This window comes from Lissotriton vulgaris, chromosome 3_1 (genome assembly GCF_964263255.1).
Source record: "Lissotriton vulgaris chromosome 3_1, aLisVul1.2, whole genome shotgun sequence".
Taxonomy (NCBI): domain Eukaryota; kingdom Metazoa; phylum Chordata; class Amphibia; order Caudata; family Salamandridae; genus Lissotriton; species Lissotriton vulgaris.
In genome coordinates, this window is record NC_141689.1 from 205,280,329 (window position 1) to 205,568,686 (window position 288,358).

A 288,358-nucleotide genomic window follows, 5' to 3' on the forward strand; every position below is an offset into this window, starting at 1 on the left:
ACGACCATTTGTGAATCTAGCCCTGCTCTTCACATGAAAGCAGCAACCATCCACAATGCTGTCCCTGCTCAATACATACCTAAAACTTTGAAATTGAACATCTCGGTTCTACAGTTTGGATTTTTGTTATTCCCATGTCAATTTATTTATTAAAATGGACTCCATGTTTCTAAATTAGGGTTGAGATTTTACTTCTGTGTTTTTTTTTTCTTTATTACTTTATTTTGCACAGCATAAATCCCTTTTACTCTTCTCCAAGTTAAGTCTGAATGCTTTTGTGCCAAGCTGCCTGAGGATTATGTTTAGGTCAATTTAGTAACTTTTGTTGTTTACCCTGACACAAATTGTGGTTGATGCTTGAGAAGGGTTTTCACCCCCCTCAACCTATTTTCTCATTTTGGTGGCAGTGGTGGGCTTCAGTACACCTCAGTGATTAAGCGTAACATTAAAAACCCCTATTAATAATCTGACACAAAATTTGACCTGTTTAAGCTCACCTTAATCTCTCAAGATGGCGTCTGTGTAAGGACCTCAATCGCTTACCTCTGCCTCCGCTCGACGAGTGTTTATTCGGAGTGTGGCCAAGGATGCATGCTGATTCCGACTTCTGGCTTCGGTGGACCAGCTAGCGAGAAGGAGATCATATCCAGACTGAGAAGCGAGCCACCAGAAACGTACAACGAGGCAGGGATTGTTGTGCGCGTTGGGAGGCGTTGGCCCGGCTCCTGCTGACGGCAGTCTCTGGCTGGGGAATCTCCAACAGAAGCCGGCAGGGGTCTCCTAGCAACCGGGACGCAGGAGCCCCTGGAGTGCATTGCAGAAAAGATATTGCAGCGCGAGGAGTGCAGTACAAGACTCGCTCAACTGTACAACCAACTTCAGCCCCAGCGCAGCGAGAAACTGACCCGAATCCGGATTCAGAACTGAGGAAGTCCAACCAAAGAGCTGGTAAGAAGGGCAAGAGCATAAATCTAAAAAATACTTAGACCCAAAGCAGCATAATTGCAGGAGTATCAGGGAAAAAGCAGATTGTTATCACGCGTCTGTTTTCCAAGAAGGGCATGAACACCAAGTAGCTGATTGACCCAGCTAATATCTCTGCCGCTAGTGGGGATTCTGGAGAAGCTCAGACTATTGTGCAGGAGAGTTTGCCTGATCTAAACAATGAGCGAATGTCATGGGGGTCAAATTGTGAGAACACTGTATTGTGTATACCTGAGAACCCCGTAAATGCTCATCAAGAGAGGGAGGGAAATGATAAAATTAAAAAAAGCAATATGGGACAGGCTACCCCCTAAATGAAGATGAGATCGAAGTAGAAAAAACAGTGGAAGAGATAAGCAACTCATGTATGAGCCAAGAAATAATGCAACCTCCTCCTGTTTTATAAGAAGGCATACAGGATAATACCGAGATGGGATACCTCTCCCCTGACCCCATGGAATTTCTTTTTCTCTGAGTGAGGATTCCAGTGAATCTGATATCATGGTTTCTAACAGCGGCAGTAGCAATGATGATTGCTTAGACACCTCAACAAGCAATTGTAGTCAACAAGGGGCGAGAAGGGTACCCAGGAAGTTGAAGAAGCTCTTAGAAGGGAAAAAGAATCCCTATAGGCAGAATGGGGGAGAGGAAGAGGGTGAGTTTGGATGGGACTATTCAGACACACAATCGCTCTCCCTTTTGGGGCCACACAAGATGGAGAGGATGGTCAAGAAATCACAAAGGGGCAAGGTGGTCCACACAAACCCAGAACTGTCACCATAGCCCACATTATCCATGATTTTACAATCTCTGAGATTATTTCAAATCGAGGTAAGAACAGAAAATCGACAAGCCCGAGTAGCTGCAAAAACACTACAAGGCTCAGTTCATAAAATTGGGAAAACATGCACCGAAATTGCCGAAAGACTAAGCATGGTGGAAAACCAGACGGCAGCCCTAGAAACCACAGTGGAAGCCCTAAAAACACAGGCGACCTCACAAGAGAGTTATGTGTGGAAGCTTGAAGAGGCAGAAAATCGCCAACGTCATAATAATTTAAGGATTCTAGGAATCCTGGAGAATAGTGAAGGCAGCGATATCCGATCGTTTATAAGAAACCTGCTGAAGAATGCATTACCAGAACTAATACAGTGGGACTGGGATAAAGAAATTCAATGTGTGCACAGATTTCGGATGACAATATCAAAGCGCTCTCAAAATGACCAGTCATATCCAAGAGTAATACTAATATACTTTGGAAACTTTCTGCTCCGACAGGCTATATATGATTTGGCAAGACCTAATAAAAGAAGGAACTGGAAGAATTTTTCCTTTTGCGCAAAACCCGACTTTGCACATGCCACAATAGTGGAGAAGTGTGGCTCACTGGTTAGAGGAGGCATACCCTGAAGCTGAGGTCAGACCCGGGACCAGGGTTCGATTCCCGACGCGGCAGGGTCCTGAACTCAATTGTCCAAGGACTCGATAATTCTCGCTTCGGTGCCCACTCTAAGCACGAGTTCACACTATGCAGCTCTGGGCAACAAGCTTGCTTAATCTCCACAACGGCCCCCCCGCGGCGGGATGCCTGGCTTTCACCTTGGGGATACCCAGCACGGGTGATCTCACAGGGAAAAACCAGGACGGGTTCCCAAGACAAGCGCCGAGATGCCCAAGGGTACATCGAGCGCTATATAAGAACACACATACATACATACATACATACATACATACATACGATGGAGGCTCAGGCAACTGATTACACCATTCCAAAAAACAGGGGCGTTGGCTTTTCTCCAGAATCCTGCTAAACTTAAAGAAATCTAGCAAGGTCGAACTCTGTCTTTCACGTTGGAGATACAAGCTGAAAGAGCACTGAAAGAAATCACAGCAGGGAAATCCAGGACTACTGAGAGTAATCAATAGATGCTCCGGATGGTCTTGCATTATTTGTAATTATGCGTATATTAGTCTCTTCACTCTCCTCGTTAGTTGGATCAAGAAAGTGGTTAATTTGTTAAAAAAAAAGTAAAGAAAAAAGAAAAGGAGAAGGGTGTGCAAGAAGTTTGTATATATATGAGGGGACGGGGGAGGCGGAGAGTGGGTGAGGTTGGTTTTGATGCCTTCACACAGGCTCAGGATTGAGCCTGACGGCGGAAGGGAGGGCAAGGCAGAGGGGGATTTCAGACACGAGGTGAACACAAGAGGTGCAGATAGCAGGGGACAATATGAATATAGAAATGTGAAACAAGGGCAAGCGTCGACTAAACAGTGAGATACATTCACAGATAGGCAAGGAAGGGTTTGATGTGCATCATTAAGGCTGAGCTGAAAATTTTAACCGCAAATATATGTGGCCTCAATGATGCAAAAAAAAGACAGAGAGTGTCTGTCGTATGACCGGGGCCAACATTATATGTCTACAAGAGACCCATATAGAGGGGTCACAGCGATACCTGCTCAACACACTAGGGTACAGGCTCATCACTACTACTGCTTTGCCGGTACTATATTAGAGGAGCTTACGCTTTGGGCCGAGTCAAACATGATAATACCGCTGAACCAAACTGGATTCAGAAAAAAGACTGGGACATCAACAAACATTCTTGCTATGTCCTCAATCATCGATGCAGCAAAAGCATCTAAGATTCCCTTACATCTGTGCTATATCGACCTTAGCGCTGCATTAGATAACATCGACAGAGGCAGACTCTGGGGAAAACTAGCGCAATGGGATTTACCTCAGCCGACCCTAAATATGCTGACGCTCCTCCTCACAGACACCTGGGTTCAGGTGAAACTAGGAAGTGCCACCTACTTGTCCTCAAAAGTACCAACCACTAGGGATGCGTGCTCGCGCCAAATTTATTCAATCTTTACATGGTGGACCTTTCGAAAGCGCTCGACGACTGCAATTCCCATTCCCCAAGGATAGGAGGAAAAATTTTGAGCAACCTATTGCATGCAGCCGTGTAGTGTTACTCAGCCACACTTACATTGGCCTCCAACGACTCCTTACTGGAATGCAGAAATACGCTAAGGAAAATCATTTAAAAATAAATCTCAGCAAGAAACGTACAATGTCATTGCACATCAACAAAAAACAACAGAAGAACTGGTTCCTCGATGGCATAAAAGTTGACCCAGCTTGTGAGTATAATACCTGGGAGTCACATTTGATAAAGAAGGCTCTTTTCTGAAACAGAGGCAGGAAATCAGAAGGAGAGGCATATTGATAGCCTGGACAATGAAAAATCTGGCAGCTCGACTGATGGGTCCGACACTTACCCTGTTCCTGAAGGAAATCCCGGCAAAACTGCTTCCTTCAATCTCATATGGCAGTGAGGCAATGCGGGGAAGGGACTCTAAGGTCCTGGACAGCATACAGGTCAAGGCCTATAGAACAATGTTCTCACTCCCCACTTACACATCTACAGCACAAATAAGATTGGAGTTCGGCCTTCAAATACAATACCTAGCCAGGCACGGAGCATACATCATCTGTTGCCACAAACTAAGAAGTGCGACTCCAAACACACTAAATTCTCTGTTATGGAGTGACATACAAAGCAGGGTCACTTCAGATGCAAGAAAATACCTCCGGTTAGCATTGGAAGTCACCAAACTCTCAGAGCCCTGGGACAAACAACTTGAGCATGGCCACTTCAAAAAAAATAGTCTGGAAAAAAGTCTGGAAAAATGTCAAATTACTTTCCTTATTGGAGGACAAGGCTTTATTCGCAAAAAGATCACATGCATGGATGACTCTCAATTCCTACAAATCATTACCACAACAAATATACTTTAAACAGGGGTACACCAAAGGCATGAAAATAAACTTTTTAAAATACAGATTATGGAATTTGCCATGCACAGGGCCCTTTCCACCATGGCTGAGGAAAGACAGCGATGAGGCCTGCTGGTTATGCAATGCCAGCAAGGGCGACATCCTTCAAGTAATACGTCTATGCGAAGAACTGCAGCAGGCACGCCACCTGCTTCTCAAGGACCGATTTAAGCGAAGAGGGATTGGCACCAGAAGGCACGCAGTGCTTTTCTGCCTGAATCCATCAAACACCCAACTGAATTGTATATTCGTGAAGTTCTTGAGAGTGGCTGAACAGAAAATGCCAAAACTGGTAGAAATCATCAAAGACGCAAGCCTAACAGCAGAGGGACAATAGAACCAATTGGCACCTTATGGAACATAACGGCCTAACGCCAGTGTGACATTACTCAGCAAGAGAGAGATCAGAGTAGAGCACACAGGGTAAACACAGCATACGGCTGAACTGGATGTAAGCCTATTACAGAGAGACCGGCGCTCTCAACTATGCGTTTTATCCTGTATTGCTGAGTTTCTCCTTTTATTATATTTCTTAAAGTGTTTTATAATAGATGTTTATGAGCTTTTACGAAATTTGTATTGCAATGGTTTTAATTAACTATGCAAATAAAATAAACTAACTAAATCATCACTGCTACAACACAGGGGTCGCGAACTAGGGGGGCGGCTATCCTGGCAAAAGGTGGTGGCCAGCAAGTCACTCGATCTTTATCTGATAAATTTGGGCAGTGTTCAATTACAGAATGCTACTATGATAATAAGGAAAGTAAAATGACACTATGTACAATGTATGGTACTGTTAGTGATGACCCTGGTGTCATATCTAAGAATTGGTCCACTGGTCTCTCCCTTTAATAGTGTGTCGCGATTATAATTTAAATCTTTTAGCCAACTGGTCGTCGGACCCAGGTTTCAAATATCAGGGCATGAAGCGGAAAGTCTTTCAGGCTCTGATAAATATGTGCTATATGCATGGGTTGATCGACGGTTGGCAAATAGAGCATTTAGGGGATCCAGAATTTACGTATTATTCTAATCCACACTCTTTGCATGTGAGGCTGGACTATATGTTTGTCTCTAGCTCTTTAAGATCTGCCAGCACAATAGAACAAATGCTAAGAGTGTTATCAGATCACAACCCTCTTATGTTAAATTTAAATTGTGGAGCAATGAAATCCTCTATGCACATATGGACTTTCGAAAGAGCACTGTTAATTAATGAAAAATATTGTCAGCATATGAGGAGATGGATACCGGGGTTTTTAGAGGATAATATGCTAGCACAACTATAGATGTGGTTTGGGACGCCCTAAAGGCTGGCATCAGATGAGAGACGCTACAATTTTCTCTGCGTTCTAATAAATAGGCTAAATAAAAACTGGCTGTTCTACAGCGAAATGTAGGTATAGCAGAGGAAGGATTGATAAAGGCCATTCAGGAGGGGCGAATATCAGATAGTCAACTAAGCCGAGGGGCCACTGCCAAAAATCTTACTATCGATATTTTAACAGAAACGCCATAGTTAAGGCAACAATGCATAAAGAGAAAATATATGAATTAAATGAACAGATGGGTCATCAATTGGCGTACATACCCGAGAACAAAGTTCAGTTAATCTAGTCAGAGAAATTAAAGATCCAGAATTTGGGAAAAAGACTGAATCTAATGAAATAAGGGCGGCGTTTCAACGATTTTATCAGAATTGATATGAAGAGGTAGAGATTCATCAGGGGAAAATTGAGGGATATTTAAACCCAAACTCACCAGCAAGATTTGAGGAAGAAGATCAAGATAGTCTGTATAATGCCCCATATTAGGAGGAGATCCTTCTCTCTATGAATAGTGTAGCTACAGGAAAAGCGGCTGGTATGGATGGAACTCCAACTGGTTAAATGTTAATTTTTCATCTCAACTAAAAGAAATAATGAGGGATTTATTGAGGCCTCCAACCTCATGGTCCTCAGCTAAGATTGTAGTGTTTTTGAAAAAAACATAGACCATTTAGAACTCGGGTCTTATCCTCCTATCACGTTGATAAATGGAGATTATAAAATCTATTCTAAACTGTTAGCTAGCCGACTGGCACCAATTATATATAAAATTGTATCTGTCTGCCAACACGGGTTCATACCAGGGAGATCTACAACCGATCATGTCCAAAGGGTGATTTCACAATTTGAATTTACGGAGGGGGCAGGAGACCCTATGGCACTTATACTACTTGATGCCAAAAAGGCTGTCGATAGGGTCTCCTGAAAATATCTCTAGGCTACAATGCTAAATAGCGGGATCAGGGTGAGATTCATTAAAGCAGTGCAAATGCTGTACATCGAACCGTCAGCCATGGTGATGTTTAATAGGTTATTCTCAGAAAAATTAGGCATTACTAGGGGAACAAGACAGGGGTGCCCTTGCTCTCCTCTCCTATTTGCAATTTATATTGACCCATTCATCCGCAGACTGGAAAACAACATGCTTATTCCACCAATATGGGCACAAGATCACTCTACAAAAACATTGGTGTATGCGGGTGGCATTGCCATAGTTACTAGTGATCCCATCAATGCAATAAACGTAATGGAAGAGGAGACCAAAATCTTTGGAGAGGTATTCGGATATAATTTGAACCAAGCCAAAACCCAGATTATTCTAATCACAAAATCAAGATGAGAGACAACAGAGTTATGGAGAACGTCACATACTTAGGGGTCAGTAGTAACAGCAAAATTGGAAAGTATAGTTAGTAATAATGTGGAACCTTTAATACAACATACAAAAAAAGAGTTGGTCCGGTTAAATAATCTGCATCTAACTATAGGGGGCAAGAGCAATGTGATCAAAATGCTCTTTTTACCCAGATGTTTATATTTTTTCAGAACAATATAGTTGGAATTTCCACCCCAATTGTTTAAATCTATAGAATCTATGTTTTGTAGTTTATATGGGCATACAAGAGGCCACATAGAGCCCTCAGATGTTTTACTCTACCTAAAGAGAGAGGGGGATTGGCAATGCCTATCTTTAAACTGTATTATTGGGCTACCACATTGAGATATTGCACTGAATTAATGTCTACAGGGATGAATAGTATACTAGATGGCATTATCCCCACACCGCAAGAACTTCTACCTGCTGTTGGTGGTAGAGGATGCCTTTGGCTGGCACGTTAATGATAGTTATTTCAAGAAGGTCAGATTCAGTATATATAAGATCTGGAGCAATGTAAGAAAACTGCTGGGCATTGGGCGATTCTCCTACTATACACCGGTCCCGATGGGATTCCTCCCGACTTATTTAAGTCTGAACCAAGCTTTTGGGCACCTATATTAGAGTCTGTTTTTAACGCTGCAGTGAAACATGGCTGTCCACAATCATGGGGTATCTCTACAATTGTCCCGGTCTTCAAGAAGGGGGACAAAGGCAGCCCACATTGTTATAGGCCTATTTCATTAATAGACTCTATGGTTAAAATCGTAGGAAGAATCCTACTACATAGACTTTCTGACTGGGCGTTGGAAAATAATATTATGTCCATCTCGCAGTATGGTTTTTGTAGTGACCGTTCAACAGTAACCCAGTGTCTTAACCTTTTTCTAATATTGAGTAAGTTTACTGTGGCTCAAAGGGGCACCATCCACCTCGCCTTCATGGACTTGTCCTCAGCTTTCGACTGTGTAAACAGAGGAAAGCTCTGGAAGTCCATGAGGGCGAAGGGTGTAGATGGTAGTATTGTCAACTTTCTTGTTGATTTACATAGTAACACTCGAGCAAATATGAGATATTCCCAAGATCTGAGCACAACAAATAACTTTGACATCAGAAAGGGTGTTCGCCAAGGTTGTATCTTGGCCCCCTTCCTTTTTAAGTTTTACATTAATGACCTTAAGATAGTGTGCTGCAGAATGTACCGGCTGATTGCCCCAGAGTTGGTAGGCGGGGAATTCCTGTACTTTTATACGCAGATGATGCAGTTCTAATTTCTAGAACTGAGATGGGTCTGCAAGCTTTATTAAATGCATTTAAACTGTTCATGACGGATAGAGACCTTATGGTCAACAACTCGAAATCTTTTGGTATGCAAGTTGGCCAACAACCAAGAAGGAACTTTTTATTTAAAATTGACGATGTAGTAATCCCCATTTCAAAAACATTCTCGTATCTTGGGGTACTTTTTGACTCTAAACTTAACTGGGTCCTCATCTTGCTAAAAAGAGGAGGGAACCGGTTAGGGTTAATGCCTCCATTTTTTATTTTGCATCGAAACTGGGGAAAAAAACCTACCACTGCCATGTTGAAACTTTATAATGCAAAATCGGTGGCAACTACCACATACGGTAGTGAAATTTGGGGGTATGTGGCTGGTGAGCAGCTACAGATTGTTGTAAACTCATTCTTGAAGCATATCCTGTGTATTCCTACAGGTACGCCTAATCTTGCAGTACACGAAGAGTTAGGGATGCAATACTTAAGTGACATTCTCTACTTACGCCCGTTGACCTGTTGGTTAAAACTGTGGTTGAACCAGGATATACCACTGACACATTTAATTGTGAGGGACTATATGACCCAGGATAAAGCAATGGGCTCCCCTTGGATAAAACATGTAAAATCTAGATTTTCTAGGCTTGGTCGTTTGGAACTGTTTCACCACCCAAGTCAGATTGTAAAGGGGGATCTGGAGGTAATTAAACGGGACTTCCTTTTGGATAGGAAGATCCAGAAACAAAGTGTGAGAAAATTTGTCATGCTGAAAACATGTGAAACTTCAGAGTCGTACCTGTTGGGCTCACTGACCTCTCATGAAAAGTTCCTGTTAACAAGGTTTAGGTTAAATCTCTTTCATCATCTACTGATTAGGCCAAAAACTGATGTTTTAATAAACTGGCAGCACCCTGCGGCTGCGACGGAAAGTCTCCACAGGATATGCTTCATTTTATATTTTTATGTAGATTTTATGAATACCCACGCAAGCGCTATCTGGTAATTCTTTTAAAAAAACTCAATTTTACTCAGATCAGACTAGCTTTAATGTACTTACAAATTTTGCACAGTGACAGTATTCTCCATATTACAGAATTTTTAAAATTGACTGTTTGGCTGCGAAATTATATGGACAAGTAATGATTTTTATTCTCCGTTTGTGACAAATGTATTAGTTCTTTTTTCCCCCATTGTGAGGATGATACCGTACTTTTGCACTTCTGGCACTTTATCTGATATAATTGTACTTTTAAATTGCTTATTAATGTATATGTACTTTTATGGTTTGTGCAAAAACCGAAATAAAGTCTTTATTGAATTGAATTGAATACTATACACCATTATATAATAACAAAGACCTCCCAGATATTTTCAGGGATAGCTACATTGGATAGGTGGATACAGGTTGGGATTACACAGCTGTTTTTTTTATAAGTATATTGGGCTGAAATCCTTTGAGGAATTAAGAAATGACTATAAACTAAGCCATAGGGACTTTTTTTTAATTGATTACAGGTTAGAGAATTTTTGATTAAGAAAAGGGATGTAGGATAAAATTTCAAGCAATTCAAACTTTGAAGAACCTGCTTAAAAAATCTTCCAAAACTATTGGGGAAGTCTACCAGTCTATAAACTCGCCTTATGGATGATATGGAGAAATGGATGGCTAAATGGCAGGTTACACCTAGAGCATTGCCCCAAACTCCCAACCACGCCTATGAACTATCTCAGACTTGTCTTACGTCTATAAAATAACAAGCCCAATTCTATCAAACCTTCTTCTCACTGTATTACACCCCAAATAAAATAGCAATGTGGGGGTCTGGAAAAGGAACAACATGTCCACTCTGTGCACTATTTGAGTCTGATATTGTGCACATATTCGCATTATGAGTTGCATTAACACATTTAATCAATGAAATACCAGGCTTTCTATCAGAGATTTTAATAACAGGAATAAGTATCCCAACGGAGGAAATATTACTAGGCACAGCAAACGCTAGGAGGCCAAAACATATGCAAGGATTAATTTTTGTGGCAATGGCTCTTTTTAGGTTGTGCATTGCTTCAGCATGGCATGACCCAAATCCACTGGCGTTCCAACAATGGAGAGCCTGATTATTGGCAACATGCAACCTAGAGGTGGCTATCTACAAAAGAAAATCAGTGGATACCACGTCATACTGAGGATGGATAGATGCTCCCTACAGACCCATTGTACGATGTTGAATGTTAGCCCAGATTTAATTATGTAACATAAGATAGGATTTTGCACCTTTGAATTCTATGATCTGCTTGTGTAATTTTGATGAATTTTGCAATCAAATTGTTGCATTATTCGTTACGGGTAAAGTCTGAAAAAGGGAGAGTGGTGGGTTTCTGGGTCGGGGAGGGTATGCATGTATAAAACCAATAAAGATATTAAAATAAAAAAAACTCTCATTAATTTCTGATTTGGTCATTATTTTCTTTTTCAAAATTTGAGGTTTATTTCAAATTCTTTGTGCTACAATGGAGTTGGAACTGATCAACAGTGATATTCTCAGCAAGGTAGAACTGCTGAGGATTTGCAAGGAGAGGGGCAGAATGTGGGGTGGAAGGCCACCAAGGTGGACCTTCAGGTAGCCCTCAGCACCATTGAGGAAGTCTGAAGAATGCAGGACACCCTAGAGGTCCAGAAAGAGGTGGTTCTGAAAGAAGAAGTAGATTTAGAGGAGGAGGGGGAGGACCTGACCACAGGCCCTGATCTGCATCACTCTGAATGAGAAGAGGACGACTTGCTCATAGGAGTGTGTCCTGCCACAACCTGTCCTCTGAAGAACTGGCAGACAGAGAGTGTGATAGGAAGTTCGGGCTACAGCTGACCACTTTCTGTGACACTCCGTTGTTGTGACAAATGCGCCACACTGTGCAATATTTACAAAGTAAAACAAACAAGATGATGGAAGGAATGCTGCACAATTGCAAAACATTCACCTCCAGTCACGGATCTGGGTTTAATCCATCGTTATTTTGCTCACCAAGCCACCCCAGTTCAGACATGGCCATATGCAAATCAGACTTAACTCTGTGCCTCATGAGAACAGTCCAGCCCGAACTGCCAAGCCATGTCTTCCCTGGACCGGAATCAAGCATCCTAGGACCGTTTCTGGCTATCAGCCGTCTTCAGCTAGGATAGCTTGACTCCAATGGCGTAGTGAGCACGGGACCCACGTCAGGGCATACCCTTCCCACATACGGTGAACAGCAAAACACACAAGATGATGGACGGAATGTTGCACACTGGCAAAACATTCACCACAGTCATGGATCTGGGTTTAATCCATCGTTATTTTGCTCACCAAGCCACCCCAGTTCAGACATGGCCATATGCAAATCAGCCTTCACTCGGTGCCTCATGGGAACAGTCCAGCCCGAACTGCCAAGCCATGTCTTCCCTGGACCGGAATCAAGCATCCTAGGACCGTTTCTGGCTATCAGCCGTCTTCAGCCAGGATAGCTTGACTCCAATGGCGTACTGAGCACGGGACCCACGTCAGGGCATACCCTTCCCACATACGGTAAACAGCAAAACACACAAAATGATGGACAGAATGTTGCACAATGGCAAAACATTCACCCCAGTCATGGATCTGGGTTTAATCCATCGTTATTTTGCTCATCAAGCCACCCCAGTTCAGAAATGGCCATATGCAAATCAGCCTTGACCCTGTGCCTCATGAGAACAGTCCAGCCGAACTGCCAAGCCATGTCTTCCCTGGACCGGAATCAAGCATCCTAGGACCAGTTTCTGGCTATCAGCCGTCTTCAGCCAGGATAGCTTGACTCCAGTGGTGTGGAGAGCATGGGACTCACGTCTGAGCATGCCCATCCCACTCGGGGTGACAAAATGCAAAACAACAGTTGATAGACATAATGCAGAACAATGTCATACATTCACCCCAGTACAGAGACCTGGGCATAAATCCATCGTTTTTTAGCACTCCACACCACCCCAGTTCAGCTGGCAGCTGAACTGGGGTCAGTTGTATTCTGTTGGTATGCAAAATGTTGTTCTACAGTGGATTACCAACTATCTTCCTGACTGCTGATTATAATTTTTCCTCATGAGAGGCTGGAGAAAGGGGGCAGGTGAATAGACCTCTTAATCAGAGGAGTGGAGTACCTCAGGAGACTCAGAATCAAGTGACCATACTACTTCCCGACAGTCAAGTAATCGACAACCAAGAGGCAGGTATGCAGGACCTTCATCACAATTCCCGCCAGGCCCACAAGTATGGGCTACTCAATGCAACCCTTTTACCCTATGTCTTTTGGAGCACGTAATTACTTTCCTTTTTTAGAAGAGGGTCAGGGTAGAAAAGGATGGAGAAGCATAAAGAACAGACCAGGAAACCAACAAGAAGTACAGAGAGTACAGTGGAATCCCTTTATCGAACAACACATCACATGGAGCACGACGCGGGATCCATCCCCATCAACAAGCACCATCGCAACTTAATCATCAACCTTATTTCTAGGTCCCTAAGTTCTTTGAAGATGATGTTCTGAATAAATGTATGAGCTTTGTGCCCACCCACTTGGGGGACAATTTCCTGACACAAGTTGATATATCCCAGTTCTTTAGAAAAATTCGACTGACCTTTTTCTTTACAAACAATACGGAAACCGATGACCCTAGCAGAGAGATTAACACATGCCTGAGACTGAAATCCACTTTCCACCCTTTGCTATGCTTGGTTCCATCCGAAGCAGTGACTTTTGAAAAGCTAGTGAGCAAAGAATTTGAAAAACTAAGACCTTTAGCCAAGTTGCCTTATTTCAATCTATCCAGAAATGAATTACAATGCCTCCCGCAACTGGGCTCTGACTCAGAGATAGTCATTAAACCAGCAGACAAAGGTGGGCCATTGTCATTATAGACCAACTGGATTACCAAACTGAATGCCTTTGTCAACTCAATGATGGAAAATATTATCCGTGCCTGCCTTTGGATCCCACCCCTAGACTCCAGACTACCATAGGTATGATACTGAACCAAGCAAGGGATCACCAAGGGTGAAGCAGAGTTTTTGTCATAGAAAAAGCGTAAAATACCTTATTTCTATATTTTACCTAAGGTGACTAAGTCAACAAGACCGCCCCAGAGGAGAGCGATCTTATAGGGTCACTCCTTGAACCCCTTTCACATTTCATGAATTAGTTTTAACGTCCCATTGTAGTGGAGATGCTATTCTACCTACAGGACACCAAACACATACTGAATGTACTCACTGAGATTCCATTTGACCGTGGAGTACACATTTTAGCATCCTTTGGTATGGAATCCCTCTTTACGGACATTCTGTAAGATGATTCCTTAGAAGCAGTGAGAGCACTTTTGGACCGAAGACAATGGGATGATCTGACTCCGACTTTCTTCGTGCTGGATTGTGCCACCCTTGCCATGAAGGAGAACTGTTTTCAGTTCCAGGGAACAACTATACTGGCACGTCACAGGGACCTTGATGGGCAGTACCTTTGTCCTCACCACGGCCAATCTGTACATACTTTGAAACCCAATATATCTACCTGCTGGACTATCCATTTTGATCCAACCGTCTTGAAAAGAAACATTGACAATATAATGGTATATTGGTAGATTGGGAGGCTCTGCTAACTCCTTGAAAACCTTTGCCTCTTGGATGAATCCAAGGAATCCTCATCTCAAATTCACTTGTGAGTACAGCAATGTCCCCCTCCCTTTTCTGGACCTACGATTATACTCTAAGGGCCCGATTCACAGAACTAACTTAAGACAAAATCCTAAACTTACTACTTTTGATATTCACAGAAGTTAGGATTTTGTCTTAAGTTTGTCTTAAGACAGACTTAAGACAGACTTAAGTTAGGATTTTGTCTTAAGTCTGTCTTAAGACAAACTTAAGACAAAATCCTAACTTCTGTGAATACCAAAAGTAGTAAGTTTAGGATTTTGTCTTAAGTTAGTTCTGTGAATCGGGCCCTAAAGGTATTGGCATATAATCCAAGCTTTACAAGAAACCTATGTTTCGCAACTCTCTACTGAGCCACGCCAATTTCCATTCTCATGCTCTCAGAAACAACCTGCCAGTGGGACAATTCATCAGGCTAAGGATGAAGAGTACAGAAGTTACAAAGTACAACGAACATATTGACAAAATTAACACTCACCTGTTACAACGTGCAGCATATCCTACTAAACTGATACAGAAAGCATCTAAAAAGGTCAGGAATAATCATTAAGAGGCCCTCCCAGAAACACACGCTAAAAGCCCCATTGATCGGTTGGTGTGTATGAGCACTTACAGTCACCTGACCAACATTGGACAAAAATCCATCAGCAGAAATAGGGCTATCCTGAATAGTGGTGAAAACCAACTACCTAGCCCCCATTTCACTCTCAAATGTAGAAGTAATGTTGGGGATATACTTGCACATACTCATGCCCACTCTCAATCTACTGTTCTGAGAGCATTTAGACAAAACACTCTATGGTCCAAAATGCTACCCATAGGACATTTTCCCTGCGGTACATGCTCTGTCTGTCCCTACACTACAGCAATGTCATCTGTAGACCTTGGTCTAACCACTCCCTGGGAATTACACAACTTGACTAAGTGCAATACAGGGGGAGTCATTTACATATTGATTTGCCCCTGCAACTTAATCTATGTGGGCATGACCATACACAAGGTAAAAAAGAGAATAGTTGAGGATCTGAGTTCTATACGATGCAAGAAAGACGACACAAAATTTATACGGCACGTCCTCAATTCGGGACATAAAGCGATGATATCCAATGAATGATTATTAACAAACCACATTCTTTAAGAACAATGGGAACTCAGGGATCTGATCTATTTTACAGGGAACTGAGATGGATTTCCAGGCTTCTCTATGATATACAAAGACTAAATAATGACATTCCTTGGACTAGTCTGGGCAGATAGTTGATCAAGGCCTGCTCACTTGACTATGGTCATCCATCTTCGACTCTCGCTGATGCATTTCGGTGCTAATACATTGTATCCATTTACTATGATTTCCACCAGAAACTAGTTATACTAGTTATAATTTAGGAAATACATTTCTCTAACTGAGATACTGCCACATCCCATTTGATGAGTCATTTGATTTTTATGTGATATGCCTTTTCATCACTTCGTTTTATGATTTGGGGATTTGTCTCCTGATAGTAAATATTTTTATAAATGTTTTTATGCCACAAATATCCTGTTCTCCCACTATTTAACATCCTTAATGGCCCTCTATTCCCTGATGGAGGGACTCATACTGTTTGAAATGCTCTAGTTTGGGAATCTTTTACAAACTGTCTTGGACTAGCTTCTCTTGGCTTGGTATAGCTGCGTTGCCATTGCATGCGGACCTGGGAAATACATTTTCCATGATACTTTTAGGTATGTGATGCACGGACACTTGCCGTCATTTCATTCATTTATCTTTGTCCCAGCGATGTTTTCTTCCCCTCACTGGGACGCCATCCATTAAGGGGGAACTCGGACATGTGAGTACTTAGGTGCTGACCTACTACATGTTAACAAAGGGGCGCAGGGTCAAGACTGATTTGCATATGGCTGGGTCCAAGATGGAATGGCATGGTGTACAAAAAAACAATGGATTTAGGCCCAGATCTCTGTACTGGGGTGAATGTATGACATTGTTCTGCATTCGGTCCATCAATAGTTCTTTTTGCATTTGTCACCCTGAGTGGGACGGGTATGCTCAGACGTGAGCCCCATGCTCTCCATGCCACTGGAATCAAGCTATCCTGGCTGAAAAGGGGTGAAACCTCGAAACCGGTCCTAGGATGCTTGTTTGCAGTCCAGGGAGGACCTGGCCTGGCAGTTAGGGCGCAGGGTCAAGACTGATTTGCATGTGGCTGGGTCTATGCTGGAATGGCATGGTGAGCAAAAAAACGATGGATTTAGGCCCAGATCTCTGTACTCAGGGGAATTTATGACATTGTTCTGCTTTCTGTCCATCAATAGTTCTTTTTCCATTTGTCACCCCCAGTGGGACGGGTATGCTCAGATGTGAGTCCTGTGCTCTCCATACCACTGGAATCAAGCTATACTGGCTGAAGAGGGGTGAAACACCAAAACCGGTCATGGATGCTTGTTTCAGTCCAGGGAGGACCTGGCCTGGCAGCTCGGGCTGGACTGTTCCCATTGGGCGCAGGGTCAAAACTGATTTGCATATGGCTGGGTCCAAGCTGGAATGGCATGGTGAGCAAAAAAACGATGGATTTAGGGCCAGATCTCTGAATGTATGACATTGTTCTGCATTCTGTCCATCAATAGTTCCTTTTGACATACTAAATGTGGCGTTCTCATGAGATACAGATTGACTTTGGGGGATATTCACAAGGACTTATTTCTGATTTATCTCCACCTTAACGCATCAAAAGTGGAGATAAAATGTTCATTCAGGGTCTGGGTAGTCAATTTTATTTTTCACCTCTTTTTTGAGCACGGCACATTTTCTAGTCCACCACATGGCAAACATGTTGCTAGTTTTCCGACATCCATTTCCATACCGGCACTATATGGCCGCTTTTGGATATGGATTGATCTGCAATTCCCACGTGACGTGAACTCCACCACATGGGTGGTCTGATGGGTTTTGTACTAGCTTAATGTTTCCCATAACCTACAGCAACATGGGTTCACATATGCTGCCCCCTGCCCCTTAGTTACTGTTGTGATCACACACCACTCCTAGACCTGTTCTGCTCCTTTGTGTGTATACACCCCATCACAAGCTGGTGCAAACTGCAGACATCGCCAGTATTCCCGCGATAACTGTCCCAAAAATTATCTCCATGGTGGACACCACCAACTAACACTAATGAGATGCAGAGTAGGCATTCTCATGCATAAACACACGAAAAACCACAACATCACTTTCACAACGAACTGCCAGATCTGCGATGCCAACTAAAAACAGTCAATAAGCAGCGGGAGCAGCAGGGAATTAACACCTGCCTTTTGCTGGTGTTAAGCAGGACGACTACCTGCAGCATAAAAGGAGCTCAGCCCTGAGCCACACCTATAGACCAACAGATGCAATGGAGAAAATGATCATGCATCACGGATACCCATGAGGGCCACAACACACACTGCAACCACCCCAGGCCTGCCACCACCCCCCAGGATCTGTCCCGCATAGGAACACCAAAGAGGCAGCATACACAAAGACATCGGACCCTCCTGAAATACACCTGCCACCCAGACCCAACGGCAGAGGAAGACATAGCCCACTACAGAGCCAAAAGGACAACCATCCCTCGCATCCTGACCCACATGCCTGATGGTCCCAACACAGCGGACAACAAACATCCCTCCGCAGACAAAGCTGCTGGCTGCACAGCACAAGCCTCTTGTGCCATCAAACCTACAACTGCCAGAGTCAGAGGAGTCACACAGCCAGCCCCATCTAAGGTCATCACACCTGTTCTGGATGCCAACTTTGGTAATCCGGCCTTGCCATACCCACAACCTAGCCATGGCATTGCACCACAGACACACAATAGCAGGATGTGAGGAGAGGCATGGAGCAGGCATATGCGAGAGCGGCAAGTGACTAAGGAATGTGAACCTGTCATGGGGACGAGCCTTGCATTTACACTGTGTTAAGTTGGCATAAGCTTATTAGAAGTTTAAACGCCATTTTTCCGTTCTGTTGCCTTTGCACACGGCACACATTATTATAAATGTTTAGAGTTTAGCAAAGTGTTTTGCTTCACACAAAATATGTTTTTTCTATATTAGCAACCTTGCTTGGTAAGCTTTGTCTATACAGTGAGTGCCGAGGCCTTCAAGGTTATTTCAACACAGTGGTTGTTGTTCGGACTGCTCAGTGTACGTTCTAGACATAACATATATGCAGCTGCGGCCACCTCTGAATTTGGCGCGTTTTAATAATCCAGTGTGCAGGCATGCTCGCACACTTGGAGAACATTTGCATGCAGAGAGCTGGTGTAGCAAATGATGTGATCCATTTCTACTAGGACCCGATGTATGGGGGCTGCCCTTGTAAAGCCAAGAGACCTTCTGTAGATATAAAATACCCTACTAGTACGGGAGGGTGAAATCTAGGTGTAATCTAGCCTATTTCCATTCAGCATTTTAACATGCTTTCTCCCTTTGTATTTTATGGAATAGTAACTATGCTGATAATCTTGTTGCTTATAATATGTCTGCTTGTATTAGCTAAGATACTGCGCCTGAGAAGACGGCATTAGAAAAAAATATTTCAAACTTGCACGTGTCTTAATTTACTCCCAGTTTTGGACTAGAATGAGAGTATAACGAAAGAGTGTTCATGTGTTCCACATTGCCTGAGGTGTTCTGGGTTGTCTAATCATTGGGGGTATGGAAGAACCAATGAGACACTGATTGCTAGTCTGGTAGGGGATTTTGGCTACTAAGGTGAGTTTTGGTACACCCTAATTCACTGAGGTTCCAAGTCTCTATGCACAGTTCTGTGTATGTGCAGAATCCCTGCTTCATGGAGCCCTAACCATGGTGGTCTTATTACATGACACATGACTAGTGCTTCCAACAGTCCTTAACCCCTTCACTATTGTTTCCGGATAATAGTAGTGTCGGACAAACCTACCTATAGTTACATAGGTCTTTTCAAGCTTGAATCTTTTCAAACGGTTTCTTTTTGGATTACTACCCAGTTGTGCTACTAAGTTTTACATTGCAGCTTGTTCTTCTCTGTGTCACTATGCCTGACATTGTTATACCGCAACATAGTCTTCATTATGGTTCGCAATCATTTGCAAGCATATAATGTTGGTTTGGAGGGCATAGCAGTGATTTTGGTCGTAAGTGCTGAGGTTGCTTACCCGTTTGAGATATTCTACTCTTGGGTGACGTTTCCTGCAGTGGAAGCGGCTACGCAGGTATTTCACACTTACATTCACTCAGCCGTGCCCGCAGAATATGTTCCAATTTCTGCATGGCAGCACTGTGCTTGGTTTGATGGCGCCCTTCCCCACACTGTAACGGCGACTAGATTGGGTCCTTTGTCCATTCCAGGCGCTTTTTAGCCAGTTTTGGCTGGATTCACCCTGCGACCTCATTTGGGGCAAGTTGCCGTTGCTGAATTACGGATCCTGTAAAGCTCTTCTATTAGTCTTATTTGGGCCCTAGTTCAATATATTACCCGCAATTTCCAGGGTGGGCCCCTGGTGTTGCGGCTCTTCCAGCTGGACCGAGCGGAATGTAGCTTAGTCCCGTTATGGTCAATGCAGTTATGGGCAGGGGTCCCCAAGATAAGGATGATTGCCTTTTTGGCTTGCCGAGAAGTTTGACCAGCTGAAGCAGTGTTTCCTAATTCGACTCCCATTGAAAAATTCAGGATTCTTACAATTAGTTTACCCAAAGACTTGGTACCAGAGGCCGGTGACTGTGAGTCAGGGGGGAGAGTTTTTGCGGCAGTGTACACGAGGTGCTTTGGCACTCAGTCAATGGCTGTCCTTCCAACGGTCATTAAGCATGTTCAGGACGAACACAGACCTGAGGCTGCGGTTGAATTTCGAAATGAGACTCATTGGCACGTTTGATGTAGTAGCCGATATAGTCCTTTCTAATGTAAAGGGAGATGCGGTGAACTTTCAAGTGGCTAATGCCTTATGCGATGTCCCCGATGTCGACAAACCCTGACAGTTACCGAGAAATATTACGGCTGCATATAAAACCATTGGCCACAATAGTTTAGGTGTCAAGCCCTTTACTGCTAAAGTTAAAAAGCAAACCAAGGGTGCGAAGTCTGAAACAGACATTCAACCCACAGCTCCAAAGAAAAATTGGAACAGAAATAAAAAACAGGGGAAACAACAACAGTAACAGGAGTCCCGTCCCCCTTCACCAGTGCCTGTGTCTACTGAGCACGTTTATGATTTGCGCAACCGCACTACGATTAAGTCGCCAGATAGATTTCAAATTCCTGATCAACGCTCTCCTCGCTCTTTACAGGACACATCGGCCTCATCATCCGGTGGAGGCAGCGGCAGAGGTCGGGGTGGCCAGCAGAGTCGCGACCAGCCCAGCCAGAAAGACGGAAAAGGTAGGCAGGATGATTCTTCACGGAAAAGACCCCAGTTTCAGAAAAAGAAACTTGCAGCTTTAACAGCGAGATATGCCACAGATAGTGAGAACGCAGCTTCGGAATCAGCCATGGGCGCTGACATTGTTGGACAGCGCAGCGGAGATTACCATAGTGCAAGAGGCCCTGCGGGAAAATCTTACAACTACCTATGACATTTTGTTAGCGGAGGCTGACTGGCCCCCACTTTTTGTGCTCGGGGCTCCGAGAGGGGAGGAGTTAATCCTCCCCAGTTTCGCGCACACAGTGTCTATGGAAGCTGGTTTGAGCGCCGAGTAGTGGAAGACTCGGGCGTTGGTTTGAATACTTGTGTTCATCATAATCCTCCGGCGGACACAGTGAGACTTTGAAGAATCATGCAAACGTTTAGCAAGGCGTTTGGATTACCAGTTTAGTGAGACATATGTGATTCGGATAAGCACAGGCTGTGCCTAGCAAAGGAATTTCATCCTCGTTTACCTGGTGCAATTGATTTCCGGTTACCCTAGCTGAAATTGGCTTGGAAGATTTGTGAAACTATGCTGTGGTTTACTATTATGATTTTTGTTGCCCATAGTCCTGATGAAGCCTGAAAATGCTTGACAGGCCGAAATGTGTCGACAGTTACCACCAATTTCGACACCTCTTTGATTTTGAAATTTCTTGGATATAAACCCTAGGAGTATTATTTTCATTAAAAGCCATAAAGACACTGAATATTGCTTTTTATGCTCCTTGTTACTTTGGTGTTCGAAAAGGAAATACGGCCAAGAAAAGACATTGCCAGTATTTCCTTGTATATAAATTATTGGGCTTCATACACAACCCATGGATTAAGGGTTAACAAGAAGAAATATTGTTTCTTGGATCTTGAAAAGTGCTTTCACACAAGATTAAGTATTGTGTGACGAGTTAATTTGAACATATGATGATAAAATGAAAAAGGACTTCTAAAAGAAAGTTACAAATCAAACTTATTGTTTGTGTGTTCCTTCTTTTCAGCTGGTGTTAATAGCCACTAGATGAACATTATAATATGATGATAGATTGATACAGTACAATTTAGAATGTGTTGAGATAGATAATTAGTAGTATCTGTCCCTGCAAATAACCTTTCTTTTTTAAAAAATGCCGTTGGCATCTCCTTGTATTTAGTTGGCCACAGTGTCTAAGAAGCATGCACTGAATTTTGCAGAAGAGTGGGCTATGGCTCTGTACCATACTCACTGTTGTTTGGGATAAATTTTCCCCACACCACGAGATTCCCTTACGGTCTATGCCACAGCCTCAACCTAAATATCCCATCTGACGTGAAGCTAAGGCTTCCGTTGCGGAAATCCTTGAACAATAGGAATATCAAGGTGTAATTGAAACTTGCCTGTCACCGATGAATAACCCACCTTTTACTGTGACCAAGCCAGACGGTTCATACCATTTGGTATTGGATTATAGGCATTTAAACTCGCATTGCCATACTTGTGCAGTACAAAATACCCACGGCTCTGCTTTAGTGGATGGTCTTGTTCGAAAAAGGTATAAAACCACACTTGACATATCCAACGTTTTTTTGCCCACTATTTGGATGGTCTAAGTTCACAATGGACCAGTTTTACCTGTGTCGGCAAACATCGCCAATTTAAACGCCTGCCATGGGCTTAAAGAATAATCCAGGTGTGTTTGCTGCCCGCATCGTCTCTCTCTTGGAGAGAGTTGACCCAGATGCGTGTTCGTGTGGATGACATCTATCTCACAGACAACTTAATCTGTTTCGAGATGACCACATCATTTGTAACTTTGCGGACTTCGGTTACAAATTCAACTTTGCAAAGTCTCACATTGCAGATTAAACAGTGTTGTTCCTGGGCTGCGAGCTCAACAATGAAGGTGAAGGATTGTCTCCTCACTTCTTGGAGATTTGTGCACAACTGCGCGTCCCTACAACACCGAAAAAATTACAGTCCTTGCTGGGATTTAAAAATTTTGGGCGTACCTATATTCCCGAATATGCCCAGCGTATCAAGCCTTTGTATGCTTTGATACAACCTACTTTTACCAAGTCATGTTGGCTGCCTGAACATTCAGCCTTTTTGCAATCTTTGCAGGCTGATCTTCTAGAATCTAAATTGTTACTGACACATGATAACCACACCAACCTTGTGATAAGAATCATCCCTGGGGCGGTGGGTTTCACTTACCTTACTTTTAACGAAGGTGACACAGTACCTATCGCTCACAAGTCACACTTGTACACTTCAGCTGAAATGCTGTTTTCCACTTTGGAAAAAGTTTTGACAGCAGTGCAAATAGCGATTCTCAAGGAACATGCACTGTCGCAGGGAAAACGCATGTTGGTTCTTACCCCGTACCCTGCGCTAGAGGCAGTGGCGAAAGCCAGTGTTCCAAATTCTAAAGCTTTACACCCATGGTGGATACAATGGGCAGCATCTTTGATGACTCCGAATGCCACGTTTATTTTTGATGCCTCCTTACAGTCACAAGAGTGTTTGCAGTATGAATTTGTTCATTCTGCGCCATTGACTATGCGACCTTTGGAGGATTTCCATTGTATCCTTTACACTGATGTTTCAGTGCAAGTTGCGCATGGTCTAAGCACACATACGTCTCAATTGCGCCATTGTGGTAGGTACCATGGTGAATGATGAATTCAAGTCCAAAGTCGTGCACACGCAGACTTTAGGGGACTGTACCGCACAATTGGCAGAGCTCCGAGCTCTGATGCTTGCATTGGAGTACGCTGATCCTAGTGTGACGATTCTTATTGTGAGTGATTCTTATTACGGTGTACAGTCTTACAATGAGAACCTGTTCTTTTGGATTCAGAATGATTTTCATGACTCCAAAGGTAGCACAAAAAAACATAAAATGATCTGGGTCCGAGTGGCTGATCTTAACCCCTTGCATGCGGCCGCGATTCCCCTGGTGTGCTGTAAACAACAGGAACAGGGGCGGGCCGTGACGAACCCCAGCCGTCATCAGCACACAAGCACCATAGTGCATGACGGCTGGGGTTCATCATCAGCATGGAAGGGGTTAAAGAGCAATTGCCACTCGTGTATGTAATTCACACTCTCGGTCATCAGTGTGTGGGAGTTCACCCTGCTGGCGATAGTTTGGCCAATGAGGCCGCAAAATCAGCTGTATCGACATATTTGGTTGCAGCAGTTACACGTTCCAAAAGTAAGATTGATGATGATATTTTGGCAGCTGTGCCGCGACTGAGAAGGAAAGTAAATTTCCTAAGGGGCTCCCTTCAAAGTATTCATACCACTTAAGTCCTGATAAAGTTCCTTATGTGAAAATACCGGACGTTGGTGAAAGGTTAATTCTCAACGCGGACCGCAGGTCCACACTGATTACGGCTGCCCATGAAGGTGTTGCGTCTGCGCATGCAGGCGTTTCGGCTACTGTATCTCAGTTACAACAACGTTTCTGGTGGCGGGGACTGTACAAACAGACACGAGATTATGTCCTTCAATGTGACATTTACCAGCAGATTAAACCTTTGACTGCTGCACGTTAGCCCCAGACACAGTTGTACATTTCTAATAAACCACTTGGTTGTGTTTACTTAGATCACTGCGGTCCTTTTTCTTCTGATACTGATTATAAGTACATCTTAGTAGCACTTGATTCATGTACACGCTTTGTGTGGGTGTGGCCACACCGCAGCACTGATTCACGAACTGTCATAAGAGACTTGCATGTATTTGTATGGATTTTAGCCTGGGGTACCTTCCATTTGGATCAAGGTCCTGCTTTAGCCTCTAAGGCTTATAAGGATGCCATGACTTCATTGGGGGTCCAAGTCAAGTTTTTGTCTCCATACAGACCTGAAGGTAATAGTGTTGTGGAACGCATGAACCAAGATTTAAATCAGTCTTTGACAGCTAGGGTTATAGGCACTGGCAGGACCTGGCTGGCCCACCTCAATAGCGTGCGGCGTCCCTTAATAATCTCCCTAGAAGGTCTCTGGGTTGGCGGACCCCATGCGAAATGCTCTTCGGTATCAAGATGTTTGTCCCGGACCTTGATGGTCTAGACCAGGTGGCAGTTGCTGCCTCCTTTGAAGAAGATGAACATTGCAATGTTTTACAGGATCTACAAAAGACTAGAGACAGTCTTGCAAAGGAACACTTGCCCTCCACATCTGAGGCTGCATTGCAGATTCCGGTAGTTGGCTGGCTACTCCAAGTTGTGAGGAAATATGAATTTTTATGATCAATTGTGTCCCCTATCTTAGACCCCAACGGCTCCGTGTACGCGCTACAAGTACATGTATGTTCCCTCCACTTCCAGCTATGAAGACGCAAATACATTTGTGTCCAACGTTAACATGTCCTCTTTCAGATCCACCATAAATGGGTCGAATATTCCGTTCCTAAGTATGCCTTGCCAACGTCTTTATGTGGTGTACTTTACACGTTTTTCAGCTCTAGCAAAGTAGGTCCTGAATTCTGCCATCAAGCCTTTTCCTGCCTTCTGACTCTGAATGCTCTAGCCTGGGCCTGCATCTGTATCCGTGACCTTTGTCTTACTCCCTGCGCGGCTAACAGTGCTTGGCTCGGCCTGTTGCCTGCCAAGACTGTATTCAGCCTTCAAGTTATCTGCTCCGCTCCTCGAAAAATACATTCCTGTCTAGTAGTTCAAGTAAACATCCTTCCAGCTGCAGAGCAAAGGGCCCGGCCTCACTGTCTCCGTGCAAGTAATTCATAGCTCCTGTTACCATGGTAGGCCCATGCCCCCTCGCATCTCATGCAGACACGTAGACGCTTATACATGCACTAGCAGTCAGTATAGAATAGCCTCTGCCCGAGAGACCTTTCCTTCCAGATAATACAGTTCCTTAAACACGAGATATTAGATACGATTTGGGATTAGGTTGATCTGACATCCCAGACTTCTGTCTCCTCATGTAGGGCTAAATGTCAAGTCCCCTTCACCCTCCAGTTACATGTCAATCACACGTCATGCTGCCTGCGCACGCATCTCTGCCATGTATTTCTGCTGACACTGCAGGATTCTTTTACGGATCCACCCAATTGTGACATCATGTTAAATGACGTTTTCTAGTACACGCCTTAATGCACGCCTATTGTAACGCCTTTTTATTACGTATGTGTATTCTTATCTCTCCTCTCAGCTGTTACGCCTTCTGCATCTGCCTTTACTGTAATGCATTGACTATATATATGAATGATTGTCAATAAAGTACTGTCTGTCAGTCCCTTCCCGAACCTACGTGGTGACGGAATGGTATGCCACCTTTGGTTCGAACCAAATACCAATTCCTTTTTAAGGAATAAAACCCCTTTATAAACCTCAAATATCACGGATTTTGCCTCTTCATTTTGACTGAGTTATTCTTATTGAACTTTACCGCATAAATTAAGTATAGGTAATTTAAATTTACCACATAATTGGCGCCCGAACAGGGACCCCTCCCCCACCCCACGCGCCGGAGGTGCGTTGCAGGCCTAGCCCCCTGCCACAGCCGGACGGACAACTACGCGTGCCCGCAGGATTTCCTGTATCTCACTCAGGCCAACGGAGGTGACTGAGGCTGCGATCAACACCCAGACGAGGCGGTGAGGAGTGCGGAGGATCCCGACCAGAGCCTAGCTGAGAGAGCAAGATCCGAGGTATACGGAGGCCCACCAGGTTCCGAAGTTCCGAAAAATCTGCGTCACAAGTCAAGTCCAGTTCAGTCCAGTCCAGTCCAGAGTTTCCGAGGCCTTCCGTTCCATGCTTCCCGGTGAGTACCATTGCTGGGGACGCATCTAGACGTGCGCATTAATTTGTGCCGGTCAAGACGGGTTTGGGTACACAGACCTGGTCTGCACTGTTTAGCAGTGTATCTGTACTGTTTAGCAGTATATCCTGTCTGCACTGTTTTAGCGGTGTATCTGTACTGTTTAGCAGTGCATCCAGTATCATGCAGTTAGCTAGTTTTCTTCTAATCATTGTTGTTCGTTGTAAAATGTTTTAATGTGTTTTCAAAATGTCGTGGTATGAGTGATTGTTCGATCTTCATTATTGTGATTATTGTGTTAATTGTGTAAGAACCAAGTAGCCAGATTGTTAAGATGCCGTTATTCTCCAAATTAAGACAGATAAAAACTAGAAAAGGGATACTCGAGGAAGCTGTTCCCATTCCACCTGGGGACACTCCAGGGTACTTTATGTACCACAAACATGGCCTAGATGCCGTTTTATATCTCGATTTATGGGTGGACTACACCAAGGATCTAGCAGAGAATCAAAGATGGCCCGCTGCTGGGACATGGGATGCAGATTGCATCATGAGAGTAGAAGAAGCATTATGGAAAAAGAAAGCCAGACAGTCACAGAAAGATGCCATTGAATTATGGCGTAAAGAATCGCATAGGCGTACAGAAAAAGCACACAGAAAAGAAGAGAAAAGTAGAGAGGATTCAGAAAAGGCCCGAGAAAGCGTATTAGTTGAGGAGGGTATCTGAGTAAAAATAGAACAAGTAGATAGACAACGAAACACCCTTATGAATGGTATGTATCCTCTTCTGGCCAAGGGTTTACCTAAGGCCACCCCGGAAGTACCAAAAGATCTGCCACCTCCATTGCTCCCGACTAAAATGCATCAGAAAACTGCAAAGGACATTTTCCTTTCTTCCTATCTAGACGATGTAGCCCCCGAATATGTTAATACTGCACCGCCACGTACACCTCCTAATGGCGGCGCCCGACCCCGAGATAGTCAGCCCCCACCTCCGCGACAAGCTACTCCTCCTCCCGTTCCAACCCTTCCGGCTGTTCCTCCTGGTCTTCCGGCCGTTCTTCCACCTCTTCCTGCACCTATTCCTCCTGCTTTACACCCAAACAATCCCTTCGGATCAGGCGCCTCAGGAGGCGCGTCCGGAGGGGCGACAGGTTTCCAAACCCCAGGTTTCCAGACAGGTTTCCAGACCCCACCACCAACACATCGGTGGACTTATAGGGATCTAGCACAACAACGTACACCTCAAGCAGCCGATTTTGATATATATAAAGAACGTCTTGCAGACTGTAGATATGATCCAGTACCTGGTAAAAAGAATGACGACAGAATGATGCTCGCATCAGTACGATTGCGACGAGTTACCAACTTTTTATTGACACTACCTGGAATGGTTGATCATCTAGATAGAATATATCACTTTGTTCAAACAGGGGTAGGTCCTGAAAGTATTAGCGGGGCCATGGCCTACCAAAAAGTTGATACTCAAGGCAAGATATTACGGTTTCTTATAAACTGCCTAATAAGAGAAATGGATAGGCCGGGTGCAAACCCGGAAGAAATAAAAGCACTTCATAGATGGGGTCAGAATATAGCAGACGGGAATCATGATAAACAGGCTTGTATAGAAAACATGTACCGAAGGATTAGAAATGCAGTAATAAAGATACATGAAAGAAGACAGCCAGCACCAGAAATAGACTCAGACAAACTTGAATCCTCAGGGGAGGAGGACGCACCAGAAGAGACAGCAGAACAAACACACTTACCAGTTAGAGAAATGATAGCTTATGTAGGTAAAGGAAGATCCTATAATAATACAATGCGTCCAGTACGTCCAGAAAGTAAAAGAATTTTTCAGGAAGCCATGTGTAATCCGAGAACTCCTGAACATTTATTCCAAGCCACTGACAACAGACTTCGAGAACGAATGGGGTACCCTGTACTCGATTCTATGGACGAACAAGAATTAGCTAGGTCAGCAGTACAATGGGCTGACAATCCTGAGAAATATAGTGATGATGTGTTACCACACACATTTTCGAATATGACACCAAGCGAACAGCGTTTAGCTGGTACATACATGATACAACACCTACTCCTACTGTATAGAAGCCAACATTCCGATCCAGGTCCCCTGCCTGATATATTAGCAGAACTGCTGATGAATAAATGGAGAGGTCTAGGTACCGATCTAATTAAAGTAATTCTAGAACATCGGCACAGATATAGTGCCTTCCTGTGTCCGCAGCCTGATTCAGCACACTCCATGGAAAGAAAAATGCATTACATAGACAGACAGAATCCGTTACGAGAAGTGCACCCAGTTCAGAATGCTGATAATACGCTTAGACGCGTGTTTGTGTACACGCCCATAACTAAAATTGAATTATTAGAAATGAAAAAATTAGTACCCAGCCATGACAAAGATCCCGCAGGTTTTCACCGTGAAATAAAAGACATGCTACTCATGGGCGATTACACCTATCCAGACCTTATGAAAATATTGAAAGTATTACTGCCTGCTGGTATTTACGAGAAACTAAAAGAAAAAGAATGGGAAGTGGGAAATGCAAAGATTGATTGGACTGCATTAGAAAACGAAGAAAATACTCGAGTTCCAGGTCTAGGGCTTGGAGACAAAGTTAAAGCGTTACCAGGATTGTTGGTGCAAGTATTGCCACGTTTATTAAGTACGAAAAAGGAAGACTGGGGTGCAATCTCAGCCTGTAAACAGAAACCCGATGAAGACACTAGTGATTTTTATTCCCGATTTGAAAAATGTTTTGGTATTAACAGCGGCCTGAAAGCAAGTAGTGAATCATATCCACATCTTTTTGTAACAAAATTAGTCGAGAATTCCCTGCCCCAGGTTAAGAACAGAGTACTGAAAGTCGAAAGCACTTGGCAAGCTAATACTCCTTCACAAATGTTGCAAATGTTACAGTACCACCAGAATAGAATTAGAGAAGAACAAGAACACGAACAAAGACGTATGAAAGACACGAAAATGAAAATGTTGGTTGCCCAGTCAGTTCCAGCTGACGGTCACAAAAAGGGTACGACCCAGCCCAGTAATTCAACGGCTCCTGTTAAGGGGGTATGTAACTATTGTAAACAGCCCGGTCATTATATAAACGATTGTGCAGTTCTGAAACACAATATCTCCACGGGTAAGACCAAGGAGAGACCGCGTCCACCTAGACAAGATCAGGCCCAACAACAAGTACCCCAGAATATACAGAATATATCACCTATGCCAGCTTCACAACAGACCGTAGCGGTAACACAGCCACAGCCTATTGCCGCAACACAAACCACGACACAACAGATGTACCAGTATGCACAAAATGACTACCCCGATTATCAGCGATACACATGAAACAGCCTAGAAAGGGAGGTTGGCTTGCCTCTTATTGAGGTTCCTGTAGATCAAGAGGGTCCTTATGTACACAGTCAAGTATTAGGGAAAGACAGAAAGTTTTTAATTGATACAGGGGCAAGCAGAACAACGATTAGTCACGATGAGGTTCCAGGGGCACCCCTCTCAGGCTCACAGAATGTTTCCTTGGGTTTTCAGGAAACCTATTATTAACGAAGTATCGCAACCTCTTCCTCTTGCAGTTGGTCCTTTGACACGGACTACAGATTTATTGCTTACAAAATCATGTCCAGAAAACGTGCTAGGTATAAAAACACTGAAAGCTCTAGGAGCTATAATATGCTGTTCTCCGGAAGGAGTACGATTATTCTTGCGAGATTTTAAAGGTCACTATGTATTGAGAGACATGGATCGCCGGTTACAGAATATCCCTGCACATTTGTGGGCACAAGGCCCCACTGATGTAGGTTGTATGCACATTACACCATATCGAGTCACACTCAAAGCAGGAGTGGTATTACCACAAATTCGACAATACAAGTTACCTCCAGATGCTGTAGGGGCTTTACTGAAAATCATTGATGAGCTCATTGCATAAGGAGTGGTCGTGGAAACCGACTCCAATGTATGTAATTCTCCTATCATTCCAGTTCTTAAACGTACTGATCCAAATGCACCACCAGTTTATCGATTAGTTATTGATCTGTGCGAATTGAATAAATGCATTATACCACAGTATCCCGTGGTTCCAGATATCTCTTCATTACTGCCAGCTATTGATTCAGAAGCAACGTTCTTTACTGTAATTGACCTCAAGAACGCCTTCTTTAGCGTCCCAATCGATCCGGAAAGCCAATACTTGTTCGGATTCTGTTTAAATGGACGAAGTTTCAAATTTGCACGCGCACCTCAAGGATTCACAGAAAGCCCCAGCATCTATAGCCAAGCACTGAAAAGACAACTCGACAGTATCCACATGCCAGTTAACACTGCCCTACTTCAGTATGTCGATGATCTGCTGATCACCGCCCGAAGTGAACCCGAATGTGAAAAAGCGTCACTGACGGTTTTAAATTTTCTGGCTGACAAGGGGCACAAGGTATACCCTTCGAAGCTGCAATTCTGTGTTCAGCAAGTTGTGTACCTTGGTCACTTGCTGTCCAAAGTGGGGAGACAGCTCACACCTGATCGCATACAGTTAATTGTAAACATGTTACCACCCAAGACACAAAAGGAGGTGCGGGCTTTTATAGGCCTCACTTCGTACTGCTGACAATGGATTCCCCAATATGCATTTCTAGCAAAACCACTCATTCAGTTGACAACCCAGGAGGCAGCGACATCGACTGTCCTCCCTTGGACTCAAGAACATACACAAGCTTTTGAAGACTTAAAGAAAGCCTTATGTCAAGCACCTGTTTTAGCAACACCATGTTACAGTAAGCCTTTTACACTTTTTGTCACAGAACGTGAAGGTACTGCCTTGTCAGTACTCACTCAGGAACAAGCAGGTTCACACAAACCGTGTGCTTACTTTTCTACCACATTAGATCCAGTAGCCCAGGCTCTGCCTGCGTGCTTGAAATCAGTTGCAGCGACATCTTTAGCAATCAGACAAAGCGATTCCATAGTATTAGGACATCAATTGACAGTGCAAGTTCCACATTCCGTGGAAGTTCTTTTAAACCGTACACAGACCCAACACTTGACTATAGCAAAACTGACAGGTTATGAATTGACATTGTTTCAGCCACACATAGAAATCAGACGCTGTAGTACATTAAATCCTGCCACACTTTTGCCATTAAGTGGAATAGACCCATTGGCACATGATTGTATTGAAGTCATTACTATTACGACGAAACCCAGACAAGACTTGACAGACGTTCCATTACCAGATCCAGACCTGACACTTTATGTGGATGGTTCATGCATGAGAACAAGTACAGGAGAATTAGTGGCCGCTTACGCAGTCACGACAGATACCGAAGTTATCGAAACCAATTGTATCGACACTCTGTCAGCTCAAGCAGCAGAGCTCATCGCTCTGACACAAGCCTGCATTCAAGCCAAAAATAAGAAAGTTAACATATGCACAGATTCACGTTATGCATTCGGAGTTGTTCACGACTTTGGAGTCCTCTGGCGAGAGAGAGGTTACTTAACTTCTCACGGTGCCAACATTCAACACGGTCCCCTCATTCAAGCTCTGTTAGATGCAATACATCTACCTACTGCGATATCTATTATGAAGTGTAAGGCACATACAAAAGTCACCGATATCATCTCCCAGGGTAACGACCTGGCAGACCGAACAGCTAAGCAAACTGCCCAGAATCGAATTCATGTAACTGACTTGACAAAGACGATAGTTCCGACATCGACTCACTGCATGACAGTCAGGGATCCCGCACATGATGTAATTGACATACAGACACATGCTACACCAGACGAAATCAAGAAATGGACTGAACTAGGAGGGATCCAAACAGATCAGGGATGGATGACGAAGGGAAAATCTACATGGTTTCTCCCCGACTCTATGGTTCAAGTCATCATTAACACGATACATAGTCCAGCACGCCTAGGAGAAAAAGCCATGCTAGACAGTATTCAACACATATGGTTCAATAAAAACTTACGAGCAGCAGCCAAACAAAAAGTGCGTACTTGCATGATTTGTTGTCAGTTCAATCCAGGTAAAAGCATTCCCGTAGAGCAAGGTGGATTTCAGCCTCCCGATCACCCTTTTGAAGTCCTCCAGATGGATTATATCCAGATGGAACGTTGTCGAGGATTCAAATATGTCCTCGTAGTCGTATGTGCACTTTCCCGATGGACAGAAGCATATCCAGTCCCAGATTACACTGCTCCGACCACTGCTAAGCAGCTGGTTCGCGAATTCTTCCCACGGTATGGTTTGCCCCGTATCGTGTACTCAGATAACGGTCAGCCATTCTCATCCGAGCTTGTGAAACACATTACACTCCTGTTAGGCTACCAATGGAAATTCCACTGTGTCCGGCATCCCGAGGCAGCAGGTCTCGTGGAGCGTCATAATCAGACTCTGAAAATCCGACTTTCGAAAATATGCAGAGAGAAAGGCGTTGACTGGATAGTAGCTTTGCCAGTTGCCCTTTTTTATATGAGGATAGTAGCGCATTCTCGAACCGGGCTATCCCCGTATGAGGTGGTCTTTGGTAGGCCACCAAATATGTGGGGGACGCCTATACCTCGTAAAATCACAGATGTTGACTGTATTATGCTGACAGATTTACATTTACATTTACATTTACATACATTTACATTTACACAGATTACCTTGCCTCCTTGATGTCTGCACTACAATCTTGTCGTTCACAGGTAGCTGCAGCCTTTCCCGACAACACCGAGGTGAAGCCCCATGAAGTGGTCCCTGGAGATTTTGTTTTTGTTCGCATTTTGATCGAAGAAGTCCGCTGGAGCCCCGCTGGCAAACCCCGAAATTGGTTCTTCTGACGACGAGGACCGCTGTGAAGGTTGAGGGCAGGAAAGGGTGGCTGCACTCGAGCCACGTCAAAAAGTTTCACGGACTCCCTTCGGACTTGGACTCTAAGCCCTGCCCTCCTCCACAGACTGATTCAAAACTCCCCCTGGTTGAGAAAACAGCCTCCGAGGAATATAGACTGAACTACGGTCTAGCAAGTCAGACAGTTTAATTGTTTAAGTCCTCCCCTAGGTGAATCGGTTAAATTAGTTTCTGACATGTATCCCCTAGACCGAGATAGAGAGAGAGATAGACAGAGACAGCTCAAGAAACGTGCATATTGTAAATCACTTCGTAGTCACTGTATAGTGACATTATTGATTATGTTTTTTCTAAGTCTTCTGATTATTGCTGCCAGTATATTACTGCATATCTATTACCCTATTTTCAAGCGTGCACATTCTGCTTACAACGTCACTGCCGAACATTCTTTTAGCGAATTACCTCCGCATGAATTGTCTTACAGACTTGCGCTGCGCAACAACACATTCATTAGTATGTTACATCACTCCCATCTGACTAACAACGCTACAAATTGTTGGATATGTGGCCGACTCCCTCCCTACCAGAAATACAAGGGAGTTCTGCCCCTCTTTCCGTACCCGTTCACACACAATGGTTCATGTGGTGCATGGTTTAGATTAATCAATTCTTTAGACTCAGATATTGCTGTTTACGAAGGAAATTGGGTTTGGGGAAACCTGAACTTAGTTTTGCTTAGAGCCTGTTACCCTAACAAGAAGGGACTTCCCACAAGGACAGGAACTGATCTAGAAAATTAAGTATATGGATTAGGTAACTATACAATTAACCTCATAATTCTGAATGTAGAATCCGAAGCTGCACCAGTCTTGCCTGCTATGTCAGTATTACCAGTCACAGGTGAATTATGTGTCAGAAAGAATGGTTCAGTACACTTAGGTCATAGTAAATGTACTACTGTGGTCGAATTCAGTGATCAAGGCAAATCTACATTCAGAGCTACTCGTCATTCCTACTTCGTTTGTGGTCATACCGCATACATACGCTTACCTTTAGACTGGGATGGTACCTGTTACATTGCATTCCTTCTGCCACCTGTTTTCCTAGCCCCTCCTGATTATCATAGAAATACCAATCTAGTAAACAATAGACTCCGAAGAGATCTCCCGATTGTCGATTACACTGAAACGGCATGGGAGCAATACACAGACTTCAATAAAGGTTTCTTTCCCTACTTAGGTGCTGTCTTTAATAGTAAACTAATACGCAAATTAACTAGAACCCTCGAAGCAGTAGTGAATGAAACTACTTCCGCCCTAGGCAACTTAACAGAGGAGCAGTCTGCTATGCGGGTTGTTGCTCTTCAAAATCGTCTTGTCCTTGACGTCATCCTAGCCGATAGGGGCGGAGCCTGTAGAGTCATCGGGTCGAGCTGCTGTGTTTTCATTCCAGAAAACGCGCCCTCAGTATACAAAGCTATAACCCGTCTTCATAAGATTGCAAGTTTGATACATCAGAATCCAGGCACCTGGACTTGGTCCGGTTGGTTCTGGACAACGTTGACCGCCTGGGGATGGAAGGTCCTATCCTTCCTAGGCATTGCCCTTCTCATAGTATTCAGTTGCTGCCTATGTCTGCAATGTGGGCCAGCGATTTGCGGCCAGTGTGCCACATCATGTATTCCACATTCAAGTTCTCATTCAAAACGCCATAAGAAGAAAGAAGAGCAAATTATGTTACGCGAACAGATTGATCGATTCATGAGGATCGATATATCATGAAGGGTCCGTAGGGGACAAGGAGGGAATGAGGAAATATGAATTTTTATGATCAATTGTGTCCCCTATCTTAGACCCCAACGGCTCCGTGTACGCGCTACAAGTACATGTATGTTCCCTCCACTTCCAGCTATGAAGACGCAAATACATTTGCGTCCAACGTTAACATGTCCTCTTTCAGATCCACCATAAATGGGTCGAATATTCCGTTCCTAAGTATGCCTTGCCAACGTCTTTATGTGGTGTACTTTACACATTTTTCAGCTCTAGCAAAGTAGGCCCTGAATTCTGCCATCGAGCCTTTTCCTGCCTTCTGACTCTGAATGCTCTAGCCTGGGCCTGCATCTGTATCCGTGACCTTTGTCTTACTCCCTGCGCGGCTAACGGTGCTTGGCTCGGCCTGTTGCCTGCCAAGACTGTATTCAGCCTTCAAGTTATCTGCTCCGCTCCTCGAAAAATACATTCCTGTCTAGTAGTTCAAGTAAACATCCTTCCAGCTGCAGATCAAAGGGCCCGGCCTCACTGTCTCCGTGCAAGTAATTCATAGCTCCTGTTACCATGGTAGGCCCATGCCCCCTCGCATCTCATGCAGACACGTAGACGCTTATACACGCACTAGCAGTCAGTATAGAATAGCCTCTGCCTGAGAGACCTTTCCTTCCAGATAATACAGTTCCTTAAACACGAGATATTAGATACGATTTGGGATTAGGTTGATCTGACATCCCAGACTTCTGTCTCCTCATGTAGGGCTAAATGTCAAGTCCCCTTCACCCTCCAGTTACACGTCATTCACACGTCATGCTGCCTGCGCGCGCATCTCTGCCATGTATTTCTGCTGACACTGCAGGATTCTTTTATGGATCCACCCACTTGTGACATCATGTTAAATGACGTTTCTAGTACACGCCTTCATGCACGCCTATTGTAACGCCTTTTTATTACGTATGTGTATTCTTATCTCTCCTCTCAGCTGTTACGCCTTCTGCATCTGCCTTTACTGTAATGCATTGACTATATATATGAATGATTGTCAATAAAGTACTGTCTGTCAGTCCCTTCCCGAACCTACGTGGTGACGGAATGGTATGCCACCTTTGGTTCGAACCAAATACCAATTCCTTTTTAAGGAATAAAACCCCTTTATAAACCTCAAATATCACGGATTTTGCCTCTTCATTTTGACTGAGTTATTCTTATTGAACTTTACCGCATAAATTAAGTATAGGTAATTTAAATTTACCACAGTTGGAGAACTGGTTCGAGCAAAGATCGAAAACAAGAAGGAATTTGGTCCCTTCTTTTCGAGCTCCGGTTCCAGTGCTTGACGTGAAGGGCACAAGAACAGTCATTTTACCACCACTTCCAGGTCGTAAAGAGAAAAGGTATATCTCCATTGACAATGTCAAGATACACAGTGTGGCCGATTCTTCTTAGTATTACTCCGGCAGTCTCATGTCCATCGATTTAGAGAAATTCTGTTTTGGCCCCAGCTCCTAACCCCAGGCCTGATGTAGCCCTTGAGATGCCTGCAGTTTCAAGCCCTTTATTGAGTTCACTACCTGGTGCTCACCTTGATGAGACTGAATATACTTACCCCACTGACTTATCGATGCCCGATTTTGAAACTTGTTTGGCTACAGAATCCAGATTTCCATTTGACACTGGCTCTCATACATCGAAGGTCCCTTCCAAGATTTATGTTCTTGCAACGCTGTTTAAAAAACATTTTTCATCCTTGAACCTAAAATTGGTTGGTGCTTTTTTTGATTTACCTGATCATGTCTATTGGATTTGTTTCCGCCTTGTCAACGGACACTATGTTGAAGAAAGAACATGCATTTGTCATATTAATAGAACATTGGCTCCCCATTCCTCATCACACAGATTAAAGAGGGACCTGGTTTTTGTTAATATCACTGCTTGGCCCGTATTAGATGGGATTGTGTGGGATGCTATTCGATTTTAAATCCATGGGCCCACTGAGGTTATAAATGTCCCAAATGTCCTAAGAGTTTCTATGGGGGATGTAATTAAACAAAATATACGTTCTGATGATTGGGATGTTCAGGCCATATAAGCTTTGTTTTCTAATTTGAAATATTATGCTGCCTTTGATGATGTAGATTCCGCAAATAGTGATTTGTTTTGTTATCAACATTTTGGCAATCACTACCTGCATAAAGCAAATACCAGGAGGAATACTGTTAATTATACACAATGGGAGTATTGTCCCGCTCCTGTACAAGGCAGTTCCACTTCTTTTTTAAAGAGGTTCACTTATTTTACTGATTTTAATCAGTCAAATCCCAATGCATTTTATTTTAAAATGACTGAAAAGTCTACCTCCAAGGTGAGACTTACCCACACAAAATTATTGTTTTCGAAGTCCTTTTTAGACCAATTGGCTGTTGGAGGCTACGAGCTGTGGAAAGATACTATTGATCTTAAATCTGTTTGGGGTTCTAAAAGTTGGCAAGTGCAAGGCACTGAGGCTTTGCATCGTGCATGCCACATCCCGAACCATATGTGGTTTTTGAATTCTACAATCTCACAAACAACTTGCTTTGGATTGGCTACTACAAAAAAATTAAATGCACCTTCTTTTCCTGAATTAGAGGAATATTCTGGTTGGAATGTTAAAACCAAGTTTACCATCAGAGAATTACAGACTCTGTTAATGAATTCTTCCTTTAACACATCCGGTTTGGATCCTAAGGGTTGGTTGCTGTGGCACAGAAGTGCTGATTCTTGCCAGCATCTTTTTCTGGGTTTAGCTCCAGGCTACACATAAGTCAGGGTGGATCCCCATTTTGAAAGTGGCCATTCTGTGACTACCTATTCTGTAGGCAAATTATGTCAGAGTTGGCTAAACCATTCCACTTTGGCGTAAGTTAAGATGAATTTATCCAAATTGACTAACAATGTTGATCTGAATGATTTTGTGAAAGGCCCAGTTTCCGGCAGATCTAGAAGATGGATATATGCTATTGACAACGAAGTTTGGAAAATGTCCCAGGCTGAGGCGGCTTCCCGCATTAGAGCTATAGATGAAGCAAATTTAGAAATAGTGCTAGCAGCTGTAGGTAACAGCATTAACACGCTTTCTTCCCGCATTTACACGTTAGATCATATTGTGTCATCTGTTGTTGATATTGTGTAAGATGAAGTGTCTGTTTTGTACCATGGTCAAAATCAATTGCGTTCAATTATGCAGTTTGCATGGACCTTGCAAACCTTAATAGCTGGAAAAGTGCCATGGCACTACATGAATATGTCATCATTATTTGCCCCGTTTGATTTGACTGATAAGCAACGTTTTATGTGAATGAACGATGCAACTTTTTATATGTTACACATTGAAAAGTTAGAACCGTTACTATTTTCTGAGGCTGAGACCAATTCGGCAACATGGCTTATCCACGGGTTAATAACTCTACCTATTCCCCTTTTCAAATTTGAAGCCTGTATGAAGTACCATGCAATTGGCAGATATGAACCTCTGGGCATTGCTTATCTCCATGAAGCTTGTTCGCTACCATTTACCTATAGATGCCTTAGGGAGGGAAAAGAGGTTTACTTGAATAGTGAAGATTGCACTAAAACACCAGATCACTCATTAATGTGTAGGAATATCCAATTACATGGTCTTAAAACCAGAACGAGCCAAATTTAGCCTGTATTTTGAAAGGTATACCAGCACCTGCTATCATACCAACATTCACATTACTGGCAAACGGGAGTTATTTACTTTTAAATATTGAAGATTGTTGTAGGATGGTAGCCGGAATTCCTTACATGGTTACCGTTAGCGAGCGTGTGGTTTGCTGTAAAAATGTAATGTTTCCTCCCCCGCATTGGAAGCTTGATGTTACTATCTGGCCGACGATTCCGACTTTGAAAGCAGAGTTCAACAAGATGAGTCGTATAAGAGCTCTATTGTCCCAGAAAGAAGTCGCCCTGACATCTGCTCATGAAACATTTGTCCTTCACGTGGCAAACACCCGCACAGAAGTGCATGCTTTGGTAAATACGAAATTTGCCCTTGCATTTAGGTGAATTAATTCACACTATCTTTAATGCTTCCTCCACCACAGGGCTGGCTCACTTTTTTAAAGTTGTTAGCAGTGGCCTTGTATCTTCTTTTTAAACTATATTTGGTGTGTTCCCGGCATTTTTTCATTCGATCTTTTCCTGCCTGTTTGGTGGATTTCCATTAATGCTGGCTCTGGTTGCAGGCATACTTCTGCTGTTTTTTTTTTTTTTGGATGCACGTCCTGTATTGCAAGAAGATCTGTCCCGACTGCTGCTGCTCCGCAGCTGAATGCTTGAATATTATGGAGTGCTGCCTCTTGCTACTTTGAGTGCAGCATATGGATTATTGTTTCAATTTTCCTTTTTCACATGCATCCAGGCTGTCTTTCATTGCCTGAGTTGCAATTTCAACTAGACCCTGGATTTGTGTCTCTGCAATACAGTGTCTCCCAATGCGGATTATGATCAGTTAATGAGCCCTTTAGTTGCTCATGAATTGCTTTGTTCTGGCGGAGGGATTATGGCCTTTGCAGCGATGCATGGAGTCACGTTTTCGCAGCGGCGCAAGATTTCTTGCCAAACAGCTTCGTTGAAGAAACACCGAGTTGCCCTCTGATGGGGCTAGAGGCTCTGGTAATTGAAGAACATGTATGTTCTTTCCCTTTGCTAAATCGGAAGGCTGACATGTTTCAACAAGGCCGACGCTGTCATCGCACCCCACCTGCGAGACATCATCAACACATCCTTCGACACCGCCACCTTCCCTGAGAGCTGGAAGCACGCCGAACTCAGCGCTCTACTCAAGAAACCCACAGCGGACCCCACCGAACTCAAGAATTACCGCCCCATCTCGCTCCTCCCGTTTCCAGCCAAAGTCATCGAGAAGACCGTCAACAAGCAGATGGCCACCTTCCTCGAGACAAATGGATCCCTCGACCCCTCACAGTCTGGCTTCCGAGCCAATCACAGCACCGAGGCCGCCCTCATTGCCGCCACCGATGACATCCGAGCCCTGATGGACAACGGAGAAACAGCGGCCCTCATCCTCCTAGACCTCTCCGCGGCATTCGACACTGTCTGCCACCGCACCCTAGTACACCGCCTCAGCAAAGTCGGAATCCAGGACAAGGCGCTGGAATGGATCATCTCCTTCCTCGACGGAAGAACACAGAGAGTCTGCCTACCACCGTACAAGTCAGAGGCCACCGAAGTCATCTGCGGCGTCCCTCAAGGATCCTCACTGAGCCCCACCCTCTTCAACGTCTACATGAGCCCCCTCGCGGCCATCGCACGCCAACACAACCTCAGCATAATCTCCTACACCGACGACACCCAGCTGATCCTCTCGCTGACCAACGACCCCGCCGCCGCCAGAGCCAACCTGCACGAAGGGATGAAAGAGGTAGCCGAGTGGATGACGACCAGCCGCCTGAAACTGAACTCAGACAAGACGGAGGTCCTCATCCTGGGCTCTTCACCCTCCGCCTGGGACGACTCCTGGTGGCCTCCCGCCCTGGGCACCGCACCCAAACCGACCGACCATGCACGCAACCTGGGCTTCATCCTGGACTCCTCCTTCTCCATGACCAGGCAAGTCAACGCCGTCTCCTCGTCGTGCTTCAACATCCTACGCATGCTATGGAAGATCTTCTGGTGGATCCCCACCGAGACCAGGAAGACCGTCACCCAGGCCCTCGTCACTAGCCGTCTGGACTACGGCAACGCCCTCTACGCCGGTACCACCGCCAAGCTCCAGAAGAGACTCCAGCGGATCCAGAACGCCTCAGCCAGACTCATCCTCGACATCCTACGAACCAGCCACATCTCCGGACATCTGAGAGACCTTCACTGGCTCCCCGTCAACAAAAGAATCACCTTCCGCCTCCTCACCCACGCACACAAAGCCCTACACGACCAAGGCCCGAGCTACCTCAACAGCCGAATCAACTTCTACGCTCCCAAACGCCACCTCCGATCAGCCAACCACGCCCTCGCCGCCGTCCCCCGCATCCGAAGAGCGACTACAGGAGGAAGGTCCTTCTCCTACCTGGCTGCCAAGACCTGGAACTCCCTCCCGACCGACCTGCGCCTGACCCAAGACCACCTCTCCTTCAGGAAGAAGCTGAAGACCTGGCTGTTCGAGCAGTAACGGCACCCCCCTACCCCCAGCGCTTTGAGACCCTATGGGTATGTAGTGCGCTCTATAAATGTCATTGATTGATTGATTGATGTTTTCGGATGAGAACAGTGACTTCCCATTGGAGGCGGTTGCTACCTATTTTGCATATACATTGTTGGATTGAGATGTGTCATCGCTTCTCTCTCTCTCACATGACCAATGTCACATGTTGGACATCGAATACTTTTTTTTTTAATTGTTTTTCTCGATTTCACTTTTTCCACCCAGCCGTATTGACTTCCGTATTTCAGTGGCTAAAATTGACAATTCATGGATTTGTTCCCATTTTCTTTACTGTGGCATTTTGAACTTGGTTTTGAATGTCATTTTTGAACTCTGCTTTCCAAAATTGCCCCTCTTTCTTATCCGTGCTCGGACTAAAGGGACGGTGTCATGAGGACGCGCCTTGCATTTACACCGTGTTAAGTTGGCATGGGCTTATTAGAAGTTTAAACATAATTTTTCCTTTCTGTTGCCTTTGCACACGGCACACATTATTATAAATGTTTAGAGTTTAGCAAAGTGTTTTGCTTCACACGAGAATAATATGGTTTTCTATATTAGCAGCCTTGCTTGGTAAGATTTGTCTGAACAGTGAGTGTCGAGGCCTTCAAGGTTATTTCAACACAGTTGTTGTTGTTCGGACTGATCAGTGCACGTTCTAGACATAACATATATGCAGCTGCGGCTACAAAAAAAAACAAGCCCAACCATACCTTCATACTGCATGGTCAGTCCAAAGTAAGCGAACATTTATAGGAGCACGCTTTGGTCTATGGCCAGGTTTGTGTCATCTTCCACCCTGGAAGTCAAACGAGGGGCATACGTTATGTAGACTGTGCAAGGGGGGAAAAGAAGACATTGTGCACTTGGTATGTCTGTGCCCTGCCATAGACTCAAAAAGGAGGTTAATCCTCAGGAGGTTGTTAAACGCACGAGAAATAAGAACCTGTAGACAAGCAATAATGGCGTGCTTAAAACCGAATGACCTACCAATGAATGTTGCTTTTGTAAAATTTTTAAATGTGATTGCCAAAAGTCTTAACGAAAATTTTATCTAGTTATATTTTTCTCTGTTTCTCTCTCTTTTTAATTATATTTACTATTTGCATGATGTTTTAATTGTGTATTGATGCTGATATTTTCTCTAAAGTCACATTTTTGTAAGATTTTAATTAATCAAACAAATAAACTTAAACTAAACTATGCAGCTGCGGCCACCTCTGATTTTGGCTCGTTTTAATAATCCACTGCGCAGGCATGCTCGCACACTTGAAAAACATTTGCATACAGAGAGCTGGTGTAGCAAATGATGTGATCCATTTCTACTAGGACCTGAGGTATAGGGACTGCCTTTGTAAACCCTAGAGACCCTCTGTAGATATAAAACAACCTGCTAGCAAGGGAGGGTGAAATCTAGGTGTAATCTAGCCTTGTTCCACTTAGCATTTTAACATGCTTTCTCCCTTTGTATTTTATGGAATAGTAACTGTGCTGATAATCTTGTTGCTTATAATATGTCTGCTTATATTAGCTAATATACTGCGCCTGAGAACAGGGCATTAGAAATAAATATTTCAACTTGCACATGTCTTAATTAACTCCCAGTTTTGGACTAGTATGAGAGTATAACGAAAGAGTGTTCATGTGTTCCACATTGCCTGAGGTATTCTAAGTTCCATGTTCTGGTTTGTCTAATCATTGGGGGTATGGAAGAACCAATTAGACACTGATTGCTTGTCTGGTAGGGGATTTTTGCTACTAAGGTGAGTTTTGGTACACCCTAATTCACTGAGGTTCCAAGTCTCTATGCACAGTTCTGTGTATGAGCAGAATCCATGCTACAAACCTACCCAATGCCAGGTGTGGCATGGAGGTGCTGGACAGACCACAGGGTGCATACCATGGAAATGACCATGTGGAGATCAACTGCTGGTGCATTGAGTGTATTGGCCAGTGGACGCTACCATGTCCCCACAGGGTGTGGGGCAGAATGCTGAAATGTTGCATGTTATGCCCTCCTGCATGCGCAAGCGTAGTGGGTTGGACCTGCGCATGCCAGAGTTGCGTTTGGGTGTGACTAATAGCCTGTCGCACTGGTTGTGGTTCTCATTCGGAATGGACAACGCGTCTGCCAGTATGGCATCTCTCAGCCCGCCACGAGTCCTGCGCCGGGCGTGGTGGGGCCTGCATCCATGTGCGCCTGCTGCACCCTATGTCCCTGGTCCCCAGACCATTATTACCTGCCCCAGCACACCAACGAGGTCTAGCTCTCCTGCCTACACCAGCATGTGTCAAATAAAGCCCACCAAGTGCTGGTACAAGCTCCAAGCACCCGTCCCGCGACCTCTTCACCCTCCTCAGACAATCGCTGGCCCCTCCGATGCTGGCCCACAGTACTTCTTTCTCATTGACACGCTCCACAGGTGTGCTCTTAGGCCCAGTAAGTTCCACATGTGGAACTGTGTCCTGAGTCCTGAATGGCAATAACCCCAAGTCCAGGGCAGAGATCACAGCACCAGACTCCCTTCGATCAGTGAGGAATAATTCCATATCGCAGACCTGCGACATGTGGTGTCACCCACCCTGTTCAATGCAAGGCGAAGACACATGGTGCCACTAAACCTGTTCAACAAAAACCGGCAACACGTGGTGCCACTAACCCTGTTCAACGCAAGCCAGCGGCACGTGGATGAGGGCTCAGGCCTACCCTGTGGACCAGTAGGTCCCACATCCAGCACTTAGACACGAATCATGAATGGCAGAGTCCACACCAGTGAACGCACAGAGAGGAGTAAGAGGAAGATGCAGCTCAGTCCGGATGAATGCCGGATCAGAGTCACGGAGGTGATCGAACATTATGAACAATTGACCTGGTGCCATCAACCCTGTTCACTGCTAGTCAGTGGCCCGTGGCAGTAGGCCCGTGCAGAATGCTGTGCATGCGGGGCCACTAACTCTGTGCAGCACAAATCAAGGGCCTTTATTGTTGAATGGTTCTGTCCTTTAAGATTTACATTGTTGTCGATTTCTGACTGCACCAGGCAGCCCTTGCCGGCAGGTGTGCTCACACCTTACACACATCCAACACGGGTGTCACTCGGTATGTGTGCCTGCTAATAAATGTGGGCATGTGCACGCGCCGTAGCCATTCACACCATCTGAGCAAGTGTATCCGTGTGGTCATTGTCTCAGCATGATGGGCCCGGGCCCTGAAACATCGTAGTGTGCTGTCTTCAGCAGATGTTACCATGTCACCTCAATATTGGCAGTGACCCTGGAAATGTAGCTTTGCATGCACCCCCCTACATGCACAAGTGACATGTGCTGGCCCGTCATACATCAGGGTCAGCGCAGGGGTGTGCTGATTTGAGGTGTGGTCGCCACCAGGGCTACAGTAATTGATGTTGCAATGTAGCATGCACCAGGAGGGCGGACCCGCAAGTACGGGGACATATAGGAGCGCAAGACCACTCGGGGTCTTGGCATAAAGTGTTATGCGTATGAGTCCTGCGGATGCATGGGTCAGTTGCCTGACCTTATTCGCGGCACGATCATAGCCAGCCATGGGCTGTGCACCTGTGTTCACCCTGTCCGGACCATTGGCATACACTACCACGGCCGCACACTTTCAAAGGCCAATGTCACAGTGTGGTTGGCATGCCACTGGACATGCGCGGACTGGAATTACAATAGTGTGTTGTAGGAGTGCACATGATGCAACCGCACAGTACACAAAGTGTGTGGGCTCATGGGAGGGAGGAGCAGCTGTGTGGCAACATAACACACAATGAAGCCGCTCATGTGCCACGTGCTGGGCATATCATCCTTAAATCCCTTGGTTGCAGACATCCCTCCACACCCACAACAGTCCTCTGTACATCTCCTGTATGCAAGCAGATGGTGAAGTTACTGTGGGGGTGAAAGGTCCTTTGTCTGAACTATCAGGCGGTAGCACATCTGCAGTTCCGAGCAGGAACTTGCATGTGGCCAGCATCCCCTGACAGATACAATAGCATCTGCTTGCGACTCCCCCACTACACACTGCCCGACATGAGACCAACGTGTAGACATCCCATACACAAAAGTCCTTAGTCGTAGTTAGCGTGCGTGAATTGGCCTTCACACGTACTCCCACTGCACCCATTGCACACAGACACTGCCCATTGCACCGAGCTGTGCCATTTCATCCACAGGACTGGCCCAGGGCAAGCCAGTGCTACTTTAAGCAGAGCCACTGACACAATAGCTGACCCTCCCGGAATCATGCTCAACTCCAGTCTCGTGGACCTGTACCGTGCACGTCTGCTGCATGTACTGGGGATCAGTTACCGGCTGAGCTTCTGCCTAGCAGACGTCACCTGCGTTCAGCCTGTGTTTCATTGTTGCTCTTGCATGTACGATTGGTCCATAGATCTCTGCCTCTCCAACGTAATGGTAGCTGACCTGGATTTAGACGTGTGTGTGTGCCCCATGTTGGCCCACGACAAGGAGTGTCACTGTGATGCCCGTTTATGGCATGCTTGAATGTTTGGCATGCAGGCTGGAAACTGGACTGGGAAGATTGCACAAATCCCTATTATGTACCATGTCACCTTCAGGTGAGTGAGGGTTCTCGTCCTTTGAAAGGTCTGTCCTCATCATTAATTGGACCCTCAATTTCTTGACCCTCTTATTATATCACATTCCTTTTAGGAGTACTCTCCTTTCTGGGTTCCGCTTTATAACGTGATGTCTGTGAATACCGTTTTGAGAACGCTTTTTCAGTGAGTTGCAATTCAGATAGAGAGTAGTGCGCTCTCTCCTCGGGGCCACTTCCCTACTTCCTTTGTGTGTCTTATTAATCAGTTTTCCTCCCCACCTTTCTAATCTAGATTTTTCCAACATTACAGCTAATTTTCCACAGGAAAATCCCCTAAGCCCTACCCTTTCAATATATATGTTGCTCCTTTGGCTCAATTGATTCACTTTTTTGACTTTTATTTTATTTTCTTTCTTATGTTGATGACATCCACTGTGTTCTGCCTTGATGATCATTTCTTGGCCAACCTTCATCAGTACCTTCTCTTGCAGGCCACTTGAATGACCACTAACCAATTTGAAATTAACATAGACAAAACAGAAATTCTGCCCTAGAACTTTTTCCACCTTTCATTCCAATCCAGGTATTTGCATGTGGGAATGGGGAGTCTGGTATGGCATTTCCCTGCTGCTTTCCACTTTGATTAATACAATCTTCTTTTCCAGCTTTCATTATCTTCACTTACTGATGAAAAATCTACCTTTCCTCCCTTTAGCATCTTCCCAGTTTATGGTCCAATCTTTTATTCTAGCTAGACCGGACTACCTCAACTAGCTCTATCTTAGTTTGCCTTACTACCTCATCCATCATCTTGCTAACATTTAATATGTGACTGCCAGACATTTTCAATCTCCTCAAATCCTCCCACATTTCATCGGCTCTTACCAAGCTTCATTGGCCTCCATTTTGTGCCTGTATTTGAAGGTTTGAATGACAGAAACATACATGCCATTACCAAGTATGCTGCTGCAATGCATCCATAACCACCCATATGCCTATATTCACCTCAAGTCCTTGCCCTACCATGAGCACTAAACAACCCAAGGCCAAAATAACTGCCCTAACCCCAGCCCACGCACTGAGTCTTAAAACAGCCTCCAAGCCCCAAAACAATGACCCCGATCCCTGCCCCCTGCCCTGGGTTCTAAAACAGCCCCAAGGCAAAAAAACTATCCTGACCTCAGTCCCGTGCCCAAAGATCTAAAATGGCCCCTTGAAAACTAACTCTCCCTGAAAACTACCCCCTCAATCCTGAAAAACAACACCCTCCCCTCTGCATTGAGTCCTAAAACGGACCCAGTCTTGAAAACTGCCCCTTCCTCCCTGCCCTGAGCCATAAAGTTACCCCCTGAAAACTAACTCCCTGAAAAACTAACTCCCCCTGATACTACCTCCTGCCCAAAGCCCTACTTACCAAGCTGCGACCCGACCCTTCCTCTCCTTCTGATACTTCTTGTAATTCTCCCCGCCCATCCGGACTCTGAAACTAGACCGCTGCCTGCTTTAACTACACATCTGCATGGTTCAGGCATATGCCTGGTTAAGGCATGTGCGTTGTTAAGTCAAGCTTTGTTCCAATTGAGTGGTAATGGCAGGCATGCCTTAGCCCACGTGGTTAATACTGTTTCCTATTTTCTGGAGCAAATGGCAGAAGTATCATGGACTTGATTGGGGGCTATGAAAGTAGACAATGGGTGAATGTGCGTTTATGGACATAGGTACACCGGAAGGAAATCGGCCACAGCCTTACAGACTTGGGCCCGGGAAAGCTCTGGCGAAGTTGTTTGCTCTGAATAACAATATAATGATCCTAAAGGTGAAGCTCTGTGGGTGGGGGGTTGGGGGGCGGGGTGTGCTGACCAATGATGACATGATTGTATTGTTATTACATAATAAAATGCAAATCAAAATATATATTTTAAAAAAATACTTTTTCCTATTTAAAGCCATGTGCTTGGTTCAGTGAGGCGTCTACAAGACAGCCTATTTTTTCTCCAAAAATAAATTATTTTTCCCATCATCCCTCCTACGATCTTCACTCTTCACCCCTCTTTCTTTTTTTCATCCCCAAGATTTGAATGAGATAGCAAGATAGAAATGGAATAAGAAGACAGGATTTGGGATAGGAATTCAGTCCTTCTACTACCTTGCACCCAAAAGTTAGAACACTCTCCCACTGTCATCACATCTAATCAACAATAAACTTTACTTCTAGAAGCCCTTAAACACTTTTTCTTTTCTTCAAGACAATTACTCGCTTTCTTATTACCAGTTATTTTCCCTTCATCATCATCTAGGAGAAGCGCCATGCCAAGTACACCTTCTGCTTCAGACACCAGCTGGAAAAGCGCAGCATATGGTCCTTCCCTCATGTCCATAGAAGCGTTTGTGAACCAAAGCTTTTGCTTTCAAGCAATATATGGAAGATAGGATACAAACAAAAGCAACCCTTAAAGTCTGCACTGCATCCATATCACAACAAAAATATCCTTGATGATGTGCTTTTTCAAAGAAGCCAAGGAGAGTGACAGTATGGGACAGGCCCAAGTATTTGAGTGGGGAAGTACTGAATTAAAAAAAGTCATTATGCAGTGTAATAATTGAAAAGACAGAAGTGATCCAATCAAGAGGAACATAAAGAGGCTTTGCTATAGGGGAGAGAAAAACATAAGAAGAGGAAAACAACCCATCAAATTGGAAGCAAGCACATGAAAATGAGAATGGAGGTAAACAATGTAAGTAATGTGCATGCTGTAAGCCCACTGTAAGCTTTCTGTCTGGTATCCAAGATCTAATAATAAGTCCCCGACCTTAACTCCTTCGGTGCTCATGACGAGACCAGATCGTCATGAGTCACAGTGGAGCTCTGCTCATGATGAGCTGGGCCCCTCATAATGACTGCCCTCCGCCCACGCGCGATTCATTCCCCACCTGTGCGGGCGAATTAATCAGTGGGCAGAGTCGTGACGAGCCAAGCTCATCATGAGCACAGCTCCACTGTGACTCATGACGAGCTAGGCTTGTCACGAGCATCGCGGGCGCTGTGCTCTCCCCCGCCCCCCGCACTCCTGCACCGTGGTGTAATTACCCCCGCAGCGAAGGGGTTAAAAATTAGTTCTTGCAAGCACTATGCACAAATTCACCATCAATTAAAGAATGCATCTCTTAGCCTTGCATTATTTGGGGCATGAACCAAGATCAGTGGCTTAATTAGGGGGCACGTGGTGGCACTCTTTTTGGGGGCAGCAGAGGTGAGCAAGTCGCTGTTGTTGACTACCACTACCCCCGCGAACAAGTCATCCGCCGGCCGCCACCCTCTTGAACAAGTCATCCGTCGGGTACCAAGTTCCCTCCCCCCCGCACATGCCTGCACCGGGCGGCAATCTTAAGGGCCACCCCAGGTGGCAGTATGTCTAGCTGGCCTGGCAGTTCGTGCTGGACTGTTCCCATTGGGTGCAGGGTCATGACTGATTTGCAGATGGGTGGGTTCACATCAGAATGGCATGGGCAGCAAAAAAATGAATGTTTGACATGGTTCTGCATTCTGTCCGTCAAGTGTTCTTTTTGCATTTGTCCCCCCGAGTGGGACAGTTATGCCCAGACATGGGTCCAGTGCTGTCCATGCCACAGGAGTCAAGCTATCCTGACTGACGAGTCAGTCCTAGGGTGCTTGTTTCCAGTCCAGGGAGGACCTGGCCTGGCAGTTCGGGCTGGACTGTACCCATCGGGTGCAGGGTCAAGACTGATTTGCATATGGCTGGGTTCCCACTGGAGTGGCAAGGGGAGCAACAAACGATGGATTTAGGCCCAGATCTCTGTACTGGGGTGAATGTATGACATTGTTCTGCATTCTGTCCATCAAATGTTCTTTTTGAAGTAGGTCTATCTATGCCACTGACCATGATCAATGTGCTAAATGTATAAAAATTAATTCTTACAGAACTCTGAATCACTCATCTTGGCCCACACCGAACTTCATATTTAGTAAAACATTGATGCCGTTATTAAAATGAATCATATATAGCTGCAGATCCATGTACACAAAGCAGCACCACCAGGAAAGTAAATCTATTCATAAATACTGCATGAAATAAATGCTCAATGAAAATAGTGAAACTGATTAAACATTACAAGCACAGCCAACTCGCCAATCTACACGAAAGTTGGCCCAGCCAACTGCAGGTTTGGCAAGCAGAGCCACGTTTATTCTTCCTGGGAAAGGATGTCTTCCTTCTACAGTAAGTGCCAGGAAGCCTGTGTTAGCAGTGCCCCTGGGGCAAGGACAGTGAGAATAAGAAGCAGGCCATTTTATCATGCCAGCTATTACTAGCAATTTGTCCTGGCCAGTAAAATTTCCGATATTATCATGGTTGCTGAGTAGTTTATCATCAAAGTGTAATATGAAAACAGGTGACTGTGTAATCACCAAGCTAGGAGCTGAAATATAATAGGTATTATTTCTGCCTGAAAAGAGGATCTTTTTGCTGCCAATTGACTTAACGGCCAAACGACTGTTCATCATATCGTCATAAATTATAAAACCTCTATTAAATATTCATAAAAGTTTAGAAATTAATGTGTGATAGAGATGAAAGCCACACTAATTTAAATGCTTACCAGACCTGTCTTGATTACACAGGCAAAATGTGATATAAAATTTATAGCTAGGAAGAAATTTGGAAGAGTTCATTCCACATATTATATGGAGACAGCAACATTGAAAGCTTCAAGTGCCATTAATTGAGAAAGTGAAATAACTTGTAAAACAAGATGATGCCTTCTCTTTCATGTATGCGTTTGTGTGTACCAGTGACTAGAACATTAAGCCCAACCCTATCTAGGCTGAGCCACACTGGAAAAAGAAACACCCAGAGGCAACAGTTTATAAGTATTAGCAAATTCTGCGTCCAAATTCCAAAACTATTTTCCTTATGTGCTGTAGGACAGATGTGAAAATGCATATTTTGTGCAGTAGATTGACACCCCATATTTGTACATTGGAATATTCAGAATGTTCAGGTCTTTTTATGTGCAGAAGCTCAGCACCTCTAAAGATACTGCTCTTAAATCCCTTTGTGAATAGGAAACAATCGTTAACTTAAAGAAAAGTGTAAGTTTATCTTTGTGAATCAGCAACATGGTGCACATCACCAGCATCTCTGCTATGCTTTGAAGAACTATGCGTCATATGTACAAGGAATTAACCTAGCCGTAGCGTACATTTTCTGACGCCACTGAATCTTTTTTTAATCGCCGTATTTGCAAGTTGCCGCTATCCGCAGTTAGCTGCAGTTTTTCTTCGTAAACATGCTATTTTCAGATAGCCAATTCTGTTTGCGGGACATATCGAAATTTATATATGCAAGGTGGGCGTTCCCGCGAAAAAATTGCTGCTAACCCCACTTCACCATATTTACAATAAATCTTCAGTCCGGCGATAGTCCTCCAAAAATCCCACTAAGGCCAGTCAGCGGCAGTTTTTTATGACCAGAAAAAAGCTTGTCTAAATAATGAAGAAAAAACAACAGAACATAAGGGAGACAAACCCAGAGCCTCATTTGCTCACCACATGATGCCATGGAAGTACTTCTCCTGCAGCTTGGAGCCCCAAAAAGACCACAACCACCACCACCACTGCCACCAGAACAACCACAGAGGCAGCGCCAAAGAAGAGAGTGGGTCTACCGCCAACGCATCATACTGATAGACCTCCGGCCAGAGGACATTATAGCACACTATAGGTTCAAGAGGAACTCCATCTTACGCCTACTCCCACAGATAGCACAAAGGCTGCAGGCACCATCCCACTACTGCACAAACATCCCTCCACAGACAAAGCTACTTGCAATGCTACACATGTTGGCCTCTGGTACCTTCCAAACAACCACTGCTAGAGTGGGTGGAGTCTCATAGTCATCCTTCTCCAGATTATTCCCCAAAGTTTAGGATGCCATTATCAGCCTGGCACCACAGAATCGACACTTCCCCAACACTGCACAGGAACAACTGGAGAACAAAGAAGGCTTCTATGACATTGCTGGTTTTCAGCAGGTGTTGGGGGCAATTGACTGCACCCATGTCCTACTTGTGCCTCCTGCGGACACAGCAAACATATACATGAACAGAAAGCACATACACTCCATTAACTATCAGACGATTGTGGACCACCTGGGCCTGTTCATCAATGTTGTTGCCAAGTTCCCTGGGAGTGTGCATGTGTCACCAACCTGGTGATGGAAACACAGCAGTCAGCCTGTTCTTCCTTGCCTGGCCCGGAAGTCAGGCACCTGGGAGTAGTCACGTCGTCGCGCCAGACCCGGAACTGCAAGAAGATGGGAGATCATGCTGGAATGAAGAGAGACAAGAAGACAGAGACCAGAGATGAGAAGAGGGAGGAAGCCAAGTGGAGGAAGACTCTCGGGAGGGAACGAGGGAAGAAGCAACGCAGAGTGAGTCTGTGATGTTCATGGGAGAGCAGGAAGCCCAAGCTGGGCAGGAGCCACCTCACCACCAGTTGCCAAGGGATACAGGCCGTGTCCCAGGAGGGGCGTGGCTTCACCAGGTGCATGCCATTTTCTTTAAATAAAATTGCTAGAAGGGCCAAATTAAGAAGGGGATATGGAGGAGAAGGGAGGAGGAAAAGAAAAGGGAAGACAGAACGAGAATGGGAGGAAGGGGTCTTAAAAAGAAAAGAGTCTGAACAAAGAAAGGAGGAGAATTAAGGGCCCGATTCACAGAACTAACTTACGACAAAATCCTAAAAGTACTACTTTTGGTATTCACAGAATGCACTTACTACTTTTGGTATTCACAGAATGCACTTATTGCTTTTGGTATTCACAGAATGGATTTACGACTATTAAATTTACGTCCGCACCCGCGCCAGAAATTCTGGCCCAGAGGTGGAGCTTCCGGCTTGGAGGCGGAGCTTGTGGCACAGAGGCAGAGCTTCAGGCCCAAAGGCGGAGCTTCCGGCCCAGAGGCGGAGCTTCTTGCCCAGAGGCGGAGCCTTTGGCCCGAGGTAGACAATTCAGCCATGGCTAAATTCCCACCTCTGAGCTCCGCCTCCAAGCCAGAAGCTGCACCTCCGGGCCACAAGCTTCACCTCCGGGCCACAAGCTCCGCCTCTTGTCTAGAAGCTGCTCTTCTTGGCCGGAAGCTCCGCCTCTGGGCCGGAATATCCAGCCCGAGTGCGGACGTAAAGTTAGTAGTAGTAAATCCATTCTGTGAATACCAAAAGTAGTAAGTGCATTCTGTGAAGACCAAAAGTAGTAAGTTTAGGATTTTGTCTTAAGTCATTCTGTGGATCGGGCCCACAGAGTTTAGGTTGAAGGTAGAAAGAAAGGTGTAGAGGACAGTAATATTCCTCTAATCAAAGGAAAAGAAAAGGGATACAAAGCATTGCACCAGTTATTTGGGGCTATCAAATATTGCTGTTAATTAATGACTGCGTTTTTTCAGAGTTGTAAACGTGCACCACCCTCCCATAACAGCACAGCACAAGCAGCCACTATTCCTATAAAACAAGGGCAGACACTTACCTGCTTCTTTGTTTTTGTCGAGGGTGCTGGCGTAGAGGGCCTAGAGGGCCTCCCAAGGTCCTGGAAGAGAAGAAAACGAGAACAAGTACTTTATTCCTTTAACACTAAGATAATTGTACATGTTTGAATAAAGAAAGAAAACTAGCTTGAGACCACTCCGAATAGTCTTTAAGCGCCAATTTCAAACAGGTGGTCACATTTAGTGTAGAATGAGGGCATATGCCTTACCATTGAAAAAAATGGAAGCCCTAATAGAATCTCTTGTGCAAGGACAACGAAAGCTCAAGTGGACTTTGGAACGGCAGATGGCGTCTGCCCAGGCAGATCGGGATTTGCTTCGGGACACACTAAAAACCCAGACAGATCAGCTGGCTAAGTTAGCTCAAGAACATGTACAAGCGATCTCAGGTCTAGCGACTTAGAAAACAATCCCACCCAATGCCCCAATGGGGACCTTGCAAAACCTGTTACCCGGTGATGGCCTTGATGCCTTTTTGACAAACTTCAAATGTACGGCGAGGGCATGTGCATGGCCCCATCGAAAGATGGCCTTTTTATCTGGCTCCCTTGTTGTCCGGAGATGCCTAGGCAGCATATCAAACTGCCAATCCTCAAGGGACTGCTACCTATGAGGAAGTAAAGAAAGTACTGCTAGACAGGGCGGGTATAGATGAAGAAGCATGTAGATTGCGATTCAGGAAAGAGAGGGGTAAGCCAGGTGACACCCCAAAGGTATTATATTTCAAATTGAGAACGACTGTTGACAATTGGCTAAAACCCATGACAACACGAAAGAAGAAATTGTGGATAAAATTTGTATTGAACAGTTTATGGAAGCTCTTCCTCGCCAGATTCAACAGTGGCTACGCCAGCATTCAGGACTCAATAGTGAGCAAGCTGTTGAAATGGCCACCTCGTTCTCACAGGCCCAGCTCTGATTATCCTCCCTCGAGGTGGAAAGATCCCACAGAAATAATACCAGAGTCACTAATCCGTCTTCAAAACGAAAACAAAACAGAACGATCAGTGAGGGTAGGAAAGCCAACCAGATTAAACCAGTTCTTCAGCTTCCATCTGTTTCCCAATGTTTTTAATGCAGCAAATGGGGCCACACTGATCGCTTTTGTAAAAATAAAAAAGTGTCAGAGGAACCGATGGAGATCAATTACGCCCCAAGCCCCGTTTACTATACCCAGGAGATGGGTCCGATATTTTTTCCAAGTGTACGGGTTAACAAAAAGTCAACAATTGCCTTGTTAGACTCTGGATGAAAACAATCTGTTATAAAGGCAATACTTGTGTTACCTTGCCAGATCCTACCTGAGAGAAAAGTACATATTAGATGTGTACATGGAGATATTAAACAGTATCTCATTGCTAGACTGGAACTTTCCAGCCCTGTAAATCCACCACCGTAGAAGTAGGGGCGCTACCCAATTTGCCCGAAGATTTCATCATAGGAACTGATAACCCACAATTCATAGAAATGTTTTATACTACGTTGACCGAACTAAAAAAAACAAGATGCTATTCCCAAAGATGCCCTTCTAGCTCATGAACAATGGGTGACTGATCGTAACTTTTGTTTCACTCAAGTGAATGAAAAGCTCGTATAACCTATCTGGGACAAAGCCCAACAGAACAATACCCAGGTGTTTCCCCATTTCCAAATAAGGAATGGACTTTTATATCCAATCCTGTGACCCACTGATCCCTCTCAGTTGTTAATACCAAAAGAATTTCAAGAGCAGATACTAGCTGGACATCTGGGCCTGGAGGAAACAACCAAAGAAATCCTTGCAAATTTCTATTGTCCTGGTATTTTTGCCCATATAAAAAATATTGCTTAGAATGTCAGGTGTGTCAAAATAAAAACCCCTACTTACCTCCTAAGGCACCCCTTCAACCTGTACCAATAATAGGTACCATATTTGAGACAATCTGGATGGACCTTACTTGGCCCCCTACCAAAAACCAATAAAGGAAGCCAATATGCTTTTGTCGTAGTTGATTATGCCACCCGTTATCCAGGAGCCTTCCCTCTTTGTACTCCTGATAGCAAGACTATCGTGAAGCACCTGATAGAGTTGTTTTCCTCTGTTGGGTTGCCAAAGCAAACCCTCACTGATCGGGGCACTCCTTTTGTATCATGACTTATTAGTCAAATATGTAAACAGTTGAGCATCAAACATCTAAAAACCTATGTATACCATTCCCAGACCGATGGGCTAGTTGAAAGATACAACAGTTCCCTCAAGGTACTTCTAAAAAGATGTTGTCAGGGGAAGGAAGACAATGGGTCCAAATGCTTCCACTAGCTCTCTTTGTGCTAAGAAGCCAAATTCAGAGCAGCTTAGGTTGTTCCTCTTTCAATTTGCTCTATGGCCGAAACCCCCAAACTCTTCTAGAAATCACTAGAGAGGCATGGGAGAACAACATAAAACACAAAGCAGACAACTTATTAGAATACACCCAGCAACGGAAATCCCGTATTGGGAAACTCCGAGACTTAGCAAAAAAGAACCTAGAGAAGAGCCAAAATAAACAAAAATGACTATATGACAGAGGAAAGAGACTACGAATATACCAACCAGGTGACTGGGTTTTGGTACTACTACCTTCTTCTTCTCATAAAATAAAGTCCGGATGGAGGGGCCCTAAAAAAATTATAGCCAAGGTCGGTAATCTCTCTTATTAATTAAAAATGGGAAAGCATAGGGAACAGACTTTCCATATAAACCTCTTAAAAAGTAGCTTGGTCCGTTACCCCGAAGAGTACACCTAGCGTGCCTAAAACCTGGCTGTATAAGATTTGGCATTGATTTTTGGGCAGTCAACAAAATCTCCAAACTAGATGACTATTCCCTTCCCAGGGTCGACAAATAAATTGAGGGAATAAGAAATTACAACTATATCACCACAACCGAACTTTTGAAATGGTACTGGCTGGTTCCCTTGAGGAGCGAGGACAAGGAAAAAACAGCTTTCTCCATACCTATCGGTCTATTTCATTTTATAGTGCTCCCTTTTGGACTCCATGGGGATCCCGCTACTTTTCAAAGGCTAGTGTACATCATCCTTAAAACCGATCTTGAATACTCCTCTGCCTATTTAGATGACATCATTATATTCAGCCGCTCCTGGTACGACCATTTACAACATTTACGCTCAATCCTAACTGAGTTAGAAAAGGCCAATCTTCACATAAACGCAAAGAAGTCCAGGGTAGGATTTTTGGGTTACCTACTGGGCAATGAGCTAATTGAACCCCAAACCGAGAAAAACAAGGCCATCACTGAAATACCCTTTCCAAACAATAAAAGGGCACTGCTATCCTTCTTAGGGTTAGTAGGATATTATTGTAGGTTCATTCCTAAATACTCCATCATAGCGGCGCCTTTGACCAATCTTTTAAAGAAAGGGACATCTATGACCAGATTCTAAAAACCTACCAATGCAGCAGTAGAAGCTTTCTGTTCCCTGAAAGAAAGCAAAACCTCTGCCCCTGTTCTCATGGCACCAGATTTCAATAAGGTCTTTATTTTACAAACGGATGCCTCCAATGTACATACAGGGGTGTTGCTCGCACAAAAGAATAAAGAAGGAGTAGAAAAAAATGATCTTATTTATTAGTAGAAAGATGTTTCTCCGTAAAACTGTCTACTCTACAATATAAAAGGTGTGCTTGGCCATTAAGTGGGCAGTCAAAAACTCTGATATTATCTTGAAGGTAAACCTTTTGAGTTACATACAGACCACGCACCGCTTACTTGGCTGAGCAAAATCAAAGGGAATAACCCCAGGGTGCTTAGGTGGTTTGTGTCATTACAACCTTTTCGGTTTGATGTGCTCCATAAACCAAGGAGAGACCTTATAGGGCCAGATTTCCTATTTTGTTTTCCTCTTTTTCCAAATCAGGAAAATCCAGGGATGGGGTTCTGTCACCAACATTGTAACAGCAACACACCAGCCAGCCCATTCTTCCTTGCCAAGCCCAGAAGTCAGGCACCTGGGAGGAGTCATGTCATCACGCTGTCATGTAGATAGGCTTTGCCTTCATACTGTGTTATGTTAGCATGAGCTTATTTAAACGCCATTTTCCTTTTCTGCTGCCTCTGCACACAACACATTTTGTTATTAAAGCTTTTAGCCTAGTAGAATATTTTCCTTCACACGAGAATATTATGTTTGCTTATAATATCAGCCTTGCTTGGTAAGCTATGTCTGAACAGTGAGTGCCGAGGCCTTCAAGGTTATTTCAACACAGCGCTTGTTGTTGGGTTTGATCAGCGCACAGTCTACCCTTAATACATATGCAGCTCTGGCCAACTCTGGTTTTTGGTGCGTTTAATATTGCACTGCACAGAGCATGCACACACACTTGATGAATATTCGCATGCAGAGAGTTGGTGCAGGAGATGATGTGATCCCTTTCTGCTAAGACCAGAGGTATGGGCCCGCCCTTCTAAACCCAAAGAGACCTTCTGTAGATATAATATAATATACTAGCAAGAGAGGGTAAAATGAGGTTCTATTTAGAACTTTTCCCTCTAGCATTTTAACATGCTTTCACCCTTTGTAGTTTATGGGATAGTAACTATGCTGCTTACCTTGTTCCTTATAATATGTTTGCTTGTATTAGCTAAGATACTGTGCTTGAGAATACTGCATTAGAAATAAACATTTCAAACGTACACGTGTCATCATTTACTCCTCGTTCTGGACTGATTTGTTAGTATAATGAAAGAGTGTTCATGTGTTCCACGTTACCTGAGGTGTTCTAAGTCCATGTTCTGGGTTGTCTAATCATTGGGGGTGTGTAAGAACCAATGAGACACTGATTGCGAGTCTGGTAGGGGATTTTGGATACTAAGGTGAGTTTTGGCACACCCTAATTCACTGAGGTTACAAGTCTCTATTCACAGTTCTGTGTAGGAGCAGAATCCCTGCGACAACGCCAGACCCGAAACTACAAGAAGACGGGAGATCGTGCTGCATGAAGAGAGAAAAGAAAACGGAGACCAGATATGAGAGGAGGGATGAAGCCAAGCGGAAGAAGACCCACGGGAGGGAACTCGGGACGGAGCAACGCAGAGCGAGTCCGTGCCATTCCTGGGAGAGCAGGAACCCCATGCCGGGAAGGAGCCACCTCACAACCAGTTGGCAAGGGATACACGCCGCGTCTCAGGGGGGGCATGGCTTCACCAGGTGCATGCCCGTTTCTTTAAATATAATTGCTAGAAGGGACAAATTAAGAAGGGGATGTGGAGGAAAAGGGAGGAGGAAAAGAAAAGGGAAATACAGAACAAGAAAGGGAGAAAGGATAACTCTAAGAAAGGGAGCTTAAAAAGAAAAGAGTCTGAACAAAGAAACGAAAATACAGAGTTTAGGTTGAAGGAAGAAAGAACGGTGAAGAGGACAGTAATATTCCTCTAATGAAAGGGAAAAAAAGGGATACAAAGCATTGCACCAATTATTTGAGGCTACCAAATATTGCTGTTATTTAATGACCGCGCTTATTTAGAGTTGTAAACGTGCACCCCCCTCCCATACCAGCACAAGCAACCACTATTCCAATAAAACAAGGGCAGACACTTACCTGCTTCTTTGTTTTTGTCGACGGTGCTGGCAGAGAGGGTCTATGAAGGACCTGGAAAAGAAGGAGATGAGTGCAACACCTGAACAAGTACTTTATTTCTTTAAAACTGAGATAATTGTACGTTTGAATAAAGAAAAAAAAACTAGCTTGAGACCACTCTGAGTAGTTTTTAACCGCCAATTTCAAACATGTGGTCATAGCATGACTCATATTTATTTTGACAATTGGTCACCCAGCAGTTTGATAATAGCACTTATAGAAATGGACTGCTTGTTGTTAAGAACAAACTGACCACACCACACACCTCAAGTACACAAGTCATAGCTCAAATATGAGACAATGCACAGTTAGCAAATGTAATCCGACATACCTTGGAACAGGTCCAAACAATGCACACAACCACACGCAAATCCATCAAGACATGTGGAACACAGCCCAACAAGAGAAGAGCCATGAAAATATCACACAAACCACTATGGCATTCTTGAACTATAGACTTTGCAGAACTCATGACACACAAATTTCAATTAATCAATACAGTAAATTATACAGAACATATGATACTGCTGTGCCACATAAATGTTGAATACAACATGCGCCATATGTACACATAGATGGCAGATCACCCTGCTCTCACTTGTGAAAGTGCACAAATTTCTGATATGCAAAAACACAGTCAGCCATGCTCCATGTAGTGGGTGTACATTCATCATGGCTCTGCAAGTAGTGCCGAATGAAGGGAGCACCAACTGACCAAAAATAAAAACAAAAGTTGTTTCGTACATCAGTCTGTGTTGGTGCTGAATGGAGCATGCGTAGGAAGAGCATATAAACAATCCAAATCACATCCCAGCCACTTATCCTACACACACATGTCTCCCCTGAAGAGGAGTAGCAATCTGATGGGCAAAATCGAAATTCAGAATATGCGTTGTCTGTGAACAGACACACACATGTGTACATTGACATGTTGTACCACAACATGCATACATGCACAGTCTAAGTCAAACCGGGCACAAGTACATCAATGCATATTTATGTTGTCCATCATTGTCACAGTAAGTCAAGTGCACTATGTAGCAGTGCCAATGTCAACTGGACTCTGTCCCACATTTGTGGCAAGGTTAAAGTAAAGAGCATCCAATGATTCCAATCTTAAGAAGACAAGACGTAGACTTTTAGTCACCCTCAGCACAATGATTAACAATGAGGTACCTTGATAATGTCCCAACATAATAGTCATGAAAAACTAAAGTTTGATGGCTAACAGGGCACATGTGCCAATAGTGCACCCTCAAAAATATGTGCACAGGAGACGTCAGGTTTGTGCAACGTGCCTGTAAATAAACATGCATGTTCATTTACATTGACCCATACATCCTGACAGTAACAACATGGAGTCAAGTCAAGTCAAGTCAAGTCAGAGAATTTATATAGCGCACTACATACCCAGAGGGTCTCAAGGCGCTTAAGGAGGGGTGGGGAATCACTTGTCAAATATCCACATTTTAAGTTGCTTTCTGAATGCTAGGTGGTTCTGGGTAAGGCGAAGGTAGGTGGGAAGTGAGTTCCAGGTTTTAGCTGCCAGGTAGGAGAAGGATCTACCTCCCATGGTGGTCTTGTTGATGCGAGGTACAGTGGCAAGGGCTTCGTTGGAAGATCGAAGCTGGCGGGAGGGGGCGTAGAAGGACAGTCGTGTGTTGAGGCATTCTGGTCCGATTTCATAGAGTGCTTTGTGTGCGTGGGTAAGGAGCCGGAAAGTGATCCTCTTATTGACGGGAAGCCAGTGGAGGTTTTTCAGGTGACCAGAGATATGTTCTTTACGCGGGATGTCTAATATGAGCCTGGCTGAGGCGTTTTGGATTCGTTGGAGTTTTTTCTGGAGTTTAGCGGTAGTCCCGGCGTAGAGAATGTTTCCATAGTCCAGTCGGCTCGTGACCAGAGCGTGGGTGACCGTTTTCCTAGTTTCGGTGGGGATCCAACGAAATGTTTTTTTGAGCATGCGAAGAATGTTGAAGCAGGATGAGGAGACGGCATTGACTTGTCTGTTCATTGAAAGTGAGGAATCCAGGATGACGCCCAGGTTCCATGCGTGGTCTGTCGGGATGGGTGCTTTTCCAAGGGCTTCTGGCCACCAGGAATCGTCCCATGCAGAGGGGGAGGTACCTAAGATGAGGACTTCTGTTTTATCTGAGTTCAGTTTCAGACGGCTGTGTTTCATCCATTCGGCTACTTCTTTCATTCCTTCGTGTAGGTTCGTTTTGGCGGTGCTAGGGTCATTGGTGAGTGATAGGATCAGTTGAGTGTCATCCGCGTAGGAGATGATGTTGAGGTTGTGTTGGCGGGCGATGGCCGCGAGGGGGCTCATGTATACGTTGAAAAGGGTGGGGCTGAGTGAGGATCCTTGTGGTACGCCGCAGATGACTTCAGTGGCCACTGACTTGAATGGTGGAAGGCGGACTCTCTGGGTTCTTCCGGTGAGGAACGAGGTGATCCATTCCAGTGCTTTTCCTTGGATTCCGATGTTTCTGAGGCGCTGTAGAAGGGTGCCATGGCAGACTGTGTCGAAGGCTGCGGAGAGGTCGTGGAGGATGAGGGCGACTGTGTCTCCATTGTCCAGTAGAGTTCGAATGTCATCTGTTGCTGCGATGAGGGCGTGGAGGATGAGGGCGACTGTGTCTCCATTGTCCAGTAGAGTTCGAATGTCATCTGTTGCTGCGATGAGGGCGGTCTCAGTGCTGTGTTTTGCTCGGAAGCCGGACTGTGAGGAGTCGAGGGATTTGTTGGCTTCGAGGAAGGCAGCGAGCTGGTTGTTGACAGCTTTCTCGATGACTTTGGCCGGGAATGGAAGGAGTGAGATGGGGCGGTAATTTTTGAGTTCGGTGGAGTCCGCTGTGGGTTTTTTCAGAAGGGCGCTGAGTTCAGCGTGTTTCCAGCTTTCCGGGAAGGTGGCGGATTTGAAGGAGCAGTTGATGACGTCTCGGAGGTGCGGTGCTATGATGGAGTCTGCTTTGTTGAAGATGTGGTGAGGGCATGGGTCTGAGGGGGATCCCGAGTGGATGGAGTTCATCAGGCGGATGGTGTCCTCAGTGGAGATTGGGTTCCAGTCATTAAGGATGTTCGAGGGGGGTGGAGGTTCAGCAGATGGTTGGGTGGGTTGGTCTTCGGGTTGGTTGTCGAAGCTGTTGTGGATGTCTGCAATTTTGTTGTGGAAGAATGAGGCTAGGGAGTCGCAGAGTGCTTGAGAGGGGGTGATGTCGTTAGAGTTGGCCGAGGGATTGGTAAATTCCTTGACAATGTTGAAAAGTTCCTTGCTGTTGTGAGCGTTGTTATCTAGTCGTTCCTTGAAGGCGGTTTTCTTGGCTTTTCGGATCAGTTGATGGTGTATGCGGGTGGCGTTTTTGAAGGCGTCCTTGGTGCTGGTGGTTGGGTCTTTTTTCCAGGCCTTCTCAAGGGAGCGGCAGAGTTTCTTGGATTTCTTAAGATCATCGTTGAAGCATGATGCCTTCTTGCTGCCAAGTTTGCTTTGTCGTTTTTTCAGTGGTGCTAGGATGTCGGCGCTGTTGGATATCCATAGGGTGAGGTTGGTGGCGGCTTGGTCGGCTGGGGGGTTTAGAAGAAGCGATGAGGAGATCTAGTCGATGGTGATTTTGTTCCAGTTTCTTTGCAGAGTTGGTTGGGGGTGGTTGTTGGGTTTGGGCTTGTTGTAGGTAAAGTGAACGCAGCTGTGGTCAGTCCAGAGGAGAGCCGTAGTGTGGCTGAAGGAGACATGATTGCTGGAGGTGAAGATAGGGTCGAGAGTGCGACCTGCAATGTGGGTGGGGGAAGTGACCTGTTGTTTAAGTCCGAGGTTGGCGAGGTAGTCCAGAAGGGTGGTGGAGTTGCGGTCGTTGTTCTTTTCAAGGTGAAAGTTCAGGTCTCCCAGAAGGATGTAATCTTTGGAGGGGAGGGCGTGTGGGGTGATGAAGTCCGTGATGTCCTCACTAAATTGTGCGCGGGGTCCTGGTGGCCTGTAAAGGAGGGTGCCTCTGAGTGTGGTCTTGGGGTCGATGTGGATCTGGAAGTGAAGGTGTTCAGAGTTGGCGAGATTGACGTCAGAGCTGGTTGAGATGTGGATGGATTTTTTATGGACGAAAGCGATTCCTCCTCCTGTGTGGCCGGTACGGTCCTTGCGTATGATCCTATAATCTTCTGGGATGGCAATGGTGATGTCAGGGGCGGAGGAGGCGTTCATCCATGTTTCTGTAAGGAAGGCGACGTCCGGAGAGATGGTGTCTAGTAGATTCCATAGGTCAATGGCGTGCCTGTGGACCGATCGGGTGTTGAGCAAGATGCATTGTAGGTGGTTGGGGTCGGGAATCTGAGGTGTGATCGTAGCGGATATGTTGACGGTGCCGATGAATCTGCAGGAGTAGCATGAGAAAGGTCCATGGGTGTGTCCAGGAGCGGCTTGGACGCAGTTGGGGGGACGGCCGGGGTTGAGGGCTAGGAGGGTGGTGGCATCGTAGGTAATGCGGGAGGGCTGGGCAATGCGAGGGCCAGGGGGTATGGCGCTGGGCGCGGTCCAGGCGCGGACGGGCGTAGACGGGCTTACCTTTGGCGCACCTTCGGCGCGACTGGGGCGCGAACGCTGCACGCGGGAACTACTGTCATATATGGATAGTGGAGGGGGAGGGGCGAGGGCGGCTCAGCTTGGAGGCGGGGCGGGCTACAGACGACGACAACAACAAACAAAATGGAGGCGGAGGGGGGAGCACAGCAAACGCGCAAACAGAGTGAAAGCAGCAAAATTAACTAAGAAAAGTGCAAGTAAAGCTAAGCGGCGATCAGGCAGACAGCAGGCAAAAATAATAATGCAGTTTTAGAATGCAATGCAGCACAACGCGCAAACAGAGTGAAAGCAGCAAAATTAACTAATAAAAGTGCAAGTAAAGCTAAGCGGCGATCAGGCAGACAGCAGGCAAAAATAATAATGCAGTTTTAGAATGCAATGCAGCACAACGCGCAAACAGAGTGAAAGCAGCAAAATTAACTAATAAAAGTGCAAGTAAAGCTAAGCGGCGATAAGGCAGACAGCAGGCAAAAATAATAATGCAGTTTTAGAATGCAATGCAGCACAACGATACCGAATGTCTCAACTTCAATGATGCTGGTGAAGTGTGGGAAAATCAACATGTCATACCAGAAGTACAAACTTGCACAATGCACACACCTAAGAAGGCACTCTGGAAACACAACAGGCACATGTACTAATGGCCACATACCTCTTCAATCTGTTTCAGGTGATCAAGGTCATACACTCACACCATGGCTGATGACTCCCCTCAGAGTGACACACACAGACCCAGAGAGACTACAACATCACTGGGACGCACAAGGGCCATAGTTGAACCAACATTTGGAGTCCTCAAATACAGGTTTCGGTGCCTTGATGTATCAGCGGGCAGACTCCTGTACAATCTTGAACTCTTGTGCAAGTTCATAATGGCCAGTTGTATTCTGCACAATATATGTGCATGCACAAACATGCTATTGGATGAAGAGCAGGAGGAGCAGGACAACTCATTTGATGGCAGGATGAAGAGCAGGAGGAGCAGGACAACTCATTTGATGGCAGGATGAAAAGGCAGATGCGAGACAGACAGCTGCCTCTGCTGCTGGAACAGCAAGAAGAGAACAAATGATCTCAAATGTTTTCACCTAATCACAGGACCAAATATCACATCACATGAATATTCCTCTGAAAAATGTAAACATTGTAATTTCGTAGAGTAAAATATCACCACACAAAAGTGCTGTATGCTTGTTTTATCATTTCACAAGTACACATCTAAGTCAAGTTAAAGTTAAATCATAATTTGTGCAACACACCTATTACGTATAACAGTGGACCTAACATAAATCATCCATGTGAATATGACACATCACAAAGTGATCACTAACATGTGTTGATGATATGATGCAACATTTGTTTGCCTCTTGAATGGCAACATCTGCAAGCAGATCACATGGACTATGTTGTCTATTCAAAAATGGTATGCACAAGCAAGCTTTTTCATGGATGAATACTGATACTTCCCTTGGTCTTCCTCTCCCTCACTCACGACCATTACTAACAACTCAATACTACAGCAGGCATCAAAATACAACACTCTACCTGACTCACTGACTAAGCAAGCATAATCCTTTGTGAGCACAGATAATCAAATACAAGGTACAGCATGGAATGCAAACTATGCAATTCAAAATACTGATGCAGGGGATGGTAATGGACACTCCACTTTGCCTCATCACATGTTTCTGACATCACAAGTCCAGCAGATCAGATGGGCCTCTTTCTTGATAGTGGCGGTCTGTGCAACATACTCTTGCTTACATACAATGAGAGCACCTTCAAAGAGATCAGATGTCTACCCTGCAACATCAGTATATTCATGGTGTGTGTACTACAATGCACACAAAGATTTGGGGGCGTGGCTACGGGCCAAGCATGGAGGACGTGATCTAAGTCAGCTCCGTCCCATGCCCTAAACATTTGCAGAATATCCTGGAACCCCTGTTCCACACAGTCACCCACCTTCACACCATTGCCTAAGGCGGACTGAGGGAAAGGCGACAGCAACTTTGGGGGCGATTCCGGCTCCAGTGGCGTGTGGAAACCTGTCAGGACCTGTGCGGCCTTGCTGAACGTCGGAAGCCGCGGCCTGGCGTAGGAGGAGGTGCTGATCCTGGTGCGACGAACGGGCCAAGCCACTGATACGGCGTTCGGGGGGTGTGCACCGCGACTCGCCAAGAGCGATAAGGCAGACGTCGGAACACCACGGGACACCAGAGCAAGATTGCGGATGACGGCGGTAAGCAGTGGGGTCCAATAAAGCCGCTGCAGTGAGCTCCAACACTGGTGAGCAGACCTGATCCACAAAGGACCGCGACACAGGACCAGACAGAGAGTCAATATCAGTAAGAGGCACCGGGAGGAGAGGCTGGTGGCAGCGATAGCACGGCGAGAGCCCCCTGGGTCTGGGCTGACTCCCGAATGCAGGTCCGGACGAGACGAACAACCGGGCTTTGGGCGAAAGCAATGACGGCCGCCATTTTGTGAAGAGCTACGGCAGACCGCAACACGATGGAGTTCCCTTGAGCACCCCCACCATCCCGCACGTAACTGATGAATGATAACGAAGGTTGTAGCGGGGCAACGAGGTCTCACTGGATTGAATCAAGGGAGATAAACTGCTCCCCTAACGGGCATTACGTGGGGGGTCATACTACTCCTCACCATACAGTGCAATCTGCATATTGCCTAGTGCCCTTTACGGTTTCGCCATTAGAACTCGGCTCACCGCCAGCCCGGGTGTCCACAGGGATTGAATTGCCACTTAACCCATACACCTGATCACCGAAAAGAAGGCGACACGAAACTCCTGTACTGAAACATGGGTACCGGTATGCCGTGTGGGCGGCGGCGACACTGGGAGTCATGACAGGAGGCACTCCCCACTGTCCATCCAACCAGACACAGGAGACACTGGACTGGCACCAAGACGGGTGTGATATAGGGACGGACTACGTGGTGCGTACTGAATCGAGCTTGAGCACAGTATCTTGGCCGCCAGCCCTCTCAACAGACAGTGGGAGTCCGAGCGTTGGCACGAGACATAAGACCTGGGCGACGCACCATCACGCAATTATGGGTTGAAACCGGCCCAAACAACAGGACCCTATGGAGAACGCTGACCAACATTCTACTGGTTTTGAGGACCCTCTGGCCTCTTCCAATAACGAAATCATACCGCCGACGGGCAAGGACACGCAAGAGGCAAAACTAGACCTTATTTTGTCGGAAATAAGGGCCTCCAGAGAAGCACTGGAAACACGGATGGATGCAATGTCAACCGGCCTATCACTCCTGAAGGCCGATCACAACAAACTGGCAGAGAAAGTCACGGAGCATAAACTCGCATTGGACGATCTGATTCCACAACAAACAGAGCATACAACGAGACTGGAGAACATGGACCAGCAGATTAAGGCATTGAGGGATAGGGTGGATGAGGCGGAAGGGCGCTCATGCCGGAACAATGTTCCCATATTAGGCGTGCCGGAACGCAGTGAAGGGAGAAACCCCACACAGTTTGTGGAAGACTGGCTAAAGACAATAGTGGGACCGACGGACCTTACCCCCCTATACAGTGTGGAGCGGGCGCACAGAATGCCTCTGAAATCGCCTAGACCGGGGGCTCCACCACGACATCTGATTGCACGCCTCCTACACTACAAGGACAGAGATTCGGTATTAAGGGCGGCCAGGGAGAAAGCTCCTTTGAAATTTGAAAACAGGACGATATCCATCTACCCGGATTTCGTCCCGGCAGTCCAAATGTCTAGATCGACTTTTCTGGGAGTAAAACGCAAGCTACGAGATCGTAACCTGAAGTATGCTCTGCTCTTTCCAGCCCGCCTAAAAATTATGCACGGAAATAAAACTTATTTTTTCGACTCCCCGGAGGAAGTAGCACTAACGCCGATGCACACGCAAGACCCCATGGAGGAAGACCAGGAAGAGGGACCATCTTGTCACGGGGGAAAGCAGCCATCCGCAAGGGACAACTTCTTGGAGAAACCTAGTGCGAAAGGACGGAGAACACCGGGCAGACAGAGATCGAAATCAGCGGTAACTTTGCTCACGACGGATGCGCTGGCAGCACATGATGTCAGAGACAAAACGGACATGGGCAGCAACTCGGACACTTGCACGGAACAGTCAGGCTCTGTCACTATCTTACAATTATTCCCAAAAGTCACGCACGAGAGGCGAACAAATTCTGATTGAACTATAGAAGACATCAGTCGGTAACGTATGATGCTGATGTACAAGGTGGAGGTGGGCAGGCAGGGAACAGGGTACATTTTTAGGCACAGGGTACATCACTGTAACTTACAGCAGATACCTAGTGAGTAAGTGCACCTGACCACACCCCCACAGGGCGTAGGCATGAGTCTGTTTAATTGTTGCCCACGTTGGGCGCTGATGTTTGGTCTCCGGAACTTTTCAGATGGCGACCTTAAGGTTAGAGAGTTTAAAATAATAAAGGCACTTGCGACTCCTACATACATACACTGCACGAAAATGGTACTGGGTTTGACATATGTAACGGACATACACTGCCATGGAGACTCCTAGCACATACAAGATATGCACCTGGAACGTACATGGTATGGGATCAATACAAAAGAGGCATAGAATTCTAGCGCAGCTGAATCGGTGGCAGGTGACTATAGCGTACCTCCAAGAGACCCACCTGAATGGTGCAGAGAGCGCTAAATTACATAATAAATGGAAGGGCCTATTGTTCGCCACTACTTACTCTGCATTCTCGAGAGGGGCAGCTGTGTGGCTCAGAAACTCCGTTCCATTCAAAATGATAGAGCAAAGAGTGGACACAGAGGGTAGGTACGTGTTTGTGCGGGGGACATTAGACGGCTCTCCCATTGTACTCGGCAGTATATACTCACCCAACACCGATCAGATGTCGTTCCTTGCCTCACTCAGCAGGGTACTAACTGAATGGTCGGAATATGAATGGATAATAGGGGGAGACTATAACGCAGTACGAGACATATCCCTAGACCGGTCACACCCCCCCACTACATGCCACAGAGAGCAGGAAACAGGCAGAAGCGCTCACGCAATGGGCTAATGGATGGGATTTGACTGACATATGGAGGAGCCAAAATCTGCTACACAGGAAATATACCTTCTATTCTCCGCCACACAAGTTACACACTAGAATAGATCGAATCTTTTGCTCTAGGACCTTGCTGGGATCGGTGATGACTGCTATACATATGGGGAATACGTTTTCCGACCACAACCCGGTAGAAAGCACAATACGCTGGGGTAGGATCCCAACTCCAATAACAACATGGCGCCTATCGCCGGAACTGTTGGAGGACACGGTTTTTAGATCCACGCTATCCGATGTTATCACGCAATATTTTACCGTGAATGTTGGCACAGCTAGCTCGCGACAAATTGAATGGGACGCCTTTAAGGTGTCAATGCGAGGCGTAGCATTGAGTACGAAAGTGGGCATGAGGTACACTGTGCTGGAGAGACTTAGGGAGGAGGAGGGGAGGCTGGCAATGCTGGAGAGTGAGGCAGCGGGCACGAATGAACAGCTCACGCAACTACAAGAGGCACACATCCATCACGCCGAATTGCTTGAAGAGTTGAGAATACTAGACTATAGAGAATGCACATGCAGACAGCATGCACAAGCTGATAAATCGGTCCCTCACTAGCACGCTTGGTTCGGGATACACCCATGTACACCCCCATACTGGAAGTGCACAACCAACATGGTACACCGGCTAAGACACAACTTGATATAAACAAGGCATTTCAGGAATATTATGAGGCACTATATGGGCGACATCCACAATTGTCAGAGGGGCAATACGAATCTTTTATGACAGACCTCACTATGGCACAACTCAGGACGGATCAGAGTAAGGATTTAGCCCGCCCCATTACGGTTGCAGAAATAAGGCAGGCGATCCGAGCCCTACCGTGGGGTAAAACCCCGGGGACTGACGGCCTACTGGCTGAGTTTTATGGGACTTTCATAGACCTACTTGCGCCACGCTTACACGTACTATACCAAGAGTCGCTGAAATCTAATGAGCTTCCGCCTACGTCACTGTGATAGTCTCACTTTTAAAACCTGGTAGGGACGGACTCCACCTAGCAAACTACAGACCACTATCACTATTAAACACAGACTACAAGATCCTTAGTAAGATCTTGGAAGCAAGGTTGGCTCCCTATGTCTCACACTTAATACACTCGGACCAGTGTGGTTTTGTTCCAGGTCGGAGTACAGCGATGAACATACGGAGACTAAGCCAGAAAATGCTTCATGACGACGTGGCAAGCGGTCCGGAGGGCTGTATATCTTTAGATCTGAGGCAAGCGTTTGACTCGCTTAGGTGGGACTACATGTTTGTGACATTCAGTAGCTTTGGACTACCGACCGAGTTCATAGCGTGGGTGGCTCTATTATATACAAATCCAACTGCCCGGATACGCACCAATAAATGTATTTCCGGACCCCTGAATATAGCGAAAGGCACCAGGCAGGGTTGTCCACTGTCGCCCCTCCTGTTCATATTAGCTTTAGAACCACTACTATATAAGCTCCAAACGGTTGCCCAACACAGAGGAATACTAAGGAACACAGTGACGCACGTGGTGTCGGCTTATGCGGACGACATAATACTCTATCTAAGGGGCTGTCTTGACCCAATACCGGAAATATTTGAGAAATTTTGGGTAATATCAGGCCTTGCGATAAACGATGCTAAGTCATATGGCTATTGCTTCCGTGATACAGGGGAGAACGCAGAAATGTGGTTCCCCCCATACCGCTTGCAGATTGCAATGACGACCTTCAATTACTTAGGGATCCAAATATACAGAGAGACGAAAGACATATTAGATGGCAACTTAGGTAGAGCGATTACCGCACTAAAGTCTCAAGTACAGTTTTGGAATACACTGCCACTGTCTGTGGCGGGAAGGGTGGCCATCTCTAAAATGGTAGTGCTTTATTACTTTACGAATTTGCTGCTTCTGATCCCAGCAAGCACTTTTAAAATGCTAAACACTATACTGACTGAACTGGTGTGGGGCTCGGGTAGAAGACGCATTAGTCTCGCCAAACTGCAGTTACCGACTGCCCAAGGGGGTATGGGAGTTCCGGATATGATGGCGTATGGGTACGCCTGCCAATTGCAATGGCTGGCTTACTGGTTGGTGGGCCACAACCTTCATGAGATAAATATGTCCGACAATGATAGGGCAAACGGAGCCATTCATAAATTATTACTACTGAAGGCTACACTCCCCAGTTCAACACCACTTCTACTTAGACTTGCTGGTAGTTGCTGGTGGAAGGCAGTAAAGTATACGAATGCGGAGACCTCCTACGCACCCCCAATACCCCTGTTGGGGATTCCCCTTGGAGCAGATACACTAACAGAACGCGAGCTAGCTGGCTGGCATGACGTGGGCGTCATGCAAGTAGAAGACCTGTTCGCTGATGGCACAATTATGACGTATGCCGACTTTAACAGATCGTATCAGGCTCCTGAGAGGTTCTTTCTTTTACACACCAGGGTAAAAACATTACAATATGCTAACTTGGGCACCAACCGGTACGGAGTCGCCCACGAACCCGTTGCTCACTATGCAGTATTTAATGGGGACAGGTAGCCACTTGACAAAATGGATAACGAATGGCATCAGAACTGGCAAGGCAACCACACTCCAACCCACACGCGAACGTTGGGAGGGAGACGTGGGCAGGGAATTTAGAGACAAAGAGTGGGAAAGAATTTTGAAATTCCCTAAAAAGGTTTTGAGGAACCAAAAATTTAAATGTATCCAACTAATGATTGTACATAGGGCGTACCTCACTCCGCACCGGATACACGCCATGTTCCCCGATGCTGCGGACACGTGCCCCCGATGTAGGGCGGATAACGCACAACTGATACACATGCTATGAGAATGCCCTAAATTGGGGTACTATTGGGCAACAGTGCATGAAAAACTGACTAGGGTGGCACCAGCAAGACAGTACACCTCCATGGAATATAGCATATTGGGGTTGGGCCCCAAGGAAAAGAAAATGAGTGTAGCAACCCGTTTCACTGACTAGCGCATTACACACAGCGCTTCCACTCCACTCCACGCTGACTTGCTAGCTGCTCTCTTGAGCTTTTTAAAATCACTCGTTTTCGTGAAATTTGTAAAATTTGTACTTTTAATTAAAATTGTTGACCCTGTTGTGTAATCAGCTGGCATATGCCTAATTGTATTTGCATCCACTGACACGCACGGTAATCGGTGGAATCACCGCTCTTTGCCGGTCCCTCTCCTTCGTTTGTTGGTTGTTGGCGGACATCTTTGGTTGGGGAAGAGGGTGCACGCGCTAGTCCTCTCTCTAGGAGGCGACTAGGGCTTAAAAGCTGCCATGTCCACGCGCAGCGGAGACGCGCAGCGGGGATGCCGGAATATCGCAGGAGTTTCGCCAGAGTCAAGCCCGTCTGTGCCCGTCCGGGCCCAGACGGGCTCAGGGCACACCACTCTGCTCAATCCATCTAGACATCTGGCCCCTCCCCTCAGGTATTCACGAGACTCTCTGCTCTCGCTTCGCGCGACTAAACTGCCTAGTTGCCATTATAATTGGGTTGAGGGTACTGCCTTTAAACACTGTCTCGGGTGTCCTGTGTCTAATAACTGTGTGGCTTTAAACACACTCACTATGGCTCTGCTTAATTGCAGATCACTGCCTTGTCACGCAATAGAAATACACTCCCTCCTTTTGGACCACTGTCTGGATGTGTTATTCCTAACGGAAACGTGGTTGACCGCGTGTTCAGGTCCCGATATATATTGTCAATGCTCTCCCACCGGGTTACCTCATTTTCCATCTTGATAGGCCGGATGGGAGAGGGGGTGGAGTGGCCATCGTTTATAGAGATACTTTTGTGTGCAAAGCTGCAGACTGCGGTATTACCAACACTGAAAGTTGTCATTTCTCCCTTGGCATATCTTCCTCCGTTTCCATCTCCGGCCTCCTTTTGTATCGCCCTCCTGCTGCGCTGTGGAATTTTGTGGACTCTATTATTGAGGCCATCATTCCATTAGCCGCTGCCTCATGCAACTTTGTACTTCTGGGGGATTTTAATCTTCACTTTGATGACCCCAATGACGTGGTGGCAAGAGATTTATTGAGCTCATTTGATGCTCTCGATCTTCACCTCGCTCATTTGGGAGCCACTCATAACAGAGGTCATCAGCTTGACGCTGTTTTTTCTAATACTGCCAACCTGCAAGCCCTCCAGATGTTGGCCCTCCCCTGGACGGATCACCACCTTATTCCTTTCAGCTGGTTGTTGAAGAACCGGGGAGATCCCGTGCCTAGACAATACACTGTGGAACGACTCTGGTCGAAGCTGCCGGTTGAAAGTTGGGTTGAAGAGCTAGCGCTAACTCGCCCTGACCCTGTAGATGACCCCAATATTGCTGATCAACATCTGGCTAATTGGCTCACTAACTCTCTTGATCGAATGATTCCTAAAAAAAGGAGGCTTATCAGGGAGAGAAGAACTGCTTCTGCCCCCTGGTATACTCCGGAACTCAGGAGTTGCAAAACTTCTTACAAAAGGCTTGAACGTGCCTGGAGGAGAGAGCAGACGGAAGAAAGCCGGGCTAATTATAAAAGAGAGATGAGAAAATACAAAAGTGCACTGAAGGATGTCAAAAAGATTTTCTTTAGTGATAAGATTGAGAGGGCAAGTAACTCTCCAAGAGAATCCTTTAAAATTTTTAAAGAACTCCTCAAAGCCCCAGTCCCGCCAGTCGTGCACGTCAATCCTAAAGACAAATGTGAAGAACTGGCTAGTTTCTTCCATTCTAAAATAGACACTATCCTATCCTCTCTGCCCGCTATGCCTCAAATCTCTGAGCCGGCTACTGGTCCTATAAGCTGCCCGACCGAACTTGTCTCTTTTGGCCCCTTCTCGGAGGAGGAGGTTACAAAGGTCTTGGTGGAGATGAAGAGTGGATCTCCGAGTGATCCAGTGCCTATGAAACATCTTAAACTTGTGGCTAATACTCTGTCAGCTCCTCTCACTGACCTTGTCAACCTCTCTCTCTCCTATGGTATAGTCCCTCAGAGATGGAAAAAGGCAGTAGTAAAAGCCCTACTGAAAAAACCAGGCTTGGATCCCGCCAATCTGACCAACTTCAGGCCTATCTCGCTTCTGCCGGGGTTTTCTAAAATCGCAGAGAAGCTGGTTAACCGTCAGCTCTCTTACTATCTTGAGTCCAACCACCTGTTGGGAGACTCCCAGACTGGTTTCCGTCCCGGCCAAGGAACGGACACAGCCCTGCTGGCGGTAGTGGAGGAAGCAAGGAGCACTCTTGATGCTGGAGGATCAGTGGCAGTGATCCTCCTGGACTTGAGTGCTGCCTTTGACACCGTGAGTCACCAGGTGCTCCTCCAACGCCTGTCAGAGGTAGGTGTCTCAGGGACGGCCCTGAAATGGTTGGGATCTTTTCTCTCCAACCGTTTCTACCAAGTCTGGGAAGGGGCAGAGCAGTCTTCCCTATTCCCTCTTCAATGTGGAGTCCCTCAGGGCTCATCGTTGAGCCCTACTTTGTTCAATGCATATATGACTCCACTTGAAAGAGTGGTAGCCCCCTCGGGGTTGAAGATCATCAGCTATGCTGATGATACTCAGCTGGTGGTGGGCCTCACTCAGCTGGCGGAACAACCCAACTTGTTGCATGACTGCCTGGCTAATGTCTATCAATGGATGTCCAACTCAGCTCTGAAGCTCAATGGAGGAAAAACTGAGCTGATGCTCTTGGGCAACTCCAGTCCCTCCATCATTGCCAGCTGTTGGCCCCGGTCTCTTGGCGACCCTCCATCTCCCAAGAAGGAGATCAAGTCCTTGGGAGTATGGTTGGAGGAAGATCTGTCCTTTAGGACCCACGCCAGAAAGACCGCGGGGGTTTGCTTCGGTCTACTGAAGTCAGCCCGAAAGGTACTCCCACTGCTTCCGGATCCAGCTAAGAAGCTTTTGATGCGTGGTTTAATCCTTTCAAGGCTTGACTTTGGTAATGCCCTGTTTCTTGGTGCCCCTGAAGCCACCTTTAAACCCCTCCAACAGGTGCAAAATGCAGCTGCCAGAGTTTTGATGGAGATCCCTAGAAGGCAGTCTGCTGCCCCGGCCCTGAAAGCACTTCACTGGCTCCCTGTTAAGGAGCGGGTGAAATTCAAGGCGTTGTGTACGGCCCATAAAATTCTTCATGGCAAAGGCCCCCCCATCCTTTTTAATATGGCCCGTCCTTATAAACCTCCCCGCCTTTTGCGCTCAGACCAGCAACATCTTTTGCAATCTGCGAGAGTCAGGAGAGCTCGGACTGGGGGCAGGCGCTTCTCGGTACAGGTGGCATCTCTGTGGAATTCTCTGCCCCTTAAGATTCGCTCAGAGCACAAGATCCTAGTATTTAGGAAACTTCTTAAAACCTACTTGTTTCCACAGTAGTGAGTTATCGAGTTCCTCCTTCTTTGGTCTGTTGCGCCGGGATGCCCCCGGGTAAGCTGAGCGCATTACAAATTTCATATAATAATAATAATAATAATAATAACTTGGCCCCATTGCTAGCAAAGAGAACAATAACAATGAGGTGGAAGTCAGCTAGACCACCAGATCCAGACATTTGGCACGGAGAGGTACTGCGATGGGGAGAGCGGAAGGGGTGGAACTGCAGCGTGAAGAGCGGAGAGGTCTACGGCGAACCCCTATTTCAATGGAATGGAATACAATACTATTAAACTTTGAATCTGGTGCTGATGATAGCGTGTCTCAATCAGTAGATGGTGACAACGGGGTCGAGATGCATAATTAGAGAAATGGAAGTTATCCCCCCGGCCTCTCCTCTCCTGTTTCCCCCTTCCCCCTCCCACTTCCCTCCCACACACCCTCTCCACCTCCTGTTCCTACGCCCTCTCCTTCTCCCCCCCCCTTGTCCCCCCTTTCCTTCCATTGCCCCACCCAGTGCCAACTGAGGCCGAGTAACCAGGTGCAGGCAGAACACAAATAACGTAACAGTGATATGTTAACACAGGGAGTGAGCCAGAAGTGGCAGGGAAATTGATGAGACTTAATGATACATATTGTTACAGAAAATGCTGACACAGTACAAGATGATTGTGGTTGCAATGTACAAGTGCCGGGTAAGTTGGCGGGAGGGGGGAATTGTTTGTTAACAGAAGGGAACCAAAAGAAAAAAGTATAACCAATATTATAGCTGATATTCGGTATTTTGTAAGGACTGTAAATATTTGTTATGTGATTGATGCAATGCTTACCAATTGCTTACCAATTGTAACTGTCCATGACTAACTCCTGGAATAAAAAAATTTTTTTTAAAAAAGGCACACAAAGATTTGTACATAACCAGTACCATCCGTAAATAAATTATGAACACAACAAGTTGCAACATGCACACTTCACATGTGAGTGATGTCAAAACAAGAACATGTCAAGACTTGACATCAGGTAATGTTCACTGTTCATGCAATAACTCTAAGGAAATGTAATCACTAGCTCTCGTACAACACAGACAATGTCCTCTCTGTCACTCTGCTGTAACTCAGTAGTATCTGTATCTAGACACCAGGGTCTCATACAAAAGCCCAGTATGATCTGCAGGACATGTGGACAGCTTGTGCAAAGAGGCATTGTCACTTTTGCTTTTGCAAGGACTGTGACATGCAAAGTGGATCCATGACATTACAAATTACCAATGGCATGTTCACATTTGCAGTTGAGTCTGCAACATGCTACATCATGGCTCAGTTTGTCATGTAGAGCAATGCATAAATTGAGGCTTCAGCTCCCTCATGTAATCTGTATTTTCTCTTCTACCACGGCTTTAAGAGAGCTTCATTGGCTGCCTGTTAGGGAAAGGGTCCATTTTAAAGCTCTATGTATGGTGTTTCGAGCTGTGCATGAGCTTGGCCATGTTCCCTTAAAGGAAAGGTTCAGATGGTACCTTCCCACAAGGCAGCTTCGCTCTTCCAGCACCGGCCTGTTGTTGATCCCTCGGTTTAAACGGGCCAGGCTTGGAGGAAGGGCTTTTAAAATAGTTGGCGCTCGACTTTGGAACGAGCTCCCTCAGAGCCTCAGATTAGTCAGCTCTCTGTTAGAATTCCGTAGGAACTTAAAAACCTGGCTTTATCGCAGGATTTAGACCGCATTCCCCTCCTTCTGCGGCGACCTGTCCTACTCTAGTCACGATTAGTTCTTCAGTCCGAAGCGCCAGGATGCCCGTAGGGTGACAGTATGCGCTATACAAAAGCTAAAATCAATCAATCAATCAATCAACACACATCTAAGTATGCATAATCTGCTCTGTGTCTGTAGGATATTGTAGTCCATTGGGTACTTATGATATGTGTAGAGACAACACTAAAACTAACTTACAATGTCAACTGTGCATCCAATACATAATGTAACATACAAAATGACATCGTTTGCTGACGTGCATGTCTTTTCATGTGACATTGTGTGTGCAATAACAGACCCACAACATGTATTGTTTGGACTAGCATTTTAGGTTATATGGTCAATGGAGATGGTCAGTGCTCACCGAGCAGAGACCATGTAATGGCTTGCAATGCAGGAAAAGCATACACATATCTAGTCAAAAGAAATCAATGAGTGTCGTACCACAGACTGCCATCAATGTCCCTCTCCGTCTCCACAGATATTCATACACTCCAATGTGAATGTGCAGCCATAGTTGTGCATTGCATGTGGATTTGCAAATTTCATAGACAAGTAGTGACTGTCTATTGATCAAGTACATATGTGTAGCAAGACCATCAGACTTGCACAAACATCACAGCAATATGTGATATTAGAGGCTCATATGTAGTGACAGATACAGTCAATGCCAACCATAATGTGTGACACCCAGGCAAGGGATCAAAGTACACACATTTCCAGTCCGGAACAGACACCATTGTGAGGAAATAGTGCCTCCTAATGGCTCTGGTTGACTAACATATGTACAGATACACCACGCAAAAGTACAACACACAGATCACATCACTAATACATAATGTGCCGTTATTTCAGATTAAATGAATGAAATGTAACATATATTCTTTATGTGTAAATTATCGATTTAAAAAAAAAATGCTATTACCCACTTACAGCAATTTTTTCCAATTCCAGAATGAAAAATACTCAAACAATACATATATATATACATGAAAGTTTCCATCTCAGCCTTCAGCGTTTGAAAAATTTGTTGCAAAATGAAAAAAACTACAAAAAACAATTTGATGGACAGAATGTAGATCAATGTCTTACATTCACCCCAGTACAAGGATCTGGGCCTAAATCCATCGTTTTTTGCACTCCACACCACCCTGGGTCAGATAATGGCTTTATGCAAATCAGCTCTGACCCTGTGCCCCATGGGAACAGTCCAGTCCGAACTACAACAGCCATATCTTTCCCAGACCAGAATCAAGCATCCGAGGACCGGACCGGTTTCGAGGTAACACCTCTCATCAGCCCGGCTAGCTTGACTCCAGTGGTGTGGAGGCTCTGGGACCCACGTCTGAGCTACCCCAGTACACTCAGGGAGAAAATTACAAAAAATAATTTGATGGACAGAATGTAGATCAATGTCTTACATTCACCCCAGTACAAGGATCTGGGCCTAAATCCATCGTTTTCTGCACTCCACACCACCCTGGGTCAGATAATGGCTTTATGCAAATCAGCTCTGACCCTGTGCCCCATGGGAACAGTCCAGTCCGAACTACAACAGCCATATCTTTCCCAGATCGGAATCAAGCATCCGAGGACCGGACCGGTTTCGAGGTAACACCTCTCATCAGCCCGGCTAGCTTGACTCCAGTGGTGTGGAGGCTCTGGGACCCACGTCTGAGCTACCCCAGTACACTCAGGGAGAAAATTACAAAAAACAATTTGATGGACAGAATGTAGATCAATGTCTTACATTCACCCCAGTACAAGGATCTGGGCCTAAATTCATCGTTTTTTGCACTCCACACCACCCTGGGTCAGATAATGGCTTTATGCAAATCAGCTCTGACCCTGTGCCCCATGGGAACAGTCCAGTCCGAACTACAACAGCCATATCTTTCCCAGACCGAAATCGAGCATCCGAGGACCGGACCGGTTTCGAGGTAACACCTCTCATCAGCCCGGCTAGCTTGACTCCAGTGGTGTGGAGGCTCTGGGACCCACGTCTGAGCTACCCCAGTACACTCAGGGAGAAAATTACAAAAAACAATTTGATGGACAGAATGTAGATCAATGTCTTACATTCACCCCAGTACAAGGATCTGGGCCTAAATCCATCGTTTTTTGCACTCCACACCACCCTGGGTCAGATAATGGCTTTATGCAAATCAGCTCTGACCCTGTGCCCCATGGGAACAGTCCAGTCCGAACTACAACAGCCATATCTTTCCCAGACCGGAATCAAGCATCCGAGGACCGGACCGGTTTCGAGGTAACACCTCTCATCAGCCCGGCTAGCTTGACTCCAGTGGTGTGGAGGCTCTGGGACCCACGTCTGAGCTACCCCAGTACACTCAGGGAGAAAATTACAAAAAAGCTGATTTGCATATCGCCATTGTCTAACCCAGGGTGGTGTGGAGTGCAAAAAAATGATGGATTTGGGCCCAGATCTTTGGACTGGGGTGAATGTGTGACATTGATCCACATTCTGTCCAATCACCTGTTTTGTTTGCAATACCGCCATAAGTGCGCTGGGGATGCTCAGACGTGGGTCCCAGGCACTCCACACCACTGTAGTCAAACTTGTTGGGCTGATGAGAGGTGTTACCTCGAAACCGGTCCGGTCCTCGGATGCTTGATTCCGTTCTGGGAAGGACATGGCTTTTGTAGTTCGGACTGGACTGTTCCCATGGGGCACAGGGTCAAAGCTGATTTGCATATCGCCATTGTCTAACCCAGGGTGGTGTGGAGTGCAAAAAAATTATGGATTTGGGCCCAGATCTTTGGACTGGGGTGAATGTGTGACATTGATCCACATTCTGTCCATCACCTGTTTTGTTTGCAATATCGCCATAAGTGTGCTGGGGATGCTCAGACGTGGGTCCCAGGCACTCCACACCACTGGAGTCAAGCTAGCCGGGCTGATGAGAGGTGTTACCTCGAAACCGGTCCGGTCCTCGGATGCTTGATTCCGTTCTGGGAAGGACATGGCTTTTGTAGTTCGGACTGGACTGTTCCCATGGGGCACAGGGTCAGAGCTGATTTGCATATCGCCATTGTCTAACCCAGGGTGGTGTGGAGTGCAAAAAAAAAAAAAATGATGGATTTGGGCCCAGATCTTTGGACTGGGGTGAATGTGTGACATTGATCCACATTCTGTCCATCACCTGTTTTGTTTGCAATACCGCCATAAGTGCGCTGGGGATGCTCAGACGTGGGTCCCAGGCACTCCACACCACTGGAGTCTAGCTAGCCGGGCTGATGAGAGGTGTTACCTCGAAACCGGTCCGGTCCTCGGATGCTTGATTCCGTTCTGGGAAGGACATGGCTTTTGTAGTTCGGACTGGACTGTTCCCATGGGGCACAGGGTCAGAGCTGATTTGCATATCGCCATTGTCTAACCCAGGGTGGTGTGGAGTGCAAAAAAAATGATGGATTTGGGCCCAGATCTTTGGACTGGGAGAATGTGTGACATTGATCCACATTCTGTCCATCACCTGTTTTGTTTACAATACCGCCATAAGTGCGCTGGGGATGCTCAGACGTGGGTCCCAGGCACTCCACACCACTGGAGTCAAGCTAGCCGGGCTGATGAGAGGTGTTACCTCGAAACCGGTCCGGTCCTCGGATGCTTGATTCCGTTCTGGGAAGGACATGGCTTTTGTAGTTCGGACTGGACTGTTCCCATGGGGCACAGGGTCAGAGCTGATTTGCATATCGCCATTGTCTAACCCAGGGTGGTGTGGAGTGCAAAAAAATGATGGATTTGGGCCCAGATCTTTGGACTGGGGTGAATGTGTGACATTGATCCACATTCTGTCCATCACCTGTTTTGTTTTAAATGAAAAAAACTGGCAGAAAAATGACAGGAAATGATGTCAGTCTGCTTCCTGGTACAGTACACTTCCGCTTTCTCTTTCAGCCACACTGTTACTGTGTTTTGAGAGTTTTGGAGGTTTATGAAGGTGTCCGCTGTTCTTGGTGTGTTTGAGACACTTCTGTGAGTTGTGTTTGTATAGTTAAGTAGTTATTAGGGTTTGCCTGTGGGTATTTTTCCTGGTTTACCAGGGGGAAGTATTGTATTGGGGTATGCTAGGGCAGGGTAGAGTGGGCTGTGGGGGCTTCCTCTGGCTGGTAAAATATTACCTTCTGAGAATGGTTGAGGTTGGGGATGCATCCTCATGGGTACTCTTAGATCTGGGGGTCTCTAGTTGGCAATGGTATACACCTTTGTCCAAATAGGGACTCTTAATTCTAAGTCAGGATAACAGGATTACACTCCTAAATAACCCCTGCTACCCCCTTGGCAGCTTGACACGAGCAGATAGGCTTATTTTAAAGGCAGTCTGTTAAGCATTTCTGAATATACACAGATATACAGTGAAAACACTACAGATGGACACAACACAGGTTTTATCAAAATAAGTATCCTTTATATAGACTTAACACAAGACCACAAACGACAAAAATCCACAATACCATACCTAAGATTGCTGTTGCTTAGTGCAAGTTAATGATCAAAGCGATGAAGTTTTCAAAAAAATACCTGGATGCGTAACGCAAAGTAAGCAAAAGGCTTGCAAAAGGGGAGATGTGTTGGTTCTGTGATCTGGGGGAGATGATGCCTCGTGCCTCAATGCTTGCGCAGAGTAGGGGATGCATCATGATCCTTATCGGTGTGGAGGTGATGCGTATATTCTCGGCCTGCAGGCCCGTTGCGGTGCGCAAGATGGTGACTTGATGCGATGATCTGGTTGCGATGCGAGAAGATGGCACCCTTGAAGATGCGATGCGATGATGCTGCATAGACGCCCTGGCAGCCTTGCGATGACTCTGTACTTTGGAGCCACGACAGGCGCTGCGACACGCTTCTCCTGGTGATGCGATGGCGACTCTCTCGATGGCGTCACGCTTCTCCGGTGATACGACAGCAGGCAGCTTCGATGAACACACGTTACCAGAGAGATTCTGTAAAGATCGCTACTCCGGCGATGCAACGATTTCAGCTGCGGCAGCGACATGCTTCTCCTCGATGTGTCGCACTTCCAGCTCCCAGCGACACGCAAATGTCTGGAGTTGAGAATTCCCAGCAAGGAAATTCAGAGGGGAGCTGGAGATGAAGTCTTTTGTCCGTGAGACTTCAGCAGGAGGCAAGCGCAGTTCAAGCCCTTGGAGAATATTCTGTAGATGAAAGTCCTTACAAAGTTCCTTCTCCTTTCCTTGGCAATGAAGCAACCACTGCATGCCAACCCAGCAAACAGCACAATGGCAGAGGGGCAGTCAAACTCCTGCAGCTTCCTTGGTTCTTCTCCTTGGCAAAAGGTTTCTTGTTCCAGAAGTGATCTAATTTCTTGGGATCAGGGTCCCAATATTTATACCGCAAAATAGTTTGTTCTCTGAAGACAGGGAAGCCTCTGCCTTGTCCAAACCAGTTCCAGAGCACTTTGTTTACATGACTTCCTTACACTGTGCAGGCAGAGACATCAGCAGCCCCACAGGAAGGGGAGCCAAAACAGGGGAGGGAAGGCACAGCTTGTTGACATGATTCCTTCTCTCCGTTCACAGTGCAAGGCAGAGACATCAGATAAACCACAGGAGGTGGAGCCAGCATTGTAGAGGGAAGGCCCAGCCCTATTTAGGTCCCAGGTGCAACTCCTCCCTCCCATCTAGATGCAGATCTCTCTATTCACCACTGGGCTGCCCCAGCCTGTCTCCTGGAATCCCCGAGCCCTGTCGCTCACAAACCCAGACAAGGAATACACAACCTAGCAGAGGCAGGCCTTGACAGTTACACAAGAAAATACTTCCTTTCTAAAAGTGGTATTTTCAAACACAGAATATTAAAACCAACTTTACTAAAAGATATATTTAATCATTTTGAGTTCAGGCATATTAAATTCGAATTTCTACCATGTTCCCTGAGTCAGTTAGGATTATAAGAATATAATAATCTAACTGCCCATTCTAGCCTATGGAGAACAGGTGGCCTTCAATAGTGAAAACCAAAAATGGCTGTAATTCACTATTAGTACATGCTACACACACCAGAGCATGTTCTACTTTATACTTACAATGCACCCTGCCCTTGGTCCTACCATAGGGGTATCTAATATGAATCAAAGGGAAGGTTTAGGGACTGGCCAGTGGGTGTACTTGGCCAAGTCGACATGGCAATGCTAGACTGCCCATAGGATTTGCAATGGCAGGCCTGGGACACACTTTACAAGCTGCTTCTGTTGGTGGCACAACCAGTGCTGCAAGCCCACCAGCAGCATTTGATTTAAAAGCCCTGGGCACACATGGTGCACTGTACTAGGGGCCGACCGGTAAATCAAATGACCCAGTCATAGAGTCACTAATCAATACATCAATTTAACATAGGGAGCACTTGCACTGTGGCACTGATTAGCAGTGGCACAGTGCCCAAAGCATAAAACCAGGAAAAACATATCAAAACAGAGGAGGCAATCCGTAAGAGAGACTCATGCCAAAGATGCCAGGTCTAACACATGTCCCCTCCAGATGAAATGTGGGGAGTACTACCATTCCCCTTGGGAGTTCTCTTCACTAAAGTGGAAAAATCTGGACAAACCATCAGCGTTGGCGTGTTCTGTACCAGGGTAGTGTTCCACCATCAAGTCCATTACCTGTAGGGAAATGGACCACCTCAACAACTCTGGGTTCTCACCCCTCATCTGCATCAGCCGTCTGAGGGGCCTGTGGTCGGTCTGAACCAGGAAGTGAGTCCGAAACAAGTATGGTCTCAACTTCTTTAGTGCCCAAACGACAGCAAATGCCTCATGCTCAATTGCACTCCACCTCTGCTACCATGGAAGTAACCTCCCACAAATGAAGGCTACAGGTTGGTCTCTGCCCTCTTCATTAATCTGTGATAGAACAGCCCCCACACCATGCTCTGAAATGTCTGTCTGTACAATGAATTATTTTGAGAAGTTGGGCGCCTGAAGCACGGGTGTTGTGCACATGGCAGTCTTCAGGGCGTCAAAAACATTCTGATAGGTGTCAGTCCAGTTCACTTTCTTGGGCTGCTTCCTGAAAGTCAGCTCAGTCAAGGGTGCAACAATGTTGCCATACCCCTTGTCAAACCTCCTATAGTACCCTGTGAGTCCTAAAAAGGCTCTCACCTGTGTCTGAGTCTTTGGGGGTTCCCATGGCAGGATGGTATCAATCTTGGGTTGTAGGGGCGCAACCTGGCTGCTTCCTACCTGGTGTCCCAAGTATACCACGGAACCCTGCCCGATCTGGCACTTACTCACCTTGCTTGTGAGGCCTGCCTTGCGCATTGCCATCAACACTTCCCAGAGGTGGTGCAGATGTTCTCCCCAACTGGCGCTGAACACTGCAATGTCATCCAGGTAGGTGGCACTGAAATTAAGCATGAGCGAATTTTGCGGATCTCGCGTTCGCGAATTTTGCGGATTTGCGGATTCGCAATCCGCAAAATCCGCGAATTCCCGCGAATTTGCGGATTTTTTTTTTTTGTGTTCGCCCGTGTTTCTGCCAGTTCGCGAGGGTTTTGTACACTTTCGCAAATTGCGAACTTACCTGTCGGGTCGCAAGTTTCGCGAACTTGTTGTTTCTACGTGTCCAGCCTGTTTGGGACACTCTTCTTCATCACTGCCACTCTCTGTCACCACTGCCACTCTCTGACTACTCATGCCACCCTCTGGCCCACCCATGCCACCCTCTGTTTCATCACCACACCCTCTGGTTGTCCAGTGTACATTATTTTCGGCAAAGCAAAGCACACCTTCCCTGCCTCAAGTGACCTGAATTAATTTGGGGCTGATTCATGTGTCACAGAATATTTTTTTAGCTGGCACCTGCTTCCTTAGTGCGCCCTGATTAGTGATCTTTTGCACTTGCTAAGTGCTTTCATTGTTGCAAAATTAGTTACAACACCTGCCCTGCCCCAACTGACAATAATGAATTAGGGGCTGATTAATGGATTTTAACTTCCAGCCTGGCTCCTGCTTGTCTCCCTTAGCTGTAATTCAGGACCTTTGTGGCATATGTGTAACTATTCTGAGGTTCAGAGCAGGGTCACATACTAGTTTCAACTGGCAACTGAACTCTGGAGGGGCCCCTCAGGAAGCACTCCAGGAAATGGCTACTAATGATGAGCCTGAACTTTTGAACCTGGTAAGTAGTTACTTTCAGTTTTGCTAAAATCGTATTTCTGCAATTTTGCACTTATTCGCGGGGCGCGAACTCACGCGAACAGTGCGAGCAGTGCGAGCAAAATCCGCTGCTCGCGGATTTGCGGATTTTGCGGGAAATTCGCAAATCTCGCGGATTGCGGATTTCCCGAAAATCCGCAAAATCCGCGAGCGGAACGGATTTTCCGCCCACGCCTAACTGAAATCCTCCAGTCCAGCCTACACCTGGTTGACCAACCTCTTAAAGGTGGGAGGTGCATTCTTCATCCATACGGGCATAACTCGGAATTGGTAGTGCCCATCTGGTGTAAAGAATGCTGACCTCTCCTTAGCCCCATCAGTCAAGGTGATCTGCCAGTACCCAGATGTCAAATCAAATGTACTGAGGTACCGTGCAGCCGCTAACCGATCTATGAGCTCATCAGCTTTCTGGATGGGGTGTGCGTCAGTCCTGGTGACGCACACCCCATCCAGTCCTGTAGTTCACACAGAACTGGAGTTCAGGTGTGGCACCCGGCTAGACAGCCTTTGGGACCAAGACCACTGGGCTGGCCCAAGGACTGTTTTAGGACTCAACGACCCCTAAAGCAAACATCTTGGAGATTTCCTCTTTAATGTAAGCCCTAACCTTGTCAGTCACTCTGTAAGCCTTGTGCTTCACAGGAGGACTGTCTCCAGTGTCCACATCATGGATTCACCACTCTGTGACACGAGGAACCAAGGAAAATAAATCAGAGAATTGCCCCAACAGCTAGCGACAATCTTGCTGTGGCAGAAAGGCTGACACCATCCACTGACCCATCTTGCTCTGTTGCAGACAGGAAGTCAGGAAGAGGCTCAGTCTCCTCCTCCATTCCATCATCTGTCACTAGAAGCATGCCCACTTTGGACCTTTGTAAGTGTGGCATTAGGTGGTTAACATGCAGGACCCTCAAGGGGTTTCTGGGAGACTGCAAGTTCACCAGATAAGTGACATCACTCTTGTGCTCCACCACCTCATATGGACAGTTCCATCTGTCCTGGAGCACACATGGCTCTACAGGGGCCATGACCCAAACTTTCTGTTCAGGCTGAAGCTCAATCAGAGTGGCATTCTGATCGTACCACTGCTTCATTTCCTCCTGGCTGGCTTCCAGATTTGCCTGAGCAACATCTCTGAATCACTGAATCTGGTTCCTGAAGGCCAGCATGTAACTATATACATCCTGGGGAGGTTTCCTAGGAGACTACTCCCAGCTGTCCTTGACCAAACTCAAAGGTCCTCTTACCGGATGACCATACAAAAGATCAAAGGGGCTGAACCCTAGGGACTTTTGTGGCACCTCACGAAAGGTAACCAGACGGCATGGCAATAGGACGTCCCACTTACGCCTCATTGGATCCACAAGACCCATGATCATGCCTTTAAGGGTCCGGTTGAATCTTTCAACCAGCCCATTACCTTGTGGGTGGTAAGGAGTGGTGAACTTGTAGGAAACACCACACTCCTTCCACAGAGACTTAATTTAATTAGAAATGAAGTTTGTACCTCGGTCAGACACCACCTCTGTGGGGAACCCCACCTGGGAGAAGATCCCCATCAGTGCACATCCCACCACGGGGGCCGTCACTGTCCTGAGCGGAATGGCTTCGGGGTACCGGGTAGCATGGTCCATGAAGACCAGGATAAACCTGTTGCCCATGGCTGTCTTGGGGTCCAGTGGCCCCACAATGTCAATGCCCACCCATTCAAAGGGGGTAATGACTACAGGGAAAGGTTGGAGAGGGGCCTTCTGCCTCCTTCCACTTTTCCCACTTGCCTGGCAAGTTTGGCAGGTCCTACAATGAGTATCTGAACTCTTCCACATCTGGGGCCAATAAAAGTGGGAGACAAGCCTTTTTAAAGGTCTTGTTCCGCCCCAGATGACCAGCTACCGGAACATCATGAGCCAAACCCAGTAGGAAGGCTGTGAAGCGCTGTGGTACCACCAGCACACAAGCTGACTCAGGCTCAACAACCTTAGGCTAGCTATACAGGAGACCGTTCTCCCAGTAGATCCAATGTTGTTGATAAATGTTTATTGATTGATTATTTAAAATCTTTACCAAAAAAGAATACACAATATGACATTTCAATTATAGTAATACAGTAAAAGGGCGATGACTTTAAAAAATAAGCGATAGTTTCATCATGTTAAAAATTTAGAAATATAAACAGTATAATAGTTAATGTTTTAAAAATTCCAGTTTTTTCCATGCACTTGTTAAGAATTTTGAGAAGGCAGAGTTAATATGTATATCTTCCAGGCAAAGACACTGGATTAGTGCTTGTCTACATGTCCCTATTGATCTTTTATGAAAGTGCCTTTTTAAAAGTGTTAATCTTTCATTTTTTAGTTCTCGACAGAGGCACAATAGATGTATGATATTTTCCTCTCCTGTATTACACAGCCGACATGATATATTATTTTCAAGCTTTGTCCATGGCAGTGCATGGGATTCTCCGGGCAGGATTCCGAACCAGGCTTTCATGAATATATTTTTATATTTCCAAGTCCAAGCTGTATTCAAATATTGTTGCGGACTCTTTTTTTTGTAACTGTTTATTATAGAACAAACATGTTTCAATGTGATCCAGACTGATCACCTGCTGCCTGGTTTGTGGCCTGTTGCCTCAAACCCACAAGAGAAGGGCACTTCTGCTGCTCTTCACAAAATTCCTCCCTGGAGGGACCCCCTTCTTGCTGCCAATGTGTCAGCTCAGCTAGGTTCCCCAGTTCAGAAACTTGCTCCCCTGTAGGTTCCAGGGCATCCCTCTCAAGGTCTACCTCCTCCTGGACCGTGGGAACAATGGGGGCTGGTTTCCTGTGCCCCTACCTCATTTCTTTAAGGCCGGTCCCTTGGCCAAACTTTCAGGCTCCAGGTTCTCTTGAACACCCTTAGCTGCCATAGACGGAGTGGTCACACATGCCCACTCAGGCAGACCCAAAATCTCTAAATGCACCTTCTTCTCCACCTTAACCCAAGGGGAGCTTTCTAAATCATTGCCTAAAAGACAATCAATAGGCATGGATGGCCTCACAGCTAATTGAAGAGTACCAGAGACCCTCCCACACTCAAAGGGAACTTGAGCCACCTTGCAATGGCTCTATGTGTTGTCAGCTGCAACAACTGGGAAGAATGCATTGGGGACCAGCTGCTCTTCAGACACCAAGTGACACTTGACAGCTGTCACACTGGCTCCAGTGTCTCTCAGAGCCTTCACTCTATGGCCATTAATGGTCACCCACTGTCTGTATTTCTCAGTGTTATCAGGCAGCTGAGTTCTACGGACCAACTCAAAGTCTCCTAATGAGACAAGGGACATTTCTGAGGGACCCCACCCACCGTAGGCACCCCTCTCCTCCCCACCCAGGGCTACACTGGCCATCTAACGGGTGGTGCATGGGGTGGCACATACTGACCCTTTTGGGGACACTGGAGATCATACAAATGGTGTCTCACCTGCTTACACTGAAAGCAGGTAACAGGCCCCTATGAACAGGTTTACCTGTCGGGGTCCTGACTTCTTCTCAGGGGGAGGCTGTGAACCCTTAACTTAGTTCCCTTGGGAATTACTTTGGTGACCTTTCTGGAACTCCCTCTGTTTTTCCTTGTCCCCCCCACTCTTCTGCTGGGGACCCTGCCCACCTTTGGTGAAGTCTCCCACAAGACCCTTATGGATCCTGGTACTGACCCCACGGTCCGCCTCTTCAGCAAGCTTTCTAGGGTTAATCAACTTGCTATCAATAAGGTGCTGGCAAAGCTCTGAAAAACAGTTAGCAGACAAGTGCTCCCTAGCAATCAAATCATAAAGCGTTTGATAATTATCCACATTGCTACCCCTAACCCAACCATCCATAGCTCTGCAAAAGAAAGACACATATTCTACCCAAGTGGTTCCCTTCAACTTCTTAGAATTCCTGAATCTCTGTCTTTAGAGTTCTGGAGTTAAACCATACCTTGTCGTCAGTGCTTCTTTTAAGTGGGCATAAGACATCCTATGATCACTGGGCTAGTCTAACAAAGTATCTCTACCTTCAGTTAAAAAGCGGCCCCACAACCCCGCTCCCCAATCCTTCTCAGGGACCTGGTGGGCCAACATTGCTATCTCATAGGCTGCAAGCCACTGCCCAATATCTTCACTTTTGTGGAAATCTTTGATGACATCCTTGTGAATATGTACCCTGCCTTCTGAAGGCATGGATGGTGCGCTGCCACCCGAGGGATTAATTTCTAAGCCCTTGGCCTTGATTTCTAACTCCCTCAACATCCTCTCATGTTCCATTCTCATTCTCTCTTTCCAAAGACAACCTGTTATTCTCTGTTTCCATCTGGCTCTCCATTTTAAGCTTAGCCAACTCCAGCTTCAGTGCCCTATTCCTCTACCTGTCTTCCAACTCCCTGGGGGGACAAGCCTTTGGAAGAGATACTGCTACCAAGTGGAGAGAGTCCCCCTCCCCTAGCTGAAAACACTGGCCTCTCAATGGGCCCACCTGCATCCCCAACTGGCTACACCACAAGATCAGGGGCATTTCTTGCTTCTACCCAGGCCCTCAGCACCTTTTGGTAGTCATCCTTTTAAGAAATGCCTGGTGTAGGAACTTTCAGTTTCCTGCACAGATGCTTGAGCTGTTTCACAGTGTAGGTATCCAACTTCTCTTTCTCACATTCAAGATCCATAGATGCAACAGATGCTGGTTTACTCATGGTAGTAAAAAGTTGGGAGTTTTCAGGAAAAACTAACAGTCCAAGGAAAAAGATTCTAAAAAAAAGTATGTGGTTGCATTTGGTCTGCACTCACTAGTAGGGTAGAACAATCACTGTATATGAAACACAAATGCAAAGTCCAAATCCTCACCGCTCCCCACCAATTGTAGATCTGGGGGTCTCTAGTTGGCAATGGTATAGACCTTCGTACAAATAGGGACACTTACTTCTAAGTCAGGATGAGGGAATTACACTCCTAAATAACCCCTGCTCACCCCCTTGGTAGCTTGGCATGAGCAGACAGGCTTATCTCAGAGGCAGTGTGTTAAGCATTTGTGAATATACACAGTAATACAGTGAAACACTACAGATGGTCACAACACAGGTTTTATAAAAATAAGTATTCTTTATATACACTTAACACAAGACCACAAACAACAAAAATCCACAATACTATACTTAAGATTGCTTTAGGATGATAAAATGTTGCTTAGTTCAAGTTGATGATCAATGCGACAAAGTTGTCAACAAAGTACCTGGATGCGTAACGTAAAGTAAACAAAAGGCTTGCAAAAGGGGAGATGGATCGGTTCCATGATCCGGGGGAGATGATGCATTGTGCCTCAATGCTTGCGCAGAGTAGGGGATGCGTCGTGATCCTTACCGGTGCAGAGGTGATGCATAGATTCTCGGTCTGTGGGCCCGTTGCAGTGCACAATATGGTGCCTTGATGCGATGCGATGATCCGGGTGCGATGTGAGAAGATGGCGCCCTTGAAGCGGCGATGCAATGACGATGCGTAGACTCCTAAGCAGCCTTGCGATGACTCTGTACTTTGAGCCGCGACAGGCCCAGCGACACGCTTCTCCGGTGATGCGATGGCGGCTCTCTGGATGGCGTCACGCTTCTCCGGTGATGCGACAGCAGGCAGGTTCGATGAACACACGCTTCCAGGGAGATGTGGCGAAGGCTCACTTCTCCAGCGATGCGACGATTTCAGCTGCAGCAGTGACATGCTTCTTCTCGATACGTCGCACTTTCAGCTCCCTGCGACACGCAAATGTCTGGAGATGAGAATTCCCAGTAAGGAAATTCAGAGGGGAGCTGGAGATGAAGTCTTTTGTCCCTGTAACTTCAGCAGGAGGCAAGCACAGTTAAAGCCTTTGGAGAATATTCTGTAAATGAAAGTCCTTAAAAAGTTCCTTCTCCTTTCCTTGGTAATGAAGCAACCACTGCAGGCCAACCCAGCAAACAGCACACTGGTAGATGGGCAGTCAAAATCCTGCAGCTTCCTTGGTTCTTCTCCTTGGCAAAAGGTTTCTTGTTCCAGAAGTGATCTAATTTCTTGGGATCAGTGTCCCAATATTTATACCCTAAAATCCTTTGTTCTCTGAAGGCAAAGAGGCCTCTGCCCAGTCCAAACCAGTTCCTGAGCACTTTGTTTACATGACTCTCTCCTTCCTTTCACTCTGCAGGGCAGAGACATCAGCTGCCCCACAGGAGGGGGAGCAAGCACAGGAGAGGGAAGTCACAGCTCTTGATCACTTTGTTGACATGATTCCTTCTCTCCTTTCACAGTGAAGGGCAGAGACATCAGACACACCACGGGAGGTGGAGTCAGCATTGTAGAGGGAAGGCCCAGCCCTATTCAGGTCACAGGTGCAACTCCTCCCTCCCATCTAGATGCAGATCTCTGTATTCACCACTGGGCTGCCCCAGCCTGTCTTCTGGACCCCCCAGCCCTGTCACTCACAAACCCAGACAAGGAATACACAACTCAGCAGAGGCAGGCCTGGACAGGTAGGCAAGAAAATTCCTCCTTTCTAAAAGTGGTATTTTCAAACACAGAATATTAAAACCTACTTTACTAAAAGATGTATTTTATCATTCTGAGTTCAGGCATATTAAATTCGAATTTTGACCATGTTCCCTGAGACAGTTAGGATTGTAAGAATGTAATAATCTAACTACCCATTCTAGACTATGGAAAGCAGGTAGCCGTCAATGGTGAAAGACTAAAATGGCTGTAATTCACTAATAAGACATGCTACACACACCAGAGCATGTCCTACTTTATTCTTACAATGCACCCTGTCCTTGGGCCTACCATAGGGGTATCTAATATGAAGCAAAGAAAAGGTTTAGGGACTGGCAAGTGGGTTCATTTGGCCAAGTTGACATGGCAATGCTATACTGCCAATGGCAGGCCTGAGACACACTTTACAAGTTGCTTCTGTGGATGGCACAACCAGTGCTTCAAGCCCACCAGCAGCATTTGATTTATGAGCCCTGGGCACACATGGTGCACTGTACTAGGGGCTGACAGGTAAATCAATTAACCCAATGATAGAGTCACTTATCAATACATCAATTTAACATAGGGAGCATTGGCACTGATTAGCAGTGGCACAGTGCCCAAAGCATAAAACCAACAAAAAACGTATCAAAACAGAGGAGGCAATCCGTCAAAAATAGAAGGGAGACTCACGCCAATTATGCCAGGTCTAACAGGTATGATGTACAACGACGGAAGGTAAGATGGGAGCACATCTGTGAAAAGAAGTTGAACATGTTGGGTGTGGATGGAACTGACCAACAGTAGAAGCACCGGTGGCTGGTCTTTGTTTCCTGTGAGGGTGGATCACCTTGGACTAATCATCAGGATGCAAGGTGGTAAGTACATGAACAATATTGTGTTACATTAGAGGATGAATGCCTAGGACGCAAATTATGTTGTGTACAAGATGGACACACACATCATTTAAATTGCCATTTGGCAAAATAGCTTGCCTGTCATGACATATAGTGCCACACCTACATCCTTGATAATTCTGTACACTTCACATAATCAACTAACTGCAATGCTCCACAAGATACATATTATGGGTCACCAAAAGTCCTGAGCATGTGGTATACCTGTACATATCTGAATAAATGATTTGACCATCAAACGTCACGCGTATTGATATGCGAGAGTAGATTTAGCATCCATGTGGAATTGGGGCAGGTCGTAGTCTGTTATGTCAATCAGATCATGACATGGATGCCCATTATGACACCAGTGTGACCTTCAGTCTAAACACAGTGCACAGCTTAACGGACTACAATTTGTCGTCTCCACATTTATGTATACACAATTTTTGTGACAGTAAACCAAATTAATTTGACTGTTGGTTAGTAACCGTATTCATTTTATATATGAACATTTCAAAAGAGAAAAATAACATGTACATAGTCATGAATGGTAAATCAATTGAACACAAATTATCTGATGTATATCATGAAGTTTTTGAGTTCCGCTACAAGATGAAAAACTAAGGTAAATGCTAATTAACCGCATGCGCGCTAGCGGGTTTTCCCGCTGTGTGCTGAATTTTGGTGGCTTTTGTGACAAAGCCAGCTCGTCATCCGCGTAGCACAGGTAACCGCCATAACGAGCTGGCTTTGTCACCCACGTCGAAGGGGTTAAAGTAAAAGAAAGTCCCAATGCATTTCGGGTTCCAACATATGAACCCTTTGTCAGGGGAAGCTAAACGATATACAAAATCCAGCAAAATCATCTAATTTTATCTTCCGCAGGAAACCTACAACACAAAAGGTTGCATCTATCAGCTCTGAGCTCTATCTGCTAAAAAACTGAAACCTTCACCTGTTACAGGATTTACAGTTAGAATTTGCACTCACAGAAAATTGAAACGTACAAGACGAGATAAAGAAAAAGATGAAGAAAAGAACGGTTAAAGAATGTGTGGAGAAAGCCCAAAGGGTGAACGGTAATGGTATATTCCATGCGCAAAAAACGCGTTGTGCAAAATGATAAAGGGTGGTCATAGTGCATTATCACAATACTTGTGCCTCTGTGCGGTAATGTGCTTGTGTGGTTAATGCCATATCCCTGTCGGGTTGACCAAGATATTCTCTTACCCGTCCTCTCACTGAAAAACTTCGAAAAGAAGAGGGGTCCCTCTGCCCTTAAGTCAAACGTTGGGTAGTGTATAGTGCAAGGGAGTAATCATGTACAAATCTACTGATACTGACGCTTGGGTGTGTATAGAATGCCAGAGTAAACCGCTTACTGATGGAGAGTATTCACAAAGTAAAACTCAGTCTCTGTGGCAGCTGTGGTATGAATCCACTGCTAACCGTCAATGTCAGTTTCTTACTGCTGAAACATTTGCTTCCTACATTTAAAGTGAAGATAAGAAACTAGTATCAAAATGAAAACGGAGGAAAAGCACTCTGATACTTAAAGAAATGGTATCTAAAGTATTTGAAATACTGTTACCTTCTTGGATCTGTCGTATACTCGCTCGCGCTCGTCTCCTTCACTACCGCGAATGTAAACGCTATCCCAGCGTGCACTGCGAATTTAAAGGCATAGCGCCGTAGATTTGAACTGACTGGTAGGGTTCAAATCCCGCGGGTGCCGAACTTGCAAATGAATGAGTAATAACTTATTTAAGGGGTATGTGTACATGATAAAAAATGAGAATCCTTCACGCGAGAACATGGTATATCAGCGTGGGTTCAAAAAGTCTGTCCGTGTTTGTTGAAAACTTTATTGTTCCCGCTAGTCATGGAACAGAGCAAAAAATAAATGAAAAAAGTTATGTGAAGGGTCTCTATACATAGTTTCTTATCTGTGTGAGAGTCAATGAAAGGTGAATAAATAAAAAATGATGGAAAAGAAAAACGAAGATTGCTAACTGACAGTGTATAAACAGTGATCTATTGGGCACTTATAGGTTACTAAGAGAGCGAGTGACCAAGAAGAGGTAATGATAGTGAACACATACCAACAGGTATGTGAAAAGAAGTCAAAATGTTTTTGAAAAGCGTGAGTGCAAATTCTGTACATGAGTGTCCGTTACATTGAAAATACAGGCAATAACATCACAGAAAAGACATTTCATAATGGTCATTTAAACCCGCTGGCGCCGCCGTGCCCAACAGTTTTATCCAGAATGTCTCTCTACGTGCTAAGGCTGTGTGTATGTCTGTTCCTGGTTGTGCAGTAATGCGTTCTAACACAGTGAATCGGAGCTGTGGTATGGAATGTCCTGCCTGTGTCCAATGGACTGCTAATGGTGAAGTAGTATTTTGATTTCAAATGCGGCTCTTGTGCTTTACAATTCCAGTCTTGATCTTGCGACTAGTTCTTCCAACGTATACCATGCCACACGGGCATTTGATGGTGTAAATAACCTGTTCAGTGTTACAGTCTGATGTGTGGCGTAATTTGAGCATTTTACCCGTTTGTGGGTGTGCAAAGACGTCTCCCTGCATTACATTGCCAAAGTGCCCACAATTGTGACATTTTCTCTTAGATTCCTTGGTCTAGTGTGAGCAAAAAGTGGAGGACCTTGAAATAAACCTTTGAAGTCAGGTTCTTGTTCAATGATGTCCCATCTATCTCTGATGATGTTCTTGATTTTCACGGCTTCTACAGAGTGTTTTAGTATAAACACTTCACGTTTTTGCGTGGCTTTAGGTTGAGGTTTTAGCAATTCATCTCTTGATTTAGAGGATACAAGAGTCACTGCTTTCTCCAATGTTGCCTGAGTGTACCCCCTACTTAAAAATCTCTGACACTGTGCCTGTATCTCTTGATCACATGTACTGCTGTCTGATGTGATTCTCTTAATTCTCATGAATTGAGATAGCGGGAGATGTTGTTTCAACATAATGGGATGTGCACTGGTAAAGTGTAGAGCATTATTCACATCTGTGGGTTTCCGAAAAACAGAAGTTACCAATCCTTCTTCTGTTTTTATGATTTTTATGTCTAGAAAATGAATACGATGTTTTTGTATATTATGCGTGAATTGTATTCTTGGATTCTGCGCATTCAAAAGTTCAATACTCTCTTCCAGCTGTGACTAACTACCTTTCCAGATGACTAAGATGTCATCTATATATCGGAAAAATGCTGTTGCATGTGTCTGCCAAATGGGGTTGGTTAGAATGTGTTGATGTTCAACAAAAGCCATGAAAATTTTCGCGTATGACGGGGCTCCGGGAAAACCCATGGAAGTTCCGGCACGCTGTAAATAAAAGTGATCCTTCCATTCAAAAAAGCTGTGAAAGAATGCAAAGTGGAGAAGTTCCAGTAGGAAAGTTGAGTGTTCAATACTCATATCTGAGCTTAAAAGTCTCCATTCGACCGCCTCCAACCCTTCTGCATGAGCTATGGAAGTGTAAAGCGCTGTTACATCAATAGTGCACAACAAAATGTCCTCTTTTAAAACCAATTTGATATTCTCCAATTTTTTTAGCCAATCCGTGGTGTCTTTCTCGTAGGTTTTCCATGTTTGCACTAGAGGCTGCAAAAAATGGTCCAAATAGTATCCCACTGCTTCATGAATTGAGTTGCACCCTGCCACTATAGGTCTGAAAGGCGGACGTTGACTTTCCTTGTGCATTTTAGGGATCAAATAGATCCGTGGAATCTTAGGTGTTTCATTGACCAGAAACTTAGCTGTTTTATCGTCAATGACTGCATTCTCAAATGCTCTCGAAACTATGCTTCTGAGTGCTACAATTAGCTCACTAGTAGGATCCATGTCTAGTTGATTGGTGACATGTCGATTAACGTTCTCTTCATAAAAGTCTTTATCCATAACCACAAGGGCTTCCCCTTTGTCCGCTGGCTGAAAAATGATGGTGTCATCTTGTCGTAGTGAATTCAAAATCTGTGATTCTTTTCGAGTCAAATTTGAGTTGGTCTTTTTGTGGTATTTGATTTGTGATAAATCTTTCTTAACTAGATGTTCAAACATATCTAGAGACTTATGTGTGATGGGAGAAATGAATCGACTCTTGGGGCGAAATTGTCTGGGTTCCTCATCTGTAGCTTCACCCTGAGTTAACGTGGAAAAGAACCATTTGAGGCGAAGTTTACGTGTAAATTTAAATAAACAGACCTCTGTCTCTAAGTTTTTGGATGAGTGAGTAGGACCCAGAAATTAGACTAGTTCCCTTGAGACATATACAGGATAAGCTACAACTTAGCTTTAAAGCAACCAACGATAAAATCATGAACTAATACAATTCTAAACATAAGGTACACATCAATTTATTAAAGTAACAGAAATAAAAACAGTTTACATTTATACATCATACAATTACGAAGAAACAATTAAAATTTCAACTAATAATACAATCTATTGTGACCTGCACAATGCAACAGACAGACAAAAATGTGTTGTAAAACATAAAAAATTGTAAAATACAAGTGGTACATTCAATACTACAATTTCATCACTCCCTAGTTTTATGGCCACAAATTTGTATATCAACAGGGGAGGAGAGTACTTGAATTGTACAGGAGTCCAACACCCCACTTCCCTTGACTAACTCAAGGGGTTCCTCTCTTTTCTTACAATAGGATGAATAAGTAGGCACAAAAGAATTGCCTTTGTCTAGTACTTTGATCTCTTGCGTACTTAAATGTCTTCTAGAGATATTCATGACCAAAGATCCTATTTCTTCACATTCCTTGCTGGTCTGCCTTCTGTATTTTTTTGGAGTTGTTTTTCCCCTTCTGGTATGGCTTCTGGTGCGGCCAAGTTTTTGTCTGGTGGTGCCTTGGGTGTTGGGCCCTCCACTAAAAACGTCTGCAATGTGGATGCTGAAGCAGAAGTTCAGGAATTGTCTCTTTTTGTGAATGTACCATAGTGGGTTTAGGACGTTGTAAAGTCAGGTCCTGGTCAGGTACTAGGCTCTCCTCTGATGAGTTGGGATTGGTACGGGGTTTTTAAAAAAATCGTTTCTGGGCATCATTTTCCTCCCAAGAGTACACCTCATCTAACTTGTAGTCAATAGTGTCTCTTCTAAATTTACATATTTTCCTTTCGTGAACCTCTTTTGCATGTTTATCCAGATGGTTATTTATGTCCTCCAAGACTTTTTGCCAATCCTCACCCTCCATGTTTAGAGATATGTCATCCTTAAGTTTGTTGATGTCAGATTCCAATTCGATCAGAATAGATGACATTTCTTCGATGATGAGAAGTATTAAATCTAGTGAACACTTGTTCAAGATGGCGTACCAACGTGCCATGAATGCCTTGTTGAATTTAAAAATCGGTTTAAGGGCTATGTGCAGCCCGCGGGGGATTCTTTTGACTTTGTGGTATTCTATGAGGGTGGTCGCGTGGAGGTGTTGATTAATCTCCTTTTTGAGTAGGTATTCCAATTGTCTGAGCTGTTGTGTTGTGTTCCCTGAGGATGTGCCGTACTCACGTACTTCTTTGACGAGCGCATATATAGATTTTGCTTCATCTGAGGTATATGCTTTAGTGTCTGCTTGGTTAGTGGTCAAATCTACAATGTCTTTCCAGGACATTGTGATCAATGGGTGCTAGTAACTCTAGGGTCTGTAGTAATAGATGCAAAAGAAGTGAGTGTAACTGCACACCTTGCTTTTTCAATATAAACCTTAATGGTTACCAGTAATCTAATGTTTGTTCTGTGTGCGTGCTACCGATGTGTAGAGTGATTTGACCCCTATCACTCAAAATGTGTGAAATCATAAAGGATGCTCTGGACTACCAAAGTCTAAACATGGTGCACAGCTTAACGGACAACAATCTGTTGTCTCCACATTTATGTACACACAATTTTTGAGACAGTAAACCAAAATAATTCGACTGTTGGTTTGTAACCGTATTCATTTTATATATGAAGATTTCAAAAGAGAAAAATAACATGTACATAGTCATGAATGGTAAATCAATTGAACACAAATTATCTGATGTATTTCTTGAAGTTTTTGAGTTCCGCTACAAGATGAAAAACTAAGGTAAATGCTAATTAAAGTAAAAGAAAGTCCCAATGCATTTCGGGTTCCAACACTGTATCTATGTCCAAGCACAGAATGCACGATATGGGTGATTTCATAGCCATGTCATAGAGTCAATCACCTTGAATTACACACAGCTATGTGCCCTGACATTATTGTGCAATGTTTCCAGACCTGCATCCACCAATTTCAATTGGAGAGAGTTATATATGATGGTACATTTTAGTAACAAATTTGTCACATCTCTTGTTGATCATTATTATGCAAAGTGATGTGTCATTCAGACTTGAACTATTGACAGATAACCACATGCAAACTTATTGAGAAATACCTAAAATGTACTACCATCACCATATGGTATTTTATCCAATGGCATCAACTGTGTCCCCACAAGACAGTGTGGCATTTGCACAAGCCCCTATGGCCACCACAATGTCACTTTCTTCTACACAGTGGTGACAATGGTGTGTGCATTACTTACAAGGCAGCATTAAGCTACTTAATGCATTCTATCTCCTCGTATCAGTCTCCTTCCATATGTGCTGCCTTGTGCAGCACACATGGAAAATGCAAATTGCCATTCATTCTTTATGTACAGGAAGGTATTCCTTCCTGTACATAAACAAACTTTAATGAAAATGCCATTTTGTCACTTTCATGTGTGCTGCATGAAGCACACATGAAAGTGACATTATGGCATTTCAGGATTGTGTATGTGCATTTTGGTGCACCTTCCCACACATGAACAATACTCCACTGCATGCAGCACCCCTAGCACCATGGTGCAATGGTGCCGCATTTGCGCTAACTTGCTAAACTTAGCACCATCGCAAAGTGAAACGCGAGGCTGCAATACATTCTTGTCGGTATGGAGCAGGCCTGCATTTCAGATGTGGCAGAGAGAGGCGTTAAGGCTTTAAGCAAGGACCGATGGCAGCACAAATGCACCATTGTACAGTGGTGTCTAAGGTGATCTGAAGATTGTACATGTGCATGAAGGGGGAGCTTACTGCACATACACATTCTTGCACACAAGTCAGCCTCCAGTGCACAACGGTGCATGTGTGCTGCCATCTGTGGTGGCATGCTCATTCTTGCACATGATCAGTCTTATTCACGGTGCATCATCATATTGTTTTCTGTGCAGATTTCCAAGTCTGTGACACCACCAATATGTGTCTTGCAATGTATTCATTGACTAGGGTGATATGTGGCTATACCTCAAGGGAAATAGTATCTGGGACAAGATCTTTGGGTGGGCACTGAGGGATATTTATTTGGGCATGAGTAACATTGGTCCCATCCACTCACGTCCACCCAGTCCCTGGTTGTTACTCACCCTGTTGCTGGCGTATCTGGTCATGCTCAGCACTATCCTGTCCATGGACTCCAGCCACCGACTCCTCGCAGATGACTGTGGACACCTGTTCCTCCAAGGCATTCAGCTCCTCCTTTGGTGCTGGTCCTCCTGCCTGTTTGTGGTGTTCTCTCTTGCATTACTGGGACCAGCTTTCTCCATGGTTCTTCTGTTTTTTTTGTGGTGTTTTGTGAACTTCGCGGACGTTTTGTCATTTATTTTCCAGTGAAATATGAAAAAGTGGTGTCACGCTGATTAGCATGCAGTTTCTGGCGGCTAACTGGCTGGCTGCTACTTTTTTCACATTAGTGGCAAAATTTTTATCGCCGTAACGCAGAGGTTAACATCAACAACTATCGCCATGTAGTGACATGTTGTAAATAGGTCGGTAACATGGCAATAGTTTTCAGTGGCACAGGGCGGTAAGGAAATTGCGGCTAACTATCGCTAACGTAAGTTAGCAGAAATTCTTGTCCATATACCCCTATGTGTATGACAAAAGTCAGATCTCTGCAAATGTTTCTTTTCAGCAAGAGCGTCCCCATGGTAAAGTGCTATGTGTTATGGTTCCTAAGGCAAGGAAGAATTGATTATGAAGAGGAGGAGAGTCCAACCTGGCATACAAAGGGAAGTGGATCTGGCCAGTGTTCATACTGTGGCTATCTTCAGTTAAGTGTACACTTTGTCATTTCTTACAGAACATTTGTTATGGGGTTGGTGAGTGGAATGTCATCAGCTGCTGTAAACAACCAAAGGATAAATTGTCTTGCTCAGAGAGTTAAACCAGGAAAACCTTCCTTACCTACTTTAAACAGGCTTAGGTTATGCCCTGGAAGTAACTTGCTCTTTTGGGAGTGGATAATTGAGACATGCTCTAGATTAATTACTGACATTTTCAATTGTCTTCAATATTTTAACTGAAATTCTGGTTTTTGGAACAGTGTCATCTTAAGGATCCCTGGGCCTGCCCCCAAACATCAGATTCAAACTGATACAGTTCCGATACTTACATAAGACCTACTTGATGCTGGTAAAGCTGATACAGATATACCCAGTTAGCACAGTGGCATGTGGCAGATGTGGGCTTCACTACACTGATTTCTAACATATGACATGGACCTGCCTTCTGCTGCTGGAATGCTGGTGGGCTGAAAGTAGAGTGCTCCATAAAACTGTGCTTGATGGGTCTGGGGCCACGCTGGGGTAAATTTACCATGTAAATCTAAATATTGGTCTTTGGGTGGTGCTGGCAAGGAGGAAAGCCTCAATGTCTTTTTATCTTGAATCCAGTGGCCTTTTGTATCGCTTTGTTCGCCCTAAGTTGGCAGGGTATGCTCAGACGTGAGTCCCTTGCTCACTTGGCCACTGGATTCAAGATAGCCTGGCTGATGAGGATTATGAATCCGAAACCGGTCTCAGGTTGCTTGTTTCCGGTCCAGGGAAAACATGGCTTGGCAGTTCGGGCTGGACTGTTCCCATGAGGCACAGAGTCAGACTGATTTGCATATGGCCATGTCTGAACTGGGGTGGCTGAGTGAGCTAAAGAATGGTGATGGAATAAACCCAGATCAGTTGACTGGGGGTGAGTGTTTGATTTGCTCATACGCCCTGTCCATCATCCCCTTTTGTATCTCTTTGTTCACCCTAAGTTGGCAGGGTATGCTCAGACGTGAGTCCCTTGCTCACTTGGCCACTGGATTCAAGATAGCCTGGCTGATGAGGATTATGAATCTGAAACCGGTCCCAGGATGCTTGTTTCCGGTCCAGGGAAGACATGGCATGGCAGTTCGGACTGGACTGTTCCCATGAGGGACAGGGTCAGACCGATTTGCATATGGCCATGTCTGAACTGGGGTGGCTGAGGGAGATAAAGAATGGTGATGGATTAAACCCAGATCAGTTGACTGGGGGTGAGTGTTTGATTTGCTCAAACGCTCCGTCCATCATCCCCTTTTGTATCGCTTTGTTCGTCCTAAGTTGGCAGGGTATGCTCAGACGTGAGTCCCTTGCTCACTTTGCCACTGGATTCAAGATAGCCTGGCTGATGATGATTATGAATCCGAAACCGGTCCCAGGATGCGTGTTTCCGGTCCAGGGAAGACATGGCTTGGCAGTTCGAGCTGGACTGTTCCCATGAGGCACAGGGTCAGAGTGATTTGCATATGGCCATGTCTGAACTGGGGTGGCTGAGGGAGCTAAAGAATGGTGATGGATTAAACCCAGATCAGTTGACTGGGGGTGAGTGTTTCATTTGCTCAAATGCTCCGTCCATCATCCCCTTTTGTATCGCTTTGTTCGCCCTAAGTTGGCAGGGTATGCTCAGGCGTGAGTCCCTTGCTCACTTGGCCACTGGATTCAAGATAGCCTGGCTGAGGAGGATTATGAATCCAAAACCGGTCCCAGGAGGCTTGTTTTCGGTCCAGGGAAGACATGGCTTGGCAGTTCGGGCTGGACTGTTCCCATGAGGCACAGGGTCAGACTGATTTGCATATGGCCATGTCTGAACTGGGGTGGCTGAGGGAGCTAAAGAATGGTTATGGATTAAACCCAGATCAGTTGACTGGGGGTGAGTGTTTGATTTGCTCAAACGCTCCGTCCATCATCCCCTTTTGCATCGCTTTGTTCGCCCTAAGTTGGCAGGGTATGCTCAGACTTGAGTCCCTTGCTCACTTGGCCACTGGATACAAGATAGCCTGGCTGATGAGGATTATGAATTCGAAACTGGTCCCAGGATGCTTGTTTCCGGTCCAGGGAAGACATGGCTGGGCAGTTCGGGCTGGACTGTTCCCATGAGGCACAGGGTCAGACTGATTTGCATATGGCCATGTCTGAACTGAGGTGGCTGAGTTTCCTTTTTTTCGGGTAGTTCGAAGATTCGGACCTTTAAAGCAGGTCATAGACCACCAATTAGGAGGCTTGCATCGAACTTGACCCGAAGGTATCGGACCGCTTTACAAGAGCAACATAACTTTACACAAGGATACTTTCATTTTTAGGCACAGGGATATTACCTGGCATTGCAGGGTGTTGAGCCAAAGCCTAGAAGCAAACCTTGTTCCCCAATTCTAAACTGTCAGGGGAGACAAGGCTGTGGCCAAGAGGTATGCTCCTGTGAATTAAAGACAAACACACTGAAAAACAGAGCTGTTATTTTAGTGAAATAAAAGAGCGGCAATAATTGGAAACTGAAGTTCTCTAATATTAGGGAAGTTCGTATTTGGATGGCAATATACGGACGTAGGAATTACCAGAGGTCCCTTCGGGTTGAACTATAGCCGAAGTTAAGGGACCAACAAAGACAAGAAAATAGCCCTGAAGAAGTCGTGGGTTCATCCCATGTACAGCGACGAAACACGTGTTGGCTAGGAACGTAAAGAACTGACGAGGGTGTTTAAAGACACTGTACACAGAAGAGATTGCTTATCTAGACGCCGCGCTCCGCGCATTTACTTGCACATCTCCTGGATTCAGCCTTCCTTCAGCCCCCACGCCTCGCCGGACCCGCTTCGCGGGTCCCGCATCGTGGATTGAGGCTGTTTGCATCTTGAGGGGATTTTTTCACCAACACCGACACCGGCAGGGCTGCGAGGATAGAGCGGAGGACTCCATTGTCCAGGAGTCTCCGCGCGCCCGTCTCCAGCTGGGCTCCTCTCCCTGCCGGCCGCGCCCCCAACACAGCAGGACTTAACGAGCACTTCCAGGCTCCATCAGTGGATTGCTTATCTAGACGCCGCGCTCCGCGCATTTACTTGCACATCTCCTGGATTCAGCCTTCCTTCAGCCCCCACGCCTCGCCGGACCCGCTTCGCGGGTCCCGCATCGTGGATTGAGGCTGTTTGCATCTTGAGGGGATTTTTTCACCAACACCGACACCGGCAGGGCTGCGAGGATAGAGCGGAGGACTCCATTGTCCAGGAGTCTCCGCGCGCCCGTCTCCAGCTGGGCTCCTCTCCCTGCCGGCCGCGCCCCCAACACAGCAGGACTTAACGAGCACTTCCAGGCTCCATCAGTGGATTGCTTATCTAGACGCCGCGCTCCGCGCATTTACTTGCACATCTCCTGGATTCAGCCTTCCTTCAGCCCCCACGCCTCGCCGGACCCGCTTCGCGGGTCCCGCATCGTGGATTGAGGCTGTTTGCATCTTGAGGGGATTTTTTCACCAACACCGACACCGGCAGGGCTGCGAGGATAGAGCGGAGGACTCCATTGTCCAGGAGTCTCCGCGCGCCCGTCTCCAGCTGGGCTCCTCTCCCTGCCGGCCACGCCCCCTCGGTACAACCTCTAAAAGGAACTACCACTCCCGCGTCGCGGGAGCGCGCCGGGAGAAGCCCGGGACAAGGGCGGGACCGTCTGTGGCCGTCCGGGGCCGCAGGAGGCTGGGCCAGGACATTTCCTTTTCACCTGCAGTAAGCAGTGTCTCTGCTCTTTGTTGGTCGGGATTGTTGCATTGTATTTGTGTTGTTTTCTAATCCCCTAACTTTTTTATTCCATTGTTAACATGAGCCACTCTGCTCCACCAGGTGTAAGTGTCTCTGTCTTGGGTCCCCTTGATAAATTCTTCAAGAAATCTGCTAAGGAGGTCGATATGGACCTGATTTTGGCCGAAAGGAGAGCTGAGCGTAGACGCTCAATTGAGCAGTTAAAGAGTATTCCACTGCCTGTCCTTAATTCTACTAAGGATCTCCCAGCCCATGGTTTGAGCGTTATTGACGCTGACACGACTGATCTTAATCTCACCCCTAGCATATTTAGGTTCCCTGATATTTGCCGTGTAGTGGTGCTACCAGTGGAGGCCAGCTGATCTGTCCCCCTATAAACCACTCCAGCATAATAGAAATAAATATCCCTGAGTCACATAGTAGGGATGTAGATCCTTCCCCTATGCGGTCCACCTTGTCTCTGGGTTGTTCAGTCCCAGGAGAGACTATGCCGGAGGCGAATGGCCTATCACCAGGTCGATCGCCAAACATAGCTGTAGGGGTGGTTCACTCTCCTCCAAGGAAGAAGAGGCGTAAAGGGGGGGTAAAAAGGAAAGGACGTAGTCACCACATCCCACCCCCACCGAAATCTACCACAAATAGTGTGCTGGGTCCTCCCCCCACTGCAGAGTCCCACCCCACTATTACTGCTGAGCATGCAGCCCCCGTCGTAGTACCTTCTGAGTCAGTGTCTACAGGGGTGAATGAAGCGACTGTTGACATCATGGGGAAGCTCATTAAATCATACATGCTTCCCCTGCTGGAACGTGTAAGGGTTATGGGGGAAAAATTGGACCGCCTTGTGGCGTCCTTTGAATCATCTCAGACCTCAGGCTTAGTTAAGATCAAAAATCCCCCCAGTATCCCTGCAAGCTTATCTCATACTGCAGGTGTATCATCCAAAGCCACTAGTCTGTCCTCCTCCAATTCCACCAAAACACTCACTTCTAAATCTACCAAATCTGTTTCCATATCTAGCAAAGCACCGTTAGTGGTTGCAAACTCTACATCATTAAAACCTCCTGCGGCAGCTACCCCCAGCGTTGCAATTACCAAACCATTGGCCAAGAGGGCAGTACCAGCAAAAAAGAACGGGTTGGGCAAATCTGCTGACACAAAATGTAAACAGAAGAAATCTCTACCCTCGAAAAGATTTGTTGACCTGCCACCTGATTCCCTAAACTTTGTTATTGTCATGACAGGTGTGCCATCTTTACAGGAAGGGGACAGGGAAAATGACGATAGTTTAAAAAATAAAGTCATCTTCTGGTTAAAAACAAATAGACCCCTTCCTCCGAACCTCAACGGGGACATCGTCACGGTTAGGAGATGTCAGTGGGTTGGGGTGCGGCCTAAGGACATTGAGGGGGATATTATCATTATTAACTTTAGAGATCATAGGGTAGTATCCCACCTCACAGACTGGTATGTGGGGAACAATGAGGGTGGAATTTCCACAAGGAACTTAGGTTATTTTTACCCCGAAACCCTGACTAACCCACACAAAAGTCAGCTAGGTGGTGCTAGCAAATCCAAAAACCCACCCAAATGGACCAACTTCACGTCAAGCTTCCATGTTCCCCACTTCAACCCGGAAGCTTTATATCGCTCATATACCCAATCCACCTACAACTGCCCTCCCCAAACACCGGGCTGGGCGAAGCCATATATTCAGCCTTCTGGTCCTCCTATATCCATGGGAATGCCTTATTTTAATAATCCTCCGTATCCCTTGATCCCTCCTACACCAGTCTTTAGACAGGCTCCGCAGCCTTCCAGCTTATTTCCAGCCTTTTCTAATCTCAACAGGCCCCCCCATCCCAAGGATCTGTGGAATATTCCACTAAGAAATTTATACGATCCACTTTCTGGGCTGTCGTCGAACGATTGACAAACTAGGGGGAATAGCAATGACGCTCAGTTTATATCTCCTGTAGGATTGGTTTCGTGTTTCCTTCCTTGTAAGGCTGTAAGTGTTAAAGTTCCTGTTGTTGGTTGTGAGGAAGGTGACCCTGCCCTACCAACTAGGTGGGTTACCTCCCCCCCGCCTCATGACATTCTGCCCTCCTGTGTGGCTTCAGCTACTGGCCCACTCCCAGCACAGGCACTACGGGATGGGGCTTGTAGGTTGCCTATTGTTGGGGTTCCTGCTGTGGTCTCCGTTTCCATTGTAGGTTCCCAACAATCCTGCATATCCTCTCCCGCTGTTGTTACTGCTTTGGGTGCCCAAGCCCCTCCTAAGGGTACCTCACTGGGTTGCTGGAATGTTGCGGGTATAGATTCCTGTATTTGTATACCTGATTGGGCTGACTTCATCAGACAAGGTGATGTCTGGTCCTTTCAGGAGACTTGGTCAACTCATCCGGTATATTTCCCAGGTTATCTGAGTTTTAACAAACCCGCAGTTAGAGGGCAAAGAGGCAGGGCTATGGGGGGTCTTACTGTTTGGGTGCGCCAATCAGCAGGAGTCTCTGTTAAAGAAATCCACATTGACTGCCCTGATATCCTCATTGTTAGCCTGAAGCTTAATAGTGGACTGGTTATACTATTGTTTAATGTGTATGCCAGAGGAACTCCGGGTGGTCGTGTTTCAACTACCCTAACACTCTTAGATGAATTCCTTGGCTCTGCACAACAAAAGGGTCATGTGGTGGTTATGGGTGACTTTAATACCTGTTTCGAACCACTAAGTGTGGATGATGGGATGTTAACGGTGGCTGAGGACTCAACTTGGGGTATTCCACAACTAGAGCTAACTCCGATCACTAAATGGTCCCAAAGTGCCACTTTCATTAAAGGCCTATGCCTGAACTGTGGACTGCGTGCCCTAAACGGTCGTACTAGATCGGACAGATTGGGCAACCCAACATTCTTTAATGGAAGATTTAGTAGTCGCATCGACTACATTTTAGTCGATGTAACTATGTGGCCCCTAGTTTCGGATATGGAAATTAGACCTCGGCCTGAAAGTGACCACGAACCTCTCCTAGCTGAACTCAAGGATCTTAGTTTTTCCAAGCCCTCTGTGCACCTCTCCAATGCTGTACAAGAGGCCATGGTATTAACTAATGACTTGAGGAGGGTCCGGTGGCCAAAGGTTGCTGTAGACATGGATGCTCGCTCTAAAATAAGATCCCTGGTCTCTGACTCCCTAAGATTAATAGAGCAATGTGATGACCTGAATCAAATATCTCTCAAAATCCCCGATATTCATGCCAGCTTGTTCACTTCCCTTAAGACCTTATTCATTAAAATAGTTGCCAATAAGGGCATGGGAAAACCGAGGAAGCTAGCGAACTGGTTTAATGATGAGTGTGGTACATCTCATTCAAACCTGTTCAAAGCTCTAAAATCTAGAAACACAGCTCTTATTAAATCCTCCAGGAAGGCCTACAATATAGCCAAGAGGCGGGCCAAAGCCGCCTGGGATGAAGAACGCTGGGCTCTCCTAGTTGAGGCATGCGGCTCTAGGAATCTTATGCACTTTTGGCACCTCCTTAAATGGGTTAAGTCCCTGGACGATCGACCTAGCCCTGCTTCTGTCGACCAAGAAAAATGGGTGTCCTATTTTGAGGATCAGTTCAGGTGCCTCAGTGAAAGGGAAACTCCCATTGGTTGGCCGCTGTCCTTTGACACCCTTGTGTTTTCAGCCAAGGAGGTTGAAAACGTTCTGAATTCCATCCCCAGGGGCAAAGCTCCCGGCCCGGATTGTATTCCTGCGGATATTTTCCAACAGGATCAAGACCTATGGGTACCCTATCTACTGTTCCTGGCAAACATGCTGGCCAGTGGTGCAAAGGTGCCTGTTTCTTGGGCGGGAGCTGAGATTTTGCCCATCTTCAAGAAGGGCGATCGGTCGGTTCCTTCTAATTACCGGCCGATCAGCCTTATTGACGCTGTTCAAAAGATAGTGTCACGTCTTGTCCTATCCAGGGTTCAGGCCTGGATTGAGGAATATAATATTCTTACCCCTCTCCAAGCTGGGTTTAGACCCCATGTTAGTACCCTGGATCAGGCCTTTCGGTTTATGTTACTACACTGGAAGACGGTCACTCTGGGCAAAGGTAACCTCTATGCGGCCTTCGTAGACCTTAGGTCTGCGTTTGATCTTGTACCAAGGGTTGGGCTTTGGAACAGTCTTTTGGAAATGGGTATGCCTCCCTCCCTAGTTCGTATCATTGTTAACCTTCATGCTGAGACCTACGCCTATGTACGATGGGGCAAACCTGGTGAGGTGACCAAAAAGTTTCCTGTGCTGAAAGGTGTCAGACAGGGATGTGTTTTGGCTCCAACTCTGTTCTCCCTATATATAAACAGAGTCACCAAGTACTTTGAGGGATGCCCCACAGATGCGCCATGTTTGGCTGGCAAGAAAATCCCTCTGCTCATGTTCGCTGACGACACTCTTTTGATTTCAAGAACCAGACAGGGATTACAGCTTGCACTGTCTAGGTTTGAGAGTTTCTGTAGCGAGCATGAGCTGGAGGTGAACATTGCCAAGACCAAATTCATGGTCATGAGGGGTCACAAGCAGGTCAAGGCTAGGGTAATTATGGGGAATACACCCTTAGAGCAGACCAAGCACTTTACCTATTTGGGTGTTTCATTTAGCGACACACTTAACTGGTCTCATCAGATCGAGCTCCTGACCCTGAAACATCAACAGTTGGGTGGAGCTTTGATCAAAGAACATAAAAGCTCTTTTGCCAAACCCACGTCCCCGCTGATGAAGATCTATGGTGGGAAGGTTTTGTCAGCAGTGTTATATGGTGCAGAGTTATGGGGAGGTAGCAACCTGGACTCCTTGAAACATGCCCAAAACAAATTCTTAAGGATGGCAATTGGTCTGCCACAATCGACACCTTTAATCCCCCTACTATACGATCTGGGGTGTCACTCGGTGGTCGATTGTGCTCGATTTCGACCGATTTCATTCTGGCGGCGTCTGTGGACAACCCCTGACCTACACTACTATGCTGAAGCCTGTCTGGAGTTAAAAAACTCTCCGGGAGCCCTAAAAATAGGATGGTTCAGAGATCTTAAGGCTACTCTTCTATCTTTGGGCCTCCCTGAGTTGTGGTTGTCGCCTGAGACAGCCACATTTCCCTCTAAAAGTGAGCTCAAAAAGTGCTATTGGGCCTGGGTGATGCTCAATACCTTTTCAAAAACAAGCCCAAGTAGTCTTACAGGTTTATTTTTGGTGCATAAAGATCTACCCAGGTTAGAGAATTACTGGGAGATCATTACCAAACCCCTAGACCGAAAACTTTTTTTTCAATTCAGATGTGGCACACTCCCTATTGGGGACTTCACCACTAAGTGGGGAAAAGCTAGTCAGGGGTTTTGTGCAAAATGTCAAGGGTCCGGGGAAAGTTTATCTCACATTTTGTTTGTGTGCCCCCAATACTCTGCCCCCAGATCTAAGTGGCTCAAACCAGTCTGTAGCCAACTAGGCACACGTTCGTCAGCCGAGGCCCTGAGACTGTTAAAAACTAATCTGGATCCGATCATTGTGGTGGGGGTAGCCAAGTTCCTAGGCTGGGCCTGGATTATTAGAAGTAGGTTTATTAATCTAAATTAGCTGAGACTGTTTTATCTTATATTACTGTGGTAACCAGTATCTGTATCTTTTTTAAACTTTTGTATTCTTCTGCAAGAAGTTACTCGATGCCAATGATTTAATACTGATTTTATTTATGTTACTGTGTTTTTTGTATTTATGTCTTTTATGATGAATTAATCGAATAAAGACTTCTTGAACTGAACTGAACTGAGTGAGCTAAAGAATGGTGATGGATTAAACCCAGATCAGTTGACTGGGGGTGAGTGTTTGATTTTGTCAAACGCTCCGTCCATCATCCCCTTTCGTATCGTTTTGCTCGCCCTAAGTTGGCAGGGTATGCCTAGACGTGAGTCCCTTGCTCACTTGGCCACTGGATTCAAGATAGCCTGGCTGATGAGGATTATGAATCCAAAACCGGTCCCAGGATGCTTGTTTCCGGTCCAGGGAAGACATGGCTTGGCAGTTCAGGCTGGACTGTTCCCACGAGGCACAGGGTCAGACTGATTTGCACATGGCCATGTCTGAACTGGGGTGGCTGAGTGAACTAAAGAATGGTGATGGATTAAACCCAGATCAGTTGACTGGGGGTGAGTGTTGGATTTGCTCAAATGCTCCGTCCATCATCCCCTTTTGTATCAATATATTTTAAAGCAGCAAAGGTTTCAGCACTGTCCTCTTGGTGGGAGGACTTTCTAGAATGGGCACTCGTGGATGAACAGCACATTAAAATTACCTAGAGAGATAACATGGTGGTGGAAGACTTGATGACCTGAGGAGAAATGCTTAAGGAGGTCATTGGCCACCCTCCACCCCCTCATCCCACTCGGGTTAACACAATGAAAGGAATCAATGATATTGCAGCCATGTTGACCAGACAGGACTGTGCATGCAATGGGCACTGTTACAGGCGGCATTGTGCGTCTATTGGTCTGTGGTGCAATAGTCCTGACAATGATGTAGCACTGTATTTCCCACAGCTTGCAAACTGTTATAAAAACAACTTACCCCCCCCCCTGAGGCCATGGGCAGGACATTTTTGGGGGCTCTCTGATGCTGCTGGAAAGATGGCCTTTGCCTTCTAAAACATATTTTCCTTCTTCAAGAGTCTGCCATAAAGATGAAGGTTTTAGAGTTTGGTGGGCTGGGATACTCCATCGCAAACGTGATGGATATCCTGTATGCTGTATTATGCGTCCATTATATCCTATGGCACTTGTAATACAGCAGACGGGATATCTGTCATGTTTGTGACAGAGTAGCCCATCTCTAAATCAGGCCCAAAATGTGAAAAAGAGAGTGAAGAGGCAATAGTAGCCGATGCTTTGTAGTTTATGCAGCAGTGATGATATAACACCTAGACATTCGGGTTCATTTATATGTGGGCTGCAGGGGCCACCTCGCAAAAATTGAGGATCTACTGTGCCCATAAACCTCAGTTCCTCCACCTCATCCAGCGGTGGAGGATCAGTGAATTGCTGATGGTAGGGCCTGAGCATGTGCCACTTTAGGAATCACCATTATCAAGGGGATAGTCACCGAACAATTACCACCTTAGAGGGGACTAGAAGTACTGCCCTTTTTTGGATGAGATTTCCTATGCCATGTGTGAGAAAGTGGAATAATCGTTGGGGTGTATTAGACCTGGTTTGTCCAGCTGATTATCGCTAGACTTTTTGCTTTTGGGCCTTCTGTTTCTCACCTGTTTTTGTCGGTTTCATGACTCTGGGCACTCTACCACTGCTGATCAGTCCTGAAGTGCATATGGTCTCCCTATAAATTGTTATGATAAATTGGTGATTCCATGATTGACATATTTGATTTACTGGTGAGTCCCTAGTACAGTGCACTGTGTGTGACCAGGGCCTGTTAAAATGCATGCTGCTAGTGGGCCTGCAGCAATGATTGTCCCACCCACCTAAGCAGCCTCTAAATGCAACTTGGCTGCCATTGCAGAGCCTGTGTATAGTCTGGTACTGCCATGCTGACTTGGCAAGTGCACCCACTTGCCAGGCCCTAACCTTCCCTTTTCTTGCATGTGAGTCACCCCTAAGGTAGGCCCAAGGTACCCCTGTGGGCCTACCACAGTTTATGTGAAATGTGGGACATGCCCTGTTGTGTTTGGCATGTCCTGATAGTGATATACTGCCAATTCGTTTTTTTCACAATTGCAAGACTACCTGTTCCCATAGTATATTCCGGGGAATTTCCATATAATATCTTAACAACATAACCACCCCCGAGAACAAGGTAGGAAAATTAGGTTTAGTATGCCTGAACTCAGAATGTTAAAATGCATTTTTAGTGAGGGTGATTTTTACATTCTGTGTTTAGAAAATACCACTTTTAGAAAGTATGTATTTTTTTGCTTAGCCATTCAGTATGTCTCTGCTAAGATGTGTATTGACTTTCTGGCTTTGGAGTGAAAGGGACTTGGGAATGTGCAGTGGCTCCGGAGAGTCTGGATGAATCAGGGCTGGGCTGAATTGACCTAGGCTGCATTTAGAGTAGGTAGAGGAGATGTCCTTATACCTGAATAGGCCCATTCTGCCTTCCACAATGCGGTCTCCACCTCCTGCCAGGAAGCTGCACCAGAGAGGACAGTACTGGTTTTAACTGAGAACAGGGCTTCTATACCACCAGAGAGCAAATGATTTAGCTGTATAAATATTGGGGCACATACTCCAGAACATTAAATCACTTTAAGACTTCAAGAGCAACCTTAGCCGAGGAGAAGAGCTGTAGAAACTGGAGGAGCAGTACTGCCCCTTTTCTGTGTGCTTTCTGGGTTTGGCCTACAATGGCTGTTTCTGACAAGGCAAGGAACTGTGTGTGCATCCTGATTGAGAAAGTATTTCCATGGGTTTGGAGTGATGCTTGCCCTCTGTTAAAGAGTTCTCAGGAATAGCAAATACCTCACCATCCTTCTGGCCACGGTCTCTGGAATAAGCATGGGCGAATTTTGCGAATCTCGCGTTCGCGAATTTTGCGGATTTGCGAACTCGCAATCCGCAAAATCCGCAAATTCCCGCGAATTTGCGGATTTTTTTTTTTTTGTGTTCGCGCGTGTTTCTGCCAGTTCGCGAGGGTTTTTACAATTTCGCAATTTGCGAACTTACCTGTCGGGTCGCAAGTTTTGCGAACTTGTTGTTTCTACGTGTCCAGCCTGTTTGGGACACTCTTCTTCATCACTGCCACTCTCTGTCACCACTGCCACTCTCTGACTACTCATGCCACCCTCTGGCCCACCCATGCCACCCTCTGTTTCATCACCACACCCTCTGGTTGTCCAGTGTACATTATTTTCGGCAAAGCACAGCACACCTTCCCTGCCTCAAGTGACCTGAATTAATTTGGGGCTGATTAATGTGTCACAGAATATTTTTTTAGCTGGCACCTGCTTCCTTAGTGCTTCCTGATTAGTGATCTTTTGCACTTGCTAAGTGCTTTCATTGTTGCAAAATTAGTTACAACACCTGCCCTGCCCCAACTGACAATAATGAATTAGGGGCTGATTAATGGATTTTAACTTCCAGCCTGGCTCCTGCTTGTCTCCCTTAGCTGTAATTCAGGACCTTTGTGGCATATGTGTAACTATTCTGAGGTTCAGAGCAGGGTCACATAATAGTTGCAACTGGCAACTGAACTCTGGAGGGGCCCCTCAGGAAGCACTACAGGAAATGGCTACTAATGATGAGCCTGAACTTTTGAACCTGGTAAGTAGTTTCAGTTTTGCTAAGATCGTATTTCTGCAATTTAGCACTTACTCGCGGGGTGCGAAGTTGTACTGGCAAGCCGCGAACTCACGCGAACAGTGCGAGCAAGCCATAAAATCCGCTGCTCGCGGATTTGCGGATTTTGCGGGAGATTCGCGGATCTCGCGGATTGCGAATTTACCAAAAATCCGCAAAATCCGCGAGCGAAACGGATTTTCCGCCCATGCTTACTCTGGAACCGCTGGTTTCAGTCACCGCAGAAGAAAAGGGCAGCGGACTCTGTCACCAAGTCGATCGCAGGATTTCATGTCCTGAAGGCACCGCAGAGAGCACTGCCTCACTTCGCAATGCAACCCGGGTCTCACAGACTCTGTCATCGAGTCGCTGCTTGCACCGTATCTTTTGGACACGGCACATCACACAGATTCGCTGCACGCTGAACAGACGTCACCGACTTCATTGCTGCCCAACTCGAGCATCAGCCTGCTCTGTCGGTGCACCATGATCTGCAAGTACCGCATCGAGGTGACACAAACCTTGGTCTCACCGACTCCGTCAGCGACCCATTGCCTGCATCAAGCCGTGAGGACACTGCACGCTGCAACGCTTCCATCTCACATCGCAACTGTGATGGTTGCCCCGACCGACTCGTATTGGCGTGTTGGCCGCAACAAGAAAGGTACTGTCTCCGAGTCTGTTGACGCTTGAGCTGACCCGTACAGACATGGTTGGCTGGAATTGTTAGACTCCATCCTGTTCAGTATCACTGTAGCCCCAAACGGAGCTAACGAGTAAGCAGAACTGTGTTTTTCACGTTATTCCTGCAATTTAAAGGTTATTTTGCACTGTAACTACTTTTACAGCATTGTATGTTGGATTTTTTTCGTTTTTGGTCTTGTTTGGTTTAGATAACGTTTCACTTATTTTTCTAAACATGTGTGGTGTCTATTTGTAGTGTTTTCACTGTGTTACTGTATACATGCACAAATGTTTTACACACTGCCTCTGAGATAAGCCTGTCTGCTCATGACAAGCTACCAAGGGGGTGAGCTGTGGTTATTTTAGCGGTATATCAACCATACCTTGACTAGGAAGAAGGGTCCCTAATGGGACAAAGGTGCAAACCATTGCCAACTAGAGACCCCCATTTCTAACAGGATTGATGTTAGTCATCAACAAGTACTAATATCACTATTCTCGTTATGGCCAAGGATTTACATCTGAGATCAACCCCTGGTAGCTATGGCACAGAGCAGAGCGACTTAACTTTAAAAAATTGCAAAGCATTTGGATGTACAAAAACAGTTTAAAAAAATGAAACACTTCACAATAGATATATCACTCCAATTTATGAAGAAAGGGTGCTTAAGAGATTGCATGAAGGACATTCCTCTTAAATAAGCCAGTGGAAGCTACCTGCCTGAACAATAGGTAGAGGCTGGAAGTCGAATGTCTCCATCTATTTTCCTGATAGCCTTTTGAATTTCGAGACTGACAGACCTCTGGTTACTACAAATTGGATCAGACTAGGGTGGTATTTGTCTTTCTACTCTGAGACATGACGCTAGTGCCAAGGTAATGCATCTTTTTTATATTTTGAAAAGTGATTTACAAAGCCTGTTTTTCCATTTATATTGTGATGAGAAGGCATGGTAAAGTGTGTAGGCCTTGATTTTTTATAATGAAATGCATTTGCTGATTGCAATTGGCCTTGATGCATGTATGTTAATTTACCTATATTAAAATCTGTAAGCAGGCACTTTATTACAAAAAGCATTACAGTTTACTGAAGCAGGAAACAGCTTTGTTGGTAGGTACTCCCTATGGTTGAAACTTTGGAGCAAATATATGAAGTACTGTTATTATGATGAGGTCCTTACGAAGCAGTTGAATATTGTTTTATCCACTGAGACTTTGTATACATTTGCAATTTTGCACATAGTATTTAAATGTGCGTACATTAAAGTACATTTCTTTTTTAAAGTAATCCCACTGACTGGACCACTGAGCTCTTTAGTTCTTTAGCTGGATGACCAAGTCTTGTCTCAAACTTAATGGAGACAAGACCAAGCTCATGCTCCTGGGTCATACCGTACCATCTACCATAGACACTCTCTGGCCTTCCAGTTTAGGTCCTGCCCCTGTTCCCAAAGACGCCATTAAAAGCCTTGGTGTCTGGCTCGACAGGTCCCTGTCTTTCGATCAACAGGCAACAAAACTTTCTGCCACTTGCTTCGGCATCCTGAGAGTCATCAGGAAGATCTTGCCTCTACTCCCCTTTGAAGCAAGAAAAACCGTGGTTCTGGGCCTGATCCAATCGCGGCTGGACTATGGAAATGCATTGTATCTCGGAGCCCCTGATTTCACATTACGCAAACTGCAACTAATACAGAACTGCGCAGCCAGAACACTTTTACAAATCCCCCGCAGATCCTCAGTAAAGCCCGGACTGAGGAAACTGCACTGGCTCCCCGTAAAGGAAAGAGTAAACTTCAAATCACTCTGCATTGCACACCAGACCTTCTGGTCTCTAGGCCCGACAATCAATCTCCCTCTCATCACACCCTATCTCCCCACAAGACAGCTGCGCTCTACCTCTGCAAATCTAGCCATTGTGCCGCAAATAAAGAAATCAAGGTCCGAAGGCCGCTCCTTCTCCTACAATGTAGCCAAGAGGTGGAACGCCCTGCCTCAGCATCTAAGATCTAATCCTGATATTCTCTCCTTCCGCAAACAGCTGAAAACGCTCCTGTTTACTACATAACTGTGGAGCTGAATCTGCCTTTTCCTAACTCGAACTTCAGTTGGTATGCTTAGCGCTTGGACGCCTCAGGGCAGCTATGTGCGCTCTAGAAATCTGAATTCATTCATTCATTCATTATACTTGTATGTTGCTGAGTTATCTGTTTCCATTGGATTCAGGTTGATTCTCAAGTCAGCTTTCTTCACAACTTTTATGGAAACATAGATCCCCACATGATCGTAAGGCAATTATTTTAAGAAACTATGTCTCTGAACCGGGGATGTGGTGCACAGCAGATGATGCATCAGTTCTGAGGTGCTACAGGGCTAGGATGCGAATCCGTTGCTATTGCAGCTACAGTCGATGAGAGTTGTGAGTGCGATGGGTCCAATCCAAGCAATAGCAGCAATGCATCAGTTCTACTTGAGGATTTACTGCTCGGGTTAGGAGATTCATTGGTGTTGCTCAGGGATGCACCGCTCAGCAAAGAAGATGCATTGCTTCTGGTGACAAGAACCTAAGACCCACTTACAAGGGTCCAGAACTGGGGTTGCACTCCATGCCAGGGTATACTCATAGATAACCTAGTTCAGATACATGGGCAAGGTGGTTAAAAGCCTGTTATGTCGTTGAGGTCAGCAAATTAGCCGTTGAAGTCGTTCTCGGTTCAGGGTCCAAGAGATGCAGGTCCAGTCCTTCTAACCCCGGCAAGAGGGCAGCAGGCAGCAGGTCAGCACAGCAAGGCAGTAGTCCAGCAGAGTGCAGTCCTGCAGAATGGCAGTCCTTCTACAGCACGGCAGGCCTTCTTCCTGGCAGAGTATCCACAGGTCCAGAACTGTACTGAAATGGAGATGTCTGAGGTATTTCATTTATACACAGTTGTGCCTTTGTAGTGGGGAGATGCTTCTAGAGGCATGCCTTTGAAGTGTACAGATGACCTATTTTCCCTGCCCTAGCTTTAGACTAACTAGAGGGGCTATGCAGCTCTGTGTGTGGAGACAGGAGACACCCTACTCATGTGTAAGCCCAGCTAATCCCTCCCATCCTGCCAGTGATGGCCCACTCAGTCACACCTAAGCTATCTTTGTGTTTGACTGTCTAAGAGGAATACACAATGCCCAACTGCCAATTACATATAGTCATGTGACTAGAGACAGGCTGCTAAGGCAAGAAAATGGCAATTTTCTAGGCATGGGCGGATTTTGCGGATTCGCAATCTGCGAATTTGCGGATTGCGAAAATCCGCAAAATCCACGAATTCTCGCGGATTTTGCTGATTTTTTTTTGTTCGCACGCGTTTCTGCAAGTTCGCAAGGGTTTCGTACAATTCGCAAATTGCGAACTTACTTGTCGGGTCGCCAGTTTTGCGAACTTGTTGTTTCTACGTGCCCAGCCTGTCTGCAAGCCTTTCTTCATCACTGCCACCCTCTGTCACCACTGGCACTCTCTTTGTACACCCATGCTACCCTCTGGCTCACCCATGTCACCCTCTGTGTCATCACAGCATCCTCTGTCAACACTGGCACTCTGGTTCACCCATGCCACCCTCTGGCTGGCACACCCATGCCACCCTTGGTGTCATCACAGCACCCTCTGGTTGACCAGTTAGTGTACATTATTGTGGCAAAGCAAAGCACACCTGCTAAGTGCTTTACGTTTTGCAAAATTAAATTACAACACCTGCCCTGCCCCAACTGACATTAATGAAGGCTGGCACCTGCTTGTCCTCTCCCTTTACTTTGTGTTGCAATGTAAAAAAATTTTAACAGGATCTTTGTTGGCAATGGCATACTTGTAACTATTCTGTGACTTAAGTTTTGCAAAATTAAATTACAACAACACCTGCCCTGCCCCAACTGACATTAATGAAGGCTGGCACCTGTTTGTCTGCTCCCTTTACTTTGTGTTGCAAAGTAAATTTTTTTTAACAGGATCTTTGTTGGCAATGGCATACTTGTAACTATTCTGTGACTGTCAGAGCAGGGTCGCACAATAGTTGCAAGTCGGCAACTGAATTCTTGAGGGCCCCTTCAGGAAGCACTACAGGGAATGGTTACAAATGATGAGGTTGAACTTTTGCACCTGCTCATTGCTTGTGCTTTAGCAAAAATCATTTTTCGGTAATTTTGCGCTATTCGCGAGGCGCAGCGTCGTGCAAAATCGACCGAGGAAGCAGCGAACTCGTGCGAACTACCCCAAGGTCGAGTATGGGCGCCGCCATTTTGTTTGCGTGACGTATTTCCGTTTCCACCCGCTATGTGTAATCTCGCGGAATGAGCGCCTTGCGAATACAAAGGCGCACGAGTTCGCGAGAGAAATCGCGTGCGAAATTACTTACGCGCACGTGATCGGGCCGCCATCTTGTTTTTCATTCATTCCTATGTGTCTGGGCATGGTGTTTCTATCCTCTCTATATCTCTGCCATCCTTTGCTTGTTTTAATATTTTTTGAATCTATTTAAATTATTATCTAGCCCTCTAGTTTTCTAGCTATATATTTTTGTGTTTTAGGCTACTTTTGTTCACTTTTCAACTACTTTTTTAAACTTTTATTTTCTTCTTCCCTAGTCTTATTCTTTTTCATTTTTTCTCCTTGTTGCTACCACCTGCCCAGACCATGGTGAAGCCAGCTGTCAAGCTGCCCAAGACAGGCCCCGCAGCCCGTGCCCGGCTCCCGTGTGGCCGTTTGAGGGCGGAAATGGTGGTGCCCAGGGACATCTTCAGTCCTGAGGAGGTGGGCGCACTGGTCTACTATGTACAGCGCCGCCTCCCCAGGACCATCGCGGCAGGATCGCTGCTGGCTACAAAAATCGCCAGGAGGGACGAATGCGGTGGGAGCAGGTGTGCCGGGCCCTGTTTGACATCTCAGCGCACCTACAACCAGGTGACCCACCGCTGTACGGATTTCCTGGACAGGGAGCGCGACCCGCTCGACCTGCTGGGAGTGGAGGTCCCCGGGCTTGGTGAGTAGTAGTAGAAATTTTTTCATCACTCACTACTCTGTTTTTTCTCCTGCTCTGTGTGTTATATTGCAAATAAGCAATAATGCTGCTGATTACATTGATAGTAGAGGTAAATTAATATTTCGAAATCTTCTGTGCATTTCAGGTGCACTGCTCTCCTTCTCTGTGGCGGTGCCACTGCTTATTTGTTTTCTATTTTGTGTTCATTTAATTGGGCTGAGTAATGTATGAGTGTACTTTACAGAACTGCGTAATGCTAGACACAAAGGGGCAGATTTACAAGCCCCTTGCGCCACGTTTACGCTGCCTTACCTGACGCAACAGCGACGTAAACGATGCGCATCCCTGCGAGTCATGTACAATGTGATGCATCTAGGGAGATGCGCCACATTAAGGCCTGGGCCTGTGCCAAAATGGGTGCATTCCCACGCAGGGGGGGCGGGGGTGGGGGGGCCGTCAGGCAGCTGTGCGCCTCGCAAAAGTGCCTGCGTGAAATCTACAAGATTTAACGCAGGCACTTACGCGACGCTGCTACGTCAATTCTTTATGCCTGCTTGCTTGAAGCAGGCGTAAGGACAAATGCGGTATGTTGAGTATTGGGCAGCCCTGAGCATTGCTAGAGTTGCATCGCGCCTGCGACGCGACTCTAGAGATGCGCCCCTCTTTCGTCACGAGATGTGTCACGCATCTGCCTACCCTTGCGCCAGGGTGTGCCGCATTGTAATTGCGGCGCATCTGCCGTGACGCAAGGTTAGTTTTGCGTTACGCATTTGTTCTGGCGCACCTCTGGAGGTGTGCAGCCCAGAACTCGTAAGTATGCCCCTAAGTGTCAGATTTGCAATTACCTGCGCATCCCTGCAAAGTGTGCGGCACGCCAGCACAACCCATGGTGCGCCGTATTTACAATGCGGCACACCATGGTCCCAAAACGTCACTGAAGCGTTACGCATCGGTGCCGTAAAGGCGGCTCAATGATGGAGTTGCGTCGCAACGATGGCGCAGTTCCAGCAATGCTGCGTCAAGCCGTACGTCTGCTTCATGCAGGTGCAGGGTTTGAGTGACGCATCATTGTCCTAAATGACTGATTGAAATTTTATATATTCCCCATAGCCACTTTTAGCATGCGTTCCTGCGCAGGAACGCCCTCCCTTGCTGTGGAACGCTCCCTTATGGCGCAGGGCTTTAGAATGGGATGCATCTCCCATATGCGTCACGTTGTTAATATACGCCACAACATGGCGCCTCTCTTGTTGTGGCGCTGCGTCACAAAAGTGACGTAAGAACGGAGCAAAAGAGCTGCAAGGGGCTTGTAAATCTGCCCCTAGAGTAGAGGCTCAGGTGCAGTCCTTCCTTTGAAGTCCTCTTTTTGGCTGAAATAGTTGGTTCTTGTTTTTTCTAAATGTTTGATTTGGTTGACAAGGACATCGACAAGCAGCAATCATCAATGTTTTCTGTTCTTTCTTTCATGTTGTACGTCAGGTCCCCCCAGGGGCAAGCGGACGGAAGTGGAACAGGAGGATGCTGTGGTGGCTCCAAAGGAGGATGCAGGGCAGGGCGGCGAGTGCTCCTTTGCTGGCCCTAGTAAGTTTTCATTTAAATATAGAGGACCTATTTTAATTTTTTTGAAATAGTGTTTAGAGAGGAGCACAACCTACATAATACTACTGTTGATCCAAAAGAGCCCACAGAGAGGGTTGTAGTTTCATGTACCACTGACTCCCCCTGGGCACAATGGGTGAAAGCAAGGCAAAATGGGTGCAGGCCTATGGCACAAAGCTCACTGCCTGCCTTCAAAATGGCCGCTTGACCCCCATCCACATGGCCAGGACCATGCCTCAAAATGGCCCCCACCAACATAGCCAGCCCCCAACCCCTACTCCAAAAAGTCAAAAAACACAACACAAATCACCACAATCCAATGCCATCCATCAAGTTTCAGAAGGTTTATGCTGCCTGCTGGTGGTTTTCTGTTGCAGAATTGCAATTTTTGCAATTTTGCGAGTGCGAGATTGTTGCTTCACGACGCGAACGTGGCGAAAGACCCTCAAAATCCACGAACAGACCGATTCTGGGCCCCCTGGGCATAATGAATGAAATCAGAGCACACTGGGTGCAGGCCTATGTCACAAAGCTCACTGCCTGGCTTCAAAATGGCTGCTTGACCCCCATCCACATGGCCAGGACCATGCCTCAAAATGGCCCCCACCAACATAAGCCAGCCCCCAACCCCTACTCCAAAAAGTCAAAAAACAACACAAATCACCACAATCCAATGCCATCCATCAAGTTTCAGAAGGTTTATGCTGCCTGCTGGTGGTTTTCTGGTGCAGAATTGCAATTTTTGCAATTTCGCGAGTGCTAGATTGTTGCTTCACGACGCGAACGTGGCGAAAGACCCGCAAAATACGCGAACAAACCGATTCTGGGCCTCCTGGGCATAACAAATGAAATCAGAGCACACTGGGTGCAGGCCTATGGCACAAAGCACACAACCTGGCTTCAAAATGGCCGCTTGACCCCCATCCACATGGCCAGAACCTGCAGGACCATGCCTCAAAATGGCCCCCCACCAACATAGCCAGCCCCCAACACCACCCCTAAAAGTCGAAAAACACACACAAAAATCACCACAAACAAACAACATCAACTTATCAACTTACTTGTGAAATCAAATTTCGAATCCAAAAGTAATCCAAAAGGCCTCAAATCCAAATATCCTGCAGCATCCACAAAAAGTAATCCTTCCCAGTCAAGATCGAAATCAAAGTGGCCAGGAAATGGACTAAGCAATTGGAGGACCTTGCTGGACAGGAACAGGAAGTTGGAGACTGGGGCACACCTTCACCCCACCCCAATGGGAGGAGCTTGCTGGACAGGAAGTTGGAGACTGGGGCACTTCCTTCACCCCACCCCAATGGGAGGAGCTTGCTGGACAGGAACAGGATGATGGAGACTGGGCCACTTCCTTCACTCCTCCCCAATTGTAATTTTTGTAATTTCGCGAGTGCGAGATTGTTGCTGCCCGCGCCGCGGGCCGCGAGCAGTGCACACACAAGCAAAAAATCCGCAGCGCACGGATTTGCGGATTTTGTGGGAAATCCGCGAATCTCGCGGATTGCGGATTTACCGAAAATCCGCAAAATCCGCGAGCGGAACGGATTTTACGCCATGCCTACAATTTTCTAAAAATGGCCTTCTCAGAATTGCAATTTAAAATTCGACTTCACCATCAGTTAGGGTTTTAAGTTTGTGATTCCAGAGACACCAAATTTGAAGGGTTTATCTCTTTTCATTTGAGAATTACACCTATAAAATGTATTAAGGGAACTCCAATAATATCCAATGGGAGAGACGGCCTTGAAGTAGTGCAAAACGAATTTAATTGTATGTAAATCTTAAAAGTACATGTCAATCTTTTTTACTATATTTAACCCTGCTCTCTTGTCTGTCAAGGGCCTACCCAAGGGGTGACTTATATGTATTAAAAGGTTTGGGACCTGGCAAGAAATGTTTTTGGACAGGTCAAAATGGCAGTTTAAATTTTACACACATGCTCTGCAATGGCAGGCAGACATGATAAAAGGGCTTCGTACATGGGTAACACAATCAGTGCTGCAGGCCCACTTGTAGCACTCAATTTACAGGCCCTAGGCCAGAGTTATTCAAACTGTGGGGCGCGCCCCCCTGGGGGGGCGCGATGCCATCTCAGGGGGGCGCGCACTCCACCAGCAGCATAAAATGTCACCTTTCATTGTTTCCCACGGCGGCGAGGCAGAGTGGAGATGCAGGGGCCCTAAGAAGGGGTCAAGACTATCAACACCTCATTAACATGTCAAAAGGTCTTTAAAAGACGAGAAACACCCATTACATCGATGTCAAAAGATCGCGGTGCCTTCACACCACAACTTTTACATCGCAATATTGTTTGAATCTCATGCATTCACCATGCATGAGACAACGGCGAGATGCCGTTAACATCGCATGCGATTACAACGCTTACCGCGACTGTCAACTTATTGTAATGCGGTAACTTATTGTAATGCGGTGTCAAATGCCAAACACAAGCACAAGGCTAGGTTCCTGCAGTGTCAACTTATTGTAGTGCACAAGAGGTTCCTGCTCTGGTCGGGGCTTTGGAAACAGTCAAGTACGGCATGAAAAACAAAACACAAGCACGAGGCTTTGTGAAATAACTATAATTATGCATGAAATAAGTATAATTATGCATTACATTATTGTGTGCCTAGAGGTTGGTGGTAGATGTATGGGTGATGGGATGGATGGATGCCTGATGGATGGATGGGTGCATGATGGATACATGGATGGATGATGGATGGGTGGATGGTGTATGGGGGGATGGATGGATGGATGAATGATGGAATATACGGATGGATGGATGCATGATGGATGGATGCATGATGGATGGATGGATGGGTGGGTGCCTGATGGATGCATGGATGGATGATGGATGGGTGGATGTATGGGTGCATAGATGCATGATGTGTGGCTGGTGGATGTATGGGGGGATGGATGGATGGATGGGTGCATGATGGGTGGATGGGTGAATGATGGATGGATGCATGATGGATGGATGGATGGATGGGTGGATGGATGGATGATGGATGGATAGATGGATGGATGGATGGATGGGTGCATGATGGAAGCATGGATGGATGATGGATGGGTGGAAGGATGGGTGCATGGATGCATGATGTGTGGGTGGTGGATGTATGGGGGATGGATGGATGCATGATGGATGGATGGATGGATTAATGATGGATGGATGGATGATGGATGGATGGATGGGGGCAAAATGGATGGGTGGATGGGTGGGTGCATGATGGATGGATGGATTAATGGGTGGGTGGATGGATGCAAGGATGCTGTGATGCCAAACACAAGCACGAGGCTTTGAAAACATGCAAGTACGGCATGAAAAACTAAACACAAGTACGAGGCTGTGTTCCTGAGGTTCCTGCGATGCCAAACACAAGCACCAGGCTTTGGAAACATGCAAGTACGGCCTGAATAAATGCTGTGAAATAAAACATGCAGTGAAATAAATGTAACTCTACAGTGCTTCTCAGTGGAGAGCATAGTCTTTGAATGGTACTCATTTTATTGACCACGGAAGTTTCTTTGAGGAGGCTTTGCAAGAATTAAGTGGAGAACCCGTTACAATTTGCACACATTTTATCTTGAAAAATGTAGTTTGGTACTGTGTAGTAAGCCTCTATCATTTCACCGCACCAACTCGCAAACCTGCAGTTTTCTAAACACTGTTACCCAGTAGAAAGGGCCATTTCCAACACCCCTCAACCACTCACATAGCAGTGTATATTTTCTAAGCCTTCATTACCTTGATTAATTCTATTGACATTTTTACTTTCGTTTATAGTTTTCCAAAGTGCTGCTGCAGTCAGTGGTGTAGATGCACTTTCCAGAGAACCAACACATAACTGTTACAATTAGATTGTAAAACAATATGTTTGTGATGGGATGAGGGTAGAAAATATATCAAACTGCACAGCATCTCGATGTACTTGCTTGTAACCATCAACAATAGGGGAGGTAGTGTGATGATGGAGCTTGTATGAATGTTTTACTATAGATGCTTGCATAAAAGATGTATCTTAGACGTCTGATTAGATTAAGTAAAAAGAGGGTGGGCTGGGACCTAATCGGTAGTGGGAGAGGTTCTCACAGATTTTTAGCTGACCAAAGGATAGCCGGCTTCATAGCTTGAGTATGTTTTCACTTTCACAGCCTCCTTATGTGGGAATTGCTTATTCCTAAAACCCTCTTAAACTCCTCTCCATACACAACAGCATTCTGTCTTCTATGTCAACTCAGAAAGAAGCTAAACCATTTTCCACCCTAGCTCTCACACAGTCTCATCTGCTGTTTAAGAAAAAAAACGTTAAAACCCATTCCTTTCAGAGTAATTCCGTTATATCGTTTTCCGGGTAAAATCCTATTAGTTTCAAGAAACCCTTTCTAACACAGGCTACTCTATTGACATAACATCTACATCCTATTGGCTGACGCACACCCCTGCTACTTAAGCGACAGAAGTGGGGCAACTCTTGAAAGCAGAAAACTAAAACACCTTTTTAGAAGTGGAAATAGTTTAGCAGGGGACGGCAGGAAGCTAAGGATGAACAGGGCAAGATTCGATACATTACCTTTAAAGCCCAATATTAACCTTCAACAACGAGCTGAATAGTTCAGAGTTGGTAAAACTGATTAGCACCAGCTGACTTATCTGATGTCGGATTTTAAACATGAACGAAAAAAATAGTTTCTCGCTTTATTTCAGCATTTCAGCATTGACGTCTTCCCATCAGATAGTCATGCTGCATTTTAGACCATGCGCAAATTGTTGGTTCCACACTTGAATGGCGACATATGTGCTTACACAGCATATTTCTCTTTTACACCACTGGCACTGTTTGGGGACACTTATGAGAGACTCACTCAAATGTCAATCAAATCATGTGAAAATTGAATTGCTTCAAATTAGAATCACAAATGTTTGTCAAGACATCTTTCAGAACTTGAACTTTCTGTACATTGAGAAACGTGTACTGTGCAGCGATGGGTTTCCAAAATTCCAAAGGCAGTCTAGTTCAGTGAGAGGTGTCTCTTATTCAAATTACTCGTTTGTGAGATCTCTAACCCCAATCTTTCACAATAACGTCACACCTTGTCCATTGCGGTGGCATAGCAAAACCTTGGGGCTGAGGAGTCTATTATAAATCTTGAGCTTGGCCCCAGTGGTACCCAACCTCCATGCCCTGCACATGCACTTCGTCTTTGCTGCCTGGGCAGTGAAGGTGGGATACATCTTCAGGAATGTCAGTAAAAAGAGTTAGCTTCGGATGAATGTGCGAGTGGTTGAATGGCTGGATGGATGGATGGATGTTTGGGATAGAAGGGGGATAGAAGGGTGCCAAAATGGATGGCTTAGACTAGGGGTTACCAGACTTTTCTATGCCCCACATTCCCAGGAAATGTTCGCACCCCCTACAAAAATCTTGCCGGACTCCTATTGAGCGCACAGTACATACTTTCTCTCTTTTGTTGCACCCCCTGAAATAGCATCTTTCCGCCCTTGGGGGTGTGGCAACCCAGGTTGGGAACCCCTGGCTTAGACAATGAGATACAGCGAGCAGAGTGAACTGAATAATAGAAGAAAAAAGAAACAAGAGAAACAAAGCCAGAGAATAATGGTGAAGAGGGAGAAAGATTCAGAGGGAAATATCAGACAGAAAGAGAGATGGAAGGCAAAGAGTTAAAAAAAATAAGTAGGTGAGGCATCTATATAGAGGGGAAGAGAGAGACATTAGAGCGGGGAAGAGATGTTGAGAAAAAGAGGGAGATTGTAACATGGAGTCAGTGAAGAATAGAGACAGCCCATAATGTGAAACCAAAAATCCAACATTTTCATGAGGCGTCCCACACAGTTTGCTGAAGCCTACGCCTAGAGGCAGGCCTAGGATTTCCTAACATGAAATAACACAATAGTGTTTTGTTTCTTTCGTGAGTGGATGTAGCTCCAGCGCGGCAAAGAGTTTCAATGCCTGTTCATGGATTGCAAAGCATCCCCACCTGCAGTTAATATATATAAATTATGTTTTTATCTGGTCATCTCGTGTTAAAACAGTAGACCTGACTCAGGGCTTGAGGAAATCCATTCTTGTTAGTGGGGGAGGGGTGGGGGGGTGAAGGGCTGATTGGGGTGCGGGGGGTTTGGCGAGGGGTGTCAAGAGACATACGAGCAATTGTCATATTAATGAGGTCTAGATTGATTGATTGACTCCTGATAGATAAGTAATATCACAGGTGAGGGTGAAGCACATAAGAGCGCCAATGTGGGATTTCTATCTGAGCGAATTGGTGAGTCTTGATAATGGCCCTTTAAATGTACTATATCATTGACATTAGAGGAGTGGTGAATTTATAAACAAAAATAAGTGATGAAGCTTTCGTCAGGAGGCAATTTGCACCAGCCCATTTGTCCTGTTCGAGCCCCCTAAAACAGAACCAACTACTGACCATGAAATTGGGGAGAAGATGTGGAGTAATGGCCAGAGCTGCCGACTTCGGAGCTGGGGAACCAGGTTCAAAAGTTCAAGTCTCGGTGTGGGCTCAACATCTGTGATTATGGGCAAATCCCTTAATCTCTCCGGAAATTAATGTGTTCCTAACTGGTGCTCTTGAAAAGCACTGGTGTGAATGATTAAGTGCTGGAGCACCGAAAACCACTGGCTCAAATTAAGCACTGCCAGAGGAGTCATTTTGTAGACTCGCTTCAGTTGTAGCACGTTGAATGAAGCAGAGATGGTCGGGAACATTTGATGATACAGTCAAGAAACGGGGAGGAAGAATCCACATTTTGGATTCTAGCTAGTTCAGCTGGACTGAACTAGAGCTGACCTATATTTTCTACTCCCATGCTAACTGTGAAATGGATGGAAAGCCACTGCCAGACTGTCGCACTGCCACGAGGGCGGATTGGTAATCCATCTGCGAAACTCTGAGTGAGCCTTTGAATCCCTGACACGTACAATGCTATTAAACTACTTTTGGATGTAGATACAATGAGAGCAAAATGATTGCAAATAATAATAACAGACCTATTTAGAGTGCTTCAATGCCGGAAGCACAGAGCAGCAGCCACACTATCCCAAACTATACTGCAGTCCACATAGCGCGTCTAGTTCAGAAAGGAGTGAATTACTAGCTGCTTCCATGGCTTGAAGATGAATGTTTACTCGCAAATATTCACCTTAGAAAATATGTTGTAAATTGTACGCCCAGTGCAGGTTTTGCAATGCAGTGTATTGACAACGGTTTGTAAATGTTGTCCTTCATTCTGTGAATTCAGTCTCCTGATGTTTGACTACAGCTGGTTGTAAATGACCTGCTCGAAAAGTTCATTCTTTATGAAAAACATAATTTGCTCTGGTCTTTAATTTACCCACCTCGAATCACAGAGTGTGATCTGTGTTTTCTGTAATGTCTCATCTGCTTATGAAATTATGTGCCTCATTGCAAGGTGGCTTGAAGGGGTTCAGCACTTACTAAAATTATTTTTCATTTGAAGGTCTTCTGTTGAGCAGAATATGATAATCGCTGCTCGCAGTGATCTTGAAAGTCTGCTCTCCAGTTACTCCTTTGTCCTTTTCTCCTGTTCTCATATCTGTCTGTTCTCAAACAGAATACAGATCAAAAGGAGCAGAAATACATTTCATTCGCAGGCAGTGTACTGTCAAAGAACCACCCACAGTTTCCAGGGAGGCAAACAAGACTATTTACCTTTATTTCACGTCCATCCATTTAAAATCCTGTCTCCCTAAAAAAAATAGAAATGACTCAATAATAGCTTAAAAAAGGAATCCCAATTAGAGTGTTATAAAAGGGCATACGTTTCACGGTGGTGCGCAGTTCTCACTTTTTCTCAATGAATTTTAAATGTAATTCTGATTAGAAACATGCAGCCTTATTTGAAATTGATATTTCAAAAAATGTGTAGTAAGCAAATCCGAAAGTAAAGAGTCAAGCCGAAAAGTTAAGGTCGTACAAAATGAATGGCTCGGGCTCATGGATGCAGTGTAAGAGTGACGCAAACAGTTTTGGACCTGATTTTACAATTGTGACTTGCTAAATAGAGTATGTACATGGCCTAATAGGTTTTTGCATTCGCAAACAGGTTCACAAACCCGTTGCACATGCAAAAACGAGCTGTACATCTGGCTCTAAATGTTTAGCCTCATTTAAGGTTGCAGGTCATACACCACATCAACCAATGACGTTTCTGGGATGCCCACTACACAGTATCCTGTGAAACAGCATCAATGTGTAGGTAAAGGTACCTAAATCTCTTGCATGAGGGTTAATGCTGCAAAGAAAGCTCTAATAATCGATAAAGGCGCTGCACTGGGGTTAGATTTGGGGGAATGTCAGGGACAACTTCAAGTGTCAAAACTATATTTTCATATACTTGCGTGAGGGTACAAGATCACATATTTGCTGGGTTTTGATTAAAAAAACACAAGATAATATTTGCTGCTTTCAACCCATCTATATAAACAGCAGTAGGGCATGCAATAGGACCTGAAGATAGGACTCCATCCATTAATGCACAACAGACAGTGAACACAAATGTAGAAGTTAATCAAGGTGTCATCATCATCATCACCAAATTGTTTTATTAATTCATTTAAAAATAAGCATAAAAGCATTACAAGCATAAATATAGTTTACCAACAACTTAGATACACTTAGCAAAGCCGAGCAAACAGTCAATAGTTTTCGTTTGTAAAGTACTATCAAATTTCCTATATTAAAACAGACCAGGGTGTTCGGTATAATATGTAAAAAGTACAAAGCGGATTCACTTTGACGGAAACAATAACATTTGAGGACTGGTCCCAAAAACGCTTTGGTATGAATGCAGTTGTATGTACTTATTTTGTATACAGGTAGGTCAATTATTTAGATACAGTTGAGATTAACTTTCAGGTACTTTGCAGGTACTGTATGATTATTTTTTGGATTATAATAAGGCCACTCCCTTAATATGCTGATTAATACCAACAGACCTACACAAATTGATATTCTAGATCAAACAAGAAGTGTGTGGGAGTTGAAGTGTCTAGCATCCCATAACATTGTTCACCCACATTTGCATTGAAAGCTCTCCTCTGCTTGGGAGAATAAGTTCTCCTGTGTTACTCAAGATGTGACACTGTTGCTCTGCCACACATCAATCCCGCCCTCTAATCTTTATGCGTCATCTGTATTGAACCACACTGATTCAAGAACTTGCTGTTAGAAGTTAAAGGCTTGAAAACAGCTCTTTACAGCATGTTTTTCTTAACGTGCATATGTGTGGTATTCCTTGCATTTCCTTGTGCTTGTCCATTTATCTATCATAGAATGTTATGCATGTCACAGTGACAAGCATTCCTTTTGTCGCTGTGGTTTTGAAATTTTGTCAGTTGCTGCCAGCTTTTACCTAAGGCGACACTGCTGCTGCGCAGAACCTGCTAAAGATAATAAACTTATTTTTTCAATCATTTATTGTAGTCGCTTAATTACTACAATAATATTGGCGACGCTCGTAGCAGGTGTCTGCAGGACCCACTTACTTTGACAAGGAAAAAGGAACTCAGCAACCTTGGCGAATGTGGCACGCTCGATGAGGTAAAAACGGAGGAGTTTGCTGTAGCGTCGGAATCAAGCGGCGTGTAAAACTTCAAGTTTCGGAAGCGTGAACCCATCAGAGGTACTGTTTTTATTTAGCGGCAGTGTTGTGCGCTGTGTGCGTAGTATACGTCATCGACTTGGAATGACTCGTCATTAAGTGAACGGATACCTCATACGTCAGCGTGTCAGTGTCATTGGAAGAAGCCTGTGGAGCATCTAATTGGTCAGGCAGTTCGACGTCACGATTTGGGTGTGTAACGTGCTTGTGCCTTGGGATCTCTACGTTCGCCAACGTCAGCGTTTCAAGGACTATTTACCTGTCATTCAGCGTTGTTGAGGATCTCCGCACTCGTCAAAGACAGCGTGTCAGTTATCATTTTCCTGTTAGTCAGTATCGCTGTAAAACGCTGTAGGTTTTCTCACGCTGTATACTTGGAACGGTTTACAGTTATCTGTTCCTTGCTACGTACCTGGACCTGCTGGCACATTAAGGCGGTTTGAAGAGACGTTAAAGCGGGATATGACCAATGGCCAATAACAATGTGTACAATATTGTAACTGACACAATATTGTAGTCTGTTGCTTTTATAGGTTTACCTACATGAACAGCGTCTGGCAGTATTTGAATAATATATGCTAAGCAGCTAGTATCAATGTGCACATTCTGGATTTTTTTTTTTTTTTTGTTGCAGGTTGTTTTACTTTCACCTCGTTAAACAGCCTTGTACCTTGTTTGATCGGTCAGTGTTTAAGGGAAAGGCTACACTGACAGCCTTTTCAGTTTCAGAATATTGGTCCTCTTTTCTTTTCAAAGCTAAGCTGTTTTGCATGTTGCAATATGTAAAATCTGATATTATCCAGTGATATTATCCAGCCTATAGGTCTCAAAACATGTTAATTTCTTTATACTTTATTTTCTTGTGTAACCTATTTGCGCATTATGCAGTCAGTCGCACCACCCCCACCCTTTTTAGCGACACCAGGGGATCCTCCTATACAATGGAAAAGGTGGTATGATGCTTTTATTACCTACATTGGTGCTATTGGAGGTTCATGTTATAGGGCTGAAAGGAAGAAATGTTTATTGTTAAATGTTTTAGGGTTTGAAGGAAGAGAGATCTTTAAACATTTACCTGCTTTAATTCGTAAGGTAGATAAATTTACTGAAACTGTCAAGAAGTTAGAATTACGTTTTGACTTTCAGCCTAGTTTAGTGGTTATTAGGCATACGTTTTTTAAAAGAGACCATAGACCTGGGGAGAAGGTAGAAGATTTCATATCAGCTTTACGTGTGTTAAGTGCTGAATGCCAATTTGAAGGTTTTAGAGAACAATTTATAAGGGATCAGTTTATTTGTAAGTGCACTGATAAGAGCATTCAACAAATGTTATGTTATGTTATGTTATGTTAAATCTATTTATTGAGCGCGCTAACACCATTAGGTTTCTTGGCGCTATACAGAGGGAGCAGGGAGGAGAGACAGAAAGAAAACCAGACTAAGAAAGAACAACTAGTGATAAGCTACAGTAAACAGGTGCGTTTTGAGGGCAGATCTGAACGTGGGGTAGGGGGAGGATAACCTAAGAGGGAGAGGTAGGGAGTTCCAAAAAGAAGGGGCTAAAAAAGAAAACCTAAGGCCACCGTGTTTTTTCCGTTTGAATCTGGGGACGGAAAGTAAAGCCAGTTGGGATGACCGAAGGGTACGAGAAGGGACATAGGGATGGAGCAAAGAAGAGATGAAGGAGGGGCCATGACCAGTGAGGGATTTGAAGATGATGCAACCAAGCTTAAATTTACAGCGGGCAGAGACCGGAAGCCAATGGAGACTCTTAAGGAGAGGTTTAACGTGCTGATCCCTGGGTTGATGGTAAATCAAGCGAGCAGCTTGATTTTGGATCAGCTGGAGTCTCCTGAGTTGGTATGCAGGAATGCCTACGTATAGTGCATTTGCGTAGTCAAGCCTAGACATGACTAACGCAAGCAGGGCCAGAATAAGAGCATCAGTGGTCAGTAGGCGGGAGATTTTGCGTATTTTCCTGAGCTGGAAATGGCTAGAGGAAACTACAGCGCTGATCTGGGGTGTCATAGATAGATCGTTGCTTATGACAACTCCCAGACTTTTAGCTGAGTTGACGGGGCAAGGGTGTGGAAAACGAGCCCATGATCCTATCGATGCCCAGGCCGCTGGCGCAAACCGCCTCTTAGTTCCCATGTTGAATAATTACCAAAATAAAGAGACGGGCGCTGGAAGCAGGAATCAAGACCAGAGTTTATTTCTCATGAGGAGAGCCAGTCATTTCGGACACGAAACACAGTGTCTTTCGGGAGGTGCTCTAACAAGTGAGCTGAGACTCTTGCTTTTATACCATACAGAACACTCGATAACACAATCAGGACTGTATGACGCAAGAGAAAGACATCCCCATAATCCTCGTGGTGATCCTATAATCCTCGTGGTGATCCTACCCCACATACATTCACAATGGGGACCCTTGATCTGCTGATAAGAGGGGAGGGCAATCACGCAGCTGAGTGTTTCGTAGGATGTGTACGCCTGATCATAGCCCAGGGGTGGGGTGGCTAAGACCAATAGAGGATCCTTTGAAGAGGAGTGACTTCATACAATAAGGGCAGTAAATGGTATCTCCTGGCTCAGGCGATGGCCTCGGACATGTGTGGTCAGCCGGACTCGGGGGAAAGGGTCATCAAAGGAGTGGTATTCATGCCGCGTTGACAATCGAGCGCGGAGGGAAGGCTTGTCAACAGAGGGGCATTCATGGAAGGGAAGGAGGTGTTGGTCAGGCGCGGCCGTGACTCTCAAGGACAGGGTTTTGCAAAAGAAAAAGGTTTATGACTTGCCCACGTGAGGAGAAGGGAGGGGTAGCCAGGGTGGACACAGGGACAGAGTAACACAGAGAGAGAGAGATCTTATGACCCGTATATGAGAGAGCGGGGGCAGTCAGGTGCAGCTGGGGAGGGCTACGTCAGCTAAGGCGAAGGATGCTTCTCCAAGAAGAAATGGGGGGTTTTGTGCGAGTCAAGTGGGAGAGTTGCCTTTCACAGCGGGGTCGCGCAGAGGGAGAGGGTTTCATGGTCTATGCATGAGAGAGGGGGGGGGTTAAGATACGCGCAGGAGGGAAACCGGGGATTCCAATGGGTAAAAGGCCATGGTGCCTAAACTGGCTGTACATATGTATAGGGGTAGGGGCTCTCACTGGCAGAGTGATACGGCCAATAGTTTACAGTATTCATGGTGCTCACAGGGAGAGGAGTGGGAGAAGAAGGGGAATGAATGCTGTCTATGTACATCAATTTCTTCAACTTTCACAGTCGCCCCTTTTTACATGACAGCAATCATTTTTGCAATTGACGAGTTTACAGGTAGACAGGCATCATTGATGAATTAGCATTTTGTCGATACTAACATTTGGCGCACAATCATAGACAGTTAAGGTGATGGGCAGAATACAACACATAGGAAATTACATTTTCGTTGTGTTCCTGACAATAAAACGCACTACATAGCATGAATCTTTCTAACTAAAAAAATGTGACCAATGAACAGTTTTGACCAGGTAGTTGAGAGCGGAATTCAGTTCAATACACAATATTTCTTCGTCACAGTGTCTTTTAGTCAGTGAGCCATCACTGGTAGGCTCTAGTCCGAGAACTTTCGTTGGCGCTGTTGAGCACCGGCGGTGGAGCTATAGGTCCAGCTCAGTTCTATCCTTACGCGTTGCAGGATGCGGTCAGTCCTCTGCTGTTAGACCACAGTCCTGTTCCCTAAACAATCCAGTTGGTGGCGCCTTATGCTCGGCACCCATAGTTCTATGGCAGCACCCTATTCCCAGTGGAATGCCGTTCTTTCCCTTGGCAAGAAGCCACGTGGAAAAGAGGGTGAGTGTGGTTCAAATAGTCGATAGGTGAGAGGGCGGAGTTGGGTCAGAGTTCCTGGGACACACAAAAAGGGACCAAGGGAGCAAAGGATAACAAGCAGGCAGGCCCATCCATCGGGCCCAAGGAAGGGGGACGGAGACTCCAGGCACACGTGGGTTAGCAGGCGGGGGGCTTTGAGGCGGCCCATCGTTTTTCATTTTCCACGTTGAAATTGCGGTCTCGTCCCGTATCCTGTTGCTCTGCGGCTCCACCTTTGGTCGAGGTCACACGAGTCCCAAGATCCGCAGTCAGGCTGTACGTCACATCTGACCCATCTCCTTCGGTGATTGTGAATCTTTGAATAGGTACAAGACAAGGTTTCAGTGAAATGGCAAAAGAAGATATCTACGCATGTGAATTCCTCCCTCAATTCTACGCATTTGGGAGATACGCTCATTGGTCACAGTCAGAGGTCCTATTACCAAGCAGTGCATGTGTCAGCATTCCTACCGAGTTTATGGCAGGTTTATTCATTGTCCGGTTTATAACTCAAGTGAGGATGAATGAGATTCCCATCAACTGTGCGTTACATCATATTCAACATTACGGAGCATTTCCCTTCAGGACTGGCTAACATTTTCAGACAAGGCGGGGGTGCCATCATCAACAGTCAGGTAAAACAGGGTTTTCTCGGGGGTCAACAGCTACTCATGGTCATCATGTTTATATTCGGGACAGCAATTGGGGTTTATCAAAAATGGGGCGGGGATGCTTCGGGCGCTTGCGCTTGGGTGCAAAAGGGGGTGGGGCAATCTGGGCGTTGGGGGTTCAATCTAGACGTTGGCGTTCGTCTCTGAAGAACAGACATAAGGTGCCATTGACATACAGTTCCCCTATAAATGGCCAGATTTGGGGGACTTTAGTCGTCTTACCTGTCCTTTCCTTCTCAGCCAATTCAAGTTCATTCATTTTGCAGAAAGGAGAGGCAGTAATATGGCGAGATACAATCATTTTAGTTTCGGTCAATTTCGCTGAACACCTTCGCGTTCAATATGTATCAAATCAGACTGGTGCCGGTGGGGCACAATTTTACCAAAAAGAGGGAGAGAAAATAGGGAGACTCTCATAGAGAGTGAGAGTCGTCCGCAATCTAAACAAGCCATTCGGTACACGTATGACATGTAGGGAGAGAGAGAGAGAGAGAGAGAGAGAGAGAGAGAGAGAGAGAGAGAGAGAGAGAGAGAGAGAGAGAGAGACGTGTACAAAAATAGGTCATTTAGTGCGCTCACAACACGGAACAGCAAAGGTCAGGTAACACGCAGATACAGACAGAGGGAAGACATAAATTCGTACATTACACACACACAAACTCAGACAGGGAAGACGGCACATGTATTACACATATACAAGACATTCACGACAAGACAGGAAACAATTGTTAGCCTACAAGATCTGTTTTTTTTTTTTATATATATATCCTACGTATCTTTACTATCCTATTTTATCTATGTGCTTAGCTCTTTCTACCCTTCCCCCCTTTCCCTTCTCGCTTGTCACGCCTGCGAGCGTTCCCAATTTACCAATACTCACACCTCGGTTGGTCGATCAGTAATTAACCTGGTTGTGCTAGTTACCCATGGTGGGATCTTAAGCCATTTTTCTGTTCCCTCCTTTGGCGGGAAGTTCTCCAGGCTGAGGCAACGGCAAGTATTGATCGGGAGAACAGTCGGACAGCTTGGCTATATCTATAAGAGTGTGAGAAAGGGGGTAGTGCATTTTGAACATCAGCAACATTTCTAACTTCCTAGACGGGTGGTGCCGTGGCAACCCTTACCCGTATAATTTTTCTTTGTCCTTTCCCTACCTAGTCAAACGTCCAGTTACATTATTTAACACGTCATTTCTAGTCAATTTTTCGTCATTCAGTACCTGTCCAGTTTCTATGTCAGTCCATCCTCTCAGTCGCTATGTCCTAAGGAGGAACAGTCATGTTAAGCCTACGTCTTTTACAAACTTATCGTTATAACGACTAAACACATATTCCCTCTTTCCCTTTTTCGTCGGTGGTCCAACCGTCGCTCTTCCACACTTCAGCCGACGTTCTGACGTGACCTGCAGAAGGGAGGAAAAGAAGGGGTGGGGGGGCAGCATTCAAAGCACATCATCATGCAGTAATCCGAAAGTGTTTTTACCTACCACATACTCGCCCTATCTCCTCGTACTGCATTCCCTTGCCATCTCGGCGTTTAAGCCCAGAGGGACCAGTGGTGTCAGATAGATAATCGTTGACGATCTGTGTATCTACATGAGCTACTTGGTCGTAACCCTCTTTATCGGGTGCAAGGGTGACGATCAGGTGGCATTTCTGTGGTGTCATTTTAAGGGTGTCTGAAACACTTTTCCGGCTGCTTGTGACACATAATGTAGCTGCTAAATATCTGATCCCTTCTGATCTACATCCTTCATCATACTTATTCTTCGCTCACAGTAGTAAGGCATCCAAAACTCATTAATGCAACTGCTACAACCATGCTTTCTTCTTAAAAATACTTTTAATAAACGAAATTGGTGGCAGTTCATTGCATAAAGTGCAGCAGTGCAATAAAATCGTATTAAAATTTTCTTACAGAGCAAGTATGATGTATGTCAAGAATTCATTTTTAATTAATTCATAAATTCATTATCCAATACTCATTCTTTATCTAAATTACACCAATTCATTTTCCAAACCATAATCAGTACCCACCCTAAGTCAGTTCATTATCCAAGCACATACTCAACATCCTTCATATCTACTTTCATTATCCAAAAAACTGCATATAGATCTCGGGACAACAAGCTGCGTAATCAGGGTGCAACAAAGTTTATTCAAAACATCTCATTTTGTGTCGGCGCCATTTTGGGAGGGGTCAGGCGAGTTTCAGCATAGTCAGAAAGTCTCTAGTCTCGCGTGGTTGGCCCAGAACTTTCTGTTGGCAGTTCAAAAAGTTTAGTGCTATGTGGTCAACAGTTTATCAAATATGGACCATGAGTCAAAGAGTGGGAAGGGCGGCAACAATTTTCCTACCGGGTCATCCTGGTGTTCCTCCGGAACTGAACAAGTCTGTGCCGCGGCTGCATTTTAGCCATTTCCAATCCGAGGCTGGTGCCGGCAGGAGCTGTACCGGTGTTGTGGTTCCCAGTGAAGGGGGCGGGGGCACCCATGCGGAGGGATCGGGGTGCCCCCCGGCTCTTATAGAATCTTCAAGGTTGAGGGGAGAAGGCATGGAGCGTGTGCCCGTCCTGGGCAGAAGACCGCTTTTTGATGTTGACCCTCTTTAAGTAAGAGCATTGGGGTGTCGCTGGAAGCCTCCACCTGGAGGGAGGTGGGGGAGGCTCGTTCGCGTCACCTCCCCCTTCCAGCGACCCCGCGCCGTTCCTCGGCTCCTTGCGCTTCGATATTGGCCGTGCTGGCTATTGAAGATGGGGGGGGGTGGTCGGCGGCTGAGGCAAGACAGCCCCCCCTTTTCTCTTGACATGTGGCGGGACTACCTGGAACTGTCCAGGCGTCGACATGTGGCGGCACTACCTGTAACTATCCAGGAATTTGACATGTGGCGGGACTACTTGACTTGCCGCCATTCTCGCCCCCGGCTTCGGCCTTCTTCGTGGGTCGGACCAGGCGAGAGACAGAAGGGGGGGGTGGTCGGTGGCTGAGGCAAGACAGCCCCCCCCCCCGTGGCCTGCAGGGCAGCGGAAGAGGAGAGAAGGAGAGGACTCTGCCATTCTTTGGACCGCCTGCCCAACATCATCTCCTCCTGACCGTGGTCAGGCGAGCCCCTCGTGCCTCGAGGCCTCGCCTTCCGGATGGGCGTAACCGCGGACCTGTTGCACTTCGGGAGCTTCCGGAATGGGGGTAGGTACCTATTGGATTGTTTCTATTTCATGTGACCGTTATTTGGGCGTGGCGGGCAATGAGGCGGGCATGTCGGGAGCAGGAACAGGCAGTGAAGCTTAGCTACCTCGTGGCTATTTTTGCTGCCAAATTTTTCGCCATTTTATATTTCTTTTTACGAACTATTTCTACTGTTTCTTATTTTTAGTGAAGTCAAAAGCTCATCAGGGGGTTACTGACTTAGCCTGATTTCTTTTTATTTTTCTTTCTCTTCCTTAGCGTGTTTCGAGCTAAAGCTTTCTGTTAGTAGGGAACGGTGATCACTTCATATTTTTATGTGTCCTTTTCACTAGGGGGTACTTCTGGACGGACCAGACGAGTTCCCTCCAATAAATGGTCCGGGGTGGAACGAGATTATCGATCAAAAGGGGAACATATACTCCTTCATTAGGGTATCATCCTGGACAGACCGATCGATGTACTTCCATTTACTAGGGTAGCCTCCTGGACAGACCAGATGGTCTACTTCCACTAAATGGCCCATGAGCGGGGAGCATATGTCCTCCATAAGGGTAGTCTCCTGGGCAGACCATGCGAGCTACCCCCCAAACAGTGGGGAGTGGGTAGGACTGACGAATTCACAAAGGGGCATAACCTACCCTTTACTACTTGCAAAGACTAGACAGAATATTTCTATTCCACGTTGTTTGCAAGTAGAAAATACCTCAAACGAAACAATTCCTGGAACAACAATGTCCAGGCAACCAACCAATCAGTGGGGAGAAAAACAGGCATGACGGATTACAACGGGGACAAATGTCTGCATTTCCTGCCCTTCGCTATCCATAAAGGAAACAGAATATTCCTACTCGTCTCAGTTTGTAGACAGAGAAGATCTCAAAGAGCAACAATCGATTATTAATCGACTTCAAACAATTCAGTGGGGAGAAAAGTAGGCATGACGGATTAATACCGGGGACAAAAGTCTGCATTACCTACCCTTCTCTATCTGCAAAGAGGGACGACGTTCCTATTCGCCGCTGTTTGCAAACAGAGAATGTCTCGTTCTCAGAAGAGAACCAATATGTCAAGTAGCCTTCAAAGCTAAATGAACCAATACCAACAATTTCGGTATACAAATACCGATTTTCAATACAAACAATCAATCAATCAGGTGGATAGAGCCACCCTACCAATCAGGCGTAAAAACACCCTACTTAATCTTACCCGGACCGGACCATACGGACAGTTCTTTGACTTCCTCCTCCAGCGCCCGATCGTTCTCTTACTCCATGTAGCATTCCTGTGGGATTCCAGTCAGGACAATAGGTCACTCAAGGGAGGTCCGTTCAGAATTGGTGAAGTTCTGTCGATCGGCAGCCGGGCGAGGGCCCTCTCAAGGCAGGCATGCCCCGATCATTTAGATGTTCACTTCTTCGTCTGGATCTCTCTTATCGAACCCTATGTCACTGATGGACCCCGCGTTGGGACGCCAATTGTTGAAAACGAGCCCATGATCCTATCGATGCCCAGGCCGCTGGCGCAAACCGCCTCTTAGTTCCCATGTTGAATAATTACCAAAATAAAGAGACGGGCGCTGGAAGCAGGAATCAAGACCAGAGTTTATTTCTCATGAGGAGAGCCAGTCATTTCGGACACGAAACACAGTGTCTTTCGGGAGGTGCTCTAACAAGTGAGCTGAGACTCTTGCTTTTATACCTTACAGAACACTCGATAACACAATCAGGACTGTATGACGCAAGAGAAAGACATCCCCATAATCCTCGTGGTGATCCTATAATCCTCGTGGTGATCCTACCCCACATACATTCACAATGGGGACCCTTGATCTGCTGATAAGAGGGGAGGGCAATCACGCAGCTGAGTGTTTCGTAGGATGTGTACGCCTGATCATAGCCCAGGGGTGGGGTGGCTAAGACCAATAGAGGATCCTTTGAAGAGGAGTGACTTCATACAATAAGGGCAGTAAATGGTATCTCCTGGCTCAGGCGATGGCCTCGGACATGTGTGGTCAGCCGGACTCGGGGGAAAGGGTCATCAAAGGAGTGGTATTCATGCCGCGTTGACAATCGAGCGCGGAGGGAAGGCTTGTCAACAGAGGGGCATTCATGGAAGGGAAGGAGGTGTTGGTCAGGCGCGGCCATGACTCTCAAGGACAGGGTTTTGCAAAAGAAAAAGGTTTATGACTTGCCCACGTGAGGAGAAGGGAGGGGTAGCCAGGGTGGACACAGGGACAGAGTAACACAGAGAGAGAGAGATCTTATGACCCGTATATGAGAGAGCGGGGGCAGTCAGGTGCAGCTGGGGAGGGCTACGTCAGCTAAGGCGAAGGATGCTTCTCCAAGAAGAAATGGGGGGTTTTGTGCGAGTCAAGTGGGAGAGTTGCCTTTCACAGCGGGGTCGCGCAGAGGGAGAGGGTTTCATGGTCTATGCATGAGAGAGGGGGGGGGGTTAAGATACGCGCAGGAGGGAAACCGGGGATTCCAATGGGTAAAAGGCCATGGTGCCTAAACTGGCTGTACATATGTATAGGGGTAGGGGCTCTCACTGGCAGAGTGATACGGCCAATAGTTTACAGTATTCATGGTGCTCACAGGGAGAGGAGTGGGAGAAGAAGGGGAATGAATGCTGTCTATGTACATCAATTTCTTCAACTTTCACAAGGGGGGTTGCCAAGACTGGCAGGCCAAAAGGAAGAGTGCCAGGGATTGGAGGGCCCCCCGACAAGGACCAGCTCAGTCTTGTCGGGGTTGAGTTTCAGATGGTTTGTGCCCATCCAATCACTGATGAAGCAGAGGGTGTTTTGAAAAGTGGAGATGGATTGGTCACTGGAGTCAATGGTGAAAACCAGTTGGATGTCATCCGCGTAATTGAACGCGGAGACATTGAATCGACGGAGGGAACGAATTAACGGGGCCAGGTACAAATTAAAAAGGGGAGGGGATAAGGAGGAACCCTGCGGGACACCACAGGTCGGTTCGACTTGAGGGGCGGAGAACTGGGACAACCTGACAGCTTGATGGCGGTGGGTCAGGAAAGGGCGCACCCAATCCAAAGCAGTGCCCTGGATGCCAGCCTCTCCGACACGGTCGACCAAAATGTCATGGTCGACCGTGTCAAAGGCGGCCGACAGGTCCAGAAGTACCAGGGCCTGGCAGGTGTTAGGGTCGGCGCCCCTGCGTAGTTCGTCCATCACAGAGAGGATGACTGCTTCTGTGGAATGCGCAGGTCTGAACCCAGCCTGCTGGGGATCCAAAACACCAGAGTCCTCTATAAAAGAAGTAAGGGTCTGAGTGACGTGGGACTCCAGGACTTTGCTGAGGAAGGGAAGGAGGGAGATAGGGCGATAGTTGCTCAAGGTGGAGGGATCAGCCGTGGGTTTTTTCAGAATGGCAACCACCTCTGCCCGTTTGAAGGAGGCCGGAACCACCCCTAAGGTTAAAGAGTTGTTTAAGAGGGCCAAAGGGGGGTCAGGACAAGAGGTGAAAGCTTCTCGCAGGGCAGAGGGGGGGCAACAGTCGCTGGGGGAGCCAGAAGAGACTTTAAGCAAGAGGGGGAGAAAAGTCTCAGTTGAGATGAGGGGAAACTGGGAAAGGGTGTGGGTAATGTGATGAGAGGAAGTGCTGGCAGGAGGAGAGACAGGTGAAACATGAGCGGAAATGCTGGTTTTAATTTTAGCGATTTTATCCAAAAAAACCTGATTCAAGGCATCGCAAAGGGGCTGGGTGGGGAGCGGGGCAATAGTAACTCTAGCCGGATTGGACAGTTCCTCAACAATAGAAAAGATATCCTTAGATTTATTGGTGGAATTCAAGATCTTATTGGAGAAATAGTTAGATTTAGCCCGAGCTATAGCATATTTGTATTCCCTCATCTGAGAAGAAAAGACAGCCTTTGACTCAGGGGTGTATCCTCGGCGCCAGCGTCTTTCGGCCTGACGGAGACTAAGTTTCAGTGCCTTAAGTTCCTCGGTGAACCACCTATGGGTGTCATGACTGCGCCGCGTTTTCACAGGTTTTAAAGGTGCCACCGAGTCAGCGGCAGAAATGAGCCATTGGGTGAGGTGGTCCGATTGAGAGTCAATCAAAGTGGTGGGTTCTGTGATGGAAGGGGCTGATGAGCTCAGGAGGGAGGTGAATTTAATAAGGTCAGCCTTATTCCAATTACGTGCCAGAAAGTTTGATTCTCGGGTAATGTTGGCCGGGGGAGGCTTAGCAAGGGAAAAGGTAATGAGTAGATGGTCTGACCAAGAGCAGGGAAGGACAAGGGGAGGGGAAATAACTAGAGAAGAAGTCCATACCTGGTCCAAAATATGGCCTTTTATGTGCGTGGGTGTGTGTATATGTTGGGTACAATTGAGACCCAGCATAAGATCCCAGCATAAGATCAGAGAAGGCGAGGGAATCAGGGGTTTCGTGGGGGTCTGAGGGCCAGTAATTGAAGTCACCAAGGACTAAAACAAAAGCTACTCTCTTTAGGCAATCCTACTCTTGAAGAAACAATTAACCTCCCGATAGGTTTCCTGTGTCATATGAAGGTAGAACTATTGCACTAGTTGGATATCTTGAGGATACTTTAGAATTTAGAGGCAGGAAGATTTTTGGTAAAAGTTATGTGGCCATCAATGGATTGAATATTTTTGATTGGTTCCATCAAGGGTTAATCAAAATGGTTCTTAGACCAGGCACAAAAGATCAGGTATCTATTATCAAGTCAGATAAGTTGGGTGATGTGTGGTGTGAAAAGTTTCCTTCTCTTTTTAACAAAAAACTATGTAAGATTAAAGATTTTACTCACTGCATTAAAGTTAAGGATGGAGCAGTACCTGTCAAGCATAGACTTAGAAAGGTGCCTTTTAGTGTGAGGGATCAGTTGGAGAAAGAACTGAAAGATTTGTGTAGTAAAGGTATCATCGATCCTATTGAGTCTTTGCTTTGGCTTAGTCCTTTGGTCATCATTAGGAAGAAAAATGGCGATCTTCGCGTATGCGTGGACTTACGCAGCTTAAATAAGAACATATGGATTGATTCACACCCCCTCCCAAAAATCTCAGACATGTTGTGCTTGATTAATGGTTCCAAATGGTTCACAAAGTTAGATTTAGCTTGGCCTACTATCAGGTTGTTCTAGAACCATCGTCTAGACACTTAACAGCTTTTGTTTCACCTATTGGCTCCTTTCAGTATTGTCGGATGCCATTTGGCCTACCCTCCGCGGCTGCGGTTTTTCAAAGAATCATGTCTAATCTTCTAAAAGATATAGATGGGGTTGTTGTATTCCAATATGACGTGTTGGTTCATAGTGAAACATCAGAGGGTCATGACAAAGTGCTCCGTTGTGTTTTAAAAACCTTGTGTGAAGTAGGTATTGTCTTGAAGAAGGAAAAATGTGTCTTGAAAGTACAGAAGATAGAGTATTTGGGGCATGTGGTCTCTGAACATGACGTGGAGCCTAGATCAGGTTTAGTGAAAGCCATTGTGGAATCACCCGCACCCAATGACAAGGCAGGGTTGAAATCATTTATTGGGCTGTGTTAGTTTTATGCACGTTTTTTGCCAGATTATGCTTCAAAAGTTCAACCGTTTTCCAATATGCTTAAGAAAAGTGTCCCTTTTGTTTGGGACAAAGAGTGTGATGCTGTTTTCAGGTGGATCAGTAGGTCAGTCCCATCATTTTGAAACCTTTTGATCCCAATGTTACATGTACTATTACTGTAGATGCCAGTGGGGTTGGTTTGGGTGCCATTCTCACCCAAAACGTTAAGGGGCAGAACCATACTTTGGCATATGCTTCAAGAGTTTTGCATGGCTCAGAATTGAATTTTTCTGTTATAGAAAGAGAGTTGTTGGCGTGTTGGTGGGCCATAAAGAAATTATCACCATATGTGTGGGGAAAACATTTCAAGTTATGTACGGATCACAATCCTCTTGTGTCTATTCTTTCTGGAGACAAATTAAAGGAGCATACGCCCAGAATCGCGCATTTATCCACCAAACGTTTACAGTTTGATTTTGAGGTTTCGTTCATTCCAGGTTGTAAAAACGTTAGAGCAGATTATTTTTCTAGGCATCCTGTAGAGTGCGGTGAAGGTCTCATGGATGATTACGATGAGGATGATTGCTTTGTGGCTGCTGTTATTTTGGACGACATGTGGGCTATAAGTGAAGGAGAATGGAGAAAAAAATTGTCTGAAGACATTCTGCTTGGTGAGGTAATCAAATGTGTGAGAGGTGGCTGGCCTAAAGAGAAGAATGCCCATGTTGCTCTTCAGACCTTTGTGAATGTAGCGAATGAGTTATCCATTGAAGATGGATTATTTATGCGTGGAGATAGACTCCTTCCTCCAGATTCTTTAAGGTCTAGGTTGATTCTAGGAGCTCATGAAGGCCATTTGGGCAGAACTTTTACAAAGAAAAGATTGAGGGAAAATTTCTGGTGGCCACAGATGGATAAGGACGTGGATACCTTTGTTGAAAGTTGTGTTATTTGTTCAAATTCTGAGAAAAGTTTGAAAGTGCGCACACCTCCTCTTCAACCTATTGATCTTCCTAGTAGACCGTGGGAGAAAATTGGTATTGATTTATTAGGACCATTTAATACTCTTCCCATGAATGCAAAATTTGCCATTGTTGCCATTGATTACTATTCGAAATGGCCAGAGGTTTGTTTTATTAATGAACCCAATTCGGTTAACGTCATTGATTTTCTGAAGGATATATTTTTACGAGAGGGGTGTCCAACCACCATTGTCAGTATCAATGGTGTACAATTTGTTAGTCCGGAGTTTGAGAGTTTTCTTCTCCAAAGTGGCATTAAACATTGCAAGAGTGCCCTTTATCACCTTCAAACAAATGGTTTAGTGGAGCGCATGAATCGAGTAATTAATAATTGTGTACAGTGGGCTTTAACTAGTCATTGTCATGTTCAAAATGCAGTAAGATCCATGTTATGGATTCATCCTACCACACCTCATACTTCTACTAAGGTATCTCCTTTCGAACTTCTTAGGGGAAGAAAACCTTGCTCCAAGGTTTGCCCTGGTTGGATGGCCAGATGGGTTAAGACGAACACCTTAAACAATAAAGACAGCTTTGTTAGAGGTAATATTTCTCATGCACAAATCCGACAAAAAGAATATTTTGATTTTAGAAAAAGTTCTGTTTCACATGACATCAAAATTGATGATTTCGTTAGGATTAAGATCCCTACACATGCGAAGAAACGTTTGTCTAAATTTTCAGAACCTTTCAGAGTTGGCAAGGTGTGTGGTAATGTGGTACGGGTTAATAACAAGAATTGGTGGAATTTATCTAGAGTGGTTAAGGTAAATAATCAGTCAGAACACAAGGTGAATGAGGTCAACGATCAACCTGAACATGTGTCGGATATTTTGCTTCTAATGATTCTGTTGCTTCTCATTCATGTAATGATTCTTATGCTACATGTTATAATACTGTTGAAGTTTCTTCTTCTTCGAGTTTACGGAGGAGTGTGCGTCAACGATCCTTACCTTTAAGATACCGATAATGATTATAAAGGTTTGAGTTATAAAATGTTCACCATATTTATGCTTTCTTCTTTACGTTGTTTTTCTTTTTTTTGGTTGCTTTTTTTATTTATTTCCTTTGATGTTTAGAGGAGGAGGATAATGTAGTATTCCTTGCATTTCCTTGTGCTTGTCCATTTATCTATCATAGAATGTTATGCATGTCACAGTGACAAGCATTCCTTTTGTCGCTGTGGTTTAAAAAATTTTTGTCAGTTGCTGCCAGCTTTTACCTAAGGCGACACTACTGATGCACAGCACCTGCTAAAGATAATAAACTTATCTTTTCAATAATTTATTGTAGTCGCTCAATTACTACAATATGGTGCCAGGGTTACTAAAATTTTATATTTGATTGTAGACTAAGCTTCCGAGTAGGTTGTGTTGTCCATACATGCATTTTGAAGAATAGGCATATCACTTAAAATAAATACTGAGGAAGCATCCTGCTAAACACATCACTTTAACTTACATCATATGTTGGATAGAACTTAAAAACTGTTAATTTCCAGCACATCTCTTGCAATGTCAAGGGTGAATGTCCTCATTTAAATGAGGGTGTAGCCTCTTGCATTTGAGGAAATAGATGCCACCCACTTCATATCCCATCAACAGTTACTTGGTCAAAGAGGCTCTGAAGAAGTACACAGTTTGCCACCTAAGATGAAATGCACAGTTAACGCACTACACGGAGGATAACTTATGGTTGGAGTCAAAGAGGAGAAACCAGGCACCTCCTACATCATTTCATAGTGAATGCAGTGACACACTGACCTGCCTGTAGTGAAGGTACTACCTGCACTCCAAAGCCAGGCTGATCCTGAATTAGTTGTTTGAAAGTGTGACTGTATTTCATCACTTCACTCTCTCAAGTGCAGACTTAAACTGTCCAATTCGCACTTTTCCTGGAGAAGCAATTTTGTTTTTTAGGTCGAGCATGAGCGTACAACCTCTTGTATACTTTAGTATACATCTCTGGGGGCCTAAAGCCATTTCCAGGCTTCTCATTTGTTGGTTTCAGTGTCCTTTAAAAGTGTGCTTGCTAGTGGGTAAAAGGGTAAAACTTTATTGTTTAGTTAATTAAAACCATAACAAAAATGAACATGGAAGACATTTTAAAATTACAGTGAAATCAATTAAATTTCTGCATCGTACAGTTTAAATTGCAAACGTTAAAATGATGCTGGTAGGAGCTGTGTCCAATTGTTTGTCTTTAAAATAGTTAATAAAACTGAGCATCTTATTTTAAAATATCAAGAGCTTTCAGCCGCTTTTCAAAGGATATCAAGAATTTTATAAATTTGCAATTAATTATTGGGTCGGTTGAGTCTAAGGCACCAATAATTGCAGATCTACAGGTGCGTAGACCTTTGGCCTTAAAAATGATCTTTAGAAAAAGTGTTAACTCCTGGGTCAGTGATTTGCAGTGGCATATAATGTGGATTATATCTTCTTTTATAGTGCCACACAGACAGGTCCATCAGCCACAGTTGGTGGATTACCGAATCTCACTGCCATCAGCCTTTTTTTTATAAACACAGAGTATGTTGATGCAAGGTAGGTAGCCGGAATGAGATTGTTATAGCTGTCAATCACGGTCCAAGCGTGGGATCGGGCTGCAAAGATGGCTTTATCCGTGATTAATGAATGGAATTTGGCCGCTTTTTTTAGGACCTGTTTAAAGGACGTGAATGGTAGATTTTTTTCCCACAAGGTTACCATGCATGTTTGCTCCAAAGCGGCTGTCAGATATTTGTTTGCGGCAGAATTTTGTTGATTTTGTAATTCCTGCCATAACAAGCTGTCCAAGGTGTTATTTGTGGAGTTCAATTTAATTCTATACCATACTCTAATACTTGTGTAGAGTCTTCCGAGTGTCTCGTTCATCAGGCCAAATTCTAAATGCGTCTGGGCAGGAGAAGATGAGCGTGGAAGTTGCAAGACCTTCTTGTAGATTTTTGCAGTAAGGCTGTTTAAAGTAATATCATCCTTGCCCTGCATAGCTATGCTTGCGTAGGATAGTGTTGGAAGTACTTTGGTTGCCATTACTGTTAGTAGAGGTTTCAGTGAGGGGCCTTGCAGCTTTTTTGCCAATGAGCTAAGTGCAAAAATTAGTGCTCCGGCTCTCTGCTTCATATAGTTTTTTTGGGCGTTCAGGGTGAGCTTGTCATCGAGATAGTATCCTAAGTATTTATAGTCTGTGACTCTTTCAAGTGATTTTCCCTCAAATGATATGTTAAGTTTCACAGTACGATGATTGGTTATGGACATAGTTTTTGTCTTAGATAAATTCAGAGTAAGGTTATTTGCCTTCAGAAATTGTGATGTTACTGCCAGTAACCTGGACAGGCCCACTTTTGTTTGGCTCAAAAGAACGATGTCATCAGCATAAGCCAGATGGGTAAGATGACGGTTGCCAAGTTTTGGTGCATGCGCATTACAAATGTTTAAAGTTCCTGACAGATCTGATATGAATAGATTAAAAAGCTGTGGTGCTAAGACGCAGCCCTGTTTTAAGCCAATCGATGTGTATACTTTTCTTGATAGATGTGATCCATCCCCTAACTTAATTTGTGTCCAAGTATCTGTGTAGAATAGGAGTAGCCCCCTCAGTACTTTCTCGGGAATGGCCCAGGCTTTCAGCTTCGCCCATAATAGCTTGCGGTCAACGCTATCGAAGGCCGCCTTCAGGTTGATAAAACAGAGATTCAGGTCCTGCTTCGAGCGCTGGCATTTTTCCGCTATCATTGTTATTGTTAGTATATTAGACGTAGTTCCGATACCCGCTCTAAAGCCAGTTTGATTTATTGGAATTATTGCTTTATCGTCTGCCCAATTTACCAGGTCTTTTAAAAGGAGAGAGGCAAAGTATTTGGCTTCGATGTCCTGGAGTGTTATTAGGCGGTAATTTAAAGGGTTTGCCCTGTCTCCTCCTTTGTGTATTGGGGTGATGATAGAGCCTTTCCAGCTTTCTGGGATGCGATTATACCTTTGAACGTCTGTAAAGAGCTCTTCGAGATGTTGTGCCCAAAGGTCTGGTGAATCCTTAAAGGCAATTTGTGGGATGCCATTCGGGCCCGGCGCTCCATTTCTTTTTCCCTTTCCGATGATGGCTATGATCTCGTCAGCAGTGTAACAGCCTTCTGTGGCTTCAGTGCACGTATGTATCCTTTGTGCTATTGTCGTGCGGTTAATGTGATGATGTTCATCGCAACTGTTTAAATATGGCTCCGCAGTTCCCAATGTCTGTTCTGGAGCTTTCCGTCGGTTTTCTTCAAATTTTGTCAACAGGAAAGTTGACCATACTGTTTCTTGAATATTCGAGGACAGAACATTTCGTGGCCTTGTTAGCTGGTTTATTATGGTCCAGAATTTGTTCGAGTCCTGTAACTTAGAGCTAGCCAGTAAGTTAATCCAAAAGTCATCGTTCGCCTTCTTTTGCAGCTCCCAGATTCCTTTTTTATATAATTTTCTGTGGACACGAAACGTATTCAAGCAGCTCGGGTCATTCACTTTTAATTGCAGATTTTTTTGGCTTCTACGCAAGGCCCTTCTTTGTTCATTTAGTGCCCAGGGCAGTTTCTTGGTTGCATGCTTAGTTTTTACCGATGTTTTTGTTGGTTTCATTCTTAACTTTAATTTTGCAAGAAAGAGAGACCAGGCTTGTATCTTATCTGTTGTAGCTCTGTTTGCCTCTTGGAGAGCGTCCTTTATTATTAAGGTCCAATTCAGTTTAGTCGAATTGTTCCAGTGTATTCGTTTCTGGTTGGTTGTTCCCAAGTAGCCTTCCAGGGCATACACCGGTTGCAATGTATCTGAATAATAGTTGAGTTTCAGATGTTGCATACTATGATCACTCATTGTTGTATATTCGATATAAAAACTGAGTACTGAAGGAAACAGTGGGAGACTTATTATCGTAAAGTCCAATGTGGATTGACTACAAGGACCGTAGAACGTTTTCTTTGGTGGATTGTCTTTCTCTGTTCTGCCATTCAGTACTCGCATACCTAGGTACTCTAGGTCAGTTACTAAGTGAGTGGCTAGGCTATCCTTTCGGCTCTTTGTTGCACCTGTTGCTTGCTGGGGGACGTTCCAGTGTATGTTGTCTGAGGTTAGTATCTCATCTTCCTCTGGTGTATAAATCAGATTGGAGTTAAAATCTCCTGTTAAGATGATGTTCCAGGTTGGTTCAGAGCTCCGAAATTTTAGTATCTCCTTGCGTAATAAGTTGAATTTTGTCTTTTTTACCAGATGATTCGGTTGGGTGTAGTGATTGATCAATATTGCCGTTTTATGGCCGTACTTTTTTTGGCCTGACAATTTGATTAACTGTAAACTTGGATCTGGCGATTGAAGTTGTTCTGACTAAATTTTAAGAGCAGTAGACACGTATACCATTAGGCCTCCGATTGCTCTTCCGTAGGTTTTACATTTTTTAGCTGGCACCGTGTAATGGATGTAGCCCGCCAATGCAATTTCTTCCTGCAGCCATGTTTCTTGCAGGGCAATTATGTCGGCGTTGTCCCATTCATCCAAGGCGAGACCGTCGTCCAGCAGTCTTTTTGCGCCTGCTATGTTCCATGAGATAATATGTATTTTATTATGTACTACTTTATTTCTTTCTTGGGCGATCGGTCAGTTAGGCCGTTTATTGTTTAGTATGTTAGGGAGCCAGTTCCAAGAATCAGTTATATTTAGCTGTTCTCCCACTGTAACTGCGCTTGCCTCTATGCATTTAGGTTCTGCCTCGCTTCTGCCTTTGGCGTTATGTAGTATAGAGTAGACTTTTTTTTTTGGGGCGAGGTCTGCCAGTCTTCTTATAAGTTGCGTGCCACTATTTGTCTGGAAGCGGGTATCTTGGGGCAGTTGGCTGTGATAATTGAATGCCCCATGCTTGGAAGGTCTCCGTATGCTCTAGAATAGCTTGGGCTATAGCAGTGGAGGTCCATGTTGTCCTTGTTTGTTCATGCGTTGTTGTGTTAGAGCTACTTAGAAATTCTACCCGGTCTAAGTAGGATGATTTGATAGCGCTTAGTTCCTTAATTTCTTTGGTCAGTTTTAGGATATTATTCCTATTTAGGATATCGTGTCTGCCTTGGGTCACGTACTCGGGGGTAAAGATAATTTGGCAGCTGACATTATCCGCATTGGTCGTGTCTATTATTGGTTTTATTACTGCCTCTTTGCTTAGCTGTGACGTTTGGAGCTGATTGTGCTGGATATCAGGTGATAAATTGATGGTATCTAGTTTTTGGTTTGTCGCTGCCGCGTCTCTTGGTCGTGTCATTTTGTTGTTGGTGACAACGAAGCTCAGCTTTGTCTGAGTCAAATTGCACTGGCTGCCTGATGTTAAGGTGTGGGGGCTTAGCCCGGGGTGTTGGATGGTGCTATGCAATTCGTCTCGATGTGCTGGATCTGTGTTGTTTGCTTTAAGGCAGTGTTTTTCAGCTTCGCTCTCTCTCTCCTGCTGTTGTTGGTTGCTAGTGCGTTCTTGGGCAGTTTTGTTTCCATCGTGAAGTGCTCGAATTTGAGCATTTTGAGGGCTTAATGATGATGTTGTGTTGGGCGGTTTTATTGATTCCGTAAGTGGCATCGGATCATTGGGTGAACTCCTGTTTAGTAAATTTTCTGACTGCTCGTTGTGTACTTGAACAATAGTTTTGTTGTTTTCAGGTGCCGGGGATATTTTGTGCTCCGGCCCTTTTGTAGTCAGACTGGTCTGTTTTGAGGCGGGATTTTGATGAGGTATTTGCATCAAGAGATTCCAGTGAGCTTTGAGGGTTGGATTTCGCGTTTAGCGAGGTTGTGTATATATATTGTCCGATGGTTCCTGCTTCAGCCTTCTTAGAGGTATCCATTGTGCCTAACTCTGGTGTGTTTTGTGTATGGTGTTTTAGAAATATAGGATAGCTGCTATGGCGTCGGAGCACGTCATCTTCCGTTTTTTTGTTTCTTGCTTTCCTTTCTTTTTTCTTTTGTCTTTTCGTTAAATTTTGTGTCTTTTGCTTGGCCGTGGTAGATTCTGTCGCTGGTTTTTCTGGTGTGTTATCACTGATTATGTTGATCTCATGCCGTGATGTCTGTAATTCAGGTGTTTTTTCTTCTCGAGGTCTGTTGCTGCCAGATTGTTGATCTTCAAGTTTGACGGTCTTTAAGCTTTCGGTAGCTCTGTCGCAGCTTATTGCTTGCTTGTTTAAACTAATGATCTGGTCAAGGACCGTTGGTAGGGTGCTCAATTTATCCAGAATTGGGCCTCAAGGGCAAATTTGATGCTGTTCGGCCGAGATGGATTGCACCCTTTTAATTAACTTATTAAGGTTATCCAGTTTTGTATTTATTCCTGCTATATAAGATGCAATTATGTTCATCAGATCTATTTGGATGTCCAACTTGTCGGATTGCATTGTTAACGTTGCCGTAGCTGTTCTTAGTGCTTGCAGGAGAGGTGCCACGAGGGTCAGAGACTCGTCACCTGTAGGTGAATTTGTTTTGTCGTCGTGTCTTAGCGAGTTGTTATGATCCTTCGTGTTATTGAGTGGGACTTGTTGCCCAGCGGGGGCCTTTGAACCGTGTGCTGGGTTGCTTTCCGGGATGTGTGGGTATGGGACTTCGTCTGACTGGAGTTTTTCAGGCTCTACATTTCCTATTTCCTGGTTCAACGGATCATAGGGGCCTTTTTCGGCTGATAGCTCTCTCGCTTTAATTTTGTAAAGTAGTTGGTTGGTGGTGGGCCATTGTTGTGACGGATTATTCAGACTTGAGTTGTCAACAGAGTGAATTATTGCAAATGTGGTTACACTTGTTGGTCCATTTGGCGGATTTGTATTGTTCTCACTGCTTGTTAGGTTATCTTGACTTTTATTAACAGGACTGTCTTCAGTGAGTTGAACAGCTACTTTTACAGGCGAGGTTGAGTATGTACATGCATCTTTTGTTGACTGGAAGCTGTCTTCTGGTTCTATCTCAGGATCCAATGGGGTTTGTAGGCCTTCTACGTCAGTCGTGGAAGAGAACAGTACCTCGCCTGGATCTTTCAAAAAGTTGAATCTTAGGTCCTTTAAAGAGTTCTTGTTCGCTATTGATTTCTCGAAGAGAGTTGCAATTGGTGATATTAAGGGATTTTTCAGGGTGCTATTGGCTTTGTTTGCAGATGATTTATCGAGTCTTCTCCGTTTGGCTGAGATCTTCCGTGCTGTCGGTTTCTCGCTAGGTGCTTTTCTTATTTTGCCGGACCTCATTGTTTGGGCTTGCTGGCTTTGGGTTACAGCAGCGTTGTTATCGCAGCGCAGGTCGCCGCGTTCACGCTGTCGTGCACCTATGTGGTGCTTAACCTCCTCCTGCACAGTGCTGTGCGCTTGCTGCCCCGGAGTTGCCTGTGTGGCGTTGGTTTCTCAGTGTGAATCAGATCTTTACGGTCACGCTGGCGTAAATCCTACGTGCAGCCTACGTGCAGCCGGCCGTCAGTGTTCCTGTCTTGTTTCGGCTTGTCTGGGCTTGTGCTCTTCCGCCGGCACCCACCGGCTATCCGGACGCGGGATTTGTTCCAGGGGTCCAGATTACGCTGGGAGGTTGTGCCCCCTTAGTAACGGCCCCGCAGTTTTGCTCTGCTCTGCTTGTGCTCACCCTCTCACTCGCGCTCGCGCTCCCAAGCCCGTCTGCCCCAGGAGGGACAGCTGCCGTCAGGGAGAGGGTGGGGGCGGTGTCAGAGGATGGTGCGTGGTGATATGGCTTCGCTTGCCTATTTTGAGCAGGTATGTAGGACTGCTTAGACTGGATCCGGGTAATACACGGTAATAAACGGTGCCTTTAACTTGGAGGTAGGCCACTGCCTGTTTATCGAGCCAGCCTTGGTCAGATTGGTATCCGCTTGTTAGATTGCTTTTATTTCTGTAGTTTGCTGTTAATTGTTGGTTTTCCTGATTGTCAACCAACAAGGGATGGGTCCACCAATGTGCGATGAGACAGGCTTTGTTGGTCTACGCTAGGCTGGACTACACTTATCACGACCGGCTTGAATGCCTTCGCCTTAGACTGACCTTCAATCTTCAGCCTCTGGCCTCAGTTGGCAGTTAATAGCTGTTAATGACTGTTTGTTGTCCTGCCCGTTTTTACCGCTGTCTTTTGCTGCCTTGACCTCCTCCCCTCCCCCTCGTCTTGCTCCTGGGGGTACTCCTGGGGGTACTGGGTGGTGCTTAGAGGGGCTGCTAAAGATAGGTTAGATGGATGAAATGGAATCTTGTCGGCAGTGTCTGTTAGTCTTTGGGCGTGCTTTTTCTTTCCATTTTCTATTGAAAACACAGGGATGCAGGGTAGCAGGGATGGGCTGCCTCTTGTACTGTGCTGTCTGACCTGCCACTGGCCACAGGACGTGTTGCCTGCAGGTCACGAACAGAACAGCTGCTCAAGCGCGTTCGGGCAGTCCGCCCCCCGTGTCCTCCCTCACTCACTCACTCACTCACCGGATGCTGTGGGCAGGTGGAGGAGTTTCGAGCCGAATTACTGCAGAACTGCTGCAGTTGGATCCTTCAGTGCGCAGCGGTACACAGCACCTGCTTCCTGGGTTGAGTGCGGCTGTAGCTGAAGTAGGAGCAGGTAGTAGCAGTCTCTACCACGATCACCAGCCAATCAGTCAGCCGATCTGCCGGTCCCGGCGATCAGGGGGGGTTTGCAGCCGGGCGCACTCCTGTTCACCGCGCCTCAGCACACCACGCCACCTGACCCGGCTCGGCTTGGCCTGGGTGCTGCACTCCACGCCGTGTCCTCGCCGTATCTCTGCTTCCAGCGCACACAGCACACACAGCAGCAGCAGCTCTATGCTCCGCTCCGCTCGTGGGTTGCCCGTGAATCCGTGAATCCGCTCGATGCTCTCCGCTCTCTGCTCTCTGGCGCCACCGCCTGTCCACAACGGAGGGAGAAACTGCTAGCTTGTCCGGAGTACGGTATTGTGCTTGCTAGTGGCCAGTCCTGTCTCTTTGCCCCTTCTTTTTTCTCCAAGGAGCGCTTTGTTCTGTAGATCTTCTTTGTGGGGGGACTATTTTATTTTCAACCTCGTGTTACACTGTGAGTGCTCAGACCATTAGCTGCTTACATTTTATTGGAGCATTCATCCCTCCTAGTTCCTGCCCATGTGGCTGACATTCTTTTGTTTTTTCTCCAAAGGCAGCTCCCAGGCTGGCTTGTTTAAGGTTTTCTGGTAAACTGTGGAGCTCCTGTGGATGCTCTGCAATACTTTGTCATGTGAGAGCATGTTTATTTTTGTCATGTGCAGCTTACAGGGGCAGTTCTGCTCTCTGCATTTGTATTTGGTTCTGCTCTTCAAGAAAAGGATACCTTGTTGCACACCCTTCTTCAGAAGCATAAACTTGTAACTTCCTTCTCTGTTTTGGAGTTGCTCACAAGGGGAGGGGGTAAACTGGTGGAATATGCTCCACAGCACCATTTCTCATGTGTTGCGAGCAAGAGTGAGAGCTCGGTTTTCGCATGCCATTCCAGGACCTGCATGCTGCCAGCTTCTTAAAGGAGGTTAACAAGAGGTCAAAGGGTGAGTGGTTAGCAGGCTCCAGTCCATCAAGGAGGGTCTGTCGAAGAGCCAGGTTTTGAGGTTTCTTGCAAAGATGGGGAGCAATGTTGTCTCTCTGAGGTGAAGCGGAAGGGCGTTCCAGGCTTGGGCCGCGAGGAAGGAGAAGGAGCGGCTTCCCAAACTGGTCTTTCTGGTGCGGGGAACCACGGCGTAGGAGAGCTGGGCTGATTGTAGGGTCCTCTGGGGTGCATGGAATTTGAGATGGCTGTTCAGGTATGCTGGTCCGGTGTCGTGGAGGGCTTTGTGGGCATGGATGAGCATCTTGAAGCTGTCCCTAGCTTTATTGGGGAGCCAGTGGAGTGTGCGCAGGTGTTGGGAGATGTGGCAGTGTCTTGGCAGGTCGAGGACCAATCTTGCGGCAGCATTCTGGATGTTCTGTAGCTTGCGGGTGAGGTTTTTGTTTATTCCGGCGTAGAGTGTGTTGCCGTGATCTAGTTTGCTGGTGAAAAGGGCATGAGTGACGATCTTTCTGTATTCGAAGGGGATCCATTTGAAGGTCTTACGTAGGAGGAGGAGGGTGTGGAAGCACAAGGACGAGACAGAGTTGATCTGGCGGTCCATTTTGAGCTCGGAGTACAGGATGATTCACAGGTTGCTTGCGTGGTCTATGGGGATGGGTGGGCTTCCGAGAGCAGGGGGCCACCAGGTGTCATTCTGGGCATTGGGGTTTGGGCCCATGATGAGTACTTCTGTTTTGTTATTGTTTAGTTGTAGGCTGCTGTTTTTCATCCATTTGGCTACAGTTTCCATGCCTTCTTGAAAATTGTGTCCGGCGGTATTGGGTTTGTTGGATAGGGAGAGGATGAGTTGTCTGTTGTCTGCGTATGACACAATTTTGAGTCCATAGATTCTGACGATGGGGGCAAGCGGAGCCATGTAGACGTTGAAGAGTGGGGGACTCTACATGTGGCAAGTGTAGGGTCCGAGAGGAAAGGGGGGAGTCTGACCCGCTGCATTCTGCCGGAGAGGAAGGAACGGATCCAGTTGAGGGCCTTGTCTTGGATCCCTTTGTTGTGGAGTCTGCGTATAAGGGTCCGGTGAGAGACTGTGTGTGTGACTGAGGTCGGGGAGGATGAGGGCTGCTCTTTCTCCTTTGTTCAGTAGGGTACGGATGTCGTCTGTTGCAGCAAGGAGGGCAGTTTCCGTACTGTTTTTTTTTTTCTGAAGCCGCATTGGGAGGAGTCGAGGATGTTGCGCTCTTCGATGAATGTGGCGGGTTGGCTGTTGATGGCTTTCTCGATGACTTTCGCAGGGAACAGGAGCAGGGAGATGGATCTGTAGAGTTGAGTTCAGTGGGGTCTGCAGATGGTTTCTTCAGGAGGGGGTTCACCTTGGCATGTTTCCAGTAGTTGGGAAACGTGGAGGTTACCAGGGAGCGGTTGATGATGTGGCAGAGCATGGGTGCAATGGTGTCAGTGGCTCTGATGAAAATGTGGTGGTGGCAGGGGTCCATGGGGGCCCTGGAGTGGATTGATTTCATTGTCTTCAGTGTGTCTTTGGTGGTGACGGCTGTCCAGTTGTCGATTGCTGGCTTCAGGATGTCGGGTGGTTGGTGAGGATTCAGTGTGTTGGTTGTCTTCACCGGAGTGGTCATAGATGCTCTTGATTTTGTGGTGGAAAAACGTGCTGAGTTTGTCGCAGAGGTGCTGTGAGGGAGGGATGTCGGTGGACTCGATGGTGGGTTGGACGAACTCCTTGATGAGGTTGAAGAGTTCTTTGCTGTTGTGTGAGTTAGTTGAGATTCTGTCTTTAATCGCTTTTTTCCTCGTTTTTCTGGTGAGTTGGTGGTGGACGTTGGTGGCGTCTCTAAAGTGGTTGTGGGCTTCTGTAGATTTTGTGTTCCTCTGGGCCTTTTTTGAGGCGGCGGCAAGTGCATCATCTCTCAAAGTTCGGTGGTGAACTAACTGGCTTTCTTGGCGTGGGTGATGTTGTTTTTCTTGAGGGGGCTATGGTGTTGGCGCTGTCGGAGATCCATCTGTGCAGAGTTTGGGCTGCGGTGTTGGGGTCGTTGTTTTCCACGATGGTTAGGGTGGAGTTGCTGAGTGATGAGGTTAAGTGGTCGTCGGTGATTCTGTTCTAGTTTCTTTGTGGGAGCAGGTGCAGGTGTCTGTGGATGGTGGGTGTTCTGAAGGTGAAGTGGATGCATCAATGGTTAGTCCATGGGAGTTTGGTGGTGTGGCTGCAGGTGATGGAGATACCTGTTGTGAAGAGGGCGTTGAGAGTGTGTCCTGCTGAGTGCGTGGGTACGGTTATGATCTGGCGGAGTCCAATGTTGTGGAGGTTGTCCAGGAGGGATGTGGTGTTGGGGTCCAGAAGGTTGTCGAGGTGAAAGTTGCGGTCTCCCAGTAGGGTGTAGTTGGTGGACGCGATGGCATGCGGGGAGATGATGTCCGTGATGGAGTTAGCAAAAAGTCTGCGGGCCAGGGGGTCTGTAAATGAGGGTTTGCTCAGAGGGTGGTGGTAGGGCTGGCCAGTATCTTGAAATGAAGGTGTTCCATCAGGTCTGTGGGCTCATCAGGGAGTGCGCTCAGGTGGATGGTGGATTTGTGGACGATGGCGATTCCTCCTCCCGGGCGGGTGGGGCGGTCCTTCCACGAGATCTTGTATCCTTGGGGAATGGCGTTGGTGATGGCTGGTCCCGAGGTGGTGTGCTTCCATGTTTCGGTGAAGAGCGCTACGTCTGGGGTGGTGCTGTCGAGGAGGTCCCGCATTTCTGTGGCGTGTTTGTGGAGGGATCGGATGTTGTGGAGGATGCATTGCAGGGTGTTTGGTTGGGTTGTGGTCTTGGGGGCGGGTTGCGCTGGGCCCAGATCTTTGTACTGGGATGAATGTAAGACATTGTTCGACATTCTGTCCATCAACTGTGGTTTTTGCAATTTTCACCCCGAGTGGGCTGGGTTTGCTCAGACGTGAGTCCCAGGCTCTCCACATCACTGGAGTCAAGCTATCCAGGCTGAAGAAGGCTGATAGCCAGAAACCGGTCCTTGGATGCTCGATTCAGGTCTAGTAAAGACATGGCTTGGTAGTTCCAGCTGGACTATTCCCATGAGGCACAGGGTGAAGGGTGATTTGCATATAGCCATTGTCTGATCTAAGGTGGTGTGGAGCGCAAACAAACGATGGATTTAGGCCCAGATCTTTGTACTGGGATGACTGTAAGACATTGTTCTACATTCTGTCCATCAACTGTGGTTTTTGCAATTTTCACCCCGAGTGGGCTGGGTATGCTCAGACGTGAGTCCCAGGCTCTCCACATCACTGGAGTCAAGCTATCCAGGCTGAAGAAGGCTGATGGCCGGAAACCGGTCCTTGGATGCTTGATTCCGGTCTAGGAAAGACATGGCTTGGAAGTTCGGGCTGGACTGTTCCCATGAGGCACAGGGTCAAGGCTGATTTGCATATAGCCATTGTCTGAACTAGGGTGGTGTGGAGTGCAAAAAAACGATGGATTTAGGCCCAGATCTTTGTACTGGGATGATTGTAAGACATTGTTCTACACTCCGTCCATCAACTGTGGTTTTTGCAATTTTCGGTCCGTGGTCCTGGCGGTGCTGCCGGTGTGCTAGCATCAGTGACAGCTAAAGGGTCCGTGGGTGTCGGCTGGTGATGCTAGCTTGCAGTTGTTGTTGCGTCCTGCGTTCAGAGTGTGGAGTACCTCTGGGTAGTAGCGTTGGTGTTGCTGAGGTCCAGGGTTCCTGGTGTTGGTCACGGTTGGGTCACGTACGGGAGCTGACAGGCTTGCCTTTGGCGCACCACTGCCAGTGGACTTGCATCGGCCACCATTAGGTAGGAGTCAGGGAGGGCTGGATAGCTGTGAGGCGGGAGTGGGGAGTGGAGCTGGATTTGGCCCGTCCTGTTGGTCGTGCTGGGGGAGGTTGCGGGGGCGGCAGCAGCAGGGAAAAACGGGCAAAAAAAGTCTAAATAAGAGTGGAAATGAGACAGTGAAAGGTGCAAGAAAAGTGGGGGAAAGACACCGAAGGAGAGTGAGTGGGGGAGATTAAATCAGTAAAAACGAGTAAAAACGGAGGAAAGACAGAGGGGGAGTGAAAGAGGAGATTGAAATCAGTAAAAGACAAGTGAAAATGGAGGAAAGACACCGTTCAGCACTAATGCAGCACCAACTCAGCTTCACTCACCACCACATGAGCACGGGCACAGCATCACCTGAGCACCACCAAAGCATCACTCAGCACCACCTTAGTATCACTCAGTACCACATCCGCACAAGCACACCACCAGCTCAGTATCACTGAGCGCCACCTCAGGGCCAGTGCAGCACCACCTCAGCACCACTGCACTTCGAAATTCTCTTACACTTAATACAATTTAATTACTATCCACATAATTCTACAGCACGCATGCCACATATTTCCACTGTACAACTCCACACTACACAATTCCACAACACAAATTTCCACAAAAAACATTTCCAGAACAATCCATCTCTCTGTCGCACTTCCGCCAACCCTATCATCTCTCCACGACACATCCACAGTTGTTTCTCTATTTTTTTTTTTTAAGTGACTGCATAGTGACCTTGTGCAACTACACTACCAGGTGGGGCAATGTGTAACGCAGAGCTATTGGTAGCTTCAAAATGGCCCTTTTCTACCACTGCACAGTCTACTTATTTCATTTCCTTTCGAGCCCTGCCAATAGCCTTGCTTAGTTTATTAGAAAGTGCAAGAATATAAGTAAATTGAGGTTCTGTTTTTATGCTGATTGCAAACAGAATTTTACATTAAAAAATCCTTCTTTTTGATTTGCTTCTTCAAAGAAAGCTCGATTAAACCTTGCCACCGTTCCGCTTCAGAACCCTGGAAAGGTTGAGATTTGCATGGCTTTTATGTTTAAAGGTCACATTCTTTTTATCCATTTACTGATGGTTCAGTTATGGTAACTGTAATTGATAGCAAAGTTGTGTCATTTTTTATGGATTTACATCATGTAGATTAAGAAATGGAGGATTATCGGTTTCCAGGGCAGGGGACGGCATTGAAGAATTATCAGCGAATTATCGCATGGTATTTTACGCTAATGCTATTAGACAGCTCACCGTTTTTTTCACACAGGAAATTGCTGCACATTTATCTTTTATTGCATTATATCTTTTCACTCCATCATTTGGAGCAAGATGCATCATTTTAAATGGAATATTTCATCTGCTGGAAAGAGCGTGCTAGAATCAGTATCTGTGCCGGCTTATTCGTTCAGCCATTCCCAGGGTACAATAACCGGCAACGCGATTTCCTCCTATTCTCAAGCAAGCTGTGGCAAAGCCAAGAGGTCTGGCTTTTACCTGGAAGTATGTCGAATCTGGCTGGTGTGTTTGGTTGTGTGATACTCTGTATATGTGAGAAGATGAACGTGAGAATGAGTCGATGGGTGGATGAATGGATGTATGAGAGAAAGCAATTGATTAACTGAGTGCATGGATCGTGAGAGACTGACTGTTGGAAGGTAACAAGGGATAGCCTGTGCGGGGCATGCAAGACACAGCACTGTAACAAGTTCTATCTCCACTTGGTCATCCCTTCATGGGAAACATCCTTTACAACGTAACTGGTACAACGCGGTACCGTTACAACGCAGCTTTAACAACGAAAGTCGACTGGAGGGCGACTGGAGGGCGCTCTAGGATAGGGGATAGGTTTAATTTACTATCCAACACCTTCCCTACTATCCACAGGGACTGGTGTTGGAATAGTAAATTCAACTATTCACTATCAGCGCCCCCCCAACGCAAGTCGTTGTAACAGTACGCGTTGTAAAGTCATACATCCTCACTTCATTGACATTGATGGCTCCCTATGTCGATTGCTAAACCTATTGAGGCAAAGAAATGGCTGCCAATGGGTGATTAGAAAATAAGTCCTATGAGCTGAGGGAAAAGGGGGGTGCCACTGTAAACAAGAAAGTACAAGATGTGGCGTAACAAAACTTGAGGATGCCCCCTTGCAAGGTACATGGAGGGGGGGGGGCCTTCCAAACTCAATCAGGAGCTCTCCAGTCAAGGTACTGTGCTGAGGGGGCCCCTGGAGCTTTGCCCCCCTGCACTGCAGGGGCCTTTGTTACACCACTGTACATGAGGCGGATTCAAAGCCAGCACTGATCTAAAGACTGCTCAACCAAAGGTCCACCCTTGTATTTTGTGTTTTCTGTGCCCCGGTGATAAGTTGATAAGGTTTCTGCCAGGCAGGGACAGGGCTTCAGGGGCAAGGGTATGGGGTTTGACAATCCACAATCATTTCCACATTGGTCTCGGCCTGGCAGTGTCACTGAAATTGGCTGTTTTTAGCGACAGTGACTACAACTCACTGCATCTGCAGACTGGATGGAGTTGGGAGAGCAAACATATCACCAGTGGGAGAGCCAAGACATGAGCATATAGACCTATTTTCTTGGAACAAGCTTCTACCGAGAAAGGGAGGATCTTCTCAGAACCCCTAATCTTACAGGCCAAAGGCTCTATATAAAGATCGAACAATAAAGGGGATAGGGGACAGCCCTGCCTGGTGCCCCGCATTACTTTAATTGAATTAGTTAGAATCCCATTAATCAATACTCTAGAGGTGGGAGAATTGTAGGACCCTGCCTTTCATCCTAGGCCTGGGATTGCAGACCGACCTATCACGATGTGTGTAATGCGCAACAGGGTCAAGCGCATAGATCTGACTGGACCTTTGCCCGTTACTCACTCCACTTCTGTGGGCCACCTGCAACATAAGGCTGTTGTATATAAACTGACTCACTTCTAGGGGTCTGGGTGATTTCCAATTGTGGGAGAGTGTTTATGACCATGAAGAAAGGGTGCATTTATCACAGTGCCTGCATGTGTGTCATAAAGGTGCTTAGACTTCATGCACATGCAATTATTGGCCCTCTAAAGAGTGCACTCAGCAAATGTCAAATACGTGGCAAAGTGTCAGAAGGAGCTATGCAGCAGGCCTAGAAGTGGTTGTAGACCTGTCTGCGAGATGTGTTCTGTTTTAAAGAGCTATGAAGTCTGAACCCTGCAAAATATAGGGGCATATGTATGAAAGTACCGAATTGTGATTCTGAAATTGCGATTTTTACCGAATCGCACATTCAGAATCGCAAATCGGTATGTATGAATGAATTTGCAAATAAATAGCGATTCCTTAAAAATCGCTATTTATTTGCGATTACCCCAAATGCAATTCCTTAACCAGTAGGAATCGCATAATTTCTCAAATCGCACCGGAAAATCGCTATATTAGCGAAAAATCGGAAATCGCGGCGAAAAAATCGCTAAGTAGCGATTTTCGCACATGATCCAATCAGTAACTCTGGTGCAGCATGATGACATCACAACCAGGAAGTGAGTGACTTCCCATGCTGCACCTGACTTACTGAATCTGAGGCAAAGTGAAGGAGTGTTTGGAAGTGAGCAGTGTACACCTTGTGAAACATGGCTGAGAGTGGAGCCACGCCCAAGCAGGATTCACAGCAGCAGGAAACAGAGAACACCAGGAAAAGAAAACAAAAGTTTTCAGAGGCAGAATTGGAGGCCCTCATACACAAAATGGTGTCAAACCCTGAACTTCTTTTTGGAACAAAATCCAGGGAGGTGCCAGAGAGCCGCAAAAGGAAGATCTGGGAGGAAATTCAGCACCATGTCAATGCTGTGGGTGTGACACACCGGAGTATAGAGGACCTCCGAAAGCAATGGTATGACCTGCGCCTGCGGTCGAAGGAGAAACTTGCTTCTAGGCTGGAACAGTCCAGGCTTACAGGTGGTGGGACCTCAACTGTACCTGAATCTACACCCCTGGAGGAACTGGTTGAGGGGACCCTGCAAGCAGAGAGTGTGGGAGGAGTGGCCGATTTGGACAGCTCTGACCAGCCAGCAGCAGGAAAAGGTACGATTCATGCCCTCACAACCCTCACACCCCCTCACACCCCCAGCAGTGAGCCAGGGCCGGAACACAAGATAGGTAGTCCAGAGCAGGCACACAGGCAGCAATAGCAATGCATTATGGGAGATGTAGTCACATATAAATGAAAGTGTCCAATTTGAAGCAAAAATAGTCTATCACATTATCTGCTGTTCTTGACAGTGAAACAAGAGAACAATGTAACAGAAATATATGTGCAATATCTATTTACACAGTGCAAGTTAGTGAAGTAAATTAATGTGTGCTGTTCTATTCACAGCACCATCTACAACACAGCCCTCAGTCAGTGGGACAGTGGCTGAGAGTCACCAGTCGGGAGATGGCGGCCAAGATGCCAACACAGATGGGGATGAGAGCCCAGTGACCAGGGACAGACATGGAAGGAGACAGATTGTCAGGCCTCTGGCACCATACGAGGATGAGGCAGAACTAATTGGTGACAATGACAACATTGCCGACACAGATCCAGAGCAAGAGGGACATGCCACACACCAGCAAGTCCCACGTAGTGCAGCCAGGTGCAGACGATGCGCAGCAAATCCATTTGAAGGGCGAGGTGATGAATCAGTGTATGGAGGCCTGGAACTGAACATGTTGCAGGTGCAGCGCCTGCAGGCAAAAAATATAAAACTGTTACAGAGGGAGATGAGGGAGGGCTTCCGAGCACTCAGGAAGGACCTGCAGGATGGTGTACAAGCCGTATGTGACCAAATGCGCAAAGTACGCAACGACAAGAAAGGTACACCAGGGCCATCAATCGCTTGGCGGCTATGTCTGGCATCCAGGCACGGCGCAGCATCGACATGCAGCGCCAATTCACTCACGCTGCGCAAGACATTGCCAATGCACTTTTGCCGGTGACCACTGCGGTAGATGAGTTGCGCCAAATACGCGCAACTGGGCCAGGAGTGCTGACTCCCAGTGAGGAAGACAACCAGTCTGTTAGGAGCAGCATCACACCACCACCAACCCAAGAGAGATGCCGTAGTGCCAGGACCAGTGGGGCTGCACCTACTAATGACCAATAGGCTGTGCAGCGTTTGTCTGGTGCTTCATACTTTTTGTTTTTGAGGGCACTGTGATATTAACATGTGCTAAAGTATTCTATGACACTACTGATCATTTTCACGTCATGCGTTTCCTGCCATTAAGGAATTAAAGCAAATTTTCACACTTGCATTACTTGGCATTGTGTTGTTTTTTCTTACCTAAAAATAGTTGCGCATTATCTCATAACGCCTCTGTAGCCCAGCTGCTGCTACCGCTCTACCAGCTACCATACGTCCAGGTCCATGCCCCTCTACATCAGAGGATTCAGAGTCACTCAGTTCCACTGGTGTCCCTTTTCTTGTTGCAATGTTATGGAGCATGGCACAAGCCACCACTTTTTTACAACACGTATTGGGGCTGTATTGGAGTGCACCTCCACTCTTATGGAGGCACCGGAATCTGCTCTTCAGAATACCAAATGTCCGTTCAATGGTGCCTCGGGTAGCAATGTGTGCCCTGTTGTATCTGCGTTCACTTGCATTGTTGGGATTGAGGTAGGGAGTCAAGATGAAATCACGAACAGCATAAGCACTGTCACCTGTGGGTTAGACAAAAATATGTTAGCATGTGACATGCACATGGTAGTTTCTACAAATGACCTCTATGTGTGAAGGCATTTACCGAGTAGGTGTCCCTCGCCAAACTCCCCTCTTGCGAGTCTACGGTAGATCCCACTGTGTCTGAAGATGAAAGCATCATGGGTGCTGCCAGGGTACTTTGCTACAATGTCAGTAATGATGTGTTTGGCATCACACACCACCTGAATGTTCAGTGAGTGGTAGCATTTCCGATTTCTGAAGAGGTATTCATTGTGTGCGGGTGGGGATATTGCAACATGTGTGCCATCAATTCATCCTATCACGTGTGAGAAATGCGTGATTTGATAGAAGTCCTGCTTTGTCTGTGCAATTGCCTGAGGAGTGCTGGAGTGGTAAATATGATGAGGCATCCTCTGGACCATGGCATCTAGGAAGGCATGGAAGAATCGCGATAGGGAACTTTGTGACACCCCTCCTTCTGCCGCTATCACCCCCTGGAAACTTCTAGAGGCCAAGAGGTGTAGTGAACACAGGACCTGTATTTCAGTGGGAATGGCATTAGTCCTGCGGGTGGGGTGCTCAAGGTAGGGTCTGAGTTCTGCTATCAAATCATTAATGCTGTCTTCATCAAGCCTGTAATGGGTGTAGAGGTACTTCTCGCGGCGCTGGGAGATGTTGATGCGCGAACGGAATACCCTCTCCTGCCGCAGCCTCCTCTGTGCAGCAGCTCTCAGTCGCATCCTCCTTGCTATGATGTAAAGCCCCGCCATTGTGGTAAACAGTTTTTTGAATTCTGTTGCTGCTTAAATAGTTTGCACCTGGTTACCACCTGCTCCTACTTGGTGGTAATTGCGATTCTGAATTTTGCGAATTAGCGAAAATCGCTAATTGCGATTTGTTCATACATATCATTGCGATTCTGAAAATAGCAAAAAAACCATTCTGCGATTTTTATGCGATTTCCTACTTTTGCGATTTTCATTTAGCCATTTTCGCAAACCGGAAAATCGCAAAAAGGCAATATTGCTATTTTTTCGCAGATTGCCTCTTTTCGCATTATGCAGATTCGCTCTTTTAGCGTTTCCCTATTTTTCATGGCTTCAACATTCATACATGCCGTTCTGCCTATTCGCATTCGCTAAGGCCGAAATTCGGCGAATTTCGGCCTTTGCGAATGTAAATTTCCTTGATACATATCCCCCATAATCTTGCTAATATCACTGGGTGAACAATGATTTATTCAATGGGACCACTGCCTAACCTTAAAAAAAAGATTTCAACACCACAGATGGGAAGGGGTTCTTTGTACACCCCTTTCCATTTGCAAATGATTTATGTAGGAAATTGGGTTACTGTTCGAAGTGGGTGAAACCCTACGAAAGCAGCAACCACAATCTCTGTCAAGGTGAAACACAAGCAAACCTCAAATTAACCTGTGTGCAATACTTCGTTAGCTTGGCACAAAACCAGTCAGGTTTAACTTAGAGGCAATTTATAAAGTATTTATGCAGCACTTCCAATAGTAAAAAAGTGAAACAACGACACAAGAAAAATCCCACACCAATTTAGAAAAATAGAGTACATTTTAATAAAAAAAACAAGGCCAAAAAAACAAGATGATAACGGCAAAAACCCAATCAGTAGGCAATTTAAAATCTTTCAGTTCACATGGCACCAACTCTGGATATATGGTCACCCCAGACTTGATCAAGTTCAGGTCAACCGTGATGGAACCCGGGCTGGCTACAGGGACCCAGTTAGACCCTCCCTGAACAAAAGTACCCTGAAATCCTGGTTCCAGAGCACTGTGAGGTTCCGCTAGGAGTATGGTTGAGCCGCCAGGGCAATGCGTCACTTCCAAGGAGCTGCAGAGCTCCAATGCAAGGTCCTGCATTAGCTTCAAGGATCATGTCGATGAGGGCTTGCGATACAAGTCTGGCAGGGAGGGTGCATTGTGCAGTTGGGGTGATGCGTCGGTTCTGAATAGTTGCAAGGCTGTGATGTGAGGACCTGCTTCATCCTCAAGGCTGTCGTTGACTAGACATTTGCGATGCTTGGTTCTGCATCTGCGAATCTTCACATAGCGGTGGTTCCATTGTGGGCTGCGAGGTAGAGGTAGAGTCCTTACAGAGGTGATGCATCTATTCTGCTTGGGATTGAGCTGTGACCACAGATTGTCTGGAAGAGCAACTTCCGGCCTAGTTCTAATTGTCCAGGACTGGGGTGGCACCACTTGGCAGGGTAGGACTCACAGACGGCAGAGTCTAGGTACTGAGGTTTAAGATTGTTAGAGCATTCTGTCCCTATGGCTGTAGTCAGGTGATCAGCCAACTCGCCCTTGGAGTTACTTTGGGATCCTGGGATCAACAGATGCAGTGCCAGTCCTTCTCACCCAGGCAAGAGGGCAGCAGGTCAGCACAGCAGGGCAGGAGCCCTTACTAGAAGCCGTCCAACAGAGTGGCAGTCCTTTCAGCAGCACAGCAGTTGTTCTACCTGGCAGAGTCTTCACAGGTCCTGAAGTGTTCAGAAAAGTTGGCTTCTAAGGTCCAATATCTATACCAGGCGTCTCCTTTGAAGTGAAAAAATATTTTATAGGCTTCCTTTTGAAGTGTACAGGTTCCCTGCCTCCCCTGCTCTTGCTCCAGACAAACTACAGGGTGGTAAACAGTCTTTTGAGTGAAGGCAGGACACAGCCTCTTTAGGTGTAGGCAGGACTGTGCCCAGCTCTGCCCTCCCATCCTGCCAGTAATGGCCCATCCTGGCACACAGAATCTCACTATTATATGTGGTTTTCTAGGAGGAATACACAAAGCCCAACTGTCAGTAGCCCAGTCATTGGACCCAGAAACAGTCTAAAGTCAGTAAATGGTTAAGACAAGAAAATTACAACTTTCAAAAAGTGACATTTAACATTTTTTACATTTAAAATCCAAATTAACCATGAGAGAGGATTTTTAATTACTATTCCAAAGACACCAAACATGAGCTGGTTACCTGCTCACATTTGGAAAATAACACTTATTAAAGATAGGAAGGTAGCTGCCATGTTGTCCTATGGTAGGACTTGCAGTAGTGAAAACACATTTAGAGTTATTTACTACCAAAAAATGCAAAGCTAAATAAATTAAATTCTAACTTTTTAAATATACAGCACCCTGCCCTTTGGTCTGTCCAGGGCCTACACGAGGGGTGATATATGAATTAAAAAGGAAGGCTTGGGCCCGGAAAAAGGTTTGTTTCGACAGGTTGAACTGGCAGTTTAAAACTGCACACACAGGCTGCAATGGTAGAACTAAGACATGTTTAAAGTGCTACTTAAGTGGTTGGCACAATCAGTGCTGCAGGCCCACTATAGCATTTAATTTAGCGGCCTTTGACAAAGGCAGGGCCACTTTCCCAGGGATTTTGGGTATATACCAATGTTATCATGTTTTAAGGAGCGAGCACCAGCAGTGTAGCACTGGTTAGCATTGGCAAAATGGGCAGAATCATAATGCCAGAAAAAATGAAGTCAGCAAAACAGGAGCATGGGAGAAAACAAAGTTGGGGGAAACCCACATGAAGGATGCTAGATCTAACAAGTAGGATCCCAACGAATAATTTTTATAGCTTTTCATGCTTTGTCGTTCTGACCAACTGCAAATAATTAATGCTCTGATAAATTGGGGCCATGGTTCACAAAGTTGCTGGAGTCAGAGTTGTATATGTGACCTTTGATCTGACACATCTACCACATGTTATACATCCTTCTAAGAGGACTCACTGCTATTCTTCCTTTAATGAGCTTCCCTACATTCATAAATAGCCAAGTCACAATGAAGTATCAAAAGACATCATGTTTGTCAGTATAGAATCTATTACTGTGGTATGACACCTAGGTGCCTATAAGACCCCCAGTCACTGTGCAGTATCAGGTTTCTTTAAGAGAATCATTACAGTGAATCCCCATCACAGGGGTGTTATGGCTCGTTGCCCAGCAAGTAGATGTACCTTCACAGTCACAAGCCCCTTTAAAAAGCAAGTGGCCACCAAATAGAAATATATTTCCTGAGTTTATACAAAAAAGTGTTTTTCAAAAATATTTGTACAGTTCACCTACATAGTTGTGTGTTTGAAATGTTGTGTATTGAAAAAAAAAACTGACACCCATCAACTTTTCTCTTTACACACCTTGCACCATTGTCAGACAGTTCACCATAAAAATTCTCTAACTTTGTAGTCATAGAAATACAAGTAAACACCTATACCCAGGAATAAATAATCAACAATATGCAAAAGGTCAAAAGTTGTCAAATTACATCTGTCTTTGAACACACAGCAAATGTGACAAGATACAAAAAAAAGATTTAAAGGCATATTTTTTGCTCTTTCACTTTCTGAATGAACAAAACACATGTTCTTTACAAGCTCACGCTCTGTCACCAGTAGGCCCTAAAAATAGCTCACCCTGATATGATATGACACACCATAGCGAGTGGTCCAGTAGATATTTTGAAACCTGTTGGAGTTAGAGACTTAAGTTTTACCTGCTCCAGGAGCAAAAGTTCCTAGTTGAAACTAAGAAACTTTTTATCTAAATGGGTCTTGTAACTCCTGTTACTGACCCAGACGGGATAATCAGTTCACTTAGAAAGAGTTCATGAAAGACAAACCTTTCACCTCAAAACATCACTGTGAAGACCTACTTGAGTTCTTTGAATCCCAAATACCGGAAACAGAAACTCATTATTCTACATTGAGGAACTAGCACTATATCACCACATTTTCCAACCATTAATCAGGTTTTTCCTCATTCAGCTTGCTGAACATCACTAAGTTGGAGACATGCCCATCAAGAAAAAAGCTTTGAATTCACACATGAACCCTACTCACAATCCTGCCTTAAGCAGCACTGACTACTAACATGATAAATACCTTACTTGGCTGGGGCACTGTATCTTTCCATTTGAAGAATGCAGGCATCAGTTTCTTCCTATAGAAATTTTGGAAAGAGAGGGCAGAGGAGGTGAGGTGAAATTTAAGGTGAGATAACAGCTCCAAGAGTACAGCGAGCCACATAATATTGTCCATGAACAATAGTTTTTCATTGATGCTATAGAGAGGCCCTGAATCACCCCAAGCAAACAGGAAGCAGGCAAACACAAGGTCTATGATACTGGATACAGTGGAAAGAATTTAACAGTAGGGTGGTATATCAGAACATCTTGATTCTATACATCCTGTTTAAACCAACTGAAAAATTCACAATTGGATTGGTCAAGCGATCCAAACACTTGGTGGCGTGTGGCATTCCCAAAGGTTCCTTACTCTCTTGATTAATATAAGATATTTATAAATGTCTCCAGACAAACATTCTTAACCCGTATCAAGTCAACTACCAACGGTATGCAGATGACATGCAAATTATCTTTCAGCTGGATAACAATTTAGACAGTCCCATTAATATTGCTAAATGCTTGAACCCATTTGAAAGCCAATAGAGAGAAATGGGGAAACTGGACTGCCCCTCTCCTCCATTCAACTGATCACAAGGTCTTACAACTCTCCATCATCCACTCATAAAGTCAAGAACCTGGAAATATTTTTTGAGTCAGATGACTCATTTACTCCCCTAATCAATTTAATTGTTGAATGTTTCAATCCACATCTTTCAATACTACGTAACATCCTCCATTACTCCCTAAGCAATCAAGTGGATCAGCATTAACTACATAAGCCTACTATGAAACTTATCTCAAACCTTAAAAACCAGAACCAGCCAGCCAGGCTATGTTTAACTGTCTATGACCTCAGCCACATTAACCTGATCCTCTTGAGGCAAAAATCGAAAATACCTGCAGATATTAGCCCCACACTACACCCCAGCCAAAAATCCCAGTTCCTTATGGAGCCACATGATCCAGAAAAGAGGTTTCATGAGGTCAAACACAGAGGAAGAGCCCTAGGGGTTTAGTATCCTGTACCTTGAGATGCCCACAACCCCTTCTAAAGCTCTGAACAAAACCAGTTATTAATATGGAAATTTTTAAGGACTGAACTTTTCAGCTTACTGGTCACTCTTATAACACCCTGGAGTAAACAGAAAGTAAAAACATATTAAATACATACATAAATAACTATATTAAGCATGGGCGAAATTGGCAAATTCGCCTTCCGCGAATTTTAGGATTTCCCCACGAAATCGCAAAAAAAATTGCAGATTTTCCTGCGAAATCGCAGACTTTTTTTGCGATTTGCCCTGGAGTACTTTCTACTGGCTAGTCCAGTAAGTGCTCCCTCATTGGGTAAATGTATAGTGCTTTTACTAAACTGCAGCTGCGTAAAGAGCCAGAAGATGTGTCTCCAGTGACCATGTGTGCCTGTAACACAGGCACAGGCACACATGGTCACTGGAGACACATCTTATGGCCCTATACGCAGCTACAGTGTAGTAAAAGCACTATGGGGCAGATTTACAAGCCGCTTGCGTCTCTTTTGCCCTGCAAATGTGTCACTTTTGTGATGCAGCGGCAGCGCAAAAGTTGCGCCATGGAGCTGGGTATTAACAACGTGACGCATCTGAGAGATGCGTCACGTTGTAAAGCCCTGCACCATCACGAACTTGAATAATGTGGTGAGTGATGAGGTTGCGCAGGGGAGGGCGTGCCTGCGCAGGAACGCCTCCTAAAAGTGGCTGAGTGAAATCTACAAGATTTCACTCAGTCACTTTTAGGCCAATGCTGCATCAAAACCCTGCGCCTGCTTGAAGCAGGTGCAAGGCTTGACGCAGCATTGGGGAGATAGGGCCCCCCAGAGCATTGCTAGAGCAGCGTCGTTCTTGCGACGCAGCTCTAGCAATGTGCTGCTTTTACGGCACAGATGCGTGACGCATCTGTGCCGTTTTTGCCACACGGAGCGCCGCATTTACAATGCGGTGGACCATGGGTGGCGGAGCTGCGGCGCACAATAACTGGCGCATCCCCAGGGATGTAAATCTGCCCCTATACATTTAGACAATGAGGGAGCACTTACTGATTAGACAGTAGAAAGTACTCCAGTTGAGTAGAGGTATTGCACAAAATGGTGGCATCTTCGTGGAGAAACACGCAGGGCGGGATTCATTCTGTTAGTCTTAGTTTTTTGTGCCCTACTGCCCTCTGTTAGACTCGTTTTTCCCTTTTTTTTTGCCCTTCTGCCCTCTGTTAGACTCGATTTTCCCTTGTTTTTCTGCTCTCCTGCCCCGTTAGACTCGTTTTTTGTGCCCTACTGCCCTCTGTTAGACTCATTTTCCCGTTGTTTTTCTGCCCTTCTGCCCTCTGTTAGACTTGTTTTTTGTGTCCTTCTTTCCCCTGATATTCCCTTGTTTTTCTGCCCTTCTGCCCTCTGTTAGACTCGTTTTTGTGCCCTTCTGCCCTCTGTCAGACTCGTTTTTGTGCCTTTATGCCACCTGATACACTCGTTTTTTGTGCCCTTTTGCCCTCTGTTAGACTCGTTTTTCCCTTGTTTTTCTGCCCTTCTGTCTTCTGTTAGACTGTTTTTTTTTACCCTTCTGCCCTCTGTTAGACTCGTTTTTCCCTTGTTTTTCCGCCCTTCTGCCTTTTGTTAGACTGCTTTTTGTTCATTTGTGCGCTCTGCATCACCACATCATTACTCAGCGCTACCGCAGCATCACTCAGCACCACCACATTATCACTCAGAACCACCACAGCACCACTCAGCACCACAACAGCATCACTCAGCACCACCACAGCACCATTCAGCACCACCACAGCATCACTCAGCACCACCACAGCACCACTCAGCACCACTCAGCGCCACCACAACATCACTCAGCGCCACCACATTATCACTCAGCACCACCACAGCACCACCCAGCACCACCACAGCATAACTCAGCACTACCACTTTATCACTCAGCACCACCACAGCACCACTCAGCACCACCACAGCATCACTCAGCACCACCACAGCACCACTCAGCACCACCCCAGCATCACTCAGCACCACCACATTATCACTCAGCACCACCACAGCACCACTCAGCACCACCACAGCATCACTCAGCACCACCACAGCATCACTCAGCACCACCACAACCACTCAGCACCACCCCAGCATCACTTAGCACCATCCCAGTATCACTTACCACCACCACAGCACCACTCAGCATCACCACAGCACCACTCAGCACCACCACAGCACCACTCAGCACCAGCCCAGCATCAATCTGCGCAACCATTCAGCAACAACTGGTTCAAATATGTTCTGTCAATGTTTCAAGCTTTATTACAAATGTTACAAAAAGATGTTAATATTTCACTTCTATTCTTGGATCACAATAAAATACACTGAACATAATCTTCACAAAAGTTATTTACAAAAGTTTAAGCTATTGCCATTATAAATTAAAATCACTTTTATTTAAGTATTAATTATTTTAAAAAAATTAAAAGCCATTGAAATGGTAATATCAATACATCTAAGTCACATAAATACAAAACATGTTGCATTACAAATGCTATAGGTGTCACATTTGCAAAAGTTATAACTATCGGCATTGTAAATGACAAAACTATTAATTTAGCTATTTTCAAAATCAACACATAAATAAAAAGAATTGTCATTTACGAGACCAATAGCGCAAACTTTCCTAGTGCGAGACCTGTTGCATTGCAAATGGGTGTTTTTATATTTGTCAGTGCTTCCTGTTGAGGTTTAATTTTCGTGACAGGTGCCTCATTGCCTACTTGTAACTATTCTCTGACCCTGCTTCAAGGGTCAGAGCAAGGTCAGAGAATAGTTGCAAGTAGGCAAGGAGGCACCAGGAAGCACCTACAGGCTTACAGCAGCAGGTGCCCAAGTTGAAGTTATTTTTTTGTAACCCTTTTGTAAAAGCTTACAAAAAATGTGCTTCAACTTTTGCACCTGCTGCTGTAACCCTGTAAGTGCTTGGCTGAAAATTTGTCCTGCTGATTCGCGGATTTTACCGCGATTTCGCGAGATTCGCGGATTGCAAACTCGCGGAAAATCTGCAAATTTCGCGAGCGGAACGAATTTTCACCCCATGCTTAACCTATATAAACACATGAATGTGAAATCCAAAGTTAAAACAAAAAACCTTAAGTCATGTTTATCATGTTTTCATGCTTTTGACAAGTTTTATATAATATATGTCTTAAAATGATGTATAGGAAATCACGTTATTAGATTTAAACATAACATTTCATTTAGAGAGACCAGAACCATTAGTTATTTTTTGTCTTTTATTTTTTGTACCCCAAACTACCCCCCCACCTCTCTTCTGCTTCCCACACTCCCACTTTGGCAGGGGACGGGCCACTACTGAGTGGAAGACAATGCCAATAGTGGTATGAGTTGTACAATACTTGAGCAATTAACCCCTGAGGCTATCCAAATGCTGAGAACTCGCTGGTCTCAGTCAGAATCCTGTTCTTGAGTCCTTTTTTGAATTCCACAAGTGAGGGTGATTGGCACAGGTGGAGGGAGAGGGCATTCCAGGACAAGGTGGTAAGGTAGGAGAAGGAACGACCTCCACTGTAGCTTTGGCAAATACAGGGAACTTGTGGGTTGGTGGAGGTTCAGGTGGTAGTTAATGATGCTGTTCCTGGGTTGAGGAGAGCCTTGTAGGTGTGTGTCATCTTGAACTGGCATCTGTTCTGTATGGGGAGCCAGTGGAGGTACCTGAGGTGGAGGGCAATGTGGGTCCGTTTGGGGAGATTGAGTCTGGCCACTGCATTCTGTATGGTCTGGAGTCTCTTGAAGAGTTGGGTGGTGGTTTCAGAGTAGGGCGCATTTCTATAATCCTGTCGCTGGTGATGAGGGTTTGTGTGACATTTTTCCTGGTTTTGACAGGGATCCAGCACATGCAGAGGATGTGGAAGCAGACGTAGAAGACTGCTTTGACCTGGCACTTCCTAGTAAGTTTGCAGTCTAGAATGAGGCTGAAGTTTAGGGCGTGGTCAGTCAGAGAGGGTGTGGGCCCAGGTTCAGGGGGCTACCAGGTGTAGCCTCACGGGGTTTTTCCCAAAAATCAGTCCTTCCGCCTTTTCCAAGTTGAGTTTCTAGCAGTTGGTTCTCAAAGAGTTGGCGACCCTCACCGTGGCATTGCAGAAGTTTGTTCTGGTGTTGAAGTGGTTTTCTCTGAGTGAGAGGATGAGTTGGGTGTCGTCTGTGTAGGATATGACGTTGAGTTCATGGGTTTCAGACAATGTTGGCCAGGAGTGTCATGTAGGAGCTGAACAGGGTAAGATGTAGAAGAGCGTTGGGGGAGGCCACAGATAATGCTCTTGGGCAAGGAGGTGAAGAAAGGTAGCAGATTCGCTGGGTGCTTCCTCTGAGGAAGAATGCAATTCATTTGAGAGCTTCCCATTGGGTGCTAATGTGATGGAGTCTTCTGATGAGGGTGTAGTGGTATACGTTGTCAAACGACACTGAGAGGTTAAGGACTATCAGGGCCGTTATTTCATCTCAGTCTAAAGGGTCCTGTTGTCATTGGTGGTGGGCATTAGGGCAGTCTCTGTGCTGTCATTGGTACAAAAGCCAGATTGGGAGACATCCAATAGGTTGTTTATTTCTAGGTGTTTGATGAACTGGTTTTTGATGGCCTTCTTGAGGACTTTGGCGGGAACAGGAGCGGAGAGATGGTGTGGCAGTTTTTGAGTGTGCTGGGTTAGGCGGAGGGTTTGTTCAGGAGGGGTTTGACCTTTGTGTGTTTCCATGTGCCAGGAAATGCGGCCGTAGTGATGGATGTGCTGAGAATGTAGGTGAGTGCACCACTGATTTCTTTGTGTGCAAGGTTGAAGGCGTGATGGGGGCATGGGTCTGTTTGTGCTACAGATTGAATGGAGAATGGAGATCGAGATGGCTGTGGTGTTCTGTGCGGTGAGTAGATCTGAGGTGGTGAGTAGGTGGCTCTGAGTGGTGTCCATTTGTGTGAGGAGGTTGTCAATGTCAATTGGTTGGGGATCAAAGTTACAGTAGATGGCAGATATCGTGTTGTGGAAGTAGTTCACCAGTGTGTCGCAGAGTTCTTGGGAAGAGTGGACCATGTTCTCAGTGGTTAAAGAGCAGGAAAACTCTCTGACAATGCTTAAGAGTTCCTTAGTATGGTTGGTGCTTGCTACAATGAGATCTGTCAGTGCATCTCTTTTTGTGTCTTTGAGGCATTGGTTGTATTTGTTAAGAGCTGACTTGAAAGCGGCATGGTCTGTGGGGTCTCTGTTGGAGTGCCATCATCTTTATATTCACTTGCATCTGCATTTGATTTTCTGGAGCTCTGGTGTGTATCAACTTGCATGTTTTGTGGATCTGCTGGTAATATCAGGCTTCATGGGGGTGACTCTGTTGGTGCAGTTGGAGATCCAGGCAGAGAGGATCTGGACAGCCTGTTCCAGGTCAGTTGTGGTGTTGGGCTAGGTGGTGTAGAGGTTGTCCATCCATGGGATCTCTCTGACTTTGTTCCAGCTGTAGTGGGAGGAAGTCATGAGCTTGGTGGTGGTGCCTGGGAAACGTACAATGGTGAAGTGGATGAGGGCATGGTCATTCCAGGTCAGCTTGGAGACAAGACTGTACTTGACTCTCTCACTAGCTGTGGAGATCAGGACAAATGTGTGTCCTGCGTTGTGTGTGGGGTTAGTGACAGCTGGGTGAGGCCGATTGTGCTCATGGTGTCCTGGATGTTGGTGGAGTTGGTGTCTTTGTGGTGGAAGTTGAGATCACTGAGTAAGATGTAGTGCTTAGAGTAAATGGCTCGAGGGGCAAGGAATTCGGAAATGATATCTCAGAAGCCAGGGAGTGGTCCTGGTGGTCTGTAGGTGAGGGTTCCTTGGCTTCATTTTAAAGTTGGAAATTGAGGTGTTTCATGATAGGGATGATCTTGTCTTTGGTGGTGGAGCAGCAGAGAGTTTCTTTGTGTATGGTGGCGATGTTTGTTCCGTGTTTGTTGGTGCCATCCTGGTATGTGATATTTCTATCCTGTGGGCATTGCAATGTTGGGGGTTGAAGAGGGGTTGAGCCAGGTTTTTGGGATAAAGATCAAGTCAGGGGTCAAGGAGGTGATTGAGTCCCAGATGTTGTTGGTGTGTTTACACATCCAGTCTTTGATGGGGAAATCCTCCTCATCAATAAGAGCTTGGTTGCAGACTGAACAAGATATAGCACCTACATTAATAGTGGGTTTGCAGTTGAGGTTCCATCTAGGATTGGTGATGGATTAGATTCTATCCAAATTTCTCTCAAGTTTTCTGCAGCTTCGAGGAGAGGATGGTGTAGTATCCTGGTATCCAGGTGGAAGTGAACTGGTAGATAGATCCTTCTCATCTAAGGAGGGATATTCCAATGTCTCCTACAAGTTGCACAGCGCTGACCTAGTATAGAACTGTGATGGAGAATGCTCTATTTGCAGAAGCGATTCAGAAAAGGGGGGTGGTGATGAACAGAGTGTCTGAATTAAGCAGACCACTCTTACCAAGTCCAAAGATCAGGGCTTGATCCATCACCGTTACTTAGCTCACTGCACCATCCCAGCTCAGAACCTGGCTATATGCAGATCAGTCTGTCCCTGGCCCAGTGCATCATGGGAACAGGGCAGACTAAACTACCAAGCCAATTCTTCACCAGAAAGGAGACAAGCTACCGGGGACCGGTTTCTGGCATTTCAGCCGTCGTCGGACCGGCTTGCTTGACTCCTGATGATGCAGTGAGCAAGGGACTCATGTCTGAGTATACCCTGCCACACCTATAGTGGCCAAAAACGAATCAGAAAAGGGGGTGGTGATGAACAGAGTGTCTGAATTAAGCCAATTAGTGTGAATGTGCTGTCTATCATTGAAAAAGACTTCAACAGCCATTTTCTGTGAGCAAAGGCACTTTCAAAGATTCACATTCAGGGAGTTTAGAATACATTAGCAGACAGTCTAAGCAGGAAGCTTTCCCCTTCTCAAATATTTAGTCTTGGTCCTCATGTTTCTGTTAATACATTTTCAGGACTGGGGCTCTCCAGTCAGAGATCATTTAGTATGTCTTAAGACTCAGAGTTCTCAGCAGTGCTGGATGAAAAATCTTGTGGGATAGATGTTCTAGCCTATCTTTAACCCAGCTTCAAGGGTCAGAGCAAGGTCAGAGAATAGTTGCAAGTAGGCAAGGAGGCACCAGGAAGCACCTACAGGCTTACAGCAGCAGGTGCCCAAGTTGAAGTTATTTTTTTGTAACCCTTTTGTAAAAGCTTACAAAAAATGTGCTTCAACTTTTGCACCTGTAAGTGCTTGGCTGAAAATTTGTCCTGCTGATTCGCGGATTTTACCGCGATTTCGCGAGATTCGCGGATTGCAAACTCGCGGAAAATCTGCAAATTTCGCGAGCGGAACGAATTTTCACCCCATGCTTAACCTATATAAACACATGAATGTGAAATCCCCTCTGATTTTAAAAGTACTATTGAAGATAAGTGTAAGAAATAGTTTTACTTATTGAGGAGGGGTGGAACCCTGCTCAAGCAGAAACCACAATCCTTGTAAAGGTGGGCACAAGCAAACACCAAATTAACCTGTGCTCATCCCTCTGATAGCGTCCCACAGAAAAAAAACATGCTTCACTTAGAGGCAACGTGAAAACTATTTATGTAGCACTTCAAACAGTAACAATTAGTAAAAACAAAGCACAAGAAAAATCCCACACCTATTTAAATGAATAGAGCAACATGCAATAAATAAATCAAGACCAAAATGAAAACCTATAGAACCAGATATGTGTATTTAAAGAAAATTTAATAAAATAGCGCCAAAAGCCCAAAGTGCCACTTTCCACAATCTTGTTCTGCAGGACTGGAAGAAAGTCACAAGTTCAAGCTGACCACAGTGAAGTGAGGGTCAGGTACAGGGACCAGGTCAGTCCAGATCAAAAGTTGCCTTCTCAGTCCAGTGCAAGGAGTCCTGTTCGAAGTGGAGTCTATCTAGCAAGGTAGTAGTCCAGCAGAGCAGCAGAGGGATAGTCCTTCCAGCAACATAGCAGTCCTTACAGAATCTCCACAGATCAGGAAGTGTTCTGAGGCATTGGTGTCTGAGGTCCAATATTCCTAAAACGTGCCTCCTTTAAAGTGGGAGAAGCTTCTAGAAGTTTCCTTTTGAAGTGAACATGTTTCCTGCCTTCCCTGTCCTGGCACAAGAATAACTACAGGGTGTATGAAGCCCTTTGTATGGAGGCAGGACACGACCTATTCAAGTGTAAGTAGGGCTGCCACACCAAGTTAGACCAATATGATTGTAATTTATAAAACAAGAACAAAATTACAAAAATCCAACCAACAGAACCAGCGTTATGAATTTTTCTAGATTTTAGTGAACATAGAACTAAAAAGCACAAAACAACAACAAGGTATATCTGGCTACCCTGGACCGGGTCAAAGTAATTCTTTTAGGCTGATCACAATGGAGCGCCAGTTAGCTACAATCACCAGGTTAGGCCCAACGAAGGTTAACTTCTCAAATCCACGCCAAGAGTCTTCTTTGGGATGGAAGGGGCCAGGAAGAGGAGCTAGAGTGTTGCAGGAGGCTGTTAAAGTTGAATGAAGTGTTACAGCAAACAAATGATGGACAGAATGCTGACAATGCAAACATTCTCCCCCAGTCAAAAGATCTGGTTAAATCCATTGTTCTTTTGCCCACTACGCCACCCCAGTTTGGACCCAGCCATATGCAAATCAGTCTTGACCCTGTACCCCATGGGAACAGTCCAGACTAAACAGCCAGGCCAGGTCCTCCCTGGATAGTAAACAAGCATCCTGGGACTGGTTTTAGGGTATGTCACCCTTCTTCAGCCAGGCTAGCTTGAACCCAGTGGCACAGTGGGCAAGGGACCCACATCTGGGCATACCCATCCCAATTAGGGCGAAAAGTGTTAGAGCAAACAAATGATGAACGGAATGCTGACAATGCAAACATTCTACCCCAGTCAAAAGATCAAGGTTAAATCCATCGTTCTTTTGCCCACTACGCCACCCCATTTTGAACCCATCGATATCAGTGTTGACCCTGTGCCCCATGGGAACAGTCCAGAACGAACTGCCAGGTCCTCCCTGGATCGGAAACAAGCATCCTGGGACCGGTTTCAGGGTATGTCACTCCTCTTCAGCCAGGCTAGCTTGAATCCAGTCCATGTGGGGAGTGCGCAGATACACACTCCACTCCAAGGTGCACAGCGTTGTGCGGATTTCAAATCCATCTTAATTTTACACCATTTAATCTTTATCTGTAAGTTTCTTCAATCTTTTTCAAGTCATTTATCATTGTTCTTCCTTATGCATCAAGTACACACGTTTTCCATACTGTATTTAGGTAACTTCTCATATTTTTATGTGTCCATCCGGACTTCTTTAAAAATAAGATCCCAATACACCAAGTTGTTCAGAGCAGCATTCATTTATTTCAAGCCCAATGCATTTCGGGCTGCCGTCCAGCCCTTCGTCAGGGGTAACTGTGAAAGGACAATTATGGGTGGTACATTACTTATCTGCATAGACTATATCACATTTAACATTTCTTTGCAGAATTTCCTTGTTTTCAAATTTACAAAAATTAATATTAGACGTTGCGCATCAGTGAATAAGCCTCCTAAAGTGCATCACATTTCACAAACCGAAGTCCGGGTAGTCTAAGTTCGAATTATTCCTAGAACTTCCCTTAAAGTTATCTAGCATGCCACTTCTTAAGAATTATGTTAGACAAAAAAACGCTACTGAAAACACATCACAGGCTCACTTAATCTTCTTGTTTTGCAATGATTAACGTCTTACAAACATAAATCTGCACTGCATCTACTGAGCCCTGCCGAAGTTATCTATCTATTTCCTAGTGTCTTATGATTTAACACGCTGTAAGTGGTCTATATGCCTTTCAAAAGTTTGATCCATGTATCTACTGCTTATATTTGAATTGCAAGCCATGCACTCAATTATCTTTAAAGACATGACCTAAAGTGCTATGCTACATGAGAGCACCTGTAGGATTTTATAAGTGCAATTTGCTGAAACCCATATTTGCTAACTCCAGTTGCGGAAAATGTAGATACAGCATACCTGCAGCATTTACATATTTAAGAAAACGTATTGAAAAAGGCATTAGTCACAAGAAAATGTTATCATATATGCTTCAAGTTGGAACAGTTTTTGTCTTCAAGCTGACCAATATGGGCTGGTAAGCTTATTCCTATAGTGCCAGAGCTCCTCATGGCTCATGTAATATTGGATCGTTCTAAGCTTTCCAATTTACTTGATAAGTGTCCATCTGCTAACGACCAAAGCCATCACTGAAGAAGACTTCTATTCCTTTATTTATCTTCTAACATGTCATTTGAATGATATCTCTGATATTATACTTTTTAGGAAACAAACACTGCAGAAGCTGGGAGGCCTCTTTCCCCTGGTGCGAAAAGCAGATGTTGGTATAGGGAGTGGAATTTGTCTTTGGTCCTCTGAGGTTTGAATTGGGATGACCTTGGAGGAGATAGTATGTGATAGAGGGAAAGAAAGCATTATGGCCTTGCTCTAGCAGTAGGTCTGATTTTGAAAGTGGACTTGGATGATGGTGTAATAAAATATCGGGGAATGTAAAAGGGTCTACTAGTTGAATCTGCCTTGAGAAGTTCAGCACTCACCTTTGAGTGTATTCGATAATAACTGCTGCGTCAACTCTAAAAGCAGAGAGGTGTTTGGGACAAGAGAAGAGTCAAGAGCCTACATGTTGAGATTATTCCCTCGACTTGATGGAAGACTAAGGAGTGCAATTGCATGCTTTCGTTTGTATCAGTGGGCCCTAAAAGGCTTTTCTGTGAGCTGTACAAACTAACCTCTTTCTGATCCACAGAGACAGAGTTTTCAAATACGACTAGGAGGAGTCTATCTGATGAGGAACTTCTTTCTTATGATTAGAAAAGAAGCTGTTTTGTATCTAAATGATTTTGAGATTTTTTTTAAGTTTAAGAAGCTTTATTAGAATGGATGATGTATCATAAGCGTACACTTTGTAAATCATGTCAAATAACTTAGAAAAAGAATAGAATAACAAGGTAATGTAGATAAATACAGTGAAATCATAGGTCACTATGAAGAAAATATTACAGATGCTGCATTCAATAATGTACAAACAGAATGTAAAAGAGAAAAAAACTATAATCAAATATGGTACCATAATAAAAGTGTTTTTTGTATTTTGAAATAAGATGAATTTGAGATTTTGAGCATATTCATTTTTCAAATGAAATTTTCGTGCTAACTAGGCCTGGGTGTAATTTGTGGGACAGTGGCATAATAGCATAATTGTGGTAATTTTGTGTTAAGTCTGTTGTGGGAACTTCCCATAATTATGTTATCACAACCATGTAGTGTAATTATGTGCCCTTTGCGGTAAAATAAATTAAATTTTTACGTGAAACACAAAGGAACTCCTAATAAAGCTCCTTTTACTGTAAGACAATCCATTAAACAGAACTAATACGAATTTCAGACTACAGATTTACAGCGGCCCACAGAAAAAGAAGGTGTAGTTAAATGATGTCTTCCAAGAAGGATAACCAAGCTCTTCATGGCTGATATAGGATTAGCTGCTATGGGAAAGAGCAAGCATATGTCTGCTGAATCTATTGTCCTCTAGTTGAAAATTTGTAGCATTAGCATAACCCCAGATACCAGCCCCATAGCTAGCACAGAGTTTTGCTGGTATAGATATTGATAATTTGTTTATTTGGATTCAAGCCCAATTAAGAGGCAAAATCAAAGACTGCTCTTATTGATTTAAAAATTGTTTTCTGCTGCTAGTTGTTAAATCATACCAATTTGTGGAGTGATGAAAAGGACCCACTGGTAAAAAAAAGAATCTGCCCTCTTAATAGTCATATGCTGGATTTTAGGGTACCTCGTCTTAGTGGATTTGGGACCTACTACCATAGAACATTTAATATACAGGATGACTTATGAATAGGACTCTCGGTTTTAATGTATTTATTTTTGGGATATTTTCGTCTGTATTTTTCCATAATTATTCTGGCTAATTTTATTATATTTATCCATATTTATTTTAGGATTTGTAAAACAATGAAGAAGAAATGTCTATATTTCTACATTAATTTAACCAGTTAATATACACTAATGCCCGAACGCCTGACACGTTTCAGTTATACACACTCAGATCATAAATATGCACTTATAAGAAAACATGTACATTTTTAGTATCAAGGCTGTGCAAATTTAATGCTGTTTAAGGCTCTTAACTAAAATTCCTTGTTTTTTTAACCTTCTTTTCTGTCAATCCACACAGCTATTGGCCTGGCAATCATGACTGACAGCATTTTGAATCACTCAAAAACAACCAAATTTCAGTTTTCATCCACATTTAAAAATAAATACAGACAGGTATATATATGTGTTTCTGTCTGTATTGATCTGTACAATCAGTAAAATGGAAATAAGGGAGCCTTATTTATGAACAAAGCAAAAGAATCACTTAGGGACATATTATCAAGAGAAGAGTTAGCGCTTATTACCATAAGTTAGCAGCCGTTTTTTTGCCACTTTGCATGTCAGCGATATGTATAGCTAATGACATGCAAAGTGGGCGTTCCTTCACCCAACTCCATGACAAACACTTGCTGAGACAGCTTTGGGATATTAATAAGGCTGCACCGGACCCGGGATTTTATTTATTTATAAAGCTTTATATAGCGCGAACTTGACCCAAGAGGGTGTCGGAGCGCTTTACATTTAGAATTGTTGCGTTACAGGTTACATCAGATAAAAGAGCATAGTAAGTTACAGTACACATAAACAATGTTTCAATAATTCAAAGGAGGGAGGGGAGTAAGGAGTACTAGCGGGGAGACGAGGAAGAACAATGCCCAATGTCCGGCTGGGTAGGTGACGGTCAAGGGGAAAACCAGGGCCCATCTCCTCATTAGCTGTCGACCAGCTCCACTGGTCATCAGCCATGTTCCTCAGGTCTCAACGTTCAGGAAAATTTGATTTGCGAAGGATATATAGCGCTATCTAGACCCGGAGGTATCAGAGCGCAAAACCAGGGGAAACTTTGCATTTGTATGTACGTCAAAAGGATTATAAAGGGCTGGCTTTACCCGAAGGTATCAGAGCGCTAGAACAGAGGAAACATTGAGTTATGAATTGCACAGTTAAAATAGCAACAACAAGGTTGAGAGAATTTCTAGGAAAGGAGGGGAGGAAGGAGCCATAGCAGGGAGACAAGGAAGAACTGTGTCCAATGTCCGGCTGGGTAGGTGACGGTCGAGGGGGAAACCAGGGCCAATCTTCACATTAGTTGTCTAGCAACTCCATCAGGCATTAGCCATGTTGCTCAGGTCTCAACGTTCGGGGAAAACAGTTTACATATAGAAACATAGTCTACGAGGATAGGAGTAAAAGAAGAATGTGGTTTGGTTTTAGCGCCGGGAAACCTACGGGTAGCTGAGCGCTTTAGAAACTTAATTATAATAATAAAAAGGTGGGGGGAGTGCGTAGAAACAAGCCAGAAAGGGTGCTGGGGCTACCAAATAGGTCGATGCAAAATGAAGGAAAAACGAGCTTTCCTGTAGTTGTGTTCAATCTTTCCTCGGGTGTCGGCAGGTGGATTTTGAATCAGACTACCACTAGCAGCGGGCCATTCACGTGTCCTGATCAAGTGCCTGGCCAGTGCAACCCAGGCCCTGGAAGGCGTGGAGAAGCTTCGGGACCAGCCAGTCAATTCTTGCATTAGAGCAAGAAGACAAGAGGGGGAGCCATGGACCGAAAAGACATGTAGAGGTCCTCTTGAGGTCATAGTACTGGAGGGGTAGAGAAATCAAAGTCAAACAGGGAGGTAAAGGTCATCATTGTCAGCCATGTTGGGGTCAGGCATCCTGGGGCCCCTCTCCTGACCGACTGGTAGTGCTGGGGGCCGCTTTGAAATACACCAGGCAGGGAAAAGGGGTCAGGCGCCTACCTCCACCCTTTTATCGCACTTTTTCAACTCCTGCTAAAAATATGGCTTAGCCATCTTTTACATGGGAGGTGGATTGGGAAGTCCAAACCTGCCTATTAGAAAGGTTTAAAGTATCGCAGGAAAATTATCGCTTGTTTTCCCTCAATAAAGCATGTTCTCACGGCTATGGCTGGATTTCATATCGACTTGGAGCAAAGCGTTGTTAATACCATGCTACCACGGCGATGAAATCCAGCGATAATAAAAAAACACGCTAAGCGCACTTTGCGATAATTATCGCAATCTGTTGATAATATGTCCCTTAGTTGTTTAAGTCATTAGCAGGCTAAACCATGAGGACTGTTTCATCAGTATCTAGCAGAGCCAGAATTAGAAGCAGGCCTAGGTTTAACATGTCCTGTACATGTGCCATCAAAGCAGTTTCTAACTAATTAATGTAAAGAACTGAACTAAAAATAATGGGCAAGGATACAGCCTTGGCACACTCCACATCTAATTTTAAAAGATCCAGTGCATTTGCGATCAAGTCCACATCTAATCCTGGCAGGCAAACTTGAGTGCAGCTGACATTAAAAACAATATCCTAATCAATACCAAGAGAGTGCATTATTGTCAACAACTTAGATCTTCTCACCCGATCCAAGGTAGAACTAACACCCATAAAGGTTAGGTGAACAGCACCTTGCTTAGCTACATTCTACTCACTTAATAATAAAACATATTAAGTTAATGCTCAATAGTACCAACCGCTGATATAAAACAACCATGAATGCCCAATAGGATATTATTCTTTCTTCACCCATTGAGACAATCTATTCAGAAAACCTTCCTGTAACTTTTACCCCTGAATCTATAAAGAGAAGGGAACAGTGACGGTCATCTCAAACTCCTTTTGTGCAGAGGTACAATTATCGAATTAGAAAAAGACATCAGGGGCCTCATTTATGAAAAGTGACGCATCGCTGCGTGAAAACAGTGATGCGTCACTTTTCACTGCGCACTCCTTACGACATTCCTGATGCGTCATATTTAATGTATGACGCATCATGTCGCAAGGAGTTACAGATACGTCAGTATTTCTGACGTATCTGTAAGCGCAAAAGTGACGCATTGCTGGAGTGTGTCACAAAAGTGACGCAACTCCAGCAATGCGTCCTTTCACATGGGGAAAGCCCCATGTGAAAGGGCTTGCGTCAGTCTTACGCCTGCTGTGAGGCAGGCGCAAGATTTTGACGCAACAGCGTCCTAAAAGTGACGCAGTGAAATCTCATAGATTTCACTGCGTCACTATTACGAGGCTTTTTGCGGGGGAACGCCCCCTCTGCATACATTATACCTGACGCAGGTATACTGTTGCGCAGGGGTTTAAAAAGTGACGCATCTACCTAGATGCGCCACTTTTTAAATATGGCGCAACGAGGCGCATTATTTACACCGCTGGTGCGTCACAAAAAGTGACGCACCGGCGGCGCATAACTGACGCAAGGCCTTCATAAATAAGGCCCCAGGTGATGAAAACTGCAAACTTCGCGCAGCACATTTGTGAACAGAGGTGCCCATAGGTCCATACTGTGCCTATATAGATTCATAGGGACGCCATCAAAACCAGGGACCTTGCAATATGGACTACAATTAACTTCATTTGAGACTTCTTAAATGAAAAGTACTATTTAATTTGAGGTTTTAAAGTTATTACACAAATTAAGTTCAGCTACTGAAGATTCTGTATAATTATTTAGAAAGGGAGATAACCAAATGTCAGCCTGAGTGGCAAGTTTTATTTTTTTTCCGAAAAAGGAAGACTTAATAATCATACAAAAGATGGCCCTATCTTTGATAGCACACTGATTTTATACATCATCCCAGGCATGCTCCCTTACAGCACATTTCCTTACCTCCCATGTATTCTACAAGCCGTTACTTTGTGAGCATTGTAAGGAGTTTAAGCGCTCAAAAGATTACAACATGCCTTACTGCAGAATTTAACAAAACACTTGGTCACCTTCACCTGCGTCCTCATACAGGTCACGGTGAAATATTCATTAACATGGAGACAAATTTGAGCAAAAGCAACTATAATGATAAAAGGGTCAGCTAACATGCTTGTAATCTCTAAGTGACCAGGGTATTCAGAAATAATAGAAAACTGCTTTAATATTAATTACTTATCTTTGATGGATTCAACTCTGGGAAGGTTTGCAATCTGGGATCTTCTCTATAAAGATGGAAATGAGAAAACAGGAGGATTGTGGTCTCTATAAAAGAATCGTTTTTTAGAAATATTTTGTTGTTGCTTTTAGGTGTGTTACTTTATTAGGAAACTCCCACAACTGCTGTATATTTGTTTAGAAAACTACTGATCGCATACCTGCACTATAATTGTACTTTCACAGCTGTTTAGCGGGTTCTCAGGTGCTGACACACTGCGTGAGCCATCTTGGGGGTAGGAAGGGACGGGTGCGGGCGCCATTTTGGTGAGCATTGTAGTTGCAGGCTGCCACGCTCGGCCGCTATTTAAACCTGCCAATGCAAGCGCGCAGCGGGTGCGCCGTGGGCACGCTGGAGGCTCGCCAGAGGCGAGCCCATCTGCGCCCATCCACGACCAAACGGGACCAGGGGCCATAAACCCTGGTCCATGTATTAAATATAACAGATTGGAGCTGTTGGAGGCAAATCATGGGAATCCAAAACCAAGTCAGTCGTGCCTAACCAAACTGCGGCAGGTAGGGCTGCCTAAACCCCTTGGTAGGAATTTAGGGATCGAAACTAAGTACTTAGTAAATGATCTGCATTATGGGCTCCTGAACACGCGCTCACTACAAAAGCACAACTTAGAGGTCTTCTCTATACTACAGGATGGGGAATTGGATATCCTAGGAGTCACCGAAACGTGGCTAGAGGAGTCCTCTATGCCAGACGTAGTAGCTTCCTTACCAGTTAATTTCATGGCAATCTGCCATATCGAGCAGGCACTAAGAGAGGTGGCGGTGTTGCTCTTTTGCACAGCAACCGCTGTAGAGGCGAAAGAGTCTATGCTGAAAGTGTGGGGGGTGCTGATGTGCTGGGTGTTAAATTTGGGGTGGGGACTGATTGTTTGGTTATACTTCTAATATATCGCCACCCGTGGGCCACACCGGATTTTTTGGACCTGTTCCTGGAGTTGGCCCAAGATTTCCGGTCGCGCTACAGTAAACTGATAATTATGGGAGATTTTAATTTTCATTGGGAAAAGTCCCCGAAAGAGGGTCAAGCCAACCAGCTAGAAAAAGCACTTACGACCATTGGTTTTATCCAACAGGTGATGGGTCCCACACATGACAGGGGCCACACCTTAGACCTCATCTGGACAACAACACCGGAGTAGGACCCTGTAGTTATTCTGCCCTGCGCATGGTCAGATCACTATCTATTAAAGGGCAAGATTCCCGTTCGTGAACATAGGGGAAAGCCAGGAGCAGGCTGGAAAATAGTGAGGAAATGGAAAAATATAAATGAGGAGAAGATGGTAGCTCGCCTTCAAACCTCTACTCCGCTCAGTAAGACTGATGAGAACCCAGAAGTCATCTGTAATAACCTGACAGATAGACTAAAGAAGGCAATTGATGTTGTCGCACCAGCACGGAGGGTGAAAATTGTGGATAAAGGGCTAGGGGCCCCATGGTTTAATGAAACCCTTAGGGTCAGGAAGAGGGCTCTACGAAAATCTGAGAGAGCCTGGCGGAGAGACTACAACTTGAATGCACAGAGCCTTTATGCACAAGAGCTTGCTCTCTACAAACAGGCTATCCTGTCCAGGAAAGCAGAGTTTTATGGATTGCGAAAGCCAGGGACCCACAGAAGGAAATCTTTAAAGTCCTAACGGAATTAAGGAAGAATAAAGAGCAGAGCCCTGAGTTCACACAGGAGGACTGCCAAAAATTTCGGGATTTCTTCTCTAACAAAATTGAAGATCTCCTGTCAGAAATTGCGCTCACTCCAATCCTTGACTGCCCTTTACAGATCACCCCAGCTATCTTGTCGGTTAATTTTCCCCTGGATACTCCGCCATTGATTACTGAGGGCAGACTGGCTAGTCTCGTGGGGTGAGTAAAGTCGGGTTCACCGGCGGACCCTTGCCCCCCTGGGGTGTTTAAGCTAGCGTTGCCAGGGATTGAGGAAGACGTTCTTACTCTCCTCAACAGGTCGCTGCAAACAGGACAGGTTCCATCAGCCTTCAAGGAGGCACGTCTGATCCCTCTGCTGAAGAAACCTGGGGCGGCTGTTAAGAATCTGAAGAATTTCAGGCCCATTTCTCAGTTGCCATTTTTAGCTAAGGTGTTAGAGCACAATGTTCTTACATACCTCTCAAGCCATCTGGAAAACAATGACCTACTTGAACGGAACCAGGCAGGTTTCCGGGCGCATCACAGCACAGAGCTGGTGATGCTGTCCATCTTGGACGAACTAAGATGTAGAGCAGATAAATAAATTCCCGGTGCCCTGGTGCTGTTAGACCTCTCTGTGGCTTTTGACACAGAGTGTCATAGTCAGTTGTTGTTGCGGTTGAGGGACTTTGGCATCCAGGGCACGGCACATGTCTGGCTCGCCTCCTTCCTACAAGGGAGATCACAGAGAGTTCAGCTGGCGGATCTGGTTTCAGCCTCAGCGGCCATCACTTGTGGTGTGCCACAGGGCTCCGCCCTCTCACCTCTTTTATTTAACATTTATTTGCAGCCACTGATCTTGGTCCTCAACCAGATGGACTGTCAAATTTACAAGTACCCTGGCCATACCAAGATCGTCAGCCAAATTGAGGATTGCCCGTGTGCGCATGCCAGACTGCATAACATCTTAAAATACACAGCTAACTGGATGTCTGCCAATTCCCTGAAAATCAACCCAGACAAAACCGAGGTGTTGCCAATTACCATCTCTAGCAACCCATGGAATGACCTGTTCTGGCCAAGGGAATTGGGGGCGCCCCCAGAACCTGCAGTAGCAGTTAAAAGCCTGGGCATTCACATTGATGGCAACCTGACGATGGAAAAACAAGTCTCTTCGGTGGTGGGCATCTGTGTGGGTCTCTTAAGACAACTAAGAAAAATCTCCCAGCTTTTGTCTTTTTCCACCTTGAGGCGCGCGGTCTCTGCCATGATCCTAGCCAGGATGGACTATTGCAACTCGCTATATGCAGGGCTCCACCGAAAACAACTGACTAGACTGCAAACGGTCATGAACTATGCAGCGAGACTGATTTTTAAAAAGCCTAGGAGAACGCATGTTTCACCTCTCTTGTGCGAACTACATTGGCTGCCAATCAGACAGAGAGTGAGTGATGTTTAAGGGGCTCTGTATCACGCACAAAGCCCTATATGGCAACGCACCAAGCTGTATGAAAGCCCGCGTGGTCCCATACACCCCTAGAAGGGTGTTATGTTCATCTGAGGCTACCCTCCTGGCCCGACCATGCATCAGATTGGCCACTATAGGCGGCCGCGCCTTTTCTAACGTTTTTCCGGCAGCCTGGAACAACCTACCAATTGAACTTCGTAAGGAACCCAACCTGCTGCCTTTTCGCAGGATGCTAAAAACTGTGCTCTTCCGGGAAGCCTGGGGCGTGCTGTAATTCGATGACTGGCCCTATCAATTTTGGTGTGTACCTGAACAAGCGCTTAGAGACCCTGGGGTGATAATGTGCTATATAAATATAAATAAATAAAATAAATCAATAAATAACAGTTTATGGGGCAACTGCACAGTCCATTAAGTTCTGTGAAATAAAACATGTAAACAATTGTTCGATGGAACCCTCTTTCAGTAAATGAGGGAATTGTAAGTGAATCTGAGCCTAGTAACTCACGTGAATAATCAAGTTGAAAAAGCAGCTTGAGGTTCATGCTTGAAATAGAAGAGAGCTTTGATTTAATTATCAGTAACACCCCTAAAGGATGAGTTATTATCAAACCACCACTGCAAATTAATATGTAATTAGTTACTTGACAATTGAGTAACTTTACAATTCAAAGTTACAGTAAAAAATATACTAAGTCTTACCTTAACCTTCTGCAGCATGAAGGAGTGGCTCGAATAAAATAAGTAGAATAACTGTGTTTAGACTGGTAGTTTGTGACACGAGTTTCTTGTAGCAGGACAATAATGAGTACTTCGCAAAAATAAATCTATTCACATTATATATCTTAGTCAGCAAATCAGCAAATTCCTGGAGGGAAAATGTATATTATCCACAAAACTGGATGAAATAGCATTACTGTTCATTTCAGTTGTAGAGGCTACAATATCTGAGATAATGGTGGATTGAGTTTCATACTGGAGTCAATCATTAATACACAATAGTGCACGGTTCACACTGGTCGAAATTTAAATTAGGCCAGTGAAATTCTCATGATTACATGAAATTTATGTTACGCAAAATTCGCGATTGGTGCAATTCATGGAGATTTGTTGTAAAATGTTATAGCAAACACAGAAGAAAAACAGAACTCAAGCATCTGTTATTCACAGTGCTTTTGTGAATAGGCATCTGCATGCCAGATTTTGATGCAAGAACGTATTTAGAGCTCAAATATAGCGCAAAATGAGAGAGTTGCTTTCTCTGTAAATAAGTGTAATTTCACATAATTTTGCTGTAAATTTGAGTGATTACACAAACGCAAATTACGTAAATGTCTCACACTTGCAGTGCACACCTATTAATATTTATAATCTGACAGAGTAAATGAGTATAATAATTAGGTAAAGCTACAACGTTGTTAGGGTTTATGGTGGATGTTTAAGAAGGAAGAGCCAATAGGAAAAGTCAAAAGGTATCACTTTAATCTTAATACATTGCACATCAGTTCCAACAATGACCTAAAGAGTGGTGGCCTTTGGTGAAAGGTGAATGGTAAATAATATGTTGGCAAAGGAAATAGTATTCCTCTTGGGCAAAATAAATGTCTAATGGGGAAAAATTTCAAATTTGTCTGCTATTTGTAAACTCGATGGGTAGTGATATATTTTTAGGATTTAAACTACCAGGTCTATTTCTGCTTTTTGTGGCAGATAATAAAGAATCAGACCCTTTAAGGTACAAACAATATTTTTCAAACAGTGGAATTTTTTTTGGGGTGGGTGGTTTCCCACAACAAGAAATAATGATGTGTAAAGTTTTCATGCAGAACCAAAACAGTAACATAGTCAAAACACAAAAGAAAAAAAATCTAAACCACATTAGAAAAATAGAGTAAAACGACACCAAAACTACAAAATCCAATACTGGGAAGCAGAAATAAGATTGTTTTGACATTTTCAAGATAAATAATGCCAAAAATCTCTAGGAGCCAATGAGAGACAATGGAAGCAGTAGACGTGGACCTATGCACAATTTCAGACCAAAAGGGGTTGGAGCATGTGTCGCCATATACTTCACATACATTCATTCCGGTTAAAGATTTTGAATTCTGACTTAGTCCTTTTTATGTAGCTCAGATTTCTAAAGTGGTGTAAGCCTGAAGCTGTATTCGAAGAACGTGCATCAAAATTGCCCTAATTTGCTGTAAGTTCCCTCTGACAGCTCTGGGGGTTTTGAAAGCCCAAACATTTTTGTATATCCCAACTTGTCAGGGTTTCTGGAGCAGCTTCTCTGGAACACTTGTAAAGCTACCAGGGATAGCATCACTGGGCCAGGACTAACTCCAGCAGACGCCCCCACCAAGGTCTAGCCCAGGTCCAGTTGGTGCTGGTCAGCTGGCTTACTTAGGAAAAAGGTATCTTGCAGCTTGCAATTTCCCTGTTGCCATAGCTATATTTGGTACAATGGTCCAGCTGGTCAATTTATCCACAGATCTACAAACCCAAGACGTACAATCACAATGGGGTAAATGGGGTATGGTAGGAAAGCACTTAATAGATCACAGGGCCCATTTTCACGTTGAAATGTCTGTATTGAGTAGGTAGATCTGTGGATACATTTGACCCACAGGAACATTGTACTAGCTATAACTATTCCACCCGGGTTTAGGTCTGGGTAAAAGAGTCTGTCCTTGGTATATATACCGATAGTCATAGCCACACAAAGCGTTAATCCAGTCAGCCCACTGACAGGAAGAGTCCTTTTATTTGCCCTGGGTATAAAAGGAAGCAGACCCAGTCCTTCTGGCCTCCTCTCAAGTCTGGCAAACATGGTTTCTTCTTCCACAGGTGCAGAAAGTGTTCAGAGGAGAGTTTATTGGGGTGCCACATTCAGCTTTAGCACTGTCACGACTGCAGTGGCCACAACTTACAGTATTAACAGTGGAGTTAAGATTCGTCCCCATTTCAAGGAAAAGGCTAGATACCCAAGGTGGAGAAGAAGACATATAATATCTACCTTATTCGTAAATCAGTGCTTGTCAGCGTTGAGGAAAACCAGGACGCCAAATAGCGGAACGGAATGGCCACAACAAAAGTCAGGTTGCCGTTCTAGCGTTCTAGAGCACGAGCGCTGCAATGCTAACGAGGTGCGCGTTCCACAGGTGAACTACGCACTTCAACTGTAACCGTTCCCGAGTGAAGAGGTGCTTCTCTTCACTATTCGGGAACACATAGCAGTTTTCGTCAGAGAAGTCGGAGAAAGAAATAAGCTCGAATTTTCGCATGCGCAACGTGGGAGTCACATTGTCCTGAGGCAGAAATTTCTTGTACGAGTGAGGTAACTCGGAAGAACTCAGCAGTGTTTTCGACGGTAGGAACTTCCTGAACTCTTGAACTGTAAAGAACTATTTGGTTCATCACAGAACTTTGAACTGACTCCTAAATTTGTTGCAACTTAGTTTACTCATAGATCGGGTTTTTTATTCTTAGTGATGCGACATCTACATTTCGTCAAGTTCCAGTTGAAGCAAGTCAAGGTTAATCTTATATCAGCATCAGGTAATGAGTGGAACGGAAGGGGGGTTAGAGGAGCAACTATAGTGTTACAAACCATTGACCGTACATATATGTTGTTGTTGTAGGATGCTGATATAAGAACATCCTTACATTAAGAGAGAAGCAATAGCCTTGTCTTAAGGGGTAAGATATACTAGCAGTAGTATCATAGTAGTAAAAGAAGTGTGAACCAGGTAGTTTGTTATAACATGCCTTCTTTCTAGGTACACTACAGTATTCCCAAGACCACTGATGAAGAAGCCGAGACGCTTCCAATCAAGGCTGTCTCTCTTTTCTCTTCCACTTCCCCTTTCCCTTCTGCTTTAAACATCACTTTGATTTATCATCGAGTGGTGGTTGAGCTGGTGGGGCGTTGGGACCATCGTCGACTCCTGTGGATATCGTTTGGCGCCTTGACAGATTGAAGTGCCCCTTTTATCCACCTGAGTCGGCAATGGCTGAAGGTCTGGATTTAAAATCCTTGGCGGGAGTTCTAGAAGGGTTACAAAACCAATTAACTCACACATCAGAGGAGAATAGGGTTCTTAGAGACGAGGTCAAAAGGTCCCAACAAGAGACTCAACAAATTAAACACAAAATGGAGGCAATTCTGGCGGGTACTACTCGTTTACCGGTGTTGGATCCTAATCGTAAATCAACTGCTGAAGCAGCAACTCAAGTGATACATTCGGTAGCTCCAATCATTCCGTTAGCTAGGCGTGGCTTGGATGCCGAGGAGGTAGGCAGCGTGAGCTCGGAGCTCCGCGCCCGATCCTGAAAAATATCCTGATTATCTGGTCGGACCCCGGCGAAACTGATATAATCCGCTACTGGAAGGTGCCACGGAGTGTCCGGCGCCGACGGCGGTCGACTCGAGACCGTTCACAGCCCGGTATTCGATTCTGAGAGTTGGGACTCAGGCGTGAAGTTATTGAGCTAAGATGGCGGCAGTGGCATGAGGCACGGAGACGACGGAGACGCAGGCCCAGAGCCACTTTAAAGGCTGCTACTCTTCTCCGAGACGAGCTGCAGGAGGACGCATCTGATCCCTCTCGGGGTGCTGGGGCGGACCTTTAGAGCGCCGCCGGCTGTGGATGAGATCCGGATCCTTGGTAGTGGCGGCGACAACATGGCGACAACCCAGTGACGATCGCCCCGGCTCTTTGAGTACGACTGGCGCCAGACGGCTCGACGGTCTGTCGGAACCCTGATCCCGAGTGGCGACTTTGGCACCAGAGTCTAGAGTGGTGCTCGAGGAGTGGAACACAGCGGGCCTTACCCACTACTGTTACAGGGGGACTTTCCTGGGGGCGAGGCCCTGCGAAGAGCGGAGAGGGTGCAGAGGCAGCTTTAGAGGCCACCACTCGTGCCAGCCCAGATGGGGAAGCCGAAAGGGAAGGGGGATGGTGCGACCGACACCGAAGCCACAGAGGGAGCGGATCGAGACCAGTCGGCGCTGCAGCGCATGCAGGACCATATCCTGGAAGCCATCGCCACCACAAAGGACGCTTTGCAGCAGGATATAGCCCAGGTGGCGACGGGCTTGGGACTCCTGAAAGCTGACCACGATAAGCTCAAGGATAGGGTGAAATCTGTGGAAATCACGGTTCAGGAATTGGCCCCGGCCCATGCAGCGGTGAAGGCGCAGATGGCGGATGTGATGGATCGGTTGAAGGTGCTGGAACGGAGGGCCGAGGACGCGGAAAACCGGAATAGGCGCAACAACGTACGCCTAGTAGGCCTGCCGGAAAAAATCGAAGGAGACGATATGGTGGGCTATCTTGATAACTGGTTACGAACTGAGGTGGCACCAGAGGGATTATCCCCCTTCTTCTCCCTTGAGCGAGCGCATAGGGTGCCGGCGCGTCCGCCGGCCCCGGGCCTCCCGCCTCGCCCAGTGGTGTTCAAGTTGCTCCATTACAGAGACAGAGACTGGTTATTGCAGAGAGCCAGGGAGGCAGGACCCTTTCAAGTAGACAACAACAGGGTCACTATGTTCCCGGACTATACATTTGAGACGCAGAGGCTCAGGGCTAATTTCTTGTCCCTTAAGCGGGAGCTTCGTGGCGAGGGTATCAAGTACTCCCTGCTCTTCCCGGCGAAGCTGAGAGTGGTGGTGGACGAACGGACACTCTTCTTTACGTCCTCAGCGGACGCCTGGGCCTGGTGGGACACTTACAAAGCGGGAACAGATGGCGCCAAGGCCAGGGAGGAGGAGGCTAAGGTGGCACAACCGATCAGGAAATCTCAACGGATCAGGAAGAACCGCAGGAGGACTGGCAGGCCCTCGGTGTCACAGACGGAGACGGAGAGGCTAGCGGCCCTACAGGCAGTGGCAGACTTATCCAAAAACACCAGGAGCCAGTCCGTAAAGGGTACGGAATCGGAGGACCCGGGCACGGGCTCGGAGACGGGACTTTCAGAATTTGGTGGAGCCCGAGGCCCTATCGTGACGCCGCAGACTTCGGAGGAGATACTTGAGGCGTGTTAACTTGGACTAGTGGAGTGGACTCGCTGGTTGGACACCGGGGCGTTGGGCCCGAGGCAGCGGAACACTGTTACATGAGGTTTCGGGGCGCTATGATGTGGGGATTATGGGGTGGGGTATGCGGGACTGATTTGTTTTCACGAACCTTTCGCATCGAGCCGCGCCCTACTGGCCCTTAAGGTCATCGCAGTGGAGACTGCGAACGTTACTGCCTTTCTTTGAGGGGCGGTTGGGAGTGTTTGTTTGGATGGGGGTACTTCCAATTGCGGGGGGGCCTGTCCTGGGGGGGTGGGGAATGAGAGCAGTTGGGGTTGATCTGGGAGTTGTTGTTGGAGGGGGAGTTTGGTTTCCTGTTTGGAGAGGGTGGGGGGGTCAGTCCGTGGTCGAGGAGCGTGCAAGGTCAATGATATCTATTGTTCGGTCTGAATGGGCAAAGGGGAATGGCTAGTACCGGGCCTTTAAAATGTGTGTCCTGGAATGTGCGGGGTATGCAGTCCATGACACGTAGACATAAAGTTCAGGCATACCTCAAGCGTAGGGGGGTGCACATTGCGTTCCTGCAAGAAACACATCTTAACAAGCAGGAAGGGATTGCGCTACAGAGGCGATGGAGGGGGCAGTTGTTCAACACGACGTTTTCAGCTTTTGCAAGGGAGGCGCTAATTTGGATACGAGCAGGGGTTCCCTTCCAGGTTACTAAAACATTGGTGGACCCGGAGGGCAGATATGTGGCGGTGGAGGGGAGGCTAAGAGGCAGGGTAGTGTCTCTCTGCAGTGTGTACGCTCCTAATGTGGATCTGCCCGCATTTTTGTCAGTGCTGTCGGGTAAACTGGCGAGCTATTTGGCGGGGCCGGTGCTCCTGGGGGGGGATTTCAATTCGGTGGAGGATGTAGATTTGGATAGGTCCCATCCCCCACTGCGCGCATCCCCAGTGCACAGGGTGGCCAAGCGTAGGCGGGAGTGGCAGGAGAGTTGGCCCTCACGGATGCATGGAGGGCGTTGCACCCCACTACCAGGGACTACTCCTTTCACTCGCAGTTGCATGATCTACATGTTAGACTGGACGCGTTTTTGTGTTCGTCATATGTACTTTCTGCGGTGGGGGGGGCGGAATATCTGGCTCGGACGATGTCGGACCACAACCCTTTGTTGTTATCCCTGAACTGGATGGTGGCCGTTAATTGCGTACCAACATGGCGCCTGCAACCCGATACCCTGGATGACTTGTTGTTCAGGGAGGCCCTGGGGGACTGTGTGGAGTGTTATTTTGAGAAGAACAGTGGCTCGGCCTCCACGAGGGCGGTGGAGTGGGATGCGTTTAAGGTGGTGGTGCGAGGGCACTGTATTGGACATACGGCTGGGGCTCGCAAGACTTTGTTGGATGATTTGGATAAGGCTGAGACGCGGTTGAGGGAACTGGAGAGGGGTCGCCCGAATCATCCTGAGTTGCAGGAGGGGCTTAGGGGAGCCAGGGAGGGGCTGGCGGTGGAACTGGAAAGGCTGCGCAGCTTTGATCATAAAACATACACGACGAGGGCGCATGCGGAAGGCGATAAGGTGGGGTCTATGCTGGCGTGGCTTGCCAACCCAGTCAGGAGGGGTATGCCGATCATGATGATCCAGGAGCCAGGGGAGGAGCCCTGCCATACCCAACCCGGGATACTGAATAAGTTTCGGGCGTATTATGAGCGTCTCTATGAGAGTGGAGAAACAGGGGGGTTGGATGAGCTGGGCGATTTCTTGGACGGTCTGCAACTGCCGAGGGTGGAAGACACGGAGGTAGAGGAGCTGGGTCGGCCCATTACGATAGGGGAGATAGGGTGTGCAGTAAAACAAATGGCCAGAAATAAGACCCCGGGTCTCGACGGACTCCCGATTGAGTTCTATAGTAAATATCTGGAGTACCTCGCTCCCCGGCTGCGGGAAGTCTACAACGAGGCGCAATCGAGGGGTCGGCTCCCGGGCTCCATGTGTGAAGCCATCATGATCCCGCTCTTAAAACCGAGCAGAGAGGGGCCGGCTCTATCCTCCTACCGTCCGTTGTCCATGCTGACAACGGACTACAAGATCCTGAGTAAAATTCTTGCCAACAGGCTGCTAGTGCACATGACTGGCCTTGTTAATAAGGACCAGTGCGGTTTTATCCCGACGCGCAACACCGCCCACAATATCCGAAGGCTTATGAGATTGATGGGGGCAGGCTGGCCGGGCGCTATCTCCCCATTTGTTCTCTCTATTGACATAGAGAAGGCCTTCGACAGTCTTGAATGGGGGTACTTGTATGAGGTGATGCGGCGCTTCGGGCTGGGGGACGGATACATAAACTGGACCAAGGTCCTGTACACTGACGCGGTTGCGAGAGTCCGGGTGGGCTCTCTGATCTCGGGGCAATACCCTGTCCGGCGAGGCACTAGGCAGGGGTGCTCCCTGTCTCCTCTCTTGTTTGCCCTGGCGATGGAACCCTTCGCGGTAGAGGCCAGGTCGGGCCGCCACTATGACGGATTATTGTATAGGGGCAGGCCGCATCTCATTTCTTTATACGCAGATGATCTGCTGATGTTTTTGGCTAACGCGGGCCCAGAGCTTTCGGGGGCAAGACAGCTGTTGGAGCGGTTCGGCCGGCTATCAGGCCTGAGGGTCAACTGGCCTAAGTCCTGCTTATTCCCCCTGCGATCAGGAGAACCGTGCCCACTCACGGCGCAGGAACTCCGTTGGGAACCACGCTGTCTGCATTATCTGGGGGTTTATATCTATCACACACCGGCGGATTTGCTGGAAGGTAACATCACCCGCTGTATTAACGCTCTGCGTGGGAGCATAGATTTCTGGTCTGCACTGCCGCTTTCCCTGGCTGGTCGGATCTCCCTGCTTAAGATGGTGGCCCTGCCACGGCTGTTGTATTATTTTAGGACGCTCCCGGTGTGGATCCCGGGCTCTATTTTTCGGCGCCTGGGATCTCTGGTCATAGCGTTTTTATGGGGCGCGGGGAGGAGGCGCATAGCGTTAGACCCTCTGATATGCCCCAAGGATGAAGGAGGTCTGGCGGTGCCTGATTTTGAAGGGTATTATCTGGCGGCGCAGCTGCAGATCTTCACCCAGGAGGTCGCGAGAGTGTATAGGGGCCCTGAGGAAGCGAGAGCGGAAGGTACCCCTCGACACGTGCTGGCATACATCACACTGCACCAGAAGCTCCTGGTTGGAGACCTGACGGCTGAGGAGCAGACGTTCCGACTTTGCTGGAACCGGGCACGCAAGCGAGCGGGGGTCCGCCTTATGTACGCTCCTGAAATCCCGTTGGGGATGGTCACGGCCCTCCCTCACGGTGGAGACTGGTCGCGCTTACTGGGGTGGGAGGAGGCAGGGATACACATGCTGGGTGATTTATATGAGGATGGGGTACTGCTGCCGTTTCAGGAATTGCAGGAGCGGTTCGACCTACCGAGGGGCGACTACTTGTTGCACGCGGCAATCACGGGCGCCATGCAGGCTCACTGGGGGGAAGGACTGCAGGAACCGGGCGCCTCTATGGCATGTCAGTACACGATGATGGCAGCAGGGACCTTTAAGGCCGTCACCTGCTTGTACTCCAGGATGCTGCGGGAGACCCTGCAGCCTCTAGCGGCTCTGAAGGCCAAATGGGAGCTGGACCTCCAACTGGAGATCCCTGATACGACCTGGAGCCAGTTGCTGAGGCGAGCACGGAGAAGCTCGAGAAACGCCAGGTTTCAGCTAATCCATTTTTATATCATTCACAGGGCATACCTCACGCCGGGGAAAATACGGCAATATTTTGGGGTGGAACAAGCGGCTTGCCCTAGGTGTAATACGGTTGGCGCAGACCTGGGCCACATGTTGTGGGACTGCCCATCCCTGGGGGACTACTGGCAGGAGATTGGGAGAACCCTCAATAGTGTAACAGACAGGGACATTCAGTATACGAAAGCAGTGGGGGTCCTCCATTGGTTTCCACACACGCCTAGAAATAAGACTACCAGCAAATTTATAGATTTAGGGTTAATTCTGGCTAAGCGGGAGATAACGAGAAATTGGAAATCGAGAACAGGGCCCACTTATAAAAGATGGTATGGGGAATGCCTGCGGTGGGCGGCGTGTGAGAGCACCTTGAGGTACCAGGTGGCCTGGAGGACGAATGATGAGAAGGCTATGGAGAGGGCGACTGCGTGGGAAATGATGGTGCAGGAGCTCCGAGAAACAGCTGACGAGGAGCGGGAGGTAGTGGGGGAACTGGACACGGCTAACCCTGTCGCCTTACCGGGGGACACACCTTAGTGAAAGTATGTACTTCCTACGCCACAACAGACGTTCTTTCGGCAGTGATTTAGCACAGCGCGACCACGGAGGGGGAAGGGAGATGGAATTGGCAGGCTGTTGGGGATCGAAATTGTAGGGTGGGGGAGGGGTGAAAATTACAAACGCAGCCCAGCATTAATCTTGGTACTACTAGTGTCAGACAATGTAAGGCATTACAAGAACTTCTGATGGACGGAGGCCGAACCGCGCCTACAAAGGGAGCGGACCCCCCGGAATGGAGAACAGCAGACAATGTCATATCTTGTTTTGGATGGTTTTATGATTTTGGATCTAATGTCTGTACATTTCTATTGGTGATGCAATAAAAATGATGTTAAAAAAAAAAAAAAAAAAAAAAAAATCATTCCGTTAGCTAACCAGAGAGATTTAGTGGGGACCCCATAAGGCCCAAATCTTTCTCACCCAGTGTTCCTTACATTTTTTATGTAGAACAGTAGGGTTTAAAGAGGATCAAGCGAAGGTTGCGTTCATAATGTCCTACTTGAGCGGTGATGCCGCTGCCAGGTCTATGCCATTAATCTCTAGAAATGACCCTGCCTTGTACGATTTCGAACTCTTCAAGAAAGATTTTTTGAGAATTTTTGATAGGCGCACTTCCAACCAAGCTACAGACAATGAGTTGCTGGATCTTAAGCAGGGGAATCGTGATTTAGTAGCATACATTGCCCAATTTAATACATTGATTGTGGAAACAGACTGGCCCGAAGGCAAGCGCTCAGCCATTTTCTATTGCGGCCTACGGGATGAGTTAAAAGATTCCCTGGCTCAAATACCGAAGAGACCGCAAGAAATTTCGGAATTGATAGATCTAGTATTACAAATAGATCATCGACTTTATGAGAGGCGATCTGAGAAGAAAAAAGATTTTAGAACCTGGATTCCTCGCCTAGATCGCATCAAGCCTGAAAGCAAATCCGACGTAGTTACTGAAGACGAACCGATGCAGATAGGTTCTATCAGAGGTCCCTTGACTAAAGAGGAAAAAGAGAAGCGACGTTCTAACAATTTATGTTTGTATTGTGGAGCCTCGGGTCTTTTTGTGAAGGAGTGTCCGAAGAAACCCAAAATCAGTTTGGGGTTAAAAGAGAAATCCCATCAGTAGAAGGAGTTGCCCTGATGGGATGTTCTGAACAGTCAACTCTAGATCATCAACAACTGGTCAACACTTTGCAATCAGCGGTGCCTCACTTGACACTCACGTTTACAGTCAAATTTGGATCATGAGCAATCACAGGGGTGTCAGTAATGATTGATTCTGGCGCTACAGGAAACTTTTGCGATTTGAGGTATGCTAAAGAAATTGGAGTCAAGGCCATCAAGAAAAGCATTTTGAGGTGGTCAAGGCAGTGGATGGTACCAATCTGACTTCTGGCCCCATCACGGAAGAGACTGAGACGTTGGAGCTGTAAGGTTTGCAAGGACACCGCAAATTCATAAGATTCAATCTGATTGATGCGCCACAATTTCAGTTAATTTTGGGGCTGCCATGGTTGACTGAACACAACCCCACCATTGACTGGGAGAGGAGGACAGTTGAAATGAACTCAGAGCATTGTTTGGAGAACTGTTTTGGGGTAATAAATTCAAGTTCGAAGCATTGGCCGCTCATGAGTTAGCACAGCTCACTACTAGCATTTGTGTTCTAGAGACACAGAATATTCCCAAGGAGTACCAGGACTTGGCCAGTGTATTTGATAAACGTAATGCTGAGAGACTCCCTCCTCATTGGGAATATGAGTGTAAAATTGAGTTAGAACCAGGGGCTATATTGCCTTGCAGCCGTATTTACGCCTTGACAGAAGCAGAAAATGTTCACCTCAAAGAGTACCTGGACGAGTACCTGAAACTAGGTTTTATCCGGCCATCAGAATCGCCGGTGTTGTCGCCTTCGTTTTACCGTCCTAAGAAGGATGGCACACTGCGCCCCTGCATTGACTACCGAGCATTGAACCAAGTGACAGTCAAGAATCGGTACCCTTTGCCCCTTATTTCTCAGCTCCTGGATCAGGTCAAAGGGGCCAAAATTTACACCAAGCTGGACTTACGAGGGGCCTATCACTTGGACCGTGTAGCTGAGGGTGAAGAGTGGAAGACGGCATTCAGGACTAAATACAGACTATTTGAGTATCAAGTCATGCCATATGGTTTGAGCAACGCACCGGCGGCCTTCCAGCACTTTGCAAACGACGTCCTGCGTTAGTTTTTAGACAGAGTAGCGGTGGTATACATTGATGACATATTAATTTTCTCGGATTGCGTGGAGGATCATGTAAAGCATGTGAGAGCCATTTTGAAAAAGTTGCTGGACAACCATCTTTATGTCAAACTCGAGAAATGCTCATTCAACGCAGAACGTATGGAATTCCTTGGTTTTGTTCTGTCAGCTGAGGGAGTAGAAATGGATATGTCCAAGGTAAAAGTCATTCAGGATTGGCCATCACTGAAAAGTGTGAAAGAAATACAAGGCTTCATTGGCTTTGCCAATTTCTATCAACGATTTATTCCAAACTTCTCTACCAAAGTTTCACCAATCACTCAACTGCTGAAAAAAGGGAAAAGGTTTGAATGGTCCAACGAAGCTCCAGTTTTGATGCACCCAGATCCAGAACAGGCCTTCTATGTGGAAACTGATGCTTCGGACTTTGCTACCGGTGGTATATTGTCTCAACGAAGCAAACAAACTAGACAGCTCCACCCAGTGGCTTATCGTTCGAGAAAGTTGTCTGATGCCGAAGTCAATTATTCCATAGCCGACAAGGAATTGTTGGCGGTGAAAAAAGCCTTTCAAGACTGGCGCCATTACCTTTTGGGAGCCAAACATTGCGTAACAGTATTTACAGACCACCGAAATTTACAATTCTTAAAATCTGCAAAAACCTTGACCCCCCGACTGCTGAGATGGTCCTTGTACGTTTCAGAATTCAATTTTGTAATAACCTACAAACCGGGAGCCCAAAACGGAAATGCTGATGCTTTATCCAGAATGAATTCGAGTGAAGAAGAGAGAGCTCCACTGAAGGAACCCATTATTCCAGCAGACAAAATCATCGGAGCAATCCACTTGGAGGAATTCACAAAAGAAATTCATTAAGCCTTTTTGGGTAATGAATTTAAAGATTGGGCAGAGTTGGGTGACGAGAGAACTGTGACTGATGGTCTTCCATACTTCGAAGGAAAATTGTACCTACCAACTCAAGTATTGCAGGAAAAGGCCATGAGTGGGTGTCATGATGATCGACTAGCAGGGCACAAGGGCGTGAAGAAAACATTGGATTTAATCAGGAGATATTTTTGGTGGCCAGGCATGGCAGCTCAGGTGGGGCAGTATGTTTCAACTTGCGAGATTTGTATCAAAGGGAAACTTAATCGACAAGCCCCACAGGGTCTGTTACATCCTCTGCCCAATGCACCACATCCATGGCATACAGTGACATTAGACCTAATTGTAGATCTATCTCCCAGTCAGGGCAATACAGTTATATTGGTATTTGTAGACTCCTTTTCTGAGATGGGTCATTTCGTTCCATTAAAATCTGTGCCTTCTGCCCCTCAACTGGTACAACTATTTAATCAACACATCATTTGTGCACATGGAGTCCCTCAGGTAATTATATCTGATAGAGGAACACAATTTTTATCGAAATTTTGGAAACAAATTCATGCACAATTTAGGTATAGACACACGATATTCTACCAGTTACCATCCTGAAACAGATGGGCAAACAGAGAGAGTAAACCAGGAATTAGAGCAATATTTGCGTCTCTATCTACTGGAACAGGAGGGAAACTGGTCGGATTTATTGTGGACGGCTGAATTTGCTTACAACAATGCACTTCGCGATTCCACTGGGAATTCCCCATTTTTCTTGAATTCAGGCCGGCATCCTAGTCTGATGATTGGTAGACAGGATGTTGCTGTGCCAGCCATCACAGATGTAATGACAGAGTTAAAAACTTCTTACGAAAAGGCTCGGAGAAATTTTAAAAAAGCGAAAGAAACTTACAAGAAACAGGCAGACAAGAAAAGAAGAGTGGGAGCTAGTTTCAAGGTAGGGGATCAGGTGTGGTTGTCCACCAAACATCTGAGACTCAGAAGGAATAGGAAATTCCAACCCAGGTTTATCGGTCCCTTTAAGGTTTCAAAGATCATAAATCCAGTGGTGGTAAAGTTGCAACTTCCCAAGTCTCTAAGGGTTCATCCAGCTTTTCATATCTCCCTCTTAAAGAAAAGTCCAATGAATGCTAGACTTAAAAACACTCCTATGCCAGTAAATGTAGAGTCAGAAGATGAGTTTGAGGTCAGTAAAATATTAGATTCTAAAATCTCCGGAAACAGATTGTATTACTTGGTAGATTGGAAGGGATTTGGTCCGGAGGAAAGATCATGGGAACCCTCCTCAAATGTGCATGCTCCAAGATTAATCAAAAGCTTCCATAGGGCTTACCCTACAAAACCAAAAATTGGGGACCCCCCTTTGGAGGGAGGTACTGTCACGACTGCAGTGGCCACAACTTACAGTATTAACAGAGGAGTTAAGATTCGTCCCCATTTCAAGGAAAAGGCTAGATACCCAAGGTGGAGAAGAAGACATATAATATCTACCTTATTCGTAAATCAGTGCTTGTCAGCGTTGAGGAAAACCAGGCACCAAATGGCGGAACGGAATGGCCACAACAAAAGTCAGGTTGCCGTACTAGCGTTCTAGAGCACGAGCGCTGCAATGCTAACGAGGTGCGCGTTCCACAGGTGAACTACGCACTTCAACTGTAATCGTTCCCGAGTGAAGAGGTGCTTCTCTATTCGGAACACATAGCAGTTTTCGTCAGAGAAGTCGGAGAAAGAAATAGGCTCGAATTTTCCCATGCGCAACGTGGGAGTCACATTGTCCTGAGGCAGAAATTTCTTGTACGAGTGAGGTAACTCGGAAGAACTCAGCAGTGTTTTCGACGGTAGGAAATTCCTGAACTCTTGAACTGTAAAGAACTATTTGGTTTGTCACAGAACTTTTGAACTGACTCCTAAATTTGTTGCAACTTAGTTTACTCATAGATAGGGTTCATTATTCTTTGTGGTGCGACATCTACATTTCTTCAAGTTCCAGTTGAAGCAAGTCAAGGTTAATCTTATATCAGCATCAGGTAATGAGTGGAACGGAAGGAGGGTTAGAGGAGCAACTATAGTGTTACAAACCATTGACCGTAGATATATGTTGTTGTTGCAGGATTCTGATATAAGAACATCCTTACATTAAGAGAGAAGCAATAGCCTTGTCTTAAGGGGTAAGTTATACTAGCAGCAGTATCATAGTAGTAAAAGAAGTGTGAACCAGGTAGTTTGTTATAACATGCCTTCTTTCTAGGTACACTACAGTATTTCCAAGACCACTGATGAAGAAGCCGAGACGCTTCCAATCAAGGCTGTCTCTCTTTTCTCTTCCACTTCCCCTTTCCCTTCTGCTTTAAACATCACTTTGATTTATCATCGAGTGGTGGTTGAGGTGGTGGGGCGTTGGGACCATCGTCGACTCCTGTGGATATCGTTTGGCGCCTTGACAAGCACCCATTAGTGATGTGGTTGACTCCTGACTCCTCCCTAACCAATATAGTAAAACTTCCCAAGGGCAACTCTACCCACTTTTCCCAGCAGTTCCTGGTTACCTTTCAGTTAACAATCCCACATTGCTCCTTAATTCTAAAATCCAAGATGGGGGAACTCTTCCTTGAAAAGAACCACTGTGTCCACGTAGATGTACGGCCAGGCCAATGTGCAATAACCTTCCATGTATCCACTCAAAACCAGTTTAGAGGTAGCAACCCTACACTGGGTTCAGAGCCATTCTGTCCCCAGACCTAAGCAATTGTTCTGCTCTGGAAGCAGATTGTATAAGGACTTGCTTGGCAGCTGCTGCCAGGCGAATGCAAATTAGCCTCCTGGAGCTCCTGGCAGAAAAAAGGTAACTTTCCAAAAGTTAATTTTCCTCAATATTTATTCCAACCTAAATTCACTTGTAAGAGGTGTGGTCCATCTTTCCCGGACAAGAACGTTTTGTATTTGAATCCCACACTGTGGGAGTGCAGGCCATAGTTTTTAGCACTGTGGGAGGTCACCTGCCTTCTTCTCTCCAACAGCAATACAGCATTGTTTGACTCTAGGAGTTTTGGTCAGGCAAGAAGGTTCTGTACATAAATCCCCAAAAGACTGGTTATGAGTAAGAATTAGAGATGTATGTACGTCACTGATGCTCCGGATAGTGATCCAGGGTAGGAGCTTCAGGCATCGGATGACTTAGCCCACTTTTCCCAGGCCCCCAACCTATAGTGCAAAGTATACTGACACAAGAATTATGGAGATGAATTATTTGATGTCAACGAATTTCACTAGAAGATAAAGAGTGTTCATCAAAAATGATCATCAGCCTCTGCTGCGGACAGGACCCATCCCTGGGACAGCCCTGTCTATGAAAAGCTTACTAGTTTGTATTTTGTATTTTTCACATTACTTGAGTTAAAGTTTATTATTTATAAGAACTGCAGATCTCTCATATCAGACCACTGTTTTTCATTTGTTTTTTGTATAACACAAACGTGACCCAACGTTTCTGGAGAGCCTAACATGAGCACCAGTTACATTACACATTAATTTTTTTGTTTTGTTGTTTAAGGCACAGAGAGATTACGGGATTTTCCCAGAAACACAGGATGTTAAAACCATTCTGAGACTGGAACCTGAGCCTAACACCACATCCACTCCCTGTGGGTGTTTGAGCAGGAATCACAGTTTCTCGAACAAAATATGGAAAATTAAGTACAGTTTTTATGCTCCTGCCCTGAATTTATATTGAAATAAGGGTACTAGATGACCCTATGTCATCAAGGACAGGCTTAGCTAGGCTTTTCTATGACATACAGATGCATTATGGAATTTGTAGCCTTGGACAAATTCAAACAAACACATTGTACCAACATCCCACAAAAAACAACGCTTGAAGGTGTAGATAGCCACCCGGGCTCTCTAATACATTGTTGCTTGCACTCATGTATCCACCCACCCCTTAGGGCAGGGTCGCCCCGATGGTATAAATAAAGGGCCGGAGACTGCTAGTGTTCTTCCGGCGGATTGTGAAAGTGTTGACTCCTGTCCATTAATTAATTGGCCTACATAGACCTTGGTCCCGCTGCGCTACATTGGCGATGAGGCCAGTCGCACCCCACGCATGCCCACCTACCTCGCGTGGCATTTCTGAGGTGTGTGTGGTGCCCACCCACGCCACCGTGCTCCTCCTGGTGCTGTGCATCTGACAGTGATCGCATTGCGGAGCCCACCTGCATCGATCTGCGCTGTTCGACGTCACTACTTGCCGGCCGCCTATGCTGCCCAGCTCGAGTCCACCCACACACCTCCCCTGCATCTAGTATATTCGGTAGAGACCTAGTTGACTTCAGTCCTACGTCTAAAGTACAGGATACACTATTCCAATCCGCAGAGCCTATTGGGAATATAGGAACTACACTACAGCCCTACGAGCCAGAAGTGTGGGTCGTTGTAAACGTCCAAGGAACCATGGTGACCGCTCAAAAGGGCAAAACAATCCGTCACGAGGAATGTGTCCAGCTTCAAGAAGACAATGGAGGCCAAAGCGGACCTGGAGGTCTCTGGGTACCAGGATTCTTTGCCGAACTTCTCTCTCCCTGTATTGCCTGATGCGAAGAGTGCCCTGCCGGAGTCACCAAGGCAAGCCAGGCAAGGAAGCACTGGTAGTGGCCAGTCACCCAGCAAGAACACTGCTGCCGAATCGGATGAGAGAGCCCCGGCTGGGGTTGCAACATCTCCCTGTACCCGGAGCCAGAAGTATGGTCTCCGGCCGAATCCGTGCCGAGTGAACGGCTGAGAGACTTTATGTACACCTCTCCTTGAACTGAGAAAGCTTGATGGCCCATAACCAAAGGAAAGGAGGGATGTAGAGAGCCACCTGGGCTCTCTAATACATTGTTGCTTGCACCCATGCATGCACCCACCCCTCGGGGCGGGCTCATCCCGAGGGTATAAATAAAGGGCCGGAGACCGCTCGTGATCTTCCGGCCACTCCTATCCATTAATTAAGCGCTGCTGCAGCCTACGTAGACCTTGGTCCCGCCGAGCTAAAGAAGGGAATACTCTAATGTCCTTGATGACTTGGAGTCATATTGTAATTGCATATTGTAATTAGTTATTGCTTGTTTTCAAAGACTGTGGTATCCTGCTGCTCAGCCAGAATGACTGTGTGAGAAAATGTTGGTATGTGGAATGTTGGAGTGCCTGAGCAGTTGGTGTATGTTGATTTATTGATTAGCAGGGTACATGAAAAAGAGTCCCACCAGGAGCAGCCTCCCTGCTGCTCAGCCCATACACCAACTGCTCAGGCACTCCAACATTCCACATACCAAGATTCTCTCACACATTCATTCTGGCTGAGCAGCAGGATACCACAAAGACATTCCTTGCTTGTTTCTCTTAAAAGGGTAAGATTGTGCGGGAGGACAATTATTTTTTTAATGTGAACTATGAATATTGGAACTACTAGTAGAACACCTCACGGACAAGGTCTGTCCGTCTCGTTCGCACCAGGAGAGTTTCTGTGCCCACTGTGCGTGCTTCCTGCTCTGAAAACCTAAGTGATCCTTTAACCTTGTTTTTTGCAATTTTATGCTCCATTACATTTCTAGCCAGCTTGACATGACCTGTGTTTAAGGAAATGGAAAGCCTTGTCAGAACAAAATGTCCTTTCACCTGTGCTACACTACTCCACCTGACGCACATTTCTCCGGTGTCATTCCATGGAATGTACAAGTCAATTTAGTAGAACGCTGTGAAGTGCCTTAAATCACGAGCGAGCAGAGGTCGGTAAGTTTTTTCACACCGGCACTCCGTCAGTCATTTAGTCAAGAAAAGAGGAGGGGCCATCGGGACCTTGGAACTGCGGCCGAATATAAGCGAAACTGTAATATAGCTCAGAATATATTGCATGTTTTTAGAACTGGGCTTTTATTAATCTGTCTCCTTTCGATTAAACATTTCTGCACTAGGATCCCATGGTTGCCTGCAGCAAAAAAAGACAAATCCGATGCCTTCGGGAACCCGTGCCGACGTAACGGGCGTCTTTCGACAACATGGGTCCAGGTAGCATGAGTCTACCTTTAAAATAAGACACCAATCTGTATCGGAACCCACTGACGCTCTGTTTCAATGTTCACGGCGAATGTTTTCACGTAGTTTGCATTCAAGACCTAGGACGGAGGGAGGAAACACGAGCTACCGATGCATTCTGGGCAAGGAGCCAATTTAAAAAGCCTGTTCTTAGGAGCTTGCTGTCACTTCTCGCAGTTAAACAAAACATGAAGCAGAGAAGAACAAGAAATTGGCTCCAGTGTAAATGTCAACATTCTGATTAAAGCAAACACGAGGCATTCGCAGCTTTTGACAGAAATAAATAAATTGAATTATTGGGAATATGCAAATGAGCTCCTTAGTTTGCATGATTAAGTGCATGTAGAGGTTGTGTTTGCATTAGCAGGTTTGTAGTGATGAAGTCCATTTGCAAGGATTGAGGCTGGAAAGAAAAAATAACAACGCCTTTTGTCTCTTTATATTGGCCTGTTTTACAACATTTTACTTAATGAAGTTCTGTAAAAAGTGTGCATATTTTTAAATCTGAATTCAATTTGTCGTCAGTGCATCGCACTATTTTAATTTGAATATATGTTTAAAATGTCTAATTGTATTCCTTGCGGTGCAGTGAAATGCATTAACATTTCATGGAGGCCAGAGCCAGCCCCAGCCCCCACACCTCTTGCTATTTAAGTGCACACCGTGTTCATGTAAATGTTGACTTGGCGTTGAGAGGACTTACGGCACGTCAATGATGGCCTGACATTTTACGGATTTTGCATAATGCATTTAAAATTTATAATTACAGTGAATGGGGGAAATGAAAAATAAATAGCTTGTACTGGTTAATAGTGCCTGAGGCAGTATAGATGTGGTCTACTGTTTCTTCCTCTGCTCTGCATGTTTCACTGTAGCAGATCACGGCTGCTACTGCTGATAAAATAAATATGGATAAATGCAATTTTGCTGTTGGCCAAGACCCTTGAAATGTAAATGCTCTTTCCTCGGCAGGCCCTGGCACAGAAGCAGGAAAGGGCATCTTCGTGATTACCTTAGGAAGCCTGCTTTTTTTTAAACTTATTTTTAATTTATTAAAAATATTCTGAATTGTGTTCCGCATGAATATAAATGCCTGAGAGCATTAACATGATAAATTTACAGAAGTTAAGTGTGTCTGAGAAATGTGTGCGCATTAATGGTAGATAGGTAAAAGAAATGCAAGAAAATTGTGAAGAAAAAAATAATACGAAAACGGTATAATCACACAATTTGTTGTATGCTCCTACCCAGGGCAAGTGGACATCCAAGTTCCACAGCTGCTTACTCCTTAACATTCCTTGAGCATCACTTCTGCTTCTCTGGATTCCGTTTTCTTTGGCTTCAAAGATACCCTTGACACAGCAGCACAGTTAGACCTGTCAGTTGTTGGGTGATCTTCCCCCAAATGTTATGGCAGGACACATAGGCTCCTTTTATGCTTTCTAATCTTGCTTTAGTTCAAAACAGCAGCAATCAAGAACCTTGGAAAACTACAAATCCCATGAGACTGAGAAAACAATGAGCCAATGGGAAACAAACATCAGTATAGGTGTTGACCAATCTAGTCTCTAGAATCCCTATAATATCTATCTTGACTGCGAAGAGTTATCTTTTCTTCGTGCTTGCAGTCAAGATAAGTAATATTTTCCTTTTGCTCACTTAAAAAGTAATGTATTTCTTTGGTTATGGTAATATTTGGATATCATTTATAATAGCCTTTACAAATCTATTAACGCTGTCTGGCTGTGCCTTTGTTTCCCTGTACCATATGGATCAAGCAACTTGAAGGGAAGCAGACTCCAAACGTGAAGCAAGGTAGGAGCTGGTTTATTAACATCCAGATACAACGGCTCCCCGGCAGCAACTGATGACCGAAGAGGAGTTAGCATTATCCACAAACCTAACTTCAGGCTATTTTGTCATATAATCTATTAGAACAAGAGCATATTTTAGAGAGCTGCCAATAAGGCCAAACGGACCAGCAATTTCAAAAGCTAGCTTGCTCCAGGGCGTATTCATCACAGCAATGGGTTCAATGGCAGACGGTTGAGTGACATGAGACAATCTCAAAAAATGTGCTCAACGTCTTTGTTTAAAGCCGGCCACCAAAAATCGTGTCTCACTCTACGCATCATGACACGGATGCCAGGATGACCTTCATGGGCCAGATTTAAGATCTTATTACGAATAGAAAAGGGAACCACTAGCAGACCAACTCTCCGCAACACGCCCTCAACTACTGACATCCTTAATCCTCTTGTAAGGGATCAAATCAGAAATGCATTCTTTATCACTGGGCCACGCATTGGTTAAAAAGTCGATAACTTTCATAACAACATCATTCTCAGATGTACTGTGTAGCCACCACGCTTAGAGAGAGCACAACCCACAGTGTCTTCCACAGAACACAGAGCACAAACAATTTCAAGGTCGTCACACTCTGAAGCATCATTCACAACTGCGAGGGGCAATCTGGACAAGAAATCAGCAACATGATTTTTAACTCCAGCTACATACTCAAGACGATAGCAAAACTCCTGCAGTCTGAATTGCCACTTGGCAACCCGTGGTCTAGCCCTACCACCACTCCTGGTTGTGAATAGGTCGACCAAGGAAGGGTTTGTGGTCCGTTATTAATATGAACTCATTCCCCACAAAAAGTTCTTAAAGTGTTGTACTCCCCACCACAAGCCAAGAGCTTCCTTTTCGATGGTTGAGTAAGTAGCCTCAGCACCCCTCAAAGTTCTTGAAGCAAAGGCAATAGTTTCCTCACGACCATCACTCCTCATTTGAAGTAGATCAGCACCCAACCCAACATTGCTGGCATCAGTGGATATAATACATAAATCATTGATGTTGAACAGTTTAAGAGGCCCAGCTTGCACAATTTCATTCTTAATAGATTCAAAGTTTTTGTTACAGTCGTCATCCCATCCTCGTCGCCAGTGAAGGGAAGCAGACTCCATACGTGAAGCAAGGTAGGAGCTGCTTTATTCACATCCAGATACAACGACTCCCCGGCATCAACTGCCGTGTTCAGAACCTACTTTGTTCCACGCAGGGAATGTTCCTGAATGGAATGTGATGAGATCCCATGAGATCCCAACACAACTCTTCTTCGTTACTTGGTTGTGCCCAAATACCGTCCTATGGTGCAATTCCCGCACAGTAGTTGCCCACGCTCTACTTCCCAATATTTCTGGCATTCCCGAGCACTTGTTAACTCTAAGTGTGCAACTTTTTCCATTGTCCCGTGATGTTGGAGTTTCTGTCTCTGGACTCGGGCGCAACCTCAAATAATTCCCTCCTTCCTCGTTTTGCTCTGTTTAAAGTCTCCCCTAATTTGGGTGCGTCATTCCTCCTTTTTTCTGCCTTCCAGTGCATATTAACCCCTTCAGATCAGTGCTTAATTTGGAAAATATTAAGTGCCAGGGCTCTGACCAGGAGGCAACTGCAGCTTGCACCACCTATCACCCTTGTCATTGCAGCAAAAACAACTACTAACCATCTCTCTTGCATGTAAATGCGAAAGTTCAGATTATTCCATGTCCCCAAAGCTAAAGGCATGGCTGGTGAGGAAGGTATTAGCACTATTTTAATGTATGTTGTATTCATAAACAACTTTTGGTCTGCTCATCTCTAAATTAAATGAGGAGCACCACCATGTTGTAGACTGTTCTAAGTATGGTGTTGACAATTAGGTGCAGGTGCCGATCACCCAAAACCAATTAAGTGCCGGTGTTGAGCACTGCAAAGCACCAGCTCAAATTAAGCACAGCTTCAGATCCACATTGTCATTCATTTTTTTGCCAAAGCTGTTTCCAATATATTTTTGATATGGAGTTAGGAAACACTTCTCCATTTTATAGTTCTTTCCTCAAAGAAGTAAGAAACTATGTCAACACTTTTGACTCTTTGGACAAAGCCAATAAGTCTTTAAAAAGGTTTTTGCCAGGGCTGTCAGAGGCAAGGGCCTTTTTGCCAGCCGCAATTACACAAACCAAAACTTCGGAGGCTTCACCAACTACAACTACCAGGATTTCAGATCACAGTTCTATCCCCAAAGAAGAAGAGGTTTCCATGCTCCTGGGTCAAGAGCTCTTAGTGGGGCTAAGCCAGCAGGAAAGTCATCATTCTGGCCTCCATATTGTAGGGCTCATTTAACAATCTTTAGAAACAAATGGCATTCCATCATGACAGATCCCCGAGTGTTAAAGCAGTTCAAGCATATTCCATAGATCTTTACACAATTCCTTTTCCAACTCATCTTCCCATACCTTTTAAATTCTCAGAGCGAAATGTCTTTCCTTGTCACCGCAGAAATTGTCTCTCTTTTAGGAAATCATGCAATACAAGAGACCTCCTACATCCCAAGGGTTAATTAGGCTCTCTTTTCTTGGTTCAGAATAAAATCAAGAAAATGAGAGCAGTTATAAATCTCACAGGTTCCAATCAGTTCTTTGTTTACCATCATTTCAAGATGGGGCCTTTTATCCATCTCAGGGATTCGTTACTACAAAACAACTGTATGGTGCAATTTACAAAATGCGTACTCAACTATTCCAATCCATTACAGTTTCACAAGATATCTTCAATTTCAGTGGTAAGGAAAAACTTGAAAATCTTGAAACCAGTGATTGCCCACTGCAGAGCAGAGGGTATCGGGCTAATAATATATCTGGATGCTATTCTCTTAATAACGCAGAATTCCCTCTGCCTTCGCTCTGAGATTCAGCTCACATGCTGTCTTTTACAGGATCTAGGTTTCCTTATCATCAAAGAGAAATCAATTATGTCTCGTTTCAGAAAGATAACATTTCTGGGGTTAATTATAAATTCCAAAAGTGCATCAATCCAGAGTCAAATTAATAAAATCAGAGCTTGCTCAAATGCTTCAGAGTTCTTCCATAAGGATTGTAGGTCTTCTATCCCTCCATGACAGAATCCACAACAATGCACACAACAGCAAAGACATCTTTGCCATCATCAAGGAGTTTGCCAGCCCCAACAGCGAGACCACAGATATCCCACCCTCCCAAGACCTCTGCCTACATCACAAGATCAGGAACATCTACAACAGCTGCAACACCCAAGTCCCTGCCACAAGGCCTGTGACCACTGCATGCAACCTCATTGCACCCCAACAGACCCTGTTTAACTGGACTCAGCTCACCACATACAACCTCCTCAAGATTATGAAAATCATCCACTCCAGATGTGGAAAATTAATACGATTTGGTAAACATTATCTGCGCCATCTTGCCTTCTCTCCCGATGCCACACTTTTTGTCGTGCACACCCGCCATTTTAGGTGCCTTGGTCAGAACCACACTCTGCACGCCCCTGACCCCTAGCACGGCTCTTCACCCTCACAAGCACACCCCCCCCCCGCATGCTGCCAGCCCCCGCTCTCACATGCCTTAGGTCATAAACCCCTCTTCCACGCAGCCCTGCCTCGGAACCCCATCCTGTTCCCAGCGCAACACTTCCCTCCAACCCTTTCATGGTCCCGGATCCCTTGATAACACCCCTCTTTCCTTTGTGCCCGTTTGTCTCACTCGTTCCCAAGCCGCCACCTGGCCCTGCGGGTACTGTCATTGCCCCCTTCCTCATGTACAGTAGGAAACACCCCCCCCCCATCAAAGGATCCTTGAGCTAATCAAAGCCCCCACCCCATGAGATCCGATCAACCTCACACATTCCGTGAATCGGCGGAATGTCCAGCTGCGCGATAATCATCATCCGTTGTGACCGGGGTGGGAACTTCAACTGTAAATGTGTGTGGGAACGGGCCTGAAGCAGGGATTCTGAGGATGTCTTTCCGTACATCAAAGGGTTGACAGAGATGTGTTTTATGCAATAAAGTAATAAACCTGTGTATAAGAGGCCAGGCCTCGGAGATGCAGTTAGAGCACCTCGTGACGATACTTGCTGTCCGAACTGATGTGTTTCTCCTCCGGAGAGAATAAAACTTCTGTTTTCCTGCCTTCCAAGTCTCCAGCGCCTGCCTCTTTGTTTGGTAAACTTAAGTGGGTATAGAGGCGGCTAACGCCGAGCAACTTCGGAAAAGGTCTTCTGCCTGTACCTTTTTCAACACAGAGCCCCATCGGATCCATGCCCATATCAAATCTTCCATAGAGAGCCATCTCCATCACCCTAGAGTTTCACTGCACCATCAACTGCTCCATCGAAATCGCCACCTTCCCAGACGACTGGAAACACACTGAGATCAACCTCTTGCTGAAGAAGACATCTGCCAACCCGACAGATCTCAAGAACTTCAGACCTATCTCCCTCTCCCCTTCCCAGCCAAGGTCATCGAGAAGACCATCAATGCCCAACTTTCCAAATTCATCAAAGAGAACCACATCCTGGAGCTCTCTCAATTCAGCTTCCGAAGTAACCACAGCACTGAGACCGCACTCCTCACCACCACTGATGATATCCGCTCCCTCCTTGTCCAAGTGAAAACCGCAGCCCTCATCCTTCTGGACCCTAGTCATGAGACTCCATACTGCCGGCATCCATGACAAGGCCCTGGACTGGATTCACTCATTCCTCAATGGCCGAACAACAGCGAGTCAGAAACTACAGAGATCAGCTGCGGAGTGCCTCAGGACTCTTCCCTGAGTCCCACATCTCTTCAACATCTATATGGTCCCCCTCACGGCCATTATCCGAAACAGCAGACTCAAAATGATATCCTACCTTGACGACACCCAGCAGATCCTCTCCCTTATCAATGAACCCACAGTCACCAGAATCAACTTTCACAGAGGAATGAAGGCTGTTGCCACCTGGATGAAAGACTTATGCCTCAAGATTAACTCGGACAAGACTGAAGTACTCATCATGGGACCCGCCCCCTCAGCGTGGGATAACTCCGGGTGGCCCACCACACTTAGAACCCCTTCCACCTCCACGGACCATGCATGTAACCTCGGCATCATACTGAAACCACCAGAACAATGCTGAATTAGTATCCTCCTTCCACGTGCTCCGCTTGCTTCAAAAGACTTTCAGATGGATCCCCACAGAATGCAGAGAAGCGGTCACCCACGCACTCATTACCAGTAGACTCGACTATGGTAGCGCACTCTATGCCAGCGTCCCCCAGAAATAACTCAGGAAACTTCAGAATGTACAAAACGTGCAGCCAGACTGGTCCTCAATATCCCATGCCTCAGCCGCATAACACAACACCTCCAACAACTCCACTGGGTCCCACTCAACAAGAAAATCATGTTCAAGCTCCTCATACATCCATACAAAGCTCTCCTTGACGCAGGACCAGTATATCTGAACCACCATCTAACATTTCTCGGACCCACCAGACATTTTCGCTCCACCCAACTTGCCCTGGCCACTGTCCACAGATTCACAAGACCAGAACCGGAAGAAGATCCTCCTCCTACCTCACTGCCAAGACCTGGAACACCATGCCTCTCCGCCTAAGGTAATCCCTGTTGCTGACCCAATTCAGGAAGGATCTCAAGACCTGGCTCTTCTACTGAACCTCCAAGCATAGACAGATTAGCAGCTCCCACTCGGTGCCTTAAGATCCTCACGGGTGGGTAGCCACGCTCTACAGACTTCTGATTGATTGATTGATTGAATGATTCTATCCTCGTCACTTGAGGCCATTTTTCCAGGACCTCTTCCCTTTTTACCCGTCCAGACGCTGAACATTCACCATCTTCATAAAGGCCTCACTTATTCCGATGTCATGTGTTTAGATCAAAAATCCCATCTGGAAGTTCGATGGTAGATTGACCATTTAGATGACTGGAATGGCAGAAGAATTTTAACATCAGCCCCAGATGTTATATGAGACTCAGATGCAAGCTTGACAGGCTGGAGCGCCCGGTGTGGTCAGATCTTGACTAGATGTACTGGTCTCTTCAGGAGTGAAGATTGCACATACATTGTTTAGAGATGCTTGCTGGCTCCTTTGCTTCCAGAGCTTTGCAAAACACAAAGTAAAATGATTCATTCTTCTCCGAATGGACATCGTCACTGCAGTAAGGTACATCAACCATCCTGGAGGTACAAAATCTAAATCTCTTGCGGAATTGGCACAAGGTTTTTAGGAGTTTTGTGTCTTGCACAAAATATCTGTCCAAGCAAAATATCTTCCTAGTCATCTCAATGCAGTCATCAACTGGTACTCATGTTTAGGGAGTTTGAAAACGTCATCCCTCTGTTTTCAACGGTCTTTATCACAAATGGGTACCTCTCCAAATAGACCTCTTTGCCTCCAGACCCAATACTAACTTCCACAGTTTTTCTGCTGGAGACCAGCCCCATTAACCCTAGCAACAGATGTCTTTCGACAAGACTTGCCCAGGGCAGTCAGCTATGCATTCCCTCCATTTCTTTTGATCAACCGAGTCCTAGCACAAGTAAGGCATCAGCAAGCCAGCTTGGTCCTAGTCATCCCCTTTTAGCAGTCTCAAGTATGGTATCCTTCCCTTCTGGAACTCAGAGTGAATTATCCAATGGTATTACCATCTTTTCCCAACCTCCTAGTAGAGCCAGAAGTACCTTTACCTAATTTAATTAAAGACAATACTCAATCTTTCAGCCGCAAAGGTATCAGGTCTTCCCAACCTTTTAGTAAAACATTTTTTTACAAGCTACAGAATATATTAGCGAAGCCTGGGCCCCAGGTACTGCCAAAGCCTACAAATAACCTTGGTCTAGTTGATCAAGCCGGTGTGTGGAAAAATCAATTGATCCATTTACAGCAGATGTCACCTTCATAGTTGGTTTTGTAGCTTCTTTAGCTAGCGGGGCTGATATCTACCAAACAGTCAACCTTTACAAGTCAGCAATTTCAGCTAATCATCCTCACATAATCAGAAAACCAGTGGGAGAACATCCTCTTGTCTGCCGCCTTTTAAAGGGACCAAGAATTTGTAATCCTACATTACCTAAATACAGTCAGTTTTGGGATGTCTATTTTGGTCCTTAACGTGTTCATTTCCTGGCCAGAAAATGTCTCTTTCTCCCAAAATGCTCTCTGCTAAACATACAATGTTATTATGTTTAATTGCTATTTATTATTGCTTATTGCAGATGTGAACGTTTTGAACATTTCCTCATGACATTTCAATCCCACAGGTATTGTCTTTAACATAAGAAAATGCCCAAAAACAAATTTAACATCTGTGTTTTACCCTTATTTCCCACATCAATCTAAATTGTGTGTGGGTAACTGTTTAAAAACATACGAACAAATGACCCACAATCTCAAAACGTCCCCCGACACTCAACTCCTCATCTCCATTCAAAAACCTCACAAACCAGATTCATCATCTACACTTGGCCAGTGGGTTAAATGGGTCACGTCTTTATTTTCTACTTCCATTTTTGGTACTCACTCCTCCAGAGATGTCATTGCATTCCTAGCTTTTTGGACAGTCTCTCATCTAGAGAACATTCTGCCATCAGCGGTCTGGTCAAAAAGAAAATTGTTTAGTACCTTTTATTGCGAGCCTGTTCTAATGCTTTTTCGGTGATAATATATATGCTTTGAACAACAGTAATAGAACCCTCTGTAACCTGCCATAAAATGTACTTTTTCCTAGTATTCATGAAGGAAAGTCTTAATTTTTGAAATGCACAGAGTCAAGTAGTATCACACTGTTGTTTCTACTGCCCTTGCAGTGTCTCCTCTATCATTCTCTACTACCAGATAATCTTCCTTCAGATCACTTCCAATTCCGAAGTGCAGCTTCACCACCAGCAGCGCTGACAACCTGCCTCAACACTTCTCCAGGCTCCCGATTGCTGGATGTTTTTCCAGGAACTGTTTGTGTTTATTTTAACACGTGCTATTGTCTTTCTTAGTTGGCCCATGATTCATTCTACTTCATGACTTATTGCTCAAGAAAAGAGGACTGTGTGCAGGCAAGATAGGCATTATAGGGGCTCTACAGACTTGATTGGTCAACTCCTATACTGCTGTTCATTTCCCATTAGCTTATTGTTTTCTAAGCCTCCTGGAATTTGTAGTTTGTCAAGGTTCTTGACTGCTGCTATTTGAATTAATGTTATAGAGAACAGTGGTCCCTATTCAGGGGGAATACAGTGTGATATATAACCATACACTAGAATAGAATGTATGTCTTTTGTCCAGCCGGACAAGAATTTATTTTCATAGTATTTTCCAAAAGTAGTATCAAATAAAACATTCAAATGACAAGTGGGCGCAGCCGTGACCCACAGAACACAAGACAGAACAATGAACACAGAATTGGCCAAAAGGCAAGCCAAAATGGGTCTGTACACTTGTACTCAGTATAGACAGACACAAATTAATCATTTAACACCGTTGCACAATGTGTTATAGCTTGAGTCTGGTGCATAGGGTGTTTGGGTGTCGATGCCAACATTAAACCAGCGGGATCAATTCTGTCTCCATTGAAACTCCGAAGCAGATGCGGCGATACTGCCCACACTCATTGAAGTAATGCGATCAAGCATTCTCCAACAGCTGGCACACAGCACCCAACAGGACTTTCTGCCATTAAGCAAACAGAATTGATCCCGCTGGTGCCACCAACCCCCAAAGTCCAGATGCTGAGCGCCCTTGCGCCTATAGTGAACTGTTGATTCTCTGCCACCTTAGAATTGTTAAAAAGGTGTGATACATTATTATCAAGACAGCAATGCATTATTTGTTTGTCCTGAAGATGATGCCCTAAATTTAATGTTGGCATCGAAACGTCGTCGACACCCAAACACCCTATGCACCAGACTGAAGCTATAACACATTGTGCAACGGTGTTAAATGATTAATTTGTGTCTGTCTATACTGAGTACAAGTGTACAGACCCATTTTGGCTTGCCTTTTGGCCAATTCTGTGTTCATTGTTCTGTCTTGTGTTCTGTGGGTCACGGCTGTGCCCACTTGTCATTTGAATGTTTTATTTGATACTACTTTTGGAAAATACTATGAAAATAAATTCTTGTCCGGCTGGACAAAAGACATACATTCTATTCTAGTGTATGGTTATCTATCACACTGTATTCCCCCTGAATAGGGACCACTGTTCTCTATAACATGAAATTGCCCAAGGTCCCTGTCTAAAATTCCTTTGGGTTCCCTTGTTCTGTATAATAGCTATTTGAATTAAAGCAAGATTGGAAAAGATAATACTCTCCTCTGTGTCTTTAACAAAATTAAGACTTTCCGTATGAATACTAGGAAAGTCTACATTTTCTTAGGGCTCTGCACACTTTACCACTGCTGACCAGTGCTAAACAGTGTGCATGTACTCCCTCCTTAATACGTGGTAACATAGGCTTATTCCTAATTGGTATTTTTAACTTACTTGTATATCCCTAATAGAGTACTAGTACATGTACCCAGGGCCTGTAAATTAAATGCTACAAGTGGCCCTGCAGCACTTGTTGTGCCCCCCTCACATACGTTGCCCTTTAAACATGTCTCAGGCCTGCCATTGCATCCTGTGTTTGTGCAGTTTGAAACTGCCATTTCAACCTGGCAAAAGAAACCCTTTGCCAGCCCAAACCTTCATTTTCAATGTATGTAATTTATCCACAGGGTAGGCATGGGACAGGCCACAGGGTATTGTGCAATATATTTATAAAAGAGGGCATATCATTTTAACTTTACAACTCTCAAATTCATTTTGACTATTGCAAGGCCTACCTCTTCAATATGATAACACAGTAGTAACCTTATTATATTTATAAGCTGTAATTTCCAAATGGCAGCAGGTATTTACATCATGTTTGGTGTATTTGTAATTGTATTGAAAATTCCTCCCTTATGGTAAAGTCAGATTTTAAGGTAACATTTTGAAAATGCCACTTGAAAAAGTTGGCATTTGCTGCCTTAGTCATTTAGTTCCTGTAGCTTGTCTCTGATTAACATGACTTGGTGTAGCTGACTGGTGGGGTTTATATATTCCTCTTAGACAGCCAGATATAATAGAGGGGTTAGGTGTTCCTAGATGGGCCATCACTGGCAGGATGGGAGGGCAGAGCTGGGCGCAGCCCTGCTTATACTTGAATAGGCAGTGTCCTTCCTACGCATAAGGAGCTGCATACCCCTTGTAGGTATTCTGGAACCAGGACCAAGAAGTCAGGAAACCTCTTGAAGCTTTTCCCACCGTGTGGACTTTGGGATGCCAAGACCCCCTGTCAACAATTTCAGGAAAAAGGACCCCCTCATGGCAAACATGTCTAAACCTATAGACAGGGCTTCGGGCATTATGAGAATCTAATTATACCTCAGGTTCAACTAAATTATGTGGTAAGAAAATGTAAATAATGCTTTGTGATGCCGCATATTTTGGTTTAGTATTGCTTCATTATTTAATTTTTTTTACTCACAGTAACATTGAGGAAAGATTTCACCTCGTCAGTACCAGTTCATAACAAAAATACTGCAACAAACAACATAAAGATGACTAGTCAACCTTTGTGGGGGGCCTTCATTCCGCAGGAACACATGTTGTCACATTAAAAGCTCACCCTGCCGTAGCCAGGAGCAGCAAGGGGCCCTTAAAACCCTGGCGGTCTTGTGCAGAGTTAAGCAGTTTACCCATGCCTCTTTCCTTCCACCCCTTCCCTTCCATCCCTCTCTCCTCTCCCAACCCTGGATCCCTCACTCACTTTGCAGGCCATTTTCTTTCACCCCTGTTTACAGCTTCTGAACTCTCCCTATTCAACCTCTCACTCCAAGTTTAATCACCTCTTGCCATTCTCTCTTTTGAGTGCCATCATCTCCAACAGTCTCTTGCATTTATCTCATGGCCTCTCTGGTCCCGTCACCTCTCTTGCCACTCAGCACTTCTCATTCATCTGAAGACTCTTCCTTCAAATTTCTGTCTATTTGTATCTTACATCGCCCAAGTCTCCCGTTCATCTTTCACATCTTCCCTTTGTTCTTTCACACCTTCTTGAAACAATGTCCCTCTCCCCTGTTACCTCACCCATCGCAGTGCTCCCTCTCTTCCCCTATCGCTGTTGTCCCTCACCCATGTCACATCAAATTCTCTTTTTACGTTACAGATCATATCTCAGCCATCTTCTCTCACAGTTTAACAGTAACCTTCATCCATACCCTCCCCTTTCACTCACACTCACCTCTATTTTTTCATTTCTGCACTTTCGCCCACAGATAAACGGGACCTTGCACCCAGTACGCAACTACCATTGCCGGGCTCATCGCACCCCACTCCATCACTTCCATGGACTACATTCTACTTGGGGACCTGACCTTCCACCTCAACAACTGCAACGGCCCGACTGCATCATTCTCCTTGACAACCTCGCTAACCTTGGACTGAAGCAGCTCCTCAACATGTCCACGCACAGAGGGGGACACACCCTCAACCCTATCTTTGCAGGAGGGACAGACATTCGCTTCTGCCACCCCACGAGCCCCTCTGAACAGACCACCACTGCGCTCAGTTCACCTTCAACTCCACCAATGCACCCATGCCCTCCCCACGCCCCCAAGAAGGAACTGGAGCAAAGTCACAGAGGAACACCTCAACACCTCTCTCCTCCAACCCCCCCCAGCACCACAACCAACACCAACGCCGCAGCCATGTTATTCCACCAATGGATCTCCTGCTGCGCCAATAAGCTTGCAGTCCACCGCCACCCCGCCAATCAAAGCCCTCTGAAGGCCGCCTGTTTCACCACAGAACTACAAGAAGCCAGGCGCTCCTGCAGACGCCTAGAAAAAAGCTGGCTAAACCAGAAAACCACAGAAGCATGGAACAACCACAGGAGCGCCCTGAAGGAATACCACCAGTGCATAAGAGACACTAAACGAATTTCTTCAGAGACAAAGTTCACACCAATGTTACCAACGACATACAGCATTTCACCAAACCCCCCAGCAAAGCCACAGAAGTCACACCTTCCCAGGAACTCTTCAACAAGTTCAGCTCCTACTTCCATCTGAAGATCAAAGTCCTCTATGACAACTTCAGTGAACAAATGCCCAACACCACCACCCCCTCCCCACCGCCACCGATAAGCCAACCATCATGACCTGGAATCCCGCAACCGTCGAACTCATCACCACAACCATGAAGAAAACCCACTCAGGAGACCCGACAGACCTCTGCCCACCACACATATTCCACAGGGCTGCTTCCACCATCGCACCCGAACTAGGATGGGCCATCAACACCTCCTTCAGATCCGGCATCTTCCCAGATGACTGGAAATGGGCCGAGGTTAAACCCCTGCTCAAAAAAACAACAGCCGACCCGGCGGAACTGAAAAACTAGCAGCCCATCTCTCTCCTCCCCTTCATGGCCAAAGTCACTGAGAGGCTCGTAAACGCTCAGCTACCACCTTCATCAAAGAGAACTCCATCCTAGACCCTTCCCAGTCCGGATCCCACAGCAACCACAGCACCGAGACCGCCCTCCTTGCCTTCACTGACAACATCTGCATGCTACTAGACCATGGACACACTGCGGCCCTCATCCTTCTTGACCTCTCTGCAGCCTTCAACACCATTTCACAGCGCACACTAGCAGCCAGACTTAACGACGCAGGGATGCAAGGAGCCGCCCTCGACTGGATCCAATCCTTTCTCTTCGGCAGAACACAGAGGATCAGGTTCCCTCCCTTCCCCTCAGAACCCACTGATCTCAACTGCAGAGTACCCCAAGGATTATCGCTCAGCCCCACGCTCTTCAAAATGTACATGGCCTCCCTCACTGCCATCATCAGACAGCATGGACTCAGCATAGTATCCTACACCGACTGCATCCTGCTCATCCTCTCGCTCATGAAGAATCCTGTAGACACCAGAATCTGCTTCCAGGAAGGAATGAAGGACATCGCAGCCTGGATGAAAGACAGCTCCCTGAAGCTCAAATCAGAGAAAACCAAGGTCCTCATCCTCGGACCCTGCACCTCTGCCTGGGACAACACCTGGTGCCCCCCCTCCTTCCAGAATCCACTCACCCCTACAGACCATGCTCGAAACCTTGGCATCATCCTCGACTCCTCCCTCGTCATGAACTGCCAGATCAACGCTGTAGCTTCTGCCAGTTTCAACTGCCTGTGCATCTTCCGCAAGACCTTCATTTAGATCCTCCGACTGCAGAGGACCATCACCCATGTGCTCATAACCAGCAGACTGGACCTACTGGCCTATGTCAACGCCCTCTATCCCGGGATCAACTGAACTCTTCTTCACAAACTCCAAACCATCCAGAGCTCTGCAGTCAAACTCATCCTTGGGACATCTTGCCACGAACACATGACCCTACACCTACAAGACCTCCACTCGCTCCCGGTCTAGAAGATGGCTACCTTCAAACTCCTCATCCACACCTAGAAATCCCTCAACAACATCGGACCCAAATACCTCGCCATGGCAGAGGTCCCCTGCATCTGCAGAAACTGAGCAAGAGGGAGAGCCTTCTCCTACATCGCAGCCAAGACCTAGAACAAGCTCCCTGTGCATATCCGACGCTCCCATACCCTGCACACGTTCAGGAAGGACCTCAAGACCGGACGCTTCGACTGATCCGGAGCTGCACCCCTCCCCCCCTAGTGCCTTGAGAGTCTCAAAGGGGAGTAGCACGCTTTATAAACCCCCTGATTGATTGATTCCTTCTGCACTTTACATTTCTCCTCATCCCTGACCTCTTAAATGGATTTCTCTTGTTCCCGTGCTGTCCTCTATCATCCCATTTCCACTCACCCTCTCATCTCTCCTCACTGAGCATATGGGTTGGTTTATAGTGTAAACCAACCCATATGCTCATATCGGCATGTGCTAATCTTCTCTACACTGTAGAGCCATTACGAAGGTGGTCACCCCTAAGCATGGGCGAATTTTGCGGATCTCGCGTTCGCGAATTTTGCGGATTTGCGAACTCGCAATCAGCAAAATCCGCGAATTCCCGCGAATTTGCGGATTTTTTTTGTGTGTGTTCGCAATTGTTTCTGCCAGTTCGCGAGGATTTGGTACTAGTTCGCAATTGCGAACTTACTTGTCGGCTCGCAACGGTCGCGACTATGTTGTTTCTACATCTGGTTCATCATCACAGCCTCCCAGCACCCTCTGTTTTACCACTGGCACCCTCTCTTTGACCCATGCCACCCTCTGTTACATCAATGCCACCCTCTGGTTCATCATCACTGTAGAAGATGGGGGGGAAAAGCAAGCCCACCTGCCCTGCTTGAACTGACATGAATTATTTTGGGGTTAGTTTATTAACAACACCTGCCCTGCCCCAACTGACAATAATGAATTAGGGGCTAATTAATGTGTCACTGAAAGAATTTAAAGTTCCAGCCTGGCACCTGCTTGTCTGCTCTTTTAGCTGTAAATCAGGACCTTTGTGGCATACAGTTAAGGTCAGAGCAGGGTCACACAATATTTGCAAGCAGGCAACCGAATTCTGGAGGGCCCCCTCAGGAAGCACTACAAAGAATCGTTACAAATCATGAGGTTGACCTTTTGCACCTGCTCATTGCTTTTGCTTTTGCTGAAATCGTTTTACGGTTTTTTTCGCGCTATTCGCGGGGCGCGGCGTCGTGCGAAACCGACCGCGGAAGCCGCCAATTCGTGCGAATGAGCATTTTATTTTTTTGCGGCTTGTTGTTTCGCGAGTTTTTTTGCAGTATTCGCGAGCCGCTTGCAGCGCAACACGCGAATTTACCCCAAGGTCGAGTACGGGCGCGGCCATTTTGTTTGCGTGACGTATTTCCGTTTCCGCCCGCTATGTATAATCTCGCGCAGTAAGCGCATTGCGAGTAGAGGTTCGCACGAGATCGCGCGGGAAATCTAGAGGTTTGCACGAGATCGCGAGGAAAATCTCGCGCGAACTTACTTTCGCGCTCGTGAACGGGCGCCGGCCATCTTGTTTTTCATTCATTTCCTGTGTCTGGGCATGGTGTTTAATCCTCTTGGTATCTTTGCCATCCTTTGCTTGTTTTCAGGTTTTTTTTACGATTTTGCTTCTTATCTATCCCTCTCTTTTCCTAGCTGTATATTTTTGTCTTTTCTGCTATTTTTCTTTACTTTTAAACTACTTTTTTAAACTCTTTTCTTTTCTTCTTCCCTATCCTATTCTTTCTTAATTTTCTACTTCTTCCTACCTTACCTGCCCAGACCATGGTCAAGCCAGGCGCCGTGAAGCTGCCCAGGCACTTGAGGGCCGCAGCGGCGGCAGGGAGTAGTGCTGGACCCAGTGGCAGGACAGCATGCGGGAGATTGAGGGGGGAGCAGGTGACGCGACGGGAGATATTCAGCCCGGAGGAAGTGGGCGCGCTGGTCTACTTCGTCCAGCGCCGCCTGCCCAGGACCATCGCGGGAGGCAGCAGGATCGCGGCCGGCGGCTACAACATGCGGGAGCGCCGGAAGCGGTGGGAGAAGGTGTGCTGGGCCATATCCCACCTCTACGGGGTCCAGCGCACCTACAGCCAGGTCACCCATCGCTGGACGGACCTCCTGGACCGCGAGCGCGACCTGCTGGACCAGCTCGGCTTGGAGATCCCCGGGCTTGGTGAGTAGTAGTAGCCATTTAATCACTCACTACTATGATGTTTTCTCCTGCTCTGTGTTGTTGTATTGCAAATATTTGTTTTTTACATGGAGCAAGCCAATAATGCCGCTGATGACGATTACATTGTACTTAAATTATATTTCAAAATCTTCTGTGCATTTCAGGTGCACTGCTCTCCTTCTCAGTGGCGTTGCTACTATGCTTATTTGTTTTCTATTTCGTGGTCTCATTGGCCTGAGTAACTATTATGTATGAGTGTACTTTACAGAACTGCGTAATGCTAGACACTAGGGGGCAGATTACATTTACAAGCCCCTTGCGCCACGTTTACGTTGCCTTGCGTGACACAACAGCGGCGTAAACGTGCCGCATCCCTGCGAGTCATTTACAGCATGACGCATCTAGGGAGATGCGTCACGTTATAAAGCCATGGGCCTGCACCACAATGGGTGCGTTCCTAGTACGCAGGGTGGGCGGTCCAGCGGCTGTGCGCCTCGCAAAATTGCCTGCGTGAAATCTACAAGATTTAACGCAGGCACTTCTGCGACGCTGCTACGTCAATTCAATTCCTTATGTCTGCTCGAAGCAGGCGAAAGGACTGACACAGCATGTTAAGTATTGGGTGGCCCTGAGCATTACTGGAGTTGCATTGCGTTGGCGACGTGACTCCAGCGATGCGCCGCTCTTACGTGACGAGATGCGTCACGCAAGTGCCTACCCTTGCGCCAGGGCGCGCCGCATTGTAAATGAGGCACATCTGCCGTGTCGCAAGGGTAGTTTTGCGTGACGCATTTGATCTGGCGCATCTCTGGAGATGCGCCAGAACGCGTAAGTAAGTATGCCCCTAAGGGGCAGAATTGCAATTACCGTCGCATCCCTGCAAAGTAGCAGGGACGCGCCATTAATTGTGCGGCCCGCTACCACCACCAAACATGGTGCGCCGTATTTGCAATGCGGCGCACCATGGGCCCAAAACGTCACCGAAGCTTTACTGCTGGAGTTGCGTCGCAACGATGGCACAGCTCCATCAATGCTCTGGGGTACCCTATCTCCCCAATGCTGGGTCAAGCCGTACGTCTGCTTCAAGCAGGTGCAGGGTTTGTGTGACGCATCATTGTCCTAAAGGTGACTGATTGATATTTTGTAGATTTCCCTCAGCCACTATTAGGATGTGTTCCAGCGCAGGAATGCCCTCCCTTGCGCCGGAACGCCCCCTGATGGCGCAGGGCTTTATAACGGGATGCATCTCCCAAATGCGTCACGTTGTTATAATATTATACGCCGCACCATGGCGCCCTTTTTTGTTTAGCTGCTGCGTCACAAAAGTCACGCAAGAACGGCGCAAAAGAGCCGCAAGGGCTTAAATCTGCCCCTTCCTTTGTACCCCTGACAATAAGAAAAATAGTGGCGGTGGATTGATAGTTGACTATTTAAATGACTGGTAATGTAGCAGGCAACTGTTAGTGTTGTCACTGATCTGACTGAAATCACAATGGAGTTTGTCTGTCACTTTGCGTCTTGCCTGCGGACTGCTGCCTGCCAGTCCTAGGTGAACGTTTCAGTACTTTGTTTAGTGAGTTACGTGACTTTCGAAGTCACAGGTCCGCAAATAAATGAAAACTAACCATAATCAATATAATTTCGCGGAAATATTTTGTTATTGTTCTTTTGAAATGTTTGATTTGGTTGACATTGACAAGCAACAATCATCCATGTTTTCTGTTCTTTCTTTCATGTTGTACGTCAGCTCCCCCCAGGGGCGAGAGGAGGACACAGGAGCAGCAGGCGGCGGATGCTGTTCAACAGGGCCAGGATCGGGCAGGCGAGGGCTCCTCTGCTGGCCCCAGTAAGTTTTCATTTTAGACTAGTACCTATTTTTCCTAGCGTTCCTCATTTGACTTTTTTCAAAATTGTCTTTGCTCTTCTTGTAGACTGTATCTAAATTCTTATCCTGCCTCTACTATGACTCCCTGTGGTATTACTAGATTATTCTTATTAGTCTGTCTGTGTAGCTAACTAAGATTGCACGGTTGGCGAAACTCCCATGATTCTAGTCAGCAATAGCTCCATCAACTTAGTGCAGTCCTCTGGGATTGTCCATAATGTCTTTTGAAGTGTTCTATCTGGACTCATGCTTGCAAAAATTGCAAAACCTTTCGCTCAGTCACTCTAGTCTGGACCAAAAAACACAGATTGTATTTAAGTTTAAAAGCTTTATTAAAAGTAAACACATTTATTAAAATGAAGTCATAATAAAACTAAACGTTTAACTGATAATGGAAAAGTGGTTAGTGCTGACGATTAATTGAAGACATTTCTTGTGGTCGAGCCGAGCTCTCACCTGGTTTCAACTTGATCTTGTTGTTAGAAGTCCATCTTCTGTCTGTGTGGAGAAAAATGGTGCGTGTTAAAAAAACAGCCTTCATCAGTTGTGCCAAAAAGTGCAGCAAGACAACCTTCCCTGGAAAAAGGGACATTTTTTTTAACTTTAACGTAGACAGTCACAAATTACATTGTTTTCACATGTCTTCATTCCTAGACCAAAGACTAGTGAGTGCTTTATTCTAACATTCTTAAATGTACTTTGTAGGTGGAACATCTGGTGGCGGGGCCAGTGTGGAGGTGGTGGTGCTCGACACGGAGGCGGAGGGCGATTCTTAAGGGGAGGAGGCGGCGGCTGTGAGAGTTGAGACGGTGGTGGTGGCGGCCAGAGGTAAGCTCTTATATATTCCTTACTTATTGAGATTGAAGACTAGCTGGGAAGGCAAGAATATGAGATGCATGGCTGGGTGAATGATGAAGCAATGATGGGTGGAAGGACAACAGCCTGGGTGGGTGACACAGAAACTGTATGTGTCCATATACCTGGATCATGCTACTATCTGACTCTTAGATAGCATATGTGTATCTAGAGCAGGGGTACTCATAGTACGGCCCGCGGGCCGGTGGTGGCCCGGCAAGCCTTCCTTGGCGGTGCGCAGACCTTGCAGACAATCACTGCTCCCCCGGCCCCCACAGAGCAGAGGCTTTTTTGTATTTCACCTGTTAGCGCCCCTGCATCTCCACTCTGACAATCACTGCTCCCCCGGCCCCCACAGAGCAGAGTGGAGATGCAAGGCCACAAAGAGGTGAAATAGAACAAAGCCTCTGCTCTGTGGGGCCGGGCAAGCAGTGATTGTCAGGGTGGAGAAGCAGGGGCGCTACAACAAACAAAGCCTCAATAATATGTTAATGGTCTTTTAAAGACCTGTTAAGTACTTTGGTGTTGCTGTCTGTGTGTGCGCGTTGAGGAAGCGGTCTCAACCCGGGCTGAAGGCTGGCACAGATAGACACACACACAGTGAGATAACAGAGGGGGAGGGAGAGGGAGGGCAGGAGGGAGAGAGAGATGGAGGGAGGGCAGGAGGGAGAGCAGGAGGGAGAGAGATGTATGTAAATGCTGGGTCTGGTGGCTCAGTGGATGAGGGCATCTGCTGCAGGGACCTGTGTGCAACCTCATGGTCACAAGTTATCGTTTTGCATTAGCCCCGCCCCCTCTGACTCCGCCCCCACCAGTGCGGCCCTCGGCCCCAAACTACACTGTAAATGTAGCCCCTGAGAGAAAGTTTGTGAGTACCCATGATCTAGAGAGAGTAGACGGTCAGTGGATGAACTAAGTGTAACTTTGAAGAGCATGTAACACTGCACCCGCACGTCCGTTCCAGTGTAGGAAAGGCAAGGAAAAGAACTTTTAATTTTGTCCAAATACTACCATAAATAGTAGCAGTAGTTTGTATTGCAAGCACTGCATAGATCCGGTTATTACGGTGGCCACTCCCTACCTCTCTTAATAAGTTTAGTAGTGCTCAGTCATTCATGTGTGGATGTATCACTGGTCACTCAATAAAAAGCAAAGCACCTAAAGTCATCCCATATATAAGCAAAAACATCCCATGTGAAGTGATAGATAATCAGATTATTTATCTTCTTCAATTTTCCATTTCTAGTACTCATTTCCACTGTAGGGTGAAAGTTAAATTAATTAAGCAGTAGCCCTTGAGTTGTAACAGAGTATTCTCAGTGCCACCCGTAATAGAAAAGTAAGAGCTTCACCACCTGCATGTACTGGACGGGTACAGTAACGCAACGCAAGTCTGGGTCACTCCTCATGGCGTGCGTCTCTTTTTCTCGGGTGCAAGTTTACTGCGCTGGCATTATGCCGGCTTGCAGAAAATAACGTACCAATTTTCCAAAACAAGAGATAAGAAGAAGAATAAGACTGGTGTACTTTCATAGTCGACTCCAATGGAAGTCCACAGTGCTCGTAGAATTTGTTCCTTAAACTCCCACTAATGTTAGAGCAAGGATGAAGAAGTGTGAGGTTAGATAGATACTGGCCTCAATAGTTATGTAATGCGCTTGCAAGTTGCTAGTTGTACTGCAACACAAATTTCTGCTGAATGATTGAGTTAATCTTAAAGAGCATTGGTTACAGACTATGTCTTTCTTTCTTCATATAGATGCTCCTTCCAAACGAACAAGGAGGAAGGAGCTGGCTAGAGCGGCCCGGCAACGGAGGATCGAGGCCACTGTTGCGGAATATCGGCGGCTGGTGGCCCTGGAGGACGAGGAAAGTGTGCAGTCGACAACAACAACAACGTCGTCTGCATCGGCCTCCGTGGCCCCACGGGCTGCCACCCAGCACAGTGGTCCACCCAGACTGAGCCGGGCTGCCAAAGGCAAACGCCACCGCCGAGCAGCAAGGCCAACAGCTGCCTCTCACAGGCATTGCACCTGCAAGGCAGTGAAGGCACGCCTGCGCCGCACTACCCTGATGGTGTCCCGCCTTCAGCAGGAGCTCGCCTTGCTCCGCGAGGAGCATGATGCCCTGGCCCAAAAAGTTAACAGCATCCACCCATAGTGTCCCTTGCCCCTTTTTTAGAGACTTTTGGGGGGTGGGAATTGGGAGTTGGGTTTTTGGGGACTTTTGAAGGACAATCGTTGGGGTTAGGGAGGGTCTTGCGGGAGATTATTTTGTTAGGGATATAAATATACTTTTTCAAACTTTATCTGAGCATACCTGTTTTTTACTGCTTGCCTGGTGGGTGGGGGTTTAACGTTGACTGTTTTCCTGAAAGTTTAGTTCCATTTTCTTCCTTTAAGTGTAAATGCCCAAATGTTTTCAACACTAAGTGCCTCTCACAGACTAAGTGAAGTGAATCCAAGAGTCCTAGGACTTTAGTAGTACTACCTTCAGTCTCTCGTCTCTCGTACTAATACTCCATTATACCCCCAAACCACCAAACGCTTATCTTACCTGTAATTTGTGTTTGAAAGTAGGGCTAGACCCAGGGCTGGCTCCACGGGAAACACCGAATAAGGTTGGCAATCTTGGTCGGATAAAATTTCCTCATAGCGGTGGTACTAGTGGTGTGACACAGTGGCAGTTGCATGCCTATGAAAAAAAAGAAAATGAAATCTGGTTTGTCCTCCTGAGCAATTCAACGGTACAACTGAGAATATAGCAGGTGACAGAAGTACAGTAGAGCAGTGCCACATTGTAGCCTAACAAATGGTAAAGTATAACTACTAATTCGGTTGAAGTTCTTTCACATTAGCAATGGTTCTTTGTCAAGCAGAGTAAGAATATATCCTCGGATTTCTTCACCAGCCTGTTGCTATCACCTTATCCTCCCCAGCAAGTGTGTGGATTTATTGCTGTAATAATAATTTAGTCACACATCAATCAAAACCACACAGCCCGGGGGAAGAGGGTTAGGGTTTGAAAAATGGATGGGTACGGGGGTTTTTGGGAAAGGTTTTGGGAGACAAGAAAAAATAGCACAGCATAGACAAACAATTGTGAACATAAACAAATCTTTGGGTACAAACCTATCCATCAATCTTTGAAAGTGCATGCACTACTGCATGCATGTCAGTGAAAAGTAAGTAGTACATTCGACAACTGTGGAAAGAAAGAATGCGACAGTACAGGGCCTGTGTGGAATTATTGATAACGATATTCAACATAAGGTCTCTGTAGCCAGATACCCGAGAGCCTTGCTGGTCACTATAAATCCATTCACAACAACACTCAATGGGGTTGGTCTGGAAGGTGTCAGGTTTACTCCCCGTGATCCAGTCGATGCAAATATGGTTCCACCTCCAAATGTCACCAACACCCAGAAGTGTAAACACAGGGTGTTCGAGCCATTAGGCGGGGGAGAAAAATAACAAACTAAAATAAAAAATGTGGGATGGGTAAAGGTAGGGTCAGCAGGGAAAGGATACCTGTAACAGAAGACAAGACAGGCATCAGTGAAGTGCTGTCCTAACATACAAGGCTACTCTCATATAGTCTCACTAAATAACCAAGGAAGTAGACAAGTACCTGAGCACCAAGAAAACATGACCTTGGATAGGAAATACTATAGCCCTTCTGCCACAATCTGTGAGGAAGGCCTAAGAAACACATAAACATATAGTTAACGAACACACTCCTGTCGCACCAAACACACTTGCGTTATATTAAGACATCAAACCCACTACTCACAACATACCACAAACATGGTAGAGGACTCAATGTACAAAGGGGGTTCCAAATAGTCAAAGCAAAGATGTATGGTCCAACAAAAAGGAAGAGGGAAACGGTAGTGTGTAGGAAGCAAGAACTACAACACTGCGCTCTCTAAGTAATGACCCAGTAGAGAATCTTTGGTGAAGGTCAAACAGAAAAACGTAGTTGCGACCACCACTGAATTCTGCCAACAACACACCCCACGGTGCACTACACAAAGAGAACTGGGGTAGCCTGTAGTTACCTCACTACATGCCCAGTTATGGAGGTCCTTTGAAATACACAGTTATACAACGGAGACGCGTAGTTGTCCTTACTACCGCACTCCGTTTTAATAGTACAAAAACGATCCCCGATGTGAACGGTAACACGTGGTATAGACCGCCACTGTGCTCCGCCACACACAATTCAACCAAACAGGAATTCAGCAAAGGTAGAATTCTGTTAGAAAACAGTCACAGAACCTCCCTTAACAATCCGTTCAGGCAGTAATCAGCTGACCGCACGGGCGGCCGAAGAGTTTAGAGCGGCTTTACCTGAAGACGCGTGAAGTCCGTCTACCGCCAAGGACAGAACACGGAAGCGCTCCCCACTGAGCCTCAGGGGGGGGGGAGGTGATAGTCCACAGGAGACACGATAGAAAAGCATGCAGAGCGTCCGCTCTCATGCCGGTGCAGAACAGAAACCAGAATAACGCGCAACAGGAAGCGCGTCTGTTCCCCAGATAAACTTCCTGCAAGTCTCCCGCCTACTCATGGGAAATGTAGTTTCATAGTACGGTAGGCGCTTAGGGGCTGCGTAACCTGACAGAAGGTATAGTAGATAGAAAAGGAGAAATTGCTTTTTTTCTAGGTGTCCCCTCACTCACCAGGGTTGCCCCTTGGTGACATGCTTCATCATTGGGGCCATCCCAGTCCTCTACGGCCTGGGGCGTGCTGCGACTTGCGAATTACGTAGGAGCACTTACAAATGACTATGTGTGGTGCAGATGTGATAGTGGAGTGGACTAAGTGATGTGTTAAGGGATCAATTTAGAAGCCGAGAGAGAGCCAAGAAATGCAGTCACAGTCAGAGAAAAAGGCAAGGGATACTGTATCTATGTGGTTGTAGTGGTCCTGTTGGAAGTGGTAAGTAAGTTGCCTGCAGAAAAAAAATCCTCCTATTAGCGGCACTCCTCCATTGCAGCCGACGCTTCGTCCATCGATGTTGGTCACCAGAAGACACCCTGTAAAAAAAAGCACAGCATAGACAAACAATTGAACATAAACAATTCTTTGGGTACAAACCTATCCATCAATCTTTGAAAGTGCATGCACTACTGCATGCATGTCAGTGAAAAGTAAGTAGTACATTCGACAACTGTGGAAGAAAGAATGCAACAGTAAAGGGCCTATGTGTAAATTATTGATAACGATATTCAACATAAGGTCTCTGTAGCCAGATACCCAAGAGCCTTGCTGGTCACTATAAATCCATTCACAACAACACTCAGTGGGGTTGGTCTGGAAGGTATAGTAGATAGAAAAGGAGAAATTGCTTTTTTTCTAGGTGTCCCCTCACTCACCAGGGTTGCCCCTTGGTGACATGCTTCATCATTGGGGCCATCCCAGTCCTCTACGGCCTGGGGCATGCTGCGACTTGCGAATTACGTAGGAGCACTTACAAATGACTATGTGTGGTGCAGATGTGATAGTGGAGTGGACTAAGTGATGTGTTAAGGGATCAATTTAGAAGCCAAGAGAGAGCCAAGAAATGCAGTCACAGTCAGAGAAAAAGGCAAGGGATACTGTATCTATGTGGTTGTAGTGGTCCTGTTGGAAGTGGTAAGTAAGTTGCCTGCAGAAAAAAAATCCTCCTATTAGCGGCACTCCTCCATTGCAGCCGACGCTTCGTCCATCGATGTTGGTCACCAGAAGACACCCTGTAAAAAAAAGCACAGCATAGACAAACAATTGAACATAAACAATTCTTTGGGTACAAACCTATCCATCAATCTTTGAAAGTGCATGCACTACTGCATGTATGTCAGTGAAAAGTAAGTAGTACATTCGACAACTGTGGAAGAAAGAATGCAACAGTAAAGGGCCTATGTGTAAATTATTGATAATGATATTCAACATAAGGTCTCTGTAGCCAGATACACAAGAGCCTTGCTGGTCACTATAAATCCATTCACAGCAACACTCAGTGGGGTTGGTCTGGAAGGTATAGTAGATAGAAAAGGAGAAATTGCTTTTTTTCTAGGTGTCCCCTCACTCACCAGGGTTGCCCCTTGGTGACATGCTTCATCATTGGGGCCATCCCAGTCCTCTACGGCCTGGGGCATGCTGCGACTTGCGAATTACGTAGGAGCACTTACAAATGACTATGTGTGGTGCAGATGTGATAGTGGAGTGGACTAAGTGATGTGTTAAGGGATCAATTTAGAAGCCAAGAGAGAGCCAAGAAATGCAGTCACAGTCAGAGAAAAAGGCAAGGGATACTGTATCTATGTGGTTGTAGTGGTCCTGTTGGAAGTGGTAAGTAAGTTGCCTGCAGAAAAAAAATCCTCCTATTAGCGGCACTCCTCCATTGCAGCCGACGCTTCGTCCATCGATGTTGGTCACCAGAAGACACCCTGTCCACTGCCTGCCTGATGCTGAATTGTGGCTCGCTACTGTGAAGCCTGACTCCATCCTTTTTTCCCCATTGCAGAGACTGAAACCCGGCCTGTAATTATTCAACGAAAAACAGGAAGTGATATAATATTACAACACCACTGATAAATAAATATAAGGTATGTAGGCTGTGGAGTGCAAAAAGTCACAATTTGATTTTCCTAGTAGACAGTACAATATTTTTGAAAGTGCGTACTCTGAGTCACCTTTTGAAGGATAAATAAGTATGGGCAAATTAATGTAGCGGATCTTGCCCCTCAAGCTAGGTGTACTGTAAACTGTGTTTTAGAACAAAATTAGATCTTCCTAGCAGTGCTCCCACCCAGACCCTTACTAAAGCCAGTCGCAAAAATGTAGAAGACCCCCAATCAAATCTCAAAAAACGAGGCCTAGCAGAAAACTGGTGACAAAACTTACTTTGAAAGTAAAAGTAGGCCGAAGTACCCCCTTCCTAATTACCCATTACCCACCGTGGATTGCATTCAAACCACTTGCAAGCAACCAAGCAAAAGTAGCCATAGCCAGCATCGCTCCAAGACTCGAAATCCCCCCCACTCAAACACATGCAATAGAAATACTGCTAACCCTAACGAACCCTAAGTTAAGATTAGTGGCATAGGCTTTCTTTAACTATGCCAAATCCCCCCTTTCCCACCATGGATTTTCTTCAAATGACTTGCAACCAAAATTACACATTCTCACGAGTGCTCTAAGACCCCAGAACTCAGTTGGAAAAATCTAGAACACCCCGAAACACATGCAATCCTGCTGCTAGGGCTAACCCTAACGAACCCTAAGTTACAAAAAGTGCCAAAACTAAAGGCTTTTCCGCGCGGATTTTGTCCCAACCACTTCTACCCGGTATTAGACCTTCCCAGGAATGCCCCAAGACCCGGCAACCCACCCGCCAAGAAGCATAACACCCCCAAACAGGCCAAAAGCAAAATCTCATACTTGCAATATTTCTGGGCCTTCGGTCCAAACGCGCTGCGTAGCTAGGCCATAAGTCGGGGTTGGCACGACGGATTTCCTGAAAAGCAAATGCAATCAAGATTAGAGTGTCCCAGCAATGCTCCCAGACCACGAAACTCACCCACAAACAGACGGAACCCCCCCTAAGAGCACCTCAAAGGCAAGCAAGTCATCAAAAACACAAAAAAAATTCCGCCTGGGATTTGGTCCAAAACACTTTTATCCGGTATTAGAGCTTCCCAGCAATGGCCCCAGAGCCGTCAACCCAGGAGAAAACGAGTAGAAGACCCCCAAACAGCCAAAGAGCAAAAGTACAAAAATGGGGACTTAGTCAATTTTTCACAAATTTCCCAAATCACTCCGCGCGCGCTCTGCAGCTAGGCCCTAAGTCCCCTCTGCCACCATGGATTTGCTTCAAACCTCTTGCAAAGTAAAGTATATATAGCCAGCAGTGCTTCCAGACCACGAAACTCACCCACAAACACCAGGAAGCCCCCCAAACAGGCCCCCGAAAACGCTACATAGAGCAAAATGTCAGAAATAGCCAAAAAAAAAATCGGCCTGGATTTTGTCCCAACCACTTCTACCCGGTATTAGACCTTCCCAGGAATGCCCCAAGACCTGGCAACCCACCCGCCAAGAAGCATAACACCCCCAAACAGGCCGAAAGCAAAATCTCATACTTGCAATATTTCTGGGCCTTCGGTCCAAACGCGCTGCGTAGCTAGGCCATAAGTCGGGGTTGGCACGACGGATTTCCTGAAAAGCAAATGCAATCAAGATTAGAGTGTCCCAGCAATGCTCCCAGACCACGAAACTCACCCACAAACAGACGGAACCCCCCCTAAGAGCACCTCAAAGGCAAGCAAGTCATCAAAAACACAAAAAAAATTCCGCCTGGGATTTGGTCCAAAACACTTTTATCCGGTATTAGAGCTTCCCAGCAATGGCCCCAGAGCCGTCAACCCAGGAGAAAACGAGTAGAAGACCCCCAAACAGCCAAAGAGCAAAAGTACAAAAATGGGGACTTAGTCAATTTTTCACAAATTTCCCAAATCACTCCGCGCGCGCTCTGCAGCTAGGCCCTAAATCCCCTCTGCCACCATGGATTTGCTTCAAACCTCTTGCAAAGTAAAGTATATATAGCCAGCAGTGCTCCCAGACCACGAAACTCACCCACAAACACCAGGAAGCCCCCCAAACAGGCCCCCGAAAACGCTACATAGAGCAAAATGTCAGAAAAAGCCAAAAAAAAAATCGGCCTGGATTTTGTCCCAACCACTTCTACCCGGTATTAGAACTTCCCAGGAATGCCCCAAGACCCGGCAACCCACCCGCCAAGAAGCATAACACCCCCAAACAGGCCAAAAGCAAAATCTCATACTTGCAATATTTCTGGGCCTTCGGTCCAAACGCGCTGCGTAGCTAGGCCATAAGTCGGGGTTGGCACGACGGATTTCCTGAAAAGCAAATGCAATCAAGATTAGAGTGTCCCAGCAATGCTCCCAGACCACGAAACTCACCCACAAACAGACGGAACCCCCCCTAAGAGCACCTCAAAGGCAAGCAAGTCATCAAAAACACAAAAAAAATTCCGCCTGGGATTTGGTCCAAAACACTTTTATCCGGTATTAGAGCTTCCCAGCAATGGCCCCAGAGCCGTCAACCCAGGAGAAAACGAGTAGAAGACCCCCAAACAGCCAAAGATCAAAAGTACAAAAATGGGCACTTAGTCAATTTTTCACAAATTTCCCAAATCACTCCGCGCGCACTCTGCAGCTAGGCCCTAAGTCCCCTCTGCCACCATGGATTTGCTTCAAACCTCTTGCAAAGTAAAGTATATATAGCCAGCAGTGCTCCCAGACCACGAAACTCACCCACAAACACCAGGAAGCCCCCCAAACAGGCCCCCGAAAACGCTACATAGAGCAAAATGTCAGAAATAGCCCAAAAAAAAAATCGGCCTGGATTTTGTCCCAACCACTTCTACCCGGTATTAGACCTTCCCAGGAATGCCCCAAGACCCGCAAACCCACCCGCCAAGAAGCATAACACCCCCAAACAGGCCAAAAGCAAAATCTCATACTTGCAATATTTCTGGGCCTTCGGTCCAAACGCGCTGCGTAGCTAGGCCATAAGTCGGGGTTGCCACGACGGATTTCCTGAAAAGCAAATGCAATCAAGATTAGAGTGTCCCAACAGTGCTCCCAGACCACGAAACTCACCCACAAACACCAGGAAGCCCCCCAAACAGGCCCCCGAAAACGCTACATAGAGCAAAATGTCAGAAATAGCCAAAAAAAAAATCGGCCTGGATTTTGTCCCAACCACTTCTACCCGGTATTAGACCTTCCCAGGAATGCCCCAAGACCCGACAACCCACCCGCCAAGAAGCATAACACCCCCAAACAGGCCAAAAGCAAAATCTCATACTTGCAATATTTCTGGGCCTTCGGTCCAAACGCACTGCGTAGCTAGGCCATAAGTCGGGGTTGCCACGACGGATTTCCTGAAAAGCAAATGCAATCAAGATTAGAGTTTCCCAGCAGTGCTCCCAGACCACGAAACTCACCCACAAACACCAGGAAGCCCCCCAAACAGGCCCCCGAAAACGCTACATAGAGCAAAATGTCAGAAATAGCCAAAAAATAAATCGGCCTGGATTTTGTCCCAACCACTTCTACCCGGTATTAGACCTTCCCAGGAATGCCCCAAGACCCGGCAACCCACCCGCCAAGAAGCATAACACCCCCAAACAGGCCAAAAGCAAAATCTCATACTTGCAATATTTCTGGGCCTTCGGTCCAAACGCACTGCGTAGCTAGGCCATAAGTCGGGGTTGCCACGACGGATTTCCTGAAAAGCAAATGCAATCAAGATTAGAGTGTCCCAGCAGTGCTCCCAGACCACGAAACTCACCCACAAACACCAGGAAGCCCCCCAAACAGGCCCCCGAAAACGCTACATAGAGCAAAATGTCAGAAATAGCCAAAAAATAAATCGGCCTGGATTTTGTCCCAACCACTTCTACCCGGTATTAGACCTTCCCAGGAATGCCCCAAGACCCGGCAACCCACCCGCCAAGAAGCATAACACCCCCAAACAGGCCAAAAGCAAAATCTCATACTTGCAATATTTCTGGGCCTTCGGTCCAAACGCACTGCGTAGCTAGGCCATAAGTCGGGGTTGCCACGACGGATTTCCTGAAAAGCAAATGCAATCAAGATTAGAGTGTCCCAGCAGTGCTCCCAGACCACGAAACTCACCCACAAACACCAGGAAGCCCCCCAAACAGGACCCCCGAAAACGCTACATAGAGCAAAATGTCAGAAATAGCCAAAAAAAAAATCGGCCTATATTTTGTCCCAACCACTTCTACCCGGTATTAGACCTTCCCAGGAATGCCCCAAGACCCGGCAACCCACCCGCCAAGAAGCATAACACCCCCAAACAGGCCAAAAGCAAAATCTCATACTTGCAATATTTCTGGGCCTTCGGTCCAAACGCGCTGCGTAGCTAGGCCATAAGTCGGGGTTGGCACGACGGATTTCCTGAAAAGCAAATGCAATCAAGATTAGAGTGTCCCAGCAATGCTCCCAGACCACGAAACTCACCCACAAACAGACGGAACCCCCCCTAAGAGCACCTCAAAGGCAAGCAAGTCATCAAAAACACAAAAAATGTTCCGCCTCGGATTTGGTCCAAACCACTTTTAGTGCTTCCCAGCAATGGCCCCAGACCCGTCAACTCACCTGCAAAGAGGTAGAACAACACCCCCACAAGTGCTGAGTCTTTCTTCATTGGGCGTAAACCAGCCCTCTGCTTTGATGGAAATAGGAGTCTGGAGGAGGAGGATAGAGGAGCATGTTCTTCTGAACTTGTGAACCTGAGGAATGCAGACTGCGGCACCTTCAAATCAATTAGCAAACAAGTGAAGACAGTTCTGCTGATGGGCTTGTTTTTGTGATTATCTGATTAAAGTTTGAATTATATTAACTGTGCACAACAAAGAAAGACAGACACACAGGAATAAAAGTGAATAAGGATGAAAAAGAAAGTTATTGATTCGTTGTCTCATTTTCAGGGCCTGAAGTCGGTATCACGGTCAAGGAATAAGAATAAGGCTTCGTCATCATACTCTGCGAATTCAGGCAGGGTGAGCTCAGTGTCACCTGACAGAGTAGAAATTCCCTCATCTATGTTGCTGGCCACCTCCTCTTCATCCGGCACGCTCTCTCGTACTCTGAAATCTGGTGGTATGAGGTGCTGATTCATCTTGATCATTGTTAACCTCTCCACATTTTTGGGCGAGAGGCGGCTCCGTTTGGGAGTTACAATCCCACCAGCCGCACTGAAAACCCGTTCAGAAGACACGCTTGCGAGTGGGCAAGACAAGTAGTTTAAAGCCAGGTTGGTGAGCTGTGGCCACAATTCTTTTTTCCCATGCCAATACGCCAATGGGTCAGAATTAACATAGACCTCTGTTGAGTCATTCAGATAGTCCTTCACCATCGACTCAAGGTCCTCATCCAAGGTTCCTCCACTTTGCTTAGCTCTTGCTGTGCCTCTGACCTTTTGAGAACCAAACCCACGCAGAGCTAGCCAATCCTCTTCAGCCTCCAATGTTTCTGTTGTCTTTCGTGCAGATGATCCGGTTGCCGGTGTCTTTAACGGCTGAGAGGTCACTTGTGCCACAGCCACAGGTGCAGAAGTGGATTGTTTTGACTGGGGATGGCCTGCTGATGTACTGCCATTTCCTTCAATTTCCAGCCGTTCTGTTTCAAACTTCTTGGCTGACAAGGCTAGCCAACGTTTGTACTTTGGAACATGTTCATCATCAAAAGGAAAGAATGCTTGGCCTGCCAGCGCCTTTTTGTAGTGTGGATCCAGAATAGTAGCACAAATGTAATGCTGTTCTGAGTGGATCTTTTTAAGACGTTCATCACCTTGTAGGAGCTCTAATAATTGCTCAGCCAGAAGCAAAGAGTCTTGGTTTTTGTCATCTTTTCCAAACACAGAACACACCTCCTTCAGTTGGTCCTCCAGCATGTAAAACAATGGGATAGCTTTTCCCAAATTAGAGTCCTCCTTGCTGACTGCACACGTGAAGAACTCAAAAGGACGAAGCATGCGTGTCAGGCTTTCAACTATGTTCCATTGCGGCCCACCCATCCTCAGCTCCTCTATACCCTCTTTAAAGAAATATTGATCGAGTTCCGTATACTGCTCATACAGACGCTCAAGCATGTAGAAGGTTGAGTTCCAACGTGTTACCACCTCCTGGATGAGTGCTTTCACTGGCATTTAACGTTGATATAGCAGGCTCCTCAGCTGCTTCCGGGCCTTAAAAGAATGCCTGAAATGCTTGCACATTTTTCGGCAGGTCTCCAATACACTGTACGCTGCACTGCCTTTATTACCCAAGAATCTTTGGACAACCAGGTTTATACAGTGCGCCAAACACGGCACTCTGAAATAGTAACCGTCCCTCATGGCCTTAACTATATTGGCGCCATTGTCCGTGGAAACATAACCAACCTTGCGTTTTAGTGGGGACAGCCAGTTAAGGACCTTTGTGTTAAAGACATCCAAAATGTTTTCTGCTGTGTGACGTTTCTCCAAACCAAACATGGCTAGTGTTGCATGTTTCCGAGCACCTTTAAAAACAATGTTAGTGTCAACACCTGAGTTTAGCTTTGCTTTAGCCCCTGAAAAAGAGACCCAGTGTGCAGTGATGCACATGTAATCAGCGCCTGCGCCACTGGTCCACATGTCTGTTGTCAGATGTATAGTGTGAACAGCACTCTTCTGCAAAGCTGCCCCAGAACGGAACATCTTCATGTAGTGCTGGAACCGCAACTCGGGCAAAATAGAACCGGCTAGGAACCTTCCATTTAGGGCAGAGCGCTGTCACTAATTCTAGAAAACCAATCCCTTCTACAAAAGAAAAAGGGAGAAGGTCCAGAGCTAGCATTTTAGCCAGCTTAGTGTTATACAGACGGGTCATTGGGTGGTTGCGTTCATATTGCGCTTCTGTAAACAACATCTTTTTAATGTTGCCCTGGACCAAGGATTTACGGGATGATGATGATCTCTTCGACCCAGTTACGCTCGCTGATGAACTTTTCCGCATTGATGTCTCACTCTCTCCCACACTCTTAGTGTGGCTCCCATGGGGTGTGCTGCTGACAGGGGAACTGGGTGTAAGTGAAGTGTTTGAATCGTCTTCTACCTCCTCGTCATCACCAGATGAAAAAACAACGTTTTCATTGCGTGCAATTGCGGCTTCCTTGATCGTGTGTAGGTGCGCAAACCATTGGACATCGTGCGTTCTCCTAAGACGACCTCTCTGGCCTCCGGTACCATAGTTGGAACCCAACTTACCACGACTAACTCGAAGCTTACAAATGCTACAAATGGCTACGTTTTCATTTTTTGGGCAAACACTAAAGAAGTCCCAAACTGGAGACTTGAAATGTCTTCGGGGGCCGGAGGAGGCGGCGATACTGGTGGTGGTGGTCCTGCTGCTAATGCCAGATGAAGTGGAGGATGTGGATTGCCGAACTTCAGTACGTTTTGCACTTTCACCACCACGAATTGAGGTCGAGGACGAGGTGGGTACCTTCTTGCGAGGAAGAAATATGGAAGCGGTAGGTTTTGGTGTACTACTTAACTCCAAATCTAATGATTCCATTTCCATTGCCTCCTCGCCGACATCATCATCACGCTCAGCAGCTTCTCGGGATAGGGTCAAAATGTCTCTTTGCTGCATGCCCGGTGGGGCTGCAGTGACCTTTGTGATGACTGGCTCGTCGTCATCGTGAGAGGCTTCATCACCAGCAGTATCTGTCACTTCTTGTTGAGCCTCATCACACTCCATAGGTTTGAGTTTTTGGACCACCTTCCTTTTACGCTTAGGTACCGGTGTCAGATCATGGTGTGCCTCACTGTCAGACCGCAGTTGTGGTTCCCAAGACAGATCACTTGCATCAGAACGAGGTGGGCTTGAAGAAGATGTAGACACCCCCCTTGATCTTTTCCTTGCTAGGAATGTGGAAGACAATGAATGATCATCAGGAGGAGTGGCTTCCAATGATACCTCGGCTTCATTGTCGATTTCCAAATGTGCCCCTACTTCGGGAGGAACAACTATTGTGGGCACTTGTGAACCTCCATGCACCTTTGCTTGCGCATCTCCTTTTGCTGCCTCTCCTTCCACATGTACTTGGGCGTGTACTTGCACATGGTGTTGTTGTTGCGGCTGTGGTTGTTCAACACTTGTCAGATGAGTTACAACAACCTGTGTTGATTCAGGGACATTGCTGCTACTTTCTTGCGATGAGCCAACATCACTGGTCGATGGTGATTGGAGAAGTACACTGACTGCCTCTGAAGCACTCAAGGGCTTTGACTTAAGTTGGCGTGGTGGTGGAGGCACTGAACCCAATGGAGCAGGGGTGCTGCTCCCAGCTTGGTCCCCAGCAGATCCTGCTGCTGCAGGCGTACTTTTTTTTTTGCTCCCAAAAAACGTGGCGGGTGGCACACCAGCCTCCTTGGTAACTTGCTTCTTCTGCTCCTTACTAGCAACTTTCTTGCTAGAGGAGCTACGGAGAACTTTCTTTGGGGGCGGGGCCATCTTCTTCAGAGCAGGTCAGACAGCAGGCCGCAGTTGCACGAATTGTAGAGTTGTCTGAGGCCAGACGTGACGTCGCGTGACGTTATGCTGCACACACACACCGCTGCAGGACTTCTTCCTGGCACTGGTGGTTCTCTTGAGTCTTGTGCACCTAAAAAAAATGGAAGACAGAGGAACATCAGTTCAGTTATAGAGCACAAAAAAATCGAAAAACACTGCAAAATCAGCACAATCCCAATCCATCCATGCCCTCCATAATGTTTAAATTCAAGACAACCCACAGAAAGACTAGGCCCATGCAAGACTCACTACCCCTGGGCATAAATAAAGGTTGAAAAGTAGGCAAAATGGTTGGAGGCCTAACAACAAAGCCTGCATTCAAAATGGCCACTTGCCTGCCAGCACATGGCCAGTGCCTGTAGCTGCACTCAAAATGGCCACCAGCCACATGGCATGTCCCTCCCCATGAACACCCCCAAAAATCGACAAACACTGCAAAATCAGCACAATCCCATTCCATCCATGGCCTCCATGATGTTTAAATTCAAGACAGCCCACAGAAAGACTAGGCCCATGCTAGACTCAAATACCCCTGGTGAAAAGGCCACAAGTACAGGCCCAAAAAACGAAAATCACTGAACAATCTGCACAATCCCATTCCATCCATGGCCTCCATGATGTTTAAATTCAAGACAACCCACAGAAAGACTAGGCCCATGCAAGACTAACTACCCCTGGGCATAAATAAAGGTTGAAAAGTAGGCAAAATGGTTGGAGGCCTAACAACAAAGCCTGCATTCAAAATGGCCACTTGCCTGCCAGCACATGGCCAGTGCCTGTAGCTGCACTCAAAATGGCCACCAGCCACATGGCATGTCCCTCCCCATGAACACCCCCAAAAATCGAAAAACACTGCAAAATCAGCACAATCCCATTCCATCCATGGCCTCCATGATGTTTAAATTCAAGACAACCCACAGAAAGACTAGGCCCATGCAAGACTCACTACCCCTGGGCATAAATAAAGGTTGAAAAGTAGGCAAAATGGTTGGAGGCCTAACAACAAAGCCTGCATTCAAAATGGCCACTTGCCTGCCAGCACATGGCCAGTGCCTGTAGCTGCACTCAAAATGGCCACCAGCCACATGGCATGTCCCTCCCCATGAACACCCCCAAAAATCGACAAACACTGCAAAATCAGCACAATCCCATTCCATCCATGGCCTCCATGATGTTTAAATTCAAGACAGCCCACAGAAAGACTAGGCCCATGCTAGACTCAAATACCCCTGGTGAAAAGGCCACAAGTACAGGCCCAAAAAACGAAAATCACTGAAAAATCTGCACAATCCCATTCCATCCATGGCCTCCATGATGTTTAAATTCAAGACAACCCACAGAAAGACTAGGCCCATGCAAGACTCACTACCCCTGGGCATAAATAAAGGTTGAAAAGTAGGCAAAATGGTTGGAGGCCTAACAACAAAGCCTGCATTCAAAATGGCCACTCCCCTGCCAGCACATGGCCAGTGCCTGTAGCTGCACTCAAAATGGCCACCAGCCACATGGCATGTCCCTCCCCATGAACACCCCCAAAAATCGAAAAACACTGCAAAATCAGCACAATCCCATTCTATCCATGCCCTCCATGATGTTTAAATTCAAGACACCCCACAGAAAGACTAGGCCCATGCACCACTCACTACCCATGGTCAAGGCCCCAACAACAGGTCAAAAATCGAAAAACACAGAAAAATCAGCACAATCCCATTCCATCTATGCCCTCCATGATGTTTAAGTTCAAGACAGCCCACAGAAAGACTAGGCCCATGCACCACTCACTACCCCTGGTCAAGGCCCCAACAACAGGTCAAAAATCGAAAAACACAGAAAAATCAGCACAATCCCAATTCATCCATGGCCTCCATGATGTTTAAGTTCAAGACAACCCACAGAAAGACTCAGTCCACCCACCACTGAGTACCCCTGGGCAAAAGGCCCCAAAACAGCCCAAAAATCGAAAATTCCAAAATTTTAATTGCAGCAACTGTAACGCCCCAAACAAACTTACTTGTAAAATTTCTAATCCAACAGTGATCCAAAGAAAGTCAAAAAGGCCTCAAATCCAAATATCCAGCAGCATCCACAAAAAGTAATCCTTCCAGCTCCAGACCCAAATGAAAAGTGACCAGGAGATGGACAAAGCACTGGGAGGAGCCTGCTGAACAGGAACAGGAAGTTGAAGACTGTGGGGCACTTCCTTCCTCCCACCCCCCTGCCCCCCTCCCCAAAATGGACTCCTCGCTAAAAAAGTGCAGGCAAATGTCAAACTAAGGAGTTATTCACATAAAAATCATCATTTCTAGAAGGTTTATGCTGCTTGCTGGTGGATTTCTTGTGCAGAATTGCAAATTTATATTTTCGCTCGCCGCATCTCAAATCTCGCAATTGCGAAGTACCGCGAGACGTGATCTCGCCGTACTCGCGTTGACAAACTATCGCTGGCAAGCCGCGATGACGTAATCGCGCTCGCCAATTCCCGCGGGATCACACAGCAAGATCCAAAATGGCGCAGCACTCGCAAACTATCGAAAAAAACAACTCGGCAAACGATGATAAACGCCGCGCGCCGCAAAAATTGTATCACCAACGCCGCGCGCCGCCAAAAAAATCCGCTGCGTGCGAATTTGCGGATTTTGCCAAAAATCCCCAAAATCCTAGTCACCCCTCGATTATTTGAAAAACAATGGTGACATTTCTCTTAAAATAGGAATTTTGACACCGTGAGTCACACTGCAGCCAATTTAAGCACACAATATATAATCCTGATTTGTGCCTCAAGTGTTTTGTACTGTGCATGGAATTTTCTTACTGACATATATAACTTTTAGAAGACTGCACTGAAAATGCACTGTGTTGCCCTATTTTTTCCTACACTTCCTGGGAAGAGACCCTTTTTTCCCCATCAATGACCTTGAGAATGTCAGGCTTGCTCACTATGTTCGCTTGTAGCAATTTGTAGCTAGTATCGAGACCACCTGGGCTGTTTTGGGTTCCCTGTCCATCACTGAGTACATTAAATCATACTGATGTATTAAATTATATTTAATAAAGGTAATCGTTTTTAAACATGAACATTCATGAAGGCCCATCATGCCTTTGTGATGACGTCATTAGTTTAACAAGGAGACATGTCAATTTGGCATGCCCACATGACTAAATAAACAGAATAATTTTAGTATAGAGTAGTGATATTATTGTCTAGTAAATCTGGTTAGTACTTGCCCTCAGCTGAATGTCTTCATAGTGCTCTCAAATGTGATGGCATCCTGGTAAAGTGATTTGCCCAAAATCACACAATTTGATAAAGCAAGGAAACTGAGATTTTGATCCCAACTTCCCGGCTCAAACATTGCACAAATCAGCTATTGTGTGGATATCCGCTTCTCTGATATTAAACACCATAGACAAAGCTCTGGGTTTATATTTCTGCGAGAAAAGACAAAGTTAAGGGTTATAGCTATCAAACAGAACTATTTGGGGAAGTGTTAACATCCCACTGAAAGCAACTATATACATTAGCATAACAAGGACATTTAAGAGATCCCTTTGACAAGCATTCACAGGGACAGGCGAAGCACCGCCTGGCTGTACAAAAACTACCTCGGCTGCAGACAAACACGAAGGCACACATTCTGCATTTAAACTCCCTGAGCAAGTTAAAGCAGTAAAGTACCCGTGTGGACAGAGAGGAGTGTGGCACTTACTGCAAAGGAACAGAACTGCAGGCGGTCAGCACTGTCTGACACTGGTTTCAAGAGCCTGCTATCCATGTGGCCACTCACTGACCATTACCTTGGACTTCTGCTGGACTTTTGGCCTGCTTTCTATAGTCCTTGACTTGGAGACTTGGGGCCTCGCTTTTTCTCCTAGGCTAGTTTCACATATTTGACCCCTGTATTGATGCAGAAAGGAAGACACCACCTGCATTTAGTACTTTTGAGCATGTAAAAAAACTGCAGCTCAGCATAAACGAAACAATATCTATTGAGCCGAAAAAAATTGGAAAACTGCAAAATTAAGCACACCCTGCAAGTTTGTGTGCAATCTACACGACTCCAGCATTACGTCATTCCCAATTTAATGAAAAGTCATTCCCAATTTAATGAAACATAATTCCCAATTTAATGAAACATACCGATTGGGTTAGGGAAATGTAAGCAGCTTATTCAAAGCTCAGAGTACAATAGTAGACAGCAACACTGAATACACTGGGTGGTTCACAAAACACAACCACAGCAGCCTTGAGGCACTTGACTTTTTATTTTCTGAGAAATCTTTCAGTGTGACAGGAAATGTGTGACCTCCTTTCTATCACTCCACGACCCCCCTGGACGTCGTGCCCCACAGCTTGAAGACCCCTGGTCTACAGAGAGGATAACAGTTATAAATATTTGACCTGAGACACCACCTCTTCAGTACACTTCTGGTCTTGTGGACACTCTGCCGCGAAAAAAAGGACTGCTGTGCTGCTGAAAGCACTGCCACTCTGGTGGACTGTAGCTCTGAAGGAACAGCTGCCATGCTGTGCTGACATACTGCCTGTTGTCCTCTTGCTTGAGTGAGAAGGACTGGACCTGCATTTGATTAACCCAGGACCCCTATTGACTCCAGGGGCTAGATGGTTGGCCTCCTGATTAGAGCCTCAGGATCGAAAGGCTCCAACAACCTTGAGCCCATCACCGGACCAAACCTGAGCTTATCGAATATCCAAGTTTTAAGTTGCTTTCTGAAGGAGAGGTGGTTCTGTACAAGGCGGAGGTGGGTGGGGAGAGAATTCCAGGTTTTGGCCGCTATGTAGGAGAAGGTTTTTTCCCCATGGTGGATCTATGGATGCGCGGAATTGCGGCGAGGGCTTGATTGGATGATCGTAGTTGGCGGGTGGGGGTGTAGAAGGACAGTCGCGTGTTGAGGCATTCGGGTCCAAGGTCGTAGAGGGCTTTGTGTGCGTGGGTGAGGAGATGGAACGTTATTCTCTTGTTGACGGGGAGCTAGTGGAGGTCTTTCAGGTGACCGGAAATGTGAGCTTGACGGGGGATGTCCAGTATGAGTCTGGATGAGGCGTTTTGGATGCGTTGGAGTTTTTTCTGTAGTTAGGCTGTGGTTCCGGCGTAGAGGGTGTTTCCATAGTCTAGTCGGCTTGTGACCAGTGCGTGGGTGACTGTCTTTCTTGTTTCGGTGGGGATCCAGCGGAAGATTTTTTTGAGCATGCGTAGGATGTTGAAGCATGAGGATGAGATGGCGTTGACTTGCTTGGTCATCGAGAGGGAGGAGTCCAGGATGAAGCCCAGGTTACGTGCGTGGTCCGTAGGTATGGGTGCGGTTCCCAGGGCTGGTGGCCACCATGAGTCGTCCCAGGCGGAGGGGGATGATCCTAAGATGAGGACTTCCGTTTTGTCCGAGTTCAGTTTTAAACGGCTGTTCTTCATCCACTCCGCTACTTCTTTCATTCCTTCGTGTAAGTTGGTTTTGGCGGTGTTAGGGTCTTTGGTGAGGGAGAGGATCAGCTGGGTGTCGTCTGCGTAGGAGATGATGTTGAGGTTGTGTTGGCGTGCGATGGATGCGAGGGCACTCATGTATACGTTGAAGAGGGTGGGACTAAGTGATGATCCTTGTGGTACGCCGCAGATGACTTCGGTGGCCTCTGATCTAAAAGCAGGGAGGCCAAGACATTCCTACCAAACAGTGCCTCACCCAAACCAACACATTGAATCCTATAGTGATTATCAAAAGTTTGTGTATAGACCCAAGTAGTTGCCCAACAAATTTAATTCAGAGTAACCACACCCTCTGCCAATGAAGAATTGACACTCCTAGTATACCTTCCCTAACACCCTTAGCAATAGGTTAATCGGATAATGAATAGGCCAAAGATACGGTATCATAAATCTATCCGCTGATAGAAGCAGTAGAAGCAGTGGAACCCTGGTCTTTGGTAGTAAAAGTTATGAACAAATGGTCTGATGTTTTATGTTAATGTTAATGTTATGGGGAATTTGTAAAGTGTACAGCTACTCAGAGGAGTGTCCCGGCGCTAAGATGTCCCCCTTGAAAAAAGAGACAATATACACTCACAATCCTACAAGTCATCATTACTGATGGAACAACCAGGTCTTAAGTTGGCATCTGAAACTAAGAAACTCTCGTTCTTATCTGAGGGAAAGAGGTAAAATGTTCCATAGTCTTCCCACTACCACCTGGAAGGAGCCTCCCCCCTTCCTGGTCCGGATGAATTTTGGCACCAATAGTGTTAGACTTGGCATCATTGGCGTGAGTCTCCCTTCCATTTTTGACGGATTGCCTCCTCTGTTTTGATATGGTTTTGCTGTATTTATGCTTTGGGCACTGTGGCACTGCTAATCAGTGCCACAGTGCAAGTGCTCCCTATGTTAAATTGATATACTAATTGGATTCCATGATTGGGTTATTTGATTTATCTGTCAGCCCCTAGTACAGTGCACCATGTGTGCCCAGGGCTTGTAAATCAAATGCTTCTGGTGGGCTTGCAGCATTGGTTGTGCCACCCACAGAAGCAGCTTGTAAAGTGTGTCTCGGGCCTGCCATTGCAAGGCCTGTGTGCAGTCAAGCACTGCCATGTCGACTTGGCCAAGTGCACCCACTTGCCAGTCCCTAAACCTTCCCTTTGCTTCATATTAGACACCCCTATGGTAGACCGAAGGGCAGGGTGCATTGTAAGTATAAGGTAGGACATGCCTTGATGTGTGCAGCAAGTTCTAATAGTGAATTACAGCCATTTTCGTTTTTCACTATTAAAGGCTCACTGTTCTCATAGGCCAGATTCGGCTGTAGATTATTTATCTATTGTTTGAATTTGTAGGGCGTGACAACTACCCAAAAAGGGTATCCCGGCGCCAGACAGACTTTGTGCTGAGAGATGACGGAGCAAACAGATTAAGAATTATTGATTGAATAATCAAGTCTTTAAAGCTTATCGAAATTATTACATTCTTATAATCCTAACTGACTCAGGGAACTTGGTAGAAATTCGAGTTCAATATGCCTGAACTCAGAATAATAAAATCCGTCTTGGGGCAGCCCGGTGGTGAATAGAGAGATCTGCGTCTATATGGAAGGGAGAAGTTGCACCCGGGACCTGAATAGGGCTGGGCCTTCCCTCTACAATGCTGGCTCCACCCCCTGTGCCTTGTCTGATGTCTCTGCCCTGCGCTTTGAAAGGAGAGGAGGAATCATGTCAACAGAGTGCTTCAGAGCTGTATCTTCCCTTCCCTGTGCTGGCTCCACCTCCTGTGGGGTGGCTGATGGCTCTGCCCTGCACAGTGAAAGGAAAAAGAGAGTCATGTAAACAAAGTGCTCAGGAATTGGTTTGGACTAGGCAGAGGCCTCTCTGCCTTCAGAGAACAAAGGATTTTGGGGTATAAATATTGGGACCCTGATCCAAAGAAATTAGATCACTTCTGGAACAAGAAACATTTCTGCCAAGGAGAAGAACCAAGGAAGCTGCAGGAGTTTGGACTGTTTTCTGGGTTGACCTGCAGTGGTTGCTTCATTGCCAAGGGAAATGAGAAGGAACTTTGTAAGGACTTTCATCTACAGAATATTCTCCACGGGCTTGAACTGTGCTTGCCTCCTGCTGAAGACTCAGGGACTAAAGACTTCACCTCCAGCTCCCTCCTGAATTTCCCTGCTGGGAATTCCGACTCCAGTCACTTGTGTGCCTCTGGGAGCTGGAAGCGCGATGCACAGAGAAGTAGCATGTCGCCGCCGCAGCTGAAATCATCGCAATGCCGGTGGAGCGAGCCTTTGTCGCATCTCCCTGGAAGCGTGTGTTGGTCGAAGCTGCCTGCTGTTGCATCACCGGAGAAGCGTGACCCCATCAAGAGAGTCGCCATCGCATCACCGGAGAAGCGTGTTGCAGGGCCTGTTGTGGCTCAAAAGTACAGAGTTGCTGCAAGGCTGCCAGGCTGTCATCGCATCGTCATTGCATCGCCGCATCAAGGGGGCCATCTTCTCACATCGCAACCGGATCATCGCAGCGCATCAAGGCGCCATCTTGCGCACCGCAACGGGCCCGCAGGCCAAGAATCTACGCATCACCTCCGCACCGGTAAGGCTCACGACGAGTCCCCTACTCTGCGCAAGCATTGAGGAAGGACGCAACCGTTGCCCCGGGTCACTGAACCAACGCATCTCCACTTTGTGAGCCTTTTTGTTCACTTTGCGTTACCCATCCAGGTACTTTGTTGAGAACTTTGTCGCATTTACCAACAACTTGAACTAAGAGACTTTAATCATCTTTTAAGTAATCCTAAGTGTAGTATTGTGTATTTTTGTCGTTTGTGGTCTTGTGTTTATGTCTATATAAAGACTACTTACTTTTATAAAACCTGTGTTTTGTTCATCTGTAGTGTTTTCACTGTATTTCTGTGTATATTCACAAATGCTTAACACACTGCCTCTGAGATAAGCCTGTCTGCATCATGCCAAGCCACCAAGGGGGTTAGCAGGGGTTTTTAAGGAGTGTAATCCCCTTATCCTGACTTAGAAGTAAGGGTCCCTATTTGGACAAAGGTGATAAGCATTGCCAACTAGAGCCCCAGATCTAACAAATAGCAAATGTTGGGCTGATGACCTCAAATTCCTGGCTGGGGTATAAGGTATAAATCTCTTTCTGATGTACTGATCCCCACTGTTATGGAGAGCTATAAAGGCCAGCACAAGAGACTTAAAATCAATCCTATTTTTCACTGCAAGCCAGTGTAAAGCTATCAAATGACTCGTCACTCGGCACTAGGCCCTACCAGAGCAATCGCTCTGGCTGCCGCATTTTAAACAACCTTTAGGTGGCCAATAAATAATTTGGGATGCCCAGGTATAACACATTTGCATAATCCAGCCTTGACATAATCAAGGCTTGGACCACAGTCTTCCTATGGGACAATGGCAGCAATGGTAAGAAGTTTCACATAATTTTTAGGAGTCTGAAACGCATGCCAGCCACAGATTGAACCTGCGACTTCATGGAAAGATCCGAGTCAAGCTGAGGGTCACCAATTCAGCCATTCATCACCAGGGGTATGTCTGAAGAAGATTATTTCAGTTTTGGCAGAATTGCATGACAGTTGGTTTTGTAGAAACCAGTCAAACACTTTAGTCAGGCATAGATGTATTGAATTGTCATTAAGTGGCTCATCCTTCTCGTACGTGAACAACAGTTGGTAATCATCCGCATGAGTTATAACTTTTGCCCCGTGTTGTTCCGCTAGGGGGGCCAATGGTGCCATATAAATATTAAATAAAGTTGGACTCAAAACTGAGCCCTGAGGCACTCCAAAATTCATTGATGGAATATCCGCTGAGAAAGGTGGGAACCAGACAGATTGCTGAAGGCCTTCCAAGAAAGAAGAAAACCACTTGAGAACCGTGCCCCCAAAGCCACATTCACTGAGTCTCTGTAGGAGTCATTCGTGGGGCACGGTATCAAAAGCCCCTGAGAGGTCTCAGTATCAATACTGCCTTACCTCCTCTATCAAGGGTGGTTTTGATACTTTCAGTGACTTCCAGTAAGGCCTTTTCAGTACTATAATTTTCTCTGAACCCAGATTGACTGGGATGAAGATCATTTGTGGCCTCAATGAAGTCAGTGATAACCACATTCACATACTTTTCCAATGCCTTGGCTAAAAAAGGAAGCAGTCTTATGGGCCTATAGTTGCTTACCACTGAGGGTTTCATCAGAAGAGGGAGAATTTTACCCTGTTTTGACCTCGCTGGGACCTTTCCCTTCAGACAAGGACAGGTTCAGGACTTGATTCACAGCTGGATTCAGAACCTCAGTGACTGATGCTACTATTTTCGCAGGGCAAGGATCCAAAGGCGACCTGGACTTAAGCGCCTTCATGATCGTAAGTGAAGTATTCAGAGAAACAGGAGGGAAATCCAAAAGTATTTCCTCCATAGAGTGTTCTTTAGGGTCTGCCACATCATCCTGACTCATACAATGTGTCTTGAATGGACTTAATTTTGTCGAAGAAAAATGTATCAACCTGATTCGTCCATTCAAGGGTGGGAGTCAAAAGGCTCTGAGTGACATTGGGGGATGCAAAATCTTTCACAATCTTAAACAATTCTCTACTACTGCTTCTGGCTTGATCAATTTTAGTAGCCAGAAAACTTTTTTTCTCATCCCGAACTTTTGCATAGTGCGCTTTAAGTGCCTGTTTATAGGTGTCTTTACTTAATGGATCAAAACTTTTCCTCCATAGGCGCTCAAAGCATTTACACACACTTTTGCTCTTTCTCAAAGCCTCAGTAAACCAAGGAGCCGAAGCTTTTCCCTGTACGGCACTACGTATCTTTGGAGGAGCGTCCGCTCTGCTTTAGCACATTGTCCCTTTTTAAGCCCTCCAGTGAGCAACTAGACTGCACCTCAGGAGGAAAAATTGCGGCTCGGGCGTGCTCTGCTTTAGCACATTGTCCCTTTTTAAGCCCTCCAGTGAGCAACTAGACTGCACCTCAGGAGGAAAAATTGCGGCTCGGGCGTGTTGGCAAAGCAGTCCACATCCCAGTTCGGACACCGCCAGCCTCCAAGTTAAAAAAAACCCAATTCAAATTCCCCACAGAGATTAAAATAGATCAGCTTTAGCAACAATTTAAAATATAAGATTTTTAAAAACATAATCAATATAAATTAAGTATTTGCAAAAGGGCTATGAGCAGAGAATCAGTGTCTGCTCTTGTCAAGGGTCAAGCGCGCTAGCGCAGCGTCCCTTCTTAAGCCCACCAGTGCGCAAGTAGACCGCACCTCAGGAGGAAAAATGGTGGCTCAGGAGTGTCGGCAAAGCAGTCCACATCTCAGTTCGAACCCCGCCAGCCCCCGAGTTCAAAAGCCCCAATTCAATTTCCCCACAGGGATTAAAATAGATCACCTTTCACAACAATTTAGAATACAACATTTTTAAAAACTAAATCAATTTAAACGAAGTGTGTGCAAAAGTGATAGCGGGGGGGGGGCAGAGAAGCAGCGTCTGCTCTCGTCAAGGGCAAGTTGGACCTGTCTAAATAAACAGAAACCACCTTCTTAACATCCAACAGAAAACTCCCTCTTGACATATAACAGATGCCACAATTCTTCCTCCTTAGAAGAAGGCAACAGCACCTCCCTTCCCCTGCCCATATAGGCATAATATCACATTAATTATAGTGCCTAGAAGTAAGAGACACTATGGAAGTCAGTGTCTCTTGAACATATTCTTTTTCGAAGGGTGGAAAAGAGGAGATTGGAACATGGAGTGCAGTTCCACCCTGTAGGACCACAGCCCAAGAAAGATTGGTCCACTGAATGCTTTTATATGCTTATGATGGGGTTATCCAGTCGGAACTGCAAAGTTGAAAGGAACCTCCTGAAAATGTTATTTGTTAAGTAGTGGGAGTGGTCGGAATGCATGAGTTTGCGTGTTAAGCATGACAGTTTTAAACAGATCTACGCTCAATGGGCAGCCAGCTTAGATTGCATAGGAAAGGAAAATGTGTCCTAGGGATGAGACGACCTGAAAAAGGAAAAGTGGCTATTAAGGGGCCTCGTCGGTTTTGGATATACCCAAGAGAATCGAGCTCTATTGGGAGAAGGCCAACACTTGTACCTCTGCCTTGCGGGAGTGGGCATTTTGGTGTCTTAAATTTCTAGTATAATTGTCAAATAACCACTAGCATTGGGTTTTTGGACCTTTTGTTAGTCGACAAGGTATGATGATAAGCTGTCATTCATACCAATTACCATTTACAGTGAAGTCAATTGGTGCTTCATATGAATTGATAAAGAGATTTAGTTTAAATTTAAAAGGGTGAATTAACAAATGAATTCAAATCAATCGTTAGTTCATCATTATTACAGATTCACTGTAGGAAAGTGCCCTTTTAGAGATGATCACCCCCACTGTTTGCCTGGTATTTGATATAATTTCGACTGGAAGTGCGCTGAGATCATGCTAGCCAGGTCCCCAGTGCCAGATCTCTTTACCAAAAACCTCAATTATACATGAGTTGGCAATACCTTTAGCACTCCTGTACGTCCCTAGTAAGTGGTATCTCTGGTGGCCAGGGCAAGAAGGCTAAAGAGGGACCTTAAGGGCTGCAGAATTAATTGTGCCACTCTAAAGGACCCCTCACCAAACACAAACAGACTGCCACTGCAGGCTGCATGTCTTGGTGCAAACAAGTGAAAACACAATATGGCACATATCCCTGTATACCACGCCCACAGACAGTGCATGCAATATAGGTAAATCACCTCAACGACAGGCCTTAAGCCCTAAGGCAGGGTGCACTATGCTACATGTGAGAGCCTATATACATGAGCAGGTATGCCCCAGTGCTGGTTAGGTATATTGCTACCAGTACAAGTGAACAGGAAAGCCCTTTTGAGTGGATGTGCTGGACACTGGTGACAGAAGTGAGGTAGTCCCTTCTATGGGAAAGTTGTGGAGAAGATAGTGAATAGTCAACTTATGAAATTTGTTGAGGAGAACTCTTTTCTCCATTCCACGCAGTCAGGGTTCAGAGCAGGTCACTCTACTGAGTCGGCGGTTCTCTTCTCCACAGAATGTTTGAGACAACTTGCAGATGAGGGGCAGACAGCAGCATTGGTTTTATTAGATCTCAGTGCAGCTTTTGACACCGTGCTGCACTCAACGCTGCTGTCTCGCCTCTCAGATCTGGGAGTAGTTGGGCCAGCTCTGGAATGAATAGTATCCTTTATAGAAAACAGGACTTTTCAGGTACACTGCCCTCCTCACAAATCGTCTCTTCGCAAACTGAGACATGGGGTTCCACAGGGCTCAAGTTTGAGCCCCACGCTATTTAATCTTTACATGGAGCCCCTAGCCCATATTGTGGAAGCTTTTGGTGTGGATATCATCACATATGCTGACGATACCCAAACTTACCCACAATCAGGCAGAGGATGCCACTAATTTTTCCAACTGTATGCGATCTGTAGCAGGGTGGATGAACAACAACTGCCTACGCCTCAATGGCGATAAAACAGAACTGTTGATGGTTGGTAAGTCCCCCTCAACCTGGTCGCAGGCCTGGTGGCCAACAGAATTAGGTGCGATCCCCCGCCCAGCGAACTCTGTTAAGAATCTAGGAATATGGCTGGATGCGGAGCTTTCCTTTAAGCAACAGATCAGCAAAACTATGGGTAAATGTTTCGGAATACTAAAAACACTCCGTAAAGTTCTCGATCTGCTTCCCATCAGTGCCAGGAAGACACTTATTCATGCCCTAGTCACTCCACATTTGGACTACTGCAACGCTCTTCTCCTAGGACTAAGCAGAAAAGGCTTACACCAATTACAATGCGTCCAAAATGCTGCTGCCCGCCTGGTACTTAACCTCCCACGCAGGGCATCTGGTAAAACAGCGTTACGAAAACTTCACTGGCTCCCCATCGAGGAGCGCATTAAGTTTAAAGCTCTTTGTTTTGCTCATCGCATTGCCCAGGGAAAAGGGCCAAGTTACCTGCGTAACCTTCTGACTATCCATCGCCCGACCCGGAACCTCAGATCTGCTGGAGCGATGCTGTTTCAGCTCCCTCGCGTATGCAGGACTAGGATGGGAGGCAGCTCCTTTCGCTTTCTTGCGAGTAAGCACTGGAACAATCTCCCCCTTGACCTGCGCATGGAGCCCTCAGAAACAAGATTCAGATTAAAACTAAAAACCTACCTCTTTCCAATTCAATAATTGTTTCCTTGTAGCCTAGGACCCAGACAGGCCCCGGTCCTCGGCCTCTTCAGGGAGCTGTAGCATTTCTAAGCGTGGGGACACACTGTCTTTAGTGTAACCAGGCGCTCTAAAAGTGGTTTTATTATTATAATTATTATTATTATTAAAATGAGTTCCGCAGCTACATCATGGCTTTAATCAAAATAGGGCAGTTTGGTATCAACCATCTCATATTACTAAACCCACACTGATGCCAGTGTTGGATTTATTGATACATGCACACAGAGGGCACCTTAGAGGGGTCCCCTGAAATTCTAAAAGCTATTTAAGCCCTGACTGACTGGTTTTCACCAGCCTACCACCAGAAATGAGTTTCTTACCCCCAGGGTGAAGGTGTTTGTTGTTGGGAGGCCAGAGACAGGGCCTGTTTGGGCCAGAGGTGCTTACACCCCCTCCTACAGGATGATGCAGATCAGCATTCCAAGTCAGGTGAGCTTCAAAGAGCACGCATTTGGTATGCAAATCTGCCTTCCCTTAAAGGAGAAGAAGCAACCCCCTTTGCGCAGGACCCGTTGTCACCTGGACAGGTGTGAAAATTAGTTAGATAGGCAGATCCACCCTGAGGCCAGTACCACCCCTCAAGCGCGCTACCTGAAATAGAGGAAACCTTTCAGAGTTAGCCATTATGGTGCGTGCAAACTTAGGAACTCTGGGACAGGACTATGTCCACTCCCCACAGGAAGTAGTCACAAAGGGGCCATATTGACCCCAGGGGTAAGTAACCCATTGGCTACTACCCTACACTTCCTTAACTCCCCTACATTCAGTATTTAGTGGCACTCCAGGCACTAGAAGATCAGATCCTGATGACCTACAAAGAAGAACAACACTGTACAGCTGCAAAAGCGGAAGACTGAAGAAGAACAACTAATTTGGCACCAGCCCTGCCGACTTGTCTGCTGTTCCCTGTCAAAGATGTGCCAAAAATGTTTCATCCTGCAGCTGTTGTACCTCCAAAACCTGGGAGGACAGCCTGCCATCAATAAAGACTCAAGAACTCCCGTTGAATAGCAGAGCTGCTCCCACTGCAGGAACCCCAGGAAGAACCACCAAAACCCGACGCCACTTAACATCATTGCACCAGAGCCCCCTAGCCAGAGTCGAAGTGGGCCAATGGTGTCAGCATTGTCGCCAAGCCCTCAAGAGACAGAGTCCACCTTGGTTTCACCACTCGACAACTGTCCAGGCCCCCTCAACCGTGAGTGCTCCTGGAAGAAGGAACCTAGCCCCTCAAAGACCCTCTGCACCGACCACCTAAAACTGCAGAGAAGAGGACCGCTGGTGCCCCACATCCGCTAGGACCGCAAGACTTGAAGCCTCCTGTTGGCTCAACCCCTGCAGCTTCTTTTCATCAAGACCGATCCCTATAGGCTAACATTGGGCACCCGAACCGCCCTAGTCCCACTGGAGTAGACCTGTTGGTGCTACCTTTGACCTTGCTCACTACCCATATGTACTCTACCATAATGCCTTACTTGTTTTCCTTCCGTAGGATAATATTGCAGTTTCCGAAAAATGCAGTCGATTTTTTAAACATAAACGTATTTCTTTTGAAAAACATTCTTACCTGAATATATTTATTCTGGTGCTTAAGCATAAATATAGATATGTGTTACTTTTTTAAAGTGGTGTGGATCTTCATATTGAGTCCCGTGCATCATTTATTGGCTAATGTGTGTATTTGCAGACATCTAACACTCCTCTCTGATAAGCCTAAGGCTGCTCAAACACATCTCCTCCCTAGGAGAGCATATTAAGAGTGCTAGAGCCAGCCCCTGTCCACTCATAAGGGAACCCCCGGACTTGATAGAAATAAAAAGAGCCAGCTTCCTACATTCATATTATCCAAAAGTTGATGTTTCAAACCAAGATAGAATACCGCAATGGTAAGATTTACAAAGAGAATACTGAATATGCAGCAAGTGTGTTCCATAAAGGAAAAATCCCTCGTCTAAATTAATGAAGTAATAGATGTAAATGGCATTTCATTTTAGCAAGCAAGTTAAGATGTCAGTTTAAAAAAACCCAGATGAAGGGTTCTAATGCGAGAATAAGAATGCATGGGAATGAACCTTTGCACTTAAGCAAAAGAAATTAGCAGAGGCTGAAAGGGAATTATCTGTTCAACGTCAGCAGGCGTCCTTAAGGGTATAGAGTCAAAATATCGAGTGTTTATTATCGACTAGACATACTATAGAATAAAAAATATAGAATAGACATAATATCGACAAGACATAATATAGACTACCAAAATATTGACTAGAAAATGATAATATCGAATAGAATGGACATAATATTGAATCAAAAATATAGAATGGACATAATATCGACTAGACATAATATAGACAACAAAAATATCGAATTTAAGGTAAGTTAATATTCATTTTTAATTTTTGTGTAATATAATTCTGTAGCGGGTTGTGGGTTTATAGGGGAATAGGGTGGGAAGTAATGTAATTATAATTAATTAAATATGTTAGTTTATTTATTGTTATTTATTTAGAATTAATTGTTAATTCATTATTAATTGGTAATTAATTAAAATATAATTGGTAATTAAGTTTAATTGATTAATTGATAAATATGTTAATTTTAGTAATTTATTTTATGTAGTGGGTTGTGAGTTTATAGGGGAATAGGGTGGGAAGTAATTTAATTATAATTAATTACATATGTTATTTTATTTATTGTTATTTATTTAGAATTAATTGTTAATTGATTATTAATATGTAATTAATTAAAATATAATTTGTAATTTATTGTAATTGATTAATTGATAAATATGTTACTTTTATTACATTATTTTCTGTAGTGGGTTGTGTGTTTATAGGGGAATTGCTTGGGAAGTAATTTATTGTCAGTAATTACATTTTTTAAATATTTGTTTGTCTAATTTTTTTTAATTTTTATATTGTAAATTAATTTATTGGTAATTGGTAAATAATTAGTATTAGTAGGTAATTGTTATTATTATTTAATTTTTATTTGTAATTTTAATTGATTAATTAATATATTTTATAAAATTATAAAATATTTTAATTATTTTGAAATTGGTATTAATATTTATGTTATTTATATTTATATATGAAGTATTTACTTTCCCTACTATTGCACTGACTGGAGTGGGAATAGTAATTTTGACCCCTACGCTATCCAACGCTTTCCCTACTGTTGCACTCTCTGGAGTTGGAATAGTAATTCTTACCCCTACGCTATCCAACATTTTCCCTACTGTTGCACTCACTGGAGTGGGAATAGTAATTGTTATTTCTACGCTATCAAACACTTTCCCTACTGTTGCACTCTCTGGAGTAGGAATAGTCATTTTTATCCCTACGCTATCCAATGCTTTCCCTACTGTTGCACTCACTGAAGTGGGAATAGTAATTTTTACTCCTACGCTATCCAACACTTTCCCTACTGTTGCACTCACTGAAGTGGGAATAGTAATTTTTACTCCTACGCTATCCAACACTTTCCCTACTGTTGCACTCACTGGAGTGGGAATAGTAATTTTTACCCCTACGCTATCCAACGCTTTCCCTACTGATGCACTTTCTGGAGTTGGAATAGTAATTTTTACCCCTACGCTATCCTACACTTTCTCTACTGTTGCACTCTCTGAAGTGGGAATAGTAATTTTCACCCCTACGCTGTCCAATGCTGTCCCTACTGTTGCACTCACTGGAGTGGGAATAGAAATGTTTAACCCTATGCTATCCAACGCTTTCCCTACTGTTGCGCTCACTGGAGTGGGAATAGTAATTTTTAACCTTACGCTATCCAACGCTTTCCCTACTGTTGCACTCTTTGGAGTGGGAATAGTAATTTTTACCCCTACGCTATCCAACGCTTTCCCTACTGTTGCACTCTCTGGAGTGTGAATAGTAAATTTAACCCTCTCGCTATCCTACGGAAAAAATATTGTATATGTTTTGTTAATTATATATATATATATATATTTCACTTTCTACACAATGGGTATGTTACCATGATCGATTAAGTTTTGTCACTGTGTGCAACAGCGGTAGTCCTATTTGATGGATTAGGATTTGGGCACTGGCCCTGGATTTTCATTCTGGAATACAAGTTATGAACAATATCATCATTTGTTTTATATTTTTTTCCATTTACCTGGAACAAATATGGTAATTCTGTTTAAAAACAAATGTAAATACGATTTGGTGAATTACTGTTCTTGAAAGGACTGCGTTGTTCCAATAATATTTTTGACTGTTTGCACATTGCACTTTATATGTGATATAGTCTGCTTTTTCTGTCCATGTAAAGGATGGGAGGGGTTATATCGTTTCATGGTATATATGGGTGTTATTTTCCTAAACACGTCATGTGATCAAGGCAGGGGAAACCTTGCTGAAACGCGTCATGTTGTGGAATGGCTAAATAAACTGCACTATTAAAATTCCAACCTTTCGTGGTGGTCCGTTCCTGGTGTGTGGCAGTATGCAGTTCGAGTAATAGGACTGTGCTCTTCTTTCCAGGATTTGGCTTTTATATATATATATATATATATATATATATATATATATATATATATATATATATATATATATATATATATATATATATATATATATATATATATATTTATATATATATATATATATATATATATATATATTTTTTTTTGTATACAAAAGAGGCGGCACAACCAGGATACTTTTAAGCCTTGTTTATTAGACTTCACCCCACCAACGCGTTTCAGCCACAACTGGCCTTGCTCACGGTCGGTTAGTCCCTCCACAGTGTTGCTTTTTATTCTCCCATAGTGAGCCAATTATGAGGCATTATGGGATTTGTAGTTATTCTTAGTGAAATGAAGATTTAAAAACAAAAGAAAGACTTTGTGTGCTGTTCAATTGTTGCACTCATGTGACTCATAGTCTACTGTGGCTTGTTTAAACAAAACATTTATCGGGTATAGTACCCTAAATCTCTAGTTTATAGTTCTTTTGAAATTCCAGGGTATAGTACCCATTTCATTTCCCGAACATTTCACTCCAGATGAATATGCAGATCCTCTCTGAAATTCATCCCTTTCGGATGCGTCGTTCTGAGCTTGATTATCATCCTTGATTCGATTTGACGGAGTTTGCGGACTGTATCTCCGCCTCTTTCCAATTTGTCAAGCATTTTCACACCATAGAACTGCATCTGTCTCCTGTCTCCATTTTGACATAAACTCATGTGTTTAGCTGTGGCATATTGCATATTTGAGTTTTTCACCGCTCGGATATGTTCTAAAATCCGTTTTTTTAGCATGCAGGTTGTACATCCCACGTATTACATCCCACATTTACATTCAACAATGTATATCACATTTTTGGAAGAACACGTAATCTGTTGGTCAATTTTCATTATTTTTCCATCTGGTTCTTGAATTGTTTTCATACTTTTGCCGATTTTACACGCTTTACATGAATTACATGGTTGGAAGCCTTTACGCTGATTCTGTAACCAGTTTGGTTTCTGTTTTTCTTGAAAATAACTTCTGACCAGTAAGTCCTTCAGGGATGTATTCTTTTTGTAGTTTATTAGGGGTGCTTCACCGAGGGTGGTTCCAATGTCAGGGTCCCCTGACAGAAGGTGCCAGTATTTTTTCATGATACGAGCAATATTTCCACTCTCTTTGCTGAATGTCGTTATGAATCTTGGAGAAACACTAATTTCTGGTTTTTTATTCTGTTCTATTAGTGTTTGAGTTCTAGTTTTCAAATCGATTTTTCTTTTGCATTTGTTTAGCACTCTTTCCTTATATCCTCTTGATCTGAACCTGCATTTACTTTCCTCTATTACTCTTTCAGCATCTTCTGGTACTGAGCAATTTCTCTTCAGGCGTGTAAATTCCCCATACGGTATACTGTCGAGAAGGGATTTGGGATGAAAACTGGTCCCATGCAACACACTATTTGTTGCTGTTTTCTTTCGAAATAGTGTGGATTCAAGTCTGTCATTAGACACATATATCTTAGTGTCTAAAAAGTCTATTTCTTTGGTGCTGGTATTGCAAGTGAATTGTAGACCTAGTTCATTTTCATTCAGTTTGTTGAAATAGCTTTGGAACTGGATATCTGTCCCATGCCAAATAACAAACAGGTCGTCTATATAACGCACCCATAATATTATTCGGTCTAGATCCTGTTGATTGTCCTGGTTCCACGCTATATTCTTCTCCCACCATCCCATGGTGATATATGCATAATTGGGAGATAGAGAAATGCCCATGGCAGTACCACATTTCTGTTTAAACAATTGCTTTTCAAAGAGAAATACGTTGTTTTTCAAACACAAATCAATCATTGTGATTAACATTTCTGAATGTTCCAAATACACGATATTACGTTGTTTAAGGTAGTACTCACATGCTTTCATCCCGACTTCATGCCGGATTGAGGTGTATAGCGACACCACATCAATTCAGATCAAGAGGATATATATGTTTTAAAATAAAAAAAATGTTTTTTAAAGTTACATTAATTATTTATTAATTTTAGGTTTATTTCGGTATTTTACGTATGTTTAAATTAATTATATTTATTATTACATTACTTTTAAATTACTTTTAAGATATTTAAAAAATTCGATATTTGAATGTCTATATTTCTTCCTATTGATATTTTGGAGTCGATATTTTTGTACTTACCTGTTTGTAGATAGGAAGTCGATATTCTGGCATTCTATATTTTTACCTCGATATTTTGGTAAGGTGATATTTTGACTGTCGATATTCTGTCACTGATCCGTCCTTAAGATATGCCTCCTACATTCTGCAGCAAGCTCTCTGAAGGTCTGTTTGATGGGAGGTCTCTAGTCTAAGGAACACATCCTAATATAATTCCATCAAAGCATTAATGGCAAGAATGTTCCCATTCCCTTAACCTGTGATCCAATTAGTCTTCAGTATTTTTTGGAAACAAGTTAACTACCCTATTTCTAACATCTTCATATTAGGCTATAAAATCATGTCCTTGGTGTATTACTTTGAAATAGGAGTGGGCGGAACTTAGAGAGTTTCACCCCACGGAATTTCCCAGAGCTACAAAAGACCTCCACGAGATTCTGTGGTGTTCCATCATCAGGCAGAAAATATGCAGCTTGCACTGAAATTTAGCGCTGGAAGCGCAAGGAGTACTGAAAAATCAGCATGAACAACACCATGCGCTGTGCAAGAACGTATGGGCATTCAAATGTATTTTTCTGCTAATTGAGTGGAAAATCTACTCGAGCTGAAGCAAATCTACCCCAATGGCAGTCCTCTGACTGCGACCTCCCATGACTGCCCATGTTAAAAAAACTAAGCTACGGGATGCCAATCTCGCTCACTAGCTCACATTTTCTAGAGCCTCGCAGAAGAAGAATTCTGTCATGCGGGATTAGGCAAATTTGACCGGATCTCTGCATTAAAGGGTAACACGAGTAACCACAATTCTGCCAATTCCAGGGTCAGAATGAAACATTCTGCCCACCCCTACTTTGAACAAACTTTGTGGTTGAGACAGCTTTTCCCATGAGTTGTGCTTCCTATCATCTCCTCTCCTCCTGGTGAGAACCTCACGGTCAGTTCACAGATGCATATTCATTAGCTAATGGAAGGCTTCTAGAAAATGTCAGCATTTATAGTAGGAAGAAAAAGAAAAGCACCTTGTGCAAAACAACTGTTGAGAAATACAAACACAGGCCTCCCAGCCCTAAAGTGTAAAGTCGGCATTCAAATTGACATCAGGAAGTAGGCTGACTAAATTCATTAAAAAAAGGTAAATTCGAGCGGTTGCTTACAAAGTCTAAATATGATTACCTACTACAAATTTAGCATTTAGTGTCTCTATGTTGACATTGAAGTTAGCCAGTTTTCAAAATGAGGAAATTCGCTCTATCAACCATTAGATTAGACAGGGAAAAATGTTATTACCTCAGCATAATCTTGCATAATTTCTGGCATTCCGTATTACATTTGTTGTGGGAAATGCTTGCTATTGCACTGTTTCACCAGACCGCATAATTGAGACTTTATTCTGGTAAAGCAGCTTTGGTGCTACTACAAGATGAAGGTGAATTAACAATGCATGAGTTTTTTCATGTTATGTTATGTTAAAATTATTTATAGAGCGCACTTACACCAGGCGGTTTCATGGCGCTAAAAGCGGGGGGACGACAACAGGGAAGTTTGCAGAAATTATTCATAGGCTTGTGAGAACAGAAGGTTTTTGAGAAGGGTTCTGAAATGAGCGTAGACAGTTACTGATCTCAGCTCAGTAAGGAGGGAATTCCAGAGATGGGGACGAGAAAGGACACCTGAGACCACCATGTATTTTGCTTTTGAAGGTGGGGACAATAAGGAGATTAAGGTGAGAGGAGCGGAGTTCAAGTGAAGGAACTTATTGGTAAATCATGGAGGAGATAAAGGCAGGGCCCTGACCAGCGAGGGCTTTAAAAATGATACAGCCCATTTTAAATAGACAGCGTTTAACTACTGGGAGCCAGTGGAGGCTCTTCATCAGGGGGCTAACGTGGTGATGCTTTGGTTGGCGGAAGATAAACCTAGCTGCTTGATTTTGTGTGAGCTGAAGGCGATGAAGCTGGTATGCCGGGATGCCAACATAGAGTGCGTTCACGTAGTCAATGCGCGAGGTGACCAGGGCCAAGATGACAAGAGTAAGGGCCTCAGTGGTCAAGAACCGGAGAGGAAAAAAGCAGGAGGATACCACTGCATTGATTTGTGGCTTCAGGGACAGATCGCTGCAGATTATGACCCCAAGGCTTTTTACAGAATCCACTGGGCAAGGGGGACTGCCCAGGGATGAAGGCCAAAAGCTGGAGTTCCATGGGTTGGCAGCGCCTCAAGTCAATCTGAGCTCCGTTTTATCGGGATTACGTTTTAATTGGTTGGTGTACATCCATTCACCCGATGGAGGTCATAGTCGATTGAAAATTAATAACTGATGTATTCGAAGAATCAATGTTGAACACCAGCTGGAGGTCATCAGCATAATTGAAAGTTATGGCTGGGCTGTTCCGTAGAGACCTAATCAAGGGTTGCATATATAGGTTGAATAAGAGGGGTGATAAAGCAGAGCCCTGGGGGACCCCAAACGTCAGTCGAGTTGTCTCTGCTGAAAAATTGGCCAGACGGACAGCCTGGAGGCGCTTATGTAGAAAGGAGGAGATCCATTTAAGGGCCAGACCCTGGATGCCGGCATTGCTGACACAGTCTATCAGGAATTCATGATCGAACAAGTCAAAGGCAGCCAAAAGGTCTAACAGCACCAGGGCCTGGGTGATGTTTTTATCTGCTCCACTCCTGAGCTCATCCATGACTGCCAGAAGGACTGACTTCATGTGTGGGACCTGTTGGCACAAAACTGACAGTATCTGGTATCCTCTGGGGTCAATTTCAAATGCACGCATAAGCATATATGATTTCAGAAGGTTTCAGGGTAGGTAGAAAGTAGATATTTTCCTTTGTTGATGTTCCCAAAAGTTCTTAACTCCCTTGTAAGGGTGTAAATTCACCTGAAAACTCAATAGAGAGTCCCTTCAGCATTGGTACATCCAGCAACCTACTTCAAGTTTTTCATGCTATTTAATTTTATAGTCAGGTATCATTCCTAGTGATTTTCACAGTAACTACATGTTAGAAATTGGATTTCTGGTTAAATAAGGCTTGCGCCAAAGCCAGGCAGAAACCACCACTCTAGTCAGGGCAAGGGAGTTACACACTGATGATAACGCCTGCTCACCCCCTTGGTAGCTTGGCACGAGCAGTCAGGCTTATCTCAGATGCACTGTGTAAAGCACTTGCACAGCACACACACAGCAGCAACACACTAGGCACGCCACAAAAGGAACTCCACACAAGGTTATATGAAAAATAGCCTTTGTATTATCATAAACAATTGGCACTAAACAATATTCACAGGGGATTATACACAGGACCAGGCCAATCGGGCCACAGTCAAAACTATCAGATTCCAAATATAAACAAGCCTCATCAGCATAAACACATTACGTACAAGGCCTTACCTGCATAGACACCCTCCTACGCATAAACACATTACGCATTAGGCCTCACCAGTATAAACACATTACGCACTAGGCCTTACCAGCATAGACACCCTCCTAAGCATAAACACATTACACATTAGGCCTCACCAGCATAAACACATTACGCCATAAACTCATGAGCATCAACATCATTGGAGGCATAAAAACAAGGTGCATAAGTCACATTTGGTACATATTACATATCAGGCAGGAACTTAGCATTGCACCACAGTAACACCACTACCAGATTCATACATCACCTTAGGGCCTTGCGCCCTCTCACCATCCTACCTATGACCCCAAGCCAACTTGCTTTCTCGCAGCGCTCAAATGCCCTATGTCCAGCAAAGTCAGGGCGCTAAGCTGCCACTTGCAGCTAAAGCAAAAAGTGTGCAATGCGCTGGCACCATGGTTCCTCCTGGGTCTCCTCCTGGGACTCCTTACTACACCATGGCCCAAACGTAGCAGCTGCCCACTAATTGTCGGCCAGCTGTGATGTAAGGAGGGCCTGGAACTCACTGTGCCTCGTCTGCCCCACTCAGGGACTCCTCATTACGAGGCCCGGTCTGGGGGTCTTGTAGCCAATTTGCATCCCCGTGTTGGAGACTCTCACCTCGGATTTCACCCGGGCCCCCTCCTGGGACCCAGGACTTCTACATTAGGCTTGCGGGGCTGGACCACGAAGGAGGGGTGGCCTCCCATTGGACCCACACTCTCCTGCTTGCGGCCACATGCGGGGCTCTCCTCGTTCTTCCGGGAGCCCTGCCAACAACAGCCACACCTCTCAGCTTCAGGTAGACCTGCCCACAATCAGGGTTCCAAAAAAACTGACTTCCTGTTTTGCGCCAGACCACTTTGGTGATTCTCTTTCCAGTGCAGAAGTGTGGGTTAAGCTCCCGCTCCCCCTTCACCTTTACAGCGCGGGATGGGCACCTGCTGCTTATATGTGCCAAGAGCGGGGTGGGCACCGGTCAATGAAGCATAAATGCAGGGTGGGCACCCGCCGTGCTTAGATGTGCAAAGAGTGGGGTGGGCACTCGATAATGAAGCATAAATGAGGGGTGGGCAAGACGGGGGAGTCCCCACACTGAGATTCCCTCCTCCAGACTACTCAACAGCACACTGCAAAGTACGCACACACCTCCTGCCAAAGGGGTAGAAATGTATTGCTCCTCTTCTCGGGCAAGGCTGAAGTCCTTCTTCTTGGGCCAGCAACATAAAATAAAAGCGCTCACAAGGTGCAAGGATCTTCCAGGGGCCAGGGGATAGTTGGTCCCAGGGAGGCCAACACAAAGGGCCCTCCAGCAGGGAGACAAGCCCCCATGGCGGTTCCTCCTGGGCCCCAGCAGCAGCAAGCCCCCAGCACAGAACAGCACACCACCAACAACTGAACAAACTCATGGGGTCACAGCTCCTACATTTATACACCATTTCTCTTTGTCTGCAGTGCAGGATATGGGGGAAGCAGATGCAACTGGTTCAGGGGGAATTTGGAGCACTTTCTTTTGCAACCTGCTCTTCCCCTTTGTCAGGTGGGTGCTTGTCATCAGCCACACCACAGGGGGCGGAGCCAGCATTCACTATGGCACCATCTTATTCAGGGCCCAGGGACTTCTCCTCCCACTACTCAAAATATAGATGTCCCATTCAGCCTAGCGCTGACTCACTCTGCCCCTTCTGGAACCACACACACCTCCCAGCCCCTGTCACTCACAAGCCAGACATGCAATTCCCATCAGGCAGGAAGACACATAGCTCACAGAAATGCCAATTTCTAAATGTGGCATTTCTCCCATAGTCATAATAAATCTGTGCACACCATTGCGCAGCATTTATTTTCCCAATTTCATACATACTAAACTCAACCACTCTGCTCCACTCATACCATGAATTACCACTGACACACACTGATCAGGGAATCCCCAATGCATTCCTATGGGGGGCAGGCCAATCTCACCACACGTACACAGAGAGTGCACACACTTTGCACTGGACCACAGTGCTAAAGTGCCCTGAGGCCGAAAACTACCAACACCAGGTTATAGACAAAGCAAAAAGTTTAGAGGTGAACCTGCCAAAAAGGGCCAAGTCCAACACTACATTTGAGGAAAGTTAGTCATTTGTTAATAATCAACCTTTCTGCATCCATTACGTGATATATAAACTTAGGCAAGCAGGAAACAGGACGGTAATATATAAACCTACTAAATATGGCTTTCTTGATGAAAGCCTATGAGTCTAAAAGCTCATAGAGAGATCTTAAGAGATCTTCTGAGTATTTCATTGTGCTGCACTTACATTACATTCATTAATTGTCAATGATTTTGCACCATTAAAAGTTGTGTTACATGCTACATCTTGATCCATTTAAAAATATGTGTTAACACTTAAAACATTTAATTTGCAAAGGAACAAAATGAGGGGGTTCATTTTGCCATAGAAATTATGATTAGTGCTGAAGAAAGAAAAATTAGGGCACATTTTGAGTGACTTCTCAAATCCTCTTATATTTCATTAAAAAAATTCTGATATGCAGTCTCCCAAGATGGCCACCAGAGACAAAAGAGCCCAAATGTAGCCCAAATATCAGCCAGATGTAGCCCAACTGTAGCCCAATGACAGAATGTCCCAGAGTGTTCTATAGAACAACTAGAACACCAACAGTCTTACTTATGACAAAAGTATGGCACACCTGAAGTCATCTTGAATGGAATAAAGTGGTAACACTTAATACATTTAATTTGAAAAGGAACAAAATGAGGGGTTTCATTTTGCCATAGAATTTTTTATATATATATATATATATATATATATATATATATATATATATATATATATATATATATATATATATATATATATATATATACATATATATACATATATATACATATCTGCAAATACCTCGCAGCAGCGCTCCTTCCAAAGGAAACTCGAGGCAAGGACCAACTTTCTTTTTCAGCATTCTTTATTTAGCCATTAGGTGGTCTGTCATGACGCGTTTCAGCCGTCCCAGCGGCCTTGGTCACATGGCGATACAGATTGCTTTTTGCCCATTTAAAGTGATAACGTGTGGTCACATGTCAGACAATGGTGGACATAGAAAAAATACTAGTATGTATGAATACAATTTACATATGCTTTCTCCTAGTACCAATATTAAAACTTTTGAGAATACCTGTATAAATACATAAATGAATCACAATATTGCATAATTATAAATTAATTTAAACTTATGCATGTACTGTTTCAATTTTAGTGTGCGAAGAGTATTACCAATTTAATAAAGATTGGTGATAACTGCATAAATGCCTATATAACTCTTCCCGATGGCGTTGAGAAAGAAGTATACCCACTTGTCCATCACAATCTAACACAAATTATTGTGCATAAAAAAATTGTGTGTGCTCACCCTAGTGTATTGAAGTATAATACAAGATTATACAAATATTCACTACTATTGTTATAATAGTCGTGAAAAGAAGGATCCAAAAAAAGGAGAAATTTATTCTATCATTATGGATCTCTTTTGTTAAAAAAAGGGGGAAAAAAAACCACAAGAAGAAATGAATTCAAGACGTCAAATGTGCCAGCCACAAAAGCTCAAAAAGGAAAAGATTGTGGAGCCTAAACATACATCCGGTTCCATTATATCATTCTTATCTTTTGGCTAAACTATTGCACTTGTATATTTAAAGTGACCTCGTGTCTTATGGAAAAAATTATTAATTATAATTCCTTCCTCTAAAGTGACACTGTGCGGTCAAAAAAGTGCAAGTACAAATAAAGTGGCTGGTGCTGGAGGTTATACAGTACTGGGATAAGGGAGGAAGGGCAGTCTAAACACTATTAAAACAGTGCTTAGCTTCCAGTTATCAAATCAAGATAATTTCATACATCATCAATATTGCACGTATAAGAATAATCATCACACCATAAAAACAGTCTAAAAGAGAAAGGGAATCGGTAACATGACTAAAATCAGTCGCCATATCAAAAACCAGGATAAAAAACATATACTACCCCAATATCTAAGACGACGGCTAAAATCAATCAATTCATATATTTACACACACCTGATATATACACTCAACATATAAATTATACATAGTATAGTACAATATAAATATAAATATGTAAACAAAGTGCATGGTGCGAACCAACTCCTTTTGTTCCTCAGACTGTAATCATGTCATGGTGTTCGCTATAAGGTGAGGGTGGCATTGTCCCAGAGTGGTCACAGGTATGTGTGGAGGTCCTCCGTGGTGTTAAGACCCCCCGGCCACTTTGAGTTGAACTCCAAAATATATTTGGTTTCCAACCTGCGCATGCATGCCTCCCTATCACCTCCTCTTCTGGTAAGTGCTACAGACTCAATGGCAAAATATTTCAGACACTGAGGCTTACTATTGTGACATGCCTCAAAGTGTCTGGCCACTGGATAGCTTTGGTCTTTATTTACAATGGCGCGTAGATGTTGCAGGATACGCTTGTGTATTTGTAGCTTGCTGCTGCCAATGTATTTAAGCTTGCAGTCGCACTCTAAAATATATACACAGTATTCCGTCCTGCAGGTTAAATGCTGTTTTATTTCCCTAGTGGTTTTAGGGATTACTGTTGTATATTTTTTAGTATTGACACCATGTTGGCATGCTTTGCATGCCAAACACTTGTAGAAACCCCTGCTGATCGGTCTCCAGGGCTCCTTGCCTATATAGTCTTGACTGTTTTTAGAGAGAATAGAGCCCATACACAAACCTTTTCGAAAGGTAATTGATGGATTAGGGGGCATCACATCACCAATTGTGGGATCATCCTTTACAAAGTGCCAGTTTCTTCTGACAATACTCCTTAATTCTTTCTCCTGTTTGGAGTATGTCAGGATGAGTCTGACCTCATTGGTATTGTCACTTTCTTTCACTCTCCTAGTCAGCAATTCGCCTCTGTCTTTGATCCTAGATTTCTTTATAGCAGTGTTCACTAACTTGGCAGTATATCCCCTATCTACAAATCTTTCAAAGCTTTCCTGTTGTTTTGCAATCATATCTTCTTGATTGCTGCAAATGCGGCGGATGCGTAGCATCTCGCCATAGGGTATTGACTTGATTAGATGTTGGGGATGAGCACTCGTAGCGTGTAAAAGAGTGTTACCTGCCGTCGGTTTTCTAAAAAGAGTACTGGAAATCACATTGTTACATATAAAAACCTGTACATCTAAAAATGTTACCGATTCCCTGCTTATGTCAGAGGTAAAATGCAAATTAAGATCGTTATTATTGATGTCATGTATAAAAGTTAAAACACTTTCTTCGGAACCACGCCACACAATAAATAAGTCATCAATAAACCTGAACCAACAGGTAACATTAGTAGTCCAATAATCTTCAAATTTTCGCTGGAGGACCAGTTCCTCCCACCACCCCATAAAGAGGCAGGCGTAACTGGGGGAGAAACTGGCCCCCATTGCTACACCCTGGACCTGTTGGTACATTTGACCATTAAATATGAAAAAGTTGTTTTCGAGGCAGAACTTTAGCATATCCATGAGCATTTTGGTGTGTTGGGCCAGTTCCATAGGTCTGCGGCTAAGATAATGCTCACATGCCCGCAGACCATCCTTATGCTTTATACAGGTGTATAGTGAACTGACATCCAACGTTACCAACAACAAGTCGGGGCTCCATGTAACATCATCCAACTTTCGCAGGAAGTCACTTGAGTCTTGTATATATGACTTTAGGGACTTCATGTGTGGCTGCAAGAAGTAATCAATGTATCTTGAAAGATTTTCCAAAGGGCCCCCACATGCTGCGATTATTGGTCTTCCTGGGGGTTTGGAGATATTCTTGTGGACTTTTGGTATGAAATAAATATATGGTGTCAGTGGATGATCTTTTTTGATGAACTTAAACTCATCTCCACTAAGCATACCAAAGCCCTTCCATGCCACCAAGTTCTTAAATAGAGCCTCCAACATCATCCTGTATTTCTGAGGGGTGCTCTTGGAATAACATTGTGGGTCATCTAATTGCCTATGGGCCTCCTCTAGATATTCCGTGGCTGGCCATAAAACAATGTTCCCACCTTTGTCCGAGTTTCGAACAACAACTTCAGCATTTTTCAATTTGATCGACAGTTGGTTTATTTGTCTCTCTTGGTTTGTAAATTGACGCTTTTTGTCAGTCTTTAGTGCCATCTTTTTCACTTGTTGCACCATGACATCACTGAATGAATCAAGACCATCCCGTGCCGCCAAGGGAATATATCTGGACTTGGGCTTGAATGGGGTAATTGGTTTCCTTTGACCACTGGACGTCACTATGTCCTGTGTCCCCAAAGCTTCATCAATACCCAACTGGCAGACATCACGGTACAAATTTAGGTATACATATATATATAAAAGCTCCAAAGTGTGCGTCTTTGTTCCGGTGGGGAACTTTGGAGCTTTTATATATATATATATCATGTGATCAAGGCCGCAGGGACGGCCGAAACGCGTTGTGACAAGCTGTTAATTTGGGAATAAATGAATGCTGCAACACAAGTTGGTCCATGCCTCGTATTTCTACCTAATGGGTGGAGTGCTGCTGCAAGGTATTGCAGATATAAATATATATATATATATATATTCACTGAAAAAACCATAGGTTTCACACCAGTTATAGTTAGGAATTAGCATTTAAAAAACCTATTAAATTCACTGAAAAGACCATAGGTTTCACACCAGTTATAGTTAGGTGGAAATTTTACTCGCATAAAACCATTGAAATTCCCACGTTATAGCTAGCTGGACTCACTATAACTTGCGCGTGCAATGCACTGCTGATGACGTCACATATTACATCACTCATGACATGGTCAGTGACATCACTCATGACATCCCTGATGACATCTCAAATGACATCACTGATGACATCATCCAGTGAATGTGTATCTTTCTGAAAAATAAATATTTTTTATATATGTATATCTAAAGGTTGATGGAAGAATAAATGGGTAAATAAATGTCTAAATGGATGTTTTTTTGTGTAAAATTAATTGGTTAACTGGTTATCTTAGTGAATACATATATTAGCGAGTAATGTTTAAATATTTAAATATCTGTATCTGTGTCTCACTTTGTGTATAAGTGGCTGCATTGGTTGGTGAGTAGCTACATGAGTATGTATATGGGTTATTAGTTGTTTTTTTGAGTATCAGTATCAGTGTCTGTATGGTTCGGTGGGGGATATTACTTAGAGCACAGATGCATGAATGAGTGACTCACTATTTGTATGTATTTTGAAGACAGCATGTGTGCAAGACTGTATGGGTGTATGATTGTGTGTATGGGTGGGTTAGTGAGTATGTGTTTTTATAATTGATTGTTTAAGAGAGTAAATATGTTTCCGTTTCTGTAGAAGTATGTGTAGTGGTGTGTATATAGCAGTATAATCAAGTAAATGTTTTTTGATAGTTTATTTGCATGTGTGAATTTGTGTGTGAGTAACTATATGGATGAGTATTAGTGTGTAACAGGATGTATAGGTGTATGAGTACATATGATGAGTAAGTACATGCATGAGTGACTATATAGAACTGTTGGTAAATGAGTGGATGTGTATGTAGATGTTGGAATTACCTAATACGTTGTTGTAATTGGTATTGGTTTCTCCTTTTTTAAGAAAATGTTAGTTTCTATTTTTGAATGTGTGTGTCAAAGGTTATTTTATGCTGATAGGAGGTCTGCCACTTTGTCACAAAGATGTTGTCATCAGTGATGTCATTTGAGATGTCATCAGTGATGTCATGAGTGATGTCACTGACCATGTCATGAGTGATGTAATATGTGACGTCATCAGCAGTGCATTGCACGCGCAGGTCATAGTGAGTCCAACTAGCTATAACGTGGGAATTTCAATAGTTTTATGCGAGTAAAATTTCCACCTAACTATAACTGGTGTGAAACCTATGGTTTTTTCAGTGAATATATATATATATATATATATATATATATATATATATATATATATATATATATATATATTACCTACTGGCGTTCGCCAGTAGGTATATATAGTTAGGATAAATTCCCTATGGGACTTTTGAAAATTCTATGTCTAATAACTTTGGCGTTTGTGGATGGAATCGGCTGAAATTTTCAGGAAAATGGCACATTTTGTTTCTGAGCAGCTCCTGAAAATTTGGTGGGGTTTCGTCAAGGGGGGGCTGAGAAAAAAGGGGGGTCCCAAAACGCGTTTTTTGCATTGAGTTTTCCATAGGGCGGTTGGACTCACTTTTAGCTCGAACGGCTGAATGGATTTGCACGAAACTTGGCAAAATTGTAGGGACTGTTAGCCCGATGTGCCTTTGCTAGGTCTCAATATATGTGCTCCAGTAGTTTTTGAGAAATTAACGTTCAAACCAAGATATATATCTGTAACAGCGCTCTGGGCAGCGATCCGGTCCGCTTACTTTTCGCTTATCGGAACTTTGCGCGCAGAAAGCTGATTGGCTCTCCGGTGTCTGTCAACATTCTAAACAGTCCGGAGCGGACGCCATCTTGTCTCTCGGTAGGATCGAGAGAGAAGAAGAGGTGGAAAACGAAGGGGGAATTTAATGAAAGGGGGCAAGGTATCCCCCTCTTGACCCCCTAGGAATGTTGTTGGGGTTATTAAAGGGTCCCGTGGGGAAAATAAAAAAAAAATGATTTTTCACGGTAGAAGCGCGGCCGCGAACTGGTAGCGAAACGGGAATTCGCCATTTTGTGCTTCGTAAATTAAATTACTAGTTATAAGTGGGTGCGGGAGACGTATCCTAATCCCCTATGTTTCCTGAGGGTGGGTGAGGAGGCTGATATATGTTGATACATCTCTTCCAGCGGCTGTGCGTGAGCTTTTTTTTTTTTTTTGCTGCGTGACAGTCCGGAGCGGCCGCCATCTTGTCTCTCGGTAGGATCGAGAGAGAAGAAAAGGTGAAAAACTAAGGGGGAATTTAATGAAAGGGGGCAAGGTATCCCCCTCTTGACCCCCTAGGAATGTTGTTGGGGTTATTAAAGGGTCCCGTGGGGAAAATAAAAAAAAAATGATTTTTCACGGTAGAAGCGCTTCACGGGCCGCGAACTGGGCCGCAAACTGGTAGCGAAACGGGAATTCGCCATTTTGTGCTTCGTTAATTAAAGTACTAGGTATAAGGGGGTGCGGGAGACATATCCTAATCCCCTATGTTTCCTGAGGGTGGCTGAGGAGGCTGATATATGTTGATATATCTCTTCCAGCGGCTGCGCCATCTTGCCTTTTTTCGAATGCCACAATTTTGTCGTGCACGGCAGCCATTTTAGATGCCAGGCTGGTCCCTGGCTATCACCTACCCCTGCGGATGTAGTTTATGGCCCCAGCTGTAGAGAATTCAGACATGCCAATCCTCCTGATTCAGGCGTGTGAGTACTGATTTCAGTGCTAGTCTCCCGCCTCCCGATTTCTGCAAGCAAAAACCCGGGGGCATATTACGAACAACTAGCGATAATTTTTGTCTATAACTTGTTTAGAGACAAAAATTATCGCCGCACATCGGCGATTTTTATCGCAGATAAACCTTGCTATTATCGCAGAAAAGTCAGCGATATTCATGTATTATCGAGCAAATGCTCTTAGCCATGTTATCCACCTCCCATTGGATAACATGGCTAAGAACTGCTCAGGGCAGGTGTTAGATTTTGGAGATATTCGCGCTTAGCGCGAATATCTCCAAAAGTTGGTAATAGAAGGTAGCGATGTTAGGGACTGTTTCCAGTCGCTAACATCTTGGCACGCCACTTTGCATGTCATTAGTGATAAGTATCACTGACATGCAAAGCCGGGCCCAAGATGGTCGCTATCTCCTTTTAGGTGTCACTAACTGGTGTTAGCGACAGCTTGATAATAGGGAAATAATTTTATCTCCGCTTTCATGGTTTTTAAAGCCAAAAAAGCGGAGATAAACCCCCTTGATAATATGCCCCACGATTCCTTGGGGGTTTCAGCTGACAGGGCTTGGTATTGTGTTACATGGTAATTTTTCCATGAAACGTCAGAGGGTCGATGTAGGGGTTCTAGAAGAGGTGATAAACCATTTAAGCCTCATGAACAAGCGCATGGTCTTTTAAAGATTTGTGAAGTACTCGGGGCGGCGGTGTGTGTGTGCCCTCTTTCAGGAGCGGGCGGGGGGGCACTGCCAGCAACTTGCCAGGTCAGGTAGTGTTCAACACGTGCATCACCCTTTCTCTGCCTGCTATTGCGCTCCATGCTTCGGAAAGGTAAGAAAAAGAACGTGCATTTGAGTTTGAAATGTCCGATCCTGCAGCAGCACACTTCCAAAGCCCACACATGACAATAACCCGATTCAAGGCCCCATTCACCCGTTTTTCAAAAAATAGATAACACTCCAACAAATTAAGGTTATAAAACTTTATTAACTTTTAACGATAATGAACAGAACAAAAACTAAAAACATTTAAACATTTATTAACACAAAAAGCAACAATGGTTAGAAGCTGTCTTTTGTGCGAATAGTCCCAAGGCAGCACAACGTGCAGAGTTCTGGACGGCACCCAGGTGATGTCGCCTGGGTGCCGCACTGGTTTAGGGATCCTACAATGCTGCTCCGAAAATTGGCGTGGGGCGTCCCGGGTGGGGCGGGGGGAGGCCTCGTCAGTAGCGGTCTGCTGTGCGAATAGTCCCAAGGCAGCACAACGTGCAGAGTTCTGGACGGCACCCAGGTGATGTCGCCTGGGTGCCGCACTGGTTTAGGGATCCTACAATGCAGCACAGAAAAACAGCGTGGGGCGTCCCGGGTGGTGCGGGGGGAGGCCTCGTCAGTAGCGGTCTGTGTCCAGTGTCACATGGCTGACACAACATGTACGACAGGCACCCAGGTGATGTCCAGTAAACTGCCGCACTGGTTTTGGTATCCTACAATGCTGCTCCGAAAATTGGCGTGCGGCGGCCCGGGGGGGGGGGGGGGGAGGCGGCGTGAACGGGCCTCCCCAGGTGGCGGCCATCCAGCTGAGTTGCGCCCGCTCTTGCGGCTACAGCGTCTCGCTCACCATGTTGTTGAGTTGCTCCCACTCTTGCAGTGCAGCGATAGGCGGCTGCCACATGGCTGTCAAAATGGCGGACGGCTCTTCGGTTTTGGGCCTGGTCCACTGAAATGGCCCTGGGACACCTTGGAAGTCGGACGCTTGCCTGCTAGGGCTTGGGCTCCATTCTCGAAAAGCGTCCCCTCAGCCGTGAAGATTGTATAAAAGTCTTGGGGGCCCCCGACTCCCGCAGGCTTCCGGTGGGGAGCGGCTGCCATGATTGCTCGCGGAATGACCACGACGGAGCCACGAGATGGTGGTGCTCTCATGCTGACGCCAGCTTCAGTCTGAATGATCCAGAAACAAGGTGGGGCTTTCATCGTTTGGGAAAAAAAAATGTTCTAAACCAATGAAAAGTGTTATTTTTAGGTCATATGACCAAGCCTTCCATCTTTAGGAAACCAAAAGTAAAATGAACCAATGAAAAGTTTTATAAACAAGTCACATGACCTGTTATGCGACATAGGGCTACAAAAAGCGTAGAAAATCCGTTGGCACGTGAGGCGGCGTCAGTAGCGGACCGATGTGCGAATAGGCCGAAGGCAGCACAACGCGCCGAGATCCGGATGGCACCGAGGTGGTGTCCAGCAAATTGCCGCACTGGTGTGGCCATCCTACAATGCTGCGCCGAAAGACGGCGTGTCCAGCAGAATTGCGGTCACTGTTGCGGTACAGTGACTCGAACGCGCCGAGATCCGGATGGCGCCGAGGTGGTGTCCAGCAAATTGCCGTACTGGTGTGGCCATCCTACAATGCTGCGCCGAAAGACGGCGTGTTCAGCTGAGTTCCGGTTACTCTTCCGGCACAGTGACTCGAACGCACTGAGATCCGAATGGCACCGAGGTGGTGTCCAGCAAGTGGCTGCACTGGTGTGGCCATCCTACAATGCTGCGCCGAAAGATGGCGTGGGGTGCCCCGTTGGCTTATGAGGTGATGTCAGTAGTGGACTGATGTGTGAATAGGTCGGAACCAGCACAAGGCGCCAAGATCCGAATGGCAAGTCCTGGATGTTGAGTGCCTCAGTTGAGATTTCTGAGCAGTGCTTGTAGAACTGTCTGAAGCTTATTTGCACCTGCTGCAGCTTCACTAGGTCCGGCGGAACTTGTTGCCTTTTCCTTTGTGCTTCTTTTCCTACAATGCGTTTCTTCTGAAGACACGACCAGGTCCCTGAATGTGTGCAGGGGGACGCTATTGAATGAATGAACGCGCCGAGATCTGGATGGCACCGAGGTGGTGTCCAGCAAATTGCCGCACTGGTGTGGCCATCCTACAATGCTGCGCCGAAAGTCGGCGTGGGGTGCCCCGTTGGTTTATGAGGTGATGTCAGTAGCGGACCGATGTGTGAATAGGTCGGAACCAGCACAAGGCGCCCTGCACTGTTGAGCCTTTTTCAATGTCTGTTTTTTGTTCTTTCCCCTCCATCAAAAACAAAACAAAAATACAAGGCGCCAAGATCCGAATGGCAAGTCCTGGATGTTGAGTGCCTCAGTTGAGAGTTCTGAGCAGTGCTTGTAAGACTGTCTGAAGTTTATTTGCACCTTCTGCAGCTTCACTAGGTCCGGCGGAACTTTTTTCCTTTTCCTTTCTGCATCTTTTCCTACAATGCGTTTCATCTGAAGACACGACCAGGTCCCTGAATGTGTGCAGGGGGACGCTATTGATTGAATGAAAATGGCGGCTTGACACAAAGCTGACTCAAGCGTTACTGTTGGTGCTATACAGACAAAAATTGGTTTTCAGTTTGTACATTCTTCAGGTTTTTTTTTCCATCCAAGTCTGATTGAGAGTTTGTAGAAAAATGGCTTCAGATTTTCCACATACTACTCTTCAACATTCTTCCTAAATGTAACAATGTGAGACTCACTAGGAGAACGGCTGTTTATCTTTCCTTTCAAAATGCTGCCAACAATATTTTCTGAATGGAAGACACCATCTTGTAACATAAAGGGCCGAAAGGGGTTCTGGTCTGGCCGATGGTTGGTGGAGACATTTTGACTATATCTTGGACCTGCCCGGCCTCGCCCAAAATGGCGCCGGTATAAATGGGACTCGTAACTCTTTGCCCGCAAATGTATATCTAGAAAATGTTATTGTAAGTGGCCCTGTCGTATTTTAATTACAAAATGTACGTCCACCGATTCCGCAACTGTTAGACACCTTTGTTCTTGTCACCTAATGGCCCGCTCGTTACGTTCTTCTACAGTGTAAATGTCTCCTCATCATATACGATTTGAGTTTGCTCCGTGGCCGGCCCACGTGGTTATAGGCCCGTATTTGTATACTGACATTTTCACAATAAAGGTTTTTAAAACAAAACACGGTAGTAGTATTTTCATTTGTAAAGTTTTTACTTTTAGTGACTGTTTTCGAATCAGTAAAAGGCAAGTGAAATAAAGCAGTCCAATTACATGACGGATAAAAGGTATAATATGTAGGAACGCAGTAAAGATAAATGGTCAAGGGCAGTTGTGTTTTTCATGTCTGCAACATAAAGTGATCGATAAGAATCTGATAATCAGGCGTATCGGCGACTAAGACAGCAGGCCGAATCTCTTTTACTCAACGGCTCCGTCATGGAAGGAAGAAACGCCCTTTTTCTCGAAAAAGGAATATATTTTACTTGCAAGACAGTTGTAAATTTTCCGGGAAAGTACATTAGCTTGGAATATTATAACATATGTTTGAAAAAAAAATATTGTTCGAAAATAATAAAAAGCGTAATTTTTAGGTCATATGACCAAGCTTTTCATCATTAAATTAACAAAAGTAAAATGAACCAATGAAAAGTTTTATTAACAAGTCACATGACCTGTTATGCTTACGTTACGCGCCGCGCCTCGGATCACTTCCGGGTGCGCTAACGCGGCGTGTCATAAAACGCATTACGCGACAACGTAGGTCAAGAATATAGTCTAAATGTCTCCACCAACCAGCGTTCAGAACACAACCCCTTTCAGCAGTCCAAAAAGTTCTGTTAAATGACAACAGAGGGGACAGGCAACAAGAACCATCAGTCAAAGAGGGGAGGGCAAGTTCTTCTCTTCCGGGTCATGTTGGGGCGCTACCGGAACTGATCGAATTGGTAGTCTACAGTGTTTCTGGATGTTTCAGACTAAAGCTGGCGTCAGCATGAGACCACTACCATCTCGTAGCTCCGTCGTGGCCATTCCACGAGCAATCATGGCAGCCGCTCCCCACCAGAAGCCTGCGGGAGTCGGAGGCCCCCAAGACTTTTGTAGAATCTTCACGGCTGAGGGGACGCTTTTCGAGAATGGGACCCAAGCCCTAGCAGACAAGCGTCCGAGTTCCAAGGTGTCCCAGGGCCATTTTAGTGGACCAGGCCCAAAACCGAAGAGACGGCCGCCATTTTGAGAGTCCTGTGGCAGCCGCCTATCGCTGCACCGCAAGAGCGGGCGCATCTCAACTACATGGTGAGCGAGACGCTGTAGTCGCAAGAGCGGGCGGAAAACAGCTGAATGGCGGAAGAGGCACAGTGTAGCAAAAGCGGGCGGAATGGCAACTAAAACGATAAAGGGGCGCCCCACTACAGCTTGTCTTCAGGTCAAACGGATTGTGGGACAAGGTCCAGAATTGAAGAGTCAACAAAAGGCAAAAAGTACCGCCGGACCCCGGGAGCCGGCCGCCTATGTCGGGGGCGATCTCAGGCTACACCAGTGCTATAAGACTTGGGGAGGGTGTCGGAGCCAAGCGTCTTCTCCGAGTCCATGGCCATCACAGCGCCCCTCAGGGGCCTCCGTCAAGCTGTTTAGGAAGGTAACATATCACATTGTTTTCTAATGCAGTCAGGTCCACAAACGACACTCACTTACTTTGAGAATAGTGAAGCTGCAGTAGGTGGAAATAAGCTTCAGACAGTGTTACAAGCGCTGCTCAGAACTCTTAACTATGGCACCCAATATCTAGAACTTATGCTATTTGAGAATGGTAGTGACATCGAAGCATCTCAGGGACCAAAACCATTAACGTACTTTCACGTATGAAAATCTTACTTGGGGAGGGGGCAGGAGCGAAGCGCCCCCTCCCAGTCAGCGCCACCACACCGTATGTTGAAAATCTGAAGCCATCGTTCTACAAAGTCAACCAAACTTGGATTGAAAAATCTAGAAAAATGTACAAACTGAAAACCAGTTTTGGTCTGCATAGCATCAGTAGCAACGCTTGAGTCAGCTTTGTGTCAAGCCGCCATTTTGATTCAACAAAGCACAGGCATTGATAAAGGCTGAAATTCAGAACTCTAAACTATGGCACCCAACATCCAGGAGCTTGCTATCTGGATCTTGGAGCCTTGTGCTGTTTTCGATCTATTCACACATCGGTCCACTACTGACATCATCTTATAAACCAACGTTATGTAAATAGTTTTTTAATAAAATGTTTTACCCTGTTTCTTTGCTGGTGTGTTGTTTATATTTTTAATATTTGCATAGGGTTTGTCATTATTTTGTGCGGGATGGGTGATGGAGCCGAGCTGTCTTGCAGCCCTCATGGTGTGGAGCTCAGTTCATCTCACTATTTTCGTATTTCTCAAGAAGGGTTGTTCCTAATATTTCTATTTTAGCGAGGTCAAAAAGAGATCCAATTAGTGGCCTACTGATTTTGCTCGATTACTTTTATTTTTTTACACGATTTTTCACTATCTGCAAAGACTAAACAGAGTATTGCGACTTTGTGCTTGTTTGTAAATAGAGAATGATCCAAAGAGAACCAATTCTAAAACAGTAAATGCTTGGACAACAATCAATCAAATGGAGAGACAAGGAGGTACGACGGATTACAACGGGGGTAAAGGCCTGCGTTAACTACCCTTCTGTATCTGCAAAGAGAGAGTACTACTAAGGCAAAAGAGGGGAGGGGGGGGGCAGCGTTCAAAGCACATCAGCGTGCATAAATACGAAAATGTTTTTATCTATCACGTACTTGACATTTTAAAGCTTTTCATATTTGCTATTAAAAAACCAATGAAATTCACAGAAAAAACCATAGGTTATAGTGGATATATAGTTAGGAATTTGCATTTACAAAACCTTGAAAATTCAATGAAAAAACCATAGGTTATAGGCCATATATAGTTAGGAATTAGCATTTACAAAACCTTATTTTACTCGCATAAAACCATTGAAATTCCATATATAGTTAGCTAACTATAAGCGCTAACTATATATCGCGCACCCGCAATCCACTGCTGATGATGTCACATATTACATCATTCATGACATGGTCAGTGACATCACTGATGACATCACTGATGACATCTCAAATGACATCACTGATGACAACTCAAATGATATCAATGATGACATCTCAAATGACATCACTGATGACAACTCAAATGACATCACTGATGACATCTCATTTGTCATCACTGATCACATCACTCATGTGATAATACAATGAACCTCTTCAGACTCTAATATAACCTTACATACACTCAGTATAAACAGACACTCACAGACTATCACTCATCCATGGAGTTACTCACACACCTAGTCAGTCATGCAAAGAATCAATCACACCTCCATTACCTCAACTATACAGTTATACACATCTTACTTATTCAAACATATAATAACACATATTTACTCTCTTATATAATCCCTGATACAAGCTCACAGTGATCGATACAGCCACTCACACATTCACTGGCTCTTATGTTCAGTTATTTATATATCTCAACTCTCACATGTATTGTGTTTTACATACGTACTTACTTGCACATGTAGCAATGAGAAATCCATTCACTCACCAACACACCCATGCACAGTCAACCGCCCATATAGCTGTTTCCACATGCACTCTTGAACTCATACTCCTAGTGAATCAACTGCTTACACATCTATGCACAGAGTCACGCACCTCCCAGCCACCCACACACACACTCAGCCTCCCATTCAAATATTTGGGCAACCAATCAATAACCCATATGGCCACTCTTATAGCTACTGATCAACACATGCAGCAGCTTACACAACATCAAACATACTGATGCACGAATTAAGACAGTTTAGTCACTAACCCATGTACTCAGTGAGACACATTTAATCACTCACTCATACAGTCAGTCATGCACCTACTAAATTCTTCATCCAGACACTTATACATCCACTCATTCTTCAATATGTGAAACATATTTAAACTTTACAGACACATACAATCACTGGTTGTTTTGATCAGTGATGTCATCAGTGATGTCACTGACCATGTCATGAATGATGTAATATGTGACATCATCAGCAGTGGATTGCGGGTGCGCGATATATAGTTAGCGCTTATAGTTAGCTAACTATATATGGAATTTCAATGGTTTTATGCGAGTAAAATAAGGTTTTGTAAATGCTAATTCCTAACTATATATGGCCTATAACCTATGGTTTTTTCATTGAATATATATATATATATATACATATATATATAAAAGCTCCAAAGTGTGCGTCTTTGTTCCGGTGGGGAACTTTGGAGCTTTTATATATATATATATCATGTGATCAAGGCCGCAGGGACGGCCGAAACGCGTTGTGACAAGCTGTTAATTTGGGAATAAATGAATGCTGCAACACAAGTTGGTCCATGCCTCGTATTTCTACCTAATGGGTGGAGTGCTGCTGCAAGGTATTGCAGATATAAATATATATATATATATATATATATATATATATATATATATATATATATATATATATATATATATATATATATATATATATGACTGGTGTTGGGTGTTACAGAGCTCGTGTTTGAACCACGCTCTCAGGTGCAACGAGGAGGCGGGGCAGAGGAGTTGTGGAGGAGCTGTGGAGCAGGGCAGGCAGCCACGGAGCTCGGCGCCCGATTTGGCGTTTTGATATTTTGAGCGTGGAGTCTGGGGGCTTGTGGACTAAAGACTTGTGTGGTTAATCTGGTGCCCTCGACGAGAGTCTTATCTGAATTGCCCTGTGACTTCTTTATTGGCTATTAAGAACATTGTGGATATCGTGTTTCCAGTAAGCTATGGAGTGCGACTGCCTGCCTCTCCCTTTTTTCTGATCGGACACAGCTGACAACTAAAGCCGGATTTCTCTTTTCAGCGTGTGGTTTTTTTTTTTTTAAACTTAATCAAACTGAACTTCGAGGCTTCCTGCCTCTTAAAGCTGAGAGACTCTGATCTTGAATCTGCCTCTTAAAGGCTGTCTGTTTTTGTTTTATGTAAAAAGAACTTGATTTCAGGACCAGCAACCAGCCCGTTTAAGGAGCCGATCCCGCACCCGCTCTGGTTGCAGCACAGCAGTATAGCCGACTGGCCATGTGCGAGAGGAACAGTAGCTGCTGGCGGGTGTGAGCGCTAAGCTAAGCGCTGTGATAACAACACCGCAGCAGCTTTGCCTCATCGCGCCTGGCCCCCTTACCAGCCTCACCGCTGACAAATTGAGAAAGACCAGGGGAAACCAGGAGCCAGGAGTGAGGGATAAGAGCATCTGCGAGTCAGTGAGTCAGCACCAAGGCAGCAAGGCACAGGGGGTGTAATCTGCTGACCAGGTTGTTTGCTGAGGCTGCCACTGCCTCAGTCGCTCGGAGGTTCGCCGCAGAGCCTGTTGCCAGCTGCTAAGACCGCCCCTGGGCTGTTGCCGTCTTTTGCAGCCTCACAGCCCCAGTCTATTACTTCTGGGCTTCCAACACTCTTGAGAGAGGTTAGGAGGTGTCTAAGATTTGGCCCTGCTTAGCCCGCAAACAACACCTTGTGGATTCACCATGGAACACATCAAGCCGCTTAGAAGACTACCACGGAGAAAGGGTACCACTCTCCACTCCGCCTCTCCCAGGGAGGTTCA